The following is a 288358-nucleotide window of genomic DNA, read 5'->3' as shown; positions in this document are numbered from 1 at the left end:
ACGAGGGTAGCGTATACTTGTGACAGTGACCGTCTGTTAATTCTTAATTGATCTAATATTTATAATATCGTCCAGTTTTCGAAGACCTAGCCAGATTTCCCTTGGTGACCGGAGTCACGGGTACAGCCGACTATATTGAAAAATATCGAGTCGTTGAAATGTTTGCACGTCCTTTGCCATTTTTTTTGTCTTTTTCCTTTTTGCCTTTTTCTCTTTTCTACGCTCTTTCTCTATGGAATTTTTCTGCCCTCGGATCCAGCCAGAGTTTGATTAAAGTTTACCCTTCGCGGGTCGGCAAACATGTCGTCTAATGCAGTTTCGCTTCACGCCGATGCAATAGCTTCTTCACGGTTCCACGAGTTTAAGAAATGAGTTTAATAGCGATTCTTTGCTGTACCGCTTTAAAAGTTTTTGTCATATTTTGCGAGTCTCTGATATTACTAACCTCTTCAATTGTTTCACATTAAAACGAAATTTAAATCTAACCCTTGTTAGCGGTCAAATGACATGAAAATCAGAGAGTCAACAAAAATGGATTTATCACGCCTTTCCCTACGATCTTCGATCGATGAAAATGAGAATTTGATTGTATTCCAAAATATATGTGATTCTACAAGACATTGTTTCCAACGAGATTTCTACAAACTTCCAAAACTTTAAAATGCAATTGTCATAGCGCTAATGAAACTTCAAAATGTTGCGTATAACACACATAATATACTTATAGAAAATTTCTACAAATACGAACGATCTACTTAAAGAATTAATTAACAACATCTTTCAATAGCCACCATACGTTAATCATGGAATTTTAGTTTCTAGCCGTCTACAGTTTCATCGGAGGAATCTTAGGAAAACGCTACGGTTCAGTGCAATCTGCTACGGGACGCCAAGATTTTCCGGTTGATGCATAACGGTGGAAGGTTCGTGTATTATTCCCGCAACGAGATGGATCCGTCTTTGGGCAAATGGCGCGTGGTAAGGACCAGTCGAGCAGGCTGTCGCCTCGTTGAGCACCGAGTGACAACGTTAATATTTGAGAATCCGCTTATCGCGTGCTTAATATGCAGGGGTTAATATGAAGGCGCCCCCCAGGAGTCGTAAGGTGGTAGCACACGTATGTTGGCTACGTCCACCCTTTACCCGCGAGTAACCCAGGGCTAACACTCACTGCATATTTCATATTTATATTAACCTGATTAAGACGTGTCGTCCCGTGGCTTAATGTAGATATGTGGAGTTTGTTTCTGAACTGGCATTCATTTTAATGGAATTTGTAATTAAATGAACTATGCCGCGCCTCTTTCTGTCTTACTTGCGTGTCGGAATGTGCCCCCTTCCCCTTCATTGTTACGACACTTTCAATGTCAGACATGATTTTCTTCTTTCGTCTTAAAACATCTCAAATGACATGTTTATGGTAAAGTAGGTCAATCTTTTTGGTCACGTAGGCCAATCGAGATCACGATATATATTGTTATGGAACTGCTTTCCTTCCTCCTGCATTATTCCTTTTTCCAAGATTTCAGTTTTTATGCGATATTCAATTTTATGCACTACTCGATACAAGATGTGGATGGGATATCTGTTTTGGAATACACATTTATATACAATTCGGAGTTCTGGATACCACCGACTATCTTCTTTTTTATCGATAACCCGGTTATCAGTAAAAACCGGCTAGACTGTCTTCTTAACGATTGTGTAAACGGTACTTTTACGGTACCTTAAAAGTGTAAAGATGGATCTTTCGTGTTCGATGCGTTTTTCAGCAGATAATAATCCTCAACAAAGTCTGACAAAATTCATGTAACGTCTTCAAACATTTTATAGTGAACAGTATATACTAAAACAGGTGAAGCGTAGTTTTATGTTCAAACTAATTCCTGCCACATTATAGCTATCAAACAATGTGTTATTACTACACCGATTATTATTTTATACGTATATTATTATTATACGTAATATTACTTACTATTATTACTATTATTATTATACGTATGTATACGTAATATTATTATTTTATACGTAATCTATAAAAGACTTCAGATAATTTCTCTATATTATTCCTCACGAGGAAGATTCAAGAAGAAATTCGCACAATTTGATGTATGGAAGATGTTCTGGTAATTTCTCAAGGCTATTTAACAAGTATCAAAGTAATTTCTTTACGGCATTCTTCATGATGAAGGTTCAAGAATAAATCGGTGCTAGCCGACACCGTCAATGAAAAATATTCTGGCAGTTTCTTGAGTGACGATATTTAACGAGTGTTACTGATAATGAATTCCGTTTGGTACGTGTATACTGAGCGGTTCATGAATATTGCAAGCTAGAGTGCGCAGTATTATTCGGTTACGAGGCGTGATTAGCGTCTCCGTCAACTCACATCAAACTTTCCCGATTAATCAACCTGGCCTGGCCCTACAGTGCCGTGCGCGCCTTCCATCCTTCTCTGCCTTCCTTCTCGGTTTCCGATCCTCGCTTCATCTTTCTCCTTCTAGTTTGTGGCCTTCCCTTCCGCGGCGGTGACGATGCGACCGTAATGTAAACTAATTAAACTGGAGGCCAAGCACTAATGTGTCCATTATGTCGTCGTGCCCTCGGCCAAGCTTCGTACCGGACCCTCAGTCCCTCCCCTCGTCTTTATTCCTTCGCTATCTCTCGCGGTTCGTTCACTCTCTGACCCTGATCCGACCACAACCTGCTGGGAACGTTAAATATCACGCCCAACACCGTCTTAACCTCTGACCCTCTGCTCGATCAACGTTAAAAGCTGCCTTGCGGTGCAAGATTTTCGCCAAGAAGTTGCTTTCTACGCCTTAAAAATTGTCCCGCACCGACGTGTAGTTATTATCAGAAAGACAGTCTTTTAAAATACATATTATGTCATTAGATAGTGTAAACGTAAGTAACGTCATGTATTATCCGGTAGTATATGACGAATTGCTATAAATAGACTAAAAATGTTTATGCACATATAATATAAATATTTTTTTACAAATTATTTTAATCGAATATTTTTTTTACTTACTAAGAATGTATACTCAAAAGAATACTATACAGCATATAGTATAGATTACGTACATACACTAAATATTTTAATATGTAGGGTAAAGCCTGTTTGTGTCAGAGGAGTAGTTTAGGTCAAGCTATAAACAACGTCTCTTGTAATTCGTCAAATTCGATTATGAACAATTTTTTACTTATATAAACATTTATCGTCAACGTTTAAAAGATAAAAAATTTTGAAAATGTTGACAATAAAGTGTTTTGTGTTATGTGAAATATAAATGTACAATAGTACGTTCGAGAATATAGGGATAGAATTTTTGGTTAATATTGTTTGAACACTGACCAATTACAGCAACGAGAACTTATCAACCTAGTTATACTGTTTGAAGAATGAAATTACTTAACTCGCTTACTCTGTGAAGGACGGAAGTTTCCACCATCTTTCCAAGATCAAGTAGCCTGAAGTTTGTACATGTATATTTTCAACTAATGCGATAAGTAAAAGTTAGGGACTTTTCCCTCGAAATTGATAAATGAATAGTTAACATTGTCACACTTTTGGAAAAATAAGTGGTATTTGATAAATGTACACATGTATAATCGTGTAAATAGTAATCTCCAGCATCAAATCTTGCTTTCCAAAAACGATCAAATCTTTTTGGGATAAGCAGTGCAAATATTGTTTGCATGGATTATAATTCTTTTATGAAACTCATATAATATTTTAATAAAACTGTCCAAAAAAACAAAGAATAATAATTATACATGTACTTTGCTCCGTTTTTCTTGAAACACATTTTACTTGGTATATAAGTCAACAAATTTCTGAACATTTGCGATGTATTGAGTTCCGTCGACCCCTAGTATCGACGAAGGGAACAAAGGGCTTCGTCAAAATAATTAAGTACATCGTGCGTAATTCTTTCTTCTCCCTGAAAAAATATCCATCAACCCTTAGCAACGTACCCTCAAGTATCAGCAAGGGGGCGCGACTATCAATTATTAACACCTCCATCTGTTAGTACATCTTGCCAGAGAGCTCCACTTCTGTAGTGCTACGTAGTCAGCCACCACATCATATTACATACTGGCAATGGACTTCGTAGGAAATGCATCCCTCTATGTCATATCGTAAAATAAGATTAAAAATAACAATTCGGATAAAATCATAATCGATAACCAAATACGTACAAATAATTAAAGAGCTCGTAAGGAAAACGACTCTCGTCTATATTTATCTTTCTACAGCCTCTCTAATTTCTGTTCAATATATTTCAATTTTCTTAAACAAAATATCCATCATATTTTGTACCGATTAGGGTTGATACATAAGTTTATAAACTCGAAACGCAAATCTTTTGACGTCTTGCTGCTTTTGAAAAAATGCACGAGGTGAGACTGATATAAAAGATATTCGCGAATACATTGGCGTGTTCATTATCGCCGATGTTCTTGATTCGTCAAGTAAATTAGCCTCGGTGGAGCAATCCCTTTGTATCACCGTTTAGGAGTGTTTTATGCGATGGAGAATGCAGCACAGTGTTTTAATCAAGTGGCATAGCATATTGCGCCCTGAGCTAAATGCGACTCTACACCATCCGCTCCGCAGGGGTTCCTCTTACAAATTGCTACCTATCGCGCCCCCCGCAGTTATGTCAACGATACGTCATGACTCCCTGAATGCGTTATTGGTGAATTCGACATTAGACTGTATTGTGTCTCTTTACCTACGCATGTAAGTGTATACTACTACATATTTGTATAATAATGTTTTTCATATTGCAAAAAAGAAGAAAGAAAATTAAAGACCTTCAACTGCTTTTGCGTGTACTAGTTGTTCTTAAGTAAAAAACTTGATTAAGGTGAAGCGATTGCTACATTCATTAAACGTAGACACAGGTAGGTAATTTAGATATACATCTACACTTAAAAATTTTACGACCGTGTAGTACGTTAGTAATATAGTATATGTATGTATATCCAGCATTTATAATTTAAGCCTTTACATATCTAGTCCATTCACCGCTCCAACACGAATCAATGTCAAGTAGTAACAAGCAATGAATTTTGCTACAAATTTTGTAAGAAGTGAGATAGTAACTGCAGCGAGACATTAATTTACAAAGTTAATATTTTATCCAGTTTTATCAATACTACGGAAAGAAAAGCGCTAAATCGATATATAGAACCGTAAAAATGACGGTCATTACATTTTTATGCGCCAACTGTCACTGCACAGCAGGTTGTGTTTATAGGCGTAAAACAATTTTCAGCATAGAAAATCACGCGTTATAGTTTTGTATTATAGCATAACGGAGTGCTATTCACCACGGTTCATGGGGCTAGCGTGCCATTCGTTACGGGGGTATTCATAAACCATCATAACTTTACTCGCGTGTGTTACGAGATGTCTCTTCCACCTCCATTTGAAACGCACTTAGCTTTCGTCGCAAATGAGTCATTACAACTTGTTCAACTTCACCAATGTTTAATTCTTATAACCATGAAGTTTCAGAATAAAATTTATATTTATTACAGTATCTTATCATTCACAATTAGGTGTGATAAGTTTTAGATATTTCAATTTAAAAAATTGTCAATTCTATAGAATAACTCACACATACACGCACGCACAAACTTTTAGATATAAATATAAAAATTCTATTTTTGAAGTAGCTTCAATACCATGTGCAAAACTGGAGATCAAAAAGTTATCAGTATCTTGTGAATAATAAAATATCCATTTTATATTCTTCTACACTTTCTTCCTTTAACGTAGCGACTTATCTTTGTGACAAACTGACGTGAAAACTAGAAAAATCACTTACCCATACGGGTTTGAAACCAATCGTTTAGCAACACATTCCCACTTATCTATGAAACAACACGTTTTGAACAATCCACTGCATTTTCGAACTTCTTTACACGAATTTAATTCGATCGGCCGATATGACGGGATCCCCACGACCCGAAACCTGCGTCGACCGCTATCCCGACTCTTGTACACGTCCTGAACGATAGTTTACCAGAGATACGGACTAGTCCTTCAGGGCTCGCAAACCCAATGGCTAGCCACGGCGCCCACGGGAGAAACCCCGGCAACTATCCTCGAACAGAGCAACCAAGGAACTTCCGAATCCCGCGAACTGCAACTACGGCAGTTAGCCACGTCGCTGTTTTTGATAAGGATATTAATAAAGTTTAATGCCTATATCACTGCGCCAGTAGCAGGAGTAAAATAGCTGTTGTCACTAACGATCTATCCGTTCAATCTGCCCTTCGTTCCTTTTAGCGAATTATCAGCTTATTACCTTTCCCGTTTCGTACCATTTTTATATCACCCTTTGAGAAATTTTGTTATTTCTGTTGTCTTGGGATGTCTTTCCTCGGATATATTTTTTAGTTATTACACTACATTTCAAGCATTATTTTAAGTCGGTCGAATAAACCAAGACGATTGTTTTAATGATTTCAACGAAGAACGTGTACATCAGAAAAAAGTTCTGAATTATTAATCTAGGATAGTAGCTATTAAATAAAATCATCGCTCGATGAGAAAAGAAATATTCCTTATCGGGAATTTCGTATAATAGTAGTTACCATGAATGGCATGTGTATACATATATAGAAGAATTAAAAGATCGCCAGAAGGCTTCAAGCGTATCACCGATATTAAGCGAAGCGCAAGGAAAGAGGAAAAGCGAAGGGTGGAGAAGCCGTCTTCAGAAGTCTGGTCCAAGCCACTAGCGATCTGCTCGTTGGAGGACGAGGAGAAGCTTCTAGAGTGTGGTTTAGGGTAGATAGGGGCGAAAGTCAGTGCATAGCCCCTGTGGGGGCCACTAGCTGGCTTCGTGCCTTCGTCGTGACTTCAGGAACTCCTGTTGCCGACTCTGCTGAAAGCTGTACAACGTGAGCATCAGGGGTAAAGGGGAGAAGGGCCGGGGAACTGGTCACCTCGTCGCGACGACAGAACAATTCGTTGTCACCGCAGAACTGAGATTTGTTTTGTGGAACTTCGTAAGGATTGGGAAGTTTAATGGAACGACGTGTCCCTTCTGTGTTCCGCTGAAAACAATTTCAATTAAATCAGCAGTTTCGCAATTTTATATCTTTCTTGTTATTATATCGAAGGAAGAACAAGAGAAAGTAAGCTGGAAAATAACAGAGAGAAAATTAATAGATTCGTACATGTATTTCGAATATGACTCAGAATAATTCAGTTCTATATTAGGAGAGTAGAGAAACCGTCAAAAAATAAGATTGAAATGAGATAAATATTTTTTTATTATATTCCATGGTGATGGATGATCGTTTGAAAATAAAACGGAATGTATAATGGATAGTTAGCTTTTTAAAAAATGAATATGAAATGTTTTGTGATTAACTGCATTTACTAATACATTTACAGATCTTTATCAACATTGTAAAAGGAACGCAAAAGGATATATAAAACATTTCGAAACGCAAGTTTACTTACCAATGCAAGATTTGCATTTTGAACGAGGTAAATTCGCCTGGAGTGGAACGAAACAAAGACACCGTTGGGAACGCCAGACGAAGTGTGGGAATAACTGACTGAAGCTCGTAAAACGTCGCCGGGTACTTTAATTGGCAAAATATGCTAAAAGTCAAGATCATGATGAGATTTATTTGTTCACTCTTTCCCCAATCATGCCAACGTGCTTGGAAATTTATCAAAACCCAAGAGAGCATTACTAGAGGCACCAGCGTTATTTTATCGCTACAGGATACACGTACCTATGTATATGTGAGATTCATCGATCTACATGAATTTGAAAGGTTATTTAAACCAAAGATACAAGTACTCTACTTTGATAGTCAGAAGATTGATAATATCTATAATCAAATAAGTTAAATATATAAATACGTATGCCCATAAATAAAAAGAAGGAAATGAAATCTAAACGAAGATTTGTTTCAACCCTTAATCCTACTGTGTTCTTATAACTGTGTTAATTGTTGCTTTGTTTTACTAATTTGTTGTTAATAGTTGCTGTGTTTTCTTTTGTGAAAATTATCTTCGTCTACATTCAATATCTAACCATTTATCATCACGAAAAAGAAAATCAGACAACATGCAACCAAAGGGAGTTACAGATCCTTTGTACGATAATTTCAACTCTTTTATAAATACGACGAAGTTAAAGCTTGTTATTTCGAAAAATCTTAACCTTTTCGAAGACGCGAGAAAGGGTCATCCCAAGAAAGCAAGAGTGGAACAAAAAGCAGCGTGCAGCCGCTGATTCGTTCCGGTTGTAATCGTTTTGACTGTTGATGCAGCGTGGAAGCCACTTTCGAAGCCACGAACATACGTTTTGTAAACTCACTTGCGTAGTCGTAAAGGTATTAGAAAGCATGATATTCCATCATTGTCTGGACAACGCGACATTATTTGGCTGTTTAGGCCTCCAGGACCAGTATACCTTTACTAGATTTATGATCTCCGTTCTGATTCTCGCGAGACTCCTTCCGAAGGATCTTGCCTTTAGTCTTGACGTGCTGGCCGCCTAGTCGCAGACCGACGAAATTTGTTGGCTCGTAGAAAAAGCAGAAATGGGCGGATGCTGAGAGTGCGGGCGGGTTCCTAGGACGTTCAACGAAGGATAATCCTCCGAATAGAGGATCATCCAATTACGATGCAGGTGACCCGAGCATCATTTATATTCATTTCGCCCTCGTCCTATCTTTTTGTCGGTATAGGTTGACTTCTGCTTCCCAAATGTGGCTGTCTTTCTTCTTTTTAGTCTTCTTTTTGCCAAAATCTTTTATGCTAGCTGCTTCTTGCCAGAACCGAGGCGAGAGGGATTACCCGAACGAGTGTTAAACAACGACTTAGCTGGACTCCTGCAAGGGGCTTACCCAAGGATTATTCGGTCCACGTCATTTTAAAGTAATTAATGTAAACCTTGTTACCGTATCCATGCCGCCTCTAATCTTATTTATGAGTGAAAGGCTGTAGACTAATGGTCTTATTGCCGCATATGGATTTCTGTTTGCATTCGTTTATTTATCAGGATGAAGTATTGTAGAGCTATTGCAAGGAAAAGTCAACGAATATTAATCTTCTGTGAACGTTGGTGCAGTTGATAAGAAAAGCTTAGTGACAGATTTGTATTTGCGCATATGCGTTAAAGCCTTAGGCAATTATATATTCGAAATTGTTTAAAAGTATAACTAAAGCGTTATTAAGCTTGTAATACGATGAATAAAAAGTTAAATGTAGAATAACATTTTTGAATACGAAGCTTAATTACTAAATAAATCGATGATGATGCTCGTTTGATTATGCTGTAGATTTTTGTATTTCTAAACACTGTCAGTTTCATGGTGTGGTTTCATTCTTGATCAAAACATACTTTTATTTCATTTCTCGTCCCTTACTATTTAGAATAATAAATCTTAACAGCAGTATTCATATACTCCGAAATAGTGTTGAATATGTGATTATATAAAATATGAATACGGTAATATTCATACCCTGGGTTAAACTTGAAATTTTGCCTTTCATTTGATGTACCTTATGTAAAGAAAAGTAAATATATAATATTTGAAAATTGGAATGTTTTGAAGAAATCTTTGCAAGTGCACTTTCAACTAAACAGTATCGGCAGACTTACTGAATTATTCGATGAGATAACAATGCCGTACGCCATCGATCACAGACGTAATAGGAAATGCACATATGACGAGGTCTTCATGGCTCGTTGCTCGTCGAAGTAAAGCCTAGAGGCACGTTTATAATGGAGAGAGCATGCACTTGTCCGATCTGCTGCGGTCTAAAATCTGACGCTCCCTCCGGATACCGACGGCACCCTCGTTGATGGCCTCGTTTCCCCTCGAAGTGGATACTGTATCTCTACATTTAGCAAGTTTGAACGATAGCTACGTTCTAAAAAGACTGAGAGGGCTGAGTTACAAAAGAGGGGGTGAGCACGGCGATACAATGACCACATCTGTTTGCAATTGAAACAAGTGGCTCGATCTTTTTGGTTTTATCCGTTTATTGGTTAATGTTCGTTCGACACGTAACGAAACCTACTTCGGCTCCTCTTCAAACGTAATTGATTGGTTTAAAACATCAGTTTCGAACACTTACGTATTTAGCCAGGAGTATTACTTTTGATTGATACCGAAACAAGTTACCTCGATACTTTCTAAATCAACTTGATAAATAACATGAATAGTAGATATGAATTTTATGACAATGCGTAAATGTTTTATATAGTTAAAGAAAGCATAAATCGATGTATGTGTATACAGATGTATCATGTGTTAATTAATATACATTGTTATTGAAGTAACTAAAATTTATTACAGAAATGGGGTAAAAATATACAGAATAAAATCCTACTTATAAAGATGTTTTCAAATTTAATTATTATCAAGGTAGATATACAATTTATAGATACCTACAATTGATAGATATTTATTTTAATCTCTTTATAGAAATTTAATGTAAATAGTCACAATTTTTTACCTATTCTTAATTTATGTAAAGATTTCGAGTCATTTAAGAAAGTACCTACTTGGTATCGTTAAGTTAAAAAATGAACTGTATGTTATACGATTCTTATCATCTTAGTTCTACTCGTAATATGAAATAACTTGCACTATCTGCGAAAAAGAAGAAAAGCAAATCATCATTACATTTCGAGGAAACAAAAGATCGAGAATAAGCAATATCTTGAGGACATTCGCTTTATGGATAACTGTCAACAGTCGTTTCCATACCGGTAAGCAGAGATGATGTTTCAATAAGAAGCGGCAGTTAGGCGTCTCTAACGTGCATTTTGGCCGCCAGGCATTGTCATTCTCATATCTGAACGACCATTGTTTGCAACACTATCACAGGTACCTTACGTAGCATTTCTACCTTTATACGCACATGAAATCATCCTTATATAGCATTACTTTTGATTATGTTACATGCAATGGTCTATGTAGTAGTACAATTCACACTCCAACGTGCTATATTCGTAACAATATATATATATAAATACCGTGTAAATATCATTTGAAGATGAAATTACTACACATAATAATATTTTTAGTTGTATAATGATAATTTGGATTAGTCACTTATATGTTATAAAAACTTATATTTTATAAAACTTAGAATCATTTCAAACTATAGGTACATTCTATTTTTTAAATTTATTTGTGGTATTTGTTTCTAAAGTAATTAATCAGGTCGATATGATCTGTACGATCGAGTATCGATATAAGTAACGCAATTTTTGGAAAATTTAAATTCTGTATGTATAATCTTTTTATATAATATTTATTATAAAGAATTTTATAGTCATTCTTAATGTATCCGTGTACAAAATAACTAGAAATTTGTAATTTCTATATACGTATTCAGATTGCTTATAATTTTTGCCAACGCAATCACGATAATTTTATCTCATAACAATGTTAATGAAATTTCGACAAGTTTTAACACAAAATTTTTTATGCCTAAATATTCAAATACTTTCCTGGGTCACTGTAACGAGCATGATATGTAACCGATATTTATATCACATTCTAAAAACTTAACAGGTACGTGAACGTGAACGAAACTTGTTTTTGCCGAGCAACCTTACGTAAATGATGAAGAGTCCCACATTGGACGATCACTTGAAACGTCGAAGTGGAATAGATGTTATGATGCACATACAATGAAATGGACTACAGTGCCATTGTCTCGCACCAAGGGAGGGTATAGGTGGCGAGACGCCTCGTTGGTCACCAAAGGACGATGCCTTCCTCTCAATCTGTCATAGTGGTCGCGAGAACGTGGTTTTCCGTACCGCTCGTCTTCCTCTCCTTCATTTCTGTTTATAGACACCGACGAAACTTCGGGTCCGTAATCCAAACAGAGGGTGCCGTATTCACTCACCGTAACCATGCACCATGTGTTCATCTACCGATAGATAACTACTGCTATCCAGGCAAATATCTGCGGATTTGAAGCGGAGATTTTCTTCAGCCATCTTACCCTGAATAAGTGTAAAGCAAATACGAAACACAAAACAATTTTGTTTTGTAGAGGAAATTTTCTGTTGTATACATTAAGTTAATTTTAGCATTTTGACGAATATTTTTAGTATGCTTTCAATATCTTCCAAATCCTCCTATTTTCACTAAATTCTTTTACCATTATTATTTTATTGATATTCGTACGTCCTATCAACATTACGTCATTACAATTCCTGCTATAATATTTTGACGATAATTATTAATTATTATACAATAGTTACACGAGGAAACTAACAATAATTAATCCTATTGATTTCTAATCTTTCAAAATGTCTGTGTGAGATGAAGTGATACTAATCATTGCTGACTTTTCCGATGCGAAGCTCCAGTTGATCCCTGTAATTAGATAGCGTGACTTACGGTTACTGGCAGTCTGGGAAATTCGTCATATCTTGACGAAAATCCTTTATAAAGCATCTCAGGTTACCACAGGGTTAGCCGGACCAGAAGAGGATGATTCATTATTGGCGTTGACGTACTATATACTATAGGTACCAGCGCATTTGCGATGTCAGTTTGATAGGATATAAATCTTGAGCTGGTCGAGGCAGGAACCTTAGGCTACCACGACGTACCATGTGTTTCGATAAAGAGCATCTGTACACGAATACGCAAGAAAAGAATTCCTCCTCTCTCGTTTCGATCGCGTGTCACCCCTTTCAGAAAACCCTTCTTCCACGCTGGAACCCCAGCTCGACCTCAACCACAGCGCTAATTCACGGTCGGTGACATCTCGTTGCCTTCGTAACAAGTACCATTGTCCTGGCCAACTCGATCGGACGTTGTCGTGCCACCCTGCAGCGTAACGTTCCGTGTCCAAAGTGGTACCTGGTGGAAGAAATGTTCAGTGAACAATTTTAAAAGTTGATCACGGTGCGTGGTATAATTGTTTGTTTGAAAACAGTGGTCATACGTCCTCTCTGTCTGGATTTTGATTGAACGAAACGAGTGCTCGCAGATGTCGTTAAGAATTTTCATTTCTTTGTTGTATTAAAGCTTAGATCATCGTGTTTTTTAACACAATTTTAAAAAAGAATTTGATATTTAATAGAATTGATACTTACGTTTAAACAGAAGAGTAGAATTGATTGTACAAATATAAATACACTGCTCAAAATAATTAAATTATCAATAGTATGCATGATTGCTACCGCACCAATCAAACAAATAAAAGCGAGTAAGTTCTATAGACTCGATGGGTTGGCATATTATTTGTTCGACGCTGTGATAGAGATTGACTTTAAGATAATAATTTAAAAAAGAATATACATAAATTGAGGATAAAAATCAAATTAACATAGAAAAACGGAATATCAAAATGGCACATTGAAGTGATATTTTAGTCTATATGCATATCACTGTCCTTACAAATCTAAAGGGGAAAAGTCATTAAACACAAGAAGATGAAAATATCGATTTCATCGTTATTGTCGAGCAAAAATGCGTATATACATTTCGCAATGTAAATTCGTAGCCAAGGTGCGAACGAACTGAGCATTTCGCAATAAACAGGTATAATTGGTCGCGCATCGCTCGAATAGATACAAGCAAACACCATCGATACCTACCCCCGTCGATTTCGGTGCCTCGGTTGTTGTGTGTTCGTAACTTGTTATGAAATGCAAACACGTTTGTATTCGCGCACGCTTTCTCGCTCTCTTTCTCTCCACCCCGTCATTTCTCTCGTCCGTTACGAACCAAGCGTTTCTCTCCTCTTCCGGCACCGCCTCTCGCTATCCTGTATGCAAAGCAAATGTATCATATCACACGGGCCCCCAGGGCTGCATTACAAGTCCGATCATAGTGTGTTTCCAACCATATTAATACGCCCGTAAAAATGCAACCTCTATTTCGCGACTCGGCCGAACTAAACTGCCCGCTAATTCCATTTGCTGCCGGCGCGCCACTGAGGGCCCCACCACCCTCGTTTTTCTACCGTCCGTGTGTCGTTCCTTCCTTTACAATAATTTATATTCGCTGTTCAGCTTTTCATCGTCAAATATTGATGGAAACGTTTAAACAATGTGGAACGGAAAAATAATATCCGAACGAACGTTAACGGGGCATTTTTGCTTATAAAACGATTCAATTTAATTATGCAGATGGTGGACGATTCGTTTTTAATGGTAATTAACGAAAAGCTTTTGTTCAACTTTATACTTATACCACGTATTTATTATACGAAGATCACAGGAAAAATACACAGGAGGCATATTTTCGTTAAATTACTTATTTGAACGTCGCGCTATGACTAAAAAGGAATATTTTAACACGACCGTACGAGGAAAATGTAGGTCAATTTTTATTGAGCTTCCCATTCAACATATAGATTAAAAAAAAGTATTTTAATATGAAATAGCTCACACAGAGTATAATCGATAGAAAGTATAAACCTTTTGAACATAGATGACAAATCTATAATTCATATAATATTTCGTAAGACACGAATTCGTTATTTACGAATACTTCTTGCTCGGATATTAAAAGTTAGTCGTATTTTTACAAGCTGTTTCGCATTACATTCCGTCAGATATATTCTCGTCTAGTATTATTTAACCACTGAAAGAAGAAGAGACACTAATTGTAGACAAAGAGGATTTACATCGCACAGAAGCGTGAAAAGTGTAGGGAAAGCTCGACGCCAGGTTAACGGAATAATCCCCAGGTATTTGAGAGGCAACGAGCACCAGCCTGAAGAACGGCTGAATCTCAACAGGAATAAAATATTCAATGTTTGATATGCAACGATCTAATAAAAGCAGGGCAAGCCAACGGTAGTTCCTGTATCGCGTAACACCGTGTCGAAAAACGATTAACTCCCGTTTTTATTTCCGAGGGCATCCGCGGTAGTGGATCGTTTCCGTGACCACGGACGTATATACCGGATGAACGAGTAGTCGGGGACCAACGAGTGATAATAAAACCTGAACAATCAAGCGGCACGTGTAAAACGGGCGCAAGTGAGAAACGAACGCCAGAATACGAGAGGAAACGCGGAATGCCTAGATGTCTGACACAGACCGTAGGATCTCGTTGGATGGGCGTACAGAATGGAGACGATAAAAAGCAACCTTTACGGCGTGACGGAATTACCACTATCCAACGCGCCACCTTTGCTCGCCTTCATCCCTTACTCTCACTCACTCATTCTCTCTCTCTCTCTCTCTCTTTGTCTCTCTTGATTTTATCCTTATTTCGCCATGTATAATTGTCCCACTGCCGAGATTATGCCGTAACTGTTTTGTCAGTATACACGTCATGAGTTTTTGCAAGTGTACCTGTAAGTCTTAGTTTTCTGATGATTTTCCGTTGAATTTGGTGGTTCGTTTTTTCGTCATTTAATACTGCATACATTTCAACTCTTCTTAATAGATTCTTATAGCATATTTTGGAAGATTGACGGACGACTACTCTTTTCTCATTTTCTGATATCATTAATTATTTGCAGTTGTCAACTACTGTCATTTATTACGAACGTTGATACAATCGGGTGAACTTCGTATTTCCTTAAAGTTAAATAAGCGGTAAATTAATTGAGTTTATAAATAACTAAACAAGAAAATAATTTTCCTAGAAGTTTTGGGAGAAGAATTACGTTGATTAGAGTTTACCTAGACGAAAAAGATAAATACCTTTCGCGATATTCTTTGCATAACATGTTCGGTGTAGCGACCAACATAATAGTAAATTTACAGAGAAAACAAGGAAACAGGGTGTCCGAATTAAGCGAGCCGTGAAACAAACAGTGGATATTGCACGCAATGTGTCGCTGACGGGACCCAGAATCAGTCCTGTGTAAACACGTTAATGTGCGAAATACACACATCCTACGGTGGCTAATATTGCGAGAACGTCGTCGGATAAGACTGTGACGCATGATCCTTTCCCAGGAAGCGTTACTTTGATTGCCACTGGGAACAAACCATGATATTGCACCGTTGCTTAATGTTACAGCATGTAATATAAACAAAGTTACAGGTTTGGACAGTAATTGCTTACAGATTTAACTCATACAGATAATAATTAATATTTCTGTCAGTATCCGTAACATTGAGATTTCTTTAGTTTTAAGTAAGTAATTAATTCTTTAACATTGTAGTTCGAAAAATACTTGCGCAAGCAGTTAAATATCATACTATAAATTTCATACTCTAAACGTCATTATACGTATCACAATTATTAATATTTATTTCCTATAAAGAATCCAAAATGTATATTTCTTGTACCTGATACCAAACATGATAAGATGGATACTACGTAAGCATAATACGTAAAAATACTTAAAATAAAGTATTTGTTATAGTATCACAAGGTCTCTACTTGGACTCCATTTCTTTGTTATTTATAAAAATATAAATTCGCATACACGTCTACAGTCCACAGTAATTAATATTTCATTTCAGTAAACAGGTGTTCTTGCACAAAAGTATTCGCGTTCGAGCACCGATGCGTTTCCATCATATTTGCTTTCCAAAATCGATAACCAATAAAAGGTAAGCAATCAGCAACGGGTCGAGCTCAAAAAAAAAAAAAAAAAGGAAAAGAAAAAAGACGCGAAATATCGAGATAATTATTTTAAACATCACGAACGATCGCACGAATGCGCGAAACTCCACGGATGGGTGATCACATTCGCGGGTTTCGTTAGGGGGAGAGGCACGCAGAGGGATCCGGGTGCGTTTACGCAATTACTTGATATTACTGCTCTGGGCATCGGTAACTCTACTAGCTCTCTACCAATAAACGCATAATCTCGTAATACCATTGATTTTCAATTCGTTATTTACCCGCCCTCGGTGGGGTTCTCAAATGGAAGAAGTGATTTTGCGCAGTTTAATCGACGAGTCGATTCATACCTTTGCTAACTGACCATAAACTAGCGACTATCGATAGTTCTAGAACCCTTCTAAAGAATACTATTCGCTTTAACAATTGCCCGTTTAATCCTATTAAACTGATCGATAATCGTGCCGTGATAAACCAGATTTGAATCTAAATTTACTCTGTTTCGGGAGGAGCGTTTAGAAGGGAGGAAAATTACTGAGACAATGGTAAATATCGGAATGAGAATCGCGGAACGTTTACCGCGAGTGACTGTTCGATAATTACAACAAAATACGTTAATATCACCCTCCCTGTATGAACTGCCGTTCAGGTGACCCTTCGTGGTGCATCGGTTTGTACGCCGATGCAACAGACCGTTTCAAATAGGTAATGCATGCGATATTAACATTGGCAATTTTTCGTATTAATTAACCGGGAATATGCGGTGGCGTCCAATTAAAGCCGATAAAATGTGTATGCCACCCAGTATAGCGATCCGAAAGAACCTTTCTGCATGCCCCATTTAATAAATAAAATAGTATTCGTATATTATACGTACTCGCACTTATTGTCGCTATTTTTCCCGGTGGTGCTATAAATATATGTCTAGACTGTCAATGATGATGATTTGGCTTGTTTACCATTCTACAATAATCATCGCGTTTTGACACTTAATTATATCGTGTTATCACTTTGGATTATTTCGGCACATTTCGTTAAAGATTTATAGACATTAATATAACTCTCTTTATAAAGTACGAATTGTTTTTAAATGCAAAGGATAAATCTAAATTTTTAAATCTACGCATACACTATTGATTATGTTTGATAAATCAAAATCTAGCATTACCTATTGAATGTGTTCAAATATTTTTATTGAAAAATATCATAAATATTGAGAAAAGTGGTTTTGATCTGATCGTCGTTTATATTAGAGTTCATTTTGAAACATTAAAAGTTCTCGTTAATGCATAAAAATCTAAAGTCCAATTATTATCAATTCCCGGCGTAAAAATGTTTAAGTGTTTCAAATTCGGCAATCTTCCTCTATAAAAAATACTAAATAGCGCAGAAAATATAAACGTAAAACTTGTAAATCAAATGTTACATAGATAACAATAAACTGAACGACTGAACGACTCGACGCAATCTGCAACCTTACTCACACTTGATCCTAAAGTGTCTTCCACATCAAATAAACGTGTTCATTTTTTCCGTTATTAAACTCTAACAAAGACACGAAATTTTCCAATATTTCGTGGCGTTTCGTCATGACGAGACAAATACCAAATCGATATTCCAACAAGACTTGAACGCCTTTGTTGCCTGACGTCATCGTCCGTCCGTAAGTTTATGCAAAGGGGTGGCAGGACATCGGGTTGGCGGGCAGTGGATACCTACATAGGAGAACAAGATGGCGTCTTCCCATGAGAATTCTCGAACGAGGCCGCAATCCAGCGGATACACGTCCCGTCGACAGCGTTGGAAACCTTCCCCTTATCCCTCCGCCCTCTTTCTCTCCTCTCCCTCCTGTCTTCTTTCCCTTTTTCACCACCGTTTTGTTTTTCGTCCTTCCACTTCTTTCCTGTCTTCTTCTTCTTCTTCGGTTCGACTTCGTGCGTGGCTTAGGCGTATTTGGTAATGCCTGTCTCGTGCCTTTCGCCAACTTTTCTCCATATATACGAACGCACGATCGTGAAAACTTAATGATCCGTACGTTAGCACGCAAGTATCATCTATGAATTAGCCGTCGATCGTCTGTGGCGAATGGCATCGCCTGCTAATTCTGTTAGACCCTTGACCAGAAGTTTAGCCAGTCATTCCGGATAAGAAAGGAAGACGGAGTGTATAAGAATATTTCTGACAAAGGCACGATTTCTAGTATACCCATCATTAATCCTCGGATACTTACTAGATTATTCGTTATATATTTATTAGGAGACTTCAATTTAGTTCAGTATCTTGACGGACATGGAGTGAGTGGTATATCAGAGTTATAATAAAGAAAGTAGATAATGAGAATAGTGAGAAACATATCTTCTGTATAAAATATTACATTTTTTCTATGTACAACAAATGCATATATGATCATATGATCGATGGAGTTATCTGTTAAAAATAATTTACTACAAATTGACATGGATAATAAACTTAAACGAACCACTTGAAAGTCAAACTGATCAATTCTATTTCGAATTCGTGATTGATTCATTTTTCAAATATCAAACAACCTCGATTGAGTTGACGATTTTGGCTTCCGCGTAACTGACATCTTGTAAGTATTATACAATTGTAATATTTTACAAGTAGGGTATCGAAATATATCACTTTCTTCTTCCGAAGAAAATATCGCGGAACCATTCCTTGTTCTTTGGATATTTTTACGTCAAAATTTATACAAAGACGTTACGTATATCAAAATATATTTTTCCTATATAAGGTTGAAACGTGTGTGTGTATGTGTGCGTTAAAAATGTTTTTCTCAACATAATTCTTTGTATCACGTGCAGATTACCAGAAGCAGTTAATAGCGCATCAAAAGGTAACTATGCGGAGTAAGTTACACTTTTGGTAATCTTTGCTGTACGCAGTGAAGTCAGAGCGTGTCCCTACGGCCCTCGTGGGTGTCCTATCTTCGACTGCCGCATTCTCTATCCCCGTAACACCGTATCGTCTCTCTCCGGAACGATTTCTCGACCTGGATGCATCGTTACACTTTGGCTAACTGGCCGAATTCCCCGCGTTCATCCCCAAAACGATCGGCTAACTTCCACCCCCTCGGCGAACCACCAATGAAATCGGCAATGTACAGGGTCAGTGGTAATTCGTAGTACTTAGTGGCGATGTCGATTGCTATCCTACGAAACCTCTAACGGGACCGTACATATTGTCATTTCACAGATGAGTATTACGCTCAATAATACAATCGGTGTAGTAGACGATAGATACGTGCATTACACATGTCGATATGTGATATTTTTTTGTTCGTTTGGAACATGTAATCGACTGTTTCGATATTTAAACACTTTTTGGATATTCTATAATATAAATATAATTATAATTGTTGAAGTAATTACTTGAAGAAACATTCTACATCTTTTCTTTTGTATACCCATGACCTGGACACTTCTGCCACGAAAAGAATAGAATTTATTGAAACAAAAGATTCAAAACAAACAGAGGCCCATATTATTGTGCTAATGAATAGAAATGTTTTGGGTTACCAGGTTTAGAAACAAATGTGCTATAAGTAGATTTCTATTCCTGTTTCTTGTAGCCTTCAGCTAAAGCTACACACCAAGGTTAAATTGTTTGGTAATGTCCTTTGCTATAAATATATGAACGTGCTCCGTATTACTTTCTGTCGTATTGTAACACTGAAGGAGTGAGGACCTGGATCAGCATACACTATACCTGTACTTATACTTATACCTGTATTTATTTCAATATATTTTTCTATTACAAATTCATCCACTCGTTCCTCTATCAGTCAAATTCAATAATAATTAATATATGGATCATAGAACATAGTACATCTTTGATCTCGAGCAAAGATATGTTTCCTTTTAAACGAGAAGTTTCTTAATGATTAGATACACTTGAAGATTGGTATGTTATATATTATATCTGTTCATTGTTCTTGTCAAATATAATTCTTTCTGTGGTATTCTTTAGCACAGATTACTTTTATCCACTACATTAAATTGTTAAACAACATTGCCCTTTCTGCTCATTTTTCATCTCGTAAACTTTGTAAGTAAAAACACGTTCCAAACATATCGTTAATAAGAGAAAGAGAAATGATAAATGAGATCTTATAGAGAAAGGAAAGTGAAATAAATCTCTCGCATTATGGGTATTGGAAGAAAATGGAAAAATGGTAACTGTGGTTCAGCTGGTTCTATCCATTTATACATATACATATATATGTCATAGGGATCGCAGAATGGTCAGCAACGTATCGAGTGACCGTATCAGCTTATCACTAATTCACGGTAACGTAGATCCCTGGATATAAAAATAATTTGGTTTATGGAAACAGACGCGTCCTCGATCCTAGCAGGAGGGGTTTACTTGCGGTTGCGGTTCTATGTCCGCCGATCTGTATAGAATAAATCATGAAGTGTTTTCTCCAACTACGAAAAAATATATAGAAATTTTCTATATTTTTAGATATCCTATCTGATGTGAAATCATCTTTTGCGTTCATCAAAGCAACATATAAATTTACACATCTAATCAGTAGGTGTGCATCTTTTTTCTTCGTTAGCATTTTAACTATATATTTCTAATGAGATGTATGATATATAATATCTATTAAATTACATAATATTAAAAAATAAAATCATGTTGCTATTTTTAGCATTCAATTTTTTTAACAAAAGAAGCATTTAGAACTTCATGTATAATTATGGACGGCTATGATAGAGAGCATATGTAATTATATATTATTATAATAATCGCTAATTAATGACTAAATCAAAGATATACTATGTTCATTATATAAACTTATTTTTATAAAAAAACATTTATATGAAGCGTACGCGTTACATCACATTGCTTATTAATATAAATACATACACTTGAATAAATGACGCAATAAATACGTTATCCAATTATAATTAAATGCGCGGTTTAATAATGCATGTAATTGCTTAAATCAATATTCACTAATTAAATGCGACTTCCTAATTTATTGTCTTTCTATAAACTATTACAAATATAATTTTCTTAATCGTACGTTGTCTCTTCCTAAATATTCATATCTATTTCAACATGAACTTGTATTCATTTCAATTCAATTTTTTATACAACATTTCAATGTGTTAGAATCCCAAACAAATATTTCATTTCCCCTACGCTTTATATTCGTAAAATTTTGCACAAATCTCAAGTTGTACCTTGGTCAGTTCTATCAGACACTTCTAAAATCGGATAATGCTTCCAGATTATTTTCTGGAGAGAAGGATTAATCGAAAAGTTTGGGGCCTGTTATCAGTACAAAGATAAACCCCAAAAGGATAGGAACAAAAACGCTGTGGCTAATGACGTTGACGCGACAACCTGTTGTCCAGACCTTTTGAATGGGAGCATACAAGCAGGATAGGCGTGCTAATAAATGGTCCCGTCCGGAGGCGCATCTGCGTAGCAAAAACTTTAGCCGAAAAACTTGAGCACCCCTTAGGGGGCATTGCGCGCCCCCGCCTTCTCCCCTTCCGAAACAGAGGTCGGTATTATCATTATAATCGTGCACCGATGCGCTGATCAGCCGTATTGTCATACCAAATGCTGAACTTCCAACTAGACGAATGCTATATATCTATTACCGCGTTCTCTTTATTGTCGTTTCATTTTTTGTACGTCAAATGATACACTTTTTTTTGGAAAAGCGGTGTTACTATATTTTATATTACTTTGCGCTTTATATTTTAAGCATAGGAAAACTGTAGATATATAATGAACAATTTATTTTCTTAATCACAGTCAATTTGTATCTAAGTTGCTTCTATTGAGTAATAAGTTCGTTCACGATTTTTTGAAACATTTAAGCGTTACTACTTTCATATAAGTCTAATCAAGAAGTAATTTGTTTGTCTGGTTTCGCTGTAAATTTCTATCTTTTATAGGAAAGATTTTTAGATCTTACATCTTGTTTTACAGTCTTTAAACAATTTTTATCACAATCTTGGAAACGCGCTAGTAAGAAGCGAACGAACTTACTACTCAATTCAATTCTATTTATTTTATCTATGTATTTTTATTATATTATCACTAATGTACATATATTATTACAATTGAACTTTTTCTTATTTATACATACATTTTGAATAAGAACGTGATACAGATATTTACGTAATAGAAATCCAATATAAATACATTACAAAAATGAATAAGTTATATTCGATGAAAACGTGAAATAGAAAATCACACTTTTTACAAATATAAACAAGACTTTAGAAGAAAACCTAGTTCGTACCACTCAAATAGAATCAATAAAACCGACCACTGCTTAAAACTTGTGCTTGTCGCCAGTACTTGAAAATCAGCCTCCCAAATGCTGCTTATCGAAGATTGAACTCCTAAATGCATTTAACAAGTGACAGGTTGATGGCCCTCGGCGTCCCGGCGAAGACAAAAATAATCATGCATCCACTTCACGATTCGCGCATGTGACTGCAAACAAACTCCGTCATAGAATTCAGGACAGTTCGGCTCCACGCACATGTTCCGAATTCGTGAGCCTAAGGGCTGCCACCCTACATAAGCATCGCATATGTCAGGACATCTTTGGCAGGACCCCCGTTGCCTTTGCTGGATATACCAGCGAAACGTTGCCAGGGTTCACCTATGTATGGTATTACAACAGGGCAAATGTGGTTTACTTCATAGGACACGCCTCTGTTAGGTTTCAAAGAACCAACCAACCCCACATCGCACGCAAAACTCGCACCGTCACTAGGAAGGCGAAGACAAGTGCACGCATTATCGTCCTCAGGAACAGGACGATGATAGTGATCATTTGTAAGCGGAGAGGCGTGAATATTTGATAACTGGGATTGAATTTTGTCCCTGCGGAAAGATACTTCCTGTATTTTATTTTTCTTGTATTTTCGTTTAATTACAGATACTTCGTATTTTTGTTAACCGAGAGCTAATATATTCAGTTCCTGTTAATGGTTTTATTTAATGGAAGATAAAACTAGCAGAAACGAGACTTATTCCTCTTCACTTAAAAAACGTGTTATATAGTTTTCAGAGAATAAATATATTTATTAATGGTAATAGAATTGCAAGAAATTGATCTGAATTGTTGAGACAGTATCGTATCTTTGGTACAAAACAATTGATATACGTAGTTAACTGTGTATGTGGATAATTGATCAGAAAATGAGAAACAGGAAATGTTTTCTTCTCAAGAATGATTTTATTACTTTATTGGAGCTATCATAAGATATTGTAACATAGGATATTGTAAACATTCTTAGAACTTAATATACAATACAATATACAATATTTCGGCGAATAGTGTGTTTAATTTTAATGTTATATCAGTAAAATTTTAAATAAACGATTTAAATTTTATACGATCTTTTATTTGTTGATTCCGTAAGAAGATAATGAACATTGGTTTTGGTAAAATTCACGCATTGTTAATACAAGTCATACAATACAATACATTGTATATGATCATAAAAATTATGCAAAAAATCGCAAAATTTCAATCCAGAAACCGAGCTGCCGGCGTCGGTGAAGATTGACACTTTTGCGGTAACTCGACATATGCCAGAATAAGTTGTGTGTACAGTAGAACAAACATAGAAACCAGAATCGAAATATTATCATAGCTTAGTAATAGGCTCAGAACGTTTCCACATAGACGACGTAGGGTGCGCCGCAAAAGCAAGCCATAGTAATGCGAAATGTGCCGACCCCATTGATTTGTAATTGGATTTGGTCAATGGAGTGATGTTCATTTGACATCATTGAGACGTTTAACTGCGTTGACACCGTTAATTGGATTATCCGAATATTTAAGAAACCTATAGGTACACACTTACGTGACCCTCCACTGCAGGTTACTCGAATCTCTATTTATTCCTTTCGTTACTTCCAAAATGTTTCATGTATTTTTACTTCAGGAAATCTAAACCACAGTTTATCAGTCTGATGTGTGTGTAACGAAAATTATGAAATCTTAAATTTCATGTGATTAATTATAGATCAAATACAAATTAGGATAGTCCATAAATTGGAAGCACACATACTCGTTCAAGTCGACACAACGATTTGTAGATGATAAAAGTAATGTGTCGCTTCAGGAATGAAGTAGATGTTTGTGAGATCGAATGTATAGCAATCGAAAGTGCTCGAACGAAACGGTACGACGTGGATATTAAATTTTTTGTTAGTGAACGAAGTGGTTTTTTTTCACGTATCAAAGAGTCAAGAAGCAAAAAGCGGCAGCTCCACTTCTAAATGGGCTCTCATACTCTAGACTACTCGCGTCGTTGCCATAAGATGGCAATGTTACAGGCCGTTGGGCAGCCGAGAGGGATCTCATGAATCACGACTCTGAGAGACGAGCTTTTTAATAAAAAAAAAAAGGGAAGAGAGTGAAACCGGTTTGGCACGCGCACATTTCGAACGCTTCATAATGACGCCTGCAGACCCTCATTAAACTTCATTATCCTACCATGTGATGTACATTTATCTTAGATCCTTTGCACGCGTCACTTCCCCCAACTTACAGGCGACACTATCAGCATTCGTATACAGATCCGCAACCCGTAGCAAGTTTTATAAATTTCGATAAAACAATCAACTTCGTGTCACTTGTTTTATAGGCCACTTCGATATTTACTGTTAACTTTTACAAGTATTTTAATTATCTATTTCCATAATTTTGTTCGTGTAGCGACCAATACAAGGTATAACATCACAGACATAAAATTCACAACTCATCGCATAAGTAATGTCGTTTCTTATTTTCTACAAATTCACAGTTAGCAACGAAGAAGATTATAAATTAATATAGAAATGATCACACACTATATTACCTAATGAATGGAAATTTCTATCTGTTTTAAAACATACTCTATGTGCCTTCTCTCTCTCTCTCTCTCTCTCTCTCTCTCTCTCTCTCTGTGACGCAAGTAAGTCATTTGTTCCTTGGCAATTGAACATTCATCGCGTAGCTGAGAAATGAAATTCAGAAAATATCTTTTGTTTATATCATAGCGATGAAATATCAATGGCAATATTCTGACGATGTTCCACGTGTAAGCTTTCGTCTAGAACACGAGGCACTTGTGAATGTAAAACCTTCGAAAAGGTGTAGGTACTTGAAAAGATCGTGATGGAGGAAGAAAGAGGGAAGTCAAATTACCCGACACAGAACGCATTATCTTTACTTGATAGACCTCGCACCCTTAAAGCAGTGACTCTCAAGCATGAATCTTCCCGAGAACGAATTTAAAAGTAATAGGTTTCCGACGAAAAAAACAGGAGTAGGTATTGAGAAACGTTGTAAACCCGACTTCCTGGTATCCCTCTTAAATTCTCGATTTACCAGGATCAGTCCCCTCGAACGCATAAATTTATTCAAACAAATTCTACAATTACATTTCCGCCTAGGATGTCACGCAAACCAAAATTTACGTAGCGTTTCAGTCAATCGAGAACTTCCAACTTACTCAGTTAGTTATGATTCAAATTTTTAATTTTTAATTAAATCACGTGGAATCATTTCATACGTGGTAATCATTTGAAGCATTACATTCTCGCTAGAACAGTAGATAATAATTAATATTCTTCTCGTACCTTTTTCAATCATTATATGTGAGAATACTTCACATAGGTACACATCTACTCGTCACTTTTACCAGAAAACTCTAATGAATTTTACCTTATTCATTCATATTCATGTATTCATAAGATGATAAGTATTCACGTATGACGCGAATGAAATAACAAATCTATAATGAAGCAAATAAAACATAAGCGCAATCAGAAGCATTTTTGAATATCGGCAAATACTATTTATAGCTGGTAGCGTATATAATTTGCAATACGTTAAGAAAAATAAGGGCTATATTTTCATAATTTTCGTTTAAACTAGCCTCTAAATCTACCTATCTATCTCAAATCTGTACAGATCCAGAAAAAGAAATTGCATGTTTCATTGAATGACTTGTACCTAATCAAATACAGCGTAAATACGATTAACAGGTTGCGGAATCGGGCAATCAGCACGCTTCCACTTATGGTAAATAGTACAATGTACAATTTTTCTTAAGGATGTCACCGGCAATTAACGAACCAGAAAATGGTGGGTCTTCGATACGGGCGTAAGAACCGACGAAAGCAACATCTTCCTTGAACGCTTATTCCTTCGAAGACAAGTGATAACCAGGTGTAGAAAATTACCGAGAACGCTAAACCTGACAAGACGAAGATCAGGTAGACCAGTTGCTAGTGAACCTCGCGGTGGTCTCCTGAGGGAGAGACCATGGATTTCCCCGTACTTGATTACGCTTCGATAAAAACTGGGGCAGGCTAGGTGCGAGTTCGAGGCAGCTTCCACATCAGAGTGAGGTGTTTCTTCGCGATACGTGACGCACTTGCCATTAAATGTCTGCACGTCAGGATAGCTTCCTTGCCAGACGTCGACGTCTCTCCCGAAAAGGACACTGACTGCTCTGCCATCGGGCCCTATTTCAGCATACCAACTTGCAAATACTTGGAGGACACCAGTCATTGCGGCGATTTTCTTTTCAGCTACGTCGATTATGCTTTCTTCTTTTCAGCGTTTTGTCGGAATTTGATCGGAATTTCCTAAGTACATTACATGATGGCGGATCGTCTAAACAGCGCGCGACGGGATAAAGAAACAGCTCGATGAAGAAAACCACCAAATTTGGACAAAAGTTCGATCGATCTCGATCGCTAGGTGTCGAAACGACGTTTCAGTCGACCGTGATGTATAGAGCGTCAAGCACGAACGCGTCGAGCACAAAAATTCACTTCCTAGACGTTGTGTTTTTCTACGTAGATACTTGACGCTATCGAGCAAAGGTTTTTTTATATTTGATAAAATGGAATTTTTGTTGTATAAAAATAAATATTTACTGATTGCAATTATTCGAGCTACTATGGGAAATATCGAGTTCAATCGAATATTTTGAAAGATTCGTAAAGAAGTTAGACATGATCTTCGTATGTTCACTTGCACATGTATCTCAAGGCTCCGAACAAAAATTTCTTCGGTTTGCTCCAATTTCAATATTTCGACTAAAATCTCGCGCGATTCGATGAGCTTTTGAATTTTTCAAAAAAGTCAACTATTTTAAAAACTGTTCCAACGATCGTGAAATTGTTAAAATCTACGCTCAAAGTACTATACATGATAACTCTATGAACGAGAAAGAATCAAACGGATACGATTTTCGTGTATCAGATAAAAAATAATTCCTGTCCGATCGATCCGTCTGGCTTAAACATCGATTAATCAACCAATTGACCGAATCTCAATGACGAAAATGGGTACGTCGATCATTCGATTCGTTGATCGCGATTCGAAGGTCGTCTCAGACGGAGGAGAAACACAATGTCAGCCTTGAGCGTCCACGGCGCGCGCCGGAATGACAGCCTCGTGACGTGGCCGTCGCGGCGCCACCGTCTTTGGTAATTGGAGATGGGCGTCGGTAGCGTAAAAGGACGCCGGTAGCGATTGGTCGACGAAGAGACGGTGGATTGGATGAAAATCGAGGATGGGCAAGGCGTCGTTGGCAGGCTGGTCGTTGCGCCGCATCCGTGGCGGCCACACCCACCGAGAACCTGGTGGCCCGTCCCCGTTGGGACCCGCTGGCACGCCGCTCTAGCCGGCCCTGACACATTCGACAAGCGGCGCCGTAACGGGAAGCAACGCGCGGCTGGGGACCTCGAAGGACCTCTCTTCTGGTCACGAGTCACCCTACCGACACTTTCGTGTCGACGATATACGCACCACGCTGCCGTCGCCCGCTACTCAGATTACCGCTGCTCGCCGCGTATCCAGGCTCGATCTCTTCATCCCAAGTGGATCGTTCGAAGATCTCGGAGGAGTCGCGCGTACACGCTGGGGACCTGGATCGAGGAACTGACAACGGAGAATCGAAGATCCTCTTCGGAAACCGATCTCTATCAACTTATCGTTTACCAAGTACGTGCCACGCGTATAGTAAGTGACTATGGAGAGTGACGAAGTTTAGTGAAGATCGCGAAGAGTCAGATAGTAACGAACAGAAGACTGTGAGACTTTCGTAAAGGAAGACGAGTGAGTAAATAAATATACAGTGGTCAGTGAAACAAAAGGAAAGAACACTTTGCAGTGTCGATCGAACTCGTGATATAGAATTAAAGGGACGCATGTGCGCCGACACGCGGTCGGCTACCGATTTAATGGTGTGACAGGTTGGCTGTTTCTCAGATAGGGACGGGCATTGGTGAGAAATCGCGAGGAATCGAGGTCAAACGACTCGATTGATGCACTCTCGTGAAGAATCGTGGCGGTGGAGAGGAGCGTTCTGACCGAGAGGTTACGGTCTCTCTCGATCAGCCGCGAAGAAGGTTCTCGCGAAGGGTGGCAACGAGAAGGAGAAAGCCTGTTGCCCCAGGAGAGTCCGTACGGCCTCACGACGCGGTCCGACGAGTGGAGCGGTCTCCTGCCCAGCTCCACGATCGTGGGTGCTGGGGGGTCGCCATGGCTCGGACTCGGCGCAGGGGGTGGCACGGGAGCTACCACCGGAGGCGGAAGCCCCGTCGAACTCGAAGGCCACTGGGGACGTAAGCTGTACGGGGCGAGTGTAGCTCCACCACCGCCGCCGCCTCATCACCACCCGCGGGCGCCTCTCGTTTTCGCGCCTCAGGACATGAGGCAAATACTCAAGGAGGAACCCGTGCCACGTGCTTGGCCACAGCCCGCGCTTGCCGACAACGGAACGTGAGTACCTACGCTTATTTTTCTATTTTCCCCATTGAAATCGTTCGCTCTTGTATATCAGATTCGCGATATGCTCCTTTCTTTAGTGGAAAATGAAGATTTGGAAATATACGGAGGTTAAGTTATAAGTGAAATTGTGAAGAAAAACGTGAACGACGGTAAAGAAATATTCGGCGTTTTATCTCGATAAAATTAGGAAATATTTTATATGTTCGTTTTATTTTGTACTGCATTAGGTAATGTTGAATAAAAGTTTAGTCGACGTTGAGGTACAGTTTGAAATTGGAATGTTTGTGTGTCCTACGTATATAGTATATAGAATTATATAACTCTCTGTTGATATAATGAATGACGATTATTGACACGTATAATTGTCATCAAAATCTATGCATAAAATGAATCTATTGATAAACTAAAACGTTGGTGTGCATATCTAAATCGATTTCTATATTTTCTACTTCCCTTATAGCGGGCAATCAAATTATTGTAGAAGCACATTTACTATAAAAATGATCGCGTAGATTAAACAGCTAGATAAGTCGCTGAAAAGTAGAGTACACATTGTGTATTATTTGTTACCCATTTCACGATATCGTAGCAGGAAATTAAAAATATTGACTCAATAGGCACGTTCGGCCTTCAACTGTAAAATCTATCCAAAACAAGTAAAAAGAGAGCGTAAATAAATCGCCATTACGTCGTCGCATGCCGTCGGACAGCGGCAATGTCGTTGCTTCGTTTACTTTCCACAGAATCATTTAAAGAAATATTTACACAAAACTCCTAGTAAACAGAAAAAACGAATAACAATTCTGAAACATTGAATCGCTGTAACTATAACTATTTTACTTTCTCCATCGCTGAAACTACAATATTACTCCTATAAAATTGCCTTCAAAAATCTCGCTTCGTACGCACATCGAGAATATCGATGAGATTTTCTTCAGATAAAAAACATTACGACGTACGATTAGTAAAGATCACAAAAATTGCTTTACACCAGCTTTCCCATAATCGTTGGATTTGAAGACTTTCAAATTACGACGCGTCATCAGGAAACGACAATGCCTCGGTATTTCGTGGCACGCGAACAAATATCCAGTTTATCTTTAGAAGCAGAGCGTTTCAAAGCGGTTCACACGTAGCTGCATTTGGCGAACGATAAACCGTGCTTTATTGCAGCCTCGCTTAAGGGATTTGTACGACGTGCAAACGACGAAGGTACAGATACGCGGACTCGAGGAGGTAAACCGACCGGGTTGGGGGCTCGCTAATCCAATAGCGGTTCTCTTAACTAACCCCTTCCAAGTGGCGTGACACGGGAGTGGGCGACCGGAATCGAGTTAATGTAATTGAGAATTTTAGCGCCTTTTGCTTTCCTCTCTTCCTCTCGTTTCCTCTTCTACCTGTTCGTTTTTCCTCCGGGTTATCGCAGACTTTCCGCGCCTGAAAGGAAAACTGAAAAATTATTGCGGCTTAACACGCCAGTACGAGTTCTATCTATAACTTTATGCAAGTGATTGGTGGATTGTGAATTTTTATGCGTTTATGGAAATGCATCGAATGTAAATGGAATGTAAAATGCATAATATAAAATGTTCAAAGTATTCGTTACAATATTTAATGGGAAAAAGAAATCTCTGCTTAGGTCCTACTGTTATTACCATTTTCACAAAAATACAAATTCACGTAAATATCCGCGATGTAGTCATTTTTTGGTATTTTTTAAATAAGAAAAATTTGATAGAAGAATTTTCTTTACTTATATAAATATCAGTAATTACCGTATGTATAGATACACTTATATTTTGTAAAAACAGTTTGGATATTTTCAGACGTTTTAATTAAGAGTTCGTTTCAAGAATACGTTATTATTAATCCGTTTGGATAATCATAATTGCTTTCTGGTTTAATATTCAAAAAGATACATAATTCCTGTTATAATCGCGGGTTTACAGAGCAGAATCGACAGAATGACAAATCAGATAAATACGCGCTGTGATTTTGTCCGCGTTGTTTCTATTATTTTCAACATTAATTCGATACCATCTTGTTTAATGCGCGTAAAAAATTGAAATGCAGGCAAAAGTGATGACGTAGGTATCCATGTAGATAAATATTATTTTTCAAAATTTACCTTGTACTTCACGATTATTTATGCATCTTCCTGCATAAGTTTGTTATCTTCTCAAATAAGCTTATGTGATTAAGATACTTGTTTCGAAAAGTTGAACATTGACCACGTACTTAGACAATGAAATCGTGCAATTTGCACAATCTTGAGTCGATCAATTCGACTTCAAAAAAGTTCAAATACGAAAATTTCGTTTATATCCAATATCTATCCTTTCTTGCAACAATAAATTGACAAAGATTGTATTTGTCAGCTCTATTCTTTTCTTAACCGGTACTTAATTGAAACAACGCTAACACAGTTGGTACAAGTGGCTTAGACAAAATGTTAAGCGTTGGAATCGTTTCTGTTCAAATTTACCGTGGAAAGTTTCATTTCCTTGGTGAAGAGCGGTTATAACACACAGACGCGGTGTACGCCGACTCGAAAAAGAGGGTGCGAGAGGGCTTGGCGAAACTGTTTTAAAACTCCCAGCAAACAGACATAAACTCTCACGCTTTTTAAAAACCCCTAAAAAAGTTACCCACCTAATGAAGCAGTAAACCATCGCGCCCGACGAAGGGACGAGCTGTGTCGTCCGTGGAAAAACAATGACTTTCTCTGCGACTCCGGGTATGAAAGTAAAAGGAATATACGACGAAGAAAAAGTTTGCGAGCAATTGTTGCTTTCGCAAATCAGTGAATACGTTTTGCGCGTAATATAATCACGAAAGTTTAGTTATGTAAAAAGTTAGGAAGGAGTACCGTCGAAACTACCATACGTTCGTTCATTTTGACACTCTTTAAGGTGCAACTTTAATGAATATTCTATCGTGGATTAATCTTTTATGAAACATTTCGTTTTCTTTTGTGCGTGGACTAACTTTAATGAATATTCTATCGCGGATTAATTTTTTATAAAACGTTTCATTTTCTTTCGTGCAGTATAACTGTAATGAATATTTTATCGTAGATTAATTTTTCATTTTTTTGAATTTTTAATTACGTAACTTTTATTTGCAAATCGATGAAACGCAAAGAGGACCAACAGGCGAATTCGTGTGCGTGATCTTTTTATAGTTGTGATGTTTGCAATAAAATCCCCAGTCGTAAACGAATTAATAAATTTTTGTCAGAGGAGGCAGTGAAATATGGCATTAAATTGAACAGCATCCGCGGTAACGCTGGCTAGTTGCGAATTACATTCGGATATATTACAAATTGCTCATTATCTCCGCGCGCATTATGAATCACGTTGGGTGCAAGCGTAAATAGACTGCGCTTCGGCTAACTCGTAATAACTAACGCCCGGCGGTATACATTAACTGCGGATTTATTGTAATTCTCCGCGATTGCTTTATCCACGAATTCGTAACCGTATCCGTGGGTTCGTATTATCCGCATATTTCGCCCGTAATGCATTGTGCGCAAATAGCATAGGTTGCGGCTCGCATGTAAAGTATAGACTAGCTCGGACGATTATTCGACGATCTGCGTTTGCAAATTGCCAGCGTGTCAATATTTGCCCCGCGACCGATAAAGCAAAAATTTCTGTACGCTTTGCCAATGGAACATTACAGTAGAATTTAATTACTGATAAAAGAAAAAAAAAAGAATTGAAATTTCTTCTCATTTCAACGTAATGTACGTGGAAAGGATACACGTACATAGTGAAATCACAAATTATAATATTAGATGGATACTCAAATTGATCTAGCTGCGACTAGAGTCAAACGTCATTCATGAATTGATATTTAAATCTGCTTACAGCCCTCCATTAAAATTACACTGCGTTAATCCTCTATCGTTTTCTATTTACATTATAGTACTTATTGTGTTATATAGTAAAAATTAATGTGCATCTATAAAAATAAATCTAGCTATAATTGTGAGTTTATCAAAACTCATGTTACCATTAGGTAGTTATATGAGATGTCAATTTCAACTAAGTTTTAATGTTACAAACATAAAGTGTCCTATAATAAATACAACTTTTTAGGTACACAAATTTCTCGTGTACAAATTCTGCCGTACAGGAGACAGAAACCACGAATACGTTCACCTTATAATTCGGATCTGTCATCATGCAATTTTCATGTGCTTTTCTGAATGAACAAAGATACATGGCTGATCAAGATAACTTTCATAATTTATTCATTTCATAATTTAGTTCACACTAAACGTTGCAGCGTTCGAACGATGTCAGGAAATCAGACGCAACTCATAAATTAATTTCTCATTACGATAAATGTTTGCAGATGCTGTGGAACCATATACTGCAAACTAACAGTAAACAGATATCCTTTATTCGTTCATACTTTTTATAGAAAAGGGGAGTAACTTACTGACTAACCTACATATCCATCTTCTAACACTTCGTTACCGGTGGAAATGTTTTCACGCGAATGAAAACCGGATTCGCCATGTTTACGTTAGATTTTTAACTCGCAATCTTTTGGCGTATAATCTCGCTCTCGAGGAGAGAAACTGTTCGTTTACTTATTTCGTGCACGTTTTTTTTCATCTACAGCTCTTTTCCTTAAATTGGCATTTTCCTAAGTGCAGAACTATTTGTAACGTCCCTGCACACCAATGGGCGCAACGATGCAGGGAAAAACTGGTATCGCGCGGAAAGACACCTATCGCGTCCTACATCTTCATTTGCGTATTTGGCGCGCGGCGAGTATCGAGTTATCTTTGTCGGCCGATCGAATCGTAGCGTTACTTCAGTCGTCGCAGAAAGAAAAGTTACGCGACAGGGATCGCTGTGCCTCGAGGCCGAAGGCAATGCAGGCGGCACGTTGCGCCCGCCGCCACCGATGAACGCTATCAGCTAACCGAAAGCGGGCGCGTGGCAAATTGTACCGGAGAATTCCGGCTGCGGGAATCCGGCAATCCTGCCTGTAATTATCACCTCCGTGTCGCTTGCTGTAGTCTGGAACGTACAAGTTGTTACGCATTCGTCTTTAAGGAGAAATGTACCTGTTAATACAAAATTACCTATCAATTTCTAAACATACAGCCATATTTATGATGATTAAAGTGAGCTTTATAGGTCCAAATATAGTCTATGTATTAGGCTGCGGATGTCCATTTATTTATGGGAAATTTAAGTCTGCAGAAATATACGAAACATATAAAAATATACAAACATATTACGGATAATAGATATGTAATATTGAAAAATATAATGAAATATTCCAAGTATGCATTATAATTAGAATGCAGGTATTTATGCAAATTCATATGTTATACAAATCTGCATATGCAATGGAAATTTATCTGATCTACTAAATAATAGTAGTGAAGGTACTTTGGATATTTTGTACGTAATGTTTCTGCATCCTCTGCATCTTTTTTTTTCTAATTTCTTCTTACGCATTCTGTGCAAAATGTAGACACGAGAGTGAGTAGAATAACCCCGAAATGTTGGATACACGCGGCAAACGTTGAGAATATGAAACGACGCGAAAAATAGCCGCTTAATAGAGGAATATTGGCGTAAAGCGTTCTCTCGCCATACGATTATAATTATACTGGCCCGTTAAATGACCACGACCCCTGCATTCCATTTTCCCGGTTGACAGTTGCGTTTCTTTTTTGTCTCTCTATTTTTACCTAGCTTTTTTCACCGAAAATCTTGCACACTATTGAAAAGCTCCTTGTTATTATTTGATATAAATATTATTAAACTTTAATACTACATGTTTGAAATATTTAACATGTAAAATATTTGTAGTACAGTCTTATCACATTACATTAACAACACTCTTTAATATAAATAAGTAAAATAACATTTCAACAGAATACCTACCATATACACAATTAATATTTTAAATGCATGAATATAAAAAGCACTGTTTTCAGTACTTGAAAGTAAAAATTTCGTGCTAACAGACAGAACTCAATTCAAAGTGTTCTTCCATAAATAATTGCCTGATACTGCACTACAATCACTAATAAAATCCCATCTATGATTATCTGCGACAAAATTAGATAGGAAATATATTGCACCAATGCAAACTTTTGCTCCCCTTCTAATATATAATATAAACAAAAAATTCATTGAATTCCCACAGTCGCATCGCATCGCATAAGTTACTAATCAGTTATATTAACAAGTTGCAAAGTCCAAACACAAACTATCAATGAAAGTAATTCCATCCGCGCGGCTCTCCACGTACCACCCGCGATATAAAACAACGCGGTCGCCCGGACTTGCATATTATTGTTATTTTAACGAGCATAATCTTGAAACCGCGAAACGGTGGCGCGCCGCAATCCGCAATAGTTTGGAAAAAGGTGTGCGACAGTATTGCACCGCAGGTGATAATGTAAAGGCTCGGTAGGACGTGCCTACACGTTACATAGGAATTGGTGCATGGCAAACGGGGCAAAATAATCGGACGTCGAGAGTTATGGGGCGCGAACCGGCGGCCGGTTAATCAGCCACCGATAATTATCGACACGGGCAGTACATCACTAACCCTCCCAGCCTCTCTGCCACCCCAGTGGCCTCCTTCCCTCCAGCAGACCCTCTCTTCTCTCTGCATCGGGATTCACCACCAGCCCCCCTTCTCGCCCTCGAACACCCCTGACTGGCGAGAACCCCTTGTATCCTCCTCCCTCTTGCTCTGCCTCCTCTGCCTGCCGGCAGACCGACATCCCACCGCCTGCCGTGACAAACGCACCGCCGATACCATCATTTATTTCGCAAATGTGCTGCAAAACTGCCGCTATTCATTTTCGGTCCAGTCGATTCAGTTTTCCGCTCTGAGAGTCCGTTCTGATGGCAGTGAGCGCCGCGGCGGCATTCCGCGCACCCGCGCCGCGACCGTTTTATCGCTTCGCGCTGCCCGCCACCGCCGCCGCAGCCACAGCCGCGATCGCGATGCCGCGTGCCCGAACCACGCCACCACCCGATAATGCGATTTCTCCGCGGCGGTTTTTAACCGATGCAACATCTATCCGACCCCCGCATACCAAGCCTAAAAACCCTTTCGCGCCTGTCGCTTGTCGCGCTTCGACGGATCGCGCCGCTTCATTGACGACTATCTTTTTTTTTTAACCCCCTGCGCGTGTTTATCTGAAATTTGAAACCATGAAAAAGGGAGATTGAAAGTTTTAGTTATTTTGCTATAAAGCGTACTTTATATGGCGAGGGGGTGAATATATTTTGTTTCGATTTTTAGAGGTATTTGTTGCACGTGGTTATAGCGTCGGGGATGTGGATGAGGGTAAATTTTTATCCATCGATATAATCTTGTGTAGAGGATATGAATAGCGGTTAAAGAGAGTAAGTTTTGTCTTTTCAGTTATGAGCATGAACTTCCACAGTTTACTCAATTCGAGGGAAAACAATTTTTATTACGTCTAACTGTTACTTTTAATTTATATTTTGATTATTTGCACGTTGTTTAATATGGAGGTTTCTAACACTTCCGAGAACATGGTAATAACCTTTATTGACACGTGGATTAGCAGTACCTTGATTCGGCGGCGATATAGAATTATTTACGCGTTTACGCAAAACCTGGTAAATCTAAATTTGTACCAGGAAATAGAGGTTATATTTAATGTCTAAGGGGTTAGGAAACAGATAGCTTAGTGAGAAGCGCTCGCAATATGAGGGGGAATACAGACGAAACATAATTAGAGAGCAAACGGTGAGCGACTCCAATAAAGGTTAATTTTAAAAAAGCCATAATGCTGTGACAATCGATTTTATGAATTTAATATTTTCCAACGTGTCGCAACCGTTTGTAACTTATGTAATCCCTATGGACTTGATAAAGTAGTATTAATTATTACATTCTCCAAACAATATTAATCGTTAACAGAATTGTTGTTTTAAACGATGGAATGTTAAATATGTTTGCATAAAAACATAAAACATTCCAGTAAAGTTTTACTTGTATTTGTACTTGGCTTACTAGGATGGTATGAAGATGTTATGAGTTACCATTAAACATTTAATAATATACTGAAACGTATTGAACAAGGAAATTATGTCCAATAAAGAAGAAATTCAAAAATTTGCGTATATACAGTTTGTACGATATTTTACTGCTTACAGTAATTATTACAACCTTCGAATAATTTGTAGTGTTATACAATCAAACAGTATCCATGCGTTGTTCCTTTTCTAAAAAAAAGTCCACTGAATTAATGCGTTAAATGCCTTATGTTAAATTATTAATTATAATTATATTAAAAAAATATATCCTACATATTCAGGCTGATAATTCGTAAATATCAGAAGTAATATTAATAAGAGACACGATGTCACGAATGGTGGCACAAAGCTTGGTGAAAAGTCACGTTTCATGGGATCAATCAGAACGTAGTCACGCGCGCGAATTATGCGAAGTAGTGCAATGGAAAAGGGGACTTTCCGTGCCATTACTCAAAGATGGCATCGGAGTCCGGTGGTCTAATCTCAGCACATGAGACCTTAATGGGATTTTAAGGCGTTGAGGCCACCTGCGCGCTCCCCCACGGACAGCCTCGTTTGTCTTTCCTCTCTACCAGTTTGGACATTCTTATTGCATTCAAGGCCGAGTAGGACATACCTATTTGACCCTACGATAGAGGATCTCACTTCTGACGTCCGAATTTGGTAACGTGCATCGTTTGCGGCATCGAATGCACGCGCACTCTTCATAGTCGGTAGATCGTACTGAAATACTTGCGATTTCTGAATATAGTATGGAAAGGTTAACTCGATAGATCGCTATTGAATACAATTTTTGAGAAAAGGGAATTTACATTATTCACTGTGTGATTAAATTATCCGAATCGTAAAAGCATTAAATACTATTAAAAATATTAAATACTGTTATTAGTATCATGGATATCAAACATAAACAGCTTTAACGTAGTGCAGTCTGACAGACAAATATACAATGAAACGTGACAATGTTTAAGTAGTTATACGTGAGATTATTGATATTTAGGATCTAATATATGGATATAAAAGTGAAATAAAATTTTCGTTAATAATTCAAAGCTATTGTAATATGTTGTAATTATTTAAACAGTGATTTAAACAGCGTAATAAAGATTGTATTATATATGAATTTCAGGGTTGGTGTCGGTAGAGCACACTTCGAGAAACAACCACCAAGCAATTTGAGAAAAAGTAACTTCTTCCATTTTGTGATCGCTCTTTACGATCGACACGGTCAACCGATCGAAATAGAGAGGACTTCTTTCATGGGTTTCGTCGAAAAAGATCAGGTAATTATTTTCATAAAGACATATTACTTGTGTTAAATTAATATTTTGCTAAAAAGATATTTTTATTCAAAGATTGTTAAATAATTCTGATATGGGTGATCGTAATTGCAAACAAAAATATATACATTGCCTGTCATAAGTAGATATCTATTAGGACATTTTCTCATATCTAATACAAAATGAATAGTTGCCTATACTACTTTCATTTGTTGTATTTCATCTTACTATCTGCTAACGAATCATCAATAGTGGAAATAAATTACAAAATAATATTCAATTCATAAACATTGCAATAAGATGCAATATAGAAGTTACGATAGATAAGTTTAAAATGGCAGAGTAGCATAAGATTTGTGTCTTGTTAGTTTCGAAAGTCGATGAAAAATCGCAGATCATTCATCAGTATCGGGTTCGAAAAGTAAGTGATGGCGTCGAGTGACAACTTCGGAATTTCAATGCACATCGTAGTCCCTGTTTTCCCGTGAGGTTAAGTGGAAAAAGGCGAGGTGGACCTTTATGACATCAGGGAATATCGTGCGAGTGTACGCTTATCTCGATAATTGCCGTTTCCATCGGGGACGACGTCAAATATTAAACGGCTCCGCCTATACGTATACATATCGATAGTCGGCAGGATACACCTCCAGCTTTTCCAGCAATTAGTCGGACAGGCGAAAATCCATTGGCCGCGTGAGAAATGGACGGACGCGATCGTAAGAGCATCGATGTTGTCACGCGAACCGAGCAACCTACGAATAATAACCGGGCTTTCCATTTTCTTTCGTTCATCCCGTCTCCCTTTTCTATCACAGATCGTATCTCTTTGAGCATTTGTTACTAAATCATTCTATCGTTCCAAATATTTCGCCGAGTGAATAACTTTTATTCGATTATGTCAGTGTCTTACAATTGAATTAGGTTTAACACGGTCATATTTCTGTTTAATTGTAGCTTTTAATAATTATTCTGTCGTTAGAATAAAATGTAACTATGAACTGCTCAAAAGGATATGGATATTTGTTTACGCTTGACATGGTATAATTTTGTTACCTTAATGTGCAAGAAAAGGATTGGTTTAGGTTTCTAACCTAGCCTACTATAAATACTATAAATAAGATAGCAAACTATCTATAAATAAGGTAGGAAAATTCCTGCAAATTAGTAAAAAAACTATCGTAATAATTTATGATAAACTTCTGTGTAACAATACAACGTTAATGAAACGTTAATTATTAGGTTTAAAGTGTCAGTGTTCGAGTGATTTCTAGCTTCCGTGCCAACAATCTAATCTATTTTTATTGCATTCGAAGAAATGGCAAGAATGCCTGCAAATGAAGTCATTATACGTGCTCCATTCCCTCAATCTGTACGGTTTTTTTTATGTAAGAGCGTATTAATTAAGAGCAATCAATTACAAATGCAGATTTCTGCGAATACGCAGTTGTCCTAGGTTGTGATTGATCTATGACAATCGCTTGCTAATATTTTACTACCGCATTTTATTCATTTTTACAACGATTTCCCTGGATTTGCAATGTTCTTTCTCTTTATTTTATTTCTTTCTTATCTTCCTCGAACTTAAGAAATTTCCTAAGAGTAGCAAAATAAGATTCGGTCAAAAATAATTCAAAGAGCGGAATAGGGTTATTCTTCGTTTTATATTAGACGATCTCAGAGATAATTAACATCTATTGGTAATTAATCTATTCTCCTGAAATTTTTACAATCATTCACCATCTTTCTGCTTCAAGTTTTCTATTTTACCTATATAACACTTTTACGCTTCAACAATTTCAACTTTTAAGCAATGATTTTAAACTTAACTTTTAAGAAACCGCATTATTAACGAGATAGACCTAATAGATTAATATTGTATGTGAGAAAAATTGAATCGAGCGTTCTTTTTAATATGCCTGCGAGTGGATCTCTTTTTCCAATCGCCAACTTCCGGTTGCCCGTTTTTCCTCATAATGAAAGCCTGTCATTCGAGTGATCTTTCAATTAACGTAAAGAGTCGCTTATGATCCCGGTTATGATTTCACGGAGAAGACTAGTCTCTGTCAGTTATCGAGTACTGGTTAGAATCATCGGGAAAAATGACATTCGACTCGTGTTCGAAGAGTTGTCAAGACTTCGTGCGAACGGTTTGGAGCGGGACGCGATTGTCAGCACAGTCATCGTTAGAGCTCCACTTTCTATTGGTCAATTAGTATAGCTGTTTAAGGAAAAGCTGACTGCCACACACTCATTCTTGCGCAAAAGAAATCTCTACACTGGCAGATACTGTTCGGACAGACGATCACGCGAATGGTCGGATATCCCTTCCTGCCACTCTACCATGCGAAGAACCATTACAAGCTTCTAGTTTGTACATCGTCAATCGATTACCTGTGTAATATCGTAAGGTAATTTGAACTAGAGATTGGTTGAAAATAGAAAAAAACCGTGTACGTCGTCTTTCTGTGGTTCCTCATAGGTATGAGGTATGAGGAAAACAATAGACAACGTTAGACGAGAAGGACGGTTTCGTATTTTCAAGGCGGGACGGCCGAAAGGTCAGAGTGTGCGAGTCGAAAAGTGTGCGTGTTGCGAGAGTCAGAGTCGTCGACAATCGAGTCGTCGAAGAGTAGAGTCGTTAGAGTTAATCGAGACACCGAAGAGTAGAGTCAAGGGAATTGATAGAGTTGTTAGAGAGAGAGAGAGTGTGTGTGTTAGATTCGTTGTGACGAGAGTGGCCAAATAACTGTAAAGTTATTTGATATAAATACGAGTATTGCATTTAGTTTCCGTTAAATAAATATCGTTTTCTGTCCAATTTATATTTGTATATTCAATTTAATATTAATAAATTGTAAGCAATCGGGAAAAAAGTTTCTATCTTTATTTTCCGATATTACACCTGTATATATCATAGAACATTCGAAATGTCAGATACCTGCATGATAGAAATCCAGATTCTCGATATAAGGATAAATTACTGCGACACGCGTGTAAATTATCGAGGTATAGAATTTAAAACCGAGAAGTTGAAATAGTATACAGAGGCGTTGAATAAATAAAAAGCAATTTTCTTAACGGAATAAGATGTAAGTTTCACGTGGAACAAGATGAAAAAAATTATAAGTGATAGGATAATTTACTTTAGTTTTTTATTTTAGCGTGTACTTGCGGAGACATTAAACGTTAACAATCCACAACGTTCACAAACTCACGTTCTAATATTGTATAAAATATTTTAAAATATTGAAGTCATTTGAAAATAGATAATTGGATTAAACTTAAATTCAGACTCTCGCTCAAATTGAACTCCGCCAACTATACTCAACATTTATTCGCAAATAGTGGAAAGAAACATATACAGTGGCTCACGGAAGCATTCGAACATTCGCTGTTGAAGCTTTTATTATTAAAATAATTAGAGTATGCGTGTTAGACTTAAGATCTGAGAACAATGTTATAACTGCTATAAGATACAAGTATCAAGATTGTATATTTAAAATTTGAAATGGAGCCGGTAACATTTATAGAAGTTACGAAACATTCATTGTAATTTGTACAAAAATAAGGTTACGAAAATAATCGAACGGTATTGATTATACCTATCTTATTTTATGTTAATGTTTAGTTGAGCCTTCTTTGGCTTCAATTACTGCTTGGAGAAGCTTTTCAGTTATTTTAGTTTCGAAAGAATTCCATACTTCTAAAATTTTTTAAGTATATCTTTCGAACTTGTATCGTAATTTTTCAATCTTTTACAGATTTCTTCCCGCAAATGTTCGATGGGACTAAAATTCGGACTTTGTGGAAGCATATGTAACACACGCTGTGTGTTATATAATAATTATTCTTTCACGATTCTGGATGTATGCTTGAAGTCATTGTCGTGTGCGAAATAAAAATTGTTTTGTAACTTCTACTAATTACATTAAATACATTGCAATGAATATTTCCTAACTTCTACTAATATTATCTAATTCGATCCAACTTTTAGGCACATAATTTTGATACTTGTATCTTATAGCAGGTATGATATTATTACCAGATCTTAAGATTCACACGCATATTTCGATTGTTTAAAGGTTTAATAACAAGCGTTCGAATACTTTCGTGAGCCACTGTAAACAGGTAATTAAAGCGACTCATTTGTGAATCAGCGAACAAGTGTACTTTCTATTCCTTTGCTTCGATTTGCATTGGTTATCTTGATATCTCCATTCCTCCCTATCCTCCGTAAGAGCACGTCTATATGTATAATTCACATGAACAGGACAGTTGCATTGCATAGCCTCCCTATTAATTAGGGTCGTGCACCGCAAGCATAGATCAGCCCCGGTGTCGAGTAGCCGTTTGTGCCTAAGCGTACTTATGCCTGTTCTCACCCTCGATCCTTCCAGTCTGGAACTTTCACCTCAAGAGGTACGGAACTATTTACATATTTTTACACAAAGCCCAATTATTTAAGTGGCGTCGCTCGGCTATCGGGTCGATTGACCCGTCTATCGTTTCTATCGTGAGTAATACGCGACATAAAAGCCTGTAAATAGAGCGTGTCAGCGCGATGGCAGGCGTACAGTTCCCGGAAACTGGTGCCCTACGTAAATACAGGGTCTCCGCATTCGTTCTCCGTTCTATCCGCTTTTTATTCGTGTTTAATTAAAAAGTAGTCGTGGATCGAACGACCCGCGTATATACCTGATTAACGTCCATCGTGCGCTTGCGAATTTAAAGATTAATGGCCGCGACGAACGCCAGTGACAGGAAAGAGCTTAATGCGTACACACGGCTCGAGGAAAAAGGGAAGAATGATGTCGATCTACCGACGAACTAACGACGATTATCCAGTGTACCGTAATCAAGCTTCGATAGAAAAATCAACCGTATACTCGGCCTGTTTTAACGAAACCATGAGTACGCGATTTAACTTCATTTGCGTAATTACCCTGTACGAGTATCCATGTATTAAGTTGATGGAAAGGTATAGTTAATTTCTCAGCACGTTAAACAAACAATTTCAAATAGTTTACACGTCACTATTTATGACAGATTTAAATTATCATTGTTTACCAATTACCATTAAATGAAGAAATATAGATTTCGTGAAGAAGTCTGAAAGAGTCCTATGTCTGTCTTGATGAATATTAGTATTATTTCCACTCTAAATTCAGAGTACAATACAATCGAGAATTGAAATGCAGCATTTCGCTATATAATTCAAAATTTGAAAGGTTATTTTACTTTAACTTCTTTGATAAGTGACAAATGACAAATTTTACACTTCAATCGTCGGTAGTTCTGATTTTAATTGCGATCAAGCAACAGTTTTCTGTGTTACTCTTATTCTTTTCAACACAAGCGTGTTTAACGTATCTATGTAATTCGAATATATTCCGTTGAAATGAAAGAAAGAACTACCGTTCCTCGTACTTGAATTATCATTATCGAGTAGAATTATCGTATTGAACGTACAGCCAAAGACTCGATCTAGGTAATTATGTTAATTTTCCATAATATCGATTGGACTCATCGTTGTTCTCGGGTTGAAAGATTGTATGCACGACTAAATGTCGTGGCCACGATACACGGGGGGTTGGAGTCCTGGGTGTTTCAGGGGTAGATAGTTGAAAATGCATTACCGCGGCTGCGGCATATGGCACGATGCACGCATGACTCGTCAACAGGGCAGGATGATAATTATGCATCGCACGCCATACGTAATGGCACGGCTCTTACCGGCACATCAAGAAATTAATAATTAGCGTGAGGTGGAGCAGACCGAGCGCGAGAGTTACGTCACGGTGCACTTAATTAAAATAGAACGGGGTGTGAAGAACGCGCGGGACTGAATCTCCGTTCCTTCGCGTACTGCATTCGATTCAAACGGTTTAAACACGCAGGAAATTTAGCGAGATTAACGAGATTTAACATTGAAATTCGCTTGTGTCGCCTTAATGAATTAATGGTTAGTCGTAGACCTTAAGATTAATAAGGCGACGACACGTTTCAATTTGTGGATGATAAATATTGATGAAATCTTCGTTTTAATGTAACCATTAAATGCCACGTCATGTCAATTAAATTTTACGTCACACTTCAATTAATTTATTCAAGACAGAGATTTTTTAATGACATATAACAGTATCATGTTACGTGTGTGTTTCTAGGAATCTGAAGGTCAGAAGACAAACAATGGCATTCAGTATAGCCTGCATCTGCTGTATTCTAACGGTGAGTAAACCGAACCATATTAATTATGACTCATCGCACCAATTTATGAATACTAAATTGCGGTGTATACTATGTATTTTTAAAATGTGCATACATCAAAGTCTCACAACTACGAAATCAACCAAGTAGATTTAAATTTCATTGCTGGAGAAATGTGAGATTTAAAGAATTGGGTCAACCGTAATGTATATGTATAGCTAGTACTTAATAAAGATTATACGAGAGGGTAATAAAGTGCGCAGTTTATGAACAGAGAAAAAACAATCAGGATTTTATTTAGAAAGAAACAGGTAATAAGTATAAATCTTTAGATTAAAAGCATTTATATTAAAGTGGTAGAAAAGTTATTTAAATCCTATGAATTAGAAGAATTAGTTTATTATTATTTATTATTAGTTAAATATCCATATTCTTCGTAACAATTTACAATTAACCTTCCACTTACCCCATTCGAAAAGCATTTTAAACTTAAGTTAAACAGAGAAGACGAATTAATTCATCACTTATTGTTAGATTATTTATCTCTCCAACATAATGATTTCTTCATTAAAAAATTTTTAATGAATTTCAATTCTCTTATTCTATTGTATTTAAAATCCTCCATAACGAGACCTTAAACAAACAAATTTTGTTCCACATTTTCGACTTATTTCTGCGTGTAAAAAATTCTCCTGTCGATTATGTATATATTCTATCCAGTCAAAAATTAGTCAAATACTACCTGTGTACTTGAGAAGTTTTCAAACTTCAAGCTTGTAAGCGAAGCCTCCAACATAACTGTTATTCTCGATTCTCGTCATATTTTGAGCCATATAATTTTTCTGACATCAACTGTACCACGGATTTAGGACCACGATGTGTAAAAAGAAGTCAGTCAGTGAACGCGTAACATGTATTCGAAGAGTGATCCACGCAGTAGCCCGATTCGATCCGAAGCGACGATGACAGGCCATCGACATTCCGCCAGACACCCAGTGTCTCAGCTAAAAAGCTCACGAACTTTCGAGGCCCGAGTGCAACAAAGACATATTTTATGTCACTGGCCCAGGTTTGGCAAAAAGGGTTCAGTTTCCGTCGTGAAGAAGCGTTCGAACGTCTGTGCGTGAACGAAAGAAGGAAAAGAGGAACACGGAGAGAAAAGGGAGAAGAAGAAGTCGATGATTTAGAGGTGGTCCAACTAACAGAGAGACCCTTTAAAAACGTGCTCGTATTATGAACATATTAAAAAGCCGCAAGGCGCTATCTGCTGGCTTTCATTCCAGAGTTTTTTCATCCTGTGTACATCAAGAACAACGTCAACCTCCGCCGGTGCTTTCTTTATCTTCATTTCTTGTCGATTCTCATGGCTCTTTCTCTCGCGAGCATCTTCCCCTCGTTTCTGTTCCATTCCCTTTCCTGCCCCTTTCCCGGCCGTCCCCCTTTCTCTTTTCCGCGGCTCATACCATCAGCCTTCTTGCCTCCGCTGTTGCGAGCCGATCAATCAATGCGAGATTTTTGCGTTGGCAGAACTGACTGAGGGGCCGCCCTGCCATCTATGGACACTAAAACGTGTTGCCAACATTGCAAACAAGAAATAACTAACTATCGCAACCTATAGAATACTTATAGCCACCTTCGGGATCGTAGATCCCAAGCTCTCCTACTTTTATCCTATTCTCTGGAACTTTCGTTCGACGATACTCGTAGTTCAGCCTATAATCGGCAAAGTCTTTGCCAGTACTTGCTATCGTATGATATCCCCTTAGAGTTTCTTGAACATCCTGGAAAACACAATTCTTCGTTATATCGCAAGACCGATTTGTATATCGGAATGTGATTTGAGATGAAACATCTACTCGCTGTCTTAAAAGGCAGTCAGAATGGTTGCTTAATACTAGTTGCATTACTAGCTGTTGTACATGGAATACGATATTATAGAACGATTTTATACCTTGAGTTTGAACTCTCGGAATTTCTGAATCGTGTAATGATAGATGTTAACTGTTTAATTATTTTAATTGTATTGATTGATACATTCACAACTGTATAAATCACAATTTTGGTCCGTTTGGTACGTAACTAATATACATATAATATACTCAAACAATAAATCTCTACTGTAATATTAGCAAATAGGTTTTTGGTAATTTTGTTAAATGAGGTAAAATACTACGATAATATAAAAACTGCAGCATATAAATAATACAGCAAAATTTCAACAACCGATTCAAATGCTAATTACGATAAGATATACACGTTGCACAATGAGAAAGATCAGGGCAATGACGATTTCCAATAAGCAAGCGATGCAATCAAACGTTACGATATAACGGAGCCTATACGTCTTCTATCGAAGTACCGGTTATGTCCTTTAGAGTGAATCGGCGGATCGTCGCGGCTCTGATTTATGCCTCGTTCCCGAGATCGGTCTTCTGTCCGGACTCTCGAGACGCACTCTATAAAAGTTTCATGCACGAAATACTTTACGGTGCAGCTTTTATATCACGAAGACAAATTGGCGCTAGCTCACGGCCACAGCAACGTCTCATCCTCTTCACTCTGACCGTTTGTCATACAATCGAATCTGCACATTGTCGCAACACTGATCAGTCGGTCAAGCAATAAATCTATAATTAAATAATAAATGAGGAACACAGGGGCTACCGTTCAAGTGACGACAGCGCTTCTCCATATCAGGTTCTACTTCTTTTTGTGATCGTTCCCTTCCTTCGAACTCTCTTCCATTTCATTCGGTTTCTTTCATTCTCGTTCTCCGTCTCCCTTCTGCTCGACGTTCCCGATGTCCTTGCGCCTCTAAGATGGAGCAAGGTGCTCACGATCAGGACGAGGCGCGGCAGGTTAGACGAAGAAGAACGTATAAAAGCAGATGTCATTCAGAGAAAGAGAGACGTACAAATAGAGCGAACGAGGTAGTTGGACCGCGGAATATAACGGCTCGTAATAAGAGCGCCGCTGATTAAGGATGCCGATCGAAGGAATAAAATGGGTGGTGTCCGCTTCTTCAATGGCTTCTTGTACACATTGAAGTTGGTTGCCTAGTTATGCTAATACGAACGGATCTATCTGCCTCCTCTCAGCAGGACTTAGCACGCGATACCGCTTCTTACGTACCTTCTTCTTGATCTTTTGCCTTTATTGTCGTCGTCCGAGGCATGATCACGAGTCGCCGCAATGTCTGTGATAAATGTATACGTACGTTCACGTGGCATGTCGCAGCGTCGCGCTGGTAATCGTGCATCCTTAAGATGCATCGACGTACTTGCATAAATGAATTCGCTCGTTCGTCGACTGATTTTATACCATCTTGTTTACATACCGAGCATCAGGAATGGAGACAATCTTCGTTATCCGATGAACCGGACGCATTTTGTACGATGCCGCGTTCCTTGCTGTCCGAGGAATCGAGACGACGCAAAAGTTTGGAGTAGGTACTTAACGACAGGTTCTAGAAAAAAAAGCTGAAGTATACATGTAAGCAAATTTGTTCGAAAGAAGCTCCTCTGTATTCTTTGAAATGATAAACTAGAGTTCGCTTAAAATACAATCGGTTATATTGATTTATAATTTAGTGCGTATTATTAAATATTATGTTTAATAGATGCTAGACAACTAATCAATTAATTTCATTTAAACGTTTCATGCATTGAGTACAAATACGTGTATGTCAAGTGATAATAATCCTTTCAATCATCTATTAAAATATAGTATCAAATGAAGCATATAAATAAATAAGGAACACGTTTCTAGACTTATATCCACGATAATTGCAGGTAGTTTGCTATAATGAATTAAATAAAACAAGACAACCTAAGCCAAATAACAAGTACTTAATAGTGCACTGCGTAAGAACAAAATTTAAAAAAAGTAGCTCGAATGATCTGAGACCCACTGCTCTTAATAATTTGACAAGAAACTAACGATAATGATAATAACAGAAACACGATTGTACGATGTCCGACTGTTAAATCGCGAGCGATTGTGCGGCCTGAAAAACAAGACACCACAAGAGCAGCTCATAACTGCAATAAATCGTAGAAACCGCTAGCATTCCGCTCTAATGACAGAAATCGTTTCATCCCTGCAAAACACGGCTAACAATTGATCGTCTTTGCTCGAGCGTTTTCCAATCAGCTCGCATAATCGACGTTCCATTGTACGCTGGAAATCCTGACATTGCTACTCTCTCGCGCCAGATAGAAACCGGCAAACAGGCGGAGCGTGCAAGTAACTTCCGGTAAAGCTGCGACGGTTTCTCGAGGTAATTTGTGAGCTAGTTTCGGCCGGAGTATCGTAATCCATGGTAACGTTATGCGGCGTGAGTCTGGCTCCCGTAGTAGCCGCCGGGTCTGGGAGTCTTATGTCGGGATTACTTGGCTTACCGGACACGCGAGGCCGGAAGCCACGAGGGTGTCTGTCCAAAATACACCCCGGGATTACCTGCCGTTCCCTCTGGAAGGTAGAAACTGTTTCGAAAACTTGCTACCCGCGGAATGTGTATATAAGCATCGGAGCTAGTTCGACTACCGATAACGGATAGCAATAACGCGGTATAATACACACGAAAGCTTGATCACGCGACAAAATTGCTTGTTCGAGGTAATAAACTGCGTGTAGCCGGCCTACCAACTAGGTAATAACAAATTAAGCTATCGTTAATGGCTGTAATTTTGTATGATTAAAATGTCATTCGCGTAAATTTTAATGAGCACACGCTGCTTCTCATTATCTCGCCAAATAAATTTCCTGTTAAGTTAATGAATGTTCTTGCTGATTATAGTTTTTGACATTTTTAAGGAAGTTACATAAAGAATCTGAAAGATCGGTTGTTGACCGATTGGAATCATCGTTTTATATTTTATATAAGGTACATATGTATCTATCTTCTTAACCTTCCCCAATGAAAATGTTTGCTGTATATAAATATTAGGATATATATTTCAATGTCGGACAATTAGAGAAAGTATCTAAACGTGTATGATTCGAGAAGATTTTCGTTATGAGAAGAATTCGTGGCGTATTTCGGAAAACTTAATCATCAAGCCATACTTAGAATACCAAAAATTGCGACCAAAGCTTGACTATAACATAAAAACTAAACAGATGCTGTTCAGTATAACACACAATATTATAAACAATACAATTTTGCACTTTAATAGTAGCATAACATATTTCATATACGTACAAACGCTATTTTCAATTTAATAAATTATTGTTCTAACGAAATGGTCGTTTTGTTACATTTTGTTATCCGTGAATATTTGACGATTAAACACGTCCGCATCGCGGAAGTTCAGCAAGTTTTGGCCGTGTGTTCCGCAATGTTTACCTGGCAGCCACTAAGTTCCGCGAAGCAGCGGGAACGACGATCCTGACGAAACTCTAAGGTCGCAAAAATAATTAACGCACTACACGTACAAGAATTTGCCTTGCCGCAATGGCTCGTTGCATAGCGATCCGCTCGTGGTGAGGTCGGTACTCGTTGGTACAAAGTACGGGCTGGGTCCATGCAAAAACAACGGAGATTGTGCATACGTCCCCGGGGATGCGATCAGGCCGCTTACCTCGTCGTCCACCTTAAATGCTCCTTAATATGTAAGTTTTTCTGGAACAGTCCCTTTCAGCGGCGCCGAACTTGTCAGAATTTGGACTCGTTTCCGTATTCGTCGTATTCCATGCACATCCGTCGCAAATGCCTGCGCGCAACGCTCTTAACTTAATGGACCTTCTTACCGAATCCATGAAAAACTCGCGGGGTAAATTGAATAAAGAGCAGCGTTGTCTTTATATTAAGCTTAAAAAAACTATTCGAAACTGTCTTCGGTTCCAAAAAGGGCATAACTATTTATCTTTTCAACTTGTAAGAGCATTTACTACCCTCTGTCTTCTATATACATACACCTATTGCAATATGCATTGACATCGTCAACCAAACCAGCGTGTCATTGGTATTCAAGTGGATATTTGAGGGAAAACAAATTCGATTATTTTTTCATTATTTTCGAATATCGTCTATCGTTCGTTCCTTGTGTGTGTGTGTGTGGATCGTGTGCAGTATGCGTAGTATAAATTTTTGTACGTGTTTGTAAGTTTTTGGTTAATGTGAGATCTTCTGGCTCTTGTTGCAGGTGTCAGGCAGGTGCAGGACATCTACGTGAGGCTCATCGACTCTGCAACGAAACAGGTGAGAATGGATATGTTTTTTCGTCTGGATTTCGCACATTTCATTTCTTACATACAGTAAGTAATATAAATATAAGTTTTATGTAAGACATTTACAAAGTTCTTAGGATGAAGGAATGTTTATTTATGAGAAAGTATCAAATTTCATTAAAAGTCTAAACCGACTCGTTAAAATTATCTAAATATCGTTGAAACAGAAACATTCTAAAGTATTAGGTTATTCCTTCGACGATGAAAACGAAACTACATTCCATGTACACCAACCCAATTGTACATCAAACCTGTATAGCAAATATATCGTTATCTTCAGGTATCTGTATTTGCAACATGAAATTACACCATCGAGACAACTCTTCGCAAAGACACCAAATATTAAGATCAGATTTCGTTCATAAAATAATGTTGCACGTTGTTATTCACGTTATAATCATTTATGACAAACTGCTTAAATCACTATCGGATTCCACAATTTTACTCTAATACCATTGCAATTGACGGCAGTGTTTCGGCAGGATCAATTCGTAAGTTGTCGCGAGTCTTTCCTCTCTGTTGGCGTTTCCGCGCGATGGAACTCCTCCGAAATAGTCGCAGTGACGCGTTCCCGCCGCTGAGAGTATTATCATCTGAGCTACAAGCACTTAATTTTCCGGGGGGTTGATTCCTACCCCTCCAGGAAAGCAGCGACCGCCGCACGTCTGCCCCATCCTGTTATCTGCGCCACGTGGCGAACCCTGCGCATAGTCCGCGAACCACGTGTTGTGACCCTGTACACAGGGCCGTAGATCCTTGCGCAGTGATAGGGCGCAAAGAAGGATCATAACCTTCGAACAAACGCAAATACGAGGCCTGATCACCGAGCACGATAAGCCTTTGCGCGTTCGAGGGTGCTCTTTTGGCTACCAATGGCTTCCCGTGAATCGCGTTTCTCGCCTGCGACGTGTGCAATATCTAATAGCTGAATGGTAGATCGTACGAGCAGATAAAGAAGTGTAAACAAATGCTTGGTAAACGTCTCTTAGCGATTTTGATCGACGTATCAACTTTGAGTAACACGAAGCTTACTATGTCACTTACATTGATTCGCGAAAATGTTTGCATCTCATAGAAATTTCTCGTAATTACGTTGTGTGGAATATTTCGTAAAAGATACCTGCAAGGATTGCAGAAATAAGAAGAGAGCCTGTAATATTTGCATTTATTGCAAGAGAAAGATATAGATTTGATATTCGAAAGTGCAAAAGTTTATCACTACTACGAATATGAATTCATAGCGCGTTTCAAAATATACTTTGAGTTTGATTGATTTAGAGTTGAATTTCGTTGGTTTATTCAAGTTACTGGAAATCGAAGACATTTCGAAATTAGAAATCTAAATCGGGAAGAGAAAGAAAGAGAGAGAAAGTAGACTACATAGTGTAGTACAAAGCTGTTTGTCTATTGCTGGAAAGGTATAGCTACTTTCTTGAATTATTTTGTTTCGTGTTCGCGACCCTAGCTTCTAAGTATCTATAGGTACTTGCACCATTTTAGCAGATTAAATCATCTTGGGGTTGGTCGGTTACGAAGGTAAGAAGAGCAGTAGGGAGAAGAAAGAGGCGGCCGTGGACGAGGAAGGTTGGGGAAACAGAGCTGATGTTAGTTTTAGCTGATTAAATTACTAAGCCGCGGTGGCCTTGCGTCGGCAGAGACCGTTCTTCAATTCGCGATCCATTCCTTTTATTAATCGGATCCAAGTCGTCGTCAGGCTGAATATCTTTCAGGGACCAGGGACCGATCTGTGCGTTAAGCTACGTTTAAAAGAGTACGAAACGGTGTTTGCACAGAGTTTTTGAAAAAAGATGAACTTGATAGAAGATAGAATAGCAATGATTTATTTTCTATTTTCCAAAACGTATCAAATATATCTTTTATATTTTTAACGGTTTTTATAACGACAAAGTATAACATAGAATTAGTATACAGAAATTTTTCATTATGTAGATTTAACGATTTATGCAAGAAATTATACGAGATTCGTAACCTAACTTTCTTGGGAACAATTTTATTAAGGTTGAAAAAGATCACTGTTCATTTTCCTGTGGGAAATAATAACATGTAGTAATTGATCGTTAAAATTAATTATTCATGAAAAGATTCCTATGCGCTCAGAAATATTTTAAATGATAATATTCGAGCATAATATAATGTCTATACTGAAACTCAAATTATTTATTATATTATTACAAAATAATGTGTATCTTGATTTAATTTTGAAGTATCTATGTTACGACCGTTTGTCGATTATTTATCGAACTTAGGCTTACTAGAAATGTGAAAAATGTGAAAAATGTAAGTAGCCAGATACCTGCAGAGTTGGTAGAAACATTGGTAAAAGAATGAAACGGAATCTTGAACGGAGTAAACGCCTCGATAGTTCTCCGGAGCGATTGTCCACGAGGAAAAGAAAAGCGGAAGTGATAGATGCCGGGATACCCTTTCCGTCTCTATGGAGGAATCGTGCCAGTAAAGGGAGTAGAAAGTTGGATGGGGAGGTAGGATCGAAAACGAGAAAGCTGCAATTTATACATCAAAGCCTCGATTGAACGCGTCTCCTCCATTCTGCCAAAGCGAGAGGAAGACATACAGACACGAGAATCGATATATATATTTACTCTGTCCATGTATGGAGTTTCGCGAAACAACTCGTACGAAGTGTTTAGCAAATCTGGGTTGACGTGTTCTTACTGCGTACCGTGCCCTACAAAATTAACAAACGTCCAGAATTCTCTGGATTAAAGGTTTAAAAAGCAACAATGTTACGTAACATTTAGTTTGTATAAAGAGTACTGTGTTAGAAACCTGAAAATCATTACAACACTACGATTATTGGATAACCTTTGTTATTTACAATGCGAAACAGATGCAGAAACATTTTCTTTCCATGACTCGCGTGAAGTACGTTCTATTTGTTTTTGAATTGATATTATTATACCGCAGAATGTAATATTTGTAAAACTTTAATAAATATTCAAATAATACAGTGCTTTAGTCATAAATAGCACTGAAACGTAGAAGTTGACCCAAAAATTCATTCTCTTTTTTCAATATTCTTTAGACAATTATACAATTTTATCGTTAATAGTTCTTTTTCATAAAAGTTCTCTTGGAAATATTTACATCAAAAATATTCGTTTCAACTTTCTCTAAAAAATCTTGATTTGGGTATTAGGTATGTTGATAATTTTTCTCATGAAACTTCATGGATTCGTCAAGTGTTGCTGAAAGGTTTATATCTTTGGGCTACATAGGCTGTTCCACTTTTTAACTGTATATTATATCAAAGTAATCTTCATTCTTTATTTTACTAAAAAGAGTTCGTTACTAACAAGATTTCCTGCGATGTACTAATTGATAAAATAAAGCAACTCAAAGCGTAACTCAAAGAGACGTCCAAAGTTGAAAACAGTCAGTAAATTCTCTTGTCTATGAGAAGAAAAATTTGCTAGTTGAAGATCGAGTTATGGTTCACAAATTCCAATTCGGAAATGCGGCCGACTAGCTCGAGACCGAATCAAGTGGTCGGTTATAAATCCGCAATAATTGGCTACACCGAGCTGGCTGCTGAGCCCGTGGCGAAGCCCTCCTACCCTTAAGCTGTTCTTCAATTTCTTCGCTCCTGGCCAAGGTACGGGTATCTATATCTACTTTCGCTTGGCGGAGCGGGCAGAGAGTACGGGGGAGGCACTCTCGACGAGAAAGCAGCAGTAGAGGAAAAAAAAATATAGGATGTCGAGAACTGCTGTGCGTTTCTCGTTGAAATTTCCAGAAAAATACGAGCAGCTTCTAACAGAAAGAGAAGAGCAGCGTGCAGCCGCGGCTGAATGGCGCTAACAACGTACGTTTGTAAGCGCTTGAGAACGAACTTCCGGCCAGGAAAAGGGAACGAGAAAGGTGGGAGAACTGGAATGCGCTTTTTCGCAGGATTAAAAATGCTAAATTGTAATTAGTTCCGGGGATAAAAAAGCATTTACAGGACGCGGGTATGGAGGAAGCAGCGAACCGCGTACCATCGTTATTTTAAATGAATGAACAACAGGAAATTGTACCTAACCCTTTTAAGCTCCAACTTCCATCCGCCGCTGGAGATGATCAGTCGGAACTTTCCTTTTCTCTCCTTTTTTTTTCTTTTTTATGAAATACTACCCGCGGGAATTCAGAAAAGAATCGAGAAAGGATTCCGTGCCACATCACACTCGTACTCTGCTCTCTGTGTATTCGCTTCTTTAAATCTATTATCGATATCGACCTAATATCTTCATCGTCGCGTCGTTAACAGCAAAGCTACCGATATATTTAATATATACCTTAGAAAGAGTTGTACGTAGATGATTAGAATTACTATAGTAATTCTATTACTTAGTAAAATTAATATACGATTGACTGACAAGCTATTGAATTTTACGATTGCTTCTGAAACAGCTTTATTAAAACTGTCTTTTTATTGAATTTAGTTATGCGATTCTTTTACAAATATTTACATCAAAAATATTGATTTCAAAAGTGTTGACTATTCTATTCCAGATATTAGGTATGCTGTTAGTTTTTTCACGAAACTTCTATGACTAAAAGGTTCATATTTTTGAACCGAAGCTATTTCTCTTTCTACTTATGTTACATTAAAATAAATTCTTACAATCACTAAATAACATCAAAGTCATTAAAGCGGCAAACCTGTACTTATCATATTTCTCCCCTGTACTCTTCATACGTAATCATTTTTTTGTCTTACGATGAAACATTAATATTTCCACTTCTTAATAATTATAAGAAGCAAAATTTGATGCCAGTCAGAGTTTTGACTAGTTTGATAGTTCTAATGCTAAAAACACATGTTACTAAAGAGGAGAAAAAGACAAAAGGAATATAGTACTCGCGATTAAAGATTACAGGACAATGCATTTTTCTTATTTTTCTTCCGATTATTCCAAAACGAATCGATATCAGCTTTTAAACGTCGGATGGACGTATATAATACTGAAATATGAGTATTTAACTATAGATTAAGGAAATAATAAGTTTGAGATAAGTTAATCCTTGGCAGATAAGATGAGAAAGAGAGCAGAGCTGTCCCCTAACGATGAACATTCTTTTCAGGGGTGAAAGTAACATTGTATGCACGTTGTTCGGTGGTGTATACGTCAGGCGACAGGGGTTGCACAACCGATATAGAGGGGGAATCCCAGGGGACTTTTGGAATCGATTCAGGATGGAAATCATTACGGCAGATTTGAATGACTATCTTCGTATTTATCTGCGTCCTCCTCGACTCCTTTTCTTCCTCGTTCTATTGCCATTTTTGAGTACTCGTCGTGAATAACGTTATGGTTTTACTACCAAGTGCAAAAACTGTCGTTCTGATAGATAGTAATCATTCTTCAATATCATTTGTGATGGTTTATATATTTTTGTACTTTTATGCCAACAATTAAAAAGATCTTATCATAATCACTTTATTAGGAAACTTATATATTTTGGGATATTAGGCCAATTCCCTTATTCTCGTATAACTATATTTTTGCATAGTTCTCTTCATCACAGTGCAATTAAACTTTTCACAGATGTATAAACATATAAATATTTTCATATAATTTAACATACAGCACAACATACTATATTTCAGTTGTTAAAACTTTAGATTAATTACTTCATTAAAAAGATATAGCAACGAAATAATAGAATAATTTACTTTCACTTTAATGAAACAGGCGCGTAGGTAAACGCACACTGTCATAAATTTAAAAATCGTTAGTACTGGCGTGATATCGCTATTAGTCCTTCGTAAGTAATTCCCGTGGGAATTGGATGGCAGTGGGGAGGCCCAAACGTTTCTACTGGGACCAGGAGGGAACGGAAGAAAGGCCTCCGAGGGACTGATGCTGATTGGTCGCACCCCTAGGACGACTCATTTGACAGTATTACTTGCAAACTCTCTCGACTTGAGCCAGCCATCCCTTAAGATATCTGACGATATATAGTGGCTCACGAAAGTATTTCAGCGCTTACAGAAATATTTTTCGAATATATTATTTGTATTATACAAAACATTTTGAAATTTCATGATTATATTAGCAAAGTTTGAAACAAACATGAATATGTATAAAAAGATTACAAGATATTTACTGCAAGCATATCAGTACTTTGCTAAAGTCATAGAAATGTTTGAACAAGCAGATATTTAGTGGGACAAACTTTGACATTTATTATATATGTATTATTCATGCTGTAAATCTACTAAATTTTTGACTAAGTGTACGTTTGCAATAAATATCTTGCGATAAATCTAATACTAAAAAGAATGTAATGTTAACAATATTTCCTTTGGAATTACGCGATTGTAAAGTCAGTAATAGCCAATCAATTGCTTCTAGTCTAATTGGATTTCAATCTAATTTAGAGACGATATTAACTGACATGGAATGACACTATCAAAATTCGATCGACTGACGGAATTAACCAATAAATTTCGTACGTAGCGACGCGATTATTGCATATCTATAACGAAGAAATATTAACGTGTGGCGATAAGCGATCAAAATGACTAATCTAGAAAAGAGATTTGAGAGAGAGGATCAGTGAGTATCGAATATTTTGATTTCCATATCTTGAAAAATTATTAGATATTCACTCTTAACACTTCGTATTGTACGAATATCATAACGTTACCACAAATGATATTTGTAAAGTAAAAGATTGTAAAAAGAGTTTTATCGCCTTGTTCTTGCACGAAGTAGTTTTTAGAAGAACAAAAACATAACTATTGATCGATTTCGATACGTGCGTGATCGATAATTGATATCGTCGACCTGTACAGCGATAAGAACAAACAAGAACTTAGTAGTTCATGAGAACAAGCAACGCGGTAAAAACTAATTGCTCGAAATTGTCTGTAAGTGGGATAGATACGTAAAATCAACAACACGTATCGTACCTGGCAACGGTTACTGAGCAAATAATATCGCATGTCGTATCAGAAGGTGTACAAGATCTACCCAATGATCATTACGTGTATAAACAATGATTATTACACGTGAATGACATGTGCATGCCCAAGATTGGATAAGCGTTAGGTATCTATCCTTTTTAAATATCGGAATATTTATAATTATGAATTGATAGACGTTTGTTAAAATAATATTAACTTTCATATCACAGTATAGAAAAGAATGTGGATAAATAGGCATCCTCGTATATTCAGATAACTATATTCTGAGAAATCTTATTTCTATTTTTTTTCCATAATAGAGGTTGCAAAATACATTATTTATTTCTCATAGTCAATGTATTTTTAGAAAGTCAATCGGGTGAACTCTATTTTTAAAAAATTTATTGTTTCCATCGCCAAAATACATGATCAGTCTTTAATTCTCCAAAAACTAAACTATATAACGGACTGAAATATTATCTAGATCTATATTTTATAGTGAAAATATTTTACATTCACGTTCACTCAGATATATTATTACCAATGTAGCATTTATTTCCAATTAGTATAGTAACGGCAATAAACTGCACGACGACGAAATATGTTTAAAAATCGGATATGTTGATTGAGATAAATCATACTATACATAAAGTTTTAACTGCACATAAGGGAGCTATAATTTTCTGTTTAAATATGAAAATAAAAGTTGTAAAAGTGGAAAGATATTGTCACGGCTGAGTAATTAACAATTTTCCACTGCATGGACTAACTAACGAGTATCGATAACAAGCTTTCTATTTCAAACTTTCCTATACAGAAGTTTACGTTCCTTACTTGCGTCACTCTTCTAGCAAACCAATTACGTCGATTAGAAGGAATTGTATTTTAACACAATATTAACCGAAGGTTTGGGAAAATAGTTACTCCGTTAAGTAACTAATTACAACTAATAACCCTATGTGTTTTAGAACCGGAGTTAATGCGTACAAGGTAGATACTCGTATTAATTATTCACGACACAAATAAGATCGCATGCTGTTCGACGATTAGGAGTCGAAACGGCCGAAGGGCACGAAACGTTTTATGCGCCTCCTTTCGTTTTCCTCTTCGAAGGAATACTACTTTTCCTCTTTCACTTCTCGATCCACTTTCCTCTTTCTTCCGTGTTTATTTTTGCCCCTTTATTTCCCTGGCTGACGTTTCCACTTCGGCGGGGGATTCTCCTCTGATTTACCTTCCGCCGCGTATACAACCATCGCGGTTCGTTTACGTTGCAATTCGGTTATTTTGTTCGTATAAATATTTGATGCCGTTCTGAAAGTCACACCTAACTGCCGAGGCGAAATGTATTTGATATCGTTACGGGGATCCTTCGCTATTCAACCGCTTTCGCAGTCCGAGACCACTGACGCCAACATAACCAATTCCCTAGAACGTTATATTTCAAAGTATTTACATTTTATCGCTTCTTCGCCAACTCCAGCAATTTAGGTCGTTACACGCAATACGAAGCAACTTCTGCATAAATTACGCGTACCGGCGATACGATTAACGTGTCTGACGCGTAGAAATACAAATGTCCGAGAGTTGACTTCCCTTCGAATTTGTAACGAAATGGGAAATTTGCTTTCGCGCGGTTGTGCATTGACAAGATACATAGTAATGCACCTACATTCCGTGGTTTATTCGCGTTACGTTTGCCATTGCTGTATATTGAATCTTGTAATCATAGTTCTATATTTTAATTAATGGAATCAAGCGAATATTAGTTAAATGATTAATTTAGTCATTGAGAAAATTTCATTTAAGTACGAATAAAAAAATAAAAAAATATACGAATAAAACAAAACCCTTGTTTGCATGTTGTGTTTATTTTACTTATCTTACACAGGATACTTCAATACCCTCAAAATATTACTTACTGTTTGAGGGATTTCACCAAGATCAAAAATGTATTACCTAACCATGCTTAATTATTCTACGGTTAATTCGCGACTCATCCCCAACTGTAAGTGTATGAATACAGGATAACGACTTGTTATCATTAAATAAAAATCAATCAGAAGGTCGTGAAGGAAGCTTAACGGATTTGCTTAAGCCGACCATGGCTTAGCGATTTCTAGGGGAAATAGTCCCTTCTCGACTTGCGTCCCTACTGGTAGTTTTCTAACATGTTTTATTTTTTGTATAGGTTTCCATTTATACGTATAATATAGAAATTTAAGTACATGCCAGAATTCTAATAAATGCCTGACAACACATTTTTATACTATTTTAATACTAAATTAGACATTAACAAACGATCATTTAAACTTGTATTGTGAAATACACCATTTATGTACACATATACCATTGTAATTACCGTTTTGAAATAATTTTCATTTTGTTTCAGGCTATCATGTATGAGGGACAAGATAAAAATCCTGAAATGTGTAGGGTTCTTCTTACTCACGAGGTGATGTGCAGGTGAGTTTTTCCTAATAATAGTTATCAACGTTTAACAATCATCTCAAATAACAGTGTGTATTTAAAGATGAAGGTAACGTTGATCGTGTACCTGAAATATGCAAATATTTTAACTTTAATTTGTTTGACACGGCAATGATACGCCTTTTCATCGTTTAGTGGCAATTCTAACTGTATGCAAACACGTACGGCCGAAGAGCAAAGAATCTACTCCTCATGCATGCAGCCACCCTTGCGGTGGCAAACCATAAACGTAACGAGACACACGGGGGTGCAATCATTCTTTGGGGGTGGCTGACTCATTGACCCATGGGACTTCGGCCTGACTACTCTCCACCCCCAAACTTACAAAGTCCCAAGGGTTTATATAGTTTTTAGACGACCTCGAAAATTCTGACCCTCTGGACCCACCGAATTGAGTCGAAGAAAGAATGCATCCCCCACGGATAAATAAAGAAATATTTGGAAATTGCGACATACTAGTCTCTGATCCACCTGACTCTGTTTGTTGTAGTCGATGTTGCGATAAGAAGAGCTGCGGAAACCGAAACGAAACACCAAGTGACCCTGTTATCATCGATCGGTGAGTGGATAATATCGTTTTGGATATAATCAAATCGTATCGTTTTCGTGAAGTTTTATTAATTCTGCTTGCTATCCACCAACTTTTATATCCGTTAATATCGTTTTAGTAAGCAACAGGATTTTTATTATTTTATACACATATAGAACACGAAACTATGAATATTAAGAATGATTCTTTTATAATTTATAATTTTCATAAAATTAAGAAGTTTGTTAAGAATAAAGAATAGAATTGAACCTAGAATGATGACAGAACGCAACAGAGTTAACACTCGAAGCCACCGTGTCTAGAATACTCGCCTTTATTATCTTACTTACATTAGTACTATCGATCTTTCAACTGAAAGATACACTTATTACATGAGTAGTATTTTTCATTCGTACGACAGTATCTTTTTAGTATTGAATAAAAACACCCTGTGTTTTTAAGGGGCTTTCTGGTAGACCATAAGAAAAATTGATGAATTAGCTCAGTCCGTTTCTTGTCTTCATAAAATAATGTTCTTCATTTATTATTATAAAAAGTTCATTATACTTTTTCTAGCCACGAAAACATATCGTGACAGAAAGTAAAGTAATTAATTATGAAATTAAAGAGATTATCATCCCTTTATGGTATACCCTTATGACACCTCTAAAATTTGAAGTACCTGACTAAATCCAGACTCTCAGAATGTTGACTAACACCGCGATGACTTTCAGTCCTCAAATTATTAATCCATCATTAATTCGTATATTTTGATCGAATTCAGACACGATTACCACAAATCGATCAAAGTGTCTGGATTCTTATGAATGGTAGTGTATACATATACAGTCGAATTTCATTGAGACGTCAACGACTCTGATATCAGTTTGCCACCCTTGCTATCATGCTTCTCAACGATCTGCGAAATAAGGGGCCAGATAACTCCTTCTCGAAGGTACCCACTTGCAAGATAGCGTCGCATAGACTAGAAACCCGTGATATTTAGGCTTGCAAAATACGTTTCCTACGAGGTGTGGTGAGACTGCAAGGTACAAGAGCACTCGAATACTCAGGCGTACTTATACCTCCTCCACGTTCTACATGGTGTTGCTTGTCCTTGGAAATACAGAGACACTCTTTCTCTCCCTTTCTCGCCCCTTCTCTCGCTCAACAGTCTCCCCCCTCCTCTCTCTCTCTCTTTCTCTCTCTTCCTCACAAGCTGGCTAACATGGTAGCAGTAGGGTGAGCCTGGTATCTGAATAGGCTATAGAGTGTCCTGAGATAGGAACGGTAGGAAGGAAGAGGTTTCCCGCGGGACCAAGGCCGAGATAGTCTTCAGGAGGACATCTTGTGCTCAGGGATGCTCAACCTACGGTTTTCGATACAACGTCGCCTCGGAGCTTTCATCCTTATTCGGAGGATATGTGATACACGTAGGTGACAGGCAAAGCCTACTGGGCTTGCACGTAAATATTTTTCTGCAGCTTGCAGTGTTTTCGAATCCTTCTCCGCCTGGATTTAAGTGCAATGATCTGCCATAGGTGTTGTTTATAGTTCTTGGGAAAATGGATTTTATACTTATTCGCGCATTTCGAGAAACTGGTATCAAAGTGTTTTATCTGATATTGGGAATTTCGAGGAAAAAGTGATCCCTCTTCGCAACAATAGATTGATACCGAAACAAAGTTTGTCAATATATTGGCAGTAAAATAGGTGAATGTTACTATAAATAAACGAGACAATGGTTCCAACTCTCTTACCATCATTTAATATTAACAAAGAAGATTACGATTGTTAAGAATACGTAACGAATGTTCTCTAAGATGTATATTATTGTTTAATCAAAACATTTTCCATCATTATCTATAACCATAATTCTAAATACCGTTAAATTTATCAATAGACTTGAGATCTTTTTAATAATTTGGCAAGTTTCACTTCGCGTTTAATTAAAACTGGTAGGATGGCTATGTTACTGTGTTAGTTGTATCACAATAAATTTCCAATGGAACAAGACTTGTCTGACGAAAGCATTAGAAAAATTAATCTCGAAAATGTTGCTTCGATACACAGCACGCACGCACCTAAGTAACATCGTATAAACCGCGATATAATGTAAATGCACAACCACGTTGCGGTCGCGTGTCACATCGAGCGCCACCCTAAACTATGTCTCTTACCTTGGCTTGTGGTAGATCGTGCCTGGCGTAGAGTACCTAAATGTACGAACTATAGAATTAGAAGATTCATTTAGCATGCGCATTATGTTTATCATGTATTTACCATAGACAGTATTCGTGATATTTACGAAAAGATTTCAAGCTACCATCTAAAATCAATGCGTTTAAGTGTAAGATTAATATCATTTCTCGAATTTCTTCAAATCATAGTACGATAAGGTCGTAAATATTTGATTACAAGAAATTGTTAATTAATACAAATTATACTACATGTGTCTTATTCGTCACAGATTTTAATTCCAACGATTTGATGGGAATGTTTTGAACTACAAATAATTGTTAATATGTAGTTTTTACATCAGCGGTTAATGCATCTGTTATTTAAATATTTCAGTGCTATGAAATAGTTTTAATTTTAGAAAGTACAGAGTTTATTGTTCGGAAGAAATCGTATTTCATATATAAAGATATATAAAGAATAGACTGTAAATATTACAGTCGATATGAGTAAACAATATTTCGTGTACATTTTCTAGAAGATAAATTCGCCAGAAATTGAACCCGTACGATGGTTTTTCGTATTTGTTGGTATTAAAATCAGTTTCTCTCTCACACAGAGGTGTTGTATGTAGTAGAAAATATGTGTATATATGTTGGTAGGCTAATAGATTTTCAGTCTCGAACAAAACCGCAATGGAGAGCGCGAGGGCCCGATCGAGAGAAGGAGCGAAGGGTATCAATGCCACTTTGATTGAGGCGGCCCTGGCCGATTGTGACATGCTCACTCAGCTGTGCAGAAAGTACAACGCAGCCCCCATCAATCGTGTATATCTCACTAAAAAAAAAGTACAAAAAACAAAAGCGATTGCTATATCGAAGCGTGGCCATTTTTTCACCCCATCACTTTCCCTTACGGAGCGTTGAAGGGAACAGTCGATCAGAGACCAAGAAAACCAAGACCAATTGTAATACTTCGTCGAATAACTCAAGTGTACTTAAGTCCACAATAATTTCTCTCTCGGAAAAATTCACAGAAGGTTGAACATTTTTTTCTCCTCACGTTATATTTTTCGTCACATGTTTATTGACTTCTCAATTATTCTCAACCGCAAATAAATTTAATATGAAAAATTTATCTTCGTTGTGCTTTGATCCGTACATACGTATATCGATTCAGCATAATATTGCATATAATTTATATTTGAATTATAATTTTAAGATAAACCAAACCTTAGGTGGTTGAAGTAACCCTACCTCGTTGTAAGTTTCACCGTAAAAGTAACAAGTATAGATCAGTCGATCGATGAATCCAACGCATCGATCAGTAACATGAAGAGGAGATGCACCGCGAGAATAGTCCTAGAGAAGCTGGTATTACGCCGGACTCGGAAACCAATTAACATGCATAATTAAAATGGCATTGTCGTGGCCGTACAGAGCCAGGGGCTTTCCCGTCGACTGACGAATCCCCGGGGACCAACGCCGTTCCATAATTACGAAAATCCTCTCCCCCATCCGCGACCAGTTCCTGGATTCACCGTGATGCCTCTCGTCCCTATATCACTCTTTCTCGAATTGCAATCGGCATAGCCCGGCGACCCCCTCGAAAAACAAGGGACAGCGTGAAAAAATCGGGCATCGGGTCGTCGCGACTCGGACCAGAACTGCCAGAGCCAATAACGACCGAACGGGCCATTCGTTGGCCCGATTGGTTAACTTTATTTCGCTCGGCGGGCAAGCCCTTAATTTCGGGACATCGATCATAGCCCTCCGGTTCGTACTGCAACCGTTTCCTCTCTGTGCTCGTTCGAGGCTCGCGCGACCCTCAGCGCGCCGTGACGCTCTATACCCTCCGTCAATTTGACGGATTCCATTTCGGGTGGCGCGCGACGACGATCGTTTCGTTTTCCTGGACGTATGGTCCCTTCGAGGGGACGACACGGTTGAATTTTTCACGGGGAAAATGCCACCCTGCCCGATTAATACCGCGATGAACGCTACTACGATCGTGAACAGGAAGATATATGTATATTTTGAAATTGTTCGAAAGGCCAAATACGTGGCGAGGAAATTTAGCATTATGGGCGTGGTGAACGTAATGGATGAGTCTTGACAAATGTCAAAACACTGGGAACTGAGGAAATATAAGTACAGCAGAACTTTGATTATTAAAATATCAAATAATGGAAAATTAGATGGTATCTTGCAAGAAAGATTGGAAAGCAAAAATAGAAAATGAAGTGTTACTTTTTGTGGCCAAAAATTTGATTGTCACTTTATCTTATGTAGTAATATTTGTTCTAATACACCTCCCACTTCTTTGCTTCTTCCAAACTATGTCCTAATAAGGATAAAAATAAACCTAACTAGGATTTTATTTTCAAACACATTACTTGGGTGTGACGTATACAATAGTAATAGTGAAAGTGATAAACGCTAAACAAAATATCAGCGTTTATTTGTTAGAAACAAAATAAGAAGGAACATCAGATAGATATATGAAAAAGATGCTATAAAAACGATCATTTAGATATACGAAGCTTTAAGCTGGTCCCTCGTCGATGGCGATATTGTGATTTTCAATGGCACGTCTATCATCCACATAAATACCGGCTCGCGATATTCCCTTCGTCGAGTCCAAACGCGTAACAATCAATCGTTACCTTAATTGATTGCGATTGGTCGAGGATGCTCGAGCGATTTGACTGACGTCACAATGACACACGGATTGTCAATCAGTCGCGCTTGTGGCGTTAATGCATGCAGATTTGACCGAATCGTGCTACGTTGTCTCGCACCCTTGCCGCGAATCTCCATCAGTATGGACTCGATATCAAGGGCAGTCAGAGAATTTCTGGCGCAAGCATTATTGCAGAATGCTGAAAACTCTTTCAACGTTGGAGCCGAGGTTCCGATATTAATACGAAAACATAGACATAAATATTTATCGTTCCCTTTCATTTTTGCTCGTGATACATTATTTTCTAGCTCTTGCGTTTTAAAGAACAATAAATAATAATTTAATTTACATTTCTCCGATTGTATTCGTAAAAGTATGAATGTGAATGTAATGTGGTAATGGAATGGAACGACAGAACTATTTTAAAAACAATAAAAGAAAGATCATGCGCATTCATTAGGGGCTATAAATTGCCGTAAAAGATAGAAACAAGTAATTAATATGACGATCGTATTAAGGAACACGAGTTGTATATATCAGACGTCGTAAAAAAACCGAAAACGTTTTGACGTCCTGTTAAAAGCTAATCAGGTGAAAGTGCGTGCAATCAGCGACACATGTTAGACCACGCAGCATTAGTGCTGTTCCACCTAACGAGTAAGTACCGCGTGTGTGCTGTGCACCGCTACTTTGGATGGAAATGATGAAAACTATCAACCGAGATAGGGACGATAATGACGGGTCTCTGGTTGCCTGCTCGTAGATGACACACATCGATAAGGAAAACTTATTAAGCGAACGACGTACGCGATGCATACTGAAATGGGCTTGCTATTCATTGGTCGAATCAAACGATCCAGTGGGAAATCTCACTCACCCACTATTTCTGCCGAACAACGCCCCTTGTTTCTTTCAATTTTTACACGGGTGCCATTGGTTGTGCTAATTAAGATGTAGAAACACGAGTTTTATCAGCGAATCTGTTCCACGAGCCACGGAATCGGCATAAATATTGTAAAACGAGGGATCCCTCCTGCTTGTTTCAAGGATTAGAAATGTGCATCAATTTTATAACACGCAAAGTATGAAAAATTGCATAATACATTATGATACGTAAAATATAAAAAAAATTACGTTGTGTTCCTTTGAAAATTGAACATAATATTTTACGAATGTTATAGGCAAGAATTAGATTCTAAATAAAGGAATTGAGAAATGCGTTTAAAAGATTATTATATGCGTAACAAAAAAACCAAAAGTAATGTTAAATCAAGAATTGGTAATAGAATAAGATCGAAGCTTGTTTTCTGTCAGTATTTTGAGATATATTTTAAAGATCGTAACGATTCTTTTTATATTTCTATAATAACTATTGGGTCGCCCGGAGAGTTCGTTCCGATTTACATTTCGATTCGATATACATTCATTGAATTATATAGGTGCCATTTTGTTCCATAACCTTTCTCCATCTTTCACGCAACTTGAATATTCCATCCTTCCAGAACCTCTCAGGTTTTTCGACGAAAAACTTTTCAATATGATCTTTCATGTGAACCAAATCCCTTAAAAATCGGAATGAACCCAATATTTCTCAAATACTTAAAATATATGTTATAATTTAAATATTAAACACTAAAACATTATAGATACCAAGTGCATTAAATAGAAGCGTAGAATCTTCCAAATGAACAATATTGTTGGAATTTGTATCTCTATACATAGCTGTCGGAAGGTAAAACAAATCGAGTTACATTATTCAGCATTTTTCAAGTTGACTGGTCCTAAAAGTACTATTTTCTGACGTGACTATTAAAGAAATCAAAACACACTCAATGGTGGTACTCGTTCTCATACGCGAAGCATATGGGACCCTATTGTAGGGGTATCACACCCTTCATTCTGGATATGCCCCTAAAATAAATGGATAAAAGTGCGCGTGCACGCTCCTCTATAGAAACAAGAACGACCGATCGCTCGGCCGGGAAATCGTCGGATAAATAACGGTATATTTACACGGCTAATTATTTTTTGGTTTTACCAACCAGAAAATTGCAGCCGATAATCGTTGCACACGAGGAATCAAATGAATTGATCAAAGTAACCATAAATAGCAAATAATTTATGGATATTAGGTGAAAAAATTTGATTTGCGAACCGAGAATCATTTTCTGCATATTCATAGACAGTGAAAAAATAATTTATCAAAACCCCTTTCTTTGAATACGGGCATTCCGTGTTAAATTAATATCTGAAATTTTATTCCGATTGAAGTACGTCTATAGGTAAATACACAACAGTTTGAGTCATCACTTTATAGATATCGAAATTTTTAAGAAATATAAACTTCAGAAGTTTCCAATTTTTCTTCACTTCTAGAAAACTACTAGACTATGGTATTAAATATTTGTACTTAAAAAAAAATGAAGTTCAAATTTAGATTTTAATCGTAAAGAACTGTGCTCCTTAATAAATGTGTAGGGGATCTAACTCTTGTGCCGCTACAAATGATTTATTTAATTTAATTTATTTTATTCTACAAAATATTGAGAATATTTTTATTTTCCAAATTTCGTTCCCTGTTCAAAGATCCAAATATTGGAAAAGATATTTTAATGCAATCCTTTTCCTTTAAATACATCTTTTTCAACGTTCTAAAGTTTTGCTCGAAACATACTCGTCGATGTTTAATTAAAACTTTACGCAATTGACTTACAATTCTATCGATGTCGGTACCAACTCTTCTTCTTCAACGTAAAATTTAGAAATTCCGAGAGATTCCTGTTTCGGTATTTACAAGATAAAAGGAATCACAGGTATTATGGGCCAAAGATGGACTGGCTACCTCGTAAATTCGTCCAATTAGTCGAATCACCAAAAAATTTACGGAATATAGCTTGTTTCTGTTGTCGACAAGTATGCGGGATCCTTCTGGCAAGTCCGAAGAGGAGAAAGGCACCTAAAACACACGCTTCACTCGCGAAATACGACTGGAATCTATATTGGATATTATCGATATCTCGATCTATTCAGCCTGCTAATGGAAAACTTATGCTAAACTAACTCCTGTCAATCCATTATGTATCAGTGGAATCGGTTTTCGAATTGCTTATGCGAATCATTTAATGCATCTTGTCATACAACCTCAGTAGAAATATACATTTTCACCCCTACGATTCTCAAGATTTCAGTAATGTATTAATATCACGATTAATCGTTGTATGAGCGAATTGAAGTCGAGTTTCAGCACGTTAAGTGAAAAATTATTGTTCTTAGCTTGATACACGTAAAACATGGTATATAACAAACTTAACTAGCGACAACGTTAATCCATTGAGGACCAAGTAGTAAGAGAACTCGGAAAAATTGCGTAAATATATAATTGAAAAACATAATTTACATACTGCTTTGTCAAAGTATAAAAGGTATGTTAGGATAGTACAAAGTAGCGAAGATAATGGAAATTCAGTGCATAAGACAAAAATGCAAAAAGAGTTTTCATGATTAATAAAAAAGTAGTTTCTGAGAATGTTACAAAATATTTCAATTTCCGTAAAATTGTCTAGACTCTCGGAAAAAATGAAAATATTAAGGAAATCCTTCGAATTTTCTTTCATACTCACACTATTAAAAAGCTGTATTCAATAATATAAACCGGTAAAAAAAAATTGCACAAATATCTACAATTTAATACTAAATAATCTATCACTATATCCTGCAAGTATTCCAAATTTCAATAAAAGTAATACGATATTTAAAGACTTCTGATATCAGCCGGCCATACGAATACTAGAATCGAGAGAATCGCATGGTTTCCGTTGGAAAACTCGCAACTTCTCAAAAGTCTTGACACAAGTGGACGCTGATTGGCTCACCGTCTGTACGAAAAGTGGCGAGCATATCCTGGGCCGTGACTACAGAGGAGCCTAGACAGATACCAAAACGTACCCAAGAGTGTCGTAGAGCCCGTGGAATCTTAGTCGTATCCGAGACTTCGGCTCGATTTCCTTACGGTTATTCTACCTACCGAGAATTACCTCGATACGGTATCCTTATTTTCGAAGAATATCTTAACAGCTTCCCGCACAGCGCTTGTTTCTTATTCCCTCTCCACGTTGTCGAAGAAAGGGGTAGAAAGAGGGAGAGAACAGTCTTTCTTGCATAACCCTCTTTCCGTCGTTCTGGCTTTCTCTCTTCGTTCACGTTTTTGGTCCCTATTGCTCCTAAAGAGAAGAAGCCAATAGGGAGAACCGATCAGCTTAATGCATATTGATGCGTGCCGAGCTAAGTGAGTGAAAAATCGCCATCGATCTACCTTCCGAGAAACCAGAGGTATTCTCTTTTTCTTCCTGTCGCTCGCCAGTTTTCTTCCCGCCATCGTTGCCAAAACCGAAGGAATTTCCAGATTTTCTTTTAGATCCGATGCGATCTAAGATTTTACTTTGACTGTGATTTGCTTCGATATGATTTCCATAAATTATTCCAAATTACATTCAATGTATAAGAATAGTAAGAAAGGAATTGTTTCAAATTATTCACGCTCAAATTTGTTCAGTTATTCCATTGTTCAAATTCCCTTCATTAGTTATAAACGAAGAAGTATTGTAATTATTGGGAGATCAATAGAGAAATTTGTAATCATTTTCTTGAAACAAAAGTAAATATGGTAGTCAAACATTCTTTGCAATAATAATGAAGATTCATTACTAAAATACTAACATTAGTCATTAAGCGACGTTAAAACAAAAACGGATGAACAAACAATACTTATCAGGTTCTTTTCTTCATATTTAAACACCCCATCGATATCAATTTTTACGAGAAAAAAGGAATCTGTATTAAAAGAGTTATATCCATAATTCCATTGTTTCTTTTTACAAAATTAGGGAAAAATGACGTCCCGTATTAACACCCCTTGAGTTTGTACCCTATGTTAACAATAGTACTTGTCTTTCAATCACGGTTAGTCAGGGATCAAGCAACCAATTACTCAGAAAACGATTCGGTGCTCTCTAGTTTATTGATAGGTGAAATCATTCGAGAAAGCATGTAGTGGCGCAATGCTTGCAGGATCATTTTGAACGTTCTAGTGCATATAGACGTTCTGACGGGACCCTTGGCATTTTGTAGCGTTATATGCTGCCGCTGGCGTTGCTTCTGCCATCCTCGTTGGGGTCTCGGCCCGCAGAACAGATGCCAACCGTCACGGCTCGCCGATGCCTGGAAGGGTGCCTCTAGATTGAGACACGGTGGATGACTCTAAATGGCATTCGGTCCTCCACGCTGCCACCCTTACCTTCCTCCTCTTGCTCTACGGAATCGATCTCTTACTTCTACTCGAATCTATCTTCTATTATTTCTACTAAGATTTCACGATGTCACGGTGCCTCCTCCGAAACTGAAGTAAAAGGAGTATTCCATCGATGAGCATCCAATACAATGTAAATGTCATTCTTTATATTAAGAGTATATTATGCCTGATAATGCGAATTGTATGAGTAGAGAAGTAGACGTATTTAATAAATTTGTTGAATGTTGAGTATCACTTGAAGTATCGTAGACCAGCTTAATATCTTCTTATAGAGTGATCTTTTCATAGAATATGATTTTGAAGATTTCAAATTTTAAGAATACAAATTTCATTTATGTACTGTTTCTCTAACGTGTTTCTTATTACTACTCGTAAATGTTATCTGTTTTCAACTATACGTGAGAAAGAAAAAATTAATTGCAGAAATATCACTGGTAGACATACTACAGAACAGGATATAATCCGCGTGTATATTTAAAAGTTCTAATTTCTTAATCAAAGATATAAAGACCCTTTTAGCAAATATAGACTTACCATACTCCGACTGATAGGATTCAATTTAGAAAGGAGCGCACAAGCGCACTGAAGGACTTATTTATCTCGATAAAGAAAACGAACAAACAGATCACGGGGAGCATCCATGCGCGGGCTATAATAGAATGACAACAACGACTGGTAAGAGAGTGGTGGTGCATGATTTTAGGGGTTGGAAAACGGTGGCGCCCATCGGCCGTATGTCAAATTCTTCGTACAATGAAGAACGTGAATTTCAAGTGGCCAAACCAATGCGTGTACGAGTGTGTATTTTTCTGTACCCGTGTAGAGGAGAATGAAAGAGAGAGATACAAAGAGAGAATGATAGAGAGGGGGGAAATAAAGAGAGTGGGTTCCGCTCAAAACAGGTGGTTACCAATGAGAAGAAGAGCCTGGAGGGAACCCGTTTCGTAGCGTTGGTAGGGAGCCACTTCAAGAGTCGCGTGGCCAACTCAATTACTTTCTAGGGCCTCTAAACACCAGCCACGCACTAATGCCTCGAATGCTTTGGGCTCGTGCGTAATACGATGAGACAACCGTGTCATCTTATTGTCGAAATCTGTTCTCGGCAATCAGGATTTCTACCAAACTATCCATCCGATTATCGGACAACGCTTTCACGCTCGTACAATTACGCTGTTAATCATCGAATAAACAGTTGAACAACCTTTTGAACAAAGGGTAGTTAAGACATAATGAATTGAATAGATTGCGTTGGAAGTTTTTATTCCAGTTTCTTAACACTAGAAAAATATTCTATTATAATGTAGCAGAAAGAAATTTGAAATTCACCATTTCGACGAATTTTATAATTGCAATATCTGTTAATGTTAGCTACGTTTCGATAATTATAATGCCACTTACAGAACTCTATTCTTTTTATGTTTACGAAATATCATACTGTATATTTATAATAATAAATAAATAAATAATTATTCGAACTATACAATCTAATGTGAAATGTATATTCTAGTAAAGGGTGAGTTTGATTAATTAATTCGCATTTTTATTAGAAATGTGAATACAAATAGAAATATTAGTTTTGCAAATTAGTTAATGAACAATAAAGAATCAAGTGCTATTTGAAATTACAAGAGTCCTGCGGTTTGCGATAACCTCGGCATCGATCAGTACGTGACCTCCGTGTGGTCGCAAAAGGTGGTCGAGGGTGGACGATTACAAAGTACTTCGGTCTTGAACGCGCGCTTCGAACGATCAATTCACGCGACTTCTCCGTACCTACTTTCTCCCAAAAAACGAACTTCTCCTTCACCGACAGAGCACCAAGCTACTTCTAATTCAATGAATAAATCTTCGCGATTTTTTCGCTTACGATTAATAGACTGTTGTCTCTGTGTTCGATTATCTCGCCTTTTTAAAATTAAAAGGCCTGATAATAAAGATCCTTTCAACTAACAAAACGGTTCCAGGTATGACAATTATAAATAAGACTCTTATTATTGCATATTAATTTCTAAAAATCAATTCAATCGCGTTATAACATTTTATCATAAGTAGTTATACCAAGGACAAACTCATTACGATCCAATTCATCCATAATTTTGTAACCAAATTATGTCATGTTGAAAATATGTATTACTTACTGCAGATACTTTTGACGGATAGTGTACCTATTTACACGAAAACGAATCGTAGACGGTACAGAAGACTAGCGACATATCAAAGTAGTCGATCGGTATCTTGGAATTCGTCTCGGTTTATTGGCAGCACACAGGCGTAACACGTACACGCGTGGCTGCATGCACAAACACAGGCTCGTTAAATTGTCGAGGAGACAGCATAAAATAAGAGGCGAATAGCTGGCATAGCTTGGCGCCTCTTGGCTGTCCATCAGCTCCGAGGAACTGCTAAGGCACCCTCCTCTTTCTTTGGCACCCCACGAACCCCCTTCCCTTCGGAATCCTTTCCTCCCACCGTTTGATCTGTCCTTCATCATCGGCCGACGTATATCGTTCTCTCGGCTCCGCAGAAGGGTTTCGCCGTACCGAGAACTAAAAGGCAGGTTTAGGAAAAACGGGAAGTCTTTGCGCGCCTGTCAATCAGCCGTCGCTGGTTTTGCGACCATCCGGTTAATGATGATCCACTGCTCTATCTCGTCGGGATCGTGCGCCTGGCAGCCCCCTTCGGGCAGTAGCCTACCCGGCCCGGACTCAAACCGGGATGAAAATAGTAAGCGCGATTGTTGCTTGCGGATCCCGTGGGTTCGTAACTCTGGAATCTTTCTCGGTCGACCTCGAACGCCTTTTTTCGATCGGTATCGCTCGCTCGTCGATCCGTCACGTACTAAAGCTCGCTGCCTCGCGCCATTTTTATTCAGTGCAGAATGTCGACAAATTTATCCTCCAAATTCTTGGAACTTGCATATGTCTCTGTTATGCCGATCGTGTGTCAACAAGTGGTTGATCGGAGAATCGACCTGTAAACCATAGATAAATCACGAAGAAAATACGAAATCTATACGAAAGGTTTGGAGTTGTTTTTGAAAGAAGGGAGAAAGGCCGCAAAAGATTCTAAATCTGTTTGTTAAGTTGTTATGAATTTTACGTGAACGATGTTTTAGATAAAAGTAATATCGTTATTTTTAATTTTATCGTTCATAGATTCAACCAATTGTATTATAGAAGATCTTATTTCTATTTTTTTTTCTTCTTCTACAACGTAGGATTTAAATATACATCTCATATACATATTTTGTAATTTGCCGGAATTTTATCGAAAACAGAAATGATATAACAAAACTAAAATTATCGTATAATTTATATGATATTTATATTAGTTTCACAGTCGCAAGAACAAATCCCGACATCTCCAACATTAGGAAAATAAACTCAATAAGTTAACCAATATTAAATTTATTGAAAAATATTATTCGTTCGAATATTACACAAAATTACGAGAATATTTTCTCACGTGCACGCAGGTTCGTATGAAACAAGGATATTTTGGCGTTACCATTTTTCTGGAACGTTCTAGCACGGACAAGTGAATTTTTCGTAGGCGAACGTGTTACCGAAAGGGACGATCGATGCGTCAAGATTTATGCGATTGATTCGAACGGAGCAGAGTGACAGTACAAGGAAGCGCTCTTAGTCCTGGTGTCTTTGGTCCCTCGAGGATACATCTCCCTTCGAAGCGCCGGTGTCCGAAGGATCTCTATAAATTTGCATGTAGAATACCCGCGGAGGTTCTCACGACAGTAGATGCCGAGGATAGCCTGTCGCATCTGTCGACGCATATCTCAGATACATTCTCGTTTCTCAAGACGTCCGTATTGCCTAATTTCATTTTGAGCATAACCAGAAGTTAGTTTCCTTCGACGAAATTCGAGTCGACCGAGGTCCTGCTCACGCTTCCTCTTTTTCTGGATGCTATTAGTGATGCTCATTAACGCTGCCAATGACATGGAAGAAGAGTGTTTTTCATACGAACGCAAGCACTAGAAATGTGAGGTGATATACAGTCATGTCTATAGGTTTTTCGCTCTATATCCTACAAGAGATAATTTAAAGAATTTTAATTGATACTCTTATTAATTATCTTTACTTATACTCTTATACCCAATATTAGAAAAGATTCTTTCGGATATAAAGTAAATAATCTAGTTGACTAAAAACTTTTGTACACTAGTGTAATTTAGAAGTGAAAATAGTGCAATAACCTGGTAAAATTGATAGTTGTATATCTCTTGAGGTAACGACTGACGGGCAGAAATATTTTGCACATTTTCATTGTAAAATTAAAAATTAGGTTAATCCTATTAGAGAATTAAATATTCTATTTCTATATTTCTTTCAACAGTTCTTTAATTTTTCACCGCCCCGGATTTTCATGCTTGGCATATAAACTTGAAAAAGTGTAAAATATTAAAGCCTTAAACTTATTTATTCATTTATCGAAGGACTGCAATATTTCGATGGTCTACAAAATAATTATTCACATACAAATTTGAATAAATACTTCTTTTATGCATTCATAGAATATTACATTTGTAATGCTTTCCTTCTTTGTAAATACCTGATTAAAGTGTATTAATATGTTAAGCTATTGAAAAGTCTAAATATCTGAAAAAAAAAGGAAAAGAAAACGAAAAGAAATACAAATGTGCGAAGACGCGATAAAAAGCCATTACCGGCATTGTAACAATGGTCCAGGAAATGTGGTTAGAAGAAGGGACAGAGATTCTCCAAAGATGGGGACGAAAGAACTACGTGGACAGTTTTGTAAACAACGGTTCATGAATACATTTGGTTCTATTGGGTTTCGTTCAATCTAATCCGTGTAGGCCAGAGAAACGAGCGAGTGAGTGGGATCGGAAGATACGTACGTGTACACATATAGATTTTCGTTCATTGAATTGGTAGAAGAACGCAAAGATTCTCGGGAAGGAAAGTATATGGGGAAGCAATGTCCACCCTTCGCGGAACGCGAGTTGCCTCGAACCATCGGCCATCAGCACCGCACCCCCGAGTCCATTCGTCCATTCGTTGGGCCGGCGGCCGGCTTTCCAGACTTTGGACGACGGGGGTGGACAAGCCAGGCTAACCGGTTGCCATGGCGACCATATGGATTGATCCGAGCAAATATCATCTCCGAAGACGCCCGAAAGAATCGCCGGATTTCAGAGAATAGCTTCGGCCAGCTCGTTGGATTTCTCTTCTTTCCTTGTTCCTTCTTGCTCTCTCTTGTTTCTTTCCTGACGTCGTTCTACTGGCGCGTTCGCTCGCGCCCGAACAAAGCTGGAAAGAGAAAAGAGGAAAGAGAAACTTGGGGGCCGGTTCGCAATGAGCAGCATCGGTCGTTGGCTCCAACCGTCCGTTCAACTAATAGCAGTCTTACATAAGTAAAAAACACGTGTCCGGTTGATCGGCTGAATATCGACGTCTCGAAGGAGCTGTCCAAGAGTCGCGGTCGCTTCGTCCAGAAACTCGTCCACGTGTTAACACGTGAACGTCATGGAATTACCTACGTAAATGACCAAAAGACCAACCATCGAAGGAAACGATTTCCTTCTAAATCCAGGATGACGCCTGGTTTTCTGCGGGCAAAAAGTCTGACAGCAGCGATTAACGATACCGAGATTCCGATCGTAACAATCTGTTCAAATCGAAGTAGACACAGGGAGTGCAGCATGTGCCGAGATGTCCCATAATAACTTTACGTGGACAAGTAGCGGTGTAGTAAATAATGTAGCCTTGTAGAATAGTAGAAGGTAGCAGTGCTCGTGAGTTAATAGCTCGCCTCTGGTAAACCTCTTCGGTACGGAGAACGGTTGATCGGCAAGCGACGAACGACGGAACGGCGGACGACGGACGACGCGAACGACAACGACGACAACTAAGCACACGATGAGTGATTCAGTGCGCGTCGCAGCTCGATCTCACTCTCCGCTGCCTTCTAGGTTAGCGATCGGTGGTTCTCAACGCGCCGATCGTCCCGATGAATCCAGGATGACGCCTGGTAAGACGTCCTGTGGGGGACCACCCACGGGGACGACGCTCCATATAAAGGTCCATGATCGTCGCACCGCATTGTCGAACCGTTTCCATCGGTGCAAGCGGCGGCGTCGGCATTCCTTCCGTTTTAACTTCTTTCCACCGGCTTCTTCTTCTTAGGCGCACGATCTCTGTATCTCCCTCTCTCCCTCTTTCTTTTCGTGGCTTTGTTTTTCTCGGTGACTCCGTTTCTCTGCCTCGCGCTTCTTTCGATCTCTTCCCTCTTCGCCGTTTCTTCTTACGAAGATACGATGGATCCAGCTTTATCCAGCCTCCCCCCTTTTTCTTCCCTTTTTCCATTCTTCATCTCTATCGCCCCCTTTGCGTTTTGCTTCGCCTTGCCTCGGCCTCTCTGTCCGTCCCCGTCTTCCCCCTCTTCTGCCCTTTCACCGGGTATCTTTTTCTTGCGGCGAGAATTATAAATTAAGCTATTAAATGTGTGTTGGACGTTTCTTGCCGGGCCCGTCGGGCTTCCTACGGAGATTTCACGAACGGTCGCTGAATCCAGATAAGGGCCGCTTAAGGTCGTTTCCCGGACCAATGGTCACGCCGGGCTGTCTCGTTGGTTAGAGCGTCCCAACTGTCCCTCCTGCGCGATTCGACACCTGGATTTTCGTTCAGGTAGTTTTTGTCAGCCATCAGAACGAACGCGGGATCGACGCGGTGTGCGGCTTCTTCGCGCCTGTCGACAGCCGCCTGCCAGATCGTAATGCCGAGATGAAGCTTTGATCGCCTTCGTTGGTGGGCAGTCGGCAGTCGTTGTAAATTCAAGTGACGCTTTAATTAATTGCTGACCGATCGACGACATGCCTTTCTTACGCCTGCTGCAACTCATCCGACCACGCTTCGATGGCGTAATTAATCAGCGTACTGACATGCTTTTTCGCGCAATTGTCCAAATACGATTTTCGATTTACTAGCTTCGTTAAATTCAGCGAACATCGCCAGAACGATTTCATGCCATCGAAGTATCGCATTAAATACGAATTCTCCGATCGAAAGAAGAAACATCATTAAGAGATGATCGTGTCCAAACCGAGAAGTTTATCTCCATGGAATGAACATTACTCACTTTTATAGAGTTTCACTCCAAAAAAAGCTTCATAATTTTGTATCCTTAGATGCTTTTATATGGTCATCAAATATCTTCTGTATTATGACAAGTACATAAGATATACACATAATGTTTTATATTTTTCAATTGTAACTTCGCTTATGAATTTAATAAATCGTTTTGTTGGCAAATAAGGCAATGGTCGATGTTTTCAATTATAATTTCAATTATTATATACAAAGAAACTTGAATTATTAGAACATCTCGTATATACGTATGCAATGGCTTGCGAAAGTATTTGAAAGTATCTTGTGTTAATGAAATTTCAACTTGCTCCATATAACACATATAATATGTTCACAGAAGATTTCTATGAGTGTTTGAATACTTCGAATCAGATTACTATATATCAGAAATATATTCGATTTCTAAATATCCTCAACGAAGCTAATACTTTTTGTAAAATGCTGGTACAAGTTCCTAAGACTTATTTAGTCGGTAACTCGTAATCCGTTAAGAGACTTAAACCCCTCGGTTCGACTTTGTTCGTACAGTGGCCGATCGAAAGGTAGTAACTTCCGGTTAAGTCAAACACGGCGTAAAGTCGCGGAAACTTCGGACTTGGCAAGTCCCAATGAGGCGTGTAATGCCATTAAAGGGAATCTTATTACGCTACGGCACCCTAACACGCCGCGTACACTAGACGCCTCCGCTTTGCTGCAACAAGTACCCGCCTAACCTGGTAATTAAGTCCCGATTAATTCTCCGCTTACTTTGCCTGCCAAATGGCGCACGACAAGACGATTACGAAGAAAACTAAGGCCCTGAAGGAGGAAAGAAACGGCGCGTCCCCTGTTTCATACGCGACTGACAATGAGAATCCATCGAATTAATCATGTATCGAATTTAACCGAGTCGCGAGCGATACGCGCGTTCAGTTCCGAGCTTCTCCATTTACCGGTGCATAACGCGGTTGATTGCTATTACAGAGACAGCAACTAAATTACCTGGTTGAATTTTGGTCTCGCCAAATGCCTTAATCGAATTCATATTGATTCGAGGCGATCTTAACTGCGTTACATCGAAAACGGATAAACCGTTATTACATTGTAAACTACGTTAACGTCTTCGACACGGTGCTATATTCCGCGATTGAAAATCGATTTGACGTCGCTAATGAATAGAACGATTCGGTTCTCAATATTCAATTATGAAAGTTCGCATCGCTCTATGACGTATAATGTGATTCATGAGTATAAACTATTCTTTGGTGTTATAAAAAGGGATAACGGTATTGTGTATTCAATTTTCATTATGGTTGTCACTGACTGAACTAGTAAACAACATAATATTTATCGCTACTCGAGCTATAGGCTATAAATTTCAATATTACAAGCAACAAATACACCGTATATCTATTTCCAAAAATTGTTCTCTGCGTTATTTCACTGAATCATCCGCAATTGTCTAACTAAGTGTGCAATATTGTATAAATATTTGTACGTGTATTGTACGTGTCTGTGAAAAGAGGATTTAAAAATATTATCACGGTATGTTCCACTCTTTAGAACAAAATTATTTATTTGAATTATTGTAAGAAAAGGACTCCTGCGTTAATAATTCATATTACGATCAGCTGATAGAAAATCACTTTAATAATTAAATATTTGTTGTTTCGTCACACGTTAAGTAAAAACTTTAGTACTCAGAAACAGTCTGAAACTTTCGCTACCAAAAACTGTTATCGTTGAAAAAAAGCAGGTATGTTTAAAAATACTACTACTAATAGTTCCATCAATAAGTAAATTCAAACGGTACATTGGTTAATGGTGCGAAATTCACAGCTCTTTGAAAAATTTCTCTCGCAAACATTGACAACTCTTTCAACTCCCGGTACACCTGTTCGCCCACCTGTAATGACGATAAAGTGTTCGCGATGCCCCGAAATCCCGGCCGTAAATCAATACGAGCTAGAAAATAACTTCGCAATAATTCACAGGAGCACAGGGAATCCCCATGAAAGGCCCGCTGCGTTGCCGGTGAGAAATTAAAATAAATCAAACTTATCTGTTGCTCTGACCACTTGCCGGTGGTGATCTGGTACGTGTTCGTTTTCGTGTGCACATGTGTGTGTACCAATACATTGACGCGCACTTATATATCGAGAGGCTAAAGAGCACGTGATAGAACATGTCAGACTATAGAAATATTTCTTTTAATATCTACGATTATCGTCCTGTCGTTATTAAATAACAGCTGACTTGCAGATTTAATAAATTTTATATATTTATGCAACTTTCCGAAAAGAAAAATTATATTCATAGTAATATATTTAATAAATTCAGACTATATATATATGTTCAGTTGACTTTCATTTTTATTTAAATACTAAGCACTGGAATTCACTAAATTCTTTTCGAAATATACGGGGTGGTTGGTAACTGGTGGTACAAGCGGAAAGGGGGTGATTCTACGTGAAAAAAGAAATCGAAAATATAGAATAACAAATTTTTTTTTATTTTTTTTTTAAATTGTCCATCGAGACAACGATCTACAGTGAGATACGTTATAACGTACCGCACGCGTACCGAGCGAAAATTCAAAGTCGATTTTCTCGAAAACAAAGCCTCAAACGAAAAATTTTTATTCTATATTTTCGACTTCTTTTTTCGCGTAGAATCATCTCCTTTCCGCTTGTACCACCAGTTACCAACCACCCTGTATATAGAATAGATTTGTGACATATATGTATAATATAAAAGACAATATATATACGAGCAATTTCTATGCAATCAATGTGATGAAAACTAATACCTTTAATATAAAATAATTACAAATCATTGATCGTATTGTTTATGTAAAGAAAATATGATCCATATAATAAACATTGAAATTAAGATGTATATCTTTAAAATTATACGCACAGCATGCATCGTATTATTGTAATTGAATACACCTATATGTCGGAGTAAGAATGTCAGTGGCTTAAACGAAAGGTGTATGAAAACACTCATCCCGGTGACAGAGACAGCAAAGAGGTTGAACGCGCTTGTCGATGAATGTTAGATCGACTTCTGAAAGGCTTGGTGGCGTTAAGACGCTTCTCGTGCTCCAGGCAAGACTTATCCTCCGACTGTTCGGTAAATTCAGTCACCCCCGTGAATAAATACGGTTAGTGGCCAGCCAAGGCCCTTTAGATCCCTTTGACCGAAGGGGCAATGTGCGGGGTGGTGGTAACTGGTAAGTGCCTAGGGCGACCATCTGTGCCCTTCTGCGCCTACGCTGCCACGTGGATCGCACTATCGTTTATGCGGCATTTGTTGCAGCTATGTGCATGTATTATCGTTAATGTGCCGGGTAACCCAAAGTAAGGCGACGCCTCTGGCAGTAAGACGTACACGAGTGAACAGGGAAATTTGTACGCGTCGATTTGGAATCCAACTATAGATTTGTCGCTCAATATCGTTACTGGCAGCGTCATTATGCCAATTAAATTGAAATAAATCTTTCCGATACCAGTCATGATTCATAACAAAAGATAGTAGAAAAACGTAAAACTGAAATATGAACGTGAAATATATAACGCTGGAAATATCAAGATAATCAAATATACTGTATATGCGTAGTCTTGTTTGGGAATGATATTGTAGTGCAATATTTCTTGTAGTATCGTTTTGTCGAATTAGGGAGGATGCCCCAATTAATTAAATTGGAAAATTAAAATTTTTCTATGACTACTCGACTCGCATTACATAAAAAAAATAATACAAATCTTAAAATTGACATTCGCAAACTTTTCTGGCACTGAAAGTATCGAAACGATCAAATATACGAACGTGTAACATCGTTTGGAATGTTTATCGTAGCCTGATCAACCCTTAACAAAAAGTGGTCGCTTACGATGCCATTCACTATCTTTATCTTTGCGCCATCAGATCGTAAATTATACGGACACCAATCGTGACTAATTAACCACCCTTTCTAACGATATCGACCGAACTAGCTCTCGATATAGGGGAAAACAATGGAGCGTACGAAGAATCGCGAACGATCGCGCTGTCCGATAATCGCGAAACAGGCCGTTACGATAATTTCGCGACGCTCGTTAACCATGATAATCGGTTACGCTCCTCTCTTATTTTATTATCAGGAATTGCCTTTCCATGACTAATTCGAAGCGCATAGATACACGTACGAGCATGCAGAACGCACAAGCTGGCCATGGCTCGTCTGGTGGCGATAGCGGTATTGCTCGTTGAACGACGTGTGCGAGAGGGGCGTATACCCCGTGTATCAAGTTACACCATTACACTTTGCCAACGTTACGATCGTCTAGTCACCCTCTGTTGTTCCCTCTTCTGCTATTGGACTTTTTGGCTACCGCTGCTAGCGCGCAGAACTGTAAAAATCGTGCCTAATTGAAATTAGTACAATGGAAAAATGATCTACGTTTTAATGGAAAGCGAACATCATTTCTTTCTTAATACATTTCACGTTGGTCATGTACTTAAAAATACGTCTCTTCCATATTTATACTTTATCATCGCACCAATTACATGAAAGTGTAATATACAGTAAAACGTACAATATACGTATATGAAATAAAAAAGTATGTGTAAGTATATAAAATTTTTGAATTCTGATTTAAAATTACTCTAAATAAAAATTCTTAGAACCGAAAAGGTACTCAATATTAATAAAAAAAAAAAGAAAACGCATTTTTATGTGACTGTCACAAAATATTAGTATGTAAACAAAAAAATTCCGCTAATTCTAATAACTAAGTGACTATATTATATTAATGTTCTCACATTATAACAAAATAGATCTATTGCTACAAATGGATATATTGCAATAATACGAAATAACTTCGACATGAAACGAACACATGGCTCGCTCTATTTCTACGTCCGTATTGGTCTCTCCGTCAAATTGCCAATTTTATCGATAATAAGGATCTAGTAATTCGATAGAGATATAATGCAAATTCAGTTAATTGTTCGTTCGGAAGGAGGAGACGAACACATCAAAAGGGGATAGGAACGAATACGGTTTTTGCCCTTTTGTTGCCCACAGGGTAGTTGAGGGTAGCGTCAACGGTGTTAGGTATCTTCCTGTAAGATTGAGTTTCCCTCTACATGTGTTGTCAATGAACGGTGGACATGACTGACAACGTAGCATGCCGTGCAGTTCGAACAGATGGCATAGGTTTAGTTCCATCTTCATAGAATATTGCAAAATTTATATTTCGTTAAAGTTCGTTGATACTGTACAAAATATGAATCATTTGAAATTTCACTGGTATTAATCATTAGAAATTTCCATATATGATTTGATAAATAAATTTCGATAAATAAAATATTATTGTAATTTTATTCTCAGCTTCTACTTCATTACAAGCATATTGTATAAAATGTTTCACATTTTAAAAGCAAGGTCCAAGATTTCAATTTTTAAACTTAAATTAACAATTTCCAAATTAATCTTCTATATAGCTGAAAATATGATGTACAATAACGGAAAAAGATACACACAAAACAAATCGATTGAACTTACTTTACATGACATACTCCTTGCTGTTATGCTTTGCTTGCCCTGGCCTACTTATTACACACTCAATCAACCTGTTATCAAGATTCCCTTAATTGATTATAAACATGACCTCCAAAGATGAACATATTAATCACACACCATTTTTACATGCATGTAACACATAATTTCTCTTTAGAAAAAAAAGGCTCATTAATTTTAATGGAGAAGGAACTCGTTAGCGAAACTCATTTTGCCAAGAAAAAAAAGCATGGTCGGCTGAAACCCCGGCGATAAAATTCGATCCGCAACGGTGCGTGAAACCGCGCCAGTTCGTCTTCCCTGAACCAGAGCCAGATCGCATCCCCTAATTTTTGAAATGGCCGTTTAAAGGGTTGCCGTGCCAATTAGCATGTTAATCGGAAAACCGGCCAAAGGTTTAAGCGCCGAATTCTCCGGACCGGAAAGGTCCTGTTAAAAACCAGTGGCGAAAACGACTTTCGTGGTGGCGTTAGCTCGTGGCATCGGGTTGTACCATCGTGGTTGCACGGAACAGATAAGAAGATAATTGCTCGCTACCACTCATTCTCGCCACACCCGCGTAAACGAACGTGCAGGTCGCGTGACGCTAGTTCGCCTTCACGCACCTTTTCTGCCCGCTTTTGATAGCAACCTCGATAGACACGTCCGTCGGTATACGTACCGGCATAAAATTCGGATTATAGTATACCAACAGGATACTACTAACATGGAATGGCCAGGCTTCAGTCCTGTAATAACACGTTGTTAGAGGAACAAGCGATTGATTCGCTTATCTTTATGATTACGTGCACTTTTTCTCTGTGCTTTCGATATTGGAACGTAGAAAATAGAATTTCGATTACCAGCTGTGTTATGGTAGAAGTAACTGCAAGGAAAAACTATGTATTATTGTTTGTCGTACGTGTGGATAATTCGTTTGATGGATGTTCTATTTGATTGGGATAAGACGACAGGGGTGAAGACATGAATCTTTTTAACATAAACCATTGCTTTAAGAAAAATCGGCTTTTTGTTTGCATTTTTTAATTCTTCGTTAATCCTTTTGATTCTTCTTGTAAATATTGTTTATACGTGGAGTTTAACACAATTTATTTTATACACCTTTAACATTGTCAGGCAACTGATCATTTTCATAAAATGATCTATAAAATCATATAATCATGAAAATGAAAAATACCTTAGGAATTTTGTATTAGTTTAAATGTTATCGATATTGTCGGAAATAAAAAATCAACTAATAGTATTTTCAAATGTTAATATATTAGCCTTATATCGTTGTACGTGTATTTTTAAAATGATACTTTCTTGCGATTCGTGTTCATCGTACTGGAGTAACAAAATATTACTAGAACCCATCCTATAGATTGTGGTTGGAGTTTTGATATTCGTATGATTTTTATGAGATATGATTGTATTATTTCAACCAAATGAATTCGACCGTAATACAAGAACACTGAATTCAATTACACGGTTGCCCTGGCGTGTATGAAATTTAAGCGTTTAAATCGCAACTTCGTTCAGCGATAGCAGAACTACTGGCTCCCGAAAATCGTTTCGAGAGAACTCGGATCATTCGATTCCGTATCACGTTAACTACGGCGCAAATCTAATAGAGTGCCTGCAGCATCAAATGTCACTACTAGTTGTAGAGGGTTCGCAGTATTGTAGTTTTTGATTGGCTAATCCACCCTAATCTAATCGAACGTTCCCTGACATTGTAGCCGTTAGGTCTTTGCTGCAGTGTCATTTTAACCAATCAGCATTCAATTACAAATTACAATCTTGCGATAACTTAATTCCTGTATTATGCGTTGTACAAATTTTATTGCACTTAAATAACTTTATATGGATGAAAAATTACGCTTCAGCTACTTCGAGCGGCAGTACAAGTGTTTTAAAAAATTACAAATTAAACATAAAAAATTAAAAAATCACCTTGATACTTATAACGTTAATAAGATTAATGTTATTCTAATAACATTCGTATTTCTATAAACTCAATTGTAGAAGAGCCTACAGGATCGAATAAAGAGGACTTTAACTTCTGTACTACGTTCAATCAGTCAATCTTCACGGCGTGATGCATTGATGATGCGAGGAGCGAAAAAATATCGTGTCGCGTGAAACCGGTTTCCTACTGCGCAGGTAGCTTCGATCATTCGTTCGCGATTCAAGATTATCCCAAGTTTGATGGTATCAAATCTTCCTGTGCGTACTACGCATTACATTATTCTAGATTCCGTAAGTACGTTTGACAAGCCGCATCAGGATATACAATTTCTCGTCTGTGCTTCAGAATGGGAATTTCTTTATAACCTGTATCAATGAACCGATCAGAGAAGTGCAGAAGTATGCGAAGCACGTTGTTCCATAAAATAAACGTATCATTAAATCAGGTACACTCAGATACTTCACCCCTTATTCTAGTTACGAAACTCTCTAGAGTGTACATGGCTGTCCTGATTCTAAGACCTTGTCTGACTAATGATAAAGGCCATAAGATCATTGAAACGCGCTTAACCTTTTTTAAGATATTCATTTGCGGTATGTCGCATGTGTCGTAACGTTGTAAACAAGGTGCCTCATAAAAATGCGGCATAATATCAGTAGAGCACGTAGATTTGTTACTGGAATGTATTGTTTAACATTAATCATACTACCCTGTGATAAATTTATAAACATGTGAATACTTGAATTGATTTACACGAATTTGACTAAAATATATGAATCAATAGCAAACTAATGAATAAAAGGAATAGTTATCTTCTTGTGCAATTGATAGATATATTATATAAATATAAAAAATTCAAAATTTGAGTAATAGTTATATTCAAATTAAGCATTGACAAGTTCTAAATATTATTCACGAGAGATTTAATTTTTGCAAAATACTGTATCATATTTGCACATTTTTCTCCGACGATGGTACCTAAATTATTGTTGAAAATTTGTTAATCCTTGAAATCCAACTTATTTGTATCATTCTAGAAAAAATTGTGTAAAATGTAGGTCACCGATATTCACCGTGACAGTCCGCGTGTTAACCGTAAAATTGACGCCTTGGAGCTCGTTTCCCTTATCCTCCGTCGAATAGTCATCGTGGTGGCTAAATGGGCATAACGTAAAAGTTTACCAGATGGGATTCTGGTTAGGCTGATCCGTCTAAGTCCAGCAAGGGGGTCGCGCGTGGAATGTCCTGTAATTGATAGCAAGCACACTGGGTTCGATGAGCCGTAGGAAAATAATAAGCCGTCGTAGTAGCCCGCTAGTACGCGGTATTATTGGCTCTTGGGGGGTGTTACTGGGGCGTCGTTGTCAAGAAGGGTGGCTCTACACAATGTATGCACCCTCGCATGCACCGTCGTGCTCAGATATCTCGGTCTTAGGGTGTGTCGGATGTCTATATTCGCGCCCGTACAGCATCTCGGTTCGATAAACTTACTCCTATTCTCTCTCCATAAGCAAACGACCAGCATGGAATTATCATCAGACTGGGTACCGTGAATGTTTCGAACGCTATCACCGGTCGATTGCGTGCTACGAAAGTTTCAGACTTGGTAAGATCTTGCTCTAATTTCTTGTTATGAAACTATCGGTATTTCTGCATCCGTGAGAGATTTAAAAGTACAGAAATAAACAGAATGCACACGATACGTAGATGCAAAATATTCAAAGTATAATACTTGTTATAATATATAATCGATGAAACTTATCTCTGTTTAGGGAATGTGCATAACGAATTTTTCTAATTTTTCTCGAATTTAAGTAATCTTCTACCAATAGAAAAATACAACGCTAACGTAAATGGTTCAAGGAGAATTAACTTAATGTTTCATTTTCATTGCGCATTTTGACATCCTTAAATTAGTTTTTACGTTTATGGATATGTTTGAAGCTATATCAATAAAATTTGAAAATATTAAACAAATTGTGAAACAAGCGATGAATCTATCGAAGAGAGTAAATTGAATTCACAAAGAAAACGCAACACAATCGGCTTATGGAATGAACATAAATCGAGAATAAAAATCAGTAAAGTGCCAAAATGTTGATATCGATGGTATTGCCTGGTATAACTATATCGAAGTTGGTGGAAGGAACGATCGGAACATATATGTAAATCGAAATAACATTATCCGTTGCTCTTGCGGCAATAGTAGCCTAAAAAGGCAGGGAAGAAGATACGGAAGGGCGGTACAAGAAAAGGACGGAGAAACAAGTAAAAAGGGAACTTGAATCCAAAATTCGAGTGAAGGGGGATAAAATGCATTTCACCCGCTACCCTTGTCGCCCAGGGCGACTGGATGTCGCAATGTAAACTCAAACTCTTTTCACGCGCAACATATGGCCACATGGCAACTAACATAGTTGCTCTTACCTATATTTTTCTATGCCTACATGGACGATAGGCACATAAAATTAATAAACATACTTCAATCAATGACGGGTACCAGTCGAGATCATTAGTACAGATCACTCATTTCGAATCACATACGATATATGAGTAATAATATCAATAATTTTGAAACAAATGTTATATGCCAATAATATAACGATGAGGTTTATCAAGATAAAAATTCACGAATATACTGAAAAAAAGTGTTGATTACATTATCGGATGTAATATTAATAAATATAATGTTTTTCTACGTTTCGAAGATATGCCATATGCAATATAGTCACATTGTCGAATGGCATCTTTTCTATTGACCAATTTATCTGATTTAATGTTCCAACATCTCGTTATTTAACGAAGACATCTGTCTTCCAATCTTATCAAGTACATGATATATATATATATATATATCGATTACTAAAAATAGTACAAATTCTCTAAACGATAGACCAATAAATCTCCCACTAATTCGTTTGCATATCGCGTAGAAAAAAGCGTGTAAATGTTTTGCCGTACCGGATCTATTACATTTGACAAGAGCTATCAAACCTGTTGCAGTACAACGATATCATTAAGCGTCGCATTGGATCTCTTTCGACGAAAGGATTCCACCAACGAGCGTTTCCTTCGCGGAAGGAATTCTATCGCAGGAAAAGACGTGTCATATCGCGAGGACGGTCTGTGTGTGGCCGAGCTGGTGGACGGCGAGGTGAGCTCCGGCTCGCTAAGTTGTCACTCGCAGTCAGCGACTCCTTTTTGTCAAACAGAAGGAAAGGAGTCAGGCGGAAAGCAGGGGGAACAGAGGGTCCTGGGTAACCCAGGGTTCTCTCCCTTGGTCCCCCCAGGGATCCCCCGGCCCGTCAACAGCCGCGGATTTCCAGTTTTTCTTCGAGCTGCACGCAACCAGCTCTCGATCTAATAGCTTGCTTCGTCCTTCTCCTCTTCCTCCTGATCCTCCACTTCCATGTCTCCTTCCCCCTTCTCTCTTCTACTCTTTCTTCTTCTTCTTGCTTCCCATCGCCATCCTCATGCTTTGCACTCTTTCTTCGGTCCTCCTGTCTTCTCTCTCCCTTTCACTCATCCGGCAATGAGACGTTTGTACGAGTTTGCGAGCGGGTAGAAGCGAACTCGGAGAACCTGGACTGAGAATCGACCTAATGAGGATAATTCCTGCATTGATTGCCAAGACGCAACGAATGGTACAAGCAGTGCTCGTCTGACTAGCAACTTGGTCGGCTGGCTGGCTGACTGACTGACTGCCATCGGTAAATCATTCTTAATTAAACGATAGATATTTAATTAGAAGGACCCAGATTGAGTTAGTTATGAGGCATTTAACCATCGTCCGTTATCACGGTGGGCGACTCGGAGATGGCATCTGGCGAAGTGATCTGGTTGCTCTTCTGCCTCCCAGGCCTGTATTGTTTAATGGAAAAGAGGGCGGGCACAAGGAGAGAGTAGAGAAAAAGTAACTAATGTCCAACGAAAAAGCAGTGGCAATGAAATATAGATGTCGTTAGGCTCGTGTTCAATCAAGTGCTTTAAAAGTGTTGCGACCAATTAACTCTAGTAATCGTTCGTTATCGAAGTTCTAGAGTTTGAAAATAAACATAAAGAAATTCGACTGCTATTTTTTACAATTTCTACGAACTCGTCTGTTATTTAATTATATAGCACACAAGTTTTCATATTAATAAATGATAATAGGCTTTATTTTCATTTTTCCCACTTAGACTAACATAAGCTACCTTTTCATTTTCTAGATTATTTATTAAATCAATTAAGAAACAAAATAAAAAAAACAAATAGTAATATTTTCTTCATTGATATAATATATTTATCTCAGTTTTCAATCAACAGTTTTATATGACATGGTCGATAGCTGAAAATCGTGGAACACTCGCACGCCACAAATCACTGTAGACGCCACGTGACTGTGGTGTCAGTGCATGTAGCGTGCCGGATACATAAAACACTTAACAGCTAATTTCTCAGCGGGAGACGCGAGGTTCCATATAGAAAGGCGGGTCGGGTCGGCAGATTGCGGAAAGACGATCGAGCTGACGAAGGTTCACGCTCGTCGAGAGGTTTTGACGGGTCGTGACAAATACTCGGTCGGTACAGGACAAGTACAAAGACGCCCGAGGCGGGTCAACGGGTCAGGCAAACGCCAGGCGCCCCGCTCGTCCTCGTGATCTGGTTCTCGTTCCTCGCTCAAAAGACATTTCCTTTCGGGGGACAAGCGCGACGCTTGTTTCCTTTAGAGAGCCAGCGACTTTCTGCCTCTATCTCACGGTATCCACGGTGCTCTTTCTCTCTTCTCCTTCCAACTGCTGGCCAATCACTCTATTTCCATCCCACTCTTCATTCTCCTACTTTGCTCTCTTCCTTTCTGCTTCTCGAATTACAAATTATACCGGCAATTAACGACGAGCCGGAGGCTTGTACGAACCTTCCTCGGCGAATCGAGCGACAACGTATCCGCAGTTAATACCGGTATTCTCGTCGACAGTACGTATGTACAAGGAAACTTAGCCGCGTCCTCTACCGAGCAACCGTGCACACGTTTTGATGGAACACGATTTTTTCCGTTGGATCGTTACGTCTATGGCGATGCGTGTCCTTAAGCGAGCGCTTACTTCATGCCGAAGATGTAATGGCGTAACTCTCTGCGCTCGAGGACTGGCAAGGTCCTCGCAACGGAGTATGCCACTACCCGACGTATCTCATGGAAAATGGAAATACATGATTGTGTCTTGGAAATTACGAAGCGTCTCGGCTCTCGGTAACAGGAGATACCGAAGATAAAATGCTGCCAGCGGCTCTGGTTACGAGCTCTCAAATCGTACGTCAACAACGTGACCGGATTATAGAATGCGTTTAGTTGTCGAACTATGATTTAAAATCGTAGACGCGGTGCGGGACTAAAGAGAGAATCGACGTATGACCGGTAATAGTATCCTTAGTTTGTTCTATCTCGAAAGAGGAAAACGTTTATGAATTCTTACAGTCCATGAATAAAATTTCGCTCCACGTGAAACTTATTTTTATGTTATCAATTGACAATAATATCATCGATATGTTATTTGTGGTTATATTAGAAAATCAGTTTTCTGCTTCTCATCTAATATCGATTAATAGTGAAATGTTTAACCGTGTTTGTTTAACTCCATTGATTTCTAAAATGAAAAAATCGTACTCTCATGAAAATCAATTTTTATTATACCAAGATGATCTCCACTACAATATTCTTATATATGTACAAATATATTTTTAAACTTGATACCACATAATCGCAGATTGCGCCTGCTGTCTATCGTTATCTAAATAGAATAAGCCAAAGCAACAAGAAAAGAAGAGGAAAGTATTTTGCTCGTATTCCTTGTATCAAAGATGAGCATCTTGTGGACGATGCACCGAACTCTCTTCTATAGTTGGTATTCGAAATAAGAAGAAAACTTTCTTTTTTCTTTAAAGATTCGTTCCTTTATTTTCTCGGTGCAACGAAGGTATTAAAATTTCTATATGCGGGATATGTCGCGTAACAGAAGAGCTTCAGCGAGTGAAGCTAAGTGGCATTTTACTGAGCGTATTACATTTATTTAATATTATTTACGGCAGGTTTTACGACACCAATGATACGTATACGGAGTCTACCCAATATCAAATATAACGTCGTAACCCCGAGAAAGCGCGGAGGGTGGCGGAGGCAATAAATGTACGGCAAACGGCGTTCCCGATAGGCATCCTTACATACAGGTTCACCCTTCGCATATAGGTAGCAATCGAAGACTCGCTAGACCTCTATGTCGTCTCTGAAAAAGGAGCAAACTGAACTTGCCACTTTTCCTTTCTTCCCTCGTATATCTCCCTGGTCGCGTTTTTATGTTATTAAAAATTAAACGAATATTGCGTTAAATTTGGATGTTTATGCCAAGGGGAATGATCAAGTTTGAAATTTCGATATTACATGTAATTATTGATAAACACAATTCGTTGTTGCTCGATGTTAATCGGTGCACGTGTTTCGAAAACAGTAGCTATTATTAGACTGCAGATATTTATGCAAATTTACAATACAATTTTATGAATACAATTTAAAAAATGAAAACTAGGTAGAAAATTGTTTTCCTCGCTAAATACTGTAACCAGTACATTATATCTCGGGTATTTTATATATTTTTATATATTATATACGTTTTTCTGTTATCTGTCAAAAATTCGGAATCTAATATCGTAAAAAGGTATTGTTTCTTGTTGAAGGAACGTTTCACTTAGATTAACAGTGAGACAATAAATTATTTATTTCTATTGTATTAATAGAAGTAATTCAAATGTAAAGATAACATTTGTAAGTGTTTATCGTGTATTCAACATGGTGTTAAATCATGTACTAAATATTAGATAACAAATACTGATATTTAGAAGTTTATAATATTATTCTTAAATATATAATCCACACAGAACTTCATACCTATACTTTTACGAAAATACTACATTTACGATAGGATTATTTTTTATCCAAATCGTACACGCGACTTTCTCGAATGCAAAATAGGGCGCGGCGCGATTCAAATACGATAGAATTTGTATTTGCAGTGTATTGATCGATATCAATCGGTACGTTGATAGTAAGAAGTCTGCAGTCTTATAAGAAAGCAAGTCCAGTGGTCGAGGTTTGTGCGCATTCAGTATCCATGTAAATCCAACTACCCGTATCGCGTGGAATTCAATTCGAGTCGCTCGTCTACTGGGACGATAGCGGTCGAGCAAAAGAGAAGAGACTATAAAGGAAAACAGAGATAGTTGATCTGAAATGGCTAAATAGAAAACGCAAACGACACCCGATTTTACGGCCGCTCACACTCCTCCCATTCTTCTGATTCTCTCTTCTATCGTTCTATTACTCTCACAATTCGTCGGTGACTTGTACGTATACTTTGGCATTATTTACAAACGCAACGAGCTCAAACCTGTAAAGATCTCTGAGAAACTGAAAAGTGAACGAAATTGTGGACATCAATATACAAATAGTAATTGATTATTTTTGGCTTTAGCTTTTATGGATATCTTTTATAAATATTGTTAATATATTATGAATCATTATTTTCCATAAATGATCAAAAATAATTTTTCGTATAAGATTTTAGAACAGGCGTTTTAATAATCACGAACAAATATATATTCTTCCACAATAAAAAAGTAGCTATAGAGATAAAAATAACGATCTTAAATAGGTAAAAACTGTCGAGTTTCAGTACTAGACAGAACTATTAAATGTTAGACTCAGGATTTGTTTCTGTCTGACGAAGGTCGATCGCATCGAAGAAATGTGTACCTGTAAAAGGAAAGGAAATCGAGGGAGAACAAAACTTGGCCTCTCGGCACTTTTTGGAACGTATAACGGCCTTGGGTATACGAAGGGTATCCGTACGCGTAGCCATCTTACTGGTTCCTCACCTTACCTTTGAATATTTTATGCAGACAATTCGCCGGTGCAGTTATTTCATGCTGGCCTCACGAAAAAGATTCTGTACTCGTAGCACGTACCGCGGAAAGGTTTCGTACAACAGTGCTCTATACATCGATTGTCGGTCACAATCACTGTACGTATTGCTGTCAAAACAAACCTACATGCAAACAGATTTCCAGAGCTTAGTATTTCTAAAATGTCTATTATATATATCTGTACGATCAATAATAGTAATTTCTTAATAAATACACCTTTATCATTTTTTTTTTTATTTAATCCTGACACATCTATAAACTTTCACTGCTATATCCTATTTTCATTATTCTTGTGATTTAATTAATCGATGCTTCGATGAGCAATTTGTCAAAATCTTTATGGTGAATTTGTTCGCATGGCGTCGGGTTTAAACACATCGACGCGTAGCTATCGTGTATAACGTCACAGTGGCGTTATCGCTGTACCAGCGGCTATACCTATACAGGCATACAAAGGATACAGAGAGGATGTACGTATCGCAGGTACGGCGGAGCCAAGTGGCATTTGCATGAATTTGTTGGTCCGATATCCCGGCAAGGATCGTGCTTTAAGCCAAGGAAAGCCAAACTCCAGAGTCGGGACAGCGCGATCTTCGGACCGGCGAGACGGGCTCCTTTAAGAGGTGCTCGAGGGGAGGTGACTTTTTTCAATTTGTTAATTCAGGGTAATCCTGAGGGTGGCTAATTTCAAGCCAACCCTCTCCCTGTTCCCCAACTAGCGATACTCTCCTCGAGTTTTCTTCCCGTCGTACAACCTAGTCCCTTCTCCTTGCAACTTTTAATCTCTGCTATATTTCTTTGCTCACCTTCCTCACGCGATCCTTGTCTCTCTTTTCCTTTCGTCCCGCGTAAAATTACCACGCGTTACCGCCGACCGACCCTCAATCGTTTATGGTGTCTACGTCGAACTACGTCGAACTGCTTTTGAAGCTTTTTCGAAATCCGATTGTCGACGATGAATTCCGAGATTACCTAAAACGCTCTCGGGGGTAATAATGTAAATTCTTCCGACGTGCTTTTTTTACGAGGCTTTCTCCACGATTGTACTTATTCGTGACCCGAGAACATAATCTCGCTGCTCGCAGAAACAAGGAAAATATTCTTCGAACTTACCGTGAGTGGAAATAAATTGTTACTCGATTTCAGTGTGTAACGTTGAATTGCATGGGACGTGATTAACGATTGTAAGAGGAACACGAATAAACCGTGAAGATCGAAATAGGTACGCCTAGTGAAACGATGTCATAGTCTTTGAACGTTCTTGAGGCATAAGGGTGGTCGAACATGGACTAGTGTACACATAGGGTCGCTAGTAGGATGACGGGCGTCGGCCATGTTGTCTTGACATTCTCCCTCGAGGGTTGTCGGGGGTGGATATATTTAGCCTGCTGCCTCCAGGGACCCTTGCCACCCCAACCGCCACCCAACCCCCAAACCGCTCCCGACTTATGATGCCGTTGTCCGACCAACCCCAAACTTTGTGCCACTCCTTACACAAGCTTTATACACAATGTTCCACCGAATAAAGAAAACACATGTTTATAGCTAAAGCAACCGAAGCAGCTAAATATGCGGCATGTTAATTTAATTTTATCATTTTACTTACTCCATTGATAAACATCAATATAATCGTTCTTTAGGAAAAAAAAGACGAAAAATTTCCTTTGTCATCATAGGAATCATATTTACAACGATTTATCATATTTCAAGTAGATGTAAATTTTTTAATTATTTTACTAATATTATAGAATTATCTCATCCTTAGAACATAGTTATAATTCAAGTTTACTTATCTCAACGAAAATCAATTAATCTGCAACATTGCGTGTAACGTAATCGTAGATCTGAGGAATAGCGCGCGTTCTCATATCCAGTTGATGAACGATCACCATGTCAATTACCCACTTAGAAACGCGTTCAATCACAAATCTTATCACGTAACTGGGGCGAGAAGCAATATCAATTAACCCGTACACAACGTTACATTTAGCACTCGAGGATCAAACAATTTCAGGTAATGACGATGTATTCGCACAATAACGCTTCATCCTACCATGAATATATCCTGAAAAGCATTGCTAGGACGATATGTACGGCTATAGAAGAGGTTGCAACGTAGTTCCTCGAACACCTTCTCCGTACTTTAGTCCTTCTTTCTTGTTTCCTTCTTTCTGGCTCTCCTTTTCAAACAGAGAGGGAAGTCATCAATATCTCGTGGCTTTTCTCTTCTATCTAACAAGCGAGGGTCAAAACTTTGGCTGCGAATGGGCGGAGTCACGCCTAATCCCCAGAGTCAAAATGGAAGTCTCTGGAGACCTCCTCCTCGTGGACCTACTGGCGAAAGTTCTGTCCTTCGTGAACAAGGTTAGGCTGGACTCGGGGGTGGTTCGGGACGATACTTCTACAACCGAGTAACATATTACCGAACGGGAGGACATTTTGCGAATTTCCGTACTCCAGCATGAAACGGACGTTGGTAGGGTAGCCGAAGAACCGCGAGGGCTGCCTACGCACCCTTCGAATCTTCCCTCGAACGGAGAGGGGCTGCCTTCTTTCCTTTCTTTCGATCGTACCACGCTTCCCTACGTGCCAATACCTCTGCGTCCTCCACACATGTACGCGAAGACCGTTTCGTGATGGCTTTCGACTGCTTGAATTGTTCCAGGCAACGTTGTCCTCTAAATGTAGTTAAAAAAACATAATTTTCAACGTAGATGGAATAACGAAAGAAAATTTATAGAATTTATAGCCACAATTAGGAAATTCCTTCAACTTTAGTTGACAATTTTTCTTACGATTTAATATAATAACATGCGTCATTTCATAAAAATTTCGTAGTTAATCCTAGGCAAGAACCAAATTCATGATTACTAAACTACAGATATTTATGCAAATTCATATTCTTATAAGTGTATTAGAAGAAATAGAACTACGATAGACAATTGTTTTATTTACTGAATATTACAACAAGTTGCATAGTTTGGATACTTTATACGTTTTTGTATATTATATCCATCTATTACATCCACTTTCAAATTATCCTTAAATGTATGAAAGCCGTAGTCTAATGTTTATATAAAAATCTATTTTGTAATAAGTTCACGAGGGAAATAAAAAATGTATTCCATGCGATACACGATTGCAACATGCGTAAGATACGTGACGTTTTGAGATTCACTTTCATTTTCCACTTTAGTACGCGGGCTTGAAAACCTTCGTTCCGTGGAAGGGAACGAAGAATCTGCGAGAAGACGGAAAAAATAGGGGTTGTAAGTTGCGCAGATAATTCTCGGTGGCGGAGGCAGAGCAGGCAACCTTTTGTACAAGGGTGGTAGACTGTAAGAGGGTTGGTGATCGTAGGCACGAAGGTGAAACCGTCTACGATACAGAATATAGATTTTTATACAATATTAAAAAGTCTGTACTTCCTCGAGGTAATTTATTTTATATGTATTTATAGTAATATTGTCTTACGATTATTCGCTCGTAACTAAATATCGTGTGTATTTAAATCGATTCAATGAAGAAACAATTTTACAATACATGTAAATTCATTGAGTACATACTAGCACAGTGTTGTCAGAATATAGTATGAATTTATTGCTATTTACGTATCAACACAATCAGTGATTACTGTACTATACCCGCAATTCTAACGTTTAGTATCCAATAATCATTTGACATTCGTGTCGCTTCCACAGTTTACTCTTTAACAAGCAATTATGTTACAATTCCATTATAGATATTACCTAGGTATATCTGCTTTGTAATATCAATTACCTACAATCATGTATAATTACTATCTATAAATATCTATAGTTATCTATAAAGACAACGAAAAATTTCTTGAATCTACTGTTACTGCTTTTATAATTTATATTTTACCTTAAATATATTTTATATTTAATCATAAAAGTGAAATTCATCGTAACCGAATGGTACTATAGTATATAACGTAATAACTTATGTGTAATAACTTTTATGTGTTCACAAATTTTAAAAACACTTGAAACATTTTCCACCATTTAATATGTATAAATATCTTAGAGTCACTGTCTTAAAGAATTTTCAAAATGAAATCACTTTTTACTTTCGCTGCCCTTTTATTTCTTCTCGAGCGCCTTGGCTCCGTGACCCATGGAGGCTTGACTCGGACTGCGTAAGGGAAACAAAGAGAGCTTCGAGAAAAAGGAGGAAAGAAAGACTGTAAGAACAGAAGAAGGTGGAAGGAAGAAAGAATATCAGGATTCAGAGGATCGAGAAAGAGACCGTGAATCCCACGGGACTATCGACTGCCGAGTCCCGTGGGGCAAGTCGATACTCCAGGGACACCCCATCCTCCTCCTTCAGAGGTCTATCCTCTTTCTCCTCACCTCCTCGTCACCTCTTTCTACCAGCATTCGAGTTCTAAACAGTCGACGCAAGCGCAACGCGTCCCTTCTCCCTAAGTACAGTCTAATTTTTTTTATATTTTCTTCGTGAATGAATTACATTTACATATATTCAAAGTAGATATATAGCACATTTTGAAAAAAAACAATCATACTTATCAATGAGAAATTTTGTTGCAATCATAGCTTTTAATCATCTATTTACACCAAGGTATTGTTAATGAAATGTAATAGCCACAAATAAAAAAATATTTTATATTCCTATATCCGTAAAGAATAGGGAATCTTTAAGTAAATGAATTATTATATCCAAAAGATTGTCAATCTGAATGACGAGTTAATTTGTCTTCTCCAGTTAATAGTTTAATATGAATTATTCTATACCAATTATTTTATATAAAAGGTATTCTAAAAGGAATATTTGTTTTAATAAGAAAGAAGTAGTCTCATCAATGATTGGAAGGACTCACAGTTTGGAGACTTACAGTTAAATGTATGCGGTAGAATGAGCGGTAACAGTGTGCGGTCGGGTTGTCAGCACCGGTAAGTTATTTAGCGGTTGAGGCCGTAGCAGTTGGCAGCGCTGTCTAATTGTAACGACACCTTTGGGACTGGTATCACTCCCCGTATCCACCAAACCACCCACTTTCCACCCCCGTAATCGTTGAAGCGCTCAGGTATTCCCTCACACCGCCGACCGCCTCCTTCTTCCTCTCGATTCCACGTCTCTCCTCGGCAACCTTCAGACGCTGTAAACCAAAAATACGACGACACTTTGTCGAAGCATCCGTGTCCCGTACGTTTTAATGTTCGACTAGGCGGCAGCAAGAGCGAAGAAAGTTACTGCAGCTTCTGCTCAAGTTTAAGTGTAATTCAAATTATCTATTAACTCGTTACATTAAATTATTCGAACAGTCGTTCCTACCGTGTTTTTAACTTCATTTTTATCATGATGATCATTGCCGGCTATAAGTATTGGGATACTTACTCGTTACATTTATTGGAGAAGTCTACCAAATATTACTTAATGTAGATTTACATTAGAAGGCATATATGGAGAGCTAGAAATCATAGTGATGGAAATGAAGATATTTAGAGCTTGAATTTAATCACGTATTTTAACGCTTAAAAGTATCGTCTGCTTAATATTTCATAATTAAGAAAGTGAAAATGAAAAATTATAAAGTGAGATGCGAGCGAAATAGCAGATTTATAACAGAATATGTAGAAAATAAACCTCGTATAGACCCTCCACGGAGAAAAGATTATGACGATGATATGAAATTATTCAATTTTTACTAGATATGTATGAATTATGAAATTTAAATATGAAATAATATGAAATTTAAATAGTATATTTATTTCCTAATTTAGAGTATAATAACGTTAATATTGCCAGGGATGAAATCGTAGTTGATCTTTTTATCTTACAACCGAATAAATGCAATTAGATATTCTCTAGTACGATTTTTCTACTGAATCAATATGAATTTTCTACTACATGGAAAATAAAAGTGTTATCATCTTTAGTGATTACAGGTAACACTATAATGCTATTATTACAGAATAATAATATTAAAATTAAATTCATGTGTACGATGAAATTTTACCCACGACAGCCTTCAAGGATTAATATGAAATATTAAAATTCTACATTGAATTTTTATTGATAAGAATGACATTTCCAAGCTAAATCCATAATTTCAAATCATGGGTTATTTACTGGCGTGGCGTTTGTCGCCGTGATACGGAGAAGTGATTTCTCGAATGCGGAAACGCCGAAGGAAATTTCAGTCTGGAAGACAAAGACGAAGTATCGAGCAGGTTGTCGCCTCGTAATCGCGCGACTCGAAAACCGGGTCTCTCGTAAACTTCCGTGCGAGCATGGACGTTTGCTTTATTGCCAGAGCTTCTGATATCGCGGCAGTTGGTAGCAACATCGGTAGAAAGGCAGGCAGGCAGGCAGGCGGCATTATCTTCGTCGGGTGAGGGTGAGAGAGGGCGAATGCCCTCCCCATGAGATCACCATGGCAACCCCTGTACGGCCCGCCACGGCGTCGTGTCCTGCGTGCTTCCATGTCCTGCTAGCATGGCGACTGCTAACCTCCCAAACTTCTCTGTCGACGATAACCTAGAAGTCTTCTCTTTCGTGTCGCTTACCTTTTTTTTTCACCCTCTCATCTTCCGTTCTGAAAATTCGTTTATTCTGGTCGCGCGCGATTTTGACCCACGTACCCGTTCGTTAGAACGATCGTTTTCAAAGGAACGCGGTGAACCATCGTCCGCGGGATACACAGGGACCTTATCTCGATCCGAGCCAGAAGGGTTTACAACCTTCATCACGAGATTCCTTCTTTCGCAAGGGTGTTAGTGTAAACGTGTATGAATACATGTCGGATATTTGCAAGTATATACGACTTATGATTGAGAGTACGTTATAGTGACAAATCTTTAGAATATCTTTTTAATTAGTATAACAATTACTCGTTGCATTAGACTAATCAAGATTATATTATAGAATGTTTCTCAGTATCGAGTTTTTAGAATCATTGTATTGGGCCCAATACAATGCAGTAGATTAAAATTCTGCAGTAGATTAAAATTAATTTGTAGCTCATGACGGACAGTTTTATCATGCCGTGAAATCAATAGATTACAGCTTTCATTGGCGGCGATTTGATAATTCGGTGTATTTATCCTGACAAGTTAGATTAAATTTGGAAATAGTCATACTTGTCTTCTTTATCAGAAATACAAATCTAATTCAAAGAGAGATCAGGATGAGAGTTTTCGCTGAAAATAATAGCGATTTTATTCTATTTCCAATTTTCAGTTAATCTTGCTCGTAATAAGTTTGATGTCTAAAGACATGAATGTAAAGATGTATATGTACATAAAAAAAGCAGCGTAACAAGCCGCTGGTACGAAGCATCCAATAAAATCAGAATGGTTGAATGTCAACGAAGGAAGGTAAAGAGAAGTTCTCAAGCGAGACAGAGTTGCAGATTTTACCGAGTTTGAAACTAGGTGTGCCTCTCAAAGCGGGATGCCGTTCTCGTGGGAGGGAGTAGACAAGGTTCAGGGTACCCTCCGTAAGCCTGTTAAGGAAGAGTCGTGAGTTTCCTCAAAGGGGCCGCGAATATTAAAATCACATTTTAGCCCTTTCCTCACCCCCTACCCCTCGCTGTTTCGACGACGAACTCCATGACCGTGCAACAAGGTTAACCGAGATTAAGCGAGCTTCCGGAAAACCTACAGCACTGTGTTACTTTACCCAGACACGTATCGCTAAATCGTTTGTCAGTAATGAATTTTATATGGTTATTGAAGTTGACTGGCCGTTTCTCCCATTTCCTCATATCTCCATTTTCATAAATACAACCTGATTTATGGAAACTTGAATAATTTATGGAGATACAAATACAGTCTGACTTGTGGAGACTTTCTCTGAGTAAAATATAGATATAACAAATTTGTTTAAATTATTAAAAATATATCGATCTGATTATATTTAAAAGAGTATGAATATAATATAAAATATGACACTTCGTTCCTGACCTAGGATTATTAAAGAGGCGTAGAAATACTGTTCATGAAATTCTTCTTGTTAGAAACACACGGTACAGGATGTTTTTGGTTTGCGTGACATTTTTATCTTTGGTAAGAACACACGTGTGCCGGAGCATGCGCGACTTACGGTCGTTTTTGTCGATATTTGACAGTAGCAACTTGAGAGGGTCCCAACCATCCCCATCGAGCCCTCAGGGGCTCCGTATCTAAATGCAGACATTAATAAATCGCGGACACACTCGTACGTTCGTGTACGAATCGTCGTCGGCGGTAAGTTAGTTTACGCTGGTGGAGGTTCTGATGCGTTTATGGAAATGACTCGTGCCTTGCTCGGACAGCGTACGCCTAAGGCATTACGACATAATTCAACAATTTTCGGCTAGCCCTCTACTCAGTGGGAACATTCGGACAGTCGTATCTGCAAAGGGTGAAAATTATAGAAACTGATAATGCTTTCTGTAGCTAATTAAATTGCAATAACAAAAATTTTATCATTCGGATGTGATTTCGATAACTGAAATTTTTAAATAAAAAACTTTTCAATCTATTTGGATTGAATTAAAGGAAACCATATTTTTGCTACTATATGACGTAACAAAAGAATTACATACAATAATCTACAAATTCTATAAACTATTCAACTATTCAATTATTTATTGTATATTTTTACATCCGACGTTAAATTACATTATTTGGTACTTTTATACGATTCCTTCCTTATTATCTCTATAAATTTGTACGATCAATTGAAAAAGCATAAAGAAGACAATTACATCGGATACGCAATTCCTTTTCATTGAATACGTTTTAAGGATAACATAATTCGTATGAAATCACGATATACGCAGAGTAAAACTTTACATTAAACCGCATTGCGAATTCCATAACAGTCACGTCACTTACGTGACTAGTGTTAACATTCGTATTATGTAACAGTAACTATGCGATAGATAGTAAATCGTCAGTTGATGTACCATAGGTGCAAAGCAAATCTAGTTACAGCAGCCGGCCTCTCAAGCCGTCTTGTAGCTAATATGATAGACTGCCATTAGGGATATCTCGCTGTCGTGACGAGGGGACTGTGAAACGCACAAGGAGCAAGGAGGGAGGATGGGCTACACAACATAGAACCACGACAGGGTACGTTAGCTCGGGATATGCTAGTTAGTAAGACGTATTACTTACGTATGAATTATGCAGTACCTTGGTAGTACCTGCCGAATAGCCTTAGCTTCTCCCATCTTAGGACTTAGGTAAACGGAACTCTCTCTTACTACTGACAGGAATTCGGTTAAGTTACCCTCTTTACACATTGCCGGGCGCCTGATTTCCTTTTGTAAACACGAAAACGACCGTCCCAATACAAAATACATCGGGACTGTCGATTAACAGCCGTGTTTGGTTTCGTAACCATGTTTCAACAAGACGGACGAATATACTTTTTCTCATGAACTCCAAATCTTATAAGGAACGCTATTTAATTGAAGATAAAACTATATAAACTTTTTTGTATGATCCAGAAAAGTACATAAAATTCGTAATATTCAATAAACAATTGAAGAATTCACATCAAAGGGGACCATTGTACGTCTTTGTTTTTCTTCAGAGAAGCAAAAGGATATTCTAATATTTTATATTTCTGTTTTTGAACAGAATATTCATATATTACATAACTTTTACGAGGAGGATGTCTGTGACTACATTGTAGAAGAATTATATCTAATTTTCATCTAAGCTATTTATATCTATATAAATATATATATAACCATTATGAATATATTTAATTATATCTGATTAGTATCATAAAGCTGTGGACTTTGTGATAATACTTTTTGTAGAATCGGTTAATTAAATAATCATATTTTATAATGTTGACTCCACTATGTTATAAATATAGCTTTCGACTAATAGAATCCATTATTATTTGAAAGGTTGACAAACTTGACAAGTGCCTTCCTCGTTACGAACGAACAATAACGAAGTTATTTTATTTACTGTATATATCGATTCACTTAAAAATATTTTAATAGACAAAGTCACGAAAATTCTCGCCTGAAGTTCCTTGACTGTTTTTCACAAAAATAAGTCTAGTTCCTAAATTAATCACCAATAGCATTCTTTTAGAAATATTTTTGTAAGTTTCTTAGTATATTTTCGAAATCTATAAAAAAAATCTATGTGGTATCATCGTCAATCGAACAATGCTTTTCACAAGCGTCACTATCTCACAGTTTAAAATTTCAGAATTTCGTAAAATGTACAAGATACTTAAAACCGGTTGTAAAAAGTAACGTTTTCATCGATATCACGTGGTACGTTTTGAATATTTAGTGTAGAAAAAGCGTGGCTGAAGGCATCTAAGGACATTCATAACTTCTTGTCTGCTCGAGCGTAAATTTATTCTACTTGCACTCTCAGTCCGACTCCTATTTACGTCGACATTCTGGTAAGAGAAAATTAAACAGCGATATCATAAGGACCGGCTTGCGGTCCTATGCTGCTCACACGTCATGTCGTATTATTTTCTCAGCTTGTCTAAAATGTTGACTTTTCTGTAAATTAAATTAATGTTCGTTTCACCATGACGTCCACTAGAATACTCTACTTGATAAAACGTAATACGTTTACTATTTCGTTGATGTTTAATATCTGATACTTAAAAGAATATGGTTAAGGAATCGATTATGTACATAATGCTAGGATGAAGTTAAGAGAATGATCATTTAGATTACTTATATAATTATTATGAACGAACAGATTATTGTATGCTAAAGGGTATATTCAATATATTAGGTCGTCCGAAAAGTTTCTTTCGTTTTATAAGGAAATAATGGATGCACAACATTTTCCGTTTTATATTATTTTATTGAATTACGTATGATCCATTTTGTTCTATCAAAATAAAGATCACAACGTTCGACAGATGAGGTTTCATGTTTGTATAAAGATGCATCGTTGTAAAAGACGGGTCTGTAAAAAACTTTTCGGACAACCAAATACACACTTTCGACACGTATCTGTTTTGTAACTATTATTCGAATTCATTTCAAAATTCACCAATATAAGCTTAATAGTGTATATTATTGCAGCGTCGACGAAACTCGAAAACTTTTATATAATGCATATAATATATCTATTCAAATTTTCTATGCCAAGTATTCAAATATTTTCTTGAATAACTGTACGTAAGTATCCTTAAAAAAAAATCAAATTCTATACTATAAACTCGTACTTATATCAATAACTTTGTAGTGAAAACAGTCATGTCGGTGACGATATAAAATCAGTAAATGACCCGTATAAATAAATTTTTCATCGACAGGCAATAATTTCCTAATTTAACCGATAGCTTACATATGATCCTTCTTAGCTGTTTCCTATCTATAATACTTCCTGTAGAGAGGATCTGAAGGAACGAGTCGGTGGATGCTGGATGACGGCGATGCAAAGAGGGAGGGGGGTTTCAAGAAGACCAATGCAGGAGGCGTAATGGAGGCTAGTTAAACATTAAGCATCCCCTGATACCTTACTAACCCCTTACTAACCCCAGTTAAGGTGTATGCAAGGTATACAGCTCTAGGTGGTTTCCTATGCCTTACGGACCTCCGTATACATTCTTACTAATTGACGTTCCGCGCGTCTGCATTATGCACTTGCGATTACTCCCGGGCGTTTTCTTACTAAAATAATATATCCAATCGAACGGTGTACCGCTGTATTTTTTCAGAGAGAAATAGCAAATTGTTACGTACTATCTATGTGTCTACGTGTGTACGTTTCTGTTTTAATAATGGAAATGCGTTTCTTTTCTTTAGGCCTTTCCTTTTATCTTGTATCTTGTAGTTTATCGCTGAATGTTCTTCTTTATTATTAATATCATCGATGTAGCATCAGAAATAATACGAAAATGTTAAAGAAGAAGATACCCATATGAAATCAGTTTATCCGACTTACGAATGAACTTAAATGCTACTTCAATTTAATTCTTAGGTATTCCTGCTTTTACATCTATGGATTTTAATTAGAAAATTTTCTTTCATTTTCAAAAATAAACTTCTTTACCTAAAGGCTTTGATGTTAGTCATATGGAGTAGCATGAACATGTTAAATAGGATACTCAGTGAACTTATTATTATTGTTATTATTATCACATAAGATGATATTGCTTTCAAAAATCACAAACATGATATTGATTCTCATATTTAGTATCTATGTTCATTGTAAGACCGCAATTTTCACAATTGACCTATATCTTATCAAGCTGAACCACAATATGAAAACATCTTTTTCAATGGGTACAACCCATATTCCTCATCCGTACGCTTTACTTTATTGTACATTATTTGACGGACTAAGTATAAGACTGATCAGATTCAATGGACCAACAGTCTGATAACTAATATCTAGTACCATAATGAGATTCTGAATTCTCTTAAAGCTTAGTAACAATGAACGTAATGAAGATATCCCTAAGGAGTACCTAGAACCGAGATACATTGTTAATACGACTGCTGAGTAGAGGTTTGTCGTTTGGATAGGTGATTAGTACTCTATCGAACACGCCTCCTATTCCACTGAACAGACAGAATTTCTTACTGATATTCCTTTGAGACTTAGAGGTTCTCTCAGTGGAATTTTTCATTAACGTCTAAAATAATTTATTTTTATCGATATGTTTTTCCTTAGAGGACGCGTTTAAATAACATATTTCACAAATAATAATTGTAATTTAAAGAAACAGAAATTTGTAATTACAAAAATCATTCAAAACGACTAACAAGATATTTATTAATATTGTTAACAATGAAATATCTTGTATTTTTTTACAAAATAAATTTTTAATTATTTGACATAGAAATCGTTTAACTTTATCAATTTATTGTACACAATCTTTAATGGATCAAGTAAGAATTTGCAATATTACTTACTATCTTCGCTATAAAATAAAAAGGAAATGAAATGACAGAGAGAGCGAATTAAACGTGACGTTCTTGAATTTCGCGCTGACCTGACATTACATTACTCGCTGCTCTATGGTAACAAAAAAGGGGCTATACTTAGGGAGCCGAAAACATGATTAAAGATTTTCCAACGTAGGAGGAAATGGATTTCTGATACGCGTAATGCTACCCTATTTGGAACTATTACGCGTAAGTCCCCAAGTAAGCCCCCTATATCCATTCACCCTTGGTCGAAATATATTTAGTAGATCAGAAGGCATCTACTTTCGCCTTAACACCCGTGTACGTGTTGATAACGTGTAAATAAGTCGAAAAATAATTACATGTTCGTTGTGAGAAATTCAAATTTCATATCTTACGATCTAATACTAAAGCAACACGATTAATACAAAATTACATAAAAGTATAATAAAAAACAAAATGTTTTAATGAATATTTAATTAATTATATTGCGTTTACAGTTCTATATTATTTTTATAATAACAAAATCGTCCAATATTAGTAACCCTCATATTTTTCCACCCTTACATTTCGATAAATACATATCATAAAACATCTTTCGGTTCGAAAATATTTCCACACAAATTACTTTCTTCGAGAGAGAAGCATCCTCTTCAATATAGTGAGAAAAATCGCTAATTGGTACACGGGAAATATTAACAAACCGCTGCACAAGTGCCGATGATTTACTGCAAGGTTTGATTGAATTCATTCGGTTCTGTTTACCTGGCCTCTCTCTTCCTTTCATTTTCCCTCTCCCTCTCACCGCGAACCTCCAATATTTAGCTCTTTTTTTTTCATTGACGTCGTTTATTTTTTCTGGCTCGTTCGTTCATCCATCCCGACGTTGCGAAGTTGTATACTGTAAAACTGGAAACAGCGAACGGTGCACGTTTCTCGCTACACGCCGTTGCCATTCTGTCTCCCCTTCTCCCCATCGCATACAACCCTCCGCTTTCCGCTGCGCGTTGCTGCGTTTTATTTTCATTTTAGCAGAGGCAACGGAAAGGCATGCTACAGATCGGAAGGTAGGTTGGGAATGATTTCTCAATTGGTCGGCCTCTGTATATTTTATTCCGTGTCAATTCGTTAGCAACTGAACAACGACCAATACAGCAAGAATCAACCGATCCGTTCCTCGCATTCACTGACAAAACATTTTAATTACGAAACTATAATATTTACGTTCATACGATACTGATCATCCCACTTCTGAGCGTATTAACGTTAAGAGTTTTTGCTCATTAAAAGTATTACATTTTTTAATGTTTTTTAAACTAAATTTTTTAGAAGGATTTGGGCTGACAATTTTTGTTTCATCTTTAAGAATTCGTTATATTATACAGATTTGTCAAAGATCTTCGTCTTCGAATAATATATATGTTTTAAAGATCAAGCGAATAGTTACAATTTCTAATATGTATTTGTATTCAATTGTAAAATGTTGACATTCGGGTATTTTAAGAAATATATATATATTTTGTTAAGTGATTTATTGTAGAGTATAAATCTTCACTGTTGATACAAACGATCTTTAACTCCATCAAACGTTTCAATGACGTAAAATACACCTCCCGGCTGTGTTAAGCGACGATCCAGAATAGGTTTTATCGCGAAAACTGGCGCAAGCTCGCGGAAAGCATCGCTGAAGGAGAAAAATCTAATAGATGATCGAAATCGAGTTTGAGCCCCTGTAAGAAACTGGCCTTTCCACCCTTCTTGCTCGTGTTCGCGTTACAACATCGTCGATACTGTCGCCCCATCGAGCTTAGAATGAAATCCAGTTCGCATTTGAATCAGTCGGTAACGCAATCCATTAGCTCCTAACAGCCAATACTCCGAGGAGAGCGTGGAAGAAAACGACTCTAAAAAGGAAAAAGAATGGAGGGATGGATAGACATCAATACGAACCGTAGGGTGTCGCGAATTATTAGTGTTACGTATGAGTATATTCTATACAACAAGAAGTCATTACACGAAATGTTTAGAAGAATGATTTTTATTTCTCCGATGTCTTTTTCATTTATTGGAATATAAAGTTTCTGCTAAAAAAAGGAAATGAGAAAATTTCATTACTAAATTTATTACAAGTGCACGCGTTGTATAAATATCCGAACTAAAATATTAATAACATAAGATATCACGTTTAGAATTATTAGCATTATATTTATATAAAAAAAGAACTGAAAATCACTAAAAGAACAATAAAAACATTATTAGAAATAACTTTCATCATCAATGTATCAATGTATATTTTATAGTCAATATCAATATATATGTAAAACTATAAATACTATGCAAAAAGGACCGTGTACACAACCTACAAAATTAATTACGAAGTGTTTGTCTACTTGCATTCCACTTCTACTGCATAGAATTCCCTAAAGAGTCGTAAACCTCTTCATATTTCTTTCACTAACCATAACACGACTTAACGTCTATTAATCGTGTTTAAAATATGATTAATTGTACTTCTCATTGCTAGACTCTTGAAGAAAGAAAATATTGTATATAATATCTAATAAATCGATAAACAAACAATTACTACGAGCTACAAGAAAAATAGAATACTCGTGGTAGAAACAACTTGCTTGGTCATCCTCCTTCCCGTTAAAAACGTTAACACGCTAGACGTTTTCATGTCGCTTTTACAGGAACGTAGGTATACACAGGTATGGTCGATAGGATTCGTATCTGCAAAAGACTAGAAAGCGTCGTCGTTTTCCGCGCCTCAGGCACGACAGAGACATCGTGTTTAGAGCAAGATCCACAACGATGATAAGGTAAAGTACAATGCTTTGAATACCCATCCAGCATCTCGATAAGATCTTAACGTCCTCTAAGAGTAAACGAAATTAAATTCGCTCGGCGTTCTAAGAGCGGCCGAACGTAACCGTTAACACGAACCTAGAGCATAGTCCATGAATACGGATAGATACGAAAAGCATGAAGCAGGAGATCGATACGTTTCTTTCCCTTTCTCTTTCTGTATATCGTCCCTTCCCGTTCTTCTTCCGCCTTTTCTCTTTATATCCAGCCAGCAGTACTTCCCTTCCGTACTCACTACGCGAACAAGGGCTATCTCCCGATCGGTTTTCGTTTTTACTTTTCACTTTTCCAACTATATGGATTCCGTGCCAAACGTTCCACTCGGTTGACAACTTGCTCTGGATCATGCAACCGACGATAAAAGTGTCGTTTAGATAATCCGACCACGTGTAATGCGCGCTCACGCTGTCGTTATCTGCGCGCGTGCGATATCGCAAAGAGGAATGAATTGACGGCTCTGTTAGTACGGCACGAAGATATATCTACAAATAGAACCTTGCTGTTCGAACTACACACTAATTTCAATAGACATTTTGGAGTATAACGTAGTATATATACAGACGTATTTGAAATAATTGTAAAAAGATTACGAAGAGAGATGAGTTTTGTAAAAGTTAGCAAGTAACATATACAAGATGTTACAAAACGGCGTTAATCGAATTTAATAAGTGCAATAAAAGATAAGTTTACACTATTATGATTACTTACGGCGAAGCGTGTTTCAACGTAGTTTACCGACTTCATTAACTTGTATACTAGACGTTATTTATACTATTATTACCGCTGCTCTATTTTCTTTCAATTTTATGGGAAATAAAAAGGACGGTGACGCGAGAGACGATGAGACGTGGCACGAGATAAATCAACGCAACGATAAGGACGATGGATCACGCGTATATAACACAACACCTAAACGATTTTATTCCTTCCAGCGTCCATAAAATTAAACGAACCGACATTTACTGTGTTCTATGCAGTCTTTCATTCCTCTGTTTATCTCTTAACGTATATAGAACACGGAAAATAGCGGAGACAAAGGAACAGAAAAGGAACGTGGTATCGATAGGAATCGAGGCGACGAAGTGAAATCAGACGAGTTCCTCCTACAGTTTCGCTTGGACGATTCGCGCAAACGAGAAAGAAAAAAGCGGGCGTCACTACTAGAAGGTATGCGTTTGATTTTTCGATGGAGTCCCGGATCGTATAGACGCAGTCCGTAGGGGGATAACAATGGTGTCCCACGGGAGGACAGGCCTACCAGCCACCCAGAAAACTACCCCTTCATCCGTCGAACTCTTCATCGTCTCGGTCCTCCTGATTGTTTCCTACGAGTTTTCTCCATTCTCTGTCGATCTATCTCAGTCTACCAACACAAATATATTCCGTATTTCGCTCTTTCTGTCTCTTCGGCGAATTCTTCTTTTGCCTTTCACTCTCACCAATGCAAACACGAGTATTCCCGCATCTACAAAAATTTTCTCAAATTCAATATTTCCCCTACAGTCTACATAATTCATGAAAATTGAATCGTCGGCTTTTTGCCTTAAAATTTGCTTTTTGTTCTGTGAGCTTTTTTAAATTTCTTTTGGAAGCCGTATGTTACCATCGTCTTGTTCATGTATTTACATAGATTAATATTATTTTATAATTCTTTATTCTTCGAATCATCCGTATCTTTAATACACATTCGTTGATTCTGGTGATCAGAAATATGTTGCAATTACACGTTATATCTGTTTTTGTATTTTAGAACGAAAACGAAGCTTTTACACTGATTTACAAAAAAAGTATGTTTTTATAAAAATACACGATCTGACATTTTGGATAGAGTGGCGCAGTAGCCACGTACGTTGGCATAGTATACAATGCCGTACGGTCCTAAAGGTCGAAGAACACGTGGTTGGGGGTTTAATCTAGAGAAATGCTGAATAATAGAGGCGAGTAGAACAGGGCTTACGATTGGCTTATGCAATATTCAGACTTACTTTCCAGCCAAGTTCGCGTTCTAATTAAGTTCTCGGCGTCGAAGAGCGTTAAGCACCTTGTCAACCGTTTAACTCCGGTCCCCTCTGCTTTCAGATTCTTCCTCAAGTTCTTCCTCAAGTGCAACCAGAACTGCCTTAAGAATGCCGGCAATCCACGTGATATGAGACGCTTCCAAGTAAGTTAACGTATCAGTTTTTGCTAATTAAAACGCTTAAGAAGAGAAAATTGCCAGCGTGGTCAAAATGTCAAATTCGTAATGTTTGATAAAAATTTGATGAATATATAACAGTAAATCTTCAGGAATTTGAATGATCTTTTTTTTTTAGAATATATGGATAGAAATGTCTTCTTTGCATTATGTATTTTCTTATATATCTTCATTTTCATTTCATTGGTACAAACCTTATACTTTAATCGTCAGTAACTTAATTTTCATATTTTAATGTAGCGTGAACTTTTATAACAATAATCTTTTAATTGTACATGAGTTTCGCATGTAAATCACAAGTAAACCACAGATACGAATCAATCCTAAACATTATACTAAAATAAAAACTCGTAATTTCATTACTGTTAAGTAACCTTTACATTAAAAATCCGAGAAGCAGCCGAACGCATAAAACGTTATTTCCGAGTGAGAAAGAAATTAGTGAACAGTTAGATTTTCTTCCGCGTCTCGAATCTCTTTTATTCGATTACAAAGTGGCTGAACAGAAAGGGAACGTAACAATCGTGCGATAAGGCGGACGGAACCAATGGAAGAAGGCGAAAAGACAGAGCGCAAAGTTTTTGGTAATTTATTTTTTAATTCTACCTTTTGTCTGTGGAAATGGATACGGACGGGGTGGCGAGATACGGCTGTCGGTGAGTAGGAGAGACCGTTATACGGAGGTGGGGGTGGAAGGGGTGAACGGATACGGGGGTGGGTTGGTTGATGCCGCGCTGAGCTAATTGCCAACCCCTTGGATTACGTCTCTTGGATGGGGATCTCAACTTCCGACGATGGCCGACCATCGGGAAATTGCTGTCTCCTCGACCAACTTCTTCTTTTCTTTTTCGAAATTAAAAAAGAATGCTTCCAAGTGGAAGCTACGCATTTCTAGGCGTACTATACAGCGATACGCCGGCATGCTATTCCGACAGATTTTTCGTGTTCTCGTCTTCGTTCCTCTGGCCAGTTAATATAATTAATCGACGTTAGTTTGACTTGAAAAACTGTTGATGATTTCAACTATATCGATAAAAGAAATATATATAAGAAAAAAAAATTGTAAATTCTAAAAGCACTGTATAATATATTTGACCTATGATAACTTTAATATGATTTATTTTTTATATAATATCAATGTATATTTTTTTATATAATTTCCAAACCTTGTCTTTCAATTTTTCATGGACTCATTTTTGTATTCGACCACTTAAAAGTAAACCAAAGTTAAAGTACTTATTATTTCACCGAATTTGTTTAGAAATTTCATATTACTTGACGTAACGAATTAAAATTTTAGCAGTACTCCTTCCGTTTCCTTGAAAATTTCTCTGGCGAAGGGCAGCTAGGTTATACTCACCCTTGTGCTGGCCAAGTTTGCACGACGTTACGCGCTAGGTACCACAGCCAACTAGCCAAGAAAGTTGAGAAGTTGCGGAAGGACAAAACTTCAGGCATTTACCAACCGCCCAGTCGATTTTATAAACGTTCTTTCTACTTTCTCCCGAAAATCATCGTTCTCTTGTTTGCATCCGGCAAACTCGAGGTTAACCACGTGGTTTGTTTCAATTTGTCTAAACTGCTATTCGCAAAAGTATGCTCTCTATATTATGGAAGTGAAAGAAATATACATACGTCACCAATAAAGTTACATTATTCACATCACATATCAATAGAATTATTGTATAATTATATTTGTAAAGATTCTCCAACTAATATTTTATAAATTTATTTTGAAAGAAGATAATTTTATAATTAATGAGAAGGAATTTTCCTTTTATTAGTACGCAATATTTAAATAAGAAAAAATATTTAATAGTATTTACAATGCTCTAGGTTGCTTACACGAGGCAACCATATTCCAAGGCTCAGCTTTAATGAGATTATATTCATACATTTGTACGATAGTATCTATCATACGTGCAAATAGGGGGTCACGAGAGTCACGGAATGCATGGCGAATACACATAATGCAATGTAGTAAATCAGGTTACATTGCTTGTTCGCAAGAGATATGATTAACATATACATGCACTGTACTTACATAATACGTAAATAAAATTACGCAACGTGCTGTACGACATAGTTTCTGTACACACGCCCTTTTGTGTTCTATTTGACGATGGCTTAACATGTTTTAAACCATACCGGAGACTATAAATTTATCTGTACTACGACGTGAAACTAGAACTTCGATATCTATTTTTATTTATATATTTATTATTGTAAATCTAAGAACGATATGAAAATTAAATGCGATGTTGAAATTCTTTAATCTGTGATAGAAAAATTAATGTTGATAATTTGACCTCTTTTAATAACAAGAAAAATGTTTTATCTTATGTAAGATTCGAAATTATCTTAGGAATGTAATTCCTCTGTTCCATTAATTTGGATTATTTTATGGAATTAAAAATATACGTTATAATTTTACTAATTTTTTTTAAGTAAAATCTTATATCAACGAATTTCAACGTAACAGGTGGTCATTTCCACGCAAGTAGGAGTGGAGGGACCACTACTGGCCGTCTCGGACAACATGTTCGTTCACAACAACAGCAAACACGGACGTAGAACGAAACGATTGGATCCCAGTGATCCTGGTGAATACAACAGTGAGTACCATGAACTACGATTGTAAAGTAAATGATGCGTAAAAGTATCGTATTAGAAATAGATTTTTACTAACCAAATGCGACAGAAGTGTAATTTTAAGGTCGCATTTCGTACGATACAGAACGCTATTAATTTGCTGTAATATTGTACAAAGATGATAATAACGTGCGATTACGAAAGTGATTTTACTTGCAATACGTAATTAAAATAATATAACGCTAGTAATCGAGTTTAAACAAAGCTTTTGTAACGATCCGTCTTTATCGCGGTGACGTCTTAAATACTTGCGATCAATCATTTCAGATATTTCATTCTTTCACGAATACATTATGATTAATGGCAATGCATGATTCATCGCAGAGTTCATTTGCAACGATTATAAAAAATGTAATATGCTAGAAATAATAAAAGTATATGAAAGGCTTGTAACTTTATGTGAATACGAATAACGTTAAATATTAATATTACAATTTTTAGTGATATCCCTGCAAACTATGAATACTTATCAAATGTTGCTTTAAATAAAACATGTTGTAAATAAGATGACAGTGAATTAAATTCCACACGAGACGCGCAATTAATCGCGTACACGTAATCTTACGATAGTTCCTCGACCGATTTATAGTCGTCATTTACAATTGGAAGATCCTGGGCGTTCGAGCAGCGTTTCCCTTCCTTACGGAATTCTCGAATGAAAGGGAAGGGTACGGTAGCGGGGTGAGTTGGTTTCTTCGAGATCGGTATAACGACTCGAGAGCCATAGTAGAGGGTGGAATCGTAAGAGGAGAGGGAGGGGCATGCTCGGAGGATAGGATATAAGGAGTCATAGGGCAATTCAGCAAAGTTTGGCGTCGGTCGCGCATACAAACGGCTGATATCGTGCGGCCACCCCTTGACTACGCGCGTTCTCCTCTTCTCCTAGCTTTCTTCTTCCAACCTTTCTTCCTTGCTGCGCCAAGACAAGATGTAAATCAATGGGATGCGGGAAAACGAGGGATCCACCACGTTTCTCTCTGTGCTTTCTCCATTGCTCTTATTTCCTCCGTTTCTCTTCTCGCTCCTCTCCGCAGGTTTCAAGCTTTCTTTCCACCCTACCGTATCTTTTCGTTTCTTTTTTTGCCGGGCTGGCTGCCATCAAGCGGAAAGACACAAGTAGAACAGGAACAAAAGGGAACAAAGAAGGAGAGGAAACTCGGGATTGACCTCTCTTTTCTTCCCTTTCTCCCCACTTTCTCTTTCTCTCTTTTAGCAGTGGTTGCTGCGAGGTGTTGGTTTGTGAATTCTAAGTTTATGCTATCTCATCCTCTCAGCTTTCGCAACTGCTGTGACGCTATACCGCTAGCACTCTTTCCAAATTCCCTAGCGAGCAACTCCCAAAACGCTGAAACAGGCATACCGATGAGACAAAAGGAGAAGACGCGCTGAAAGGACAAAATCAGAGAGAAAGAGGAAACGGACAAAAAGATAGCTCGTAACTACAATCGAATTTTCCTATCCGTTTTAGAAATCGGAGTTTAGATCTGTCAAAGCTGCAACACTAAGATAGTGTTTACCAAATTTACTTACGCCAATGTCGAAATTGCGTTTTATTTCACTGAAGTAGCTCTAACTAACATCGTTCATTACAATTTTAAATTTTCCATAAGCACCCGCAATCCATTTGTTAATATCGTAGTTTCTCTAATTACATCATGGAAAGTTTGTTTCTCAATGAAATTTAATTAAATATTAGAATATATATGTTTGCGTGGTTCTATTTACAAAGATATAAACGATAATTAAGGAGCATGAATTATGCGAGTCGCCTAGGTAAAGAGAAAGCAGTTTGGCCATAAAACATCAGCTTAATGACGCCGTTCGCGGTGAAAGTGAAAGCAATTTCTTTCTGCAGAAGTTCGCGGGTCTTTATCAGGGTAAACGAAGTTATCGCGCGATCTCACAGTGATCAGAGAGAATCGGGCCGAACGTGTTGGAGTACAACGAGTCTTCGACTTTGGCCATGGTTTCGTGGTAAAAGAGGAACTCGAGAGAGTAGGAAAGAGTAGTAAGGGAAGCATCCCTTACCACTCGCTAGTGGCACGGGGGATTTTATTTATTCCGGGTTGGTACGCTTGTTCCGGCCTCCTCCACAGAATCCCTCTTTTCAACCCTCCTCTACCTCTTACCACTCTACCTCTTCCTACTCTTCTACCCCATGCCATCGCACCCGACAATTCTCTAGCAGGGTGGTTGCCAACGTCGCTGACTCTGTTTAACGACTTTCTTATACATTGAACGTAATAAATACCTTTGTCCCATTCAAGAATCTCCATTTACACGGAAACTGCTACTCTTTAACGCTGTACTGTCCTCGAGTACTTAAATTTTCTTCCACTTTATTACAAACAGACGGTATACACGTGCAAAACATTGGAATATAAGAATGCCGATTAATATCTTCATTTACAATAGGTACGAATAATTTTAATTTTTTTTATTAATATTTAATAGTCGATAGGAATAACCGTATCGTTATTATTAAATTTCCAAAATGTAAACCACTTCTGGAATACAGTCATTAACTTTTTGAGATCACACACGCCATGTCCACTGTCAAGATCTCCAGACCTTTTAAGATTTATACAGAAGCGTAAGCACTCGAGGTGGAAACTGTTTGAGCATCACTGGGAGCAATATACCATGATGTCAGCCACTCTGCCGTGGCTCCGCTCTGCCAGGGTTGGTACCGGGGGTGGCTTGGCTTCGCTGGGGTACAAAATGATATCATTGGGTTATAAATTCCAAGCAGAGACACCAGCGGCCCGATCGCCCCCCTCTCCTTTCCTTCTTGTTACAACCCTTCTCCGGCCACTCCAGCCCTCAGCCTCTTTCTCCTGTCCGCTTCCTCCCCTTTCTCTTTCTCTTACTCTTTCTCCTTGCCACGCTGCCACGGGAAATATATCTACCACGCGGCCTCGACCGAATAAACAGAATATTCAGATAATTTTCCGTATCCCACCCCCTAACTAACTGTCTCAGCTTACTCCGTGCGATCGGAGGTATGCGAGTAATTTTTCAACTTCCATTATTACGAGTTTTTCATTCTTGTATATCATTTCTTATTGTTTTCGTGATTTCAAATATAACACCGATATTACACTTCCGTTATAAGTTCAGTTCTTGTACAGCACGTGATAATTACACTGTTTTACACTTTTATTTATGTAAAGAGTTTTTATCAATCCTATTAAATATTGTAAAGAACGCTATATTTTAGAAACTTTATATGTTTTTCTTTATTACCTGTGTACATTTTGTGCATTTTTACATTCCCAAATTTGACATAAATACGTACAAGTCTACAATATTCGTCTTGATATATGTATATATTTTGTATTTCGATTCTACCGTATACAGAAATTTGATATGTATATACATTTCATAAAATCTATTTTAGGGTAAATTAGGTCATACATAGTTAGAATGTTAATGCTTAGAATAATTCTATGGCGCAACACTACAAGCATACAAATGTAAATGGCTAATCATACTATAATGTTAAGATATTAACATTGCATATAATTTTCACTGGCGCTGCAGAAAGGTGTAATTTAAAGCAATATTTCGCTGGAATTAACTTCAAATTTCACAAAGTCACAATAACTTTAACAGCGTCGTTTATACATGTATGATGATATAGGTATAACTATACGAAAAGTTATAGAATACTCGTTGAAGAAAGACAATAAATGTTATTATATTGACACTTTAAAGCGAAACGTAATCATTATATCATGTTAAGCTAATAATATTGTGTATTCGCAAAATCAGGTCTCTATACGCCTGTACCTCTTCAAACGCCGTGCATAAAAGCGATATCACCAAACGAAGGCTGGACATCCGGTGGATCCACGGTAATAATCATTGGAGAGAACTTCTTCGACGGACTTCAAGTCGTTTTTGGGTCGATGTTGGTTTGGAGTGAGGTATGTAAAATTTTATGTTTTAACAAAGATAATTGGAATAGAAAAAAATTTGTAACTGAACTAAATATCAAGATTTGGTTTTCAAAGCGAAAGTTGTACATTACATACATGTATATCTTACACTATACATATATACGTATCTTGCTTCACATTCATTTATTTTTTTCTTCCAGCTAATTACACCAAACGCAATTAGAGTACAAACTCCACCACGACAGATACCAGGCGTCGTTGAAGTTACGTTATCCTACAAAACTAAACAATTCTGTAAAGGAGCACCTGGTAGATTTGTTTATGTTTGTGAGTATGATAACTGTATAACTTATGTAGATAAGAGATTCATATAATTTATATTCCAATGTAGGTAGGAATAATAATTAAATTTTATATCACATATGTATATTTATACATGTTTTGAATACTACAATCAATACGTAGAAGGCGAAAGATAACTAAAGAGCTTTCTGAACAAAGGGTGTATAGGTCTATGGTACCTAAATATACATATATGTATAATAGATGACGACAGAATATTTCCTAGAATTATTATGGATTATTATGATTTATTTTATAAACATAAAGAAACAAAGTTCTGTAGTTCTGAAGCTTCCGACGTAATTTATTCGATTTACTATTTGAATTTCTGAGCTCCTTTTCCATAAAACTTGGAAATTAATAGATTAGTACAAATGAATGCACAACCTATAATTACGTATATGATCCTATAGATTATTACTAATGTAAAGTTTTACACATTTTTCAGCGTTAAACGAACCCACGATCGACTACGGCTTCCAAAGGTTACAGAAACTTATCCCACGTCATCCAGGAGATCCTGAAAAATTACCAAAAGAAATCATATTAAAAAGGGCGGCAGATCTTGCAGAAGCCTTATACAGTATGCCGAGAAGCGGGAACGCTGGAATTACGGGAGCACCTAGAAGTCCAGGATCGGGCCATCCACCTGCACCACCAACATCTAGTTCGGCAACAGCGTTCAACTCGTACACAGGACAACTTGCAGTGACAGTACAGGAAAACGGTAGCGCGGCGAAATGGACAGACGGTAAGTATTATAGCGATATTCTATGTCTAGATCACACGATAACACAGTCATTATAACAATTAGAAACGCGAAACGATTGCGGTGCAAGATACCGTGTCACGCTAATTACAAATAGCATCTGTTGCGGAAGTTAACATTGTCTATATATATATATATCTATATGGTCAACAACATATTCAAAATTAAAATATCTCTTAATAAGTACATATAATGAGTTATTGCATCGTTCCACGCGGGATCTCAAACGCGAATCTTATCTGTTTCATTGAACTTGTATAGCCAATTCTGCGCATTTAATATTCGATGTATAACTTGACCCAACATCATTTGTTAAACAATTAGTCGAGTACTGACGCGTAAAGCCAATCTATTTCTTTAACTTTAAACTTGTTCTCTTTCTTTTCTTCAGCTTCTTCTACAAACAGCATCAAAATAGAAATATATATAACACTTCTCTACGTCTAAATAGCGTCTTTCATATAATATTATACATATTATACAAAGTACAACAGAACGATTGAATTGACTCCAACTGCTTCGATATTGATAACACGATATGAAACTTAAAATTAGCTCGAAATAAACGCGTTTATCCGCCGTTATACGTCATCTCCTCCTCGTTCAGGTGTAATAGGCAAGACGCTATGAACAGAATGATGAAATACTGACGAGTTCGTCTGACGGGCAGGTTTCTATTTCTAGACGGTAGTTCCGTGACGACAGGAGCCGGTGCTGCAGGCGGAGGTGGCGGTGGTGGTAGCGTCGGAGGAAGCGTCGGTGGCAGCGCCGATGCCTATAGGCAAAGCAGTAGCGCGAGTCCACGTGGTGTCGTGACCGGTGGTGGTTATTGCGGAAGTTCGGCTAGCACACCTCACAGTCACAGCACAAACGGAAGTTACTCGGTAGCCAATCCGTACACTGGTAGCCCGACTCTTTATACATCGCGTAAGTATATCTCATTCGATGATATCAACCTTGTCTCTGTATTTTCCAATTTTATTTACTTAATCCTGTCGATTCCGCTTCATGATTTTTGTAACTTCTCGACAATTCGAAATGTGTATCCGTACTAACAGAGTGATGGAAAATTCTATTTTATTCCGGTCGAATGAAAAGAAAGTTAACAAAAGTACCTTCCCGATACATTTCGAACTGTAATTTAATATGCATGTTGTGTGTGAATTTGTGTACACGTGAAACTATGGCACGCATGCGCTTGTTACGTATACGTATGGTTCTGGCGCACGCACTTTATGATTTTCCCTTATGTGAAATTTTCGTTTTAGCGCACGAACAGTATGGCATTTTCTATACGTCCGGGGATGGGAGTGCGTTCGCCCCCGTAGTACGACCACCGACCACCTCAGTCCCACCGCACTGGTCCACACAGCACCACCTCGCCACAGCCGCCCAGTAACCGCTAACCGTCCACCATCACAACCACCATCATCACCATCACAACCACCCTATGCACTGCGATTAAAGAATTATGAGAAACATGCACGAGAGACGAGACTCGAGGATGTATGTACACACACGTTCATTTATGAATAATTGATAATCCCCATCCCGTCCTTGATTTCATTAAATTGGATATTACGTCTCAGTTGCCTCTGTATGTATCATTATTATGAGATATATTATGTGGATATTCAGCTGAATCTTTACTTTGAATTTTTGACATTTGACAATAAACAATGACTCGGATGTAATTTACGCGGTCTTCGAGATTTTTTATGCAATTTTTCAAATATTTAATCAATTTTAACATTATCCTATGACTATGTACTAAATTATAAGAGTGGCTAGAATTTTCTCAAGATCGCTTCGTATTAAATTTTATATTGTTCGATATTTATTGTTCAATACTTTAAAACAAATTTACAAAATGAAATTATTTGCTGAAAAAGTGAAACGCTTCTCGTAGCTATATTATTATCGTGATATACGAGTATCCTCGTAGACAAAACGTTATAATATCATTTATTGCCGTCGATTGTTAAGAAAGCCACTTAACCAATGAACGTTAGCGTCGTTAGAGCGGTCGTTTTGTTGGCACGTGTCCAAACGACGCGACATAGCACGAAGTTCCAAATATAGTCCTTCACCTTGTAATGAGCACTAGTTATTGATATAAAATTACTCCTGTTTATTAAACCCTATGATACATATAAGTTACAATTAGAGTATGCAGATACCAAATTTACTTAAACATGCATGAAAAAATTACTCTACATTTATTCTTATTATCTCTTCCATTTAAATTACAATTTTATTTCTGCGTATTTATATTGCTACTGTCCTTAAACTTTTTACTATTTTATTTATCGACACATAGTAAAGTACTAGAGTACTACAAGCACTAGAAACAATTAAATAACTATACCGATATAATTCAATTTGTTCTGCTTGAACTGGTGATTCCAGAACGCACTTCATATTACGATTTTATAAAGTATGCTTCCCCTTATCCGACCTCGCATTGATCTGTCTCCGCGTTTAATCAACTCCATTTTCGTTGCCAAGCGCAAGAGGATAAATAAGGAAATTTTAATCGAACGAATGAACACATTCTTTAGGCGTAATTTTAAAATAACGTGAAAAACATGCTGAACGAATATAAAGAATTTAATTCAAGAGAAATCTCTTTCTATAAATATTATAATCAACTCAAATATTATAATCCAAATTTATATTGTTTTTTAATACATAGCATTAGACGAGTGTAAGCATATAATCTCTTGCGACTGACCGTATATATTTTTGATTCAATTTTTCCTAAACATATAATTGCGCTTCGGTTAGATCTTCACATTTATAGTTATGTTAGAACAATTTAAAAGGGACATGTTTTCGAATCGCCAGTTCGTTAATTACTTCTTAACTTGTAAGCTATAGCGAATGACACTAACATATAACCGACAGTGGGTATGTTGCAGGACTAGGAGAAGTGGTCAGTTCACCATTCAACATGAATCCATTTATGTTGCCCACCTGCAGTCAAGGATATTCAAACGCCGCCAGTCCGTTGCTCTCGTCGAACGGCAAATAGTGTTACGAGATGTAAGCTCCGACGAAAATATCGAGGGGTTATATGTTCACGGAAGCGACATCCATCGATGCGCAGGATTTCAACGAATTTGGATATTCTGATAATCATCGTATTCGCGATTGACAATCGCTTTCTTGAATCGAAATCGGTCCTCTCGATTCACGCATTTTATCTTTTCTCCAGTTGCCGCGTAACGGAAGAAGAAATCGTCGCAGAGAAGCATCTGTGTAATGATTTTCGTCGGAGCTGAGCGATGAATTCAGTTTTAGTGTGAGAGTATATCGAAACCAGAGCAAACAAAAATCGATAACGTTTTATCATTAATGATGATCGAATAAGTTAAGGAATGATACATATCGAAGCACATAGGGGTGTTTTCTTCATCTATTGACATAGTCGTTCGGTTCACATGTATAATACAATTTTTAGAGAATGAAATCGATTACATCCATTTCATTGTTAAGAAATATCTGATATAATGTTTAACTAATAAATTATTTCTTTTATATTTCTAATTATTTATCGTCAAATTGTATTCTACATACAAATTGATCTGATATTTATTTGAACAGAAGGAACAGAAACTCATCCAAATTGCTATTTAGTAAGTAAAACCATGATTATTTAAACGAATCGTAACGTGTTGTTCTAGTAATCGAATTTACAATTAATAATGATGGTTTGAATAATCGATCGATCCATTTATCGGTGTTTCGAGGATCGAGGTTTCTATTCTGTCACAGAATGTAAAATTAAATGGCAATTTGGAGGATTCATTAGCATTTCTGAAAAGCAGCCGAATGACTATTCTCTTTTCGTGTCTCCGATATCGCTATTTTTTAACTAGCTATCTCGATACGAAAAGATCACTCTTATCGATAGAGTCGAGTACCTCCTTTGCCCTGCGTCTCCTCTCGTATACGAAATTATTAAAAAACTTGCGACAAAGTATTTTCAAGGTGTTTTTCTTCAACTTTGTAGTACGATGTTTCTAACGATATAAACGCCTAGTTGTTCGAGAGTTACAGAAGAGGCAATAGTATACGCAGGCGGGGACGTTCACAGGGTGCTGAGCAATTTTATATCAAAGCAAGCAAAGAGGCTAACGAGGGTCTAGGAAATAAAAATGACACCACTAGACGGACATATCGCTTATCAGTGAATAACAGACATCATAGTTTTAGAAAGCATTTTCGAGTTTGAAATTTTATCTTCCTACCCGTACGTTTTAAGAGACTAACCAATATCGGCTAGGTAGCGTAACGTCTAACTTGTAATTTGTAAATTTCCTTGTAAATATTGTTGCGATGTACAAAAAGATAAAAACTATTTCCAGGAATCCAACGAAACGATATTAACGTGATTGTAGGGCGAAAATTATTATATATAGATGTAAATAATCGTAGAGCGTCGTAGCTTTATTCATATTGATTAATACGCTGGCGATCCAATCTTTTAACGGACAAATCGACCGCGTGATCGTAATAATAAATAAATAAATACTCCCAGCTGTTTTCCATTGATATTTCTACTATCGGTAAAAAAAAACTTGTTTCTTCCAACGTGTACATTTATACTGATTCGTATTCATGAAGAAAGAAGAAAGAAAGAAACGATGATTAGAATGTCTGAATGGAAAATCACGGATAACGATATGAATTAGGACAAAACGTTAAAAATTGGATTCGTCCGTAGCAATTGTATAGAAACGTATAGTTGATTTGAATCGTTCGATAAGCCGGCCCAAAACTAATTTCACAGAAAACGAATCTCACGAAAGTATACGAAGCATGTACCGTTGCAGAATTGAAATCTCCAATTAGTTCAGATTTTGCAGCAGTTTACGAGCATAAACCGTATCGTTTGTTTCTGAAACGAATGTCGTTAAAAGTTATTATTGTAAAAAGTTCCTTTTTGCATATCGACTTGGCAAGCTGACTTCCATTGTGGAAGACGCGCTCTTTGTCCCGAAGCCACGCTCTGTGATCTTGTGATCTTGATTATAATAATAATTATCACTTTCGTTCGATCACACAATGTCATCATCTTTTACATGGCGCGTCGTTCTTGTACGCATGCGAACGCACATGAGCATGTATACGCGCGTACAAACACTCGTCGATGTATATTAAAATAAATTAAACTTACATTTTTGAGAATTAAAATCAACAATACAAAATTTATTTGTGACTCCCCTTACGTCGCTTTAATTTAGCGAATTTAGTGTGGAATTTTCTAAATAGTAGCAACTATTAAAAAGAACAAACAAGTAATCACATTGTTATTACTTTTAATATATAATAGTAATTTTTCTAATAAACCTATGACGAAATATTATCTTTGAAACACACAAAAAATATTGTGTATTTTTATAAAATAATATATTTGCTTAATGATTACAATTTTTATTCCATTGGCTGAGTTAATATTACCATTTTATATCGTAACATTATTCTTATGTTTAATTGATTTTTGAATTTCGTACATTACTGTATGAAATTGTCCACTTTAAAAAGTTGTATTTATTTCATATTTTGGAAGCTTAGTTCCCTTCGCAATTTTTCCAATCGTTTATCAAATCTTGTGAAAATTAATTTCGCGAAGTAAACTTTCATCTACGTTCTATTCGCAAATTATAGAATTGCATCAGAACCAGCAATCTAATAATAATTATCGCATTACATGGAAATAACAACTTAATCGCCGCGAGCATCGGCATAGCTCCCAGGAGAAACCACGTCGGGATCAACAAATAGCGAAACAGGATCTCGAGGACCACTTCGGTCCGATTAGTTCACATGGTGTCCTGTTACCTCGGCCAGCAAACGGTGGCGCGTACGGCGCGCGTTATTGTAAAGCTGTTTGTGTTATTAGATTTAGATTGGTCGACACGTGGCACGCGGTATGGCAGCCACGTGTCCCATTGCAAACGTTACAACGTGGATACAATACGAAATCGTTCTTCTTGCAATATTTCTTTCCGTGCCAACCCCTACAAAAACACGTTCTTTCATCGAGGATCCGTCAGTTTGCTATTATTTCCTGTACGATATAGCGACACTCGGTGCACTCGGCACGCTCGATGATTAATTATTAATACAACTGCAAATCATTTTCTCAATCTTCTCATTTTATGTCTATTGTTTCGATAATTAGTGTTTTCTGTTCCTAAATTAATTATTAACGTTGCTATTGGACCGTTTAAATAAGTGAAAAATAAAGCAGAATTTAACAGCGTTGAACGCTGAAGTGCCTTTATGTTGTACATTTTATATTTCAGTATACTAATAGGCTTTCTCGCTCAGCTGTTTCGATCCTCTGATACAAACAAGCACGGTCCTTCCTACCCACCAATCCACCACGAGCAGTCAGCTTACTTTTTTTTTTTTTTGGCACGTGCGATCCCATAAAATTCTATACGAGGCATGTCGCGCTCGATCTAATTGAAATCTAAAAAGAGGAAGATCACTCAGAAAAGAAAGAGAGAGAGAAACAAAAGGAGTAATTTTATGGAAATTCTGTAAAAAATTTTCCTCGTTCTAAGTAAATTCAAAATAGAAAGATCAAGTATCCGTATTTATGGTAAAATTATTTTCTTTTACAAGGCTTAATAATAATAAGAAATTTCAAAATAAATACGAATCTAAATAAAATTCAAGATCATTATGTTTAAAAATTGAAACGCATCTAAACTATGGATATTTCTCGTAGGACATAAACATCTTCTAACAGAAATAAATAAAAGATACGGTTCGAACTTATAGGAATTTGTATTTCGTTTCGTTTTCCACATTAATAGCAATTACAAAGGTTCGAGAAGTATGTTGACACGTTACTGCGTATGCTCTTTTGCGTCAGAGCGATATCGGGGTAGAATTTGAGTCGGGCGTCAAAGGGGATGAACCGGGACCGTTGGGAACCGGCAGGGATAGGAGCAATCCGGTGATGCACCCCTGACAGTTCACTACGATAAGATCTGCTTTTCCGCCGAGTCGACTCCATTTGAATTCTGTTTGTGAGCCCGAGTAACGCTACTCTTTCAATGTATTGTGCTTCTATCGATGGAAGAGAATATTACCATCTGCTGATTACCGGTAATCCTTATTCTGTGCTATTGAGTTTCCTTTTCTCTGCAACTCTTATAATATGATGGCAATAATAATAGTATGTGATGTTTGTAAAACAAGTATGAGAAGAGCTAAACTATCGTGAATTATGAACGTAAACATATATTTTAATATATTCGTATAAAATAAAAAATACAATTTGATTTATTTTTTAACAGGGCCATATCTTTTATTATTTTTGCCACGTTTATTTGTTTCAAACAATTCTTCCTTATTTTCATAATATCTATACTTTTCGTTCACATCATGTTTCTCTCTATGTTTGTCGTTATATAGTCTGTACTACTTTATGGTATACTTTGCTTTTAATACCGCACTTCGGTCTTCTTCTTACATATGTTTCCTTGCTATTTCGGATTGTTCCTCTTATACAGTATACAGTGGCGTGAAGAAGCTTCCGGAAATTCCCTTTATGTTACAATAAAAATAAAGAACATTTAGGTACTTAAAGAACTCTTTCACATACGATTCTATCAATTAAATATTAAGTGTAGCTTATCATAAAATGTACTTATGATAAAAAGATTTCATAGCAAGTTTAAGAAGATGTCATATTGAAAACGATTCCATAGCATCAGTTCTGTTTGACTTGTGATACATACTGATCATCTACTACACAGTGGAAGTACAAAATAAATCATTTTTATTGTTACTATTAGCAAAATACGAAAAATGAAAGAAGTACGAATATTAATATTTGTTCTTTAGTAATTCCTTGTAAAAGAAAGAGGGAAAATAGTACAATTTATGGCAGATATGTTATCCTAGAAAAGATCTACAGATCATGATATATGTACTGTGTATGTCTCTTTATCTATCGTAGCACGAAGAGAAGTTCTAAAACCTTTTTCACACCACTGTATGTGTGTTAGAAATTACTGAGGAGAGATAAAACTGCTAGTTATTTGGAGACTCGTAAACTTCAAAATCATCTGCTTAAAAAATCGCTATTGTTAACTTATCAATGTAAGAAAGTATACTAGAAGACTAATGAAAGCTATCTCAAGTAATCAGAAATAGTAGAGTTTCTCCAAAAGCAATGCAAAAGAGTTACGAAACGAGATTGACAGAAGCTCATAAATCGGAAATAAAGGTATCTGATTTAAGTTTGTTGTAAATAGGAATAGCAACGACAGTGAGAACGACAGCTAAGTATTAATTGCAACAAACTATTTTCGTGTATTCCATGATTAATAAATTAGAGATCGTATCAAGCTTTCTCTCTTGCGGATTTACTTCGTTTTGATGAACGAGCGAAAAAGAAAAAAAAAAGAAATCCTTATCAATAACAGTTTCATTCATTGAAATATTTATTTGTAGACTTATGTTATGTTCAATATATTATATTAAATGACGATTAAACTCTTTCCGAATATATCTATTATTATATTTCATAGAGATCAATGACGAGCAACATTTATTAATTGTTGATACAATATGCTTCGTAATGAGACACAAGTTCAACAACTCGCCAGGTTGGCCGAGCGGTCTAAGGCGCCAGACTTAAGTTCTGGTTCCCGATTGGGAGCGTGGGTTCGAACCCCACACCTGGCAAATATTTTTTTTTTTATTAGAAAATATACTTTAGATAATAAATGGATTATAAATATATAATTATCAAATGTTTCATTATATTTACCAACATAAGTTTCATTATGTAAATTTTATAATAATAGAAAGATCCCTATTATTGTATATACATCCCAATTTTAACATAAGAACACTGGATAAAATTGCAACGTATAAGAAACAAGTTTACATTGATATTATAATGTATAAATTCTTCGAACTTTATTGTAAACTTTAATTGCGAAGTATGTATATATTCAAAAATTCAACTACTGAAGATTAATGATGTCGATAAAAGAAATCTCTACAATGTTTACACGTGATATACATATGCATGTATATAGTTGAGACACAGACGAGGCACAGGAATAGACGTAACATTCAATCGCATACAAGCCATAGTGAATGATGTAATTAATGTTCTGTATCTTGTCTGTTGGGCAATGGTTAGGTCATCAGATCAATGGTCAATCATCAGGTCAATGATATGAGTGTTATCGATCGTAGATAATACAATACATGTTGTATGAATGGTATGAAGAAATCTGTGTTAGCAGCTATTGAATTAGAGGTTTCCAAATGATCAATGGATAGCAAAGCTTTTTAACAACTGTAAAAACATTGTGATTTTTTTTAACAACTACGATAAATTAAATAAATTCTGTATAACATCGTGTTTTAAGAAAATGATATCCATATAAAATAAAGGAAAACGTAGTTCTATATTAGGATTTTCATTTTTTCTTACATTATCTTTAATTACTACTTATTTGTACAGTTACTTTTAATACTTTTGGCCCAAATCAGTGCATTGCCTTTACAACGTATATACCGATTATTCATATTATTTTAATGGTACAAAAACACAACGTTATTTTAAATCAAAATGTTTCAAATGTCGAAGATGTTACGTAACTGTAACGATTTGATAACATCCACGAATCTTCTTTTACATATTTGTCAATGAAATAAATTTAAAAAGTTACACTAATCTATGCTATTGCTAAATCAAAGCAGTAAGACAAATTGCGCGATATAGATAAATAGATTTTTAATTCTGATCCTTTAAATAACTTCTGAACGAATCGTATTCTTCCATCGTTAGAAAACTTCTTTTTAAAAAACCATGGAAGAACCTACCTAAAATATCTAAGAATGTAAAAGAAGAAGAAACAAAATACATATTAAGAATCATTAAGAATTATTAATATGCATGACATCCCGTTCCACTTGTATGCTAATGATTTTTTAAGAACCTTCGAGGCAGGATTAAGGATATAAGTTCCGTATCTCTATATATAACAATATAGGATATTACGTTAATAATTCGTTTCATTTCAGTCCTATAATTTATTTATGTATTTCATTAAAAATTTCGCAATAGATTTGATCGAAGCGAAGAATGTGATCGAACCCTTCGTTGAGATTAATTTATTCCTTCTTGGTTCTTTCATAATTCATCGCTTCGAAAGAGAAATTTTCATAGAATTCATTAATTGCTCGTTAACTCAGTGCAGTAGTTCTGCTAATCGTATTCGTTGCAACGTGGTGTTGGCGCGTGAAAAGTTGCATGTAATACGCATCGATTCGTGGCAGAGCAATAAAATTGCCCGTTCCGAATGACACGATAAGAGGAAATGTTGGTCACAGAAGGCCGCGGGGAAAGGTCAGGACAGAAACGAAACGTAATTGCATTATAAACGCCTCAATACGCCCTCGGGATAGGAGGCGCGCTTTAATCGAAGACTCTTTATCTCCAGCGCGTAAATCATACCGAGCCGTCAAATCGGGCCGCTGTTCGCGCAACAAACGCAATGCGCTTCCCTGGCAATTACGACAAATTAACCGTGAAATGGCTCGTTAATAAGAACGTTATTCTCGCATAACATTGTGTCAAGAATTCGTTCGCGAGACGTTCGCCTGCGATCGATCTAATGTATATATATATGTATATATATATGAAATTTCATATATTTTTCTGAACAAGAGTGATACCATACGAACATTTCTTGCGCGCTCCTATGTATATTTAAACAAAAATAATTGCTTATTTGATTTTTATTAAATACATCGAAATATAGGTTTCGAATTCATTTGAAATTTATTTACGGCAAATTTATGAAAATAACGTAGATCGGATTCTCTTGCAAAAGACTCTCATCAAGGTTTCTTATTTGCACAAATTTCCAATTTTAAATTTTACATATAAATGTCATAGATAAGATTTTGAAGATATGGTGTTCCATCGATTTTTTTATTCTAAATAAATGTTATAAGGAGCGAATATCTCTAACGTTAGATTTCGATTATTGTTATATCAGTTCTTACTTTTCCTCTTCGAGTCATTATTCTTTTAGTATCATATTTATTCTGAAACGGTTGTAGAATTGATTCTAGTATCGATTTTACAACTGTTAATTGCAATTATTATTTATTGTATTTAGCTGTTTATGATCATGAATTATAACATAGTTAAATCTTAGGCTTAAAAGTTACACGAAGGAAAAGAAAATATTAGGTAAAGAATTCCAAGCTTTATGGATTTACACGGAATTTTAAAACAGAATCTGTGTGCTAATACTTTTAAGCATTACTGAGGTAAAAATTCAGTGTAAATAAACTGTTTATTTTTTAAATTGAAGGAGAAGATATTTTGGAACCTGTGTAGCCGGATGCAAGAGGGAAATACCAAAGTACCGATTTCCAGGCAACACGTATTCTCTGAATTCCTCAAATTACAATAATGACACGTTTATTTATCATTACAGAGCAGATTAAAATTTTACACAATGAAATATAGCTTGCCTTGTTTCCGGATCTCACACTTCTTACGATTATCAAGATGTATCTTATTTCAAAATCAGTATTTCTTTTTTAAATCTGATATTACATTTAATAATTATTGACACTATCTTTATTACGATATATATTATTTATTTTATTACAATATTATGACATGTGTCTCAGCATTCTCACCAATTAATTATGTAGATCAATGTGATGTTATTAGAATTCCATTGTTGCAGGAACATTATTGAGATGATTCATTTATTTTCAAAATTATATCTTGATGCTATAAACATGCTAAAAAGCAATAAATTAGCTACATTTGAAGTAAAGGATATTTTCTATGCCTAATAATTACATAATATTATTGGTTTATATATCAGTGAATTTTTCAACAATATGTACGTATATAGTTTATATTTATATAGTACGTTTATATTTTATATTTATATAGTTTTATAATTGATCGTTTATCACGCTATATTAACGCGATTTCTTTGACAACTACATCTTTGCTGCAACATTACAAAACTTGCATAAACACGGAATATTTACATAAAATTGTATCGAAACGGTTCTTCGTTGCAATTAAATTTCAATCAAATGTTTTGCTCAATATCGCATTGATTTTATCTACCTCAATTAAGAAAACTTTTTACGTTCTTATCATCGACAAATCGAAATATTCTCAAGTGTTTGTTTCTTAGGTGTTGAAATGGATTTCACGTTTAACTGTAATATAAATTGTTCAATTAACGTAATTAATTGATGGGTATTCTATACTTTGAACACATTAAGCGGAAATAAATCCACACTGAATAAACGTGAAACCTACCTAATGGTCGACAGTACCTAATAATAAATAATAGTATAAATCGTAAATTTTGAAAAAATAACATTTATTGGATAAATCTTTAGACTATTCTGTCGGTACAGTATCCTGTAACAAAGCACACAGTATACATATAACAACGGGCCATAATAAAAAAAGATGGAAAACTAAGTAATCCATTGAGATTTGAAGATATAGCGTGCTTGATAAGATCATCAAACGATGTGTCTTGAATATTTTATTTTTACAGCGATTAAAAATACCTTTATAACCCAATTATGTAATTGCATATTTTTGACAAATTATTTATATAATAAATGACAAGTTCTAAACTTTTACTGAGATATGGACATAATTATATTCATATTCCTATTTGTTTTTGTTACTACGAAGCTGTCGATGTATCATTCTAAATTCTGGCCAGGTTCTAAATCGCTAATCAATCAATAAATATTAGATAGAAAATATAATCTGTAGATGAGAAAGCATGATTAAACTCACAATGATTTTCATTAATTTCCTGTCAAGTTTCCGATATGTTAGAGATGCAGCTTGTACGATGAAACGACTCAGTAATATTGTGAAAGTAAATTTCATCAATGAAGGATATACAATATAGCGTCTACAAACAGTATTGGCACACGCTATTATTTTTCAATGAAGCATCTTCCATCATATGCTGTATTTCATTTTCATAATATGAAATTTTATACGAGAGTACTAGTAACCAAGCGAAACAAAATTTAATATACTTCGATCTAATTAATCGATTAATATGTAAGTATTGAAAGTCTACTTTTGCGCGAATTTACATTTTTATAGATACGCGTAACGAAATAGAATCTAAATGGAGATTCGTCTCACCTACTAAAAATCGTGACGAATATCTTACTTTGAATATTTTATATATATCTTTACATATTATATACATCCTATACATATTTTCCATTTAAATTTAAATTAAAATGTAAATGCATGAAAATCCTAGCTGTAATAAATACACTGACATACCAATATTTTGTATAACCACTATACTTACAAGCGAGTTTATGCAAGAGAAATGATGAAATAACGAAGGGAGGAACGTAGGTCGGCTGATAAAGAGACGATTGGATAAAGAAATCCAACGACGATAGCCGTGTGACAGGCAAGTGAATGGTCAGAATCCGCGTTAATTTGGTTTTACGTTTCAGAGTGATTATACGTGCCTCGGCCGCGTAACGCAATACGGATTTGGGCGGTTCCTTAATCCGAAACAAAGCGCCGGTTTCGGTAGGCACACGTGGATGTGGAAGAGACCTCACACATCGTTTTACCGCGAGTTTCGTTCCTTTCCTCTCGTCGCGTCGCGTCGCGTCCGGCAGCGCGAAACACAACTTCCTCCTAGGCGGGACGCCTTCTTTCGAGAAACTAGATGCTATGTTGGGCTATAATTACGTGCAGCCGGTTACGCGACCTCTTTCTTTCCACCATGGATCAGAAATCAATTATTCTTCGAGGCCAACTTTTTCTCGAAATTACCCTGCCTCCCTGGAATTTACCATACACTGGAACTCCGTTTGCCTGAGCTCGTTGAGGGACGTGTTAGTTCGTACAACAGTTCACGCAATTAGAGTTCTTGCCGTTGGTTTTGCTACGAGTCTAATGCAATTAAGGGAGATAAGGTTTTCAGGAAATTGGTTCGGAATAAAAAGATGCGAATTGAAGTAGAAAATGCATTAATCGAAGAGTTGAAATGATAAATAACGTAAGTGTCGAAAGCATAGATTTCTGATAGAAACGAAAGCAAAACATTTCTGTTCATTTTACCACTTACATCATTTATCGTTCGAACGTTATGGACTTTCAGCAGTTATCACGTTTATGGATTTCAAAGGCGGATAAATGGTATTTATAAGTGAATTATACCTTCGTTTTTATTTACCACTTATGTATACCAAAATTGCTGAGAAAGTTGTGTTTAATAAATACGGGAGATTGAAGAATTTTAAACAAGTTGCCAAACAGGTGAAAGTTAAACACATGAGCGGTGTTTTGATTTGATTTCCCAAATAAATATTATCCTTAAAATGATAATATTTATATCTTTGAGTGTGTTTTTAAATGGCTTCGAGTGGCTTAAATAAAAATATGCTAGATATTGATATTTTCCAACAAGTTAACGTTATATAACGTTAAAATTACTGTTACACTGAGAAATGTTTATTGGATCACCGATGATACAAACGATAGTTTATGTATTAACTTTGTTTATTAGCAAGAACTCAAGGAAACAACGCTATAATTACCCAATCTGTTGAAAATTCTTACTTTATTTCCGATTGACCGTTACATAAAAAACACAATTGTTAATTGGATGAACAAATGCTTCCATCGTTGTGTTACAAAATTAGTTGATATTATTGGACTAATAAATTGAGATAATGAAAGATAATCACATCGTTAGTGGGATAATTATCGAAACTATAGGATAACAGTCGTTGTCACTGTCTACGTAACATTCTTCGTACAAATTTACTCAAAGAAGAGTAATGTATTCCACCTATTACGTCAGTTCTTTTACGTTTGTTCGTTTATTTGCAATAGATTTTTACACGTGACTTACAGCCACTCTCTGGCTGAGAGTCTTCATTATTACTGTCAACATGCAACAAAATATCCTGCTTCTTTGTATCGAGAAATTATTTAGGATATATAGGAAATTTTAAAAAGATTGGGGACAAGTTTGGGTTTAAGTTCAGTATCAAAGTAAGAAAAAACCTTATTCAAAGATATCTTCCAAATTGCATCTTTGCGAATATGTATTTTGTGTATTTTTTACAAATTGATTACCAGTTGAACTTTTGCATACAGTTTAAATGGAAAATGAAAGAAAAAAAAATGATTTGAAACAGATAAAATCTTTATAAGTTGAAGCGTTGGGAATCGTAACATATAGAACGTAAGTAATCTTCGCGATTAGAAAATCGCTGATAATCGAATCTTTACGATTTTGATCATTATGATCCTTTGATACATCAAATCAGACGTGTTCAAATTGTCACACTTTTGCGATTAAATTCTTTCGCGATAAAAGTTCGGACACACATCTGACTTTATTCTTATCAAAATATCTTGTCTGATATTTCTGAAATGTGTCTTTCAAGCCGTATTTGAACGATTATATTGAATACATAATAATCGTAACACTTTTCTGCTGTTTCCTATAAAAATAAATATGAATTCTTCTAAGAATTAAATATCTATGTAAAAATATGAATTTCAAAAAAATTCAAACGAATGTTAGCGATTGACATTAGAACCTCTAGATTGATGATTCTGTGCTCGAAATTGGAACAGGCTACGCTATACCTAATTAATGAAGGCGTTACATCCTCAGCATCACAATAGCTAAGAGAATTACGATTGAATAGATTTTTAAAATTGCATACAACGGCCATTATACTCACTGGTTGTAAAAATGCAATTTAATCTATTAGTGACAAAACTCGCATAGACGATATTATAATACACAATAGAAACTAATCATTCAGTGTCTGAAAAAGGAAAGACAACTGCCTTTACTTGTATCCCTTCACGCGTAGGCGTTTTTAGCAATCGAGAAACGCAACAAAGCAACAAAAGAAACGTCTAATTTGTACGATAAAAGAAAATTCTTCGAAAAGTTTCTCAACCGCTCTTTAAAGACATTTCAATATTTAGCAAAAGAACTTGTTACAGCACCATACAATACATAATATACAATATTAATACCAAGATAATAAAAGAAAAAAAAAGATAGTTTCGACAGTTTCTTTAATCCACTAATCGTCGAGTACGTGTTATACATAGTGGCCAATTTGTTTGCAGGTAGCCAACAGATTATATAGTCTTTAACAGGAGTTGGAACGATGCCAATGTATTTTAACATGGAAGAGCGTATACTCTCGTATATTATGCTTATCTGTAAAGATATTGTCGTTTTGAATCCCCATGGATTAGAAGCTTTGCATAAACACACATAGTTGTCATCGTAAAAACAAATCGTAATTACAAGTTGAACGACACGTAGTCTTGCTCGCGTGATCTCCTTCGACGTACATATGTACGTAAGTACTAATGTGCAATATGTACTTACCATGGCAGAGTAAGATTTAGAGTTCTAAGTTCAAGTGGTTGAGCAATGTTTCGCGCTTGCTATAGGCTCTATGCTCGTGATCGTTGGACACAGCACATATGTATCTAATAATACGTTCAAATACAACGGTAAATTAACCTTGAATTAGCTTCGTTTCGAGACATGGCTTTTCGTTGTAATTAGTAGAGCAAACAACGGATTGTGTGCCGGGTCGCGTCTCCACGATAAATCGCGGCACTATAAAGCGTGTTCCAAGACGTTCATTTGAATACGATATACACACGTATACAGTATACATACAGGGAGTGTCAGGGTGATTCTACAACAGAGTAGAAAGTGATTGTGTATGTAGAATAAAACTTGCTCGTATAAATTTCCATCTATAGATAAGTTGAATTTAGAGATTTATTCTGAACACGTACAAGTTTATAAATTATTATTATCAATAACATGATATTTACTTTGTATGAAATAGAGCTTTCCTTTATGAAAGAACGAAGAAAAATTAATCCATTTACAGCTGTTTCCTGTATACTTTCTATTTTGTAGTATATATGTTATACATATACGTACATATTTACTTTTATAGAAACTTGTACATACATATCGTAAGGTATCTCAATAACTTTAGCGATGAAAAATATTATCATTACATTACATAACATTTCGCAGGTGGAAGATTTTCAAAGATCTCAAAGTCACTTGTACTTCTTAAAGATAGCATACTGTAGAATTCTTAGTAGATTCATTTCTATTTTCAACTTCATTCATTCCTGGTAGAATAGCTTATGCTTAAACATCTTCTGCTTTCCAGAAGCTGCTCAAGTCTTACATGATAAGAGGTGCTCGACGCGGTACTCATTTGCATCGATCCAACATTGCAATCGTCCGATTTCTAAAAATAACGAAGATGTTCAAGATATTCAAAGTTCTTGGCACACTCTGCATAAACTTATTTAATGTACCGTCCTCTAGTTACGAATAACTAATATGCTCACGGGTATATACTTCCAAAACATCGCGATTCAAGCTTTCCGCGAGAAAGATTCCATCGAGAAAAAATCAGGAAATACCAAAGGCAACGGAGCTTTTATTGTCCCGCGATATGATCCAGCGGTGGAACGTAAGAACGGCCGGAGCAAGTGATTGAACGTCACGTCGGAACCGAAAGCTTCGTAGCTCGCACGATCGGTTTTCCGCGGTGGCAACAAAGATGGAGCGTTTCTTTCTCTGTGAAGCCTGACAAATGCGGTCTATTTGTATCGGGGAGCGTGACCGGAGGCTGAAAAGGGGATTGATTTACCGGCTCGCATCTCTGCCGTTAGCCGTTGGTGATTTTTCGTATCGGCCACCGTATTTATGAGACGGTACCACGTCGTATTAATGGGCCCTCGGTATGGTACATCCGGCCGTATCGACGCCACGATCTTGTCTCGAATCTTGGCCTATCGATACGTACCAATTCGACCGTCCTACCTGCGACGCTATCTTCCCACGCGGATACGCTGTATCTTCGTCGTACATTGCCGGCCAGAAGTATTAGGACACCTACTGGTACCTACTGGTTACGCATACTGAAAAATTATAACAGATTTTGCTTTGTTTAACATTTTACGTTATAAAACGTGGATAACATGTACTACGATTAAATAACAGATTTGTAATAAAATAATTAGAAAATAAAAACAGGGAAAAGCTATCAATTTATGCTAAATATATCGATATTTAGTACAAATATATCTATCGAGATATGCTAATATTTATTGCCGACAGTATATATGCTCGTATATAGCCTCTATCGGTTGTGTGTTTTATCTTATTCCGTTATTTAATGGTATACGACACCCGGTATATCGTTCTGCCTTAGTTCTTACGGATCGTGAGATACGTCTTGTTTTCTTTTCTCGCGGGTTTCTCTGTTAGACGCTTCTTCGAGAAGCGGGTCTCGATAACGGCCCTGTGCCGCGACTGGCCATTTCGGATCTTCTACGTGGTGGTCGGTCCTCGTCCTTACCAAATTCGGTAGAACTCTCAATCACGAGGTTACGTTGACCACGGAACGAGAAAGGTGTCAGTTTTGCTTACTTTCTGGTGTTCGGAAATATCCACGATCGATTCTATCTCAACCGTAAGACGAATAATTATCTCCCTTAAATACACGATTACTTCAAATGTGTTAGATCGATGCATGTGAAATCTTTTAAAGACACTTAGTTTCATTTAAACGTCAGATGATATTCGATCAAGATAATTCACACATATCGAATACACTTTTCCACCGACTAAATAGTTTCATTATTGATTGATATTCGATTTGTTGATATAATTGGTTCTAAGATTTAACAATTCTTATATTCTATCATCGAGGAATATCCAAATATTGAAAGATATTTTTATCCGTTGAATCGCCAAATGAATGTAATACGTTCTGCGATTTGTGCTTCCGCGGAGAAAAACGCGACCCACGTGGGTAGCAGCGAACAAGCAAAATAATTGGATGATACAATTGATTCCACAGGGTGTATCGAATAAATCCTGCTTCGTTTTTAGCTTTCTCACTGAACTGAAGCAGTCCCAAAAAAAGAAAGTCCTCTTATTTACGAGGAAATTTTATACATAAACATTTCACTTACAAGAGCTTAATTTTGCATCGAGGTACTGAATTTATCGTAATAATAATTTCGTATTGTAGATTGTCGAGTTCGCTCCAATAACCATTCTCACGCGGTATACAAATCTTACAACAATATTTCAATTTAATTGATAATCCAGTAATGTTGTATGTCTTGTTATTCTAATTGTTGCCTATAATTCTTCTCTAAAAAATAATATATAATATGTGACGATACACTCAACTTTTACTTTGACTTTGGAGAAAGTTTGAAATACAATCAAACAGACGATAGCATTGTTCACAAATTAATACATACGAATACAAAATATAAATTACAACGTGCCCTTCTAAGGTAGGATTTCACGTACATCAGATTTTATTTATGACTTGAGACAAAGTATGCCTCACCAAATCTATACGGAATTTCGTGTCGGAGGAATAGTAAACTTCCAGCATGTATTGTACAAGCAGCCTCGAATGAAACATCGCTCCAAAACATTGGGAAAACATTCAATGTTTCGACGTCGACAGAACTCCATAAAAGGTACGAAAGATATATTGCAGATGCTAAACTTCAACATTCTTTGGAAACAGAAACTAGATTTAGGATGATATTAATGATAAACAAGAGGCATTAAAAACGTAAAACACATGGGATATCCATGTTCCTATTGAATAGAAATTGTACGAAAAAGTAAACATTCTGATCGTAACGTAATCAATAGGTACATCAGAAATGTAATGAATCTTTATTTATTTTCACATCTTTTGTATATTCAAAAGTACGATTGATTAAATTGATCGTTTACATGTAAACAGGAAGCAATATTTATACTTTGTTGTATAGGAAATTGTCAAAGAATTCGATGTTTAACAATTTTTCTCCAAGTCCATACTTGTTTCTAACTCTATTTGCAAATACATTCACTTGTATCTGTCTATTCCTTTAACGGAGAAAACAAGCAATTCAACGCATAAAGATAGTTGCCCATCGAAATTAGAAAGTCAAATCTATCCGATGGTTCGGTTGGTATTGGGTAGACGCGGGACAGATAACTCGTTTTTCTTACGCGCAGTGTTTACGATAAGATTATGGTTTTATTATTCATATTCGTTTTAGGAAGTAAACTGCGTACTAGTTCTTAAATCCATAACATAGACACTGATTGAATATAAATACGTGTTCCTTAAAAGCTCGAATAAATATAGCGTATATTTCGTGATGGAATTAAAATTATTAGATAATAAGCACTGCTTACATATTACGTCCTTAATCGCGTGAGAAATCCGGAACGATGGTAAGTTACTTCTTGAAGGCATGTAGAATTTTACATTGATTCCAATTTATTACTAATTTTTCATTTTTTAACGTATCTTAATCGTTCTTAGTCACTGGAAATGAAAGAATCTGTTCCTTACAATACAGGAAGGAAAAGCATAATTAACGCAATCAACAATGTTTCCTCACTTTGTATCAATATTGAAGAAGTGTGACTTAGCGTCTCTTGCTAAATGGATTTCAAAAAGACATAAATCTACATTCTCGATCATAATGTAAATATAGTCTACTTTTAAAATCAGCGATAAAATATCAATTAAGAGCAGGAACGTGTTATGAAACAAGATGTGAATAAACGTAACGAAAGAATTTATACAAATAGGAATGGAAATGTGTATAATAATACTTATAAGTATACGGTATACGCATATATAATAGGCAAACAAATGATATTAATTTAAAGTAAAAAAATATTTTTGCGAAATAATTAAAAATACGTACACACTGTTCGACTAAAAAATTTAACAGACATTGAAGTATACAGAAGCAAGATCCGAAAATTAATAGCACTGTTTAATTTCGAATCGCACGCTGCTCCACTGGTAATCGTCAATCGCCAAAATTAATACATAAGATGACAAAATATTCGCAAGCTCCAGCGAAGAGATACGAAGAGAAGCAAAAGTACGAGTAGAAATCAGCTTTACGAAGCCAGTGTGATGGGACGAGAAGGCTGGTTGGCCAGTTCCAGTTTCTCCAATGATTTGTAATTACTGCCACTAATATGATACAGTTGGCTACAGCGGCTCCCAACCGAAACATTTACCAAGATAGAATCGGAACAAAGGCTGTTGAACGAAGAAAGTTCTGGTTGATGGCGATTGTTGGACGAAGAGAAACCTGGCTGATGGCGAATAGGCCCATCACGAGCCCTCGGGCTTTACGATCTCTTACGGCGCCGCAGGTTAATCATTTGAGCCTTCCATTTTGCTCTTTACAGACTTTGTATCCGCCCTCGCTCTTCCTTTTTTTCTCAACCCCATTCGAAGAAACGGTGCTTCTGTTTCATGTTGGACCCTGGCTCCTGCCGATAGCTACTGTCTCGGATGATTCAAGAGGCGAAACGGCGAGATCGATGGACGCGAACGAACTCCGTCCAAAATTCCAGAAGCCCCAGGACCAGCTGCATCCCTCTGAATCACCACCCACGGCCTCACTGTCGTTTCCTTAAATCATGCCCGATGAAAAAAGCAATTATCACTTGTCGTCGAATGGGTTTGTCATCCAGCATGCGGACCACAGATGCATCGCTTCCCGGATGACGACGATAATGCGCGTAATTTTATCGGTTTCATTAAGTATTTGTAACGCTGTCACGGCTCAGCGTGATTCAACGCTGTATCGGATAAAACGAAACAATACCGATCTACAAAATATCTCTGCAACTTTATGAATTACGGATACCATTTTGACTTCAGTTTAGTTATTTTAATTGTACGCGATAACGGTATATTCAATTTCATTAGTAACATACATACATAATATACTGTATACTGTGTTCCATGCAGATGAAATTACAGAGAGATATCCTTAAAATAGTTATAAATAGAAAAAGTGTTATAAATAGCATTTGTTTTAAATTACGCAAGATATTTAGCACGCGAAGTTATTTTCCTTCATATGTTGAATATATACTTTAATAATATGTGAGATATATTTGTCAACATATGTTAACACAAAGTAATTTATTTATATGATGACAATAGCTTATCACAGCAACAGTAATTTTCTACGTATTTGAAGTTTTCCGAAATTAATCGTCAATATTTGTTTTGGCAAAGGTTAAAATTTGTCTTTCTTTATATATTACAATTCCATGTGACATAGATTGTCCCACATATGTCTTCCGGTATAGGTCTATTCATCGTGCAAGTGCGATCACGATGACAGCACTAGCCGGCGCGGTTCCGTCTCGTAGTCGTCGATTTCAATCTTGCGAGGAAACGACGTGACGAGGCGTGGTGTGGTTGAAGGGGACGTGCAAATTGATTTGCGGTTCGTCGTGTGCCGATATACGGTTCTGGCGCCACAACGGCATTCCAGCATTTCCGGAATGGCATAACTGCCTTCTCCTTCCTATCCAACTTGACATTAACGTGGGCCTGTTAACGAGAGAGGAGAATCGGCTACAGACGCGCCGCGTTCAGTCTCGCGTCCCTTTTTTGCGCTCGTCGCCATGATAAAACGGTAATACGATAAAAGCATTCGGCAAATTAAAATAAACCTAAACGAAATAACCATTTCAGAGATTGCCTTTCTCATTTCATTCATTTCATTTGTTCGATTATTCTATCGAAGTGACGCGAAATTATGAACTAGTTTTATAAAATTATCTTTTTAAAAATGTCCACAGAAGTCAGGAAATAGCATGGTTTCCTGGATTTAAATGAAGTCTCCGATTGAGTCACAAGATACGATTCTTCTGTTTGATAGAAATTTGAACATAGAATTAATTTTTATATGCTATACGCGTGTGAAATCGCTCAATAAAACTGATAAACCTTTTTACATTTTATTTTTCGCATTTCATTAGAGCATATAGTATTACGTAATATATATACAAAATACTCGAAAACACGCATCAATCACGGTATTTTATGGTTTACAAACTGCACATTTGTAAGATTTGTTCAAAACCTTGATCTTATCTATAATCTTACAAAACTATCATTTCCATATCTTTCTTCCTACGTATCTCGATAATTATGTTGAAGAGTTATATTTTTTAGATTAAAAAACGAAGATTAGAACGTAAAGGAATAATTTAGGAAACAATAGAGATTTCTATACTAAGCATAATTTTACTTCGCACGAGCTTCGCACGAGATTGAACACCCAATTCCAAGGAAGAATTCATCCGCATTTTCCAAATGAATTCTACAGATATCACTAAGCGACAAACTAACCGTCAGTTATGGATTAATTTCCTTAATATTTAAACGGCTGATGTAATCGCAGGGAAAACCTACAACCAGAAATTTTTGACTCGTCGTAAAATTCTGCGACAATCTAACTAACTCCTGAGAGCGCGTAAAACCGCGGGTGGTTGCGTTGCACCGTAAAGTTCCGTTTACACCCGAAACGCGAGTGGTCTTAAGCCGGGTCGAAATAATCTGTGGGAACCGGGACCGCACGGCACAATGGCGGGCTTATTAAAATTCCTGACTGTATTTTATGCTCGCGAGATGGTGGGCAACGTCGCGAGAAGGTACGCGAGCCGCGGTAGTAGGTATGAAACGGTGTAAGAAAAAGAAAGGGAAAGGGACAAAGGTGGAAGAAGGGAAGATAGGGTCGGAGAGACTGTAAGACCGAAAAAAAACGAATACGGTATAAAAAGACAGAGAAACGGATAGGAGGAAGAGAAATTGAGGGAGACGGAATGTGCACCGAGAAATGAAAAGGGTTACGGCAGAGAAGGAGAGAGATGGTTGTCAGATTAACAGAGAGGAGAAGGGAGAAGGCCACGCGACTCAGAGAATCCAGGCGTAATCTCGCTACATCTACACCCACGCTTACTAACCAACCACTATACCACTGGACTCCACCGAGAGTATTTCGCCGTGACCACTTTAGGTTCCATCCTCTCCTCGGCCTCATTTCTCCTCTTTCTGATTGCCTTTTCCTTACTTTCTCTTATTTTTTATCGGCGCAGAACCATTTTAAGCGACTGGTACATCGTAGAAAAGAGCTAACTTTTTAGTTTCGTTAACTTTTAGATTTTGCATTTAACTAACGTATCTTCCTTCTTAGTAACGAATAATTTTTTAATCGAATTTTACGTCAGTATTAAGAAAATTTGCATTGTATCAACGCAGATTTTATAATACTTCAAAAATTAGACGGATAGAGAGAAAGCTAATAAATATTATACTATATCGCAGTACATCAATAAGCATAAAAATTGATAAAAAAATTAATTAGAATATTATTTCCAGAATTGAAATATTATTATATTACTTAAGTGTCAAACTCAGTAACTCAGTACATGGGAGTATATTTAACTATCGTTAACTCTTACTTTTCAATAAAAATCTTCGCTATTTCAATATCCACGAGTAAATTTCCCTTACCTCTATATTTCTATAAATTTTGCAAGATTTCAACAATTGGGATAGAGCAGAAACGAATCTTTGTCAGATTGTTAAATTACTCAATATTCCGAGATAAAAGCAGAAAATATAAAAGATGATAACGGCCCACCTTGCGACAGATATCACACGCATCATGGAAATCCCCTTTCTGCTTATCGGCGGTATATCCGGCGAATACGATATCATTACACATTATATTCGCAACGAAAATTCTCTGTATGAAATGGGCTGTGGCGCATACGCAAACAGAGTACGTTACCCTCGTGTATCGCTCTCTCTTATCGCTCGACAACCGCTTATCAAGCGCCAGTCTGGCAGACTCCCTCCGCAGGTGAATACAGGTGTATATATATGTACCTATATTCGCACCTATCTCCTCACCTATACAACTTAGAGAGAGAACGCTCTTTTTGTATCTTCCCCGTTATCGCGAATTCCGGACTGGCGAGCTTCCATCTGCCACGTTCTAAACGGTAATAGAATTCTCTGTACTTGCTATTCGCTGATACGCTCCCGCATATTCTACATACGTGCTATAATAAAAGAGTAGCCGCCTTCTCTCTACCATGTCATATTCGGTCCATAGATTTTGCTTTCTATTTCTTTACATACGCTCTATCGAAGATACGATATTATTTATTAACTCTGTAATTCGTTTCCGATAAGTGTATTACATATGATGATTCTGAATGAAGAATACGGCAACTGATACTATAGTGATTGGTTGTATGAATATTTTAATAAATACGATAAATGATAAATTGTGGACTATAAAGTCATAAGAATGACTTATACATATAAATGTGTATTTCATATTACGATATTTCCATGAAGCAATACGGTAATATACCTTGCAATAAATATTATACGAATGGAAATGTAAGGAAATTGATGACGTTTATCAAGAATGATAAAATTCGTATTTTTTCGAACATAACTAAAGGAAGGAAAGCTAAATATAGATCTGTTTTACCTTGAAAACAATTTCGGATATTTTGTATATTCTGACTTCCTCCTGAATGCATATGTATATGTAATTTAATTAATTTTCCTTAATAAATTTTATTGTAATATATAAATTAATGGGAAATTTTCGATCGAAAACAGTGCGTACTATTTCCTTATAGAATCAACAAATACGTATGATACAAAATTGAAATGAGTAAATGCATGAGAATAGAATAAATTTATTTCATCAGAGAAAGGTAGATTTCGAAGTACTTTAATTCCTGGAAAAAATGTAGAAAATCAATAGTGCTTCGAAGAAGGCTATCGCGTGAACTAAATTTTACTTATCAATTTCTACGAATCTCTATAATAGACATGACCATTATATGTAAAAAAGTGTTACAGTTTACAGTAATAGAACTGGGTAGAACTTGGATGCATTGCCATAAATAGAAGACTACTCCTTCGCACGTGAAGAGGAATGGAAGATCGAGAGCGCGAAATTGAATTCCTTTATTGGAAGACGAGTTCTTAATTTAAGGAAATTCAAGAAACTCGCTGAGAAGTTTCTGGAAGAAGATTCTTGTCCAGTTGGCCCGTAGCCAGAAGCAAATTAACTTAACGGGGGAAAGACGGGCAGTTTTCACTGGAAATCACGCGGGTCTCGACCAGAAAGGGGAACAGAGAGAACACCGGTGAAACGAACGATCCTTCTTGGCGAAAGAATTCGCTGCCAATGGTGCACCTTCGAAGACCTCACACCCACGAGCAGAAAACGGACAAGCTGGGCCGGAGTAACCAGGGAGGGGATCGAATTCAATGGGACACCATTGTTATTTATTCTCCTAGGTGTGACTGGTCCTGGTCCAACGGCCCACGTGGCTGCGATTATTTATAAAATCGGTACCGAATAGGACGACGTGCTGAGCATTAACGAGGACTGTACCACACGTCGTTATGCAATCCGTAACGAAACACCATTCTTCCATAAATAAGAAAAGAATGAACGTGGTAGATAATACTAGCGACACCGTGCCTACTCCTAATATCACAGTGGATTTTACGTCAATCGCGCGATGATTTGTACTGCTATCTTACGCTCCGCGTAATTGGATGGTTCTTTAAGGTAATGCAATTGGAAGACACGCAGGATTTAACGAGTACGTCATCAAAATATATTTTAGATAGATTTATTACCTCTTGTCCTTGAACGCTTGATTTACAGCGGTCGTTAAATTTAATAATGCCACAATATGTAATTGCTTAATTTAAGGTACACCAGTTAAGCACGGAAAGACCAACGGGCAAATATGATTAATCGTATTTGGAGATCTATATAGGTTTCGTTCAGACGCTTGGTTTTGTCAGACGTTGACACATTATCACATTATAACATTGCATAACGTATAATGAATGAAAGTAATATACTGTACGCATTTTATGTTCCGCTTTTTCACATACATTAATGACAACAAATAGATATAATCCGAAATTATTCTAATACATGAAAATAATAATACCAGAAGCATAAAATTTAATCCTGAGATAAGAAAGGAGATAATTATTGAAAAAGACAGAGATATAGGAGAAAACGTGTGTAAAAATGTATATAATAATAGAAAAGTATAACGTGGAAAATGTAAGAAGGAACATCTGAGAATGTGATTGGTGTTCACGAGGTGGATGTTTGAATTATTCATCGAAGAAGTATACGCTTAAAAGGTAGGCCAGAGATAAGCAGTAGAATTGTGCGTTGCCCGCGAAATGCATTAAAATCGCCAATAAACATTGCGCTCGCGCGGAATGCCAATAAATTATGCGTTGGCAATCCTCTTCTTAACAGATATTGGCGAACGAAAACGAATGCATCACGGTGGCCATGGACTTGGAACGTGGTAAACTCGAAAAAACAAGTTCTTCGTTTATCTACACCGCCTAACGAGTTTACGTCTTAATCACTTGATCGATCGATCTTAATCGATATTTCTCCCTTTCCTATAAATCTTCGAGGTTCCCCGGCTTCCACGATCGCGGAGGTCTCTTACGACAACATTCGCTTCTGTGATACGACTACCGGCATTCCACACATTCATTCGTTTTACCTCGATATTCTATGGGGTATTTCTTTATCAAACACTGATTTGCTTTCATAAGGTAGAATACGTATTGATTGATGACTTTACGAATTATTATAGTTTTATGAAGTTCGATATTGTATGACACGTGGAAGATTGTCGTGCAGTTCGATAGCGACCGATAGAAAATTATATCTTATTTATAATATTGTAGTAGATATATATTTAGGATATGGTTTAGATATTTTATACAATGAGTTTTGATATAAAAATATTCTTTCATCGGATCGTAATAAGTTACTCTGCATTTATGTGAGAATTCATTGCAAGCGCAGTTTAATGTTTATGTTAATTTACATATTGAATATTTATTAGATACTTACCTTCATATTATTTTCAAAATAATTAAGACGCAGTATGTTACAATCTCTAAAATCATTGATGTTAAGTATACGTGATTCATAAAAAGAGTAAAAGCTTTTTCGTGATTATTAATATCGAGAATAGTCCATAGAATATTCCACATAAGCGCGTCCCAGATTTTTCAGATTAAACTTCGTTAGTACGTGCTGTGGCTATAAATAGTTTTAAAAAGGCGTGTAAATATGGGTCGTAAAAAACTTTATTAAAAAATTGCAACAAAAAATGCTGAATACAAAGAAACCAATACTTTGGTCTGCGAGAACGCCTGATTTCACGTCATTAATCATTTACCTGTGGGAGACCGTAAAAGACTACCTAAGTTAAACAAGTATTACTACACGCGATACACGTGATTTTACACTACTGAAACATTCACGATCGTTTCAGTCAAATGTTATTAGTAATTAATATTATCAATATTTATTTCCCATAGAAACTTGAAAGTAATAATAAGTAGAAAAATTATAGCAAGAATAACATGCGTTAATAACAAAAAGACAGATAAGTATACAAATACCTTGCGCATTCAGTATGTAGAAAAATTATACAGCTACATAAGCTGAATGCAAGGGGATTGAATTAAATTCCATACGACTCTCTGGCTGAAGTACTTACCTTCGGTGTGTGTTTTCGAGGGCGTTACAGAGCTCTCAAACAAGGTTTCTGTGGAACGTAACAAAGGGAAACCATACGCTATGCGTTACTGGTATTATGTATTGCTGCAAAATGACGGAAGGGTAAATATAACGAGGGTGATGAATATTTATAATAGCATTCTCAATTGATCTGGTCGCGAAAGGGATTTGCGTGCGTGTAGCATGCCGATGCATCGTGATCCACGTAAAAAATATATGGGGGGTGAATAATTAAAAAGAACTCCCGGCATGAAGCACCTTGGTAGTAACGTCCATAGATTTACGCTTGTTTTACGGGTTCAACGTATGACTGAGTTACGGTTAGTTCGTGATTTTACGCCCTACTTCGTGTACCTGTCGCTTGATGAAAGGTTCGGTTGATCCACGATTCAGATATGGTATTCTTGAATATTTAACTATTTCGGGAAAATTGAAACTGAAATTAGCTGCGAACGTTATTGGTATTATTAAATTGTTTCATAAATGATAGAGATAATAAACACTTTATATTCTATACAATTAAAGATAAAGAGAACGTGCAGCTGTATCTTCGAACAATTTGAGTAAATAGAAAAGAATGTATGTAAAAATCAGGTCATTTTTCAAACACGCTGTAGGCGTATTCATAGACAATCACATATACAAATAATTACTTTCGTTATTTGTGTATAAGTTTTTACATTATTACATTATGACTGTAATCGTACTTAAGGAACCTTTTCCATCATAGTTTTTTATCTTGACCTTCTGACAATAATAATAAAATGGTACTTTTCGAAGAGCGTTGCGCGGATACTTTTTAGAAAGAGAAGAACAAAGAAAACCGACGTCTATAAGATAAGCATCACAAGATTGTGTCATTATTCGTTTTAGTAGAGAATGTCTTCGAATAACGCTTCTACTTTCGTTCAAAATGACTTGCAAAAATATGGGAGAAGTCGAACGAGACTAGTAGGGGGTTTCCAGGCACTCACTAGATTCTTTGATCTGTTACGATTCCGCTTGTGCCATCTATCCGTTCGAAAGCCAAAATCTTACTATTTTAATAATTCCAATACATTTGAAGAAAATTATTGTAACCTATGTATGTGCATTCTGTACATTTTGCATCTTTGAATTTCCTACAAATACATAAAAATCCGCAGTTATCACAGACTTATCGTTACTTAAAATACTAATACCTATTTACGTATTCTTTCTTTTATTCTTCACTATATCGTCCTCATTTAATATTTCCATGTGCATTTCAATTATTTAACATTCCGAATTATTAATGTACAGTCAACTAAATAACGAAATACATATCCTTATTGCTAGATACATATATTCGTCGAAGAAAAACTGCTTGGAAATCCTCGAATACAAATTGGTCAACTTGAAATTTTTCACATGCAGAAGTTCGAACCGTGAAAGTTCTCCGTCATACCTTTTTCCTTTGTACATCTCGGCGTTTTCCTCCCCTACTGTGCCCGTTAAGCCGCGTACACACGCGCTAGTCGACCATGCGTACGGTAGGAACGTGGTAGGCAGAGGTGTAAAATGAACGAAAGCATATATCATGGTGCAGTAATGCAATATCGGCTGTGCCTTTCTTGGCCCAGGGGCCTGACATGGTGCCCGTATGCCCGTGTAAGTATAAGTAATGCCTGTTATTTGCCGGGTATTAGTTTTTGTGCGGGGCTAACTTATCGTCCTCGTAAACTGGCGCACAATTACCTGTCTCTACTGTGCGAGCAGCAATGGAGAGTCTCGCAACGATTGCTCGTGTCACGTCCAAGAGGTTACCTCCGTGAAATTACATTTACGTTCTACTGACAATAAAACGACGACAAGACGAATGGGCGAATTAGCGTAAAGGGAATTACATACATCAGAATGCGCGGTGCAATACGTTACCTAGAATCTGGCTTTATTTTTACTATTTATCATTTTATGATAATTTTATAGTGTACATCGCCCAATATTGTATGTGACCTTTAATTTTAAAACCGGGCATGGTTCGCAAAGTATCGAGGAACTTTATCACAGATTTTCGTGATTTTATATTTTCTTGATAATGACAATGCCGAAATAAATTAATAGTATCGGCAATTTAAGGTTCGTGATATTTGCGGGATATTAATGTTCTTTAAAAAGTATTAATATATATGTAGTATCGTGGAAAAAAGGTCTGTGGCGGCATTTGATAACAAATACCATCACTCGACACTAACTAGTGTCGGACGACGGCAGCGCAGTGGTTTTAGTGCCTTAGGTTACGAACGTTCGGAACCCGGGTTCGAATCCCGGCGACTGGAGTCCGATTTTTCTTCCACGATACAAAAAATGAGAAGACCGTACCCAGCTGTACCCAACAACGACATCTACAGCCTTAAGTATTCCGATATTACATATATATATTTGATAAAACGTGTTTAATAACAGTGAAGTATAATATGTATCATTGATTACATTTTGGAAAAGTACAATTTCGAAGAATCAATTTATTTTTGATTTCTAAATAACCAAAAACGAATACACATTTATCATGAACTTTCCTTATTATGTGACTTGCATCAGTAGTAGTTCGATTAGTAACAAATTCTTTGCTTGAAAAAAAATAAGGAAATTTTGAAACAATCATGTTAATACACCATGCGTTTTATATTGATCCGTTAAAGGATGATTCTATTTAATAGTCCATACATTTTTTAGGAATATTAAGAATTATGGTACACTAATATCTACCTATAGTCCAGATTAATGACGCAGAACTCTGTGATTTACTAGTTTTTCCATTATTGTGCCCAGTAATTGTCATGACAAATATCTCAAGCATTTTTTGTGATAGTAATCAACGAATTATGCGGTCGTTATATAAGAAATAACGAAGCCTTCGTATGTTATCGTGTCGTATGAACTGAAAGTATGTTCATTTCATGAAGCAATCGTAAATCTTTGAAGGTTCAGCAATAAATTGTTATCACTATTCATCTGAACGTTAGATTATATTGTAGTCTTCTCGACTCGAAAATTAACTATTCTTCTATGTTATACATTTGAATAAATTTGTATTATCCGCATCCAAAATTGTGCGGAATTTACAAATAAAAATATTACAGAGATGTTCGTGTTATCTTACAATCGGATTATTTATTATTATTGTTATGCAGTATCGTTGGTATCTAACAGATATTAAAAATAATAAAGCTTATGCCCATTTATATGTAGTTGAGAGTTTCAATTTTCATAAATAAGCATATTAAAATGCACATAAATGTCAGAAGATGCTATATATGTATATAATAAAATTTCTAATAAATTGCTCCTAATAAATTCACTGTAAACAACTTATCGGCAAATATAAACCGCAATTTCAGCTACTAACAGAAAATTGAATTAGACAAATTCCTCAATAAACTGACAGGATTAATAAATAGCCATTAATTTTGCTTCAATCAAATAAATGTACGTGCAGACTTGCAGACCATTACTGTCGTAACACATAGCGACTCGTAGACACGATAATGTTATCGAATTCAACGAATCAGCCTTTAACTGCAAGTCAATGTTCTCGTCGATGCGCATCGTTTGAAGCTATCAGATTTTTCTTTTCTTTTCCTGTCTTTTTTTCTCTTTCTTCTCCTGTTCCCTCCTTTTTTTTCTATCCCACTCGCTATTTATCTTCTTGCTTTTTGCTCCTTCATTCTTACCTCTCGTTCTTTTTGTACTTTTCTTCGTCTCTGAACTTTCGTTTCGTGGTGCAACCATTTAGGATCGGCGACATTTCCGGTTACGAAGTAGCAGCCGTTACAAATAACGACCCGATAAAGGCGATCACCGAAAGAGCAGAATTTATGTGCGTGTATATGTACTCACGGTTGGTCCAATTAAGACGACCCAGTGACGCAAGATTCCAACGATTCTCTAAGATTTATTCATAGCCTCTAGTCGACCACACGCAAAATCAATAAACGTTCTATGAGCTCAACGGATTGAAAAAAACTGATTTCATTTGCTGTTAATTATAGCAATTAACTCAGTATCAATTAAGAAGAAGAATTAATTAGAGGAACTGAGAGCGTTTAAACTGAACTGTGTAATTACGGTATAAAAATTGAATAATTAACCCGCTCATTGGCAAAGTATACAAAGTCTCAAAAGATTATATGGTTTTATAAAGGAGAATATAAGATATAATTATACTTATTACTTATCGCTATGAAACTATTATAAGAATAATTGCCCGATAGAATCTGTTAATAAAAAGCTCTTTGATCATTCGATATGTTTTCGTTTCCTAACAAAAAATATCTCTCGCGAAGTCGTCGAAAATGCTCCTTCCCCAAGACGCAAACTCTCAGAAATCAAATCACGGTACAATCAGCGATTAAATTTTTAACACTCGACGGTCAATAATCGCGTTTGATAATCATTATTAAATCAGAAACTTTTATTACGAAGTTAGAAGTATACAAGCAACAATTGAAGCGTTTCGCGGTATCAATAATGACTTACTTAACGAGGCAGGAAGTCGATGTAATCGATCCATTAATCTGAGACAGCTAACGACATGGGAAATTTATATCGATGGACTAAAAAAGAGTCTCACGCGGAGGTAACAATCGTTTCCGTTGGCCTCGTAGAGAATTGGGAGGTCGCTCGTTCAAACGATCTCGAGGGTGAAAATCCAGTGAAAGTACACCTGGCGCTACCGTCACACGCAACTACAAGGGATGTCGTGGGGCGGGGTAAGACGCGAAAAATCTACACGAAATTCCCTTGAAATTTTTCCAATGGCAGTGTGACCACCCAGAATGTTCGCACATAAATTCATCCATGACGGAATTCATAACAATTAAAGAAAAAGGCGTCGGTGGTCAGAATACTATGGGCTGCCCGTTTCAATGTTTACGAAGGTGAACTTCTCATTGTCGTGAAAGCAACCACGTTGGTCAAGCCATGCCGACTTTTCATTATAATATGGATTTTAGGGAAAGCTACTTCCAATATCCTGTGACACATGCATTCAAAATGCATTGCCTTTCTTGCACGGTTGTGTGAGTCTTTTAGCTTCAATTTAACATACGTTTTATTCAGTATTTCATACTAGATTTATGCATTTTGAATAATTTGCAAGTGCGTATAAGTATGGGATGGATTAATCTTATTTTTAATTGGACGAAACTCTTTATGGAAATCTGTTATTAACATATATGTGCAATTCAATATTATTTTAATTTCAACTTTATAATGTGTATAGTGAAGTACGTATCCGCCTATATCGCGTAAAAATGGATTTTTTTACCATTCTCGTTCTTATGATTACTTTCTTTCAAGCTTTCTACTTGCTTTGTGGGTAGCTAATCTTGTTGCCAGTTATAGGATTGTATTGTAGTCAAGCGTGAATAGCCAAACCGTACCTAATTCAGCGACTAATGGTTTCATTGTGACTGCCCGCATTATGTCACAGGATAGCAGGAAAAACGACATTTTAAAAATTTGTAAATAGAAACGACCGCATAGCATTTCAATAAAAAGGAATAGTTCGGAAAAATCAAAATATGTCAAATGTAGTATTTATATTTATTCACAGAAACTTCGAAATCCATATTTTTTGCATGATACGACCAGAAAACCTTCTTCGGAACCCTCGACACATTTATACTTTTAAAATTATACTTGAAAAATTATCAACGAGAATATAAAAAAAAACGAATAAAAACAAAAATTTTTGTACTTACAACTTACAGTATCTCATCACTATTAAAAATTGAATTAAATAATAATGCCCTGATAAGATAAAACCAATCTATTCAATCTGCTTTCATCGATCTATCATATTCATTTTAGAGGACGTTCGAAATATATCAGGACCGATCGATGTCCACAAAGAGTAAAAATTGAGTTCGGTCCTAATTGCACTGTTCCCCTATGAAACTTTCTTTCGAAATAGTATGGTCTTGTATCTGGTATATAGCGAGCAGGGATAAAGATCAAGAAGGGATCTCCTCTAATGATCGCATTGATCGCTGACTTAATATTCTCTGGACGTCCGTACTCGATTTAACGAGGGCGGCACTGCTGTGGACCACAAAGCACGCGTGTGCACGCAGGTGAAGCAACGGCCGAGAAATAGACCGGCTATTCTCGATTCGAGCTGGCCCCTTGATCGAGAAACGTGCACCGCTGACGCCAGTTAGCTGCAGCCGCCACCAAGAGAAACGCGCGGGAACCTGTCCCAACCAGGCCGACAGATAAGAAACTGCAAGATAAGATACGCTAATTGAGAGATCTTAATTGGAGGCCGCACAGGACCTTTACAGCCTTTTTCGTTCGCGGACATACCGCCAGCGTCACGGTTATTTCTTCCGCGCGTTCGTGAATCTCTTAACTTCATACAAATATCAAGTAGACTCTTAAACTTAGAAACAGTTTTTCGCTTTTATTAATATTTAATTTCGCGATATATAGAATATCTTTTAACATAATTTTTCAAATTCTTGTTACGTATAAGGTGAATATTGAAGCGCATGATGAAGAATATCGAACGTTTTCTATCTTGTTTTCAACACATTTGGAACTTTTGTACTTTTGTACTTTTTCAGTAACAGCAATTTTTCTAAACTATAATTTTAAATGGAAATGCAAGAATTTTTACTGGGGATTAAAGAAGTTCATAGATGACAGATATTGAGTAGAACTAAACATTACTAATAATATTAAATATTTCTTCATCGCTTGGAAACGTTTGCGTTCTCTCGTTCTCTAAAAACCATGGTTATGGCGTAGCGTGCTTTAGATTTACCACAAGATCATTTAATAAAGATCTCCATAGAACTATGTGATGAACTTGACGCGGGCAGTCGCACGACACAAATCTAGTATTTTTCGTGGTTGATACCATCTGTCCGAGTATAGGTTTCACGTGAATCTGGTCCCCGAGGTAAAAGACACTAGATCGTCTGGGCGAAAGCGGATCGCAAAGCAGGTATTATCCCGTAAGATAAAGTTTCCGGTGGCGGAGCTCAAAAACGTCCAACGACGAAGAAGGTAATCTTAGGATCTAGATGCGGGAACGCAGGGTACGGGGGACATATGCCGAGGCAGTGGCGCGTGAATCTATACGGGACTAAGGGGAACGCATAGTGAACCGAGGTGACTGAATGAAGGACAGAAAGGGGTAGGAAGAGGAAGAGAAAAGGGGGTGAAACTTAACGGCTTCGTTGATTCCCAGACGCGTGATTTCTAGATCAAACACTCGAGAGCGTTAAGAAGGAAGTTGGAAGGGGTGCTTATTCGAGTCGGCCGGTCTGTGTAAGAAAAGGGGGTGTCAACGAGCTGTTACGAGGGATCGAAATTGGGGGACCCACTCGTTTTTTTTTTTTGGTTATTCTCCGTCTCGCTTTTATACTACCAATTCTTCGTATTTCGATCTCTCTCCTCCGATATCCCCGTGGTAGAGAGAAAAAGGGGGAGGTATACAGCCAAGAGGATTTTTGGACATTATTTAAGAAGCCCTTCAGAGTCTAGTTCCAAGGAAATCAACGGTCGGAGTTGGAGTGGCAGCGGGAGTGAGTCTTGTATCTACACCTTCCGCCCTTCTTTGTATATAGAAGAACGTAATACCTTCAGAACCATCGTAGTAAACAGAGAATCCAATGGTCCCGATCCGATCTGATCGCCACGAGTTGTTTGATTTTGGCTTTCGGCCTCGAGTGATTTGAGCGGATTTGCGCATCGACGGACATACAAGTACCTGGTAAATCCATTCTCAGGAGGACTAAAATACTCGATAAAATCTTCCATGAATTGTATAATATTCATAAAAGCCGGTCGTTGTTTAATTACGATATTATTTCCATTGAATTTTAAATAGCCGAACGTTTTCATATCTCGATAGCAAAACAATCAATGCTCAAATAGGGGACTTAACATTCAAATGCATTTTGTTAATGGACATTAAATAACGCCAAAATAAAATATTTTATGTAATCCACGTTTGCTTCAAGTGTGTTTATACATATTTGTATAGAGCAGAGTGATTTTTAAGATGTTGCTTAAGTAACTATATGATTTTTATTTGCAGATAATACTTATATATGATAGAAAAAATTAAAAGTATCTCGTATACTATACACACAATTTATGTTATAAATAAGGGAACTCTTATATAACATATGATCAGTCTTTTAAAGAAATTATTTTTTACAAACGAATGGAAGAACCTCTTCAAATGGCAACCTTAATTATCATATATCGAAATTGAAATGCAAGATGAACTGAATTTTTATATAGAAATATTTGTTGAATTACTCTATATTTATTGAAGTTTTGATGAATGCTTGTTTAGGCTTAATATTCCCTTCCAATCGTAGATTGCTCGCGTATTCAGTTTATATTTCACAACTCGTTACCATATAAACGGTTATAAATCATTTATTTTTCCTTTCTTTATACAGACGTTTAAGACTGAAGGGTTGCTTAATTACCAGTATTAAATTACCGGAGAATAAATCTTTGGCAGAAATTATTTTGTAATAAATTTATTCACTTTGCATAACTCGTTGACATAAATCAAACGATAACGACTTTATCACTATCGACTGGTTTAACAGCCGCTCCTTTAACACTGCTTCGTTCAATCTCGTATGAGTAATTACTATTACTACTAATCATTTCTGCTTGCACTGTATGTGCAACTTTGTTCAAATGTTTTTATTGATACTGACTAAATGAAAATGGCATTTTCTTGTTCTAAACTGTATTATGAGTAATCAGTTGTTATAATGATTAATATGTTAAAAAAGAGTAAAGTATTAATAAATTTCATACAATATCCAATATAAGTAAAAAAAATTCTAAATAATATAGATATAAAATATATTCGAACTAACATTTAACGCATTTTACTTTAGAAATGATATTTAGAAAGGTAACAAAGAAGCTTAAAAACCTAAGAAAATACATATAAATTTTTCTATATCTCTTATTATTGTTTACTAATTGATTTGTGGCTAAGCGTAATACGTTTGCGTAATAGTAACGCATAGTTCTATTATGAATAGTAACGAAGGATGAGGTGTAACTGAAATAAATACCACAAGTATGTAGCAGTGTATGAGCGTGTATTTGACAGTGTTTTTTTCTCTCTCGTACGGCGGCACACATTATTAGAATTCGCAGTACGTACGCGATTTAAGTTGGAATGTTATATTATTGCTAGTTGCTCCAGGCGTGCTGCACTCGTAGTAACGAGCTGCTTTACAACGGAACCAGCATTCTCGATACGATTAATACTGAGAATCGTAAACGGTTCGAAAACGATTTCGTTTAGCTCAGATGCCGGAGGTCGTTGGACATCGACCAGATAATGGCCTTGTTCGGTCTTTCTCATAGAAAAATCTGAGTTCTTGACTTATTGGCCGATGTCCAACGTCCGCCGCCCATGGAAACGCAATTTCCGATTTCCCTCGACGCGTGTACGAGCGAAGCACGTCCGGGATACATCGACACATCGATTTTAGTGGGTAACAGGTGGGTCTCTATATTACAACGCGAATTACAATGTAGAATAACATTATCATCATCATCGTCGTCGTCGTTCGTTATACAACAATCATCGTAATAATTATTATCATCGTTTCATCGCAATCGATCATCGCGGTGTGCTTAAGACAAATCAGTATTAAATATCTTACATACACATCATCTTCCATATATATATTTATACTTTACCTTTTTTTTTCTTTATTCATTATATATACTATCTATCTATAGGGTAGTCAGATTCATCTCTCGTGTTTCATTCGTTTCTTTATATCCTTTTTTGCCGTTCGCGTTTGTAGATTGTGAGAAAGTAAAAAAAAAAAAAAGAAACAAAGGAGGGATTGATAGGTCGCTTCGGTGCTCGAGGTCAAGGCACGCGTCAACGACAGGAAACTCGACGAATGTTTTTTTGTGCTATTTTCGCGTCATTAAAAATACTACTTGTTTTCTTTTCTTAAATTGCTTCTTAAAATGCTAAACGCAACTAGATACTCGTGTCGCTCCGAAATATCGAAATATGATCGTAGAAAAAATGTGTGAAGTTTCGTAATATAAAAACTAAATGCCAAGTGACTTGACATCGAGCAAACTCATGATTCTAAGGAAGTACGCTCGTCGAGAATCGTTACGCGCTTTCCCGCAATGTACGTCGATTCTTTGCTCGCTGTTCGATGCAATAGAACAGGAATAGAAGAAATTTTCACGCATAAATATCCGTTCTTTTAGTACCGCTTCTAATTGCTGCAAACATCGCCGCGATTCTCGACGCAGTGTTACGTGACGCTACGCTTACACATACAAAACGAGTAGGTTAATTTTTACTGGTGGAGTTACAATATCATATTACAATACAATATTTATTTTTTTTTCTTTCTTCCTTAATGGTCAACAGCTGGCATTTTTTATTCTGTTTCGCGCGCGAAATTTTATCGTACTTAGCTTGCACGCGCCACGCACCGATAGATGAAACTGTGAAATAAAACGATGTAGAAATAGCATTTTCCTAATTTTATTGTTATCATACTTTCGTTGCTTCGAAATACAATACAATAAAATTAATGGCGCATTAAACTTGATCGATAAGAAAAGCCACGAAAAAGGCGTCAGAGAAAACGCAACTGATAAAGTAATTTCACGTGTTTATGTTCAGCTACATTTTCAATTCATCAAACGGAGCGTGGCATTTCTACGAACAATTTGCTGTCTACTTTTTTTTTCTTTTTAGCGACACGTACAAACACCATTCGGGGTGGAAATAGGGCCTCTACGCACTGCCACTCGTACGAAAATGAAATTAACTAATCAGGTATTGAGTATTTTCGGATTTAAGACTGATAACGTAAAGATAGAAGGTGAGAAGAAAATAAGTACAACAATGAGAATGATATCGAATATGGTTACTTAAAATATCGTGAATATGAATAGAAATATCGTTTCCATAATTATTTACGTCAAATAAAAAAGAAATTGCATTGAAACGTCACACGTCCGCTAAACAAAAGATAATATTCTACATATTATACAATAACAAATAAACCGATTTCGATTAATTTATCTTGAAGTATTAAAACGCGTTCTCCAAGAAGAAAAAGAGGAATGAATAAAATGATGACTTCGTACGAAAATTCATGAGCGATAATGAAAAAAACGAAAAAGCCATGAAATTGGCGATAAGTAAAATAAGAGAGAGCAGCGCACATTTCCGTACATATACGAGGAAAAGGTGTTCTCGGGCGGTTTGGTTTTCGTACTATCTAAACATGATTTCAATAAATAAGCTACCTAGGGAGCGAGTTCTTTTTGGGAAAAAGGGGTAGACGCTCCTCACGTGGCAAATCTGCGAAAACGAATGAATCAGGGATGGCTCCATGCGACTTTATTTCGTACTTTAAATTACGGTGTACACGAGCGGTTGTCACCGATTTAGAAAAGCACACAGGAGGTAAAGCTACACGGAAAGAATTCTCACGAGGCCGAGGAACGCTACCCTTTGATTCTTTTCGTCGAGTCGCCACCGCTTCATATACTCGTGTACCTAACCTAGTAATACAGTCTGCGATAGCGTCCTAAGGATTAACTTCATTAACGATCATATAATATATTACACGCAGTCACACGCGTTCAGAGGCAAATACGTACGCACGCCAAAATGCACACAAATAATTAAGCTCGTACACGAACACGCAGTTTAAGCCGATACTCTCAGTAATTATTTCACTCTCATTCCTATCAGAAAATAGATTTTCTGTATGAATTACACCCGTTCGACGCGATGAAAACCACATCGAAAGTAATAATCATATTCATTATTTCAAATACATGTATAAAATACTCAGAGATCCTGTTATTATTTGTCCATTACGTTGTCCAACGACTGTTTTCTGAATAGAGTTTACGAAAAATATATATACACTATCGCGTATATTGCTCTCCTGAAATTACTGCATACCGATTCTCTGTTTAAGAAAGTCTCTCTGTTCGTTTGTGTGTATGTGTGTGCGTTCCGAGTAGTCGACTTTCACGCACGCGTGTATATCTTCTGCTTTTCTTATATTTTTCTTTTGTATAAATAATATCGATTAGAATAAAAGGTAAAAAACGGTCAGGTGAATGGAGCAGCCGTTGATAAAGTAGCGATTCGAAAACGACTGCAACGCGAGCTTCGACATCAACGCGACGGTGAGAACTGCGTGTACGTCGCGAGCACGCACGCACGCACACATTATTCATACACGCAGGCAGGCAGGCACGCATGCACGCACGCACGCTACATTAGGCGGCGTAATTAGCACAGCGAGCGAGAGAGTCTTGCGCAGCGTGAGCTCTACTGCGCGAGCACGCCAGAGAGTTACACCTTTTCAGCGCGTCTCTATACCGGAAATATTTCCTTCCTGGACAAATTCCATCGTCACGAATAAACACGCGATCCGAAAGTATAATTATCGTTCCATTAAATTCCGATGATCGACATCGAGAGAAACGTTACGGCTAATCAACGTGATTCACTTTCGATTTATTTTCGATTAAACCCGATCGCCTTTTATTAAATCCAACCTACGTACACTCGACATGCAATCACGAGATCGTAGAATCGTTTAAGTTCGAAATTTATACCGAAGAAAATAATTCCATAGACGTATGCTGTTCGTGCATCTCTCCGCGCATCTATTGCGGTTTGTGACAGCGCTTGAAGCACGGTAGCTATCCGATTGCGCAACGATTTAGGCCGATCGCGCGCAACATATTCATCCATCGCTAAATCGACTGATCCTAGACTTTCCGACGAATTCGCATTTTTTTTTCTTTTTTTTTTTTTTTAATTTTTCTTCGAAACTTTAGCTATTTCTCGTATAGTTTCGTACGCGGAACTTTGGATTATTAAACGAGACAACGAGAACGATCGATAATCGATGAAAATGAAAGAAACAGTACGCCGTTGACCGACGACTGCCAACTAATCGTATCAAAAATTTAGCGATGGAACGAAAGGGGGGAGAAATTATGATATCGTGCATACTTGCCTGAAAGGATTCAGTCGGGGCAAGTGTGAAATGGAATTTAACGACGCATAACGAAAGCTCTAGCCAACAAGACTGTCATCCTGCAAGTTGGTACGCTCGTGTCTTGCGAACAATTTTTCGTTGTTGCTCGTCTCTTCTGTGCAGCGAAATTGCGGTTGGTCGATAATTGTTGTACGCAAGCGAGCAGGAGACACACGAGGCGAGCTTAGCTTTGTTCGTTGCGATCAATCGAGGCGCGTGCTTCGAGCCGCGTTTCACGTGGTGCCGCGTGGTGGGTTCCTGAAATCTCGACCGTACGTTCCACCAGCGTATTTGGCAGTCTGATCTCAGGTTCTCACAGGTGTAAATGAGGCAGTCTTGATCGGCGAGCCAGTGCGCGGCTCAATACTTGTTGGCCTCGAAGAGAGGACTCTCGAGCCGTCTTCGCGGTGCAGAGACCTTCTCGCCGGGACGCTTCCAACTTCGATTCGGGTGTCGATAACGATGCGTCGTATGAACGATCTCCCTCGTACTGTCGGCCTGCAACAGGGAGTTCTTCGTGGCCCTCATCACGGGCGACGGTTTCCTCGATACCACGTAAGGATCCCGTGGGTCCATTCCGCCCATGTCCGCGTTCACCAAGCTGTTGTGGTGATCGATGTCGGCGTGAGGATTGTACTTGATGAAATTGAAGCACTCCTGTCGACCACGGTGGTTCTTCATCGGTTTGCCAAACTTGTTAAAGCCCAGATACCGCGAGCTATCTACGACGCTTCTGTATGTCAGATACGAGCCGTTGTAGTCCTCGTAGAACTGACACATGGGACCCTTTTGCTTCTTAGGCTGGAAACAAAATAATAGACTCTTTTCATACTTGTATTTCTGATGCCATATACAGGCTTGCAAATGTATTTGGACACTTTTAGACGTCATTTATGAATATATTATCTTTGCAATAAGTAAAGTATTTTTGTGGCTCAGGTAATATATATGTTGCAAAAAATAGGCAAGTATTTAGCTACTTCTGAATGATAATCTATACCGGAACTTCATTTATTCCAATTTATCAGAGAAAAGAGAAACAGTTCACGTGTATGATTGAAATTCATATAATAGGTGTTTACTTATTTTAAGTTTAATGGCGAGGAATTCATTTAATCGAGCAGTCGTTAAAATTTTGTTCTAAAACGAACGGAGTTATGGAGTCTTTCTATAAATATACTTTGTTAATAATCTCTTAAAATAATAATAGCAAAAACCGTTGTATTCTAACTGCCAGAAACACATTAATGATTGAAATCATTCATATTTTCACTCGCAAATTACACTTTTAGCGAAGATGTTTTCTAGGTAGCCACTGGTAAAGGGATAATATGAGCGATGAATATAAACGTCTGAACCGTACAATCCGGTGCATTTACTAATGCCTATAAATTTACTCGCTCTTTCACGTTGATGAAATATGTCTACTAATTGGTAGGCAAGTAATTACCAGGCCGATGGGTTTCCATCGCTTGTTGAAGCAAATGTATCGCTGGCTTTTCTCCGCGAAGATGTACAACTTCCTACTGAAGTCCTCGGACTGAGTCGTAAGTTTTTCTGTAACATTAAACGCAAAGACAAATTCAATTATCAAACTGAATAAATTACACAATATAAACTGATGAATATTACTATGGATCAATTAGTTAATATAAATTTTCGATCGATCAGGATGAATTACATATAATGTAATTCCTTTTGCAAATTCGTAGAATCACTTCAAAATCACGAAATAACTAACTATTCATTTGGAAATTATAGATTTACAGCCGTATACTTTCGAAGATTTGAACAATTTTCTCTAAAATGTACAAATAAAAGCTTCTTTCTCTTTCATTATATACTTTTTCATATACTTTTCATATCATTGGTCGTTGGCAGTTGTAGTGTTAAACTACTCATCTCCACAATTCAATATCTGCATATCTTAAATATAAAATAAAACAATAGCCATTAACGAATTATGAATTTCCAAAAGATTCAGTTAAAACTATCTCGCGTTAACTTCATGAACGACGTCGCGTTGAAGAGGCAAACGAGTAACCTAAGGAAAACTAATGGAGTTTATAAAATCAGGCGAAGGCATTAGTTATCGGGGACAAACCGCAGGATACAGGAGGTAAACCGTTTTGTGCGTTCGGTATGCGAGCTGGCATATTTCCGAGAAGAGACCTCGTCGAGGTTTATAGCGCGAGTTGTACCTACATCGATGCTCAGAGACCCTCTTCCAGGCACTCTTCGGCACTGAGAAAGGAAGAAAAGGTTGGCTAAGCTTGCCGCCGAGGCTAGTTGGTGCTAATGAAGGAGGCACAGACCGACCGGTGTGTACTTTGCCACTTAGCGGGTCCTGTCGTGCCTCGACCCCGAACCGTGCACGTTGCGCTATGCTTGCTGCAACGGCGTGTCTCCCTTTTTCTTTCGCACCAGCTATTACGAAATTCTGCCGACCCGAGAAGTAGGCGTCCTTTGTTCCGGATAACCAAAGAAAAGAAAAAAGGGCTGGCTTACAGGTGCACAACCGACGCTTTCGAGCTTACCATTTGGAAGAACAGAGTGCTTGTGAAACGGCTGTACCACGAATATCGTGCTTGTAACGGGATTATTTTATTTGTGCACCTTCAGAGAGATTTCACTGCATGATATATTCCCCAGGGTCATTTTTTTACAGTATGCTATGCTATTGTTAGGTATAACAATGTTTCTAGAATAAAGTGTTCCATGAATTGAAAAAATAATAATTGCCTGAGTTCTTGTCGTTATCTTCATATCTGTGGAAAGTAATACGATGACTTTAAGAAATTTGTACGAATCGATCACATGAAAGTATTTTTGAAGAGAAGAAGATATTTTGTAAGGCAGAATTTAAGTTTAGTAATTTTGTACATTCGATATTTATAATATTTATTAGATATTTGTATAATATTCAGACTTATGAAATGATTGTATAATAAGTGTAACTGGTATACAGAGTGCAGAGAATTAATATTTAAAATTGTTAGTTTTATTTATTTCTTCTTTTAGATATTAGTAGTAGTAACTAGACGCGAGAGTCTCCATCTTGAAAGAAGATGTGCAACTTTCAAGAATGTATGTAATGGGGTTGTGCACGTTGCTTAGTTCACAGTGATAATGTAGATGGAAACTGTTTTCGCAAACATTTTAGCAAGAATTAAACAGAAACTAAGTGGATGCTTGATAACTGTTAAGAAAAGTTTTATAACGAATGAACGGAAAGAACGGAGCAAGATACACATCGCTATTCGAAGTTGATGAAGTCAATGATAGACATCGATATAGGAATTTAGTTAAATTCGAAAATATGTAAGAAATATCTTGTCTATTTTCTTTAATTAATTGTTTGCAGTGGCCAGTATAATAAATTATTATTACCAACTCGGTTGAAACTAAGATTGAGTCTTATAATTTTTAGAAAAGGTAGCTTCGTTTTAAAAATGTTACTAGTTGGGGTTAATAGTTATCAAACGTTTGATCAATATTTTTGAGTCATTCTCTATAGATAAAAAATCTAAATTATAGTCTAATATTTCCCAAATCAAAATATGTTCATACATAAAGGAAGTTCATATGATTTACCCGCATTAGCTTAATTTCCCGACGTCAAAAATAATAAATTTTCGCTGCCGTTATGAGACAGGGTTTCTTAATTGATAGACGCTTGACGATATAAAATATGATGTCATGATTATGAGTTTTTCTGGCTTCTTTGTTTGCGGGCCATATGAGAATGGGTATAAGCATCATACGTAGAGAAAAGGAAGGAGGTAAGTCTGCAGGGTGGCCCATTTGCTGGAGCCTCGTTAAATTCAAGTGGTTCTCGTCGGGTACCTTCCCAACATCGAAATCAAGAATGTCCCCGAACTGCCTCGTAAAGTCCTTCTTTCTCTCTACTAGCTCGCCTCTCTTTCCCTCCTTCGTTTTCCTTTTACATTTCGTTTTCTCTCACCGCCTCCTACCAGTCTTCAGGAACCAGAAAAAGCACGAGAGGACTTAATCGGAGACTGTTCTCCGGCAAACCTACCGTGCTCTATACTCCGCGCCAATTAATTGTGCCACTTTTCTTAATTAATTGAATTCACCTTTCAGCGGATGTCTATCGCGACAACATCCCTCTTAGTCAGCGGGTCAATTTGTTCTTTTCTCAGCTACTAAATTTACCTTATCTAAGTAAACGAAAATTCTTCTCTCCGTGATTAACGTTTATAAGTCAAGTGTGTCTCGGTAATATTAATATATTATATTTGTGATAATTAAAAAAGAACGATAATTCAATTAAGAATTGAATGCAGTAATTCTCGAAAACATTTGAACGTTTACTATGGAACATTTTTATGAATATCTTATGTTTGTTATACGAAACTTTTTGAAATTTCATTAGGATCGTAATGAGACAAAATTATCGTGATTACATTGGTAAAGTTTAGAATTAATTTGAAGATGTATTTATATAGGAATTATACATTAATTAGAGTAAACATACATTTAGTAAATATTTCGTATATTGCGTAAATAACGGTTGATACAAAGTACAGCCCAGTTCATTTAACAATATCATTTGACCCGCGAAACAAGACAAACTTAATATCCGACGTTCTAAAGGTGATTGAATTGGTTCAATTTGTTACCAGGGCCATAAAAATATCGAAATAATGTTATCAACGGCTCATAATAAAGCTGAATATCGTTGTTTTCTTCGAACTTGATAAAAAGTTTCACGAAAATATATTGCATTAAGCATCGTTTAAGCCGCTATCGAATCGGAAATTACCCGAACTGCCAGTTAAAAATAGTTCCGTGAAATCGACGAATACGGAAATATAATGGGCATTATCAGCGATAAAGTTCCGTCACAAGTACGGCAAAACAAGTTTGGAACTATCGCCAGAATTTTTCCTCCTGTTCCGTTTCGCGACGTCCGCTTTCCAATATGAAACACGATGTGTATGTACCTGCGTGGTAGCAGCGGAGAAAAGTATGACGATAACAACCTGACACTAATACCACTAACTCCGGAGACGATATATGTATGCTGTTTGCTCGTTCCAGTTAGCCATTACCAAACTCCTATACTTCCGATACCTAGTCGCCGTCGAAGCAATCGGCGACGAAACTTCGACGGTTCGTTTTGATATGATGCTTATCGTTATCAAATAAGGGAAGTGAGATCGTTCCGGCGCGGCGCAACGTTCCTCGGGACAGTGACGACTGTATGCGTTTGTTAGTAACTTGCCAGACGTACGATGACTCGAGACAGGCGTCACCGACACACTGATTGCAATGTTTTGTCTAACCAACTGCTAAGTAATCTCTCTTCTCCTTGAAAGCTTGTCAACCAAGTTTCGCGTGCAACTCGAAGCATATCTCGTAGTTCCGAGGAAATTGTGCGAAGATATGGGTGGCATTGAACGTTCAATTCTATCATAAGTAGTTCTTTTCTTCGTACGTATCAAATATTATTTCTGATGTATAGTTAAAGAAGTTATTCATGAAAATTAGAAATGGAGAACGCGAGAACTAAAAAATATTGTGAAAATGAATCTTTTATTTTGAAATAGATAATTTATTGAAATAAAGAGACAGGATAGGTGTGGTCATTATTAACCATTTTATATACACGTACCTAGATATAATAGATATAGCGTTGTTTTCCAAGAAATGTTACAAAAGTCAATCAATTTTCATTGATATTTTGAGATTTTTAGTTTTTTAAATAATGTTTCGAAACATTGCTCCTTATAATACTAAAATATTGAAAATATTAAAATATTACTTATCGTAATAATTATATTGACATCAAACTTCCCCAACTTTCATCTTTGAATCTAGTAGGCTCTTTTCGATTATGTTATATTAAAATCCTCCTAGGTAGGTAATAACGAAACAAAATAAAACTATATAAGATATAGTCCATTAAACAAATGGATTTATTTAAAAAAATAAAGAAAATTTATAAAAATTACCATCTATACAATCGATAGTTTATAATCTTAAGCCCGATATACATATAATATCATATAAGGCGATCAGGCAGAGGGTTGAAGATGCAGCAAGTAAATGTTGCGTTTCGCTTCGAACCTCTGTCTTCCGTTCTCCAAGTATCCCCTTCTCCCTCACTCTTGTTTCCTCTGATCGGAGCCGCCACGAGATTAGAGGCTGCCAAATGAATTAAAAGCCAATTTTAATCAAAAGCGGGCACCGGCTTTTAGGCACGATTACCGCCGATAATAACTGGTAGGATGGGCCCAGCGCATAAGTGGGAAAGAGCGAGACAGAAGGAAAGAAGAATGGATCCCATATATTACTTCTACGTGCTCTTCGCGATACAGGAACCGATTCTCTGTTCGTTATAGGTTCGCAACTAATAGCTTTTTTCTATAGGAACCCTTGTACCCCCGAATCTTCGTTCATCGGAAATGTCTTTCGTTTGTTACAAAGAAATTCTGCCATTATAACCGATCGTAAAATACAAAAGAAACAAAATATACAAAAATCCTAAGGTATCGACGAAATTGAAAATCGATTAAGAAAAATTTCGATATTTTTTCACGAGATAAATAATTGCTTGAGAACCACTGCAGCGCCACAATTTCGCGGCGTCGGCGTTATGAAAGCTATAATATGACGCGAAAGCGAGCAGGCCGGTACCGACCGCGTAAGCAGAGGAAAAAAGTGCAAAAGAAGGAAAAAACGCGGTTATAACCGCGGTTCTTGTTATAAGCCTGGCACGTATAATAGCGTTCCTGTCGTTAACACCTAAACGCACGATTGGCCGATACACGGGATCGTCCTCCTCGGCCAGAAGCATCCGCCGTGAACGCACGAGATTACAACGGCACGCAAATGAGAAGAATACATATAGATACCGGTTGTCCCAGTGCTGGTCAAAACTATGACAGGTGAAACCCTGATTTGCTCGACTGACGCGATAATCACAGCTCTCCACGACTAGAATAATTAAATTCCAACCTGAACGAACGCCGCTGCGGTTGTTATCTCTCTTTCTTCGTTTTCCAATAGAGTTCATTTTCTCTTTCCATTCTCGTAGATTTCTTCTTCGTTTCAAAGTTTCACTACATGAAAGATATCGTAACTGTTGGAGATGCTGCTAGTCATTTAAGAAAATTGGAGTTCGTAGCGCGATTAAGGTTGTTTAATGTGATAAAAATGTTATGGAGATCGATGTAATTACGACTATTATACGGATCGGGGAATGTCACTCTGCTTTTCAATCGGATAATAACGAGTTAGTAATTATTATTTGTCTTAACGCCGATAATAGTTATTATCGAATTATATTTGACACGCGTAGATTACGCGTTTTCAGTATACGGTTAGTGTTTATCGTTGATTGTAATTATCGTTTTGAATATAGTTGTTGGTTCATTGAACAGATATGTTACGTATCAAATACTTACTAGGTATTAGAAATATGAAATCAACTGATAAATTCATATCAATTTGCCATTTTTTATCTGCAATTTTAATTACGTTATCGCATCTTCAATCGTATTATTTTACTTAAATCAGTATTTAAATCAATTTATTGGAAAGCACAAACCTAATTTCAGAAAATTCTCATACTTGCTAACGATGGCTATTGTGATACTCTAATTCAAGTTTCATAGATATTTTAAAATAGAATTTTTACATAAAGTAGATCTTTATTCGTCGGTTTATTCGTAAGTAAGGAAGCTACAGAGACAGCGATAGCCACTCGTAAACTATTCCTTCCTAATTATCCAACTTACAAAACGATGCAATATTCTCAAAACCGAGGTACCTAATTAGCGACAAGTATGCAAAGAAGCAATTTTCCACGCGAGGTTAATTATCTTTCGTATCCGCCGACGCAGGAGGAATTCGCGAAGCCGCTAGCCGGCAGTTAAAGTCCAAAGCTTCAAGGTCGCTCTCACGGTGTCTGAAACTCTCGTGCAGCGCGAGTCGAGTCGGTTCATTTCACGAATGGAGCTTGAGTAATCGTCGGTCCGGAGAGCCTCGTTGTCGAGAGTAAAGTGCCGAGAGAGGTAGGAGATACGGAGTAACAGAAGGAAAAGGTGGAGGCAGTGCAGCAGCAACGGCAGCAACGGCAGCGGTGGCAGCAGGAGACGAAAGAGGTGGAAAAAGAAGGAAGAGGTGGACGAAGGTGATGGATCTCGGGGAGGTGCAGACGCGGCGCAGCGTGCGGCGCGAAAACTGGCTCCTCTGTTTGCACAAGCCTTCTTCCCTCCTTTCAGACCTTCCTTTTCTCCCCTACTTCGTTTCTGAGAGTCAGAAAAGGAGCCGCCTCGCGCTCACGCCGCGGATAGGGCGGACAGCTTGTTCGTGCCTTCGAATACCTTTAGAAATTCCAAGATACCGCGAAATCATATTCGCAACGGTGATTACGACTGTGCCTCTGTTGCAGAGTTCGGAAGTATTCGAATGTTTTCGAATAGATATTCATTTAAGATAATTGATCTAGTAAATTCATTGTAGAGGAATATTTCATCCGCGTAATTATTCCTCATGCTTAACAAATTATTCTCTCTATTTATTCGAATAATTATACGGTAATCAATAGAATAGTGAAAATAGTTGTTTGTTTCTACTACTATCCTAAGAATTATAAAACCAAAATAAAGAAATTTGAAAAACTAATTTATAATACAATTATATACAAAGTCTAAGCGACCAAATTAAGGATTCAACTGTTTCTGGATTTGAGTACATAATTTGCTTCGAGTAAATTGTTCACTCTAAAATGTTTCATTCAATTCCAACGAACTGCTTTCTTCGTCACTGCAAGTTATTTTCTTTCTTAACACATTTACGATGTGATACGATTTTGGAATAATTAGTCGTGAAATTACTTGTCCATACGTTCCGATAAGCAAGGAACGATAAATTTCCTTCGTAAGGAATTGCTACGGTATTAAGACTACAAATTTTTCTCTCTAGCTGCTATTAATATCTTAAACTGAATTCCTAGGGGAATGACCATGAACTGTGGTGCAGGCATGACGACGATAGTCCTAATAAATAACCATAAAAAGGAATTCGTCTGGACAGAGCCAGTGACGAGATAGATAGCGTCTAGTCGAAAACAATCGCGACAAAACGAGGCAACGGAACCGCTTTGCTTTAACTTGGTTTCGTAGCTTTTCCTTTGGTGTAGGTTAACATACTTCGCGGAAATCGAGTTCGGTTATTAGTTCGTAAAGATAAAAGCGGAGATCGGATGGGACCCACGATGGCGCTTAGTAGCGAAAGCGAACGAGATAAGGCCCTGACCTTAGGTCGATCGATAAGAATCCCTATAAATTCAGATCTTTACTGCTCCAGCTTCAGACTTTTATTTCTTCGAAGGAGTATCTACTATTAATCTATCGTTCGGAATCCTCATTGGTCTAGAGAACTATCGATCGGAAGAGATAACGTCACGGTCGAGTGCCTCGTGTCAGCCAACTGTACGATTCGATTCAATTAACCAATCGACCTATCCTGTGTACAATGACTGCACACGTTGCGACGATGAATTTATTCGAAAGCCGTTTAAATGCTGGTGTCGCGTGACTGCTCTCGTTCCCAATCGTTATCGATAAATTTTATTATACTCGATCGATCCATGAATAAGACTTCCAATTCTACATGCCTTTCACTAGTTTATCATCTTAGTTAGCATATACATGTTGCTGATACGCTTCGACTGCGATTATTATTCTTTCAATGGACACGTTGATTTACTAAACCGTAAATGTAGATCGACTATTAGCGTAACAGCTAAAATTATTGTCTCCGCGATATGATATGACATTACAAATACGAAGTTAAAGATTTATTTAGGCGTGGTTTTAAGAAATTATTGACTAGTAGATTGCAGGTGTCTACGCAAAGTCGCAGTGTCTACTCGTATCCTTATGAATATAATTAAAGGAATAGAACATATAAATAGAGAAAATTTCTATACCAAATTCAACTTGAATCGAGTAAATAAATAGAGAAAATTTCTATATAGTAAATTCGATGTAATCAAAGTTATCAAATAGAGGAAAATCTTTGTATCAAATTAAACTTAATTTAGTTTAATTTGTGATTATAAAACTAAATGAAATTAAATATGGCATAAAAACTTTTCTTAATTATATGCTCACTACTCTATTCAGGTATAATAAATTTATCGTTTCTCACACGATAAAATGAAAAGAAGATTCGTAGAATAAGTCGAATGTTTAAAATGCAAGATAATTGATCTTCTGGTAAAGTAGCATGATTCATAAAAATCCTACTTACGGTAAGGGGCATTATGATCATCGCGTCCCAGGGCCTTGATCGTGCGGCCAGTTACGGTAACATTGCCGCTGCTGCAAGTCGAATAGAGACTCACGGAGCGCACCATCGCCGGCACCGCCCCGCACATCACCACCTGCAACCGACAAACAATTTTGTACCGGTCTAAATCTCTGCAAAACCAATCGTAAATTATAACGAGTATGTTATCGGAATTCTTGTCCATTTTAATAAAGAAAACTCATGAGGAAGTTACATGTTCGAACCGATGAAAGAAATCAGACATTTCTATTTAGAAATATAAAGCTTTATTAACCAATTCGATGGAAGTAAAAACTAAAAATTAATTCTTCCTAAGAAATGATGTCCGAAAATTATTTCATATATTGGTAACATAATTGTAAATAACTTTACTACAGTATGAATTTCGTTTTTATGTTCGTGTATATAAATGTAAGTAGAAAGTTCATTAAATTCTTAGAACAACTTCGTCATACATACTCCTGATCTCTATTTTACATGTACAGGGAATGTCAAAGAAGTTGTCGCAGTTTTATTTAAAAAAGAAATTAAAGAAATTTATCGAAATAAGAATAACCATTTTATTAAATAGAATTATGTTTCCTTATATTTTTGCATCATTCTTTTCTGTCATAAAAGAAACAAAGAATTTTGTTAGTCGTCTAGAGGATTACAATATTTGAAATATAATTGTTGCGTATTTGCGTCAATTTGAAAGTGTCCAAATACTTGTAAACGGTAGTGAATGTAAATCGGTATATTATCGCAAGATTGACCATCGCTACTTGTTATTCAAGAAGTGATAAATGGCAGCAGTATCGTTAAAATAGACAATCAATTTTTAGTACATATTTTGAAAAGGATAAAATAGCAGACAGGAATTTACAAAGGATGTTTCCAGTTCGACGACCGAACATGAAAACGTTAAAGACGTCGCAATTCCTTCACGACTGCGGGCAAGAACATTTTTACGACAGATTCACATATCATGGCATCGAATCATTCGTTGAGTCGTTCACGCGGAACCTTTTTGCGGTTCATTCGTGAGAATAAAAATGCACAAGGCATCGAAGAAAGATAGAGAAACGTCGTTACAGCAGAGACCACAAAAGATGAATACCGACAAGATTTGTTAACGAGCGAACACGAGCTGTCCATTAATGGTCGTAGAATCTGACACTTCTTTTATTCCAAGAATGGCGCCGTAACAACGTTATGATAGCAAGACTACAGATCTTGTCAGGCCAAGTAGGTGCTTTGTACAGTTAAAGTATCATAAAGTACTTCTCTTTTGGCCTAAATATAAAAATAATATTCAATTAATTACGTAAAATCGCACACTTAATTCCCACAATACGTTCGCTTAAAAATAAAATTCGTATCTGTATATATATACACATTTTATAAAGTAGAAAATATCTCTGAATGGTTATTTCGTGATATTTATTGCAAGTAAATTTACATGCATATTATCTTTTGGTTAACTTGTGAAAAAGGTATCTCATCAGAAATTTTAATGGAGCCGACTTAAATCTCTTCGTTGACACACGCGTATAAACGACGAGAGACATAAAAAAAGCCTGAGCGTAATAAAAAATATTAATTTATGATCATACATGCTAATCTGTTAAAATTAGTCAATAACTTTTACATATTACCCGAACCTTACGATGAGAAGTTATACTGTTTCAATTTCTCTTGGAAACTGACCACGGTTGAAAGTATGGATAAGACTAACCACTATAAACCCGTTGCTTTCGTATCTTTTAAACGTTAAACATACGGCTGTGGTTAACAGTTTTTCTAACAACGAGGTTGCTGCACGCGACCATTGCATTTTCACGTAGCCGCATTGCAGTATTATATATTCTAACGATAAACTCTCAATTTTCTAGTTAATTCCACGTCACCATTACGACGAACCTATGTTGTATTGCGGTTGTTGTAAAAGTCTTTTGAGAAGTACGCGAGGGAACAATTCTAAACGCAAATGAAACGTCTTGGCAATTTTACGCGTTGGTTGTTCATTAAATTCTCACATAACTGTTGCATCGTCGAGGTTATAGTTATTCATTTGTATTAATTTCGATTTACTCGAGAACGATTTCACTAAGAAATATCTAAATTTATCGACGCGTACTCGTTTAATTACTTATTGGACAAACCATTTATCGCGCTACTCGCAACCGCTACTGGAGACACATAAACTTCGTTTAAATTCGATTCTGTCCATAACAATTCTATCGTAGCTATCGTCCTGTATCGTTCTTGATGCCTTTTATCGATCGTAGATCATAATTCGCGCTAAAGCAGAATGTGCAACGTTCGTTTCTCACACAATTGAAGTTATTATATTTAAGTTACATATTGATTTATTATGCTACTTAATGATGAAGTAGGAAAAATTGAAGCATGTTAATGAAATATGATTCATTCGATAGGTAATAGAAAACAATTCAATAAATTTTAGTTAACTTGTGATCTCCCATATTTGTAGATAACCGTTGTATTCACGTGTGTTACGTTTATCGTACTGAATCGTTGTAATTTTAATAAAAAAAAATGCATATTCTGATAAATTATAAAAAACAAAGTTTCAGTCGGTATCGTTTTAAAATAATTATTAAGAGAAACATTAATTAGTTAGGAGATACGAAATCACTTTTGGAAGATTATTTCGATAATTATTCGGCTCGTTCACGTTTTATCGAAAGCCATTAATCGTTCTCGAATAGCTCAATTAACGATGCAATCAAGTTTATCGAAGTTAGCGTACACGAAAGCTTGAACTAACGATAGTAAGCTTCGAAGTTGAACTAATGGACGAAGTTCAAGTACGGAAGCTGGAACATAGAAACGTCGAAAGAAAAGTTTACTGCATACTTTAACGTACTACTCGAACTTAGAAAGAGACCATTGCAACGAGAATAGATGTAGATAGCCTCGTTTCGTGCGAAATGGGGACCCAAATTGCAAGGTAAATACTTTTACGTGTACCGGCTAAAAAATGTGCAAGACGTTGAATCGTATAGTTCGACGGTTTATACAAGGACAGACACTCAATCATGCACGACATTCAATGAAAAAAAAAGTTGGAATCGACAAGGAGAACTGCAAATGACCATAAATTGACTTCTTCGAAGGCGTACCACTGATTACATACAGTCACTTGCAAAAGTCCACGTACATTTTTTAAATTTGATATATTATAATAAAGATGTTAGCTCTAGCGTAATATTTATAGCATCCAAGTTTATATTATGTGAACACGTATTTTAAAAAATGACGGAATTTATTACACATATTAAAAGAAGGTATTCAGGAAGAAGTATCAATTCCTTCAGGAAATCCGTTAATATACTGAGCAAATTCATTTTCAATTCATTCATTCAATTCAATTAATATACTCAGCAAATTTTGTGCTGATATTTACGTATACGTGACTCCGTTAAAAAGTGAGTTTCTAATTTGTCCCTTTTTTCCTCAATAAATAAGACAAATACAGAAAACTTGACGTGTATGTAGACTTTCGTAACGGACTGTAGAACCAATTACTAAACTGTACTAAGTAAAATGCACGTGAACGTAATCATCGATTTTCAAAGTCCTAGAACGATTTTTAACATGCAATCCTGTCGAAACTCGGTTTCTTCGTGCAACGAGTATCTCCGATCTGACCTAGTCACCGTTCATACACAAAGAGCTGGCACGTATCCGCTTTTGTATCCATCGAATAAGTATGCAAGTTTACGGATTCCGCACGAACGTGGCCAAAGCCCTCGTTCAAATTTTACACGGCTCGTTAGAGGCAACGTATCTGGGGCAGCAGTATTTCCCTTAAACTATGAACATAACGTGAAAACACTTCAGGCAGCTGGTATTCTTTTTTGAATGTAATTGTGGGGAACTAGAACGGTCGTATCTCTCCTGGATACATAGATAATACAAGAGATATATATCATTTGGGATTCGTATTTCCATCGTGGAGATTTTTATGCCTGGAATATTGATAGCTCTATTAATAATGTCATATTTCAAAGTGATTCCAGACGTAAGTTAGTATCCAACGTCTTCTAGCGCAAATGTAAAGTATAATTTTGTGTTGATTTATATATTCGTCTCTTTTATCGAAATGAAATACAAGCGGACAAGTCTGTAAAATTTTACGATAACATAATAAATACGAGATTAATAATGAGAACATAATACAATTGTACAGCATAATTTAAGTAATTGAATATTAATACTTTTAATATTTGAATTTATTCTTTTACGAGTATCATAAATCTGCATTTTTTAAGTTTTTCGAAAGTTAACATATAAATAAAAGGAAAATATAGATTTGGTACATGAACTTTTCTACAGTTAATGTGCTTTCTACTTCATAGTTACATCAAAAAAGTTTATTTTTCGTTTCCAGCAACGTTGTGAATGTTTGAGAGCATTCAACTCGAAGATCATGTCATTATTTATTAAAGAGTTATTTAAGATTATGTACACATAATATCATTAAAAAAATTTCTGACTAAAACTATAACATTGTTTAATGTAGAAAATGTCACTTACCATCAGGAGGCACAAAATCTTCGCTAAAACGGCAAGCTGTGGTAACCTGCAACAAACAAGAACATTCACACTGATTATTGCTTTTTCTGTCGGAAACGCGAGATAAATAAAAACCATTTAATCTACGTATGCTGAATATAAAGACATAAGTAAAGAGAAATGATTTCGCGACTGGCAGGTATTTGCTGTTGCTGTTACATTTTCAATATTTCAATTTGTGGCACGCAACTTAATGGTTCGCGATCTCCGTATGATTTATAGTATGCAAATAAATTTCGCGTGATTATGGAGTAGAGTCCTAACCGACGGAGGTTACTATTAGTAGCAGTACAAATTGAAAGCACAGGAAGCCGTGGATCGTTTCTGACAGATAAGGAAAACGTATATGAGATAATTAGCGGTGGAACCAAATTACGTCGGACAGATTGTAGCCTGTGTAAGATTCTGTATTCTTTCCAAAATAAATAATATTTCTTCAAGTGACAGAGTTACTGCCATTATATTGCTTCGCGTCATTTTTCTTCTTTAGTTTGTGTTTAAGAAAAAATATATTGTATCTTTTACAATAAATTATTATCGCAGCTAGAATTATCAGATTAGAAGTTCCCGTAAATGTTTTCTTTTATAGTGTCAATGATTCCCGGATTGGAGAGAAAGTAAGTTTCTCAACTGGAAGAATATTTATTTTCTCAACAGATATTTCTAAACAATTGTAATTATATCTTGTACATGATAAAAAAGATTGTAGCAAATCACATATTGCTTGTGCAAGCTGTATAATTATTCTCCTTGTTTCCACACTTGTTCAGATAATATCAGAATGAAAATGATAACCATCGTATCTTCATACTTATACTTTATTTAATAAAATCTGAAAATAAGAAAATAAATAGCGATGGTATGTGCAATTATTTAGACGAATTTGAAGCTTGAAGGATAAGAAGAAAAATATAATATGCAAAAACAGTCATTACATTATCATTTAACTACGGATATTTATGCGCTTATAGGAAAATACAAAAATATACTGATTACACGTAATAACTTTTATACCTATCATTCTTGACATTTCGTCTACTCGTACGTAAATCTGAAGAACAGAGTAAACATACGATCACCCGGAAGCTATAATTTCGCATCAATGGCCGCGTTATCGTTTTATATAGTAAAGAAGTTGGTTTCACTTTCCACGGTCTATAAACTTTCTCGTTGATCATTGTCCTGAAAAATTCTGCATTCGCAACAGTGTCGTTAGTTCTGCTGTTCAATCAAAACACCGTAGCAACATTGTTATCCTATCAATGTCGTGGGTTTGTGAATTACGAAAATAGGAAATCGGGAAACGTGGACATTAAAAGTAACGGCGAAGAGCGCCACGGGTTGTAAATAATAACCCAGTTGCGTACGAGATACATGTGGTGAGCCGCTGCAACTCGTTGCGTAATGTGAATGCATCTCGTGTTACAGAACACAGGTGACCAGCAACACCGGCGCGCGGCAGCAATGACGTCGCGAACGTTCATTACCCGTTCACTTTAATTCTCCTGGGTTATTGGCTCGCTGATGGAGCCGCGGGGTGGACCAAACCGTTCCTTTCGTTCGCATCATCCCGCCTACCTCGTTCGAATGCGCTGCGATGCACTGCCGAGGAATTCCGTTTGCCGCGCCAATGCTCTTAAACCGTTTACTTTATTTTGCCCACGTCAACTGAATCTTCGTAGAAAACGATAGTAAACCCTTCTATCGAACTGTCTGGGAACTGTTACTTCTCGACACGATGTAATTTCATTTTCTCGGAAACTTAGATACTTTTCGATTGTGTTCACTAGCGTGTAAGAGAGAAACGCGGCGGTGTTGTTATTTGTGCATTACGAGATTGGAAATTACTCGCTGGTTTTTGTCGAAAACTTGTAAATACATTTTGGATGAAGATAAATGAGATGCACGATTCTGACAGCTAGGTTTTTTGTTATATATCTTGACTGTTTTTTTTTTTTCATTTTGACGATTCGTAAATTAGAATTGGAAAATGGATTGGATATTCTTAAATACGTATAATCGATCAGATTTTTATAAAGAAGAATAATTCGAATCGATATCCATATCTTTCTAATTCTGATATCATTGAAGTTGAAATTACTGAACTTTAGAACGATACTTTGGTATCTGCTTCGTATCATGAACAATTTTATATATAGTATTATTTTTTATTTTTAACTACATCGTGATGTGCCTGATTTCTATTTCTTTTTTGTATAATGGAGGATTTGAAAATACTTCCCTTGCACTTTAGAGCGCTACAAGTATAGAATAGGTTCCAAATTTTTATTTCGAGTAATAATCACATATAAAATTAAGTCGAATTTGACATGAACACTGTATATTATAAAAATTCGTTATAGAAAAATTGCTATCAGAATTGCACACGTCATTTGTCTTTATCTAAAATTTATCTAAAATATGCTATATTTAATAAACATTTGATCGTTACAAAGAAAAGTTACGATTACGATCTTGTCATACATTATTCATAATATTATGACACGCTTCACAAAAAAGACAAGCTCTGTTTTTAAATATAATAATATCTTTGAATGCAATGCACAATATTTTACAGCGTATGACAATGTCAACTTCAAAAGCTTTATATCATACGGAATGTAATTGAAAAACATTATACATTTACATATATAAATACGTATTTATTGAGACTCTTTGCATTGAGACAAAGAAGATACACGGTTCGATTGTAGCATAAAATTTATGCGATGCTTTCATGCATTTATCATCGAGCATTCGGAACGATACACATACATCAAGTTATAATGTGCAGTGTGGTGTAGCAAATGTTGTCGACTCAAGTTTCGTGGTTTAATTGCACTACCACCATCACTGCGGAAATTGTACGAGTAGTTCATCGAATATAAAATGTGTGTTTCATACACAAACGTCGAAAATGAATTAGAGTTATGGAAAATCATGAAGATATATCGAGCGTATTTTTAAAATACGATGAATATAACGATATACATAAATGAACGATGCATCAAAAATGTGCAGAAACGGTAATATGTACATAATGGCATCCTTATTATCGAATAATACATACGACAGCAAAACAAAGAATGAAAATAAAAGTGACGAAAATTTGAAGCCAAACGAAATTCCTCCACTTACGAAATTCGTACTTTATAAATTCAATTGTCAATGAAAGAAAACGATGTTTCGTTCTAAGTATGAATGAATATAATATGAATGAACATTGAAGTCTAACGATCACGTTTGCATTGCTCTTTGAAATTTCCATAGTCTACACAATTTTTAAAAGTCACAACGACTCCCTACAATTTTATATTACGAATTATTCATGTAACAATGATATTTTTCGAACTTACACATTGTATACTGCTCATTCTCTATTTGAAATATTTGTAAGTTTTCTATTTATCGTGATATTGGCTCGCATAATTGTAAGGCTAGCCACGGTAACGTTTCGCTGACAGCGCAGGTTAACCATCTTGTTAACGGCCATGGATCAAGATGAATAGAAGAATATATTTTACTATACTTTGGTACGACGGTATCTGTCACACTGTAAGGTGTGGGATGCATTAATATTGAAATTTCTTACCAGTCATTACGTAACGGAGAAAATGTTAAAACCGCGGTGTTTCATTGGTAGACACGAGGAAGGAGGGAAAGGATGTTAAGAAGGAAAATTTCTAACAGCGTAGACTATGTGGCACCAGTTGCAATAAACAGCAGCATGCTCTCCGTGAAAAATCCAGTATTTCCAGTATTTCTAGTATTGACGAGAAGGAGTCACCGAGGCCGAACGCAAAGGTGGGTCTTCAGGGCGATTCCGCCATTACGAAGACTTCCATGACGTACGTCACAAGATTCAAAGCATGCATTTAAGTGCTTTTGTTCGATAATATTTCGATAACGCCTTCGATCTCTAATTTTTTGTACAATTTTTTCCCACAAAAGTAATTTCGGTATGCGATATCTATCAATTCATTATTAAATTATCGTATCAGAAAAACAGTTTTAACAGTTGTTTACCATTTTTAATCGTAGTATCTTCAGGATCATTTATTTCTAATCATAATTTGAAAACTCAGTTATCGGATTTTTAAAATAAATTTTTAGTTAAAAAATGTAGAGTACTATGATTTAAATTTAATTTTGATATATATCATTAATAAGTATATGAGAGAATTTGCTAAAAATATATGTATCTCATATGTTGCAATATTCATGTCCTAATTTTTTTTTAGAAATTCAATACAATTAAAATTCTATTTAGTTACAATTACAACTTATAAACATAATAAATTCTTGTTCATATCAAATTCTTGTATAGTTTCGTGTGACTAATATATTTTACAAAAACAAGTTATTAGCCATACAAAAGGGATTATTAATCCGACAGAAGTAATGTTTGGTTACGGACAATATTTCCTACCTTACTTGAATACGTCGTTAAATCTGTCATAACTCACCAAATCGCCTTAAACATATCTGCGCGTCACCACTCTGAAGTGTCATCTCAATCCATGCACTAAGTAAGAAGAATCGTGACACTGATCCGACTCAAAGACTGAATTATTTTCTTTTAATCGTCTATTCAAGAGATCACTGATCATCTAACTTTTTATTAGATTTATGAAGAAGCTGACACGATTTACGACCAATAAATTTCACACACAGTAGAATACGTCCGTTCGGTTAATGACACATTAAACGTTTATTGTTAAACGTTTCGGAATGCTTTTAATCGGAAATCCTAAAAAAGCACAACAACAGTACGTCACTCGACAAATCTTCGTAAAGTCAGAGATATTGAATGCTCGCGCAACTGATTCATAGAAGGTATATAAATTCGGCGACGTTTAAACGAATTCTTCTATAAGTGCTAACGTATCGAGATTCCCTATGAATTTGCCCGGATTAATCGGGATTATGTCATATCGATGTCAATCGCCTCGTAAATGCTGACGTAATGAACAAACGCTGAAATTGGTTTGAGGTAAAACTGTTCGTATCTTTGGGTCGTTGCTAAACAAGTGGTTGACTGTTCTTCTTTACAAGATTAAATCGAACGGACTAGGTCACCAAATTTCGCAACGATGACTAGAATCGACAGTTACGACTAGAACATTGAAAAGTCACTTCGTAGTAACTTAATCAAGGATGATCGAGGACGAATTATTAAAAGTCGAATACCGAAAGAAAATTTATGCACACGTTACGAATCACTTGCGTTTAGTTATACGTATCACTTTTAATTTCGTTCCGTGACGAGTATCGCGCAGGAACTTTGACTAGACTTAGACGATTGCGATTCAGGATCCGGAAAAGAGACACAAGTCGGTTGCGCGGTTTGCTGTCACCGACGCGAGATCAGCACGATGAATGCTGCCGAGGGTACAATCCGGCATGACATCCTCGGCCACGTGGGGACTCATCTAAAGGGGGATTTTAGTGGGGATATTTGTCGCCTGCCGCGTGAAAAACTGCCAACACTTGAATAGGCCCCGACTCGTCGATGAAAAACGCGGCTACCGACCCGACGCCGATGGCTCTCAGCTGGACACCGCCTGTCGGCTAAATGCCCCGCGTCGATGTCGTGGATGACGATTCTTTCATCCATCCTGACAAACAGCGTCGTCTTGATGGTCATTCTTCTGAGACGATGTTCCTCGCCCCGATGTTACTTAATGAACTTTGCCAGGATAACACGTGAATTGAGTATACGCTGCATCTATAAGAGGATATCGATAATGCACGTAGAATTTGATGTTTGGTGTCATCCTTAACGTTACAAAAGAGTTAAAAATTGTTCGTTAAATTGTAAAAAAAAGAACAATTTTGCTCATTGCCAAATGGCTGAGTAATTGGGTACCAATTTTCTGTTTCAAATTAATTTCCCGATATCATCATTCCATAACGATAACCAAGAGAAAAATATGCGTTACGCGAACAAATTCTTTAAATTGTTTTAAAATTAACAAAATCTTCCATATCGACGCTTCTATATCATGCCCTTCAACGGCACATATTTTCCACATGACAAATTGATCACTTCGAAGGTTTCTATCGTTATGGAAAGCCTAAGAAAAACACGGACGTCTTCATTGAAGAAACCATCAAATTTACTGCCTTTCTAGTGACCGGAGCACGAGCCGGCTCGTATGAATGCCCCGCCAAGCATTCGACTCACGAAAAAGTCACCTGGTGTTGCGTCGACAATAGCAAACCCGGGAATGTTTCTTAAATAAGCGTGGTAGCTTGCGACAAATCACGCGTGTCAATGAATTTCCGACGGCACCGGTAAATTGTCGTGACCGATCTTTACGCCACCGTATCGGCAGCGGTTCGTTTAACGTCGGCGAGTAATACGCGCGATCGAACGTCTATAAATTCCACTGCTAAAAGCCTACCACAAATCATTCTACAAACTCAATTTGTGACCCGATACGTATCATTGGCAATTTGCGTCTACGCGCAGAAACATGACAGATAAGTCAATTTTCGATTCCGTGACATTTGATCAATATGTGAATGTATTCAACCGACCGTAAAATTGGCCAGATAGCTAAGTTGAAATAATTCCTTGTAACGGGATATTTTCAGGATATTGTTATTGCGAATATTCAGTGTTCTATTCGCTGGATGTTTCGTTCATTTTAATTTAATATGATATCTTAACACAGTATTTTAATTCGACAATATTTTAAGTTATTTTCCAATTTTAATTTGTATTATTTCGTATATGTGTGCATAACATGCAAGCATGTTAACTTATCTAAAAGTCATATTACAGCAGAATTTCGTGATCGTGTAGCTATATTTCCCAAAGGTAGTCTCGCGTTAACAGACTAGCGCGTTATCGCTTGAACTTGTCATAGTAGTCGTAAAACCCTATCTCTTAGCTCAAATGGGACTTAATACCTTCGACACTCTTTACCGCTTTACCATAAAATATTCCTGTCCACGATTGGTGCTTGTTGTATTGATTAGCATTTGAATATCACAGTATCGAGAAAGCAAGCAACATCTAGTATTTCGAAGCACTGTTAACACGTTAATTATAATTAAAAATAATTAGGCAATCATTCTCTTCTATGAAGATTCATTTTAATTTAAATATTATATAGAATCTTCTTTCATAATTGAATTAATATTTAGCCCATTTTACACTTTTCCAAGTTACGAATTATCGCTAATTAAATCTTACATAACAGATAACGACTTTGATAATAAAATAACTGAAATTCCACCAGGAAATTTTAGTACAATAATGAAATTTTTCGTATAACAAAAGTATATAACCTATAACTTGTAAACTGTTGCTTTTGAATACAGCAATTGGCAAATTATTACCATGTGATAATCGTAACACGTTCAACGGCATCAGACATTCTATCTGCGATAGATAACACATAAATTCGTGTGTATCACTAAGATACAGCAATAACCACTATTGTGAAAGATGACTAATCTCATTATGTTACTAGATGACTTATTTCGAATTTATGTGACGTTTACTTTGTACGTATATATTACATCCACGAAGAGATCTTCGTCATTTTTCCACAAAAAACTACACGTACACCAGATTCGTCTATCCAATTTCGTAACGTTCATTCGTCTAGTTCGCACGAAAACTCAATTTTCAGAAACGAACGAATTTTTCCACGAAAAATGAAAAATGCCGTCAACTCGTCCACTTTTTCACCAGAAGCGTCACGAAATTCATCATCGAGATCTCTCTTTTGCACGATAATTCACCACCTAATAATTTCAGTAAATCGACAAGTTACAAGTTACAAGTTAGCAGATAACTTGTGATTTAATAACTCCTATGATACGTATTTTAGAAGCAAATTACACATTATCCGATTATAACGAAATATAATAAAATTGTGAAAAAAGAATCTGCAACCTGCAACTTCTAACTTCTCGATATATACTAATACTATTAGTTTGTAAATTATTATTGCACAAGAGGGCCGTACTAGTAACATAAGACGCCAGGTTGCGTAGAACTCAATCACGGAGGTTTTTTTCCGTGGCGCGTACGCGCGGCATGCAAATTATCTCGTTGATTGAACCAACCATTTTCCGTTGCACGACGAGAACACTCGTGACTGGAGACTGGTGGCAACGTGAAGTGGCAGATAGTAGCCGTCGACGTCGCCCGACGAACGGCTTACGTGGAACGGCTAAGGAGACGAGCAACGACTGAACGCATCCTGGAACGTTACATAGAGGACCGTCCTCGTGCGTCAAGTGTTCCACGGTCGAGAAGTCAACCTGGAGCAGACGGGAAAGAGAGAGGAATACGAGGAAAGAAGAGGAGAAGGAGAAGAAGATGAACAAGAAGAAGAGACACGCGAGAAGAGTACACGACGTGGTTTTTGCTACGGAGCCGCGACGTTCCGCCGGCGTCACATTCATTCTGACACGCTCCTCGTCACTCCCTTTTCTCTTTTTCTTCGATCACCGATAGAAAAACAACGATTCGATACCTATGATAATAGAGGGAATGATATAACATTAATATTTTAGTATATATTATTAATCTATTGGTTACATGGAAAATAACTTTCAATATTACATATTCGTTATTCATTATTCAGTTAGAACGTAAATTCGTCTTATTTTTATATTTATTAATTTGTTACAGTGTACGTGATACACGGTGTTTGTAAAATGTATTGTATTTGCGCATCATTTTACTTAGTATAGTTTTTATCTATTTTATCATTGTTTTGCTTGGAGCAAAGAAGCGATAACGAATAAAATTCATGACAAATGGTATCGGAGACCTCGGAGTTGTAATTTTGATCTTTCTGACTGCGAATGAAAACTCTGCTCGAATTCAGCAAGAAAGTTTTTTTACAAGTTTGGGCGAGCCAGGAAACAATTTCTTGTTATCTGACTGAACTAGAACCGATGCAAAAGGAAAACAAATAAATGAATGATAAAATATTTATTAAAAAAAAAGAGACGGATTTCGTTCGTATAACTAATATTTAAAAATGACGAAACTTTTGGTTTCCATCTGATATTAATTAGAATTCTAAATTCATAAAATTCACGCATTCGTTCGAAATATCAAGGTCCTAGCTGCTCTTTTTCATTATCAACCATCATGTCGAAGATATTAAACCGTTTCGTAAGAATCTGAAACCTCGAAACTTTCACCGAATTCACAGTTTCAACACCTGCGATATCAAAGACCGTTTTGTTTCCCAAACAATCAAAGGCATAGTTTCATCGGCCACGTAATTCTCACGTGTCGCTTCTCTTAATCTACGGGCGTATATTTTTTCATGGCTGGTGTCACCAGAAATAGCCGGCGATGAATCACCGAGAAAACGGATCGCTTACCCTGTCGATCAAGCACCATCGAGTTGTTCCCCGCATTCCTGGCGTTTTACTTAGGTCTACTTAAAAGGGTTGGATAGCCCGAAGGCTCTTAGGGCGGATATCGTGTTCGAGAGATTCGTCCTCTCGGCTTGACCGGTTACGAACCAAAACTACTAAACAAGGTGTATCCTGCGGGATCATTCATTACTCGGCTCGTCTCGTTCGTTAAGCCGGTTAAGAAGGCTACGGTTAATTGAGTTTTAGGAATTCATTTCGTCGCCGATAACCTCTGCCGGTGGCCTTCTTCGTTCGCGTTCACCGTGACCAACGTCTGGGAATTTCGAACATGACAATATCTTTCGATAGGCCAGCGCCTAGCACTCTTCCCCATCGAAATCTAAACTTGAGCTTGTGGTTTACGTTCTATTAAAGCTTTTATGTGTATCTGTGCGTAACATACCGGTATTGTACGTTATACAGTGGCGAGAATATATATACATACATTTTACATTGTTTACAAGATTGTAGATTTATTCATATTTGTAAAAATATGAATGCTTATGTTTGTAGAAATATGAATTTATACGAATATCCTCAGTCTGGCTATTTAATTGCTTTAATAAATATATTTCATTAATGCACAAAAAGATATAGACAGGAAGGTAACGGTATAACTTTTGCAGAGTAAATGTGTTATTATGAATAGTTTTTGTGTTATTCACCTAGAAACAATGAAGTCAGTGTTATATCACTCATGTAACTAAAAAAAGTGGAGCAATTCGTGCAATGGCATATCGCTTGAACTCATTAGCCGGTTAGTGTGAATATGATTCATCTACGATTGCGACAAAGGGGCACGAAACGTCGCCAGATGACGTCAACGATTCAAGAACGTAAATACATGTCGATGTTAAAGAATTCTGATCATTCACTATGTTTAATTCAACACATATCTTCATAGTTATATTTATGGATGCGTTATATAACATGTTAAACGTATAGTTTATGCGTATCTGCTTATTCCATTCATAATATCCGTAATGATTGAGAATGACTGTGTAATCCCTATTATTAAGTAGTAATTAGAATGCCATGCTATTATTAATATTATTTATTATTTAATTTCAAATGTAATTCGAGTGTAGTTTCAATTTTACTTTTATATCGTACAAGAAATTTTACGGACTTTTTAATTACCATTTTCAATAGCATGCATAACAATTTCTCGGAGAATTTTGTTAGATTGGTATTAATTTTTCGTAAAATATATTTCTTGAACCTCTCTTTTCTTGAAACACTATCTATTTCTTTGAATAATACGTAATACATAAACAGATATACCTGTTAAAAGTTCTACTAAAAATTAACGATACAACAACGTGTTTGTGTCAAAGCAAACAAGGGATTTACAAGTAAGGGAATGAAAAACAAATGCTAGATATTAATTTCAGTAAACATGACCGTATTTTCGTGAATATGTTTCTCTTTCATTAGCTTTGAGTCGGTCTTCTTTGTGTTGGCACTCTGAGTATTTACAGAGAAAGATCTAAAATTATACGAAAATTCTTAGCAGACTAAGTGGTTCACTGATTTATTCACGCAAATGGAACGAAAGGGAATAATATGTCTCGAGGTAAACGCGATTCATCTCGTACATCGACCCCATTGTTTACTCCGAAGATCACGTAGAGCGTTTCGAAGGTATTCGTTAATACGTTACTCTTTCTTATCTGGAGGAAAGTAGACTCGCTTCTCAACGAATTAATCTATGTGTGACAGTGAATGAAGTACAAATAACCGAGGAGGAAAATGAACAATGCAAATGAAGCAAATACTACAAATTAAATAGTCTCTTACTCTGGCTTACAAATTATCTATGTTTTCTTATAGATAACTGAAATTTATGATCTGCTGAGTAGGAAAAAGTTATCCTCAATTATTACCGTTAATTATTAAATACTATTAAATATTATTAAATATTATCGTTAATTTGTACACTGTGATCAAATTCAAATACAGTTACTACAAATCAATCGAATTGTCCAAATTAAGAATAGTACATAATGTAAGTATATATTCCCGCTTTACTTGAACATAATTCCTTCAATATCATTCACATTCTAATTTTCATCCTTCAGAAACTTTTTGCCGAGAAATAAAAACTGCCAAATAGTCATAATCGTATCGTATCGTTTCATCGAATCTTTCCTTTCAACAGGAGAAACACAATCTCCATTCGCGCTCTCGCGGATATCTGGTTATTTATCGTGTCACGTAACATCGTGAATTTCATTGTGAACAGAAGCAACAATACCGTGCCAATCATCGAAACATTGTCCGCGGCTGAAAGTGGAAGCCGTTTACATCGGCCATGGTAAAAAGGAAGTTTTATCTCGGAAAGTATCGCCGTTCGTTCTGGCTCATCCGCGCGGGCATTTGTTGTTCGACCTGTAATCTCTAATGGACTCTATGGGCATTTAAATAACCATCTCGCCCACCCACCATCACTTAACTCTCTCCGTCTTTTCTCCGAACCCTCGCACTATCTGGACGCTTCGTACGCTCTGACGACACGAAGACAACTGCTCTTCTCCTGGCCTTTCCATTTTTTTACCGTTACGACCGGCCCAAACAGCGTGGTTACCATTATTTGCCTTCGTCCTACGTGTCTTTACGAAATGTTCACACAATTGGCGAAAGACAGCCGTCGTTTCTCGAACCAACGTGTCTCTCTTCTTCTCTTTTTCTTTCTTTTTCCTTTTTTTTTTTTTTTTTTTTTGTTTTCGAATGTCGAATCGACCAAAGGAAGAGAAGAAAAAACGACGAGGATTGGGTTGGATCGCGCGAACCGTAGGAAATCGAGCGACGCGACGCGACGTCGCGGATAGTTTCTTCGACAAAATCAATGTCGAGAAAGCCACAATTCCTTCTCGTACGTAATGTTCACGATGAGTCAGTGGAGTTAGTCATACGAAACTGGGAGCCGGCGAATCCGCACAAGAGCCGGTGCACTTTTAGGGCACTCTCCTGGCAACCCGAGCCAACGAACCAAACTTCGCTTGATTATCGATTCAACACTTAGCAAATTCTTCTGGAAAGAAAATTTAATCAGCGAGCTGATGGAGGATCGTCCTATGATTTTCGCCTGGGAAGCGTGTTTTGAAGGATTTTCATCTTAATGTTCTAGGATCTATGCTTCTGTTTGCAACTCTTATATATTATAATCATGAATTCTAATTTGTTTGGATTCTTTATTGAAGTAGATTTTACGAAGTATTTTTAGCAAAATATTATTCGGTGCAAATTGTAATAAAATACCAAGGACCAGAATGAATATAATTTCCAGCAAATCTTGTGTTTGCTATAGCTAATCCTTTCACAATGTAATAAAATAAAATGTTCGATACAGTGATTATTTTAGGAAGAATCTTGAAAATAATTATTTCTTTGTCGTTGAAATCTCCTTTGGTTCTGACATCAGATTTGACGTTTAAAATCAACGTGTTTAATAGGCCTTGAGTTAAAGCAAACATTACATACTTCGCATCAAGATACTTTGTATAAATTTCTTGCAATATTGTTATCTACATTTATTGATCAAAGAATGAATATTTATTGATCATATCGTCGGATGTATACGGAATTAAATTTTATTTTTACGAATACGAAAGAAATTTATATCTTCGAATTGTTGGTATGTGTGACAGATTAAGTTCAATTTTGTGCTCTAGGAAATGTCACACTCGAGTTGGAAAATTTTTGTTGAAAGAGATATGAAAGAGATGGTTAAAGAAATTTATATCAATTGTCGAGTATTTCATTAAAGAAACCCATCATTACATGTGTAATAAGATTACTTTTACGTATTGTGTATTAATACGTGCTAAAAAAACGCACATCTTAAATTCCATACACCGGCAAAATATTATTTTCGGATCGCTTACGCGGTAAGAAAAGCATTCATGTGACGCGACGTAACGAACGTTTAAGGATTACCGATAACAGAAGCGTGGGAGTACGTGGAGATAAGCTCGCAAAGTGGACGATGGAATTTGTGTAATCATTTTTAGGAATTTCATGGAGATCGGTCGCGTGGAACGGAGCTCAAAAAGAAAAGGAGCGTTACGTGAATGACTTAACGCGCATCGTTCGATACTGACGTTGCACAACGTGACCAATATGGCCGAATGTTTACTTACCCCAGAAAAGGGTTATGATATGGAATTGTTATCAGTCGTTCATCGATGTTGTTCTCGACAGTTCTTAGTCGTAAATGATAACTATTAATAATTTCATTCGGCAACACCCATCATTACGTTTCACAATATCTCACTCTCACACAGCCAATATTATCTTGCAACAATAACAGATACAATTATGTCAACTATATTTTAGAGGAATTAATAAATATTGAGATTTTACCGAAAATAACATTAATGAAAAATCCTCAAATATGTATATAATGTACAGATGTTTAAATGAAGTTGTAGTGTACAGAGTGTTCCAGGAAGTTGAGGTCAAGCTTAAGGAGTATGTAGTAAGTACGCATCAGACAAGCAAACGAGTCTTAATAAACATGAGTCCAAATATTATTAGTTTTGGTATTATAAGACGTTTTCAACTATGAGCCTAAAATAATGTAAGAAACTGCAATCTAACTTTTGAAAATCGTGTGTATTTAGATATGTGTGCATTATTTACATTTGCGTTTATATTTATAATCAGAGTCAATTCCTTTTTGCAACGTGTAATTTCATACATTATTAATTTACAAGTAAACGATAAAAGTTCAAAACCAAAAATTAGCAATCTCATGTAAAAAAATACATTTTACATTCTTCTTTTGTAATCAGATAGTTTATGATATATAATGATAATTTGTTATGCGTGTTGAAAAAGTACTTGTACAAGGAAATAATCGATTATTCTGTTTGTTTCAAGTAATTATGCTATAATTATGTATCTATGCTCTTATTCAAAAATTAATTGTATATACGTTATTAGAACGCAATTAGATTCAATAATTTAAAACTAGGCGTTACAATATAAAATATATCGATTAAGGAGATCAGAGGAGTTTTAGCAATTAGTAAAATCACGACCTTTAAGGATTTGCACGGTGTTAAGTGTATCGGAACAATTGAGAGCACAAGATCGATTTGAAAGTAGCGTGAAATGAAAGACCGAAACTACCCGGTTTTAACGACTTCTTCATCGCAAGAAGCGCCGCCGATAACCACAAAATTCACTTATTGTCCTTCCTCGTTCTACTCTTCTCTAATTGCAATATAAAAATTAAGATGCTGCTCTGTAAAAAATACATCCTAATAGCGTCAAATATTAATTGTTATTCGTTTGTTTTCTCGAAACTACTTTTGCCCGAGCTACGATTAAATATGAATTGTTTCTATAACTCTGTGATGGGCAATTTCTGTTAAAAAAAGAACGTAATGTAGAGAGAAAATTTTTAAAATTACCAGTAGCTAACAAACAAAAGGAATATTCGTTTCAAAAACATTAACATTAACATTAAGATACATTATTTTTCAATGCACAATGACCATTAACATTCAAAATTCTACAGATATTAACATAGTCCATAAACGTGTATATGCAATTCATATAACTTGATCAAATTATAACACGCATTTAAGAATCTACTTACTGTCCTTCATCTTTGATCGTTTTCCTTCCATAACCAATTTATGCGCACCATTTTAGATGTAATTAGCGGGTGATTTGCACTGAGTAACGATAGCGACAAGGCAAGAGAGGGAAAAAAAGAGAAATTGGAAGGCTGTTCTTAGAGTAGAACCAGTTCAGAGACGGATGTATGTAGTATGTGCGTCGAGTAAGGCGAACGGTCCTCTCTCGAAGCAGGAGGGACTTCGTCATGGCCGAGTGATATCCAATCAGGAAACACAGCCATCAAGAACGCGGTATCCAATTGGAGGTATCTACTATTGCTAATTACTGCTGATAGTCTTGATAGCTTAAGAATGATTTAACAACGCCTAGGTGGTCTGACATAATATTTTCGTAATATTACAAATAATAATTATATAGAAGTATCGAATTATATTCTTGTATTGAATACTATCGTTGAACGTAATGATTGGAAAATATTAACGATAATAATGATAATATTATGTTTCTTTGCAATTAATAACGATTCAAATGAAGAAAGTGTTATATCGATCTAACGTAAAAAAGGTTATAGATATTTGTCTAATTTGTATACTAAAGAATGAATTAGGAAACTACGTTGGTGGTCCAGCATACTTCTTAATTAGCTTTAGTAGCTCGAGGGTGCGTGGGTAGTCGAAACAGAAAAACAACCCTTTTGAGACCTTTTTATCGGCTCGCAAACATGCCTTTATTCCCTAAGGGGATCTCGACAAGGCCCATCTTCTTTGAATCACAAAAGAACACAATGAAACTCAAGTAACCAATTCAAGACACGAGACATTTTCAATATTTGAGTTATATAATTTCCCGAATTCTGTAAATAGATTTTACAATTTTTGTCAATTACAATACTTGTTTATTCGTTTCAAGAGAAAAAAAGTGCTAAAACACGATGTCTTTCTGTCATCTTATTAATTCCTTCACGGTATGTCAAAAATAGTTGACGATCAAGTCTCTTGAAAGCATTGCAAAGAGACTTTGTACTTGCTAATTGAGCCACATCGTCATCATCGAGATGGAAATTCCGCGTAAATAAAGAAACATCAATAAACGGGAAAAGAATTTTTTCTCAATAAAAACAGTTTGTCTCCGTATCGAAAAGTCCTGAACAGATCTTTTTGATGCAACGAATAAATTTGCCGCTTTTAAGTAAAATTTGTTGAATTCATTAAGATGCTATATCTAAAAGACGTACGTTCCACTGAAAATAGATATCATGCGCAAAATTATTAAATCGTTTTACTTCGTTCGCAAGGCAAGCTTCGAAAATGAATACAAGTAGATAACGGCCGCACTAGTCAGACGCACTAGCCAGACTTCGCCACTTTCACCGTTCTGTAACTTCGCTATTATAACTGTATATTGTACATATAAGAGCTGTATTTTGAAAATTCCTTATGCAAATAGTTACATGTGTCAAAACCTGTGTGAGGTAATACTAATTGCATAAATAATATTAAGAAACTTGTTAAATGCAGTATCGTACCTTTTTAAATGATTTTATGGTAAAATAGCATTACAAGTAATATACAGAATTGCTGAAGTTCTTAAGTGATAAGTACATTAAACAATTTTTATTTAGCTAACTTTTCAATATTAATGGAATTAGGAACTTCTCGTTTACAATATTCATATTTTTATTTATTCTATACGGAACAGTGCTATTATACACGTATTTAAATATTTAAATAACAAGAAAAGCAAAAACTACCCAATATATGAATTTTGCCGGTGTGAATTCGTTACATTCATTCTAGATAAGATAGAGACATTTTAACTGGCATAGTTCACATACACAGTTTTTGGAGGAACTTGCAACTTACGTGCATTTTTATTCGTATTTGTGAGCACAGTTACATGTAGTCATATTCTATCAAGCTAGTGTGCAAACTAGGTACCTACACAAATACCAGGAGTCGCTCGGTCGAGGTACTTTTGTTTTTACGACTTTATGAGCCGTATCGCCGATTGCTCCGTTTGTTCAGGTTCAACGATCGACACCGGGATTCCGAACGCGGTTCATCGTCATCTTCAAGCTCGCAAGCACCGTCTCGTTCTAACCTTCGACCGAATTCACCCTTCTACGATCCACGTTTCTTCTCTTCGGAAGCTCCCGTCGCGTACGAGAAAACTTAAGCCATTAGAGACCTCGATTGGTTCTCTAGAACGGTCTATCTTCGAATCTTTTTTGCACAGTCGACGAATTTACGAATGCAACGGTTTCGAAAGGAAGCCATGATATCTGACGAGATATTAGAATCGAATCGAGGAAACTGTGTGAAACGCTATTCATGATAAATGTGTCATTTCGATTTACTTTGCTCTTGCAATTTGATCTGGAACTGTTTAATGCTAACCTAGTTACAGTACCGGTACTGTAATCGATCTCTGATAACGGTATGTGGATTTTACCGAAAAATTTATACAAATTGATAATGAATTAATAATTAGAAACAACGCTTGGATACTAACTTTTTTATGGAATTACAAGAAGATAACGCTGACTGACTTAAAGGTACTTCAAAAATGAAAGAATCTGAAGACAAACAGTTTGTCCAATATATCACAAAATAGTCCTATAAGGTTTGACAATTTACTCAATTTACATTCTTATTTAAAAGTTTTGATACTAACGTTTGATAATTTTCAATAAAATGGTCGAAAATAAATGGTCCTCTATCGTATGGAAACAAAGTTATTCAATTATCTTACCATTGCTCCTAATAACCAAAATTCTACGGTAAATTATAAACGATCACGATGAAAGCACTATTTAAACAATCGTTAAAGCGTTCGAAGGGGACGTACGTAGAATGTTACCAACCCTCGTATAATTCTACACGAAGCCCCCTATTAAGTAGACTAATCCGAAAATCCTGGGGTATCGACAAATTTGTACGTACATGGTCGAGCCTTGTCCGAGCTTTCGCGTGCTATATCCCGGATACATATGCGAATAGTTGTACAAGCGTATCGGTACACACCCTCCGATAACCGCAAACATTGTGTCATTGTCACGAGAGCACGCGTAGTATCGCGTGTAGGCAGACGCCAGCCAGTCCGCACGATGAATTATACATCGTGAATGTTTTCGGGCTCGAAATTTGCATCGGCCGAACGGCTACCGCCTGCTATTCTTAGCCCTGTGGGACACCCTTTCTTCCTTCTCTTTCTATCCCTTCGTCGTGCTCTCTTACTCCGTTTATTGGACGTCGAAAAAGCAAGAGCCTCGTATCTCCTTCTCTGTTCGACTCTCTTTCTCTGTTCGACGAAGTAAAAAAGAAAGAAGAAGGGGCAAGATGTACGGCCTTAAGACCGGTCATCGTTTCTAGCTATATGGTAAACGCAGCCTGGCGCTACGTGCGGTCACGATGCGATCTCGATGAAACTAGAAATTAATTATCCGCGGTCGCGTGTCTACTAGCCTGAATTAACGAGCCAAATTTCTAGAGGGCCTAACTCCTAAGGACAGAAGACATCCTTCGCGCGTACGACACGCGATAAAATTAGAATGCCAAGAGTCGCTCTGACGAAATGAAGAATTATGGAAACCGCTAAAGGACGAAGGTTAAGTCGATTATTTATATCACGGCAGTGTTCCCAAATCACGAATAAATTTATATTTTTACGATTCGATGTTGCGTGATTGTAATATTGTATTTTAATAAATCTTTAAACAACTAGACGATCGGTGTAGCCTTTTCAATAATGTTCTAATAAAATGGAAATAATTGAAGGTCTAATTGGTAAAACCAACAAACGAATACATCGAATGCGATGTTTCTTTTTATTATAATCTAATCGTTAATTACTAACTAAATTTGACCAGGCGAAAATACATAGTGAAATTTTCCCGTTTGCGCTCCACTTATATTTTCCACGAAAATCTAATATCACGAAGGATTACTTTTGAGAGAAAACGAGGAAATAACTAAGTTTGTAAAAATATACCTTTTAAATACACATAACGTAAAAACGCGTACATAAATGTACTATTTTCAATCGTCGATTAAACATTACGTTGTTATTACTATTATTGATATCAAATTATATAGTGTTCAAATTTTACAAAGAATACTCACTTTATAAACATATTTAATTACGTGGTAGAATTCGTGTTAAATCACGGACGATGTTTTGACGACATCAGCAATCCGAGTGTGGGGGACGATAACAACGTTTATGATGTCACATTGTGCGAGTTCTTGCATGAAAGCTCGAAGAGACTCCGAGTATGTGCACGCGCGCAAACGGAAGTTTCAGGAATGGAACTCCTTGTTCTGGCGACGTGTAAGCGGACAACGAGGGCTGGAGAAGGAGCACTAGCATCAAGAGAGGAACGCTTATCGCGAGACACGCGCGATAATAAACGTCTGCCTTACGAGCGTGGAAAGTAGATACGTCGTAGCAACTGTACCGAGTAAACGAAAGGACGAAGGAGAAAATAAAAATGTGAGGGAAAAGAAGGGAAAGAAGAAAGAAACGGCGAAAACTTGCGGCGGGGGGAGGCGAAGCATGGGGGGAAAAGGGTTGTGGACGCGACTCGCGTACCAGCGAAGCGTCGCCGTTTGTTTTGCACGCGCCGGCGGAAACGAAGCTCCTCCGATAAAAGGCGGAGTTACGATCGAGCCCGAACTCGAGTTGGGAAAGAGATTGCCAACGTAATGGCAACTGTGCTCGCTGGCTGTGTAACGCGATTCGGATCGATATCGCATTAATTGCATGCCTTACCGATTGTGCATTCGCGGTTTTAGTAGGAGAGTCATTGATGACGCAAACTCCTTCCTACCTGCCTCGGGTTTTTCTCAAACATCTTTTCATATTATTTTACGTGTGTTTTGAACCTTAGCGAAGAGTCATCGATATTTGCTTTTGCTGGAAGACTATCAAAACGTTATTCTTATTGCGTGTTCGAGTGCTATCGTTGGGTTGTAAACGATTCACAAGTATGGATTAGATTAAGAACTGGGTAACTTCATTTTAGGTTGTATCGACTTCTCGCTTCTTGTCTCCTGATAAAACCCTTCTTTTCAAGAAATTGATAAAAGTGTACTGAAGTTAAACGATCGCAGGATGACTTTTTTTCAGAACTTTGCAGAATGTTTTTCAGTGGAGAAACACGTCGTCAAAACGTCTCTGCCTCTGCCCTCTGCCCACTCTCTCTCTCCCCTATAAGAACAAAGCAACGCGTCACGTTGATGCGTGCAGAAAGCACGGCAAACAGCTAATGCGCTGACGAAACCGCAAATGCTCTAGAACCTAGAAGGTCAACGTTACGAGCGGAGAAAAAGATGAAAACCGTGGCAGAAAGAGATCAGGAGGTCCGCGAATAAAGGCAATTGCTGTACGACACTGTGAGAACAACGGAGAACTTGGAGCTCGGTCGAGTGCGAAAAAAGTGCGAAACGAGCAAAAAAGCTGACGTGCGTCAGACACGCAATAGCGACGCCCCCGTTGTAAATTAGCTCGCAGGAGGTGAGCGGTACGCAGGTAACTCATACGACACAGACAAAGCGGAGGTAAAAGGAAGAAAGAACGCGCACGAGAGGCAGAGGGGAGCAAGTAGGAAGAAGAAAACATCAGAGAAAGGAACCGCGACCACCGGAGCGAAATGTAATTGTGCGTGCGTCGTCTGAACGGGTCGAGGGTCCACCCGAACCGACTAATTAAGAGCTCAGGCTAATTCAATTATAATTTATACCTCGAGGGGTGAGCTTGTAGAGAGGAACCTCTCTTCTCACCAGGTTCTAGCTACGAGCAATCAATTATCCACGGCTAAACGCTACATGTCCACCAAGCAATAATTTACAGCGATTTCGACCTTTCGTCGAAGTAGATACCTAGATGGATACCGTGTGTGTACGAACAGGATCATCCTCGCGAATGAGTATCTACGGGGGATGAACGATCGCCACCAAGAGAGGAGACTGTCTACTACTAGACGGGATTGAGACGTTCTAGGTTATTTGTTTTGAGTGCAACGCGCCCCGCCCAGCTCGTCTCGAAAGTCTTCTTTTGGCCGTGTCGTCGTTGCGCCTTCGTCTCATTCCCCTGTTTCTTCGAGACTTCTCGCATCGTTCTCTTCTTCTGACATCTCCGACGGCACGTTTTTTCTCCTCGTCGCTATTGCTACGAGAAACGACCAAACAGGACCATGTACGATATCCTCGTGTGGGCGATGCACTTAGGACAAGGCATCCTTGGAATTCTGTAGGCTTAGACATCGATGATTACAAGAGCCGATGAAATATTTCTACGCTTCCGTGTCAAGGACTTTAACTATGCCATTAGATATCTGTCAGAAGAGTCGCGGCGTAATTGCGTTAACTATTCGTTGACCTGAATTAAATGGAACGCTCGTAATTGATCGCCTCGATTTACCGGCTCGATAGACGGACGCGTTTCCATCAATTGATTGCAAATCGAATTAATGAAAACGAAGCTCGTGCTGCATGTATATACGCCTTGATAATCTCAACAAAATTCAATTATCGCGTTTCTCGCTGAAGATCGATGGTTTTGAAGTCAATTTTTATTCTAGTATCATATATATGTAATATGTCAGTCTAATTCTTGTTCGATGTATTCTGTTTTTTTTTTTTTTTTTTTTTTTTTAACAAAACGAAAGAAACAGTTTAGACAATAGATAATATCGCATTTTAAAATCGTTCTCTGATAAAAAATGGAAAGTTTGTTTTGCCATAACATTTCACACCCAGTAGCCTTCGGATCTTTTAAACAACTTTTCCAATTTGAAAAGGTTCTTCGCCCGGAGCATAGTATTTTGAACAAACATTTCGACACAGAGAGCGACAGAGATTTAATTTATTAATCATTCGAATTGTATAAATTTCTTGTAAAGTTTCCACCTTGATGTACAAGGAGATATCTTAATTAAAACCAAGTAAATGTGAAAGATCTCTCAGGAACGATGGGTAAACTGCCTTGCTCGTCCAATAAAAATTTTCCCGGGTTATAGTGAAGCGGGCTGCGCGTTTCGTAACGATCGATTAAAATTCCACGTTAAAACCGGCGCTCTTACAAAATCAATCTCGAATGACACCCGCGTACTTGTTCTTGTACGCCGTAGCTCCTGCTGCTTTTTATCGCCTTACCCGCTAATCTAGCCGGCAACCACGGCACAACGACCCAATCAATGTTTTCCTGGTATATACGGTTCGAATTCCTTCGTAAAGAGAAACAAGCGAACGATTGGCCGCGGTCTAATCGTCAGAGCAAATATCGGTGTGATCGCCATCGTAGCCGTCGCCGCCGACGTCGTCGAAATGCAAATTAGGAGAAAGCTTTGCCCGTGCACGAAACAAGGATTCACAGAAATCCTTGCGTGACTCGCGTGCATCCATCAACGATTCCGGGTTCGAGCGTGTGCGACGAAATATGTGAACCATTGTGTTAGAATACAAATTCTATTTAGATCCTTATTTGATAATATGATCGATGCATTTTTAAATGCTGCAAGTTAGTTACAAAGATCTAATCTGCCTTATGCAACTTCATTATCCAAATAATAGATAGTATATGTTTTTATTTAATTAATTATCATTGTGAAATGTATAATTTATGACTGTATTATATACAGTGGCTATAGAAGCTATCGATACATATCATTGTTTTCCAGTGAAACGTATCTTTCACGTTTTACATTTTATTTCCATAATGTCAAATTTTTCTAATTATATGAAGATGCTACTAAATGATACTTAAAATGATGCAGAATAAAATATGATGTGATAATACTTCTTACAGCTACTGTATAACGCATAAAATTCATAATCTTGAATGAACGATACACATTAGGTTGCTACTTAATTCGTATTTAATTCCGTATATTGTCAATGCTGACAAAATCACGAGCTTTGTTTGTGATTCAGAGACGAATGGAAGTATCGAAAAATGTTACAGAAGTATCGATAAACTTATGGCTTTAATATATTTAGACATTTCACTGGTCGCTATTATGTCTCGATCTCGTCCTGCAATAAATCGTGGTGCTAAACTTGCAACTGCCTTCAATGGAAATTATGCAATATACATGCTACCTTTATGAGAATGTTTACTGACTGAATGGAATATCGCGATCAGTCCAATGTTCGCGGATAATTACGACAGAGTGGATATCGAAGAAGATCGCTGAAAAGGTAGTACAGTGAAATTCGTTCTCGTATAAATTACCGTCTCTTACGTTCCCCACAATTAGTCCTATTAATTTGTATTCTCCCCACCGAACGTGTTATATTTCGAACAATTTAAGACTAGATAAATCTTTATTGCTAATACATTGCATTCAAATTCATCAGCGTGGAATACGTTTCTTTGACAAAACAATACTAGAAATGCGTGGTTCTAAAATGTCCTATTCCAATACACACAATAATATTAATTTTAGGCTACAGAAAACTAAGAGATCTTTTTCATCATCTTACTCGTCTTCACCTTGCCTTTTCTTTGAGGAATCATAAATTCAAGCTGGTCTTCAAAAATTAAATGCACCTAGACGATTGTTCTCGTATCCGAACAGCACTGAAATCAGAAATCTGAAGACAGCGGCGAGATTGAAATCTATCGAAAACCAACTCACTGTAGCGTGCAGGACAGGGAAAGCGGAAATGCAAAGAGGAAACTATGGTTCTTTCGAAACGACCAGTGAATAACAAAGACTCGAGGCGCGGTGATCGCAAGTCTAGACGTTGACAAGGGGAGAAGCAAAGAGAACAGAAAAGATGTGCTTCGTGTTCCCTCTATAAATACATTTACCTTGTTTGCAGAGCACTTGTAGTTGGCGGCTTGTATTCGTGGAATGCGACTCTCTTCGTGTTTCGATCGGTTTTCTCTGAGGGACGTGTGGTAAAATTTGGTCGAGAAGAACGTCAGTCAAGGGTTTCACGACCGTGCACTTACGACATATAGTTCGTTGGTGTTCGTTCGAAAGTTATTAACCTAATTTGAGCTTTCGTGTGTATGCGTGAGAAACATATTGCACTCCACGAAAGCACGTGCTGCACCTTGTCGTGTCCGACAAATACTTGCATTGCAAGTATATACGATCGTTCGATCTTATCTTCGCTCAAAGCGAGGTTAAATTAGATTGCTACCAAATGCAAGCTAAGCATGCACGAAGATTATTATTACGGATTATTATTATTATTAATGACATCCTGCCGTGCACCACGTGCAACTTGATTATCTTTATGTTATATGATACTGATAATTATCTTTTTCATAATTAATATCATTTTAATCGTTGTTGATTGATCACAGCTGTGATAAAGATTTCTCTACGTGGTTCAGAGACAAGAATGTACCGTTGACTTTTTTTTTAGTCAATTCGCTGGTTAATAAGTCATACTGGGACAGGAATGATTGTGGAACAGCATTAATTGCTACTGATCGATCATACAGCGTGTGACAGATTTTATCGTCACGCGTGATTTTGCGTCTTAAAAAAACGCCCTGTTTTTATTCGAATTTTCATGAGTCATATGTGGTTCAGGACTTTGGTTGTGAAATTTATAGATCTGATGCTCGTAGGAATGTAAATGCAAAGTTTATTAACCCCCTTAATCTACGATTTACGTTCGAGAATGCCCGTAATATTCACATTTGGCCCCATCATCGTACTACGGGCTATGCCTGTAGTTGTAGGTTAAGGGGTTAAATAGCTATTATTCGTTAATAGCATTTCAAAAAATAATATACATATTTTATGAAACAGAATGTCATCTAAAATGTGTAGCAATTAACCAATAACACAAAAATGTAAGAAACAAAGAACAAGAGTATGAGAAGAACACGATAAGCCCACCTTTGTCAATATCTTGATTTCGAATTTCTTAGGTTCACAGATATAAATTTCTTAAACAATCAAATAAAGAATAATCAAGTATAAACTAAGAGAATAGGAACAAAGAGCAACATACTCTTACAAACACGATCACGACTAACACAATCACAAATACGTCATTTAATAACCATCGTTGATGTTTGAAACCGAGAAATTTAAAATAGGTGAATAATTATTACAAATTTATTCGTTGAATATCGTAACCGAGTGTCATTTTTTCGAAACGTATTGTATGAATAAGTTATTCATACGCGAAGACCTATGGTTTCGTTAATGGAGCGGAGCAACGAGAGCAAACCGTCCTCGTGCTGCAACGACATATTATACGTTCTTCTGGCGATAATGCCTTTGGTCAATAATCGTGAAGCTCAAGCGACACGCACGTAGACGCACTCAGGAGGGCATACGAGCTCGCACAGCCTTCGCGCAATGCTAACAGGCCTTTGCGGAAAAAGTTGGCGCCAAAAATATTTACCGTCCGACGGCCACTATACGAGAGTGTGCTGCAGCGCGGATAGAGACGCGGAGAGCCATCGAAACCGCGGTTACATCGGTATTTTTCATTTTTATTATGTCATTTCTCTTGTATCAAAAATCGCTGAATAGCGGAACGATTGAATATCGAAAGAGTTGGAAGTGATTTTTTACATGAAAACTACACTGAACTGACGTTAAAATAAAAACAATTTTATCATGTTATTTCTCTTTTGGGAAAAAGCGTCAAATATCAAAAGAGTTCGAAGCGATCATTTACGTGAAAACTACGCTGGACTGTCGTTACAATACAAACAAAAACTAATCGCAGATATACAATTTGCTGGAAAAGGTCAACATCTTATCGTGATATCTGCTAAAGATGCACTTCATACTGGTAAAAATATCAAAGGAATAAGAACAATTGCGCGATTTCACATATATAGAGTCTTGTAAAACAATAGCGCCAGTGATGTAACTGCAAATAAGAAAAACTTAGTAGATAAGCATATTTTCCTTTTCTGCCTCGTGCAAAATAGAGCGGCCTTAATGACCAGTAAATTTCCAGAAGTTGTATAGCCTAGTTTCAAAGGACATGATTCACTGCAAAACCGGATCGTTGCTTCTCTTTCACCGAAATAAAACATGCAAGCGGCAGTTAAGCAGTTTTCTGGGTCCCACTTATGTAATAATACAAATTTAATTACTGTCAATTAAATTTTTAGACAGATCGCTTAAATTTTAAATTGTTTTCGGAGAAACACATCAGATAATAATAACACAGTACTTTAAAAGACAATTTTTATGGATTTACAACTTGCAACATTTGCCATTTTCTTGTAATTATAATTTATATCTTCGTCTAATTACATTTATCATAATTTTTAAGAAACTTCGTATTTTCATAAAAGAAAATTTTCAAACTGTTCAACAAACATCAATTTAGAACTGTGCGTTATTTTCATTTTCTGCGACGTATAGACGCCATTGTATTCACAGTCGGTAATCTAATCTGATAATACATGGCTGTATGTCTTCTGTACGTCTTCTATATGTCTTGTGTGGGTGTGAATCGTACACGAAACAAAGAAATAAATGAACAAAAATGGAAACAAATGGAAAAGTTAAAAGAGAAAAACTGTAAAAACGGAGCTAGAATCGTAAAATGGATTTAAAGTGATAGCTAGATAAAAGCGAATGGTGAAAAGATGTTATCCTAAATTCAGTCGAGTTGTCTTTGCAAAATCGTGCGGTCATCGATCGACCGTTATGTAAGCGTCATACAATTAGCTATACCGGTTATCCAAACGCGCAGCTAAAGTTTTATCGAGACTGCTATCGTGACTAATAAAAGACAAGTAAGCTTCACCTGTACGATGATAGGTCGATTATCATCTGACTGATAGAAAACTGCCATTTAAAAATCAACACTGAAACATGTAATATTAATATGTTGACTAATATAATAACAATATTTTTTAATAACGATTAATAATAACTTTCTTTTAAAATCCTTTACAGTATGTATAAAAAAATTGTTAACAATTAACATTTATTTACCTTTCGCAAATATGATTGATATCTTGTAATAAAAAAAATTGTATTGTTTAATAATATATAGTAATATGTAAAAATAATCATACTGTAATATTTAATGCAATTATTTATACATTTAATATGCAATATTAATAGAGAACCATTATTTTAATTTACAAAGGGTAAGCAAGCACGAATCCATTCCACCGTACGATATATTAAAAATATACATTTAATTACGTATCATTTATCACAGTAACAATTAGTCTTAACGGTATAAACCCTCGAATTTCAAATGAATTTATTGGTGCCATAAAAATTTTCGGCGATTAATAACGAACTTTAAAATACTTTTTATGGAAATTTATCAAGGGAAATGAATGTACGGACGATTGAAATTTATTACGTTCAATGTCTCAAAACACGGAGGAGAAACTCGCGAACAGAATGATACAATATATTCGTAAATGATCAATATTTAATCGTTCTTGTACGCATAACCGGCCTATCTTGAACAGCAATTATTCTCAATATCAAACAGCCTTTACTTTTCAATCCATGGATGAATTTACTTTGGTATAAGGCATAAATTATATACGTACACGCAAAAGTGTTACGTATAAACGTATAGGTGCAGTCCGTTACGCTGGCATGAAAGGTATATCACTGTGCTTTATCGTAGCCATTAAGGAGACATTAAGTCTCTTTACCAAGGAGAACAGCTTGACGGAAAGGGTAAAAAAGGTTCGGTAGATTTCGCTTGCGAGCAACCCTTGATATCTGCCAGTTACTTCCAATGATACGATTCGGAACGCGTGACACTGTACGAACTATTTTTTTACGCTAACATCTATCTTATCGTTATCGGTAACCTATCAAGCATCATATTATTGTCGGAAAATTCTTGTGTCCCTCTAGCTTATTAATGACGATAATCAATTTTCTAGCTAAGAATAACATTAATTACTGTACATTTGTTCTAGAGATTTACTTTTCTTCACATTTACCTATACACTGAGTTTCATAATTATTTTATTAAATTATCTAAAACTTTCCAATTCTTACATACTATAATCGATATGATAAGCACAAATACACTATATTGTAATAGCACTTTACGAATAAAAAGAACATTTTCATGTAAAATACGTAGATAAAAATGGAAGCGATCGGTAAGATCCAAAGATATAATTGACATCGTAGATTTTAATTACTTTTAACTTCCGTAAAAGGTAATATAGAACCGGCATAGTTATATACAGAACATTTTATTATACAAAAATGGAACTCGAGATGCAATAGAGTGAAATTATAACAATAACTTGATAATACATCCCTCTTCGTTTTCAGTAGGTTTAACTAGTCGATTTTGCAATGTTTCTAATCAGATTTTATGTCGTGTTGCATCTTGTAGCCCGTACCTCTGTAACAAAGAATGTTACAAACATAAGTTCGTAGTAACGTAAGTGGCTGAACTGTATACGCTTCACGTGAATCAGTGATTACATTCTTAGCTCTTTGCAGCAAAAGTCAGCAAAGGTAAAGAGTGGAAAGTAACAGTCGTGTAATGTCGAAGAATAATGGGAGTACCATGTCACACGAGGGCCGATTCCAAGAAAATCAATCGATTTTATGTACGTAGAACACAAGGTAGTGTTCGTACTAAATTTGCTTTTACAACGCGAACAACGTGACACCGCAAATGAATACTCAGATGCGCAAGAAAATTACGTTTACTATCGAATTGGTGGGATGAAGCTCGAATCGATGGAATACGCCCTATTTCAAAGTATCGATAGCAAAAATTGAGCGGTGAGAGCAAACCGAAAGAGAGGCAAAGGCAGAGCCGAGAGGCACATTAACATTCCGAACATAATTCCGACATAAATATCGGCTCGTAAGATATGCAAAGTGTGATCAGCAGAAAATATCCGGCAATTACATTCACTTTGGATGCCGCCAGCCCGCAAGGTAGTTGATATAGTGCATATCGATCGGAACCCTTCTGTTAAGCGAATCGTTAGCAACATGTCATTTGCGAAACAGTGACCCTTCTATAGTATCGACATTGTCGTAAAAATAGCGGCGAGCTAGATTTTACATAATAATATGACGGAAGCATGGTATATGTGACTTCGCAGAAAGAGACGCTGGACCTTCCTAATGATAAGTTCATAAACATAATTCCTTCAAGACTGATCAACGTTTTAAGCGCTTCGATCTAAACATATAACAAGATAAATGCGAGATAATCTAAATGATCGATGGATCGAGTAAACGAAGTATCCATAATCCGCTAATTGTGTAACAATTGTGTTATTGACATTTCTAAAATTGTTTGTATTACTAGTCGTTTCTTGGATTTTATTTCTTCTTGGTTTGAGTTACTTTGCGATTTACTTGAATATACAACACATGCGTATGTCGTTAAGGAATGTAGAATTTAAAACAGAAAAAGAGATAAGATAGTAGAGTTTGAGACAAGTACTTTAACACAAGTAATTTAACAAAATTATGACCATTGATTGAGACCGTGAAATTCTTTGTAGAGATAATTTTCATCATTCTTTTTTTTTTAGTTTGCCTTGCGTATTATATTATTTTTAAAACTGCTTATCATATTACTTAATTATATTAAAAATAGCTAGTTTTCTCAAACATTTTAGCACTGAAATCAATGAGTTTGTCTTTGTAAGTAGCACCTTCCAAGCTAAACTTCTTCAACGAATCTATAATGTTATAAATATATTTATTAGCAAAAGTTAATAATAGCAAACGATTGTATAACGCGTACCTAAATTCATGAAGAAACAATTAAATTTATTCATATAAAAAACTAAAATAAAACAAGAAAAGCAAAACATAGTACCCTTTAAGTAGAATAAAATACGCTTTATGAGACATATGTAGTTATTTCGAAACTATTTTATCGAAGTATAAAATACTGCATAAATTTCTAAAATATAATTGCTAATAGAATACAATTATTCGTTACCTAATAACATTGTTCAAGCTTGATCCAAATTAAAACCGTGAAAGGTACAACCATAACACCGAATACTCCCACTATAGGTGTAAAGTTTATGCTACGTATGTACACGTGGTGTTATTTAATTGCTTCGCATTAATCAAACACGTGACGATAAAAGTTCATTGTGAAGTGCTCTTTTTGTAATCGACGTGTTGGCGCTTTTTAGTCTCATATCATTCCATTATTTCTCACGAAGTATGTTTTTAAATTTTTAGCCAATCATTACACGTTTGTAACACTTTTTAAAGAAATATAACAACATTTGCAATGATCTATACCTTAACATACAATAGATATGTCGTTCTACTTGTGTCTGAATTTAATCAATTTCAATAATCTTGTCGTATAAAAAAAATGTATTACCAGCAGAAGAAATAAAACACTTCTGTGATATCCATGATTATCCATTGTCGAAGTTCGACATCAATTTCTACATTATAGTTCACATCGAAGAAAGCTTGGAATTCGTTGGAAACGTTCGACGAATTTCGAAGATCAGCTTTCGTTGTCACGTCCGGAAAAAGAGTAGGGTCGCCGACGGACAAGATATATGAAGAAGCGTGATGTGGAACGAGGAAAGGCGGCATCGGCCGCATAAATAACGAGTTGATCGTCACGCGTGGCAATTCCGGTGGACGTTACACCGATACCGGACCGCACTCGGTGCAACAATTTTCACTGCCGATGGAACACTATGATTATCAGTTGCAGTACTGATATATTGTTGCGGGAGTTATTATTCTCTGATTGAATATGTAATTGCAATCTGGTTCGCGCGAAATAACAGCCCATTAAGCATAATCTCGCACGAAAAACTGTTCGATCGTGCGTAAGGTATTGTGAAATATCCTTTTTCGATACTTTAGCCGATGAGACGTCGCAGACAGTAAACCGCAATATTCCTTTGCCCTAAAATAATTTGTAATTTTCGATAATTCCTTCGACAATGAGAGTTCTGAAGTTTCTTTATCGCGATGTTCCTTTTAAATATATTTTTGTTATATCGTGATCTATTCGGAGCATATAGTTTTTCCATTTTAACGAGACAATATTAAGCTTACTTACGGCTTTTAATAAGATCAATAACATTGATATAGAATATGATAAAGCGAAATATAAAAGTGATAACATGAAATAACGAACGATATGATATAAATGTTTATAATCGAAGATAAAAATGTACAATTGCATTATTACTCGACAACATAACATTTCAGCGAATGTTTAGCTATAGAATGTAACTTCATCGTATATTTAACTGAACTGTGCGTATTTGATTTCGTTGAATATTTATCAACTGCAATACCTGTGTTACATTTCAGCTTTGCTCTTGAAATTACAATAGCTTCATAACGATGAAATCATAAAATAGCGGTAACGTTTTTACGAAAAATCCCAAATTTATGAACTTAAATTTACATGTTCATATACTTCTTTTTTGTTAACCTACATGCGCGCTGTACATATGTTATTTATGTATCGATAATATATTTTGAAAATACTGTTTCAAGTTACAGGCTCCTTATCGTCGAATATCGTGCCCGTTTTTCCATTTATGTCACGATTAAATCTATCTCATCGTATACTTAATCGCAATTATTGTTACTGTTTAGTAATAGCAGCGTCAATAGTTTGACTTGTTTCAATTAATATGCTTAATTTCCGATCAATAGGTAGGCAATTATTCAGTTTTGATAGGCAATAGCAGTTTTACGATTATCAATTATAGCCTCGACACATCGTTATTAGGATTATTACTGCTTGATCGAATGCGCAGTTGTGCTATAGTGAGTTCGAAATAACGGCCCATTAGAGTTGATCACGCGCGAAACGAAGGCGCGAGATCTTTCTCCCGACCCTAATCGATCTGGCTATTAATCCCAAGCGAACAACAGGCCCACGAATATCTCCAAAATGTAACCTCGAATTTACCGAACATGTTGGCGTGGAAACGCAAACACGGGAACCTCATCATAGGTGGTCTTTCTACATAGATGATCCTACAAAATCATTTAACACTCATACTCCTGCAACCGTACGATGTCACTGGTTCTTCTAGTTAGCGCTTTTCCTTCTATTTTTCCTTCGCAAGCTCTACGTGACATTTATCTATTAATCGAGTAATTAACTTGATTACCATGTCTTGCTAATCATGGTGCATGTGCTCGTTAACTAGTCTACACTAATACGCAACGTACAGTTTATTTTAATACTTCTAGAGATCTACATACATGGAATACCTTTCATTTTGATAATTTTATGTTTGATAAAAGCATATTTACAAAAACTGTATCGATTAAAAATATAAATTCATAGGAATTTTTGTCGATACTTAGGATTTCTTCATAACTGTTATTGTACATAACGTTCGATTAAAAAAGTTGGACTTTCTATGATCCAATCTGTCCACGTTCAATTAATGTCCATCGATATGTATGAGTATAGCAGATGATACACCGTAGATACTTCAGAGGCACTCTATAACTACAAGTCGAGGCCGCCCGCGTCGTGAACTCAAGATGTTTGTTTGGTTTTCCCACGAAGAATGCCGTGAAGCACACTCGAAACTCAGGGGACCGTGCACGTCAAGTATCCAAGAGTTTCCAAGACTAGATACTTCGATCGTCATCGTTGGCGATGTCCTGGAATTGAGGTGCAACGAACAAGGTACGAACCAAAGTACCGTAACCCAGGGCATTTCCAATTTCAATGAGAAATATCATGCTTGGTTCGTCCATAGGTAAATTACATAAGCCTGGTAAACATCTTTCTTAATAGATTTCAACAAGATAATTGTATGGAGATCTCGAATAATAATCTACAGTACATTTTGATCAAAGTTGAAATAACAGTAAAATATAGTTCTATAATCATTGCCGATCGTCTTAGTAGATACAGGTAGCGGATTTTTCATCAAAAAATGATGTAATGTTGAATAGAAGAAACACACATTACAATTTACCGAGTATAGTACAATTTAAAAGCCATTTTATTTCCATTCAATTATTCATAGGCTTAAATTTCAAACTCTTTGCCTTTTTACTTGTTTGCCACTTTATTACTTATTTTTTAAGTAATTCGTCTTTTTCATATTTCTTTATATTCTATTATATTTTATGATATATATTGGCGAATATACATAGGAAAATTTAACAAATATATTCTCTGCAAACTACATTCATCAATTTTTAATTTAACAATAGAGATGTTCAGAAACCAGCGAGATAGAATAGAATGTAAAAGAAGGCGAAATAATACACTTGAAGTTAAATCTGTGTGAATCTGTATTAGAATGTGATAACTGAAACAACAGTTCCACAAATACTCTTGCCAACGTCTTAAAAATTACAGCCAGGCTGTCTGGTAGTAATACCCCCTGTTATCTTTCCACATGATATTTACAATACTGCTATCTCCCTAACAGTTATGCGAATATGAACATTACTTTACACTATTGTCGTTTAAATCCTACACGTATATCATTGTATTTGATGAATTAAATCTTCAAAAAGTAAAAGATTTGTAGAAGCGGGATAATTTAAGGCGAAAAATATAACGTGTACGTAGATATTATGAGCACATCTTTTAATTGTACGCATGTATACGATGCACGTGTTCAAGTTTTAAGTGGTATTGTGGACTACTTGTAGTCGATAAGGGATCGTTGGTAGAGACTAATTCAATAGACGCAAACTCATGAATTTTTTAAAACATTGTGAGGGGTCGACGGCTCTGTAAGTCGATATCCGCGGCTCGAATGCCACGGTTTGGTCTTCGCTTTACTTGGAACTACCTCGGCCTCAAAGTACCTTCGATTTTTTATTGTCAGTGATGTGTAAGTTCATCGATTGTTATTTTTGCTGCTGCAGCTGACAAATTTTCCAGAGATACTATTTATGACGTTTGGAAATTTTTATTATTTAGTCTATATTTTCTTTATGCAAGTAATGACGATTTCACATCTATTACGTGTATCAATGTAACAATGTATTTTTCATTAAAATCTGAAGAAAAAAGAAAAGTAGAATGTAAGCGTCTCTCTAATAATTCTCAATAACCGATGACTTTCTAATAACTTCACGGGTGAGATAATTGCGCACAGGTTTGCTAAATAGAGAAGCGCTGTACAATTCTCGATAATATTGATAGGAATGAATTCAGACATCAATCTTCCTTTAAATATTTAGCTTCTCGATCACTGACCCGTCTCAACGAGATCGTCATTGTAAACGCGCCATTCCAATCACGTGGTGTGGCTCCAGCAGCACTGGATGCAAAGCTTATAACAGCAGCAACAGCAGTTCAATGTAGCTGACCGATGCGATACTCGCCTTTACCACCAAACGAGTACGATAACACACTTGCCTTGTTATCGTATCTGCATCGTATTTCCAACCCAGACGATTTCTGATATCAACGCGAGCCTACATCGCAAAATTTTTCCCACTTTCCTTCTTAATTTTATCTTTACCTATATATTGTGAAGTTTGTGTTTACTATACAACTTAAGAAGGTCCTCGCGGTTTTAGAAGATCGAAAACATCTTAAAACATCTTAACGATTTAATCATTAAATTTAAAAAATCTTTTAATTTTTCGGAAATTTTAAGCGCGTTGATTATTTTGTCAAGTTGATACTATTCGCTATGATTGTTAATTAATAAGTCTTCTACGTAAAATTTAAAAAATGGCGAGAAATATTGTGCCTTTGATAAGAAATGTTTTTAGCTGTCTTTTAATACTTCGAGTGAATTGTAAAACTTGTCCACTACACAATGGGTGGATTAGTTCTGGTGGACAATCTTTATCATCGCTACGATCCCCGTACTCGATGCCACCAGATTACTTTCTACTTTTACGTTTATAGAAAATTTCGATATGAAACATTCTTTTATAAAGGAAACACTTTTAAAACCACCCGAGTATGCAAAAAGTCATTCAGAATTTAAAAATATCATTGCGAAAACAACTGACAATTCCATATTAACTAGGACAAAAACTTTCGAAATCATAGAAACGTAGAAAGTAGGAACACAGCGTAAAATCTCATAGCAAAGAAACTCCTCTTTGAAACGCGCATTGACATCCTCGGTTAACATTGTTCGATCGTAAAATCTGTCTCGAAGAATTTTCTTTTGCGTTTCTGCGGTACTCGAGAAGGCGATAGCAGTAGCAGCACCAGCTCGGACAACTGGAATTTTTATCCCGGTAGCACCGTTCTTCAACGAGTTACGTGACGAGGATTCTGGGTTCGACGGCCGACAAGGGATTGCAGAGGTAGGAAGCAAAAGCCGGGGCGAACCCGGACAAAACAAGACACGGGGAACTCGCGACAAGTCAGCGGAATAAAGTTTTCTGAACGGCGGCAATAGTGGCGCCCGGAAACTTACGAAAACTGGAAGTGTCCCTTGGACTCAGGTTACTACGTTTTCTCGACGAGAGCCAACGGCCAGAAGGGGATGAAAGGGGCAAGAGGTGAACGACGATGGAGGCAATACTCTAAAACTCTCAACTAAACTGAAGTCGATGGCCGACGTTCTAGAGATGAGAATTCGCTGTAGAAAGAACGTTAGAGAACGACGATCGACTTGCTAAGTTCAATCTGTAAACAGAATTTTCCATAATGGGAAACTGTTACATCCTGAGTAATAATTCTCGCTAGTTTCAATGGAAGCGATGGTGGGAACGAGAACAGTAGATATGCAAATTTTTACTGAAAGACACTAGTAAATGGTGTTTTATTATAAACCGCTGTTCAATGCGAAATACCAGTTATAGAAGCGGGATTATAATTATAACGAATATTTATTCTGCAAGAGTACGGTGCACCCTTTGCTTTTTGGATAAAACGAATTTTTTTCGTACATTTTTCAGAAAAATAAGAATATTATGAAAATATTTATTTATTGCATTTAAGGAAGTAATTATTTCTTTCAAAATCCTGATGTGCTGCAATCTTTTGAAATCCTAACATGCTCCGAACTTTCTATTAATGCTGTACCTCTATTAAATTGTTTAGTTATTCAAAGTGTCTTATTTCCCGAGTTGTTGGAATAAATGAAATTGTACGATATATATATTACGATAATGTAAAAATAAAAAATAAACGACAAATGAAATTTGCCAAAAACTTTTATAGATAGAAAGATATCAATATAAACTTTAAGTCCTTCTACCAATCTTGAAAAATTACTAGCTAAATACACGCACACACACATACACACCCACTCAGAACGTTGTGATCAGTGCGTCAACGTTGATATCAAGGTATCGATATGGACACTTCAAGAGAAACACTGATATAATCTATTGTTACAATTTCATGTCTCTCGACGATAGCGAACACTTCGATAACTAAGCCCCACACAATTATATATAGATACAAGAAATATATTCGCCTAGTGAAAGATTAGAGTGAACTAGAAGAAAGAAATACCTGAAACAGATATAAAAAGAGCTTCAGAATGCTGAAGCTTCACTATCGCGTATTACGAGCTCAAAAAGGGTTTGATATATAAATAATAAACAGGGAAACATTTTGATCTATTTAATTTTATATTAAAATAATGTAACCAGCAAGTGCACCGAAAGATTAATGAAAGCCACTCCAAGCCATCAGAAATAATATAACGTTTTTCGAAGAATAATATAAGAATTATACGAAACGTAGGAAATGATATGCTTATGATTCGCTAAAAAATAACGAAAATCTGTGCAAAATGTCAAGAGCTTTACGATATCATATATTAAAAAATTAACCGCTAATCTTGGCTCCGCCGACCTTCTTATTTCATCTTCGACATGGCTGTCATCACTCTTGGCATCCCATTAAACTTTCACGACATAAAAATTAATTGCTGGCAGGGCAGTCGCTGCAGAAGACACTCGTTAGAGGGTCCTGAGATCCCAGTGACGTCAGGCATAGTAACGAGGACATGGGGGCCGACTTTCATGTCCTGTTCTCTACCCTTATAGAAGGTTGGCATGCATGGTGGTAGTCGATTCATCGAGTGGATCCACGACTCCCCGTCCCGTTCGTGCTACTTGGCCGTTCATTGTGATTTACACGATCATTAACGATACCGACCACCAGAGAAAGAGAGATTTACGCCGTTTCGGGGGAAACAGCTGTCTCTCGAGGATTATACCCAGGCCTATCTCGAGGAACAGGGCACATATGAACATTCACCAACTAAATCTTTTACGAGTGGTCTAGCTCGTTATTCCTCCAACCGAAATGATGCTCTCATCATCGACTTTTTATCTAGGCTATCGGGACCGTTTTGTACAGCAATAAACGATTCGTAGCTGGTCCTAGTTTATTTCAACGTAAATCTAGCTTTATGACAATCTTTCGTATACGTCTTATTAATTGAGATATCGTACAAAATGATAACCTGTTAACCGAGTCGTCGTATGGCAAGAATCTTTTATGGCCACGGAATTAAAAGTTAATTGAATAACTAGAATTATTGATTTTTATATAAAATAGGTAAATAATGAAAAAATTTGATATCATTCATTTGGATTGGTTTGGTCGATCTGGAGTTACTAAAGACCAGAAAACTATACAAGAAATAAGGGATCCTCAATAAAAATATTATGTCCAAGTGGTTGGCAACCTGAATGGCGAGTTAACGTGTCCTCTCCGGGTTGGTTGTTAACAGATTAATATTAGAGCAAATCTATAACGATCGACCAATCCATGTTTATAAATATCAAGAAAAGATATACAAGAAATAAACGATTTAAGTAAATACTTTCGCTTATTAAAGCAACAGTGAATCTTTTAATTACAGACATCTTTGTACAAGAGCATATAATCTTCTTTCGTAATGTGATACTATTTGTAAATCACACACTGGTTATTCAGATTACCAGCGAAAGGTGTAACGTATCACAGAGGTAATCTCTGGTTTCTCTCTTGCCGGCTCTTCTTGCTCTCGTCCATGGAATGGGCTGATTGACTTTTTAATTGAACCACCGCGTCAGGCAATTACTATGTACTTGTCTTCCTTCTGTTCCTCTTGCATATGATTTATATGCACGACTATCATATCGGTATGTGTCTTTAACTTGTTTTGGTATTCTTTTCAACGATTTACCAGAATCAATTTCTTTATATACGCACAATTGTTAACGATCGCATCGTAATACGAATTTTATCCATCTAAAAATATTTCGGAAAAGAATAATTTATTTTAGATCAATTAGGTAAACTCGTAATTAATAATCGAAAAGTACGATTAGATTAATTTACAAGTAATAATGGGAAATAAAATTACGCGAAAGAATTTAGAAAATTGAGAGAAGAAAAAGGGGAATCCTTGAAACTCAGCAAGCGAAAGGTTTTAACAATAATTTGGCGACGAAAAGAACACACAAGGAATCTGATGAATCAGTCAGTCAATGTATCCCTTCCTGGAAGTAGCACGGCGCATCAATCGGTTATTAAGGATGCAAGGCGTGTCCGTAGATCACGATATACTGGCAGGAAGATAATTTATTAGATTATACGCGATATCTTCTCGGTACAGGTATAATAAAATCTATAGAATGCAATTTTATACATGTTTAAGCTATAATTAAGCAATCTTATACACCGGTATTAAAATATTTCGTTTTTAGAAACTCGATCTTTTTGTTTGAACAGCAATGTACTCTTAACATACATACTTTATATGTAATTTTGAAACCGCTTCATTAAATGCTAAATATTTTTGCTCGCGTTGATTTTTAACCGTCAAATAAGAATTTATTATGTATTATTTTATTATAGAACTTCAATTAATGCCTATAAAAGAAACTTTCGAACCTTTTGACAAGAATTTTTCTAGTGGAGTTCTGCTGTGAGAAAGTTGTAAAATCCTTATCTTTTGGCGATTTCTTCATGTATTTCTGGGTTATCTTCATATATGTCGTCATTACGTATAGTTATTATGTATACTTATTATATCAGGTTGTCCCAAAAGTGTCTTTCTTCTACAAACATGCCTTTCGCAACAATACATCTTTGTATGAATATGAAACCTGATCTGTCAAATGTTATGGTTTTTATCTTAATAGAACAAAATGGATCAGACATAATTCAATTAAATAATATAAAACAAAAAATGTTGTGCATCTATTGTTTTTTTGTAAAGCGAAAGAAACTTTTGGGACAACTTAATAGATATACGTAATTCATAAAGCATAATTTATGGATTTGTAACAAGTTAAGACATGTGTTCAAGCGATAACCCAATCTTTTGCATTTTTGTGAAGTATTTTATAATTTTTCGTGACTCCTTGAGGGACGAGACACATCCGCTCTATTCAAAATTTTCCACAACTCTGATAGGTATCCAAACACTTACTTATGTACACGTACCCGTATCTTTTATGTACGTAACATTTTCAATAACCAATATGACAAACAAGGATATTTCTACGATCCCATACCAATTTTAATGAGTGAACTTAAAGTGTAAGCAAAATTAAGTTTTTAAACTTGCAATGAAGAAGATTACTACAATTACTGTACTATTACTGCATAAAATTTATACACGTAACAGATCTATACATATATAACTTGATCGTGCCTATTATTCTTTAAAAATATTAAATTTAATACCAGCGAAAGAAATTTATACAATAATTTTATTTTCCTGAATTTTAAATTAATCTGTTATTGTATCTGTATAACAAGTTCCCTCGTTGCAAAATAAAATCCTACTACAAAATAAAGGTATATATACTTCACTGATCAAAATCAGACTCTATAAATCTTTCTCACTCAATTCAAGACTAGCATAAATTCTCGATAGAGTAATAAAATCCCGCGAAGGATGGTCTACGGGTATACGAAATCGATATACGATGCAATAAAGAAACAGAAAATATCGGCTCGTAGAACTCGTGCGAAAGTTTTTTGCGCGTGAGATGGACGCGACAGCGGCAGACGAGCTGTTCCACGAGACACGTGGAAAAAAGGGTGTCGCATAATCGATCGCGAGAAGTGCTTTACGTATTTCCCTGTCGTCTATCGGAGAACAATGAGTCCTGCCACGCGAGCGCGTGGGCAGAAAAGGCGAACGAACGGTCCCCATTATTTCGCGAGGGTGGGAACGACGCACGGTCGCCCGTGCGAACCTAAGCGCCCGTATTCTCCCTCCTTCTCTTACATCTTTTATATTTTATACGAACTCGAGCACCAGCTTCTCCATATGCTTCTTTGCGGCGAAAATCTTGGATATTTCCCAGGGAGGCGACATTAAAAGTGCAATAGCCCGATCTCAATGCGGCCTCGACGTTCGGTTAACGACCGTCAGAAATGGCCGCATTTTGGCTCGTCTCTGCCGACTCTGGCTAATAACAGGCGAAAAAATGGAAAGATTCGAATGGACGCGGCAATCGTACTCGCGTCATTTGCCCGTGGTTTTCCCGTTTCCGGTTCGTATCGTTCGAGATCCATCAACGTAGATCGCGATTGTTAACCAGAAAACCGTATTGTGAGCTTTGTAAGCTGAGGGCTGGCTGCTCTTCTCCGCGTCTTTTGTGCCCCCGGCGATTCCACCGAATGCATCGATCGTTCTCTCCCTTGCTTTCATACTGCGAGATTTATTTTCCCGTTCGATAACGCGCTTTGCGCCACATTACATCGGACGTTTGCTCAAAGTAAATTACGTTTCACTATGTTTGAGGTACTTTCTATACGACAAACGATCCTTGGCCTGTGTGATATTATCATCCTTTAACTCGATTTCTGCTGTCCTTTAGTGGTTTAGTTAGAATCCTTTGAAATGTGCAGCGTATGTAAGCGTGTTTGAGTTTCAGGCTTGATTTATGGAACATTTGGATTATGAATATTTAAATAAACCTTTGAAGTAGGGTAACAACTTTCTATTCGACATTTTTTGCCTAGTATAGAATAGAGACTGAAATTGTCAAGTGAATTATCCGACATTTCAGAAAGTCAAGTTTCAAATACAATATTTAAAATATTCTATATAATGTTAAACATTCTTTTTATTTTGTGGTTAATCACAATATTATTAGGGACAATATTATTATGTGCGGAAAATGAACATTATATTAACTTGTTTCTTGATAAACATTATTGTTATTTCTCATCGCCTGTTCCATTTACAAAAAAAAAAACATAGAATGAATTCAATCTCTAATTCCTATTTTTAATTTACATCATAATAAGCCATAGTCTGTGTAATAACGAAATTTACTCTGTACGAAACATACATGTGTATATTACATGTATACGTTATATATACCAAGACAGCTAACATCGGACAGATTTAACGACACTATCCATAAATATCAACTTCGCTTAGAGAAGGAGTAGAAGCAGAAGTTATAGAGATCTGTAAGCAAGAACCTATGAAAAAGGAAATATAGCGTGAAACGATGAATCCAAGTATAACATACGGGTGAAAGTAAATACACGTAGTATAAGCCAGTCGACCGCCCAAGTGGTTCGTTGGGAAAAATAAGAGTACCACCTTGTACCCGCTAGTTAGTCTTCCTCCCGCGAAAGCGGCACCAGCAGCTGTTGGAAACCGCGCGCGTAATTTCGAAGGATTAGCCGTTACCTTACACCGATTCGACTTGTACGCCCCGTAACGAACACCGAATGTAGAAATACCCTGAGCCAGCGCACTACCTTGCCTCATGCACTGCTACCTGGTAGCACTGGTAGCATTCAGCCGCTAGCACACAGTGGCGGGAGCCCGCTCCCGACGTTTGCCTCGAGGTCGAAGCTCAATCTGACGCGAGAGCCCTGGCGCCGATTGCCACACCGTGAACCATGCGCGAATAACTTAAACACTGTGGACAATCGATTGCTCGCTTGCTCGTTTCTCATCGAATATTGCGTCACCGTTGATGTTAATTGCGAAATCTTCAGATAATAGGCATTATCAAAATATTTGGACGATCTCTTATCCCTTGAGCAGACGTATCTAGGACAAATATGTATGTGGACTTATTAAAATCTTAACGTGGCGATTGGAATGTCAGATTAAGTGTGAATTGCCGAAATACCGTTTCCAGTGATTTCTACATTATTCGAAGCATGTCGTAATCTGTGATTATCTAAGACAGTGGATTTGTCAATTAAGTACATATCGTTGATTTTCTATAAGAGTACTTGCCAAAAATGATAGACCTAAGAATAGTGTTATAAGTAAATCTATTTGAAATACGAGGCTTGAAATAAAAGATTATTAGTAATTCGGCCATTTGACGATAAAAAGATCTGTTTCTTTTATAATCTAGGTAACAGTCCTTGTGTCATGAGAATTTTTAATAAAATATCGTTTATATATATATTGTTTATTATTAGAAAAAGAAACACTCTTTGAACTTCGAAATACTTCTTATATATAATTTTATTAGCAAAATAATTACATATTCGTCCTAAGAAATAATTTACTTTTAATGTTGGTTTTTGTATATACTTCAAAATTGACAATTTTTTGGGAATGTCGTCATGCTGTTGGTAAAACCATAATAAAAATTCGTAAATTTTTAATCGAAACTATTTTGAGATAATCACTTGATCGAATAATTTTGTTTGAAATTGTATGCAAATTATTGAGTATACATTAAATCTCTAAATTTGTTTGACTAAATCATTGGATGAATAGATGACCTTCTTGCTAGTTATAAGCTCTTTATATTCGCTGATCTCAGCCCAAGGCGTTGCACGTGCTATCGTTTGCGGTATTGAAATGTACAACCTGAACGTATGCGTTTGGCCGTGTCACTCTTTCAAACGCTCCCCCGTGTAGTCTAGAAACGCATGCTTATGTGCATGAAGGGAGAATGAGTACGCGCGATACGCACGGCGCGGCGCGTTAAGTTACTTTCATACCGTGTTTGTTACGTGGCCGTATTCTTTCAAACAGCGTTACGGAAATTCCTATTAAACAACGATGATATTAGGTCTTTGTTAGAATTCTTGCTCTTGTCAATTTATTTAAAGTAATATCCAATAGGTAGATATTTGAGAAAAAAATCATCAAATAAAATATAGAATATAACAATTCTTACATTTCCATTCATTTACAGTTTCTCTTAAAATGATTTTGCGCATGAAAAAGCTGCCTAAATAGAGGATAACTTTACCTTTTCTCAAATGCCAAATTTCTTTTCAACAACTTTCATATCGTTTAATATGAAATAAATTTATTATTATTTTCATTATATGTCTTCATTATTCACGATTACTAATAATGACATTTCCAGATTTTTATGAACGCTGATTCATATTAAATTTCTTCATCTCTAATATAGTTTGATAAAATTTAATATAAAATTTAATGAATATTCATCAAATTCAAACTTCGAAAAAATTAGATTTTATGTTCACCAACCTAGTATGTGAATTAAAAAAACGAAACATTGAAAGAAACTATAGTTACGTATAAATTGAAACCATCTTATCCCCATTTATTAGATAACTCGGATACATGGACAGGTTTTTTGGTAATCGAGTATAAGACGAAATATTTGGAATTCTAGGGTACCGAAGAAGGGATGACAGAAACCAATGGATCCTGTAATAGCGTGGCAATAGCTTGATCGGATGGCTGCTTCTACACGTTTAATGTCTCCAAGTAGATAACTTAGCTGAAGTTACTTATTCGTACACCTGCTACGAAAAGAGAAATACCACAACCCATAAACGAGAACCTTTACTTAACACATTATCGAACCTCGTAATTGACCAAATTACTGATAAGAAATTGCCGGTCGATTTCTAAGAAAATCAGTCCTGTACTCTCGTACCTTTCCTAACCGAGTAAGAAGCAGCAAAGTGCTTGACTTCGAGTCGGAGGTTGAAACGACGATAAAGGTAATGGATCTTCTATTAGAGCACCGAATAGGTTTAGAAAATCTTTTACTCGCCACTTTCCATTCTAATCACAGATCGAGAGACACTACTCTTTGGTATTTTTACCTAAATGACACCTAAGTGAATTAGGAACTTATTAAATCGAAAAGATACAGATTTCGAGAGAAAAAGAAAAAAGGAACACTTATGGGCCTTCTCGGGTTTCGATTATTCACATTTTCTTTCTCACCAGGTTATTCGTCACTGAAATTAAACGATCGTCTGACAATGTTTTACTAATTGTGGTAAATTTCTTGCAGTAGTTTTTGCGCTGTTTTTTTATACTTACTATGCCGTAACGAACATATAATTTATGACTAAATTAAACAAGTATAACTATAAATACATATTTTTATGAGATTATACGAGACTAAAGAAATAAAGCGTAAGTAAAATTTTAAGACATAGAAACGAATGCTTTACTTTGGCCATTTTTTTATTTTTATCTCATGTAAATTCCGTATATTTTCATGAAATATAATTTAAGTTTTCATTATATGCATAAATATTCGTACCTTGTTTATAAAATTATTAATCGATATTAATATAGACGCAATAGCAATCTGAGTACGAGGTCACTTGGATAATATTATTTTCATATTGCAATTGTTATGTATTTTGCATCGAGATATCGTGGTTCTACTGATTCTGGAAATTTGAAGGAAATGTTGGCACGCTATATGCTCACAATGTTCAAATCTATTTGACGAAGCCTTACCGCTATAGTATTCGATATCAATCCGTGACACGAGGCGGATAATATCGTTACCGCGACCTTGTTTTCCCTGATTGGATTGCCCTCGTACTTGTATCGGTATAGGCTACTATTCGATATACTCTATCGGAAAGAAAGAAAATGCTAAGACCTCCAATTCTATCAATCGTGATTGAGATCTTAGTTTATACTATATTTCAATTGAAACTTTATATCTGTGACTTAATCATACTTTCTAAGAATATTATACTTTTATACTTGCCATTGTGATAATAGATATATAATACTATATAATTACTGGATGTTATAATCTTTTGATAACATACCACAAATACTAACCTTAAACAAATAAAACATATTTTGGAAGAAGTAAAGAAAAAATTCGCTCAAAATTCAATATACAAATTTGCTTTATATTTACAAACTCAATCGGCAATCGTTATAACTATACTTCCTAATACTACTGTTTCCACTTTTTACCTACTTAGAAAGGTCACAATGTAAATTCTGCGTGCATAACATCAACATCAATGCTATGTGTTATGCAATTGACGAAACTATTCGCAATACTGCAGAACAAGGTTTAAAGCGTTGCACTTCACATATTCTTGCGACGCACGTCAATAATGGATCGAAGTGCATCATCGATCAATACAACCGGATTTACGTCCGCTAAAATCTTTCTTGTGTTCGCTTGTTATTCATCTTAGCACATGTGTCGCCAGGATTTGAAACGTTCGCATGTTTGTAGCGTGAATTGAGCTTCATTAAGTTCATCACGTCATATTCGTCGAACATTTTCACTATTCAGATTGGTAGACGAGGAAAATTTCGTAAGAGTTGGATGTTTTGAAATTAATCTAGCATTTCCTTTTACATCGATCGTATTAGATCGAGCGCACGCTTGATTTTAACGCTCGTTTGATTTTAACCGTAAGCGTTTGCTATCCTGTTAGAAATATAATATATCGAAAGAGCCATTAAAAATAACGCAGGGTAATTGGAAGCAAATGTAATTGACCGGTTTGTTATCGTCGACATACACGAGGTGGAGACTGATTACGTTATCAAAACATGTGTTCAATATGTGTAAAAATAACATTTGACCACCTATTGCTAGAGAATATAGCGTTGGCCAAATATCAGACAGATTTATATTGTACGGTGGTCAATGACCAATTCTCTTCTAATAGCAAAATAGATAACATTAAAAAGAAAGATTAGCAAATTGTCGCAATACCATTTTCTTCTGATTTTCAAATATTTATTTAAGATATTCTTCTGTATTTGTCTCAAATACTTTAAAGAATTAAATAATACATCTTTATCAATATCAAAAGAAATATATATTAAAAAAAAAATTACGACAATAATTATGCAGTATTATCGATTATCACAATTTATAGGATACGTAAATACAAATTAAGTATTCTCATTTTCACGTGTCAACTAAATGATGGATTAGAGAAGTAAATTAATTTATTTCTATAGTTGAAGTAATAATTACGATTCTATTAGATACTATGTATGGCGATTAATAAATGTACGTAACTAAACTATTGTAATTATTTTACAAAACTGTGTCACACAAATGTTTTTGAATTTTTGTTTTATTATTACTGATTTTACAGATAAGTGAAATTGAATTGACCATAAAAAATCAGAATCTCGATAAGGAATTGCACAAAGCTAACTATACATGCTATCTTACCAGACAAAAGAGAACTGTTACAGCAAGCGGGTTTTTGATTTATCATTCCAGAAGAAAGAAGAAGGAAGAAGGTTCAAAACGGTTTGCAGCAATCGAAGATTAGTCGAGATGTCGGAAACGGAGGAAGATAGAGCAAGAAAGAGATAAGAAGGGAGAAATACAGAAGAAAGTAGAACAGTAACGAGCGTGAGAGCCGGATAGTCTATGCGATCGTTGGTTAATCGAACGAGTCTCATTCAGAAAGCATTTTAATTGCGCGTTTCGCTTATCTAAAATATGTTGGCTTATCGTCGACGTATCGTTTGATTTTTCAACTGACAATTCATCGCTTTTGATAACCACCAAAGTAACAGAATTCCATCATCTTCATAGGTTGCATCCGATCGAGGATCTACGGATTGCTACGCTTTTATCCGTCGCGTCGGTCACGTAAAACTAAACTTACGCTTGTTCTTAGAAGACTTGTACGATATCTTGGAGAATGGGAGATTAGAACACGTGACAGATCGATGGCTTCAAAATAAATATCTTATTGAAGTGGCATTGTATCAAAGATTTGAAAATTTCTAGATACGTGTGAATACCATCTGCCGAAAAATAAATGAATGAGTATTATAATAAACAATTTTTTTTATTTGAATATTCTTTAAGAATCGATATTTAGGTAGGATTCTTTCATAGAGTAAATATCGGAATTATAAACAATTCACTTATTTAGAAAAGTGTAATATTATGCATCGAGAATATGGTAATCTAAGAAAATTATGATATTACAAGAAAATATCTGTTTTCATTTCTTTTCGGATAAAATCAGGATTATTAATAATTTTTAAGTAATAACGAAATTTCACAACTAATGTATTTTGGATCTAACTGGAAGATATAAACGCGTCATAAAATCTCCTATAATTTAACTTCAACCCCAACTTTCAATTAGTTAAATTAAAAGTATTTTGAGTTTGACTAAAGTCAGGCGAAATTCCAATAACGAAACATTTAACAGATTTCGATCACTAACACCATACTCATAGAATGTTCAAGAAGTACGAACAATGCATCAGCTATGAAACGCAGTGCAATCTTTATAAGAGCTCACATCGAACACGACATAAAGTCTCGTTTTATATAACTTCACTTTCTCAATGCGTGTCGTAGAACGGGAAATATTAGTTCCACGTTACACGTCTATTTGCATGGTTTGTAGACTGTATCACTAGTTCCTAACACTTCACCCCCTGCCAGCTAAAGTACCGTTATCCAAGCATACACAGCTCGACCAAGTTCCCTCTGGCGTTAAACGCGTTCCTCGTGCAAACCTCTAAAGATGTTCGCTTTCGAACGAGCAAAAAAATGGTTCCATTCATCGTCGCGTAACCATGAAGATAACAAGATAAAGGAGATAGAATTTAACGAAATACGCGATAGAGCATATTTCAAGATACATGCCGTACGTGCTTGCTAAAACACTTACATTTGGTTCCGCGTTAGACGATGTAGATTGACGAGATCGTAAAGAGAGCGCGTAATCCGAAGCGGACGTCATCCCAGTATTCGTATACGAAAACCTTTGTCAGCCCGGAGTCAGGATCATTCACCACCGGTCGTCGCGTGCGCACTCGCGACCACTACCACCAACAGCAACACAACTATCGCACCACGGCTACCACCGACTATACAGAATGGGGTGATCGACAATGGATATCGAAACAAACAACTAAAACGCGCACGTGTAAATCACGAGCCACAGGAACGAACATTCAAGTATCCGAATATCGTGGCGGACATGCCGAGATCGTTCTTTTACCCGATCGCTTTCGAACCATTTTTAACCCGATCGCACGCTAAACAATTCAGATGGAAGAAAAATCGGATCCTCGAACGATCCAGCGGGATCGCTTCGAGGTAAAATCAAAACGTCTTCACTCGAATTTCAATCACCGCTATTTTTTTCTTTCTTTTATTTCAACTTGTTCAAAATTAAGGAAATCGGATCACTCACGTGCTTAAAGTGAGACGCATCCAGGCGCGTTGCGTCAGCAGCGTCGACGCATCGCGTCGGGCTGGCCTTCTGGAGCTACTTTCAAAATCCTTGCATTCAGCGACTTCTTATTATGCGATTTTCTTCTCTTGACGATACTTTTCACGGTTACTTCTCCCGTCGACTTCACTGATCGAATCTCTCTTACACTATCGCGCGAACACCGCAACAATGTTACTCTCTCGCCTCGTTCGATGATCGGTCAATGTACCAGGCGTATCCGTCATTAAGTCGAACCAGATCGCGAACTAACAGATTCACACATTACACTTTTAAACAGGCGAACTGAATAAAACGCTGGTAAAACTTGAATAATTCGCGGAAGAAGCCGAGTGAAAACCGTTCGTGCACCTTCGATTACTTCGCGCACTGCTACATGTAAACACTGCGCCGTGGTGGCGTTCGATTCCCTCGCAGCCACCACCGATCGAGCAAACAAACATGTAACAAACCAAACTCCTCAATCGCATCGGACACTTCAGCAAGATCGTGTTCACGATCGTTCAACCCCTGAAACCTTTGATCCTTAAACTCGCACTTTCTCACCGTGTTTGTTACAAGAACGAATTGGAAACGGCGAAAACGGTAAGAACCCCAGCGCGGCGCAGGTAGCAGGAAACCACTGGGCGCACTTGGATTTGTGCCAACATCGTCGTGACTGAGCAGTCGGTGCGTTACTGGGGATCGTTGGCGCTCACCCAAAGTGGCGTGTTACGATGCGACGAGGGTGGACGGTAAAAAGCTCCGAGGAAAGAGAGAGAGAGAGAGAGGGAGAACTCCTTTCGGAGTGAGGTGTTCTCGGGTATATGCTGAACCTGCGTCTCTCCTCAAACTTCTTCCTGCTTTTCTCGTGTATGCGATAAAAAACAAAGAACGAAAAGAAGAGGCGGCAAAGACAGGTCGATGATCGGTTGCGTTCTTTAGCTGGAATTTTGTTGGCAATACGTTCGATGTTAGATCGTTGACGATCAACACGTAGGAGCACGACGGCGCGTTGTCACTGCACGAGCACAACTACGACGTAGCGGCGACGGTGGCAGCGCAACAACACGACCGTAGAACGCGTAGCACGACGATATACAACTTGTGAGAGTCCCGGAGGCTCGGAGGCGCGCGAGTCAGCCCCACTAGTGTTCGCTCTTCGCTTACCTGGCCGCTGCCCTGCTGCCGTTGCTTGCCTAGTCCGTACCCCCACCCCTCTCGTGCTACCCCTCCACTCGTTGCGTACACGAGGCTGCCCCTCCATCGCTCTTACTTTACCCCCCTCTCTCTCTCTCTCGCTGTGTTACTACCCCCTCCCAACAATCTTTCTCTCTCTCTCTTTTTCTTTCTTCTTAACTCTCTTTCCCTTCTTTTCACCTCCTACCCCTTTTTCACTCCCTCTTAGTCTTCACATCTTTCCTAGCTGCCCATAGACCCTATGGGTTACGGGTATCCTTGCAACCCTATCGATATTGTTCTATTCTGCAAGGTAGGAAGGTAAATACGTTAAAAAAGCTGTTGGCGTTACTTTAGGATCAAAGTCGGTTTGAACCCTCCGGAAGTTGAGTAAACAAAAAGAAGTAAGGAGTAGCACTTTTCTTTTTTGGGGGATCGATCGTTGTTGAATGATTTCGATTTAAGTCCACGCAGGAGGCGTGTCGTTCGCAGTTCCTTTATTTACCTTGTATTCTCGTCGGAAACAATAATCGATATCCTTTTATCGATAAATGTACATTGGCTTCAATACATCGAGTAAAAGCAACACATCGAACATATCCATTGTTCGTGTAATAGTCTTTCTTCGTAATTAGGTTTGTAATATTGTTCTCCTTTCATTTGCTTTGCTCAATTGCAAAAATTTCGGCATGATTAATCAATTTCACAGCTTTATCGACACATTTATTTCGTGTCGGTTTTTCCTTATTCGATTCCAATTTGGATGTAAATATTTACGTATTATACGGCATACTGCGTGACAATTTACGCGACAATTTACGTGACAATTTAAAAATTCCAACATTCAACTCGTTTATTCGGATCAAACATACAAATCAATCGACAGATCAATGTATCGTACGTGAGAATTCACATCAGTGGCATAAACAACGTAACAACATTAACGTGCATCCTATCGATTGGATTCTTTCATATTCCGTCGTTACTTATTATTTTTATTTCGCAGCGAAGATGACGGCCACACGATATAAATTACGGCACGCACCTATACACCGTCTTCTTCTTTGTGTTGAATCAACCATACCGAGGATGACGCGCGGCTCTTACGCAATGTCCAGCCAGTTCGAAGTTTGTTTTCTCGAGAGAGTCAACGGCACAGTTCTTTTAATATACTTCGATAAATGTTAAAGTTACAGTATTCTCACGATGAACGTCCGACTGGTTCGAAGAGCGTCGAAGAAGAACAAAGGTGATCGCGAAGGAAAGAAAGTCGGATTGGTTGGAGAGCTGGTTCATCTCGCCCGGCCGAAGATGAGGTACTGGCTTGCAAACCGTACCGACTCACGTCTCGTCGAACGCATGCTCAACAACGAGATAATTAATTATCAATTGACCAGTGATTATCAGCAACACGCGTGTGATCGCCAGAATGTCAGACAGAAAGTTGGCGGATCACGCTCGTTTCGTGGAGTCGTTCGCTGCGTCGCTAGTGATGGAGAATTACATTGTGCGAGCGAACATTTCGCGTATGCCAGATACATAAGTACTGAGTACATCTCATAACTATAAAACCAATCTAAAATTTTTATTTCTTACGTAAACTTACGAAGCTATTCGAATATTCCTAGACACACGCTGCGAATATATTATGTGCGTTATATGAAACATTTTGAAAATTCATTAGCGCTGCTATGATAGCAGAATGTCGTGATCGTATTAGCGAAGCTTAACAAAAATCAAGATAGCTTCAATATTCAGTAGTAGTATTTTTAATAGTTATTGTATGATTTAAATGGTTATTCATTGTATGTATCGATGTTCTTCCGTTTTTCTTTTTTCGTTTTCAGTGAACGTGATTTATTCTTTTTGTAGAAGAAAAGGGAAAATTCTTTCTAAATACGATGTCAAACATGGTGTACTTCGTTCTTTTGTTATCGAGTTAACGTCTAAAAATGTATAACACGAGATATAAAGATTGAAAGCTTTTGAGTGGTTTCATATATTTACAGTCATGAGACACAGTGTATTATGCGAAGTCTAGATTCATCGCATTCCGATGCAAAGACTCTTTCCATTTTCCTAGTTTTCATATGTGTGCGTTGGCAGTTATACTTTGCTTATGCGTAAGAAATGCGATAGTCTGTGATCCAGATAGTAGTGAGACACGATCTAACATAAGAATTCAGCTTTGTATGTTTAAGCAAATTTAATAAATCTACGTCTTCTGTTGTAAATATAGCTTCGATGACACTATTCGTATTTTAAGTTACATTCCACAGAGTAGATGAGTTAATTCGTCATTTGGAAAGGAATTAAATTGCTAATAATTTCTAATAGTATCTTCAACTTTTTAAGAGACGGAAGATAATTGTGATCCGAGAAGGACAATATTTGCCCGGAGGGTCGTTAATTAATTTCTGTCGATACCCCGAACTGTTTGAAAAGAGATTGTCACTCGAAATTCATGGAAGACAGCCGAGCCAAGGTTTCTCTAGGTCTTATTAGAGTTCCGACTCGTTGTCGCCAAATCGTATTCTGAATGGTCTAATTTTCCGTTCACGGAAAAAGGACTGTTGTGTGAGAGAGTTTGGCACCTCGCAGGGCCGTACCATATTGACACAGTTCTACCGACATTTGCCCGTTTCTGTCTATGTAAATCTTGCGTGAAATCTCGATCTCTTCTCCTAGCGACGAAAAAAAGCGGTTATGTAAACCTAAACAGTTTATCGATAGTACTAAGTAAAAAGCTAAATGGAATGTTTGTTATTTTCAAATAACTTTGGCAAACGTTGGCGAGTATGTAATAGTACGTTCCTGAAGATCGGTACGTTTGATCCTGGAGAGACACGATTCTTTATCTTGACTATCTGGCCCACTGTTGTTATGCTACACGTTACACCGTTTTCGAGTTGCCCCGGAAGGAACGAAACAAGCAGTTAGCTTACTGCTGAAGATGAGAAGTCGGCTCCAAGAAAAAAATGGTCAGAAGCCGACGCTTACCCGGGAATAAGGAAAAATTTGGGTGCACATTTAATTATTGAAGGTGACAAATGCCGGTGCCAAGTGCAGGTCAAATTTACGAAAGTACCTGACTAAAATACCTGAGTCCTGCAACGGTTTAAGTCAACGTACAATGCAACAGGACCTCTGTCTCGCTTATCAGGTGGAACCAAGACGCCTACCGGGTCGTGAAATTCCGATTCCATTTACGTTCTACAAAGAAATACCCTTCTCACTACACGAAGTTTCCATCGAACGACCAAACTGCAAGATTTCACACTAGCACAAATTCATTTTTCGGTTTCTTTTTTTGTCGACAACTTTTTCTTTCTACGACTGAAGCACGACCCTTCTTTTTTCTTTTTTTTTGTGGATCTCAGGCCTTTACTGCAACTATTATATTTCAATCACTACATTTTAATAAAATACATTTAAAATATACGATTATGTTCATCGATTTATATAAATGAACCTTTATTCTGAAATTTTCGTTACGATAGTATAAAAGTAGTTGATAAAGTATAGAATTTTTCAATTGTTTTCATGTATTCATTTGTATCAATTGTTATCATTTACTCATGTAGCCGAAGATAAAACGATTGAAAATTAACACCGTATCAATAAAATCATAGTTTTATAAACAGAAATGTTAAACCTTAGAATTACCAATAACTATAGTATTGAATTAAAATGATTTATGTATACTGAAAAAAAATGTTCTGAATGTCAAACAATAAAAACAAATGAGATTACACGCACGTTTCTCAGCTAAAAAAAGAAAAATCACGAGTGCAAATGTATATCAATTATAATTCGCCAAGATTCTTGTTGACACGTGACATTACATAAGTTATGTGCATAAGCTACGTCCTTCAACATTGAGTATTCGAATCACGAAGGAGGGTAATGATCACTTTTTATTCTTTGATAAACGTTTACGCTAAAATTTGAAATATCACGAATCGATATTGATTAAATCTATCTTCTTTCTACGATTTATTGCTGATTATCAAGGAAACCAAATTTCTCGAAAAAAACACTGCCTATAACATTAATGTTTCATACACAGCACATGTATTTTCCTATACATTTGCTAATGAGTAAACACGAATTTAAATTGAAAAAAGGCTAACAATAAAATGTATTATTCATACTAATTGTACGCTGAATATGTAACTAATTGTTAACGTGTTTTTCTTGTATTCTTAATTTTCCACTTAATATATTTGTTTTCCTATCAATATCATTAAATGACTAAATATTCGGTCTTGAAGGTTAAAATACTTTTCTAAAGTAAAAAGACACCTGGACGAATAAGAGACTTAATCAGATAAGTTAGTTTATCTTCATGAGATTTGGCAGATTAAAAACTATTCACTATGGAATTTCTAAGAATTATATAATTACGATTAATATAAGAATATTCTATTGAATAATATTATACTATATAGTTATTATCACAGTTATTATAATATAATTTAATATTGGATTCTTTTATTCATAAGTCAATTTTAATATTAATTTTTTGGAATTTACTGAAAGACTATCAACTTAATCTAATACAGAGTTGCTATCATTTGGAACGTCCTGATTATATTGATTGTTTTAATCACGAAAATTTCAATTACTATGATAATGTGATTTAAAAAATCCGTGTACTTCAGATACGTTAGTCTGCTAGATACAATTCAACTAATTTCGTTATTTACGAAATTCTTTTCTCTTCCAAAGGAAGAGTGTTCATGATATTACATATATTATTCGGCAACTTTATTCTCGATTAATAAAACATTCTGTATATTAATCTAATTAAATTATACAATATGTACGATATGTAACATTATTCATAACGAAAATAAGTAGATATATACAATCATGTTTCTATCTCAATAAATGTTAATTTCTTAACAGCACTGGTATATAGGGTGTGCCCAAAATCGTGATACAAGCTGAAAGGGGAGGATTTTCTAGGAAAAAGCAAATGGAAAATGTAGAGTGACAATTTGTGAAACAAGTTTTCGGTTGCGAGGAAATCTACGATAAAATTTCGTCAAGTACACATGCATTTAAGAGATAACGAGAATCGGTTAAATAGGTTTCTACGCATTTAGGCACTCTGTTCCGTGATACAAGCCGAATGGAGCTGATTCTCCGTGCAAAGTAAGTGGAAAACGTAGACTGACAATTGTCAATACAAGACTTCATTTCCGAGAACATCAACTTTGAAGTTCCGTCTAGTTGACTTTCGTTACTTTTCAAGTGCACGGGTATTAAATTTCCGGCTTCCTTTGTACAGAAAATCATCTCCATTCGGTTTGTATCACTAAATAGAGTACCTGAGTGCGCAGAAACTCCTTCAACCGACTCTCATTATCTCTTAAGTGCACGCGTACTTGACGAAACTTCATCGTTGATTTTTCTTGATAACGAAGCGTCGTTTCAAAAATTTTCACTCCACATTTCCGATTTGCTTTTGCATAACAAGTCACCTCTGGTCGACATAGCATTTTCGATGCACCCTGTATTTTTAGTAAATGCAGAAAGAAAAGATATGATTGTGAGACTCGTCGTTCTAACGAGTTTGATAGTTCCAGTGTTTAATCATAAGACACATAAATTATCAGACATTAATATGCCTTACCATTTAATATAAAACTAATATTTTTGTATATTTCTGGATCTTAAAAGTTTCAAGTTTACATTTTTAACTTGATAATTTATACATTTCAAGTGATGTACGTAGTTTCAATGATAACGATTAAAACCAGATGACAGCAATGATAGAAATGGAATACAAATATAGGCAGAAAATTGATTGAAGAAAAAGATCATAAGGTAACTCAAGTGACCGTAAAGAATACAGTACATTGTATATCACAAGTACATAAGTCACAAGGAGTTTCTTTCAACTCGTGTAGCTTACAGGCCGGTACCGAGCCCTGTGGCGTAGCAGCATAGTCTGAGTAAACCGCATTTAATCAGTTTGCGGTCGCGGCCCGCTCTCTTATATCCTTTTAATACGTTTTCTCCTTTCTTCTCTTTCTTTACTCTCGCGCGACACCACGTAATTCAACTCCCGCGCATATGTAAGCCAGCTACGCAATATCTACGCGCTGTACGTTCCTTCCTTTCTCCGGATAAATGACCAGAATAGCCTAAACACGAATCTTTTACAATAGTTCTGGTTACTCTTTGATCATATCAGAAAAAGAAAAATAAACGGTCTACGTACGATAATTTTTCTAGCTAATTCTTATAAACATTTTAATACTCATGAGCATTATTATTGGGACACTTCGTGAAATTTATTGTTTTTTTTACTTCGAGAAGGTACGTGAATTAAATAACTTATATATATTTCTGCAAACTACAATATCTGTTTTAATATATTAGAAAACAATCAACTATATATGTAATAATAAAATATCCCGTATATTATCGTGCATGGATATTAATACCAGTCACTGTATATGTATAACACCAGGTTTCAAATCAAATGTTGTATATATCATTAATTACACACGTTTAGATAATATAAGATGCAATTTCCCCTAACAGCTAGGTGAATAGTTTTAGTGCGAGATAATGATCGGAATTCAAGATGGAATTACTTTATAATAGCTATCATTTAAGATCGAATCTTAAAGACATCGCTTTTTTAAATTCTATCCTTTGCCTACGACAAAAAAGACATCCCCTTTATATATAGGTCTTTGTGACTTGTATTAATTAATTCGATATATGTAATACGATCACTCAATTAACTTATCACAAGACTCGATAAGTTTCAAATGAAACGGGAAGTGGTGGCGTATCCAATATTTTTAATCGACTATATAAATTAACGTGATAACGATCTGCGTTATTGGTTGAAAACAGTATTGAACTTTGTATTCGTTTGTATTCGTTTAAATTCGTTTTCGTAGAATTCGGGAGTAAGAAGGTCCTGCGGCAATTTTTAAGAGGTTTTACGCCTGTTTCGGAGGCCGACCGGCAATTTGGTGGAATTAAATAATAGTCCGTCCCATTAACGTAACGATGCGGCTGAGGATGTCCCGCAGGATCCACGAGAGGATTTTGAAAGTGGATGGAGGCATACCAGGTACGTTCACGTTTTATTTCATCGTAACGTGCCACGAGGTATACGTATACCTTCATCTCAGAAGTCAGGACCCTCCAAGGATTCATCCTCGATCCTGTGTGGTCCTCCACGGCTCCTCGAATTATTACCAACGATTTCGGACATTCCTGCGTCAATCTTAAAATTTGTCAAGAATCTCAAACCCGCGATCACACGTTCCTGGTGATGTATTCCGAACGAATCGCGGCTGGGTGATCTATGAATTCACTGGTAAAACCGATTCTGCGTCAAAACATGGTATATGTATGTATATATGTATGTAGTCTTGATATCGCATGGGAAAGATATGATATTACGTGTTATTTATATTTTTTAAACGTTGTGTATATACTTAATCCGAAAGTTAAATAAGAAAACAGTTTTGATATGGAATTGATGAGCAGTGTATTGAATTTTAAAATTACTCTTCTATAAAAAAATATAATTGACGCATTTTCACTTATAATCTTCGTTTATAAATTTTACAATTGCAGTTTTGTCATTCGAGAATGTTATCCTGTCTTTGCAGTTTATATTCCAATTTATCCGAACGTAAGTAAGGTGAGAAATTTCTGTGTACTAGAAATTGCACTGAAATACGTTCACGGTCGTTAAATTAACTGTAGAAGTGGCAACAAATCCTTCAAAGTCGACTTAGCATCCATCCAAGAAACATCGGATTCAATAAAAGTTAACGATTAGTTTCGTGCCAGCGATGAGAAAATGAAGACGTAGATGTAGGCATAAAAGGACAGTGAAGCTGATAATCAACGCCCGGCTCGATCCTTGGTAATACCTTTTAGGATGCTGCGCGTGAAACTCGAGCTCCTATAAGCGCAAGAATGTGCATCGAATGTTGCAAGTTGTCACGTTATGGTGCCTCTCACGGTAAATTTACAGATGGATTGGTAGTGATTTTTCTGGGACCTGAAAGAGACGTATTTGCCAGTGACGATATCTTTAGGTGATACACACAACGGACGGAATGCCGCGAGACCCACCGCAGCTTTGTGACACCACAACTTTCTGCTGCAATAACATTCGCGCCTTTACAACAACAGCTTGTCCTCTGAGACGAGAGATCCACTCTGCAACAATAATACTGCATGTGTGGCCTTCCCAGTGGTGCTCAAATTTTTCGCATCGTTCATCATCGACTACGCAAATCCAATTGTACGCAAATTGCGTACCTACGATTATTCCTATACACTTCGATCAATTATTTTCGTCAATTTAAACGTAGAATTTTTGACCACGCTAGTGTTAAACATCTTATTTCTAAATAGATGAACATCGTGTGCCATCGAGATATGAATTTATCATCTTCTTTTAAATTAGCCTAAATATAGGAAGCTTCATTCTAAATTCTAGACTAAGAAATGGTAAAAGACAAATTTCGAAATTTCTCTTCTTTTCAAAAACATGATATTTTACAACAAAATCTACAGTGCTGACAGTATTTCTAGTCTTCTTCGTGCATCGAGATATTCTATAAATTTATATATATATGGGAATATATAAATTTAAATATAGCATTTATTAATAATATTACCATTAATTTTAGGAGACTTATTTACCAATTATAGATATATACATAAAGATACTCTTCTGTTTTAATTCCGTATCGATCGAAGATTTTAGATAATAATATAATTAACACGAAAATTCACTTATCTAATCGTAAAAACGTATCGAATTATGTGTAATAATATTTTGGATCAAATTCGAACTTTTCATCGAGCGTAAAATTGAATGAAGAAGTACCTCTATAAGATTTTAAAGAAGCCATAACCGATAGGAATGCAAGATGAAACGCGAGTCGGGAAGTGAAACGATGCAGGAACGTCGTCAAGGAAACGTTCTAAACTACGAAGGTAATATTTGCAAACAGGTAATAGACGCCTTAGGACGGCGCCTCGATAAGTGGCGGACTGTTCTCTTGTTGTTCAAACCGACGCGTATGTGTGAATGAATTTTCTGTTCGCAGAAAGCGCGGAGAGTTTCACAAGATTTCCATTCAAGGAGCCCTCTTTCGTTGCTCTTGCCAGCTTCTTCGCTGTCAATCACTGAACCGTGGATTGAAAAGTACACGGAAATAACACAGGACAATTTAAAGTCTGCCAAGGATCAGATACATGTGTAGTATCTCGTGGTGTAAGTATAAATACGGAAACGATAAGAAATTATTTTGTTGCAAACAATTTGTTACTTATTACGATATTTTTACGATAGTTTAAATAATATATAAAATGTATAAAATGTGTAAAATATAAAACGATTCGTTTATATCTCGATTTTGAATGAAGAGTAAAAGTACTCTAAAATAATATTAGTGTGATATGTCGCTCATGAATTGTAACGTTTAGACTATAATATATATGAACACTTTATTTTAATATTTTTCCAGTTGACCGCTATTAATTTAAATAAATTCGTAATTAATTAGATTATAAGTAATATGTAAATAATATTTTTCACAGTTCACGTCTACTTCCATATAATTTATCACTGCATTTAGAATCAACTAATTCTAATAATTTGTAACGTGTGTTTAAAAGCACGTTAATGGTTTAGGCATTAAATCCATTTCATCGCTTTCCTTCCTTGAAGCAACGAGAGTACATAATAAGTGATATCAGAGTCACATTGAAGCGCGCTTTAAATCGCAATGTCGCTAAATGCATACGTACTTACACACGCGTGATTTTACTCACATGCATGACTATGTGCAAGAGCGGCAATCGCACATATAATAGAAACACCGCCGCTGATTGGAAAATAAATTCGAGACATCGGCGTGCCTTCGATAAGATTGCAGGTCCGCTGTCGTTACTCTCTCGTTATCGCGACTTATTTATTGTCTGCAGATACACCTATACCGGTACCAAACCGCGATAGGATGAGCGCGTGCTCCGTTTCCAACGAAGATACCGCTAACAGTAATTCCCATAACCATTCTGTGATCATACTTTCTTCTTTTGATTTCCACTTTCCTGTTTCTTTGTATCGTGGTTTACTCTGTTCTGTTCATGGTGAAGTCGTATCGGCGCTCTGTGAATTCGATTCTTAGAAGTGGAATCCGTTCGAGAAATCTGACTATACCAGTATGCACTCCTCGAGTTTTTGTATTTTAATCTCATCGTTGTTTCAACGAACCAAAGAACTTTCAGTTTCCAGTTCTTTCGGAACAAGGCAGAGAGAAAATTCTACCGCATTATATGCATTAGAAGTCAACGATGAATTTCTCAACAAGAATCTAACCACTACAAAACTCAGTCGAAAACAATAGATTAGAGATGTAGCGACGAAGGTTTTGGCCGACTAGCCGACTAATCGATTAATCGGCTCTTAAGAAGTCGACTAGTCGGTCGACTAGTTTGGTCATTTTGGTCATTGTCAAGCACTTGTGCAAAACGCGTTAAATTTATGCTTATTTAATATTGCGAAAGCAACGAAGATTGTTTAATATTGTTTGTTATGTTTATTTTATTATATCCTGTTTCTTAGTTTTACAGAGATTTTTGTTATGGTAAAATTGAGAAACAGTGACCAAAGCTTCTAATTAATTGATACTGATTTAGTTTATTTCAATAAATACTAGTTATTATTTCTAACTTTTTATGCAATAATTGTATTACATATAAATATGTACCTATAAGTAAATATACCGCATATTAGAAAATATTAAAATTATACTAACGACGGTAAAGATAGAACATCGTAATTTTATTTCTGTGCCCTATCTAGTTATCAGCAACACAGCTGATCAATCGGCTTTTTGTACCGACTACTCGCCGACTAGTCGTCGGCTACAATAGGAGCCGGATAGTCAACTTAACTGACCAATCGTCGACTACAAAAGTGGCCGGATAGTCGGCTTAATCAACTAGTCAGCCGCTACAGTCGACACATCCACACGATAGATAATATCGAACAGATTTAAAATTGACCACACTATATCTACACGTGTGTTCCTAATTTCAAAACCTGATCCACCAACGTATAATATTTGCTATTGTCCAATTATTATTTAAAAAGAAACCTTTTTATAAAGAACGCAGTAGGGTTTAGTATTTCAATATATGCTATAGCATGAAAGCGATGACTGATTATTGACAATTTACACGTATATTTGTGAACTCGTGAGTTAAACGTGCGAATGAAAATTGCAGACTGATAATAAAAGTAAAACAATCGCGTGTCGATAATTCATTCGAGCGGATGAACAGATAATAAATTTTTACTTAATGCGTAAACACATAACGAAGTTCACTAAGTATGAACATTGTCGCAAAGGAAAGGAAACAATAAACGATCATGGCCGCAAAGTGAGATTAAACAAATAAGAATGATGAATAACAACGAATGTCTCTAAGGAACGAAGTACCAAGTGAACAATGTTCACTTATCGAAGATAATGCAATAACACTAATTCGTTTGCGGGAAATACGTACTCACTTTACCAGGAACGAACGTGTTTAACAATGAGTTAGGGAATTTCTCATTGTTATCTGCCAAAGAAGACTCCAAGCTTATTGCGCGAAGAATGTAATTTATTCGTTACGGTAGTCCGCGTAATTCTCATGTGCCGTAAATATTAGATTTTTAAGAAAACGTAATTTTAACGATGTTGCTGACAATCATCTAATCTGGAGTATATACTATAATACTCACTGCACACGTACTTTATTGTCAAATACAATTTTGTTTTGTAAAATTATAGTATTTTTTATACCACTTACATTTAAATTTTCTTTTGTCCGTTACCATATGTATATTATCTTACAAATCTATGGATCCAGTTGTCGTCCGCCGTCATCGACGCTTCAGAAACAAAAGATGTCGATTCACGTCCTCCATCCGTAACGTGTTAATTTTCAAATAAAAAAGGAAAAGAAGAGAAGAGGAGAGGAGTAGGAAAACACAAAGTAAGGAGATGCGTTGACGAAGAACAGAGGTGGTTGAACCACGTGGTCCGGTGAACGAAGGTTACAAAGTCCACGTGTCGACGTGCTGTAACCCACGTGTCAATGGGACAGGGACGCGCGAATACGTGCGCGGCTAATCGAAAGACTTTACGCGGCCCTTTACGCAAGCGCCAAGTACTAACCCGTCTGACGCAAGTAATACTGGCGCAAAGCCGTCTTATCAAGATGTCTCGCATAAGCTGTAGCTAAGAATCATTTAATTGGGGATCAGCCTGATCTTACTGTCCATAAAACCGAACGGTCCAGAACGATACGTAAGTGGAAGAAGCTGTCGGTCGACTTCCGACTTCCGCACGGACGGACGCTCACTTCGCATTTCTCTAATGGAACGGGTATATGGCGAATCGCGAAGAGAATGAACAAACGTGAAAATCTGATGGTTAGTATCTTATAAGGCTTGTAAGGCTTATAGCATAAATACAATTGTGTAAGATGAAAAATTGGAATTATAGCGAGTTAACATTAAGATTATGATTAAGTTTAACGTAAAGATTTATGGCATTTATGGCATTTTTTATGGAAATGTATAACTCTATTAATATAATCGAAGAATCTATTTATCTATAATCTATAATCGAATCTATAATTAAATATAAAAATAATATAATCTGTAATCGAATCGAAATGAAGAATTACTTCACACCCTACATATAAAAATATATCACATAAAATGTTACCAATATCAAGATAATTATCTGTAAATATCGCTTGAAGATATTTTAGCTGTCTTCCATAGATTTCCTGTTCATGGCGCCAACGTATCAGGAAAATGCGACATTTTTTAAAGAAAGTTGCAAGGAATTCTCAGAAGAATCACCAATGGAAATGAAGGCCAGATTAGAAAGTGATCTACAAGATTAACTTGATTATCAATAATTATCTCTAGCCGATTGTCGAATTCTGATAAAAGTTTCGCAACTGTTTTCCTTTTCGTAGAAGAAAAAAGGGTTCTATTCCTGCTTCTTTAGAATAATAATATCCCAAGGTCCGGCGTTCTACAGTGGCGCCGTAGTATTTAGCGCTGACAATAAGATATCCGTGTGATATCCCGGTATCGACAACGTCGCAGTAGTTTCGCTTATTGTTAATCAACTGTAAGTACTTTCTTAAGAAAATTCGAGAAAAATGTTATGTTTGTAGTCGTTATACGTGATTATGAACGCGATATAGATCATGAATGAACTGCAATCGTTGGGTTATATGATTCATTTATAGCACATATCGGAACTATCTTTAACAGTATATTTTATGATAAATTGCACTTTACGTTTTATTTTTGTTCTTTGATAAAATTAAGCTTTTTTCCCTACTCTTAAATTAGCTCCCATAACATCTTTCCTTCATTATATTTTCAGTCGAAGTTATACGGATAATTTATTTCACGTACACAAAGTAATTTTGTGCCTGTGTGTTTTATACGATTATATAATTTATTTATTAAATTTAATAACTTGCATAATTTAATTTTGTTTTATAATTATTTTATTCCGCTATTTACAGATAAATGTACTTATCGAGAGATTGAATTATTTTTATCGTATCGTACTTCGGCAATTCAAGTGATTACTCCAAACGCTATCCTACAGTTTCGTACTGCTGATAGATTAACGCAATGCTCGGATAATATCGGCCATGGTTAAGATTAACAGCCTTATCACCGATGTTATTCCGAATTAATCCACGATACAGAATTATGTGGATGTTTTTTTCCACAATACATATTATCTTTATGCAGAAATATTGCGAATATCGTTACTATTCGTATCTAAAAAAGTTCCTTAGTATATTAAATGTTACAATACATTCATAATAGATTTTCAATAGAAATGTTTAAAACAGATAGAAATATTTTGATTTCCAATTTAAATTCTACTTATATTTTCATGAACAGATAAGAGGTTATTTTATCATTGGACATTTAGGACTCTAAGAACAAATACCAATACAGTTTCAGCTGTTGTATCTCATTTCGTTCACTTGCCATTAAATACTAATTAGAAAAATAGATTATAAACAGAAAATGATATCCTTCGTTGAAGATATATAATGAAAAAACTGGTGAAATGACTTTGCAGGTCAATAAAAGATTTCATCACGGAATATATTTCACAGGAAATAGCAACAGGAAACTCTTACACATGGTATTTCCTTTGTTGGGTAAAACTCTATCAGATAGCTTTTAAGAAGTTAATACGAGTTAAGCACAAAAGTATTTATTGTAAGAGAAGTTAATACCGATCAACACAAAAGTATTTATTGTAGGGGAAACTCGGTCAAAATTGTGTGGCTGTGTGTGTTTTGGGTAAAACTGGGACATAGGTACGTCTATTTTTAAAACGATTTAAAATTTCCCAGCCGTTGTTATTTGTGTTAGTTACTCACGAAAAATCGATACACGCGCGCTTTCTACTGTTATGATATATTTTGTATTTTTAACTGTTCAATTGTGAATTTTTATAATCTATCGAGTCACACACTCATGGTATTATCATAAAAGAAGTAACGTAACGTTTAATCCCTTTAAATATTCATTACATGATAATAACGATTTAATGATGCTGCCAAATAATCAAATGACATTTGTGTTAAAATATCAGATATAATCTTTCAGTATTTCGAAACTTTCTGCCCAATATACAAAGAATATGATATACTGAAGTAAAGGCGCCTTCCGGTGAGATGACACCGATCAGCATTCCATTCTTTCATTTTCGCGGAAAAAGAACGCATTCCTGTTTGTCGATCACAGATAACAATTGCAATCATTGAGCCAATAGAATCCATCAGTTATTTGTTAAACACCCACTTGTTTTCTTCCTCCGACATTCTTCCCTTCAGCGCAGTCTTTACAACATCATTGATAAAGATTATATGCACCAACATCAGCATCGACAATTTTTCTTAATGTACAATGTGGCGAAAAAAACATTTTCTTCATGAAAATTTAATACTCACGATTCAAGAACAATCTTCCTTTTCCTATAATAATCAGATTGTTGTTATTATCTAATGTAAAATATAATGGTAGTATATAATTAATAACTATAACTAATAATTTCCCATAGAGACAATAATGCCTTATGCGTTATCTTTTAAGTTAATACTGAAGTAAAAAGTTGTAAGATCCTGTGTTGAAAATTGTAACAATTAATTAACATAAACTATTAGAGATATTCGGGATCGTTATCTGTACGACGAATTCTTAAATATCTTTTTATCAAAGATCAAGTGAGATACATAACATTTTAGAATTTAATAATGCAATGACAATATTTGTCACAATAAGTGATTTCGATTTGGTGATGTCATTTTTAAGGATGAAAGTGCAACTCAGGATTCTTATCTAAATACACAGCAGGTAAGATTGTAGTTTTTTGTATCGAAATACCTTTGCTCTAAATGAGATTCCCTTAAATATTGACATTCGGTGATAAGAACTTTTTCTCTTTTAATTTCTCTTACTCTGATGTAGAAACAATTACATAATTAGGTTCAAAAGTATTATTGAATACACATCGCAAAGTGTTAGAATTCCAATCTGGCGCCTAATAATTTTCCACGCTTTGTCACTTAACACGTTCTGTCATCGTGCTATATTAGGAACTATCAAATTATGTCTATGAATATTACAATTATTTTCTACTACGTTGCTTTTCAAATACATTGTATGCACATGTCTTTCGTATCTCCGCAAAATCTTATTTTGAAACGATAAAACGAAAACCTTCGGAATTCCAGATATGTATTCGCCTTTCACAAAGCTTATCGGTAATTGTATCTATCCCATCTGAATCCATTAAAGTCACAATCTTGTACGAAATGTCAGTATAAATAATAATATAAGTGATATAATAACGAATTAAATAATACGGACAGATAAAACTCGATTAAATTTTTCGAACGAAGAAACTAATTTCTTTCAAACTATAATTTTTTTCTAGCAATGACATTGTGAAACAAATTCCCGTCAAATTTTTCAACTTTGTAAATAATGCATATTCTAACAGTAAAAGCGGAGCTCGCAACATAATGCGATTGATATTAAAAAAGTGATATACGCCTTAACCCATTGTCGAATAAAGATCATTATATCAATGATTTACGTCAAAGATTTTCTTAAAACGTTCAAAGCTATTTTCTTACGACGCTAAAACGAGATTAAAATGTAAAAAAGAAGAAAATTTAGAGAAGCGTGACTTGAAAAGGATTGCACGTGCGTTAACGTTCTAGGAATTCCTTTAACTTGCCGCGTCGCGGCAAGAATCAGAGTGCTATTACGACGTAATATTCCAGGATTATCGTCCAAGTACAACATCGGTACAAAGACAGATTAAGATTTGCAGATCGATTGTTGATAAGGATCGGCTGGCAACAATGATCCAAGGTGGTAAGAAATCGGAAAACAAGGCGGAGCGGGGAAGAATGAGATCGATCGATCGGCCAGTCGGTCGGATGTGTGTGTTTCCATCGGACGTTTGCTCGCAAAGGTGGCCGCATTCTCGGCGCTTGGCGCCGCATGGCCGTCGCACTGAGTCCGGTAAACACGGACGAGAGTCAATAAGTCATAAAATCCAACATCTAGGCATCAGCCATTCGCCTATCTACGCTTTGCTGTAAGCACTGCACTGATCCATCGATAGAGTGTACCCTATACGTGTATTCCTTTGTGTGCTTAGTGGTAGCGATACAACAAACTTGCACAGTGATTGCAGTTTACAATTTTCGACCAATAAATAAATATTCAATTAGAGATATACCAATATAGTATTACTTCCTTAATTAACGATGAAAGATATTTAATTAAAGATAGATTAATTAGAATATAACTACGTCTGTTTGGACGAAATCCTGTCAATCAAATTGAATAGGCAATTCTTTTTCAGTCATATTAAGTTAGATCAAGAGAAATTCTTCTGACGGAAGAAACGATCAGTCACGGTGTTTAATTTTGGAGAAAGATGCAATGCTCTGGTAAACCACAGACCACACACAAAACGGAGACCCATGAAATTGGCTGATATCTTGCCCGAGGGAAATATTTGACTTTCCTTTCATCCTGTATATTATTTCAGTTAAATCCTCTCGAACAGCAGTTACGAAGAAAAAGCGGACTCACCTCTCGCTTCTGATAGCTTTTACCATACCCTCCAGGAATTCTAAGAATTCTTTGCAAAAATCGTGTCGCTATAATACGTCAGTTCGGAAAAATGGCAACTTACGATTCGACGATTCAATTTTAAAATTTCCGAAAATTATAAAACTAAACGAATAATAGTCCAATTCACAGTTAGCAAAATGCATATTCGCGCTCCTTTCGAGAAATTAATCCTGTATCAATAAATCCAAATACCAACAGGGTCGAACTTCCTCGGGCATAAACTGCAACTTGAAAGGAACAAACAGCGATGATACTGCGAGGAGAACAAGAGCTTAGAGGGTGATTCGACGCGAGTGTGTTATAAAATTCGTCGAATGCGGAGTACATGAGTCGTGTTGGAGGATGAACAACACATTAGTCAAAGGCAGTTTACGTGTTCGGCGAGTACGCGATGTAACCGGCGCGCTGGTATTTGTGACTTGTCTACCAATTTGTTTCAACGTTTGACAAATGCATTCGGCTGCAGAATGGGCAAAACTCGTCTGACAGAACAAAACGGCAAAAGGGAAAAGTGGGGAAAAATAAAGTGGCACGAATGGTACACGGTATGTCGTGTGACGATGGTAGTGGTGTGGTTCCGTGTTACTCTAAGCTTCTGGATCCCGGGATTGACGTTGGCATCCCGTGTTATCGTTGGTGTTGGTTTTGCTTCCGTTGTTGGCGTCGCTGTCTGTGACACGCATGAATCGCGATGATGTTGGTATCGATGATGACGGTGAAGGAAATGGAACGTTCGTGTTGGTAACAAACGATGCCGTTGGTTAGTGTGTGAGTGGAGGGGAAGGGTGTACCGACGAAAGGAGAAGAGGATGGTAGAGGGTGGCGGATCGGCGCTCTGATTTGGGTTACTAAACTGTAAACAAATTCCAACTTTTTGTTCCATCGATTATCGATCGGTGCCGAGTGCAGAGACCTCCGAGTACACTGGCACGGTATGCGCGATATACTTACACACCGCTTCTATGAATAATACGAGCGGGAATACCAGCTAACGGGTGTCTCTAAGGGTACTATCTTTTTATAATGCTCGATAACTACCCCGTCAAAACTTTTAAATTGTAATAAAATAGATTTATGTATGTATTTTCCAAAGTTGAATTCTTAAACTAGTATTACCTATTCTTATCGCTCGCATTGTTCTTTATGACGGATTTTTTATGTTTGTTTGTGAAATATTCATTTCAGAACGTGCATATATGATGCACAATTTGATATAATAGAATTTAGTACTTGAAAGCTACTCCGTCAATATTTTTTAAATTGTAAAAATGCTGTAAAAAAATGTACGCACGAATATACATATTTTTCGAAGTCGAGATCAGCCAAACTTCGAAGGAAAAGGTAGAAAGTAATTTTACGTTAATATCTACCAGAAATTAATAGAAAGAGTTGCTAGTGCATTAGTTCAAGTGAAAAACAAGCAACAAGAAATTTGTAATGTGATACATTTTTCGTTGATATTCTGCGTTTGTAGAATTGCGAACATTTTGGAATGTAACTACCAGACAACAAGGATATCAGAAATATCTGTCGCATCTCTTAAACCTCTCGTACCTTAGAATAATTTGTCACCGTTCCTGGTCTTCTTTCGAAGTAGCAGAATTTCTTCGAAATCACTTTCGCGGTCGAAACTTTCTCGCGATATTAAACGCAACGAGGTGTTGGCAAGCGTCATCACGGAAGAATTTTTATCGTATACAAGACCTACGGCGATCCACCGATGACAATCGAGGACGAGGAAGAGCGCGACGCTCATTTCAGATAAATATAAAAATGCAAATGCGAATGGAGAAGACGAGGTAGTCCGTGGTAGAAGGGGCCCGTGATCGTAAACCGACGCCACACCAGCGGAAACATGCGAGAATTGCAACTCAAACATGATATGACTCGAAGAAGGACGAAGAACTGGTGCTCTGTTCAGTGAAATACACCGGGCTACCGCGTAATCGGACTTCGAACCGGATTGAACGTCCAAACTGCGTCACTGCCAGATATCCCAAATCGGGAAACACCCTACATACTTCAATTACGGAAGAACGCGATAAAAAAATCGAAATTTTATTCGTTAATTTGTTAAAAGAACAGTTTAAAGAGAGACGAGTTTCTGGAAAATAACGATTGAAGTAGAAAATAACGATTGCAATAGCGAAGTAGCTCCACTTTCCAATAATTGGAATAAACCAACGAAAACAAACTTAAAAATAATGAAAGCTGTAGCAATTTTGTAAACGCGATGTGAAATCGTAGTCAACTAATAGTGAAGAAATTTTGGCATTTTTAAATATGAAACTTGTACCTTCTTCCTCCTTCAATAAAAATAAAATTTTTAGTCGTGTTTTTATTGCTATAATAGATATCGATAATATCGATAAATATTCTATTTAAAAGTAAACAAATATTCCTAAATAAACTTAGAAAAGATTCAAGCGACAGATTCATGATGGTTGGCGTATGTTCACGCTATTCGGTCAGCACACCGGAGGATTTTCATACAGAGGATACAATGCATAGCGAAAAGACTGACGACATTTCGTCTTCTCGTTCCGCCTTCTTGCGGTCCATTTGGTAAAAGAGGCACACGGTTGTTAATCCTTCTAGCTGGGCCTAAGCCGCTATTCGAATATAAGCCGGATAGAAAACAAACGTCAGGGCCGCACGATGCTGAAGAACATTTCAATGGTCATTTAGACATTGGTCTATTCATCGAAAGAGAAAAAAGCAGATTCCACGACCTGCAAGAATGGGTCAACCTTTAAAGAGAACGAAAGTAAACGACGGAACCTCGAATGCATCACAATGTACCTCATGCTGAGTTAAAGGATGCAATGACTGTATAGGAAGCCTTGCTTCGTGCCATCTCGTGTATTCTAGCGTCACGAGAGGTATTATGTATTAGCTCGAACGAAATATAATTTTTTACGCAACGATTAGCAGCCGACTTTGCCATTTATCGTTCGGGTAACGTAGATCGTAAATTTCAAATTCTGTAACTGTAATCAATCAATTAACGAACGGCTAACTTGCAAGAAAAATATCACACGAAAAGCATCGAGTCGCCTTTAGTGTAAACTAGTGAATCAACATCCAGCGATTAAACCGTAAGGCAAAAACTATTCGATACATGTTGTTAGTCCTCGAAAAAATGGTAAATTATTAATATCGTTATTTGCTATTTAACCCTTTCATTATGAACCATGTATACACCGTGTATCCAAATTTGAGGTACAAGCAAAGTTAAGGAAATTCTACGGCTCGAGAATAATAGAATTGAGTCGAAGGCTTCATATTTGAGGAAATTAAGTTTGGAAACTTGTCGAGTATACGTGTATGTGACTCATTCCCAACTGGATAGAAGCGAGCAATTGACAGAAGATTATTCAACGTTTTCGGAAATTTTGTCGAGTGTACCGAGCTAATTCTTGACCGAATGTATTCAAGTTCCATTTTTTCCGAAACAAAACCTTCTGTTTTATTCTACATTTTTGACTTATTTTTGTATAGAGAATAATCACCTGTAAATTGCCTACTATTGTCTTGTCGGACTACAAAGGAAAGGACTACAAAGATCTTCGATATTTTCGCACGTACAATGTTTTTTAATCGCATAAAGCCGGATGAATGTCAGTAGGGAGATAAATACAAATTAAAATTCAATTGATGCAATCCCTAGTAAATATTCTGACACCTTAAACTGCTAACAAAATTACGAAATTGTTGCAAATAATGGCGCACAGAACTAAATAGCCGTGAAAGATTACTCTGTGAATACAGAAGAAAGGAAACCCAGAATACTACTTTGACTCACAACTGCTCCATTATTGCTAGATCCCCAACAAATGGTCATTGTCAGAAGCGTCAGAGGTCTTTGAAACGTACAATCGAGCCAGGATGAAGTGCAATGACCACGAAAGAAGAGAAGACAGATTTTGTCGACCTAATCTGATTAACTCGACCACCGTTTAGCAGCCTGTGATCGAGACTCGTGGATATCCAACATAAAGGACCCTATATCATCCCGTTTGCGCAGCTGTAAACAGACCTGCGCCTCGCAACATGTTGCTATTTTGCACTTTTGATTCACTACTTTTCTATTCTGTTTACTATTCGCCTCGTATAGTAATCAAATTATGATAAGATATTGCTATTAAATGTTTGTCTTAAAGAACAGCTGGAAAATTTTTAGTCATAACCTTCAATAAGATATATTGTTAATATTAATTTTAATAAAATTTTAATAATTCAAATTGCAACACATTTTTTACTTGGTAAAGAATTTTCTAGCAAATAGAAATTTCTCGAAGCGATATTATCAAAGATAACGAGACAATTCCTACTACATTTCCACATACTTAATAAATGACTAATTATCTAACTAACAAAGAAATTTATTTTCAATAAAGTTAGCTTGAAATCTCAGTATTATGTTTTCCTAAACATCGTAAAAGCTGAAAAATATATCTCTATTCTGAATTTCGAGATTAAAAAAGAGAATGCACCATCTTGTAAGGGTTAATTGTCTTCGTTTAATAATCATCCTGAGACCAATAAATCGAAAATAAATACCATGCTGGGAAATTATAATTACCCTTTAAAAATCTTTCAACGCCCTCGCGGCCCCTCGCTGAAAAATATTCTGGTTGAATTGAGAGGGGAGCGTCGAAAGATATTAGCGAGGCCTATGCCAGCCTTTTCTGCGTGGCTAATATACGAAGAGCGGTAAGGCGACGAATATAAAACCTGCCGGCTGCGGTCGTTTCTTCTTTCGGCCAGCACGACTAATAGCCGGCATGGTTTTGCAACTGAAAGGAACAGCGACGCGGTTGAATCCGCCAGCGCCAGTCCGCGTAAATTGCCTAATTTAGGCGCGAGGCCAGACGGGTCACCGTTTCTTAGCAAGGGCAATCAGGAGGTATAGTAAGGGGTTGCGAAGCTTGTTAGGCTACCGCACAGCGACAAAACGCGCGTGGCTTCTGCGTTAAAACATTCTCCTCCGTTTTCCTCTCAATTAACTCGTCTGGAATTCTCTTGAAAAAAAAGGAACACGAACTAAGCAAGGAAGCGAATGGACGAAGAAAATATGTTTGCATAAAAGAGCGAGAAATCATAGTGAAATATAACAGTGGGAGGTAATATATCACGTTGAGAGAATACGGGAATATACAATAGTTGTTTTGATATATCGTATGATATAGATGTTTCTTTCTTAAAATTGGTAATAATGTAATAAATTACTTTATGACGAAAATAAACTATGTCAAAAAATATACGTATATTTTTACAATTTATTTACGATAATATTTTATGATTGAAGTTAATTAATCAACGGGAACGTTGAAATTAATTATTTTATATTGCGTATTATTTTATGATAAGCAGAAGTATTTGATCGCGAATGGTAACTATATACATATTGAAACAAGTCGAAGATGTATTTACATGGCTGTATCATTTCATAAAAGTGTATAATTAATGACTTTTTGAAATTACACCTTTCATATCTTCCTATTATAAATTCAAAAAGAATTTTGAAATTTAATAAACTTGAATTTTATATACTTATTATAAACCGTACTAAGAGAGTAAGAAATGTTGATACATTCCACGTTTGTTTTTACACGACACACGTAAAAATAATTTAGTACAAATCTGGGAATAGGGATTTTCATAATGGCAATAACAAGTTTATCCTTTATATATACATAATCTAATTCTGTTCGATTTGGTACGGGTTCGTATAATTAGATCTATATTTTGATGTAATCGTTACTCGTACAGATTAAAATATATTCAGTCTATACAAAATAATAAACGATCAAAGTAACAAATAATAAATAATAATAAATATCCGAAATTACAATTTCAAATTCAATATTATGATAATACCATAGTCCTTTATTATACCATATCATACCATAAACCTGTATTAAGATAGTATCATATACTATCTACAGAGTTGTCTTGCATTAGTCATAAAACCATATAAGAAATCACAGAGATCGTTGTTTTTTCCAAATTCTTGGCATATCGATACCCGAGATTGCGTCGTAAAGGGGCACAGTTATGGCACAAAAAGACAGTCGAAACGTAACAAAGATGTTGCCTTCTGTCAACGGAATAGCTGCTCGTAGACAAACGAGGGAAAGAAACGATAGAGGAAACGGATCGCGGACAGTAAATTTGCTTGATAGAAATACGCGTTTCTGTTATTACGGGGAGGTTGTGGGTAACAGGATGCCGGCACGGTACTGGTGTACGGCTCGGCGTAAAGTCGATGTATCACTACGTTCCAAAGCGAGCAAGTAAATAAGTAAGCGTGCGAATGGCTTGCCTGTAACTACTGAACCTCGACGAGCTGAAGCAATTTGTGGCACGCGAGGTTTGCACCATGCCTCGGGCCCTCGCCACGCGCCACTCGTCTTCTATATGGAGCACCCAGCTCACTTCACCTTCGAGATTTCAATCATCGAACCATTACTATCGTTTCCGATCGCGGCACGGACAATCGGTTACACATCCATTCCGCGAGACTATAATTACATTCCCAATTTGATTCTTGATAACTGATTAGCTTATTATCTACTGACCTAGATTTATTGCAAATTTCTCCGCGAAACTTCCTGCAATATCCCCTTAAAGCAACATTATAGGAAATTGACGATTAATCTTATTTATTTAAATTTATTTAAAGGCAACTTAATTTTACTGTTTTTATTATATAATATTGAATTATATTACTGAATATTAACCTATAATATAGAATATAATGACCATTTCGTAACAAGTAATAATTTTGACGAAAAATTCGTATATGTGCTGTAGCGTCACGTGTTGATTGTGATTGTAACGTGGTATTCTTTACACTATATCGACATTTGGATAACGAAAGCGTGTTTAAATAATTAATTCACAAAGGTAAAATGAAATATGGAATGAAGAAGGTGTTGACACATAAGACCTGCATGAGCAAACAATTTGATTATAACGTCATGGAATTTATAGAAGGACCCCTATGCAACAAAAAGCTCCCGGCTACACGACTAACTTATAAATATGTACGAACAGCATGTGCGCGTATATCAAACTGAAAGGGTTCAAAGTCTTTGTCGGTTTCCTCGAAGCAAGCACAGCGAGCTGTATATCAACCAATGTAGCTCGTAAATACGACTTTACTTGCATCTACTTATTGATTCGATTTTAAATATTTGTCGCTTACGAACTTTCGTTGAAAATAGCGAATTTCTAGTATCAATTACATATTACAAATAAAAGGAGATATTTATCCAAATCCTTAGAATCACATGATTCGTGTGTGCGAATTTTATACGCGGTTAACAGAAATGATTTAATTATTTCCATTTTTCATCCGCAGATGTATTATAAATATGTACGTTTATTCCTAAAATCATTTACAGATCTTACACTACATCATTCGAAGATAGATATATTACATTAATTATCGCATTCATATCAAAAGTTCTCACTAAAAGATCTCTCTTGTGTTTCTATTAAATTATAAGATTTATCTCGTCATGTCAAATAGAAATCTATCCGTACATAATTTTCGACTTTACGCGCAAAAAATAAAGATAACAAAATAATTACACCTCTTTAGAGATTAGCCCATTTTTGTCAGCGTAACCTGGAAAGTCCTTTGTCCATAGGAATTAATGTTCCCTTTAATAATAATTCACCGGATGTATATTGTGTGGAGCACGTGTTACAAGGCTGTAAGACCTTGACAATATGAGAATGCAAAAAGGTAAATGAGAACCCCTGAGCTTGGACGAGCCGCGTGGCCGCGGAAGATAACCGAGAGCTTAATTGTTTCTGGTCTGGCAACTCTCTATGCAGTCTGCAATACGTAGCAGGCAAAGGTGTGCCTTTGTTCATCGAATCGAACGCAAAATTTGCATGCACCGCCGAACGTGAACCGCCCTCTGAACTTTGAACCATTTCAGACGCAAAAAACAATGACCACGCCTTTCTCCAAATGCGATTCATTTATGCGCCATGGTGATCTGCAGCCGTTTTCCCCGTTCTGGAATCGAAGCTCATCCGAACTTCGAACTTATTTCCGATTTAGAATCCGCTTTATCAGTCTTGATATCCCGATAGCTGAAATTTGCATTCTTCAATTCGTGCATTCTTTGGTACTGTTCCAACAGATAACCAAAACTTGGAGATAAGGGAGCTTGCACTTTGGGATCCAACCTTGTAACAATGTACTAGGTCGAGCGAAAAGTTTTGTCATCAAATTTTGTTTCATAGGTACACTTGCAACTTTGTTATAAGATTCACAGAAAGCACAGATTAGGTGAAATGTACGGTAGCATAGGGTTATTTAAGTCACATAAGTTTCAGTATTTTAAAATTCGATCTTCAATTTTACGCGGAATAATTAAACTCGTTGTATAAAAAATTGAACCAATGGTATAGTAGCCAATAAATTAAAATATATAAATAAATAATAGAAGTATAACGACAAATGTTAGGAGAAGAATGTGTTCTAATGAAATAAATTCTGAAGCCTTACGGGGATAAGCAATGATTCATTACCAATCTATTTAAAACTCACTAAATTTCATATAAATAATTAAAAAAATAAAAGTCGGAAAGGAATCGCGTTGACTACAAGCGTGTTATATCCTTTATTTTCGAAGTCAGCATAACAATCGTATAAATATTTATCTTATTTCATATCAGATCTGAAATCAACGTTTCCATTTACATTTATTACACATTGTAACGTATCACTTTATTGACAGCGGTTACAAATAGCAACTAATTTTCATCGGAATGAAGCTCAAGGACTAAGTGACCGGATACGAAAATCGGACACACACGCGTACATATTGTATCAGGCTAACGCTAAAAGACGCGAAGGAAGTACGATCGCGGAGGACCTTTTAAGAACAGAGTCTATTATGGCCGATTATTACGAGTAAATTTGTAGCAGTTTCGAACGGAACGTTGTGATTACCTCGCGTTAATCCGCGACATAATAAAGACGTTTGAATGCGTATTATTTGGTCCGGATCCGCGGATCCTGGCCTAATTACTATATAAAATGCTGAAACATGGCCGTTACGACGGAGCAATAAAAAGAGCACCAGCAAAACTGGCTGAACGTTTTGGCGCCTATAATGGCCACCCATATCCTTTTATGCTCCTTCCTCCAACTTTCCACCGTGGCCGTCGAGGCCGACCATATAATACCTTGGTGTGCATTGAATTTAATGGAAAAGAAAGAAAAAAAGAAAGAACAGAGGAAGAAGAACAATTTCAGAGGAATATCGATATCACTCGCTATATTTATCAATCGTCCTTAGTTTTACAGCGTTAATCTATCGATACTTCAAGTTCGTCTTTGACGTTTTATTATCGTGAAAAAATGATGGCAAAGAAAGCTGAGAATGTAACGCGTTTCGCGAGTCCTCCATAAACATAGGTGTAGCATAATATACGATGCGACGCTTTACGATTTCTTATATACGCATGTGTGTGTGTATTTGTTTACGCGCGCGCGTGCGACACACGAGGACAAGATGGTGCACGTGTACGTGTATGTCAGCGTATGTACGTGGCGCTTATTTAGTGGCGCGTCGGCTCCTTTTTTCCCCTGAGGGCCTCGAGGTCGCGGGGTCAGTTCGACGGGGATCGAAAAATCTTTTTCTCTGTCCTTCCAGGTTCCTATCCAGATTGCGCGTATTTAGAAAGAACGGATATGTAGGACTTTTTATAGATAAACCAGTACAAATATCGACTCATTGTACTTTCGATAAGGAGTGATTACAACATTGAAAGTGAAATAAAATCTACTTCAATTTTATACCAGACCAGTTTCAGTATTTTATTCTCCTTAGTTAAAATAAGTGTCTGTTTCTGAAGATATGTTAGAATACTCGAAGATCCCCATTTCTGTTCTTTTCTTTTTTTTTTTTTTCTTTTTACCGCTTACGTAAAGTGATGTTATAGAAGTTGTCGCGAAATGACGACGAAATGTTTGAAATTGAATGAAGAAAATAAAGATGATAGGAGAAAAATGATAAAACTGCAGTTTTCTTCAGTTTCGACACAATAAATAGCACATTTTAATTAAAGGGGGTAGTATAATATATAGGATAATAAAATAATGTACATGTAAAATTTGAAGATTGCTATGGGCATACTAAACATTAAGTTTACCGAGGTTAAATTTTCCGCCTTGACGCATCAGCTACATTTTATCTCAGAATCTAGGTGTTGGTAAGACTGTATGGTATTAAATTTATAGAAAAACACGAAGGGAAACGACGATGTAGCGGGAAGGCAATTTCCAAGGTTTAAAATAACATTTCTCCATCCCATCTTCAAAATGATAAAACAATGTGCAGAATGTTGTGGAATTACGCAGAAGAATCGTAAATCGGTAGTTTGCGCGGTGAAACGGGATGGTCAGTAGCCATTCGGATTCGACAATAATGTCACAAATTTACAATCGATAAAGTCGAAAGGGGCGCGAGAATGTGCAGGCGGACGACAATTGTTAAAAACGCTGAGGAACGGTGCGAAAAGGAGTACACGGCTATTGACCGTAAATAAGCAAGGGAAAAAATAACCACGGAGCGCGAACATGGCTTTTCTCGAAAAAGCGCTCTCCTTTAACGCAGTCATAACTAATCGAGACCAGACATTACTTTCTTTTTACTTCTTTTTCTTTGCTCCATCCCCCTGTATTTACTTTATTTTACTAGAATCCTTGAGTTCTACGATATTTTTATATTTATTCTCAATCTTCTGGTACTCGATGTTGTTTACTTCTATCCTTACCTCTCCCCGCTCCACTTCTTTAGAATAGATTTCTTTCGTTACTTTCTTCTCTATCATCACACTCTTATTTACCTTTTATTAAGCTACTCCATTGATATTGTTTTCTGATTTCATAGAAGAAAAAAAAAGAAAATGTATAATGCAGCGTAATTTGCTATCTACTATTTAACTCTGTTGTGTTCTTTCGATTATTTTCGACCCAATTGCATTTGTTTGTGAAACAAATATTTCAAGTTTGAGCAAAATGTATGACTACATACATAGTGGTAGCTAAAAGTATTTGCACATTAGGAAAGTGAGGTTTAATGGTAAATCATTTTATCAGTGACATCATGAACTATGAAGTATGTACATATCGATGCTCTAAAGAGGCATCTTTTTTAGGGCAGATAACATAAATAAATCTAAAATAATTTTATCTTCGCGGTACAAGTATGTTGATTTTACATAAAGTGCTAAAATATTTGAAAATACTTGGGCGATTTTATGGTGAGCGTGATATAATATTTGTGGTGTCATCCTGAACCAGAAGCTCAAAATTATACGTAATAATTGGTCGACGAATGACGCAACAAGAGTACCTTCGCTAAAATATATAGATGAAATTATATATAAATAGAAAATTATAGAATTCTACATATTACGACAAGTAATCCAGGAAATTTAATAATCCGATGATGAAAAACGACTATAAAATTTAACAAATGTCTGAGAACGAAACAAATCTCTTAGGTTCCATTTTTAATTGCGTCCACGAAAACATGAATTTACTTAAACACGTACAATCTAGAACTCACATTCTAGAAGTCGCAATTCTGCTTTTTCCTCTCCTACCAACACATTATTTAACAAGTCAGAAACAACTAGACTGTTAACCTGTAAAAAATCTAAATTTGCAAACGCGAGCTACAGATCTGGATAATCTGAGCGTACTAAAATTTTCGTTTCCTCATATTTTCCCTAGCAACGTGTGCCAGTGACCGTTCGTTTTCTGTTTTTTCCAGGCGTCCCGTTCCGCTCGGTTGGTACGCATACATTCCGCGGCCAAAGGCTGTAAACATTTTGGCACCGCGATACAAGAACAATAATTTAGTGTTCGCAAGGGGTCCGTCGAGTGCGGCGAGGCCCTTTTTGCCGGCACGGTTGGCTACGGAGGTACATTCGAGTGCTTGTAACCCGGCACGAACGCGCGCCGCACGACGTCGACTTGTCGATTTTTGCGAAACGACGCGCGTACCCGTCTTATTCGTGCCGCGGTCGTTCACTTGCCGATTCTCACTGCGAAGGATATAAGCGGATTCACACGGGACGATAATTAGCAGTAAATCACCAGGGCCAATATACAGAGATCGCTTTGGTACTCCGTAAAACACGGGGGTGGTGAAATTATAATAATCGCGCGCGCGTTGCGCACAAAGAAAAATGAAGAAACCTCGTATTTAAATCTTAAAAGGGAGGAGAATCGGATATCTTTCCTCCCAAAATTATTGCGAAACTGCAAACTTGGTCTTTTTCTTCTTTTCGTTTTATGTAAGACTTCTTGCGAACGTCTTTGTATATTATAAGTTATAACGTGCGATGAAGAATGTGAGATTAATATGAAATTGCATGAATTTTAATCGAGTAGTTGTGCATTTGAACATCTCTCTACCGTAATTGTATGACAAAAGATATAAAATTGATTCGACGAACTGATTTTATGCAATTCGACTGTTAGGTAACTAACTAAATTTCTGATCCAGTTGACAGTTAAATGAACCCACTCCAATTGTTAATTGCAATTATACGTCCGTTGAACAATCGTTCAATCCTTAATCGCGACCGATAAAATATTTCAACTGCGATCGGTAATTATTAATTGCATTAAATATTACGTAACACTGATCATAATGAGCACAAGGTACGGGATATTCGACTTCTTCCTGTATACTTCTTGCGTTTAAACTGAAATTTATAATACAAGTCACAATGATTACCTGTTAATTACAACAGCACGAATAGAAATGAATTTTTTGAGGGGAAACAAGAATGGCGAAAAGAAAGAAGATCCGGAGGAACCGCTAGCCAGGTACAACCAGATATTCATACACGCGCAGACATATGGATGCACGTTATGGGATACCATATAGGTTAGCGCCGCGTTATTATTTTTAAGACTGGTTGGATTGAATTTTTATAGGTCTGTTGGCATACGCTTAGCGAATGCAGTGGTGCTCAAGCCGCGGGATGAATTTCAATTTTTATGGTATCGTTAACGAGGCAACACCGAATGCTTGAACACCATCAGTACGGTAACAAGGCCCACGGACAACCCCATGAGACGCGTTAGCATATGAATGCCAGGGTGGTGGAGCTACAAGGAACGAAATACAGCTAATAAAAGGAAGAAGTTTTTGAAAGGGACGCCGCGGTGGATCGGTTTCGTATAATAAGCCCCTACCTCCGTTTCAGAGGGTGTTAAGGTCCCCGCAAAAAAAGGGTTGAATCCACCCTTTGAACCCTACTACCATTGTTAAGAATACAAACGACTTTGGAACTCGTAATTTTCGATCGACTACCGACCGAGGAAATATTTTATGTTCTCGACGAAATCCTCGTATTTGTGTTCTCGCTCCGCGGCTAATCGTAAACGAAAGGCTCCTTTATGTTAACCAGATAAACTTGTCAAACGTGATATCGTAAATATTCTACGCCCTTCGAAACCTACCTCTATGGAAAAATATAGCGAGGTAGGATTATTATTCGAGTCAGGCAGACTTTAACATCCTAAAAATCGATCGTGAACTTCGTACAGTTATGAACTTTGTACAATGAAACTTGTACATTATGAAACATCATTAATCTTTAACGTAATAACAAGTCAGTCTATTTTCAAACGTAGGTCTTTTAAAAATTGTTCGTAATCGAATTTGACGAATTACAAGGCAAATTACTTAGCTCCAGTCAAATATCCTTCTGATCCAAATAACTTGCACCTATCGTCGACATATCCATGTCCAAAACTTGCATCGAATGTAAAGTAAGAAGTGAAAACTAGTAAAATACAAAATTTGTATATAGTAGGTACAAAGAAGATCACATATTTATATGCGACATTTATTAAAATTTATGACGTGCTATTCCAGTCGCAAATCTAGTCAAAAAACGACTCAGTCTGCACGCCTAAAAAATTTATATAGACCGTGAATCAGAAGATAGACCTCTCGTACCGACACCCATCGTGGGTTAAAGATCACGCGGGTCAGGGCCAGCTTAATTGACATATTTAGATATCGACTATCTATAACACGTTTTCTGCCTTCCTCCTTCCTTCACGATTCTTTGTACTCATATGGTGGATTCGTGGCTTCATAAACACAGAAAGCATATTCACCACCGCACGAGTATCGTCGCTCCGGCGGATCATAATAAAATAAATTATGTGGTGACCGCGCGTCAATGAAATCTTCTTCAATTTTTATCGTTTTATACCGTCGTAAATTCTGCTGGTGGGTAACTGTTACGAAACGCGCTGTTCCTCGTCGAGTTGGCTGTGATCGTTTCTCAGGAATCTCTGATTGATTTAAACCGTGAAAGGGTTAGCGGCGCAGGGCAGCCAGAAAAATAGGTAGAGAGGAAAGAAGAACGGGTTGCTCCCTATCCACCGATTCCGGAGTGGTAGATACGTACCACGTTCGGGAGAACAAAAAGAAAGGGAGTCGTTGCCCGATGCTGTCGAGCCACGAAATATACAGCAGGTACACCGAGTCGCGTTCTAGGACAAGAGAAGGAAAAGAAAGAAAACGAAACTGGGGGAACTGGAAGAAAGAGAACAAAAATTATGGAGAGCGAGCCTCAGCAGTAATAACATCAGCGGCTCTTAATGGAGGCATCAGCCAATGCTTGTGGCACAATTTCATGGGGTTTACGATGGCGTATATCAGAGGTCCTGCAGAGCGGATTAGCCCCCGGGGTATTCACATATGTCCCACTGTGACATTCGTACCTTTGCTTCTCGTCTTATACTTTCATCCCTTCGATTATTCCTATTTCGCCTTCCTGTATCGGCTTTCATTTGCTGAGTTCTCAATGGGCGCGACGTTAATTTTGTTATTGTGATTCTATTTATTATGTGTTCTGAACTTCAGCGATATATCAGGATAATTGGATTTAATTTAATATGGAAATTCGATGTATTTTTATACAGAAATGTTTTTACAAAATTTGATTCTGAGTAATTGATAAATAGTTCGGCGAACTTAAAGATAGATGTATCAGCATAATCTGATACAATTCAAGTAATAAATACAACGTATAATAAGGAAAGTATCTTTGGATGACGATTAAGAACTCTAGTCCTTTACCATTTGTGACGGATATATTTAAAAACGTTTTATCTGAAAATAGAAGAAAAAGGGTTTTGTTGCGTGAAAAGTCAAAAAAGAAATATTATTAAATGACGTAAATAATTATTAGAATTACATATAAGATGATACATAATTATTTTCTGCATTGAAGTTTGTTTTATAAATCTTTTTCGCTGAAAATGAACACGGTTCAATGAACGAGAGCTACAACTCCGTTTAAGATATTTCACTTCGGAATGTTAATGGTACAATTTGCACCTCCACTCGATGACCTCTTTTCTGCAATGTCTTATCTCTTCAAGGTAGTGAATCGAGCGTCATTTAGAAACGTTCATTCAAATGCATTCAACCGCACGTTTCAACCACGCAAATTTCACTGCGGGGAACGATTGTGACTGGCGCTCAATTTACGCTTGAAACGCGTTCAAAATGAACAACAAGGTTTTATGTCATTCCTCTCAAGTGAACATGTAATATTTTGATCCTTGAGTTTTATAACAAGCAAAGGCATATTCAATGATTAATATATTTTATAAATTTCTATGATTTCGTAAAATAAGCGATCAACGATGTTGTTAAAATTTTCGATATATATACTTGTACAATGAAAAGAAACAAAGGTCATCGGAAAATCGGAAGACAAGCAGAAATAAAGATTATTATCGTTATTAAGATTTTCCATATGTACAATATCGTTTCATATTAAAAGATTATGATAAATCGACATTTTAAAAGGAATGTAATTATTTCGAAAAGATTTGCAAAGGAACCTGATTGAATATCATCGTAATCTGTTTAGAATACTACAAATTATCATAAACGACAAATCTAATAAAGCCAATTTGCATAAAGTATGATTAATTATAAGAGCGCGGCGTGACTATTTCAATGGCTAAGTATATAGCTAAAAAAAAAGGAAGAGTGGCCGAGTTGATTGACAGAACGGCATATTGAAACACATTAAGTCAACACCAACCAATTAAGAGAAGCCGTCGAAGCTGATACCAGAGATACGATCCGACGAGTAGGAGGGCGTATACTTGGAGGGAGCAGGTGATGGGCGCTATTGTCTCGAGTCATTCTGGCTCCAACAGCGGCCTATAACTTCTTCGAGATGTCTGATAGCGTCGACGTAGCGCCGATTGAGATCGATATATGCCCGCGAGGACACGGCCGCTGACAGCTTGACCCGACTTCGGTAGGGTCGAATTGAGAGAGGTCAAGATCTTCTGGACAAATGCCACAGAGTTTCGTGACGAAGAAACCGGGGACATTCACCTTTAAAGCATTGTCATCCGTGCATTCGTGATTAAAGGGAGTTGAAGAAATGTAACTTGATTATTTACGACTAAGTAGATACTGTAAAATACTCTTTTTATTTTTATATTCTTTCTTTTAAGGATTTATGAAATCTTTAATTTTATTTAATTTTTTCAAGTATTTTATATGTCCGAAAGTAAAGTATATATTTTTTGTTAATTGCAATGAAATTTTGAAACCTATTTGTTGATCTATTTATTTATGAATTTTTATTGATATAAATATTTGTTTGTACGATGTATTCACATAATAATGTGATAACGTTCATCATGTGACAATGAGTATGTATTTTATAAAGTTATATGAAAATTGTGTGATTAAATGGCATTAATTTTTTTACTTAATTTTATAACTTTAACTCAAGATTTAATTTTTATCTTTACAAAGGTAAAGGTATCAATATCGTTTATATTTTGACATTACTATTTCTTTCTCTGTGTATAGCTCGGATATGCAAGATAATTTTAAGCCAGTTGAAGGTCTACAGAGACACAAGTCAGAGAATGGAGTCTGATCGAGAATGCCTGACATATTTTCGATGATCGATGCCTCGCAATCCAAGGATCCTAGAGGAGGTTCGAGATGTCAGGTGCTTATGGGACACTGTGTATCTCCACAAGGCTGTATAGCAGCAAGAATGAAGGAATCTTGTTTTTTAAGGACAGACAGCGCTATCGCACCGCCCTCTATTAATCATCGGTCGATGACGGGTACTCGCTCGGTTTCTCACGCATTCGATTCATCAAACTTACGTTTCGTGACGAGCCATCAGCTCTTTTGTCTGTTATCGAAAGTTGGAGCTACTTCAAGCCTTCTTTGACTCGGTGGCGCTACCTCTGTCCTATTTCTTGTAAACAGTTCAACGTGATTGTGTTTGCCGATCCCGTAATTAACTGAATTATTAAATAGAAAATTGTACACTTTCAATGTCAATGTCGACATTCTTGACTAAACATCATTAATTATATCGTAGTGATACACGAAACAGTTGTAACGCTTGGTGTCGCAATCCAGCCGATTGCTTAATATCGATAGCTTTCTCGAACGAAATGTTTCTAATATCAAGTTCACTTTCGTTGCATTTATATTTATATAGTTCACATTTAGTAAGTAATTATTTATTTGAATTCAGAATAGTCGCCTAGATCTGTCGCGATCGTCGAATTTCGATATTTCAATTTTGTTCGTATATTAGCAATAACAAAAGATTTGTAATGTTTTAAGGAAATGCCTAACATAAAATTGAATTGAGGAATCGTATATAACTATAACAATTTTTTATATTTATCTATAATTTCCAACAATTGTAATCCATCAAACGTCTAGAGAATGGCTCACAAGAGAATGGCTTGAAACTCGTATTATGTCTTAATCGCTTTATTAAATTGCCATTAGAAACGTCACAATTTCACATTCTCAATATAATATCATCCATATATTGACAAAATGTTTAAAAACAATTTTCAACGAGTCTAATCCATCAAACGCCTAAAAAATGTTTTCTCTCGTTTCGCAGCCGTAAGAAATACGATGCAAAGATAAAAGACAAGAAGAATCTCTTCTGGAGGTGAATGTCACGATAATATGAGGCGAAATTAAATTTATAATCTCGGAAGTGCTGTAAGAAGAGCCGACTGTCGGTCCACGAGCTAGGGCGTTTGACCTGCCACCCCTCTGGACAAGCAACCCCCATGAAACACGCGACACGTACGATAAAACCATGTGTGCCACGTGTATGTGCACGCGTATACCCCCAAACCAACCCATGTTCAATCGGCTGGCAGCCATGGGAGCCCTTCAAGGGATCTGAATTAAATTTCACAGCTCGTGAACGAATGTCAGCTTTGTCTGACCAACTAGATGCCGCCAACGTCTTCCTCTATATGCTTGTTATGATGATGCGAACGCATATCCGTGGCCCTTCTCCCTTGTATCACGGCCAAGTATATTAATTATGAGGAAAGGTATCAAAAATATAATCTCGTGCAGACATCCACGTCGAGCGATGTTTTCAAATGAACGCAACCGTGTGCGTTCTGTGCTTTCGAAGATTGAAATTCCTATTCGGTTTCTTTCTAACTTGCATTTCTTATTATACTCTTTCTTTCGCTTCGTTTATTGTGATACGAGATACAACAGCAAGATATTTTTAAGTTTATTTTATTGGATTTTTATGTTTATGCAAATTTATGTTTTTATGGACACGGCTGAGAAAGCGGAACCCGGGTAGAAGATCGCTTTACTCACTAAATCCGAGTAACAAATGCTATACTTCGGATATTTTATATTTCATATTTTATGTACATTCTGTTTTGTACGTCAACGCTAGGGCTAGAACCACGTTAACTTTTTATTTTTAAACGAATATTAATAACATTAATATTGACTTTTATTACGATAGAAACATAATTATTTACCACTCGTTCTCATTATAACATTTTCTCATATTACATTACGTAGTATATTAGTTGTATATACAGGGTGGTTGGTAACTGGTGGTACAAAAGGAAAGGGGGTGATTCTACGCGAACAAAGAAGTCGAAAATATAGAATAAAAACTTTTTTTTTTAATTTTTCCATCGAGACAACGATCTACAGTGAGATCCGTTATAACGAGACGTGATAAAGTGCACGCGTACCGAGCGAAAATTCAAAGTCGATTTTCTCGAAAACAAAGCCTCAAACGAAAAATTGTTATTCTATATTTTTGACTTCTTTTCTCGCGTAGAATCACCCCCTTTCCGCTTGTACCACCAGTTACCAACCACCCTGTATATTGTATATATATATTGTTATATATATTTATTGTAATATATTAAAGATAATTCGAATATTATTAACAATAATAAAAAAGATAATTGGAAGAGCATTGCATCGTGAATAAGAGATTGCGAATATCTCCGTTCCAATTATTCGTAAGTCGTCCACACACTTGACGATACCACCATAGCTTATTCGAAAGTATGCATACGAGACGTTATAGATTTATCAAGGAACATTTCCACTCTACTGTTCAATTTGACAGAGCATTTTGCTCGAAGGGTCCTTAGAACTGAATTCAATTCCAGTGACGCATTTCTGCGGGCCGAGAAAAGGGGTGACCTCGGGTGAACTCGGAAAGATCGCGGGGATCTTTTCGGCAAGCGACCGGCTCATTACATTGTCTTAAGTTTCAAGTTCTACGAGTACCTCTTGGACAGGAGGTGGGACCCACAGATGAATATGACGAGGGTGAGGGCTACGCGCGATACCAGGAGAAACTGATGTATAAGAATACGAGGAAGAAGCAGCGGAGGGGGAGGGAATATGGAAAAAATGGAAGGGGACGATCTCGGAACGAAGGGCCCTCAGTGTCGTATTATTTCAGGTTTGCATACGTTTCGTGTTTCAGTCCATTATGTTCGCGAGAGGTTCTCTCGGTGCCGGCTTGCACCAAAGGAGTACTCATCGTTGCCTAAAAGGGACGCGAGAGAAAGCAAAGAAGGGGCCGCTAGGTCGATGCGCGAAGGAAAAGGACACGTGAACGAAGTTTCACGGATATCTGTCTGAAATCGTAATATCCTGGTATTACCGCATGCCAACTATCAAGCCGAAATACGCCGGGACCGTTACCGATAAAGTTGTCGCCGCGATGAAAAACTGGCAGGCAACGTCGCCGTACGCGTGCAAACCCACACCGAAAAGAATTTTTCTTGTTTCCCCCAAAAGAAATTAAAGGCAAACGATCGAAAGGATCGCGAAGGACGCCGTACGAGTCCGCCGGTCGTCGAAGCGTGCGACCAGTTTGGCTGCCTATCGTACATTCCAATCGACAGAAAACCCGACGCGGTCAAATGCGCGAAACAACTTCGTAAATGTTCCGCTCTCCCAATTGCAGCAGTTCTCCCCTCCCCGCCACCCCGTATTAATTTCCTCGCACAATTTTTCGACATCCTCGTTCTCGTTCTCTTTTTCCTCCGCCGTTAACGAGTGATAGTTGATTTTCCAGCAACGACCGCCAGACAATGAATATCCTTATGACTTCGTTTCTTTATTTTCTCCCTTGGCATTTGTTTGCAAGGATAACGACCCGGGCAATGCTGTATTTCCTTAAGCAAAAGAACGAAGTTTTACGACCCTGCTTTAAATAGTAACGAAGGCCGTTGGTGACGAAGAAAAGGTTTTCAGGATGTCTTCTGAAAATATTGCTGCGAGCAAACGACAGTTGTAGCGTGGAACGTTAGAGGTATTTGTCAGCTACAGCGTAGAACGTTAAAGGCTGTATCGTGGTGGAAAATTATGGAGACAGTCGATCTTTACCGATATCCGGGTTATTCGTTTAATAGAAACCACAATCAGACGTTTCTGAAACCTTGAAGCGCAAAAATGTATTGCGAAACGAATATTTTTGTGTTGTACGGTGGAACTTCGTTCATGTGAATTTGTCACAGAACAAGCAGACGCGTAATAAATGTTAAATACGGCCTTAAACATGGTTCAGTGATCTCTGCGATAAGTGTACTTATATTAAATATCTTCTAATTTTTATATCTATTTTCAAACTTGACCGATATAATCATGACAGTCGTGTTACAATGTTAATGAAATTTCAAAATGTTTTATACAACACGCAAATAATGTTTCTTATAAAGTAAATAGATGGATGAATCTATGTACGCATTGAATAATAATTTTCATAACCAAGAACAATTTGATATCAATGATGTAACGTAATTCAAAAAGTGACATTTTCGTACGTGTTCCGAATTTGTTTTCTAGGCGCTCGTATAAAGCTCTACCGTGTCGTATAAATTTGCAAAAGATAATTGCACAGAATATTCTAAATAAGTGTATAAAGAGAGAAAATAACCAACCCCGCAACGATATCTTCTCCCTTACCATTGTTGCGGCTGTGACCTGTTTATCGCGAATTCTATAACAAAATTCTACGCTGTGACTGATTAGAAAATATCTTTCGTTGGAGAACGTCTGGACGATCGGCGGGATGCTGAGCCGATCACGCGGATATACGGACGAGATAACGATGGAAGGGACGAGAATGGGGTGGCACCGTTACACGCTAACACAATTACCGGACACCAAGCGTTTCTGCTCTCCTACAACATGCTGCTCTACAATCTCGTCTCTGTGGCACAGAATGACATAGGGTTATTGCCATACCACAGGCTACTATCTGCTCTCACAGATCAGCTCGTAATTGTTACAAATCGCTCGGTCTTCTCGCAAACATCGATCCGCTGTGCAAGCTCACAAGTAGTTAGCCGTAAAGAGACGAGCTAACTAGTAGGGAAATTATGGCGTTGATTGGCCGAATTTTGAAGTTCCTGTTACTGGCGTACAACCTTCTAAATGTTTAAATGATACAAATTACTACAGAGAAAGTTAACTAAGGATGTTTTCATATTTTTTGTTTGTATAAATCGATTTCTAAATATTGCCACTTTCATAGTATTCCTATGTGGGAAACAATTTCTCCCTTGTTACATAAAAAAAATTTGGTAGCCCATGAAATTAGTTAATTATCTATTTGTCCATACAAAAGTGATGACGCAATGTGCGAACATAAACATACTAATAAACATTAAGTACTCGAAATACATGCTTTTATTAGCAGAATTGCTCACTATTTCGTATTCAAAATTTCAATATAAATCCAGTTAATGCAGCTTTTCAACTTTATTTGCTAATTAATTAATTCTCGTCGTCGAAACTACAGAAATAAAACTTTACTAATTAATCGATATTTCTTAATGAGATTACGGGAAAGTAAACACAAGAAACAATCAATTTCATGCGTGATTATGTTTGAAATATACAAATAAACTGAACCGAAAGTCTTATTGGTAAGTCTCTTAATCGTTATCGCAAGTAATTACGTTAAACTCATTAAAATGCTTTGGGAGAAAAGAACACAAAAGAGCACCAGAGCTATTAACGCGGCATAGTAATAAAGAGGTAACGCGTCGTCGTTGTACTTAGTTGTTAGTTGGAACCAGCAATACCAGTGGATCATTCCGTGTGTAAAAGGGACAAGACATAGAATACGAAAGTACCTTGAGATGATTGAGCGAGCCTGGTAACCACCCTGAACCTAATTCCATTATGCGAAATGGTTATAAGGACTCGCTACTGCTATTATAATCAACATTACTAGCGTACGCAATAAATATACATTATTGTTATTATCGTTGGCTCACTCAGCGAAATCTCGCCATGAAGCACGTTCACGCGTATACACTTGCACTACGTATTGTCTATATCATTTTAACTGCGTGATGTTTGTTGCTTCACGCCACTATAATGATTTTCGTGCGAATAATTAAAAATCGTATTACACGACACGTGATAATCGATCTGGATAATTAGAACGATATAACGATATTAAAAAGACGATTTATCCATTAGAATTTTTGATTCGTGCAAGATAACGGTCCAAACTGTGTATAATACGATTTACTGTTCACGAGTATTACATATAAGCATAATTATATACTAAACGATATGGACTTCGGTTAATTGAAGTCATTAAAAAACAACAACATTAAATATAATTTTCAGATTACGTTAGAGACAACCTCGTTAATTACGCACGCCCTTATGTCCATATCTGCACAAATTATTTTAATGAAACTCATCCCATCATAGTCCGTATTTCACACGAAAGTTTCCAAAGCACGTGCACCGACTTTCAAAGTAATACATTTTACCTTTACAGCCGAAAATCTGATATAATTTTTCGGCGGATCCGCTAAAGACCGCCGTTTCGATGCAATACGTTAACCACATTTTCTCTTATGGTTGAAATTGCAAGAACTTGTACTCGAGTACCGGTTCCCGTCTTACAGATGTTATCAGGCGCCACTGCGATCCTCGCCACGTCTACCCTCGCGATTTTACAAAGAAGTTGCTTCTGTTTATAGGATATCGATGCAGCTCCATGTTTTTTTAATCGCCGTTTAACGAACGCCAATCAAGGTCTCTGACTTTCTGTCAACGATTTATATGACACTCATATATTATAAACAGAAAGTTGATGTGTTAATTATTGCGTTATTTACAGTCATTCATCAGTAGCGTGTTATCTTCGCGTGATATAAATTGTGAAATATTAAAAACAAAGTTGAAAGTTGTTAATGAAGACGTACTTTAAAATATAGGGCGTTCCACGTTATTCCCCGTTAAATAACACGTTAAATTTACCTGTATATTGTTGTCGTTATTATTAAAACCTCATAAGAAAAAAAACGAAATGTTAAGGCTACTTGCAATTAGTATCGTATACCACAGTATACTACCGAGCAAATGTTGCAAGCGACGTCCATATGTTTTCAAAATCCACTCTTTCATCTCGAGTTGTTTCAAAGCTTCTTCATTGACACGATAACATTTGAAACAATATCTTCGATAAATCAATTTTCATTAATTACGGATAACTCTTCACCCTCTTGTAACCGCCCTTTATCCGATGTTTAAAATTCACGTCCTCGCCTAAAGCAACCTCATTTGCTCGTTTCTTTTTGTCGAAAAGAAGATTGAATTAAATTAAATCGAATCTGCTGATTATTAATGCAAGGATAGACGGGATGATAGCATACATAGCTGAGCGCGGTGAAAAGCTGAAGACGCTTATCTCGCCGTGAAGCGAACGTGTCATGAAAAAAACCATCATTTATTTTCCTCTGGCGGGTATCTACTTGCAAATCACGATTTTCCGCGTTACATCGTACATGTAAATCGAGAACACGGCGCCGAGAGAGAGATTCCAACTAAAGATGTTGTCTGCGATCGCGGGATGAACCTTCGAAGAGGTTTGCAATCTCTTCGCCGTTGCGGAGGAAAGAGAGTTCGGACGGGAACCGGGAGATCACGACGATAATGATGATGACGGCGATTACGAGATGACGAGAGAACGATGAGGGCGCGAAGCATGGCAAAATGGCTCGTAAAACAAATCGACGAGACTCGTTCGATGTTGGCCAAGTTACAAAGGTGCGCCTCGGCCGTTTACGACCCTCGGCCGCGATCGTATCTCGACAGCCCGTTGACAGACAGGTTTAATATCGTTAGACCGTTTCATTTAGGATTCGTTTAAGCTCAGTTACATGCGTTGGCGCGAACGGTTTCATGCAAATAACGTCGTCTTTGGACTTAGGTTAATTATACGGGCAACCACGCCATGCTGCAGGAGAAAAGGTTCGAGCGCTTTTCGTCTGTCACTTGCTCCAAATCTACTTATACCTATGTATATATGTACGATGCTATACTTGGATTTTCAAGCGTTTCGTACGATTGAGACTCAGTAATCTTTCTTCTTTCTTTTATTAAGCGAATTTGAATCTTTGAAAGGGAATTCTTCGAAAAATTATTTCGCTGCGCCCATTCTTCGTTATAAGTGGAAAATACGAATTATAAATATATTATCTTTCAAAGTCATTAGGTTATTATTGATTTTGTGTTCTAAATTATCATTAAGTTATAATGAAGTGTTTCGAAAATAGGGGAAATGATTAAAGATATAATTACGGACAATAATCTATTATTTATATTATTTATATTTATCGCTGTATAGAATTTCTATAGAGGTAAAGATAAAGATATATTCCCTTTCAACACGGTTTATATGTATTTTATATTATCGTTTATTATATTTATTTTACTTTATCGGTTTATATGTAGTACATATAACCGAACACATTTAAATCAATTAAAATATAAAAGATAAAACCTATACTTGTCCTGTGTCAATGTCAATATTATAAACCAGTTGGACATATGTTAATAACTACATATCTCAATCCTATTGAAAAAGAGAATTGATCGATGTACAAGTAAATTGTAATACATTGTATCAACGTATAAATTACATTGAAAAATATCCATTAAACAGACTGACGAAAACAGAAATACTCGTTTGAAAGTAGGCTCCGCTATCGGTAATCGTAAGTAGTATAATCCGATTACAGCTCGACCGTTCACTAAAGGAAACGCGAAAGCCAGACGAGTCACCATCACTCCATCTCGCGTCTTTTAAAAGAGCGCATTAATAAAATGGTAACTGGCTGCTGATACTCCCAGTATTGATGTTGATGAATAGTTCGATCTACCGATATTCGTAGTTCATTTTGTTGCTACACGCGCATATTACCCTTCAACGCGGATTAAGCAGCCTGTTGCTGGCTAATAAAAGGAAGAAAGCGAAGGTTTGGACATGTTTCAAAAATTTTGAAAACGAGCGTACATGTAACTTTGCGCGTAAAGGCGAGAAGAAAGGCGAGAACGGAATGCGAGGACATTGCTCATTAGCCACCGAGCAATCAGATTATAGAAGCTGCCTTGGCAAGCCTGGTGGCAGCCTGTTTCGTCCTCGGCTTGATTGGCCAGCGTCGATACTCTTCGCGAGACAGGGGCCCTTTCCTAAGTATTTTATCGAGAACCACGTTCTCCATCGAGCGGTGTTTCAATGATTTTATTATTTGGCGCCTTGAACATCGCCGTGTCATTATGCAACGGCTCTTAAGCGTAAACCCCTTATCTGTTGTGCGGCGATTACTTTCGCTCGAACTTGAAGTACTTGTTCTTGCACATTATTGGCCACTTAATACGATCGTTATATCTTAACTCGTTTGCACCGGAGAACAGAATAGGTAGCGCTTCTCTAGTAGTTACGTATCGCGGCAGCAATGTCTGTTAAACGTTAGTTTCTTTTGTTGTTGTTTCTTGCTTTATGTTAAGATAAGTGCGACATCATTTTAATAATCTGAACTTTATATTTAAAGCAGAGCTGTTCCTTACAACTTTGTGATATCCAGGAAATGGAAAGGGTTATGAAACATATAAAGATCGTTCACGAACCAGCTAAATCATAGCTTATGCGTCTTCGGGATAGCAAGTCGATAAATATTAGCGTTTTTTACCATGCTTGTATGTATGAATTAAGAAAATTAATTTTCGAATCGTAATCAATTTAATTTAGATATTGTTGTGTCATATCCTTATAAAATAATTCCTAATTCATTGCTTTAGAATGAGAAACATATTCACCGCTTTAACTATGCAGAATAGAAAGAAATGTTAGAGGTAAATTTTATCAAGTTCAACAGCTATCCAAACGATAAAAAAGATTTGCTTTTAAAAAGAATGCAATTATGTATACGTTAAACTGTGTTTAATATTTCTATCAAAAATCGATGATAACTAAATATAAAGGTCTATTTTGCTCTACGTACCATAGCGCATTTATTTGTACCTAGCATTAAGTTAATGTTTTACATTATGCAAGAAACTAGTAATAATATATTACTTCAGCAACGAACTATTATAAAATGATTTTATGCGCTTCTATTCATAAGCTACTCCATAATTCCATTGATAAATCTATCGATAAAATAGTAACATCTAATACAGTTTCCTATCAAATACAGGGAATTGTACACATTACTTGCTACCTTAAATGTTCGATGATCGCGTTTTATTTACTTTTCCATAAATAAAAGATCACAAATGGTACAAACTGGCACAAACACCTTCAGCGTATTCAATATTAAAACCGATACATCTTCCTACGATCTGATAAGCGAAAACGTATGCTCCGTAAAAAGCACGCATCTTGATATAATGAAGACATTGCCACACTTTCAGACGACACGATGTAGCTCGGAAACCGTTACAATTACATCGAAATATTATGAAGTATACTGAAAGTTATAATTACATTGTTGAAACGAAATTGATCGTTCCGAAGTTAAAGCGGTTCCTCGTATATCAAATTAGTAGTGAACCGATGGGCATGTAAGGGCACGACGAGCGTACGCGTGTAAGCGAAACGACGATAAAGAGGACAAGCACGATGAAGACGAGGAGAATGTTTCTTACGAAAGATAGACCATCAAAGGAGGAGGACAGGTCGAACGTGTGGTCAAAGGAAGGAGGAGAGAGATCAAGACGCGAAGCGAGGACCGATCAATCGAGGCGAAGTGACAGGCGGCCGGTGGTATCGCGAGCATCGACATGACGACAAGTGCCTTGCACACCGTTCCGAATTACCTGCGGGGCTATAAAGCGTCTCTTCATTTCGCTGACGTAGGTATACTCGTAACAGTGAGTCGGACCGAAACATGCTTGACAAACGCAACGATCTCGTAGGTCTTTAAATTGAACGTTACTTCGAAAGTAAGCTAATGAGTGAACTAAAAATATATCTCTTTACGTTAGGTGTAGAAAAGAACGATCAGCTCTTTGTTTCATACTCTATGTACTTGCTTTCGTTGGTTGGTTAAATGTATCTTCGTATCTAAACATTTTATTATATTACGTGTGCGAAAAAGAAGCCTATGTTCTTAGTTTTATATTGCGAAGGAAATACATTTTCATTTTTGTAAACCACCGAAGTATCGAGGCTGTTGATATTATCTACTGACTACCTTTTTACTTATTGGCTATTTCGATTCAATAATTCAATAATTTCGAACCTGAAACCTTCTCTTCTAAGCACCTTCTCGCGCTAAATAAACGAGGAATTAGAAGAAAGAAGAATATAATCCATTCGCTAATTTGATTTTAAGCATGTCATGAAAGAAACCTCAGAAAAAACATTGATTTATTGAATTGCAAAAATAACAATGTTTCGTACAAACGATGCAAGAGCGGTTAAATCGTAAATAGGGCGGACACTAAAACTGTGCTATTACATCACGGTAACGTTTTATAAAGTCTTGGGAAATGAAAGAAGTGGCGGAATGGCAAAGGAGCGGAATAGATGTTGTCGCGGCTAAATTGAGATGGTAATTTTTCGTTGGTAAGTACAACGCCGCAAAGAACCCCGTCATCGTGCTCATGTGCAAAAGAGGCGGTCGCGAGAGAGACTGCGAGCAGATGGATTAATGTAAAGGCGTACGACCCTAACAAGCGAATTATCTCCGAGATATATTGTGCCGCTTCACGGGTGGTTAACTCCGCGCGAGCAGTCCTCTCAAGAAAGAGGAGGAAAGTAAGAGAAGGACGAAGATGAAGGGAAGAAAATGAGAGAAAGAGAGCAAAAGAGAGAAGCAGAAGAGTCCCAAGAGTACCGATGACGAGCGGTAAGAAAGTAGAAGGAGGAAAAAGAAAGCGAGATCAAGCAGCTTCCAAGTTAAGATGACTGTGGCCTGCCTCCTTCCGCCCCGTCCCCGTGGTAATGCCTTGTAAGCTCTACTAATCTCCTTACCGGTCTTCTCTCTTGTTGATTTACCGAGATGTTTTCATTGTCTTTGCTGACTATAGCAACCGATCGTAAAAAGTCGCGACAAGCGGTCTTTTCAGCGAACGTTATCCGTATCTATGTGCTGTCGATGCGATCGTTCTCTAAAAGAACCCGATCTGATTCTACAGCACGCTCCGATTATGCGATTCCATCGACTTTTCACGTTCACTCTAATCGTAAGAACTTTTTGATGATCCGGTAAAGTTTCTTTTCGTGTCGACATGGAAAATGTTCACGATCGATTTTCAGATACGTGATCGCTACGATAATTTGTGTTTTGTCGCCTCTGATTTCGGCAGAGAAATTATATAGCGTTGTCTGATTGGATCGTGCAATTAATTGTGAAATTGTTAGTTAGATCGATGATGATTCGATTAATTACAACGTTGAATTGATGATCGAATGATTTTAGTCAGCCCGCTTTAACTCGTGGTCTTATACAAGAAGAAAGTAGGTTTAATAAAATTCATTATGCAACTATATTGACGCCGTCTGAAGAGAAGATCATACGGTAATTTTAACTCTGTCGTTATATACATATGAAACTCTAGTATATCAATTAAAAATTTCTCCTTAAATAAATTCCTACAAATTCCTACGGTAAAAGTAACGTAGTTTTATATAACACACGGTTAAATGATAACGTGAAAAAGACATATTTTCGTGCAACCAACGAGAAATGTGTTAATACGTTATCTCATTCATGGTTATAATGATAAGCTACTACAAGACCAATAAATCAACTCGTATTGCATCGTGTTTCTTTTACCTGTTGTTTATTAGCTTCAGACAAAAGAGCTGACAATAAACACACGAGTTTTTATCGTGCCACGACGTTATATTACCGTAGCAGTCATAAATTTCCAAGCGAAAATCACCAACGTACGTCGAGCCAAAGACAAAATGTCCATCGCAATAATTAACACGAGTATCTAACTCTCTCGTGTCCTAATTATCGTTCAGACGTCCGAGAGGAGAGTTTAGTGACCCTCTCCCGATTTGCAGAAAATCCAGTCAAAAGCTGTCTGCCGCTGCAGATACGCAGAAGCTTGGAATCTTTGGTTCGGTGGAGCGACGACTTTTTCTTGGAAGAATAATATTTTCTTATGACGAGCGGAGAGAGGAAACAAACTCTCTCCTCGTGTCCCAACCTACCACGCCGATCAATGGGGGAACCGAATCCGCCTCTGCGTCTCCGCGATGAATTTTTCCACGGCACGCACCGACGAGCAGAGAATATAATGGCGGTACATTGCACCCCGAACATAAATTCTGCGATCAAAGTGCATCGCGTCGCACCAGGGCGAACTTTAAGGATTTTATGTGATTAAGTTCTTCCACGTCTCTCGCTCTTTTCCCTGGATTCCACCTTTCGTCTATCTCGTTCGTTTTCGTTCGTTTCACGAGTGATCCAGCTTATCCCTTTCTTTCTCTCCTCTTATCGTTTCACTCGTACACCCTCTCCTTCCCACACACCCCCGCTTTCCTCTGTCGATTGTCTTCTTTTCTTTATCTCTTCGGCACCACCACCGTCTCCGTCATCGATTGGCCACCTCGTTCCTTGCCGTATACCCTTCCCGTGTCCATTCTTTTCTAGGCCGGTAGTACGACGCGATAGATCCTAGCGCTTTATCGAGTTCGACTCCAACACGGACGACAAATCGTCCAAGTTTTAAGTATTTTCAAAAGGAATCTATCCTGCGAAAATATCGCGGACCCGATGTTCAGACACGCTCCCAATACTTGCGCGATAGCGAGTAGGTGGTAGTATCGGAGAGTTTGCACGGAGAAAAGAAGAAAAGGGGGGTAGAAACGCGAGAGAGGGAAAAGGGAAAGAGATAGAAAGCCGAGGAAGCTGGCCATAAAATACGTGTGCATGGATGCATTTACGAAGTCGCAGGCCCGTGGCAACCAAGCCGAGTTTCTGCAGGATGAGGGATGAGGGTGTAGCAGGAGCGGTTTGTCCCTCTTCTCTTTCGCGTAGTAAAGTTGCTGCCAGTTGTTTTCCAGAGGCACAAATTTATAACTTTGCCTCGTTTTGAGAAGTTCGAAGAGAACGAACGAAAAGTCATCGCAACCAGAGCAGGGGATTCGATATTAGTTTTTCGTAGACGAATTGGCAACGCGTATCCTGGTTACACGCGGTTTGTTCAATTAGCACGATCAGAATGGATAATCTTCGTCTCGACCCACTTTTCACCAAGATCTTGACCAAGTTTCTAGTAGACGGTATATTTCGAGCGAAGTTTCAATAACGACGATAAGAAAATTTGTATGATGTGGCTATGGTCGTTAGGGAAACTATGTAGGTTACGGTAAATCTAGGCATTTCTCGTGGCGTTTCAAACGTGAATATTCAGGTTCTTCGCGCGATTCGCGGGCCAAATAATCGTGTATCCGCGAAAAGACAGAAGCCAATGAGATAAGAATAAAGATAATACTGATTTCTGATGGAAATTTAATGTATCAGGAAAATAAATAAAATAAAAGTATTTCGTTCAATTTTGTAACCGAAATCATTTTTCCTATCAAGTAATCGAAATCTTTTTAATCGCACAATTTGCACAAAACATCGAAACTTCAAGAATCTTGTCACGTATAATTTTTCAAACTGTTAATAAAATCTTAATAATAATAGAAATTACAATAACATTACAAACGAAAATTCTAGGTAACAAAAATATTAACGATATATTGACAATATTATAGACTCAAATATTTCTTAATTTCTTAAAAGAAGAAATACAGAAGTAGTGAAATTTCTATTCAGTTTTATGTCATTTCTGCGAAATATCAAAATACGTCTACAACACTTATCACGTATGATTTTTCAAGAAGAAAATAGGGTTTCTATTTTGTTCTGTAACGAGGTAACATTGGAAAGGAAAACCCTAATAAGCAAAAATTAATACGTCATGCGGTCGGCAACTCGAATGAACCGTATCGGATATTTTCTGGAAACGTGGTCAGCCCTGTTATTTTCTCACATTGGTACCGTGACGCGTCGTAATTTTCACTCGGCTAAGAATGACCAGGCCTCCAGGCGTTCGGAATTCAAGTCGAAAATTGTGCTAATCCCTTTAAAGTGACCCGTGTTCCGAATGATCGGTCGGCGAGGCGTAAGTAACACAACAGGTAGGTAGAAACGGAGGGCCACCGTGATTCTAGAGTGGAAGAGAGGGAGAAAGACAGAGGTTGAAAGAACAAAAGCAACGCCCAAGCTCTACAGGTGCTCTCGTGAGTGGCTTTTCGTTCGTTTGGATAACCGCGGACGAGTCGCCAAGGCGTTAGAGCAAACAGCGACCAAGACGAACTTTCTAACGCTACGCTAACGCCGCTGGTTGGCCCCTTCTTCTTCAGTCCCTCCAAGGTCTCCACTCTTTTATCCTACCTGTCCATTTTCAACCGCGAAACTGTTAGTTGTCTAGAAAGAATGTAGTTTTAATTTACGAGGAAGACACTTCGCGGAATCATTCTTGTTGGATTCATTCAATATCCCTTCACTGTATTTGATTTTAGAGCAAGGATGAAGTCAGTGTGAGAGAAATGTGATGAAGGGATTTTTGATGCTGCTTGGACAGCGATGACAGCTTTGAACAAATTTAATTAAGACGACGATATGTATATTGTGGTTTTTATTGTATTTCGTATGCTTTTATTTTATACTAACAGTTATATTTGGATAAAGATTGATATTTAAGAGAATTTCATTTGTTTTGATATTGCTGTTTTGTATCGATTTTGAGGGGAAAGAGAAATATAAAATTTATATGGAAATGAAAATATTTTATATAAATTACATAGTATTTTGTAAATTATATAAAATTGTTTAAAATAATCTATAAACTTTTGATTATTTCTCAAAATATAAGGTCCGTTATTTGCAAACGGAGTACATGTAAGTAAAGGCAAATACTCGTACGTACGGCAATCAACACGTTTCGATTTGTTTGCTCTTATCACGTTTCACGTGACTATGACTTACTCGGTAAAATTGCAACGTCACTTCACAGCTAACATACACACAACCGAAAAGAATTAATAATTTTTAAGTAATTAGATTAACGTATTTGAATTCTAAAAATTGATTCATCGAATAAAATAATCATTTCAAAGGAGAAATAGAGAAATAAATTAAAATTAATATCAAACGTACAAAACGTACTTTCTTCTGCAATATAGAGACAAGAAGCGATCTGAAAAGAATTATTCGTTAAAAAGAAACCCTTGTTTATTTATTTACTAGAACCCTACAGATATTATAAATTGTATCCTCTGCTTGTGTTTTTTTAATTTATAAAATGTTCTTAGATTACGTAGAAGAATAATTTTAAAAAAAGGAAGATCAGAGAGAACAAGCCGCTTAGATTAATATGAAAGGTGCAGAAGTTCGAACGGAGTAAAAAACGTGAGAAACAACTTTGAGAATGCACCGTATAGATGATCTTTCGTGGGAGTGATAGCAGGACAAGCGCATTGGCCGGTTCGGTCCATAGGGATCGTCAAGGACCGTTTTACGATCGCCGATGAACACAGATCAACAATCGGGAGGCGATAGCCGTCTCAATGAGCCGCAGTAAACTGACTTTATTGTGGGATCTAAAGTGCAGAATATCCGACCTGCTCAAAGAAGTGCGAACGCGTCTCGTAACGGCACCTGACCCGCTCCTACCGGATGCACTTTAAATACTGGTACCAAACAATGGGCTGGACCGCGCGACGCCGGAATATGATTTACAGTACAATTCCTGCGACGCGGAACGTAAACAGGTACACAACGCCCACTACTTCGCGTTGTCGATATATAAATCGTGAGATGTCGCAAGTTTCGGAATGAAAATGGTGATACCCCGTTACGCAATCGGTTTGTCCGTGCACACGCGAATACTATATCATTTTGTTAGTTACTGCGCTCGTAGAAACGACTATGTGTGTTTTGTGAGTTTAATTATTCGATAAACTCGATAAAATACTTTTGTATATAGGGACATGAAAATATTCCAGCACTAGTAGACGCCTTTATGAATATATTATGTGTGTTATGGGAAATTGTTACCATTACAGGACTTGATTATATTGGGCAAGTTTAATACAAATCTGAAAGTACATTATAGATGTTACAAGATATTTGATACAAATGTATGTAAGTAGATTAAAGGTAGACAGACAATTATCCGTTATACTTGATTACAACAGTAAATCTGAATACTCAGTTGGATCGTACTTAACGCTATTATTTAAGACAACTGTTCATATCACATTATGTTAACTTCTTACCGAGTTTATGTTTGCAATAAATGTCACGTTACTTCCGTATACATTTTCAGATTTGTTCCAAATTTTACCGACATGATCGTTACGGTGCTAATGAAATTTCAGAATGTTTTACACAGGACGTACAGCATGAGCCATAAACGACTTTCTATGTTAAGTGTTCAAATACTTTCATGCGAACCAGTGTAGCTTACTTGGTAAGATTTAGTAGAGAAGATCCTTTTAACGAAATGAATGCAAGAAATTAAATGTAATACCGATAATAAGGTAAAGAGATTCAAGTTACACGAATTAAGTTGCTTGAATCCAGGTAACTCGGCTGAATAAAGCTTAATCGTTCGATAAATTCAAAATATTCCGTATATAGCTTATCCAGTAAGATTCAGTGGAGAGAGCTCTTTAATGGAATGAATACAAGGAACTAAAAGAGGTTAATAGTACGAAGCGCTGAATATGTACTTCGATCGGGCGTTTACCCCTGCTTGTCCGAATATATAACCACCGCCTCGGAGTTTATTTTTCAAATGTCGGTCAACGATGGGAATAATATAATTCGGAATAATATCGGACTCGATAATAATAATATCTATGCTAATTGTTCAGTGTCTTTTATTATCAGTCTCGTTCATCTTTCTCGTATCGAGACCGATACAAACAAGTTACAAGGGGATAAGCTTCGTTTTGTTCTCGATAATAGCGAACTTGCTTCCAACATCGAATCGGCGAACAGATTATAATATAATAATTGCGAAATTATAAAAATAAGAAGCTTATTGTCCGTTTGGGAAATAAGAAGCTTATGCAAAACTCTTATTGCTTATCGAGTCTGTTTAAGCGAACTGTTTACAATATGAGAATATATAATATTTATACATATCGCACAACAATTTCAGCGTTTTAGAATATTAATACTAAAGGACATAGATACTTAATTAACTGTCTTGTTTATGGTCGTCCTTCTTCGTTAGAAATGAGACCATTGACTTAGTTTCGTTCCGTGATGTTATCCCAAAGTAAAATCGGAGAAGAGAAGAAAGCCAAAAAAGATAATGTCGCTGCATGTTCTCTCACTATCTCACTATCCATTATTTTTCCTTTTAAACGACCTTTTGGCCAGGTCTTTTCAATCATGACAAATAAACTTGTTACTCGATGTTATTGAATTTGAAAATTGACCGGAAATATAAAAATTTATGTACTATTTCATTCAGAGAAAGATGGAAGGAATTTTTGTCCCTGCAACGAATAGTAATAAATGCAACAAATATTGGCACCATTTTTACTACCTTGGCAGAGTCAGTCTATTTATACACAGAGTGATTCAGGTCTTTTCCGTCAAACAATGCTAGCGTACTCGTATTACATCAGTAAAAAACAAGACATCACATTGCCCTATGAACATTTTATAAGAAGGTTATAACGAAGATTAACAATTGCGGTAATAACGGACTGGTCTTTTAGTCGATAATTCGCAAAAATAAATTATTCGCTTTTATATCAGTTCCATTTTCAAGTATTATTTATATTCATTCCTAACAAATCTCAATATTTTCCTGATAAACTATTTCGTTAAAATACGCCAGAAATAAAAATCCAAGCCTCACATGGATCAAAGAATCGATCTTCCACCTGTCTATCTTTGAAACCAATGCTCATTTGTCAAACAAAAATTCATCGAATAAAAACTCAATCGTTTCCTACTTCTTCGTACTTTTCTTATTACTTTTTAATATACAGCATTTATGGTCCCATATTTCTCTTATTTTCATTTATACAATGTGTTAGTATGATTTGCTAAAAAATACCTGAATATCCTTTATATTAAAAGAACACTTCGCAAACTAAATTACTTTACACTCTGCTTGATAAATAATTTAACAATACGATAATATTACGTTAAGAAACTGAACTATAAGACTCCAAACTATACCAGTCCCTGAATGATCGATAGTTGAAAACTTTATCTTGTATATTTCACGATATTATTGGAATTCACTGGAGACTACTTCGCACAACATTCCTTTAAGTTAGCGATGTGACGAAAAGAATGCGAAACTTACTTTTCAATGGTAAAACTCCTCGAATGCTTTCTCTATATCGATGTCTATATGAATATAACGCAGATCCTTCTTGCATTTGTTTTATGCGGACCGACATCGAATCCCGGGCTTTAAATTCGGTGAACTTACTACCGTCAATGACGCGTGCTATACAAACGCGGTACCCAGTCGGGCGCAAAGGGCGAACGTCACGTTACTTTACATTCTTTGCCGAATTTTACGACGTAGCTGTACGTTGTAAAAATCAATATAGGGAATTCGTATGTACATGGCAGCAAAGTATCGGAGCAAAAGGTTTCGCGAACAGAAACTTTCAGCTCGAAAAGGGAATCGCAACGTCTCCGCAGTTTCTCCCACAGTTTCTCTCTTGTATTACAGATTGTAAAGTTTTTTTAAATATTTAGATAAAAAATTTTTTATTTCACAGCACTAGGTATTTTGTACATCGTATTCGAATATAAAATGGATGAAATACGTTTGTTGCGAGTATATAATACTGCGTATTCTCTTACGTTCTCTATTGTATTCGCGAGTTTACGTCATTTTTGTAGGAAAGTTTCTACGCTTCTCTAGCTATGTAAAAACACGTTATTTGTGTATGCTAGCACTTGGAACAAATGATAACCGAATCATAATGATGTTTTGCTCAAGGAGTGTTATTTTCCATTTCGAGGAAAGTAAAAAGATCGAGAATTGTTTGCGAGAGTGTTGACTCGTGAATTTCTTTGAAACACGTTTCTAATCCTTCTGTACTTTGATATTTCATATCTTTTTCCCTTTACTAAGTTGTTTCGTGGTCTTGCAATTAAAATATACGACTGCTTGCTTTCCTTCGAACATCTTAAAGCTGTTCATTAAAAGCGTATAACGTAAAAGAATCTGTACTCATAAAAACATTTTTACAGATAAACAGATGAAAAATTGATAACCAATATTACATAATAAAATATTAATTGTTCCAATTAAATACAATAATGTCGTCAAAATGAATACGCAATATGCGATTAGTGTCAATGACAATATTAAATACATCCTTAAAAGCAAAATGTAGTGTTTTAAAGTAAAATTACCGTAAACTACAAATACTATTCTAAAACCGATCCAAACGTTATCAAAATACGATATCAACAGCGACATCGTATCACGAAATAACCTATTGCAAGAATAAGGGGAGCATTGTACTATCCATGACCGAGTAACCTTTCACACCTATAAATAACATTTCCAAATTATGTCCGAAAAAAAACTACAATTCTAGTAGCTTTGTTCAGCTCCAAACTCTTCTTAAAGAAAAAAGCAGCCGTGAAGGCACTGCTTTCGACAAAGCTGCAAATAAATAACGACCTTCCCGTCGACTAAATGTCAATCTCGGTAAAAAAGTGCAAGCCGTCGAACAAGCTACATACACAAGGTACATTTTAGGGAGGCTCTATGTTGAGAGCTGTGCATCGATTATCGAGGAAGTATTTACGATCAACTATGGACACCGATAATGTGGGCGGTTTAGCTCGTGCGAACGTGCACACTGCACACACGTAATCGAACATTTATGAAGTGTCCATGGTAATAATGAACCGTGATTATAATGCACACGTCCGAAGAAGTGCGTCTCGATGCGACGGCACGAACTCGGTTACACTGTTCAGGGTGAACGAGTCAAGGCCCCTGTGTTACTCTCTTCTGCATCGGGCTTTTTCTTTCTCTCTCTCTCTCTTTCTGTCTCTTTCTTTCTCTTTGTGTGTGTGCCCACTATCCTATAGCTTGCAACGACCCAGTTTTGTTCATCTCCAAGATACGACGTGAGTACAAGTACAAATGGCAGAGTGGGAGAAGATAAAGAGAGGAAGAAAGGGGGAGGGCAGATGGGGGAGAAAAAAGAAGTAGGAAGATCCAGGAAACAGAGAGAGCGCAAGCAGGTAAGCGAGGAATCGCGATTGGATCTGTGCCAATTCCTCTCGGCAGATACGCCGATTTGAAATTCAACGCGATGAAAGGTTTGCCTTCTCTTCTCTTCTTCCCATCCCTGTTCGTCCACTTCTCCTTCGTATTCTAGCGCGCGCTTTCGGCCGCGTCCAACTCGCTAAACTAGTTCGACCCTGTAATATACGCGGGCTCTAAAGTATATATCCCAGTTCGCTAACCCAGAGACCGGAAGCACTGGCAGCCTTTCAAGTTTGGCAGGTTCGAAATCCTTTTAATTCAGATTGAATTCTTAATCGGCTGAAGTATTTTTTTTCTAATTTCATTAACCCCTCCGGTGGCAATGGAGGAGTCGAGGATGTCCTGTAGACCGAGTTTCACGTGGGTGATAGCGTTATTTGGAAGTGGCGACGTCGAAGATAAATGCACGTTTACCTTTCGTTGTGAAATATTGGCATTCGTGAATCGTTCGCTACGATTCGCCGTAATGACGTAAGAGTTTGATCGGTTTATGAGAAAATTTGGTTGATTCTATGTACTCGAAATATGTGAAACGTGCAATTTTTAAAGAGTTGTATTTCACCGATACCTTTATATATATAAAAATTGGAAAATTAAAATTATACATGAGAAACGAAAGTTTCGACAAAATTGAATATTCATTTAGAACCTAATACAAGAATTAAATTGTCGAAACTTTTTCATGTCACCAATGAAAGTCTAACGCGTGTCTAATTTTGGTACCGAAATATATAGAATGTACGTATACATTTCAACCGCAATTTTTCTTCATATAATCACTTGCATTGATAATTATAATATATTTAAATATGTTTAGAATCCCTGATCCTAGTCTACCATATAGTGAACTTTCTTCTGATAAGAGAAGATTCTATCTTGAACCTGTTTTGTCAAAATTTCCTTAGTATATTTGCTCCAGCATAAAAATATAATACAAAAAATTGATTCTATCTCAAGCATACATTTTTCCGCATTTGTGTGAAACACAATCGATCGTATTATAATAAATAAAGGCAAAAGAAGAAAATATATATAGTGTTATCCAGGAATTTATTACTTAGAAAAGAATGTGATATGAGGAAAGAAAAAAAAAAAGAAAAAGAAAGAATATATCATGTATCAGTGTAAATGTGTGAACGATCCATGCGTAATGTTCTTATATAAGACTGGTTTAGGTTTGTAGGGGTCGGAAGACGGAAGCAGATTAAATAGAAACGGGTCGTCGATCACGGATTCTTTTGGAAATTCTCCCCCCTTGCAAAGTCGCGCGTTACATGGCTCTTTGTACGGCCAGAGAACAACAAAATGAGGGGCAAGCGAGAACGTCGTTGACTCGGAAATATCGCGAAGGGTCTCGCTTTTGACGAAACTTCACGAGCCGTAAGAGCCATCATTGCGCGTGCAAGTATGTGTCACAAGGGATCGAGATGTTTCTTTCGTACGAAATTCTCCGTCTCGGCAATGTGTTCGACGAGTACGTAAAACCGCCAACAGAGAATACGTTTTTGTCTCTGTGAAAACAAGTCGCGAATTTGTTGCGTCAACTATCCGATTGCTCCGTCTTGGAAACTAATCCTGTGCACTTAGAAATTTCCGTTGCAATCCACTTACTGCGTTAATCCGTTGACACGCGCGTATTTTCGACGCAGAAAACAAGAAAAGACATCTTTTGGACGGAACCTTTTAATTTCACGGGATAAAAAATGAGAAGATTACTACAGTAGAATAAGAATGCGAAAATTCAACGAGGGATAGACGAGTCTATTTCATCTTTAATTTAATTTTATGTAATTTCCCCGTAAAGAAATGCTTTTATTTGAGAGATAAATACGAGCTTGCTCCAATCAAAGGAGATTTCATAGTCGATACGACAGTGTAAGCACTTTGAAAAATTAAAAAATATTCTTAAGTTAAAAAATGATCATACAGTTATAATTCTACAGTACGTTATAATTTTAAAGGCGTACCAACAATAGCAATTTGTTACTTACCACAATGTATAGATCAATGGTTCGATTATGTGCGAATTATATTAAAAATAAAATGCACACAGCTAGCTTCAAATTTGTAAAAATCATTTCCTTATAAATTATAAGAATAATAAAAATGTAAAAGAAAAGAAAGAAAAGAGACACAGCTTCTTTTTGCGTAACAAGTAACATAAATATGAAGCAACCGTAAATGAACCGGCATTTCGATCAACAAAAAATCAGCACAACGAACACAGATCGTTCAAGTCACATTTTTTAATTAAAATTTCCATCGAAATATTCACTACTAAAAATCATCGAAATTGTAAGCGTGTAGTTAAAATCCGTTACCGTGTAAAAAGTACGTGACAAATCCTCGATTGTATCCACATCGCGATCGCAAGTGTGTCCCGTGAGTGTTGCCTCGTAAGGTGTCGGGTGAGAAATCAAGTAGAAAAGTGAGAGAAGCTCAGCTTATCGAAGTAACTACGAAGACACCACGTACATTTCGTGCACTGACCTTATAACGAACATGTGTCTCCCGTGGTCCCTGGATGGACAGTCATTGGGTCTCACACGGGGTGGCTCGTAGCAGTCAGACGACGGTGGTTTAAATATGTATTCACGCACGCACGCACCGTGCCGGCACGACCTTGACGTGGCGGGTACTTGGCGACGGACACGCGTGCACGCAGCGCGCCGTCGTGGGATCCTCGTGGCCCGTCCGGATAGATCCACGAAAGATCGAACAGGTTCGAATCTTCCGTTAGCCGTGTCGATCCTCACCGATTACTTTCTCTTCGTCAACTATATTTCCTTAGGTTCTTTCGTTTCGCTCGAACTTTTCTTGGTTTCGTTCCTTGCTGTCGTTCTCCGAAATCACCGAAATCACGGGGTAATCGAGACGATGACGACGACGCGAGAACACCAGGAAGGATGACAAGGAAGACAACGACAGATGAAAACGAAGACGAAGACGAAAACGAAGACGACGAGGACGACGACGACGACGGTGTCTCGTGGCGGTGGTCGATAGCGCGGCGCTCTACTGACGTCGCGACGCTTCGTCGTGTCGTGGCCCGCGGCTCCTACTCGCCCTCCCTCCGCTACCCCCCACGACGACCCACGACGCCCTCAACTCACTCCGGAACAACCCGGAAACTGACGAACCTCCACCCCCACTTCTGAAAACTACCCTTATTTTCTACCCCCACCAACACCGCCGCCCCCGCCGCTACCACCTCCACCACCCCCACCACAGTTACAGGCCGTCACCGCCACCGCCACCCTTGCACGAAGGACGAAGGACGACGCGATTCGACTCTATCACGCGGAGGAGCTTTCCTCCTACACTGACACTCTTTTTCTTTTCGTATTACTTTCTTCCCGAAAGGCGGACCGGTCTCTCTTTCTGATTTGCTGCTCACCGACCTCACCAACTAAAGATACGCGTCATCGACCAAAAGCCACTTCCGATCAGCCGATTTCTGGTTCACTGGATCCGTGACATTCGCGACGTTTTTGATTTCATTGACGTAATAAGCGTTACCATCGCGAAATACAAAGATTCCGCTTCGGTGAATTTTATTTAAGTACAGATCATCGAATTCTTTCACTTAGTCCGTTATGCGAAAACGTGTCGGTTCGAGTAAAACGATTTCGTTCTTGTCAAGCAATTGCACCAGATTATGGGTAGTCGTGTTATTCGTCTTCTTTCTGCTAACTAATAATTTGTAAAATTTTTCTGTTTGATCGTAAAAAACTAGTTCTCATTTGTCAGTGTATAATCGGCTTTTACTTTCCTTTCGATTTATAAAAGTAACTTAATCTAGATTCTATCAATGGCATATTTCTCAACCGCAGGATACGTGACATTTTAAATTTCATTGTTGGAGTAAGCGTCGCATCGGATAAAAGACGCCAGATTTTCATTGAGTGGGTTTCTACAATGTATAAATCTTCAAACTGCAGTCCTCGACCCGTTTATTTCTCAAAGACACAAAGACGAACCTAGCCGAGACTAGTAAGCGAAAGTCGGGAACAGCTTTGAGCTAAATTACAGTTATGAAGTTACAGCTAAATTTGAGCTTCAATTTTGCAGTAGGTATCGTTTCAACGTTCTGTTATTGTTGAACGAATTTGTTAAATCGCTCTTTTTCGCTTGTTTACGATTCGTTCGAATTTATTCGTTATTCCACTTTCCATCATTTCGGTTTAGCCATATTTAATCCTATTTTCGCAATTGTCGAACCGATTTCACAACTACTTTATTTATCACGCGACAGTAATTTCTCCGTCGACGTTTTCCGTTGTCTCCTTGATATAATTCAGTTGCAACGATTTCTAGGACGTTTTCGATTCGTATTTAGTTTGCAAAAGAAGGATGCGTGACGCAATCCACCGATTTCCTGTAATAATATCCTGGATTCCCTGGATTTATGACGTCACTGACGATTTAGATTTCGTTGCACCGGATGAGAGTCGTGAAATTTTCAAGAAAAGAGATTCAACGATATATAAATCAGCGAGATGCAGTCCTCGACCCATTTATCTCGCGGAGTTAGAAACGTTCGGACAATAAGAGAATATCAGAAAACTCTACGTCCAAACACTAACCGATCTTCCTAAAAATCATCATTCAACGATCGCATAATCTTTCCACAGTCCGCTACAATTTTTATCGAAATAAAGATGTTAAAAATTTCTCGAGAAATAAAACGATTTTCATTTCGTTCCTCGTATTATATACACAAGTACCAACAGGTATAATATCATATACTGTTCGAACACTTTAATCAATGTGCATGTATGTACATATTATATTGCACATAGAAATAATCATACATGAATTTTGTCAAAATATACAAATTAATGATGAATTAATCTAGTAATTAGAAGCAACATTTACCAGCGTTTCATGGAATCATATAAAAAGCGACAAATTTAAATTAGCAGTAAAAAATACAACAATAATACTTTAGTATTTATTATATGTATATTATTGGGTACATTTACTATTTTAATATCATTGATTGTATTAACATTGACAATTTCTCTATCAGTTTAGGGAAAACTCTGTAATCTGACTTCTAATTCAAGAAATGAAGAAGCGAAGGTATAGTTTGATCTCTATGAACTGGCTTTCTCGCATCAACTAAATCGTCCGATTAAGCTGCGATGATTATAATAAATAAAATCATTGCAGTTCAACTTTTTAAAAATGATTTTATAATCTTGCAGCGGCACATGAGTCATAAGACGATTCGAATCGAGAATGACTCATATTGTTGTTTTGCCTGGAAATATTAACACCGCTACGATGTACAAAATATAATAATAAACAAACTCCGGACAAAACAATATCACCGCTATGTGCAACCGTCAACTGGAGTCAAATTCAAACTTTCCGGTACTCCCCCGATCAGTATAAGTAGACGATCATGCTCTCCAGAAAGTTAGTATCGAGAGAGCGTAAGCATTACCTAGTATATGAGTATCGAGTATCCTTACAACGAGTAGCATCGAGCGAGCGATTATCGGCTTATGACTAACTCTATATTCTGTACTTAGAATAGTTTTAAATATATCTGACTATATCAAGTATTAACTTGTTTCATCGTTTGAAACAACACGTTCGATATCCGCCACAATATTGTTGAAAATGAGCAAATGTCTGCGTACTTATAAGTAGCGTAAACGATAATTCAACTTTGAAATAGATTTCTCGATAGATAAAGAGAGATAGATTCTCAGTATGGTATTCGTCAACGAAGAAATTAAAAATTCGTTCGAAAAATACAGCGACTTTTATCCTCATACTATACACAAAAGTGCCAACAAATATAAATGCTGAATTCAACTTTGAGGCTTACAGTCTGTCGCCATAAAAATTCGCTGTGGAACTTCACCATACAAAATTCCTCATAAATCAAAAGAAGTAGATTTACGATTACAAATGTTCTTCGATTTGGATCTCCGTCTGACTGGAATTTTCGTTACGTGGTATTGCGTGCGCGCGAATGATACGCGAGGCACACGACTGCGTGCGAGGAAAGAAGAACGAAAGAGGAAAGAGAAACGAGAGAAAGAGAAAGAGAGGAAGAAAGGAGGATAGGAAAGGAGAAAAGGAGAAGGAAAGAGAAATCCCGCGGGCAGTCGGCCGACCACGTGGGTGCCGCCCCCGTTGCCCCCGACATGGCCACGTGCCAAATAACTCACTTGGCACGCGTAAACAATTACTCCGAAACTCATGTTATCGCGCTACATTACGCGTATATATCTCACGTTGCCTGTCCGCAAGGCGTGCGTTTCGCGTCGTCTTCCGAGCGCTCAACCTTCAGAAACGAGCTGGTCCCGCGCGGGAAAGTTTCCTCCTGGGAACGTTCTCCTGAGGGATTTGTCGTTCTCCGCCGCTCTACAGATGAGACATACGTCGTATTTACCATTTCTGCTTTGATACAATTATTCTGGCCAGAAAAGAATCTGGCTTAAATGCTTCTAACTTTATATTGTTTAAGAATTATCTGGTTTCATTGAAAATGGTTAATATTGTAAAACTAGTATATATGCAACATTGTGTTAAATATTATTGCATTACATTTGAGGATAAATTTGTTTTAAAAGAACAAGTTTTTGTTGAAAAATATGAATACATTTACTTCATGTTTTTATCATGTACTGTATGTAAAATTTGAATCTCGTTCAAGTATTAAAATTGTACAAAATGGGAATTTTGGATTGAAGAAATTTATATTTGTGCAAGTTATTGTTAGTTTTAAAAGTATACGATACTTAAGAAATATTATTTAACAAACTGATGAGACAAAATATGTATGCATATATGTATTATAAAAATATCAACTATTATTCTATATTAACAATAGTATATATTTTAAGAGTTTTCTACAATAAATTACGAAATATTTTATGTTCTTTATTATCGATATACAACGTAAAATTAACTTCGTATTTATAAATTAATATTATTTAAAATAGAATAATCCTAATAAATCATAATGCAAATTATTTTCGCAACAAGAAAACATGAAGAAGTGCAGAATGTATTACATATAAGAAACATTAAATTAGGAAATCGTCCAAATAACAAATTATCAATTGTTCAATATGAAAAGTAACATGACAAGCTTGTAATCAACAATTAAATTCTTCGTGTGTATTAACCGAAACACTGAAGTCCGATAGCTGAAATTTATAAAATTTCACTAACATCAATTTTTATTATAAAATGTTTTAGTTCTCTTTTATGCAATTATTTTAAATATAATGTTTATAATTCGAAGGATTATTGATTGCTATCCAGAAACCCGGTAAAACTCTTGATATCGGTTTGTTTTTATTCATTGGATATAATATTGATGATTAATTACTTTGGCTGCGAGCTAAGGTACGGTATCAGTGTACACGAATACCGTATTATGATACTCAATCAGGCCTATACGAGGAATTCGACGTTTCTCGGGCAGCTTCCTTTCCGTGTTCGTGGATCACTGGCTAGAGTCCTGCATCTGCAGATCGTTTTGGGTATCGGCCAACGTCGATTCTCGATATCGAGGGTCGAGACCCGTGGTTACACGCCTGTTCAATGTTCGGAATTCGATATTTCCACTAAAGGAACGGCCTGAATCGAGTTTTCACCGATAAA

The 288358-nt window shown here is 36.8% G+C and overlaps 3 protein-coding genes and 1 non-coding gene across 6 annotated transcripts in view; 2 read left to right on the top strand and 2 right to left on the bottom strand.

Annotated features, from left to right (window-relative positions):
- The window catches only part of LOC117159066 (ES1 protein homolog, mitochondrial), a 77052-nt gene extending 49910 nt beyond the window's left edge, over positions 1–27142 (bottom strand). Inside the window, exon 1 of the mRNA XM_076619999.1 lies at positions 26812–27142. Coding sequence (XP_076476114.1) covers positions 26812–27142 — 331 coding nt within the window. The remainder of the gene's footprint in view (positions 1–26811) is intronic.
- Positions 27143–28305: 1163 nt separating this feature from the next.
- Positions 28306–123005, top strand: kn (EBF transcription factor knot). The gene is made up of 13 exons (XM_033338593.2): positions 28306–29365; positions 38564–38717; positions 44879–44942; positions 51068–51123; positions 60476–60549; positions 61064–61132; positions 111677–111758; positions 114274–114406; positions 118218–118372; positions 118546–118672; positions 119136–119438; positions 120141–120383; positions 122378–123005. The coding sequence occupies exons 1-13, from the start codon at positions 29295–29297 to the stop codon at positions 122488–122490; spliced, it is 1644 nt and encodes a 547-aa protein (XP_033194484.1). The 5' UTR covers positions 28306–29294; the 3' UTR covers positions 122491–123005.
- Positions 123006–128087: 5082 nt separating this feature from the next.
- Positions 128088–128171, top strand: TRNAL-UAA (transfer RNA leucine (anticodon UAA)). Its single transcript has one exon. It is a non-coding gene; the product is annotated as a tRNA-Leu (tRNA).
- A 28966-nt stretch (positions 128172–157137) lies between these two features.
- On the bottom strand, positions 157138–283720 carry LOC117159062 (fibroblast growth factor 18). Of its 3 annotated transcripts, none has more exons than XM_033338577.2 (5): positions 283217–283720; positions 175989–176034; positions 171405–171537; positions 162568–162674; positions 157138–161918 (listed from the first exon to the last, which is right to left on the bottom strand). In XM_033338577.2, the coding sequence occupies exons 1-5, from the start codon at positions 283228–283230 to the stop codon at positions 161478–161480; spliced, it is 741 nt and encodes a 246-aa protein (XP_033194468.1). In that variant the 5' UTR covers positions 283231–283720; the 3' UTR covers positions 157138–161477. The 3 variants fall into 3 exon arrangements, with proteins under 3 accessions (XP_033194468.1, XP_033194469.1, XP_033194467.1); XM_033338578.2 differs by lacking the exon at positions 283217–283720 and adding an exon at positions 223748–225432; XM_033338576.2 differs by lacking the exon at positions 283217–283720 and adding an exon at positions 224276–225432.
- Between the last annotated feature and the right edge of the window lie 4638 nt (positions 283721–288358).

Source organism: Bombus vancouverensis, chromosome 7, assembly GCF_051014615.1.
Source record: "Bombus vancouverensis nearcticus chromosome 7, iyBomVanc1_principal, whole genome shotgun sequence".
Taxonomy (NCBI): Eukaryota; Metazoa; Arthropoda; class Insecta; order Hymenoptera; family Apidae; genus Bombus; species Bombus vancouverensis.
The sequence above is the reverse complement of the archived record's forward strand: the minus strand, read 5'-3'. Positions and strand labels throughout refer to the sequence as shown.

Coding starts and splice junctions, on each gene's coding strand:
- kn (XM_033338593.2), top strand. CDS start 29,295: ATGAGGCAAATACTCAAGGAGGAACCCGTGCCACGTGCTTGGCCACAG. Junction 29,366..38,563: donor GCGCTTGCCGACAACGGAAC/GTGAGTACCTAC, acceptor TATGAATTTCAG/GGTTGGTGTCGGTAGAGCAC. Junction 118,673..119,135: donor TGGTAGATTTGTTTATGTTT/GTGAGTATGATA, acceptor CACATTTTTCAG/CGTTAAACGAACCCACGATC.
- LOC117159062 (XM_033338576.2), bottom strand. CDS start 224,295: ATGCGTCTCACTTTAAGCAC. Junction 176,035..224,275: donor ATGCGTCTCACTTTAAGCAC/GTGAGTGATCCG, acceptor TGTTTGTTGCAG/GTTACCACAGCTTGCCGTTT. Junction 162,675..171,404: donor TGATCATAATGCCCCTTACC/GTAAGTAGGATT, acceptor TTAATGTTACAG/AAAAACTTACGACTCAGTCC.